The following is a 288,358-nucleotide window of genomic DNA, read 5'->3' on the forward strand; positions in this document are numbered from 1 at the left end:
TTATTAGAGTTTATTTGGTTAAGTGTTCCTTTTCCTTGTCTTAATAAGTACAATACTCATTAGGCTAAATTCATACTGGGTGTGAACACTTAATTCAATGTGTTTATGACAACAAGGTTTCCAGGATTCAATCCATGGGTTTTTAAAATAGAGGAAAACAACATGTGTATGAGACCTACATAATTTGATACATGAATTACTGCTACCCCGCAGCAGGAGTGGCTGTCAATTTTTTTTGACTATGCATATTTCACATCTGAAAAGCCTATTTTTAGAAAGACTGCCTCCTTTTGGAATTGTTTACAGAAACATAATTATAAGGTGTCCTTTTAAATTCAGAGATAATAATGGGTCACTACAAAGCATACTTTACACTGGAAAATTACACTTCACATGTTTTTTCTGAATAAAGCAGATGAGATTGTGCAGCAAATGAATAATTTATTGTGAATTGTGCCCCTGATAATACTGCTTTCAGTGTAATTTCTTTGTGTCTAAATTTCTGGCTTTTTTAAAAAAAATAGGGTCCACTATAGATCTAGGAGAACTGCACTCTCAGCACAGTCCTTCCTTACTATACACAATCCACTAATTATGAATGAGTGATAGCTTAGTGCAGTTTAAAGTTTGAAAATCTTTAGTACCATTAAATAATTTTACAGTCATTTTTCAGTACTCACCAATAACAGACTTACTCCTTTAGCTGCATTATCAGTGCTGATAGAGTCTTTCCATTAGCTTCTGTGACAGGGTCGGGCCGGATGGCTACAGGAGAGTAATAGAAGGCAGATATATTAGCCCCAGGTTAAGTAGGTCCCTTTTCCCTGGGTAAGGTAATAGGGAAGGTTCCAGAACAATCAGGAACCTTCTGGAGACAATTAAGACAGACAGGCTGATTAGAACACCTGAAGCCAATCAAGAAGCTGCTAGAATCAATTAAGGCAGGCTAATCAGGGCACCTGGGTTTAAAAAGGAGCTCACTTGAGTTTGTGGTGCGCGTGTAAGGAGCTGGGAGCAGAGAGTGAGAATGCATACTGTTGGAGGACTGTGGAGTACAAGCATTATCAGACACCAGGAGGAAGGTCCTATGGTGACGATAAAGCAGCTGTTGGGAGGAGGCCATGGGGAAGTAGCCCAGGGAGTTGCAACTGTCGCACAGCTGTTCCAGGAGGCACTCTAGACAGCTGCATTCCACAGGGCCCTGGGCTGGAACCCGGAGTAGAGGGTGGGCCCGGGTTCCCTCTGAACCTCCCAACTCCTGGTCAGACACAGGAGGAGTTGACCTGGACTGTGGGTTCACGAAAACGGCCAAACTGATGGCTGCCGTGAAGCGCCAAGGCGAGCAAATCCTCCAATAAGCGCAAGATCCATCAAGATAGAGGAGGAATTTTGTCACACTTCCCATGATACAGGGAGGAGTCACCTTGGATGGAGTCACCACAACAAAAAGCCCAGGACCCAACCTATGTGTGGAGTGGCTTCTCCTTCCTCCTATTAGGAAGCACCAGCAAGCCATGCTTCAGGGGAGGAGGGACTACACACGACTTTAGAGCAAAAAGCATTCATTTGTTTTAATTTCTTTTAGGGCCCAGACCTGCAGCCCTGTCACACATAAGACACTAGGTGAGTTTAATAAGAGTTACATGTGTGTAGTGGCTGCAAAGATACCTTCTTCATTCAAAAAAGGCTGGATGGTATCACAAAACAATGGTTTTCTTAAAGCATTTTTGCTTTGTAAGATGAATGGGCCATTTCCTGACAGATGTACAAATGCCCTCTCTTGGATGCTGAATGGACAATCTATGACAACCCTTTAGAGTGGGATTATCATGCATCAAGGAGGAGAATTGCATTTTATTATTTTTAATCATGCTGTTGCCTGCTTCAAGTGGGCAGTTGCTAATGCCCTTGTATAAGTCAACCAGATTGTTGATGTTAACCAGAATATTACTAATGCTAACCATGGGGCAAAGTAGTTCCTGGATCCTGCAGAAGGATTTGTACCAGCTGCAAGAACCCACCCTTAAGCATCTGATATATTAAGTGAAAGGAATGATAACCTTGCAACGTGAAAGACGTCAATGATCTGACAGCTGTAGCAAGATGCACTGTGATCAAGATTCCCCGACAGTGAAATAAAAATATTTTAATGGAAGTAAAATAATTGATCAAAGAGACATGAGGTACTCATGGGTACAGAGTGAAGATAATCAGAGTCCTTAAATCTGTCATAAAACACTAATGGGCACCCATGGGTACACTACAGCCACTTTATTTTAGTTTAAGTGAATCCCAGGACCCTAAATTACTAGAGACAACCAAGTTACTTGCTGCATTTACCTTCTTTCCTGCTTTGGAGCTTGAAGGTTGAAACTCAGATTCTTCATTCTAACTCATTTTATATAGCATGCAAGTACTACTACAAGATTTGTCATTTACTAATGCTGACTGTGGTTAAAACTGCTTTGTAGAGAGAGGTTAATTCACGTACCTCTACTTATAGACAGTATGTTACTCATGTCAAAACACTCTCCTCCTGTTGAGCTCTGAGAGCTGAGTTGATCAGTATTTCATTTATACAAGTGGATTTTTTTTCATAATTTATAAGATCTTTCTACCAGCACAGTCATTGCCTTAGAGCATTCAATCAGTAAAGGATCAAAAAATACATGCCACCACACTGGAATCTGAACACGATTGGGCTGGTCATTTGAAATATGGGCAGAGTTAATCCCTTTCTTTATGTGGCACAGCACATAGCGGATATAAAGAGGCTGATTTCTTAGCAGAGTATGAAATAATTGCTTCAGTTACTGCCTTTACCCCTTCTTTTGTTATCACAGCTTCTGTTCTGATAGTGAGTAAAAGACATGCATGTACAATATATTAAAAATTACGCTGAAATAACGAAGGGGTTCAGAGAAGAGCTACAAGAATGATTCTAGCTCTGGAAAACACACTGTGGTGACACTTAATGAGCTAAATCTATCTATTTTATCAAAGAGAAGGCAAAAAAGTGACTTGGTTATTGCCTGTAGATAGCTAGAGAAGGTGAAAGCATCTGTTCCTCAAGGGGTCTTTAATTTAGCAGGGTCAGTCTTAACAAGATCCAAGATGAGTTTTGAATTTTCTAACTGGAAATAAAATACAAATTTTCAAAGGCAAATTCAAAATTGAGATCATCTTACCAAAGGATGTGGTCAACAGTACTATCCGCTGGAGTCTATAGTGCTCAGAGGAACCTAGGGGAGTGAGGTGCCCAGTTCCCATTGAGTTGGGTCTCTAACCGCCTTAATCTCCCTTGAAAATCTCAGTCTAAATCATGACCGGGGCTGGGGTGGGGTGGAATGAAATCATATTCCCATTGACTTCAATGAGGCCAAAATTTCACCCTGGACATAATTCTAAAAGAAACATTCCAGTTGAACCACAAGTTACTGGGCTCAATGCAGGAATCTGTGTGTGAAATTCTATGGTTTGTGCTATGCAAGAAGTTGGCCTAGATGAACATAGTGTTCCCTTCTGGCTTTAAAAACAAAAACAAACAAAAACACCCATGGAACTTCTGCCAACATGAGGAAAACCATAATCAGTTCCCAGACTTAACCACATGCTTAAAAGTGCTGTGCTGAACCGCAGCCGTGATGTGTTACTAGTAACCCAGGTAAGGACATTTAAAAATAGGATTTGTATCTTTGAGATGCTTTGACACAGTGCTCTGTTTGCCTTACTCACTGAAGTAAACAGAAATACTTGTGTATTAGTCAAACAGGAGATGGCCCAAGATCTGTTTAGATATAGGGTGTTCACTGGCCACGATGAATTTCCGTCTTTTCATGTCAAGACCAAATACCCAGGCTTGGTAAAGGAGTATTCTGTGGGGAAGAATCCTGTTGAGGAGAAATGGTGGTACAGCCCTGAAGTTATGGTAACCCCCTCTTCTCTACTCTACCAGTGACAATAGCCTCTGGATCCAAATAAGAGTGAGTCTTTGGCTCTGCCCAGCTCCTGCTGTAGCCCACAGTACTGTTGTGCAGCAATCCTCAGTGGATATTGCCCCTTGTTTCCATTGCAGTGGGGCTCTCTACCCAGTGGTTCTCAACCTTTCCAGACTACTGTACCCCTTTCAAGAATTTGATTTGTCTCTTGTATCCCCAAAGTTCACCTCACTTAAAAACTTACAAAATCAGATATAAAAATACAAAAGTGTCACAGCACACTATTACTGAACAAGTGCTTACTTTCTTCTTTTTACCATATAGTTATAAAATAAAACAACTGGAATATAAATAGTGTACTTACATATCAGTGTACAGTATACAGAACAGTATAAACAAATCATTGTCTATGACATTTTAGTTTGTACTGATTTTGCTAGTGCTTTTTATGTAGCCTGTTGTAAAACTAGGCAAATACCTAGATGAGATGATGTATTTCCTGGAAGACCTTTGCATACCCCCAGGAGTATGCGTACCCCTGTTTGAGAACCACTGCTCTACACCACAGACAGACAATTAGATAGGATTTTGCCAACAGTGGCTCAATTTGTAATTTAAAAAAATCTGCCATGGTTCAAAATTGTGTTCTCAGGAGGAGATGGGGATGTAATTGGTGCTGAAGTCAAATGAAGTTGTACACGTGTAGCTGAAAGGAAAATTTTGCACTAAAACTATTTTTGATGCACTTGATTGAATTTCTTATGAATGCAGCATTCTCCCTACACGTTTTATTTTCCCATGTGATATGCCCCCTGGGTATTTTGGCAATGCAGTTAAACACACTCAGAGTCACAGGTATGATCAAGACTCCCAGATCTTTTATGTTTGTTCTCTTCTGTGAACTTTTTGATTATCCCCCAACCCTTGACATAATTGCTGTATTTGGTAACTATTTTACATGATTCATGCAGATCTCTCTCTCTTTAAGCTTACTCCTGTATCATTCAGGTTAATGGGGAATAGGAGTAGTTTCGGGAATAGGAATGTCTCATTCTTCTCTTACAACTTCTATTTAAACCAGCACAAGTTGTGTTCTTTGGTCATTTCCATGTTCTAATTTGGGGCTTGCTAGTTTCATAGTGGGAGCTGGAACATGATAGTTTAAACCCTTGCAAAATGCCTTTTTTTTTTTAGAATATAGCTTCTATGGTAGAGAAAAGTAGAATAAACTGTAGATCATGAAGAACATGTTTGTTCAGTCGAATTGGACCATAATCACTGTGTCACTTTTTTGAGATGTTTTTTGTGACAATGTCTTGGTTCGGTTTGGAAGGTACTTTTAGTCATACAAATACAGATGCTTGTAAATGACAAAGATATTGGAATGTGAATGAGCATAAGGAATTGCTTATCTGGGCCTCATAATATATATATGGTACATGAAATTAGGAAACTGAAAGAGGAAACCAAATGTAGAATAAATCTGGTTTATATATTTCTCCCACCCTCAGAAAGGAAGGAACCCAGCTATTTTTAAATCTGGGGACCATGTACATAACCAAATATAATACTTCTCTTCTGTGGTATACAATTTTGTTTAGATGTTGTAGGCCTGTTTATCCCTTATGTCTTACCACACTCCTGCAGAGTTTCAATCCCCTAATAATTTTTTTCAGGCACTGGCCTGTAAGGTCACACAATCAGGGAACACACCTAGGACTGCGATGCTCGGTGACTTAGGTGTCCAAGCACACAAAGGAGCATTTGCTTTGAACAGAGCCTCATTATTTACATTACAGTTGCACCCACAATGTGGTAGGAAACAAACAGAGGTATAGTCCCTGACCCAAAGAGTTTATAGTCTTTGGATCCATTTCTGCAAAGACCCAAGAGAATTCACATAAGGGTACTTTGTCTCCACACCCAGTGTTAGCTCATCTAACGTCAAAGGTGTGCATGGGTAAGTCAGGACAGAATCTGGACTACATTTTAAATAGAGATTGTTAGATGGCCAAACAAGGGTGATGGGGCCAAAAAGAAAATGGAGCTGTCTCAGTGTTTATGAATATTGCTGCGGGTTAGCTAGTTTGTTTCATTCTGCTGTTTTGTGCATAATAGTTTTTTATAAAAATGGCCTAATTGAAAAAGGCACTGATTGTGTAAAGTGGAGGTCTTGGACAGTTTGTTCACTCCAAACATGCTGATTTTCCTAGAATTTTACCTAAATGGCTGTGTCATAGGGTTGTCAGTGGTTGGGCGGCTTTGTGGCTAGATTGCTGGTCTCTTGGTCTATAAGCTCCAAGGGGTTGGTAGGAGGACCACAGCCCTCTTTCTCTACTGGGTCCCAGCCCAGGGTCCCATGTAGAGTAACCCCTAAACAGGGGAGATGGGGTCTCCCTCCCAACTGGGAAGACAAACCCCATTTCCCTGGGCTACTTGTTACAAGTCTCTTCAGTTTGGGGTGGGGCCCCACAAGTCCAGTTGTCCCAAGTGCAGGGGCTTATTTGCTGCCTCCCTTTGGCAGGGGAGCCCTTACTTGCCTCAAGTGGCTGTGTTGGCTGGCAAGTCGCAGATCCGTCTCTTTGGGCAAGCACACAGAAAACTCCTGCTTCCTCACTGGTTAGCCCCCAACTGAGTCAGGCTCCCTTCTTTTCTCCCCCTTCCAGGCCTGGCTTTGGCTGCAGGTATAATGGAGCAGGGCTAACTGAACTCAAAAGTTTTCTTTAACCCCCAGTGTGCCGGCAGCAGTTTCTCTGCTCCCTCACAGTCTGCATGGACTCTATGGATCAGATTTTCAGGTTTGCCATTTCCTAACCCATTTGCATTACAGTTGAAGAAGAAGTCTAAAGCTAGTGTTTTGTTGCGGATACATTACACACTGGTATGAGTTTCCAAATACATTATACAGAACATTATGTCTTATAACCATTGTTTTACCTTACTATAATTAGGTATGAGATCAAGGGTGGCTCCCAGGAGCCACAGGCATGCAGGGGAGTGGAAGGAAGCACATTACCAGAGCAGACGTGGCTGGAGACATTATTCCTGTATAAAACCAAGGCCAATGGGACTTGCCACATCTTTGATGAAACAGCTAGAGAAGGGTGATTGCAGAGATAAATACCAATGGCTCCTCCCATCATCTGTACCTGAAGTCAGATTACATCAGGCCCTGTGGGGCTGGTTTGGGGGAAGCAAGCGCCTACATTATACCGAACATAATTTTGTTCCTCTTAGAAGGCTAGAAAGTTAAAAAGACAGGTCTCTCATTGGACATTACATATCAGCACCATCTCTTCATATATCATTCATAAACTTAGCCTGATTTCTGCATATGTATTTATTATTCACAACTACTCAGTTTGTGAACAATATCCAGCCTATTAGCTATAAGCCATGTGTAAGTTACACAGTTGGGCATTGTTTCTGTTCCCTGCTTTGAGTCCTCCATTTTTAAAACAGGAGAATATTGAATAACAACCAGCCAACAGCTACTATGTAGTGAATGACAAATGATGAAAAAATTTACATTCAGTTTTGTGGCCAAATTCAAATGAATTAATGTTCTGCTTTAGAGTAATACACACAGGTATACTCTCAAGGTAATCACGAGTGAACACTTGCCATTTGCCATCAACTTACTCACTCATAAGATATTTATTGTAGACTATGTTCAGGATAAGCCTTAGGCATAGGCAAACTAGCCATCTGCCTTGGGGGAAAATAAGCATAAAGTGAACAGATGCCTAGGGACCTGACCACTTCAAATATTTATGATGAAATCCTACCACACAAATTTTTAAACACATATTTGTTATCTAGTGAATTCTTCCTTATGTTCTATTTTATAACCTCCTGGTAAATGTCTTTATTTATCCTTTACAATGTACATTTAGGAATGATTCATGTCTAACCCAATATGGTAGCCAGATAAACATTTCAAATGTTTAGCAAAATATCACCTTGGCCAATGCATGAACAATCCAAAGATATGGCAATTCAAATTCCTTGTATGAGAAAATGTAACTATTGACTTCAGTAGAACTGCATCTGCTCACAAGAAGTTTCAGTTTGGCTCTCTGTCTTCTACCAAAACTTTGTCCTTTTATTGTATTAACTCATCACTGGTCTTTTGGTGGGAATAAAAGTCAAAATTCCAAGACAGCTTCTTAGGCTTGCTTTGCAGGTGTTCTTGCACTAAGATGTGGAAACTTTCTAACTAAACTGCCCAGAAAAGGTGGGGGAAGGGGTAATTTGCAAGATGATTGCAGTCATAGATTCATAGATCCTAAGGTCAGAAGGGACCATCATCTAGTCCAACCTCCTGCACAACGCAGGCCACAGAATCTCACCCACCCACTCCTGCGAAAAACCTCTCACCTGTGTCTGAGCTATTGAAGTCCTCAAATCATGGTTAAAAGACTTCAAGGAGCAGACAATCCTCCAGCAAGTGACCCCAGCAAGAAAGCTGAAGATGTCTCTTTTGATTTAGAGAACCTCACTGCAGGGTTACTTACAAAAGCAGGGTATGTGTATAGTAATTGACTGTTTGAATATCAAAAAACTAGAAATCCAGAAAACAAAATATATTTTGGCTATGAAGTTCATGAATTCAGAGGTGACATGCATGCTTAGATGAGCTACATAAACACTAAATGGTGAAATCCACACTCTCCAGAAGGCTCAAGTATTTATGTTCTATGTAAGTGGAGTCCATAGCAGCTGAGAGGTGAAACTTAATTGCTCAAAACCAGAATTCAGGCAAAAGTCTACTACATCACTCTCACCCATGGTTACTATCCAACTAATGGAATGAAATAGAATAGCAGCTTCAGCCTCTGTGTTAGCTGAGTGAGTTACTGAAGTTATCTGTGTCCCTGCCCCATCCTTGCCTCCAGCCCAACCCTACTGTGGACTTCCATGTCTTTTTGCTGTGTATAGAGTACATGGTCACCTGACGCAGCTGATCTGAAAGCTGAGCTCTAGCAAAAACCCTTTGTGGTGTTTGAGTGCCGCATTTCACCCTAAGTGAATGTAAGTTAGTGGAAGAGAGTGAAAGTCACAGTGACACTGAGGGGGAAGAAGTAGCAGTAAAATAAGCTAACAGAATGGGATAAAAGATGTAAGATAAAAGTGTAGCACATGCTTAGAGTCATAGAATCATAGAATATTAGGGTTGGAAGAGATCTCAGGAGGTCATCTAGTCCAATCTCCTGCTCAAAGTAGGACCAACACCAACTAAATCATCCCAGCCAGGGCTTTGTCAAGCCAGGCCTTAAAAACCGCTAAGGATGGAGATTCCACCACCTCCCTAGGTAACCCAGTCCAGTGCTTCACCACCCACCTTTACCCCTTCTGGATGTTTTTTCTTGAGTTGCTCACTTCCACTCCCTGGGGGTGTAAATTATACCAGCTTACACTCCCCTATGCTGACTTACTGATGCAATATGTAACTAATGTCAATGGTGGTGTATATCTGTTTTTCCTCAAGAGCTGGTTGGAAAATCCAGAAATAGATTTGTGAAATTTTTATTTTGTGATATTTGAAACAGTACCAATATTGAAAACTTCTCTCTTCCATAACCTCAGCAATAATTGGTGACTTTAGCCAGTGGGAATTTCCATTTAGTTCTAATCCTAGCATCCTTTTAGCTTCTCTCATTGCTTCTGAACATCTAAGGCAAATGTATCAAAAATATAATTCTGCAAAAACAAAGGATTATTAGCATTGGGTTATGTTATTTGGCAGAGGAGAAGAATTCAGAAGAATGAATCTCAGCTTTTATCTTTGATCCATAATTATTTCATTGACATATACTTCTTTCCTCAATATAACTGTTTAACTAAACCATTAAAATTATGATAATATTTCTCTTATAATGAAAAGTTAACAATTCATGTTATAGAATATAAAGGTCTGATTTAATAACCTAGAAAAGATGGATTATGTTTTCTTTCATAGAACTGATACAGTAGCCAAAATGTTGAAACTTGGATGCCTAAATTCAGCTTCCATATTTAGACACAAATATAAGTGACTTGATTTTGAGAAGTGCCAAGAACCCCTTCTCCTATAGCAATCCCTGGAAGCAAAAGATGTTTAGCAGATTTGAAGATCAGACCACTTATATATAAGTGCCTAAATATTCAAGCTGGTTAAATTTTTTCCGACTGACCAGTTTTCCATTGAAATGTTGTGTGAAAATGTCAATTTTGTCAAAATTTGATGGTTATTGTTGAAATACTTCCTTTTGCTTTACTGTTTAGACTTTAATACCCTATAATAAAAAACGGAAAAATCTAAATGAAATGTTTTGGTATGTTTATTTTGATGTTTTCAAAATAAAATATTTCAGAAATTACATATGTGGTAAATTTCCAAATTTCCACATTTTGTTCCAATTCAGGACAAAAGGAATTTGAAATGTCAATATTTTCCACAGAACAGACAGACATTCTATTTTCTGACCAGCTCTACTAAATATGGATGGAGGAACCCAAATTTAGGCACCCAAATTTAAACATTTAGACCATTATTTTTATCCCGAGACCATATAGAGCAAATGTATGGAATAAGTTCTTTGCTTGGGAACAGTGCTAACTAATATGAGTCATGCCCTATAATTTTTCAGAATGCAAAAGTCATCAACATCCCAAGCAAGAGAGGCAAAGCACTGGGATATCTCACAAACACATACTAACACTGCATTTTTCGCAAGGAACGAATTTTGAAGACAGGAAGCGATAAAAACCGCTAGAACTATAAATGGGTTTGTCATATTTTGAGCTCTTTGCAAGACTTTTTGCTTCACACATGTCATTAGTTTACATGTACAGAGTTTATTTGGTAAACAAGTTGCATACAATTGAATGGCTAATTTGTGAACACAATCGTTGTGGCTGCATGCAGAAATCAAGTAATTGTGTATGTAAATAACCACAATTAGCCGCCTGCACAATCAGTTACCCAATGTACATGAAAAACTGGGTCATCTGTAATTGTACAGTTTTCTTCCCAACTTGACTAAAAATTAGGTAAACAGAATTTCCTTTTACTTATGAAAACTTTTTCATTGACCTTTAGGGCAGATTTATTGTATTATGTCAGATCCAATTGCATATTAATGTACCAAACACTAATAGACCACAAAACATTAAATTACTTCGAAGACTGTTGATTTCAAATAAAGCTGCCTCAGTGTACTATATCAATAATAACTAATCTTTCCATACTTCTAGTGTCTGTTTTGCCCTTCATGGCTAAGTGGGTGGAAAGATACTATACAAGAACAATCAAAACCCTGACATTTTCTAAGTGGCAGCTGACAACTGATTGTGAGAGCTCTTTGAAAACCAAAGTCAGGTTGTACTCTAGTCATGCTGATCCATTTTAAATTTCAATAATTTTTACAAACAGGTGAAAGTATCTCAAGAACATGAAACAACTGGCCAAATTCTCCTCTCACACTGGTTTTGTACTTGTGTAACTCCTGTCTTTACTTGTGTTACTCCTCACTACCTTGAAAAAATGACCTCAACTGGATGCCAGGTGGCCAAGTTGCTTTCAGTGTCTAATAGACAAATATCTATATTTCACAATCTGATCTCGACCACTGTAATACCTCCAATTCCACACCTGCTTACAGCATTTAATCATATAAATATTATGATTTCCAAATCTATCTCCATGAGTTTCATTGTGTATCTTCTCCTGATTTGCTTTTACACAGCCATTGTTTTTCACTACTATCTTTTTACCCTTGTAAATATTAAAAGCCAGTTATATCAGGATTGCTAACACCAGATTATTGACCTATATTATCTTGTTCAGACCTGGTTCATTCCCTAAATAATTTGTAATGCTTTATATTACTCAACAGTAGCTGCAGAAGAACATAGTTCCATGGCATCCGGAATAACACATCTTTCTTTAGTCATTCTGTAATTCTTTTTCCAGTCAGTGTCAGGCTAACTGACGTCTCCCAAGATCATTGTTCAAACCTTTTTACAAGTCTTCCTTATCAGACTGATCTTTCTTTTCATCCTGCCCTGAAGATCGCGAACAATTTACAATTTAATCTCAGTTCAGTCAGTCAATCTGTGTGAGCCATTTAGATTTCAGAATATCCTCTTTCATAACTATTTTCTGCCATAGTCCATCTTATACTGTGGAGCTTATTCTTCCTGTGGTCTTTAAATTCTGGAAACTTGATATCCAGATCAGTTGTCCCGATGCAGCCAAGTTTCAGTAACATTAATTACATCATATTTCTTTTTAAGATGTTTCCTTTAGATTACACTACCCCATTGCCTATGTGCCAATTTTATTTTGTACAGAAGAGCCAGAACTCTGTTTCCATTTCCTTTATTTTCAAAGTGATATCTTTAGCTTAGTTCTTAATTTCTGATCTCAAGAATGTGTTTGCCAGCTGTTTCCTTTGCCATTCTCATTTATATCCCTCTATAGTTTAAAAATACTTACTATTTGGACCAAATTCCTCCCTCAGATATGTGCAGTGGGAAGTCACAGACATATCCAAGGACTGAAATTGGCTCTTAATATTCACCCACAGCCTGTCTGATCCCTGCTCTGTTTGGAATACATCACCTCTATTTTTCTTGCATAATTTATCTGACAGCTCAAACATTTATCTTGAATCCTTTCGCTAAGTTACCATTTAATGCATATACAACTAATAGAGTCTTTATTCAACTTAAATTTAAACATTTATGGTGTTCTAAAGTTCAGCTTTGAGGAAAACAAATCACTGCTAGATTCTCCCCCAACCCCAATACATCTTTTTTTGGGGCGGGGGAGGGGAGGTTGGTCAACAACTGGGTTGAAACAGGGCCTGATTTTTCTCTCATAGGAGTGTAACTGAGGATAACTTTAGCGACGTGAATAACACCGTTGTTAAAGAGAAGAGAAACAGTCTGATAGTCTTCAAGAGTAACATAAGGACTTCAAAATTTGCACCATAAAAATTCACTTTAGGCATCACTAGATCTCTCCTCTTTCTAGGCTTTCCCACTACCTCACCTCACAAAACTGGCATAGAGGGATTTTAGTCCAGTATAAATTGGATAAAATTATTTGCCTATAATTTTAGTAAGGTTTGTCAGCCATTATTTGGAAAAATACTATATTAAAATATTTTAGATAACATGCCTGTTTACAATGGGAAAGGGAACAAGCTAAGAAGTTTATTTAAAATCAGTTATTAGCACCATCAGTTTATTGTATTTATTACCCTTTATGTTACAGACAGGTGGCAACTTATTCAGAAAAAAGATGGAGGGCCCACTAATTTGTATTTCACCATCCTGAACAATTTTTACTAGATTGAGAGCCAAAAGAAAAAACTAGGATTTGAGTTCTGATCTGCATGTGACCAATTAAATTAAATCAAATTAAAATCCTGAAATCAGTCAAGTAGATCTAGCCATAGGTTTTGCCATAGTTTCTCAAAAATATTCCATCAAGTTAGGTCCACTGCTTCTGGCACTGGCTAGCACCTGATCCGCTTACCTTTTTAAAACTCATCTTCACATTGTCAGCCGTAAAGCTTCCAAATACTTCATAACACTAACACATTGCAATTGTACTCAGTTATATCATTGAGTGTTTTAATAAAGGTGGGATGCAACCATCTGGTATGGAAGGCATGCATTTTATAATTAATTGTCTTTTGTTTCGGCTGCTATTCTGAAAGCATTGCAGTAGTTCTTAAGTGGCATGTTCACAAAAACTCTGGGGATTTGTATTCCTACACACTATGAACTCTTTAATTCCCCATGCCTTCTATTTCATCTTAAAGAAAGCACAAAACAATAGTTCTTTATTGGCCTGGAAACATCAGCACATTTAGCTACAAGGTATTGATCCCCAGGATTACAAACACAATGGCAAACCCCAAAAGAAGATATATTTTTCTCTATTGGGTCTTACTTCTCTGTTTTTTCTAATTATTCAGAAAGTTTCAACCATCTCGTTGTGAACTACTTCAAAAGAATATCCAAAAAGCACACCAGCTTGACTCTTGAGATCAAGGGGAAGTAGTGTAGCCCCAAAGGAAACTGCACAGTGTGCATAATCTTTTATGAAGAGTTCTGTCATGAGATTTTATAAAGCCAATGCTACAATAGTAAGCCATTCTATTGACCAGGACAAAATAGCTACAAAATTAGCTTGTTAATAATTAAGTGCACAGTGAAAGATAAATGAGGACACATTACACGTGGTACATATAAAGTGTAACATTCCTTTTAAGATTTAGGGTCTGTCAAAAATCTTATACCAAAACTGTTTTTGATGGAAAATGGGGTTTAAATTAAACTATTTTTTCCCCACAAAAAGGTGTCTGCTTTTCCACAGCAAATTTTGTCTTTTGTCAAAAAAAACCAAAAACAAAAACAAAACCCAGTCCCCAAAACATTTTTGGCTGAAAACCAGAAAAAAATAATTGATTCAGAAATGCCACCATGGTGCCATGTAATACAGGTGCCTCTTGCTTGTATTCCCCTCTATGGGCTGATTTTCTTAGCCAGACTACATCTCCCATGCTACACTGCGGTGATGCAGCAAAGGGGGATTCTGATATAGGAGAACGGAGACAGAGGCATCCAAATGACCACTTCCACAAGCCACCATGATGGCATTTCGGAATAGAGATTTTTAGTTTTCCATCAAAAAGAAGAAAAAAATCAAAACCAGATTTTTTTCCTAGGGAAACTTTTGACACAAATTATTAATGATTAATTATTATAATTATGTTTTCCCTCAACATTTTCCTCAGGGGGAAAAAAAACAATTTTCCTACAAACTCTAGTTTAGATTATTAGGAACAGTCCCAGTCCTGGATTAAGGAAGGATTGCTCTTAGACATTCAGATCCAAACTGTACACTCTGCATATGACACATGACACTGGCATATACCCCCTTATAACAGGTGAGCTTAAAGTTCTACTGGTTTGAAAGATTCTGCCTGTTGCAGAGATATTTGCAATTTTTAAAACATGGGATTTGATGAGACCAGGTGGAATTATTCAAGATGTTGGAATTTGTATAGGATGCTCATTGTAACTTTATTATAAGAAAAGGAGTACTTGTGGCACCTTAGAGACTAACCAATTTATTTGAGCATGAGCTTTCGTGAGCTACAGCTCACTTCAAAGTGATTTTCACCCTTAGGCTTCTAAGTCTCATTGACTTTACCTCCATCACTTTTGTCTAAGGACCAGATTTACAGAGTTGTTCAGCCACCTAAAGGTGCAGATAGGAGCCTAGTAATATTTACAAAAGTGCTCAGAACAGGTTAGGTGTGAAATCAACAAGAGCTAGGCAGCTAGCCTGCTAATGTGATTATATCAAAATCTAAATCTATGCTGTTGTTTAAAAAAATAAGTAGTAAATTTCTAGCCCTCATGGTTGGGGTTACTTTTCCAGCCTGCAGGTACTAGCCCTAGAGTTTGTGAGGAATCCCATCTATTACTGCATGATTTATGTGTACAAGGGGCCACATTCTGCCCCACTTACAATTATGCAACCCTAGGATTACACAGATGCAGCCCAATTACTCTGGCATTACGCAAATTCTCTGAAATTTGGCAACAGGGTTTTATATTAAATAAAAGCGGATAAATAAATGCATCTGAATTTTTTTTCCCTAATGCCCAGTAATACAACAGTACGTGACTAAGTATTAAAACGTTTGTTAAGTATCAAACTCTCAAAAGATTTTCACTTTTAGCTTAATTTTCCATGAAGATTTTATATGAGTAGATTCATTAATCTAAACATGAACCTAAAGATAAATTGTACACAGGAGAATAGATATTACCTGGAAACATTTTTTCCTCTCAATCATCAAGCAGTGTTGGACACTATTTTTTCAAAAAGCAGTAAATAACCAAGAGTAACAGAAGGACATCTTTTGGAAATCTGCACTGTTTAAATTTGCAGCTAAGTCTTCCCATATTTTCACTGAGTCTCTATGGAGCCACAGGAACATGCAATTGTTCTGGTACAAGGTACAAGGGCAAGGGAAGAGTGGCAGAATCTAGGTGTGGTCAAAGGTATTGATGTGTGGTATGTGGAGCACTGAGAGACAAGATGTTTTGATGACTGCTTACACTGTGGTAAGAACTGGACTACATATCTGGGACTTGTGCTTGGGGTCATCTGCACAACATTTTATAATAAACCAGCATGAAGGAGGGGAAATGTTGAGACCAGGAAGTCTGATGTAAAGTTACTGTGTTACCTGAGAGGGGAAACAGAGGCAGTTGTGCATGTCATTTTGTGGCCTGCCATTGGAGGGTGTTCTGGTGGACCTGTTGTTGGAATAAATTTTTTTTTGAAGGATCTTTAAGATGCAGCTCTCAGTTACACAACCGTGGGGGGGGGGGGAGGGCAGGTGAGAAAGATAACTGATTCCCCAATCTATCCATAAAACCTCTTACATTTATAGGAAATAATCACAAATATTGATGGATTTTGGTAAGAGTGGCCATATAGTCACAGAGAGGAATTATTATTAATTATAACTTTATTATTTGATATTACTGGCCAGAGCTCTCAAACATGTTCTAGGTCCCTCTGTCTTAAGTGCTGTAAAACCCACACTTTGGGGAGTTTATAAACCAAGGACCAGATCATGATTACACCCAATGTAAGAGTATCACAATTTGGCCTCAATATTATATAATATGGAAAGATTTTTCCATCTAAGACAGTGAAGAATATGCTTTTCAAAATTAAAAATACATAGAAGCTTAATCAATTTCCACGTAAGTGGCCAAGTTCATGTCAAACCTAATTCCATTTACTTCAGCAGAGTTATATCTAACATGAATTTGGCCATGAAGCTTTGTTTGGTTGCATCTTTAAATGTTCTCATTTGGAATTTTGGACAACTGCAACCCAACCCATAAAAGTTCATCCGAGTTATTTGAACACACACCCAATTCAAATTTGCCACAGATTTTCAAATCCTATTTCAAACCTTTGTCTTATAACATCAAAAGAATTATGGGGCTAAATCTTCAAAAACAAAAAACCCAAAAGGAGATGCTGCATTTGCATTACTCAGAAAATATTTTTGGTGAGATTCTTGTCATCAGGGTACTGAACATTATAGATTCACCAAGTTCCTCCTTGACTGCCTTGAGACTGTTGATCAACAATGTTCTACAGCAAAAGTGCTTGTCAGTACTAGAAGTTATTTTCTGACTATTTCCATAAATAGTCTATTCTGACTATTTCTGACTATTTCCATAAACTTCTGGTAAAGCAACTTTGGCACTGATAAACTATACTTTAGAGTGTTTCTAGAAATTGAAAATCAGCTAGACAACCACAATCTAACGTAAGGGTTCATATTTGGATGCAAGTTAAGAAGCTTTTTTTTTCACCATGGTGGTCTCAATGATTAAGTGTTGCATACCACCAGCAAACAGTCACAAAATAAATGATCACACTATCACACACAATCCAAGAATATACTGTGCTTTTGAATAAGAGCCTCTTGGCTAAAGTTCTAACATTACTGTAAGATTTGTCCATTGTCCTTAAAGCTTTCAAGACCATTTGAACCAAAGCAATACAAATCTGGCAATTTTGTTATTTTAAAATTAGTTATAGCAGATGTTATGATGGTCCTTGATGGGAATGAAAGAAAAATATAATAAATTAATAGGAATATGTTTTGGACCAGAACCTTATCTGGTGTAAATTAATATGGCCCCATTGACTTTGACAGTTACACCAGATTATACTAGCTGAAGATCTGACCCCTTCTTTAGTTTTAATAGAAAACTGAAGTTTTAAGGGTAAATTGTAGCTCCCTCTAAATGGATGGGGCTTGGACAAAGGGAGCTCTTCTCCCTTCATTAGCAGTAGGTGTATCTGCAAGTGCACTGAAACTCAAGAGATAGGGCCTCTAGCGTGCTCATCTGTGCTTAGTGTCATGTGTGGCTAGGGACCTACATCGCCTATGCCCGTATCTCCTGCTACCACTAACAAGGCAGGACTAGACGGAATACAAGTTACACCTGTTTTCAACTCACTTCTTTTTACACCTCCCCACCCATTCCTACCCAATACCTGTGGAGGCATAGTGTTTGATTCTCATCTCATGCATGCCATTGATGTCAATGGAGATAGACTGCTCAGGAGGGAGAATCACAACCATAATTGTTTACACAAGGCATCATGTCTTTGCCAACTGTATTTAGCCTACTGAGCAGAGGTAACCTTTGTAATCACTCTACATTTACCTATTGAATGTAGAACTTTAACATAAATTAGGAGATAGCATACTGCTCCAGCTAGATGAACTGCATAGACTCAAGTGGAGTTTCAGGGGATTTTGAATAGCATTTAGCAGGGTCGCAATGGGCTATAATGAATTTAAAAGTATGCTCTAAGCTTTATTGCAGAGACAGTTCAACCTCAACTATTTCTGAGATAACATCTCTTCGGGACGTTATGTACCTAACTGACAAATAAAATATTTTAATTACAGCTAATACGAATCAGGTTTTGCTTTTGAGTTCCATAATGTCAAATCTGGCATCCTGCACTAAGGAATCTGTACAGAGAGCACAATAGACTTTCCTATAACTCATTCAGCCTGTTTTGTTCATGTCAGTCTGACCCTGTAAAGAACTTCTTGTCCTTAGAGATTCTAAAAATCACAGTGTGTAATCAAAAGTGTTGGCCTAGAAAAACTACTTCTGCAGCTTTAACTGGTATAATCTGTTACATTATGGGATTAAGAAAGGCAATAATATGTATTTTTATGCTTCTGTGGTCCTCGTAAGTCTAAAATACTCTTGTTAGAAATTGTAGAGCTCCAAATTCACCAGCATTACCACATTTACAGTACCACTATCAAAATGTATCAAAATGTGGGCTAGCAAGATTTGTAAACACCATCATTTTACACTAAAGGGAGATTATATTGTGATAAGAATATTAAGGGGCTGATCTTGCAAATAGACATACATCCAAGATTGCATTTTCCTTCTTAGCTACAGTGTCACATTAGGAGCTCATGTTCAACACCATGACTGCTAAATCCTTTTCACAATCACTGCTTTCTACCATTTTATAAATATGACCTGCATTCTTCAGATTTTAAAAGGCACAGCGTTTAGGTGCCTAAAAGATGCAGAGAGAGGTTTCTGAAAATTTGAAAATTAAAAAAGGTGCTTAATTAATGCCCAATGATTTCAACTCAGCCAATTCTTTTCATAATTTTGGGTGCAAGATACGCTGTTTAACAACCTCCTTAGATATTGATGGAGTAGAAAATATTTCATTATCTCTGTAAAATATGAATACTTCTGGCTTTTCTATATTATAATTTTTTAATCTTACCATCCTTGTCTATGCTATTAGTAGGATTTTGTTTATTCCTAATACAGTTAAGAACTCCTTATTGTTCTTAACCTTACTGGCTGTAGAGTTTTCATTGATACCATTAGTTTCCCTTATCAACTGTCCTGCATATCCTAACTGATGATTTGTACTCACTGTTATCAGCTTTCTCATTTTTCTATGCTATAGGTACACGTGTGTTTTATTTTTATTCCTGCCTTCACTCTTCACCAGGATTATTTTTTTAACTAAGAAAGCCTTCTTTCATAAATTTGGATTTGTTGATTTCTTGTGCATCTACTTCTATGATGAGCATAGAATATAGGTTTAAGTTAGACTGCAAGTCTATTAACCAGTCCAGATTCGCCAGCAATATGGCACAAAGAAGTCCAGTGCAAAGAGACTACTTTGTGCCATATTGCTGGTGAATCGGTCCCTAAAGTGATGAACCTGGCCCTTGAGTGCATGAAGGATACTCTAGTACTAGAGCGCTGGGATAAGGTTACTATGCCAGCTCTCTTCCCTACTGCTGGTGTAGAGGTCATGGCCAAAGATTGCTATGCTATGCTGGTACCCAACTAAGATTTTGATTCCTTATGATTAAGAGGTTGGGAAAGTGTTTTCCCTCTACAAAACACAAAACAACAAAAACCCCGGCAACAAAATTGAGAGAGATTTTGTTTTGGTTGAAATTCTTTAAAGTTTCAGGTTTTCCTCAAAAATGACATTTTTACTTTGTCAAAAAAGAAAAAAAATAGCAACCCCAAAAATGTCATTTTTGGGCAAAATGTGTAAATTTGACAATTAGATATTTTACACCAAACAAAGTCTGTTCTGGCAAAAAAAAATAAATAAATTTCCAACTACTTGGATGGAAAATTTTCAGTCAGGTCTGCTTAGAGCTGTTAAAAACTGGCATAAGCTAAACTAACCCTAAGGCTGATGAAATGAGTCCCTGGGGACCAACCCTGCACACAGCAGCTGAAACACAATTCTAGTTTAATTGAGCCAAATCATCCCCTTTTATGTATGAAGATTGGGGGATGGGGGCGTACCCAGAGACTTTGGGTCTGTGAGAAGAAAGCTGATGATTCCTAACACCATCAACTCCACTTTCTGCTTCTCCTTCTTCTTGGATTTATTGCACAGGAGATCACCAGTTGCTCCTGTGGAACTCATCGGTTGACTGAGAATGCCACACTCCCATGTGAGCTCTTCAGATGCTCTAGCACACAGTAGACACACAAGCAGGGCTTTCTGTAGCTATCGAGGAGGGAGCGGTAGCTGGGCTCATAATACCTAACATACCGTAGTGGTTCAACAAACATCCATTGCTGGAATGACACAGAGCTCTCAATTTTTTATGGGTTATTTTTGAGGGGGGAGCAGTTAGTGGGAGCAGACAAGTGGTATGGAACCAGCTGTTTGGGACCTCAAACAACTGTCATTATTTTTTTTAAAAAGCAGACAGGCTTACTGAGACCCACTGAGGATGTGTCAAGACTAACAAAGCTGTTAGGTACATTTGCTGCATGCTCTAGCTATCTTAACTCCTAACACTCATTTAGGCATGTCCTCTTATTGCCTTTTTTACAGCTTTAACACAGTCTCATAATCAAGATTTATGGCCACCCACGCTGTTTTTGTGTCTGATCTTTCAAGGCTGAGACCGTATGAGATCAAGATGTCGGGCAGCTAGGTTCACACAGCAAGGCTCTCATTAAAAATCTGGATGAATTAATTACCAGCATTAACAATTAGAGCTATGCACACTGTGAGGATTATATGTTTAATAAAACCCATGCCTCAGGCCACAGAGCTTTGGCAAGGAATTTTTTCCATGCATGCCCTGCATTGCACAATTGAATGTATCATGGAGGGTTTGGACCTTCTGCTGAAGATCAGTCACTGCAAACACAGGATTGTGAAATATATGGAACAAAGGCCTGCTCCCACACCAGGTGTCTAGGTGGGACTGAGACAGGGGTTCAGTACTATGTGTTTCTGGGTGCTCATGTGTGGCTAGCACTCAGACCCTAAAAAGTACTCAGGCACGCAATTCGCACTGAAATCTGGGTCAAAATCTGTATGCATCAATAGGACATGAGATCTCACATCACTGGTCTTTGATTTTGATCACATTCTCTTCTCCTGTTCTAGTCCCAGTTGTTCCTGATAAAGATGCATAAGCATACTCCACTTAATTTTCATGTTTGTAACAATAGTAACTTGGGTTTATTAGGAGAATTGTTAGCTATTATACAACAGATTTACACTATCATCCTGTTGTTTGTTTCATTTTGCTTCTCTGTTGCAGTTTTTTAATTTGGCTTCATATGTGTGCCTCCTATTATATTGTTTACTGATGCACAGTAAGAAAATGTAGTAACATCAAGCCATCATTTAGAAACTCTGACACCTATTACATGCTATAGGGCTGAAGGGCCAAATTCATCCATATGCTCTAATTGCTTTGTGCCACAAATCGGCCAGAAACTGGTTTAGCTGACCAGATAAACCAAATCTACAGCTGGTTTGCATCTCTAACGTGGCACAAAGCAGTCAGAGCCTATTGGTGAATCCAGGCTCTACATAGCGGACATATGAGAACAGCTGATGGGCCACTCTTCCCTCATGGCTATTTTCTTCCGTAGTTGGCTTGGCTGCCTCCTAGGCTTGTTCATACATTCTTTAGGACGGAATCTGAATCCCTTGTCTCTCGCCCCAGGGAAGCTCACAGGCCACACCCTAATCCCAGACCTGGAGACCTTCCCCAACCCATGACTGTCCTTCCCCTGATTTCTGAAGTTGGCCCTCTACAGGACTCTCTCTAAGCATCTCTTTGGCCCTTTTCCAGGATCCCTTCTACAGGACTCACTGCAGAGGGTCGCCTATGCACTTCCCTCTCTCACTTGGTGTCCCTCATGCTGAGGGAAAAAGGGAACCTTATATATTCTTGCTGTCACACAATCTCTTTCAATCACATGATCTGGGAGGAAAAGCAGGCACCAATGAGGGCTGAACCGAACTCTGCTCAGGGGAGCTTCTGGCATCTACTGTTTGAAATTTGTGTCTCTAGAAGATGTCTCAAGTTGCTAGCTGGACATTAATACCCCATATCACTAGTCACTTTTAAACTCTTGGCTCTGTTTTTTTTTATTTTTATTTTTAATAAGTGACAAACTTAGCAGCTCTTCAAATGTTGCATTGGATATAAAAGATTCCACAGATTCTCAGATCTTCCTTGTCTTTAAAATGATGAATTCCATTAGACCCAATAGAATACATTTAACCAATGGAACTTCTTAAGGGTGGATATATTGTAGTGAAATAGGATGGTATTGTTCATTTGATAATTAATTGGAGTCAATTTAGAAGTGTTAGTAATATAATTTAAAAATGAACTTCATCTTATTTAGCCGTTTTAGAACACCATGTGTAAAAAATACAAACATGAATAAATATAGACCTATGCATGGGCATAATTATGGGTTATATACTGTACTTGTCTGAGTTTGTACAGGAAAACTTGCGTATGTGTGAAAAGCATGCATTCAACCAGGGCATGTCTTAGGAGCTGTGTTGATTCACTAAGCAAAGAAGCATCTTCGCAGTCCTGTGATATATTCATGCCTTTCACCTAGTTCAACAGCTACTTCATTCCAAATGTGCCATCCTTTCAGGGGCAATTTAGTGAGCGTTTGTACAATTTAAATACAATTCTCTGACCAACCTCATGTATAAAACACCCTCTGTGAAAGCCTGGTTCTACTGAAGTCAAGAGTTGCACTTCAGTAGGACCAGGAATTCAGCTCCTGTTCTTACACCATCTCAAACAGGTATTGGCCAAGTAGATTTCCAGACTGAATAACTCTTAGTGTAAATCAAAGACATCTGTGGCCTTTGACTTGTTGCAGAAAGGTGATCCACAGAAGGGTAAGAGATTAGTTAATTTCTGACACCTGCTGAAGTCTCATAAGCATTGGTCAGATCATCTTGTAAGTATCTGCTGATCCACCACTGACAGGGAGTAGTGAGTTGTGGCAGCACCGTTCTCCACCAGATCATCCCTCTCCTTTTCCTGCCAGAAATAAAAAGATGTGCTCCATATGAGAGCACTTTGAAGTGAGGGTGACCATCATGCTAGCCACAATGAAAGAGAGCACTTGTAAAAAGTACATTATGGGGTTACAGAAAAACACTCTTGCTCCTTTTTTATGTCTCTAGTTCAAATAGGCCAAGCTGGCCTCTCTCCCATGGGGCAAGGCTGACTTAGACCACAACAGACAGATTGTCACAGCTCAAGTTGGCCAGGAATGTGCCAAAGAAGGAACAAAATATAACTCTGAAAGAGGTAGATAGAACATAAAGTGAAATAAATCACTCCTTTATCAGCATCTCTTTCATCTTTGACCTTTCATAATATTCAGAAACAGTTAATTAAAGAGGGGGAACAAAAAAACCCCTCTTTTGTTACTAAATACTACAGCTGGGTTTATGAAAATTATAGCTTGGGCCACTGGAAGATTGCTAGGGTGATAAAACCGTACGTATCATAAGCACCATTTTCATTTTGCTCTGTGGCTTTAGAAACTCCTCTCACTCTGTAGTGTTTGTCTTGTCTGAAAAATGTTGCTACATGATCCTCAGTGGTTAAGACTGTGGCTGAATTATTCTGCCCTGTCACAGCTGACCATCGCTTTAGAAAGCCGGCTAACATAGTAGCATTTAAAGATGGATTTGACCTGCTTTGCCTTTTCTATGGTTAGCCCATGAAAGGAGAATGTGTATGCCAGCAGCTTGAAATCATGGAAGAAGTCCTTCAAAAATTAGGAACGAGAGGAAGAAATGCACGCGGAAGGCACTCTTTGCTAACACAAGAAGGGTGAGAGAAAAGTGGCTTTTCCATGCTGTGATCCCATGTCTGACAGGAAAAGATTTTGGGATATGCACCCCATCTACTCGTTAAGAAAGGTCTAAACCTTGGAGTTATGACCTACTAAATCAGCAGGGTAATTGCCTGCAAGTGCAATATATTGCAGAAAACAAAGATAATGAGAGCAGGACGAAGAAAGGTAACAAAAGGCAGGGCAGAGAAAGGAAAGATGTGCAAAGGAGAGGAGAAAAAATGGGATTCCTCCAAGAAGTCTCACTGAAATCAAGATCTCCTTTCCCTCTCTTTTGGCCTCTGTTGACAATTGTGCTTTCCCCTTTCCCCCATGCAAAATTGCAGACCCTGGATTCTTTGAAATCACCATGCTTCCTTCATCACATCACTTCTTATAGATGAATAAATTCTAAACACCAGGGATACTGCAAATACACCTCTGAGTGTTTGTCAAGTTTCACTGCATATTGCTGCATGCTTATTAAGGCCTTGATCTGCAGTTTGTCTTCTCTGATGCAAGGATTATGCCCAGTCCAACCAAAAAAAGCTTTTAAAAGTCATTAATGTGTTACACTTTGTCTTTTCCCTCTCTATGCAGCATCTGTCTCACTAACTGTTCAGCATCTGTTCGTTTACCATGAGTTGTTTCAGCAGATGCTGACTAGTTAGTGAAGCATTGTTTGGGAAAATGAAACAGCTATGTTAAGAATAAATGTTTATTAAAATAATCCTATGAGCAAACTTTTTCCTTGATTCTCACATACACATAGTAGGAGTAGCCTACTTTTGAAATGAAAGTTTAAAAGAGCATAACAGAACAAACAGTCAACACAAAAAACCCAACAGACTGTGCTTTACTACTGTTCAGGAAGATATAATATCACTTGTCGCATACTTAATAAGGCCCCCAGGAGGACATATTTAACGGCTGCATTTTGCACTGTGCATTCTACATAACTACGGGGCTTGATTCTTTTCTCAAGCCAGTTTTCTTTCCACTGATTTAAATTTAGTTACCCCCAATTTACAGTAGGATTAGAGGACAATCAGACCCAATGCATGTAAAAACAAAGAGAGCCAACCTGTACTAATTACCAGCTTACTCTAATTGTGGGGCCAGAGCCTACATTGTATTAGGCGATCTTTGTCATGATCCCCTGCTGCAAAGCTGCTCCAAGGCAAGTAGATCTAGTCCTGGGAGGATACTCCCTTTAAAAGTAGTGAATGTGGCCAAGGGAAAGGGGCAACAACCTATGCTGATATAAGCCCCCATGATCCCATGCTGATGGAGTGATCCCTGAGGGTCAGAGGTCAACACAGTGCAATTTAGAGAAAATTAGCTCTGGACCATCATCCCCAGGATCAGAACGGTGCAAAAGTGACACACAAGCATATTGTCTGCATGCCTCCAACTGAGCTGTGTGAGGGACAGAAAGCACTGACTCAAGTATCTGGCCCATAATGTTGACAAAGCTTTAAAATTCTGTCATCTCTGACTAAACAAAGACATTTTGATCAGTAGACACCGGTAAGAAACATATTGATAAAATGGGTGACTGGAATATACAGTAGCAATCTATTACAAAGTCAACATCTGTCAACTGTTACAAACCATTTACCACAGGTATCTCCCTTTCTAAGTACAGGGGGAAACTGTGGTAATGTTAGACACTGCTTCGTGGCTAACCTTGGCAGGTACCATATATTGAACCAGCAAGTTTTGAAGTGCATATTTCCCATGGTCCCTAATTAAAATGTATTCAAACCAAAAAGATGTGTTGGCAAAGTAGATAGATAAAGGATAACCCCAATTAAATGAATCCCAAATTGTTAAAATTTCACATAGTTGAAATTTGGATATGCTTTCCATAACCAGAATTCCCACAGAAACAAATTTCATTCAGATTAACCAAACACTTTGGTTGTTGCCCAAGATGGTTTGCATAATCAGAATTTACATATGTATTTTGGACTATAGATGTACACTATCTGAGAGGAGAACAGAGTGTAACAACAGTAATTAAGTTAGTATAGGGTTATATAATTTAAAGATTATATGTTAATGAAAATTCAAAGGGGACACATTTAAAGCTGAGCATGGAACCTTGATTGTCATTTCCTAACTTTTGAGTGGATAATCATGCAGATGTCCATTCTCCTAGTGTAATGATTTTTTTTAAAATAAGATGAGAGGTCTCTAAACTTTGAAGAGTAATCACAATTTTTCATGCGTAGTACTTACACCAGTTAAAGTTCATTGACAAATACTTACTCCTGAATATTTTGCTTATGTAAGATTTTTCCCAAATCGAAAGCCAAAATACTTTCTAAAATCTGTTTTAAGGTATAAAAACAACCTCCGCCACACCCACCCATTTATTTTAGGAAAAGATGGTTCTACAGGAGGAGTACACATTGGACAGGTAGGTTAAAGTAGCAAAACTCACTTAGTCTGTAAAAGAAAAGTACACCAGAAGAAAGGTGTATTCATCTGTTCTTGAGGGAAGTGAACATGTTTACCTTCGTAAGGATTTATCAGAGCAAAGCTAGCCATGGTTTCGCTGCAGTGGTTTATATTTGAGCTTCATGTCATGTTAGCCACGTGGCATACAAGTGTATAAAAATCTGATTTTCAGATAGCTACAAAGCAGGAGAAGCTAATGTTATTGTAGATGTATTATTTTCAACCCAGAAAAAGATTATTTTAGAGAAAAGAACTATAGAATCTTTTCCTGACATGATACTGATAGGTAACTAACCCCACAAATGCTGAAATATGTGTATACTCCAGGACGAATCAGTTCTAAGGCAGGGTTCAAAAGGGAGCTAGATAGATTCATGGAAGATAGGCCATCAATGGCTATTAGCCAGGATGGGCAGGAATGATGTCCCTAGCCTCTGTTTGCCAGAAGCTGGGATTGGGTGATGGGGCATGGATTACTTGATGATAACCTGTCTGTTCATTCCCTTTGGGGCACCTGCTGTTGGCCACTGTCAGAGGACAGGATACTGGGCTTATTGGACCTTTGGTCTGACCCAGTATGGCCATTCTTATGTTCAGCCTGATTCTGATCTCATTTACACTACTTTCACATTGATGTAACTCCACTGATATTCCTGGTTACACTTTTGTAATTGAGTTATTTCTGCAGTGTCTGAAATCAATGGACTTTGAGGAAGCTCAGCATCTCCCAGGATGTGCTCAGCACCTTTATATGATCATGTTCTGAGTGAGACCAAAATTGAGCTTATGATTTTTAACTTTAAAGTCTAGCTACTTTAGGTAACAGTATGGTCCCAATTACTGTATTGTTTAAGTGTCTCTTTAATACTTAGAAGTAAACAATCACAGGTTTTTTAGAAAAAGGTCACAATATTATACAGTAGCTCAGAAGAAGTTACTTCATTGCAAATCAAAAGGGAACAGTGTCAAATATTAGGCTGGATCTCAAAGATATATGGAGTTGAAAGATGGAATCCTCATATTATTGGAACAGAGAAAGAAGCATAACTAAGCAAAGCTAAATCTTTTTAACCTATTTTATTTAATTTACAGCGTGTTTGCTGAAGGTTAAGAACCATTTATTTATGATGTTTCCACTGTGTATCTTCATTCCAAAAGATGAAGCTATTAGTACTTTAATTGTTAGTTTATGTAAGAGTAACTGGATGCTGGTTTGTGAACATTGGTTGTACAAATGTAAGATAAAAACTTGTAAAGAAGCACTTCTTACAGCACATTTTTTGGACTAGTAATGGAGAAAGCATTCTGAGTGCATATTTTTGGTGTGGAGTGGAAGTCTAATATCACATTAACCAGAGATGACTTAGAAAAATAACAGTGGCTTTCAATAAAAGCTTTATAATTCAGCTATATGAGCAAGATGACTGCTCTGTCTTATTCCAGAATATCATGTACAAAAGTTTCTCTTCCAGATATAGAATGACAACACATTTAACCAGTGAAATACAAGACAGAAGCATAATATCATCAGAACAAGACCTCACTGGCTGATCAATGTCTGGGGAAGAACATGTCACCAGAAACTTTCGGAAGATGATAGCTGTCCAACAACACAGCAGATTGATCAATTTCAAACCTGCAGAAGTTCAGCAACTTGCTGGATAGTGGCTTTTAAGGGTACATTACATTATTTTTGTAATAAAAAAGAGTGAGTTTAATGGGGCTGTTAGGCTATAAACTACTGCTGAGTGGCCCTGTGTTTCTGGAAGCTCCATGAGGAATCCAAGATATGCAGCAATTACCTAGAACATAAGAATGGCCACACTAAGTTGGACCAATGGTCCATCTAGTCCAGTATCCTGTCTTCCAACAGTGCTAGATGTTTTAGAGGGAATGAATAGATCACAATAATTTAGCTAGTGATCCATCCACTGTTGTCCAGTCACAGCTTCTCGCATTCATGGAGTTGCATCCTTGACCATGTTGGCTAATAGCCACTGATGGACCTATTCTCCTAACATCATGTTGACTAATGTCAGTCTACACCTCAGCATGACTTGTTGTTGCTTATGCTTGGACAATAGATCTAACATCCTCATACCTAAATCACCTGCTTGCTAAACTGGAACCTACCATAAGCACACAGATTTTTTGACTAATAATCCCAGGGATGTCAGTTGTCTCCGCTTAATCAGTCCCTAAATGTCATATATTGGTACATAACTCTGAGCTACATTGTCCCTGACTGCACTTGCACCTAAAAAGTATATCTGAGATCCACTTTGTACACATACTATTCTCTGTGTCTATTTCAGTGATAGTTTTGTACAGCCACTGGTTGCCCAGTTCTTAATGGATGAACAGCTCATTCAGCATGAGTCATTGGCTTATTAGCCACATCCTTTTGGATGTTGGGTTTCTATAGATACAGCAAAAAGCACACCTTACACTTCAGTAGCAACACACTCAGTTTCCTCACTGTAAGTAAATAGGAATGTAGCTCATTTCTTCCATAATGTCCCTGGTTCTTTTCATGCCCTGTTTAAAGTTTCACAAACCTTTCCATAAGCCTGTTTTTGGCTGGATAGTTGGGGCTGATGGCATTTCAGAAAAAGTTGGGGAAAAGCCCTAGAGACAAGATGGGGCTCATTGGTACTAACTAGCTCATTGCTGAGGTAAACTGTACCTTGCTTAAGTATCTTGAAAGTCAGTCAGCAATTTGTGTAATTGTGCATGTGGAAACATCAATCATATCTGGCCACTGAGTGTGCAGTCAATATCACCAAGAACATGTGTCTGAGCAATAAGCACATAAACAATGGGTAATGGACTGTTCCCATGAACTGAGCAGAGCATCTGGGGGCACATTCTAGGTGTGCATGCAAACATAATTCCTCATTTCTTGTTCAAAGAAAGGTATGTTTAACAATGTTAGCAAAGTTGCCAAAACTTGTTGGAAACCAATTAAAACTAACAAGTGGATTGACAATAAATCAGTGGACTTGAGTCACATTACCCTGCAGGTGTGCTTGGAACTGCACGTTCTGTAGAACCCAAATCTTGAACATAGCCCTTATTCATCTGAGGGTAAATCCCTCACTGCAATCTCAGTCAGTTCCTCCCACGAAAGTTTGCTGGTGTTATCAGAGTGTTCTACATCTGAACAGAGATGTTTGCATTGAGTTCAAATATTTTTTTCCATAAAAGGGAGGAAAAAAAATGTGAAGATTTTGTTTCAGAGGGTCAGATATTGCAACCTACACTCAAAGTCAGATTTACTTAGGTATGTAGTCCCATTGTGTTTTATAGGAATGCTGTCATAAATATAAAGGGAAGGGTAAATACCTTTAAAATCCCTCCTGGCCAGAGGAAAAACCCTTTCACCTGTAAAGGGTTAAGAAGCTAGGATAACCTCGCTGGCACCTGATCAAAATGACCAATGAGGAGACAAGATACTTTCAAAGCTGGAGACGGGGAGAAACAAAGGTTCTCTCTGTCTGTGTGTTGTTTTTGCCAGGAACAGAAAAGGAATGGAGTCTTAGAACTTAGTAAGTAATCTAGCTAGATATGCGTTAGATTCTGCTTTGTTTAAATGGCTGATAAAATAAGCCGTGCTGAATGGAATGTATATTCCTGTGTTTGTGTCTTTTTGTAATTTAAGGTTTTGCCTAGAGGGATTCTCTGTTTTGAATCTGATTACCCTGTAAGGTATTTACCATCCTGATTTTACAGAGGTGATTCTTTTACTTTTTCTTCAATTAAAATTCTTCTTTTAAGAACCTGATTGCTTTTTCATTGTTCTTAAGATCCAAGGGTTTGGGTCTGTGTTCACCTATGCAAATTGGTGAGGATTTTTATCAAGCCTTCCCCAGGAAAGGGGGTGTAGAGTTTGGGAAGATTTCGGGGGGGGGGGAGGACGTTTCCAAGTGGGCTCTTTCCCTGTTATATATTTGTTAGACGCTCGGTGGTGGCAGCAATAAAGTCCAAGGGCAAAAGGTAAAATAGTTTGTACCTTGGGGAAGTTTTAACCTAAGCTGGTAAAAAAAAGCTTAGGGGGTTTTTCATGCAGGTCCCCACATCTGTACCCTAGAGTTCAGAGTGGAGAAGGAACCTTGACAAATGCTCACATAAGTAATTGCTATTTAATGTGAATAAGGGTCACAGAATCACTCCTCAAGTGAAAATTCTTCTTTATGGCTAAGCACATAAAGAAAACAATTTCTCTAATAATTGATTGAAAAGAAATGCCATTAAACTCCTATATATATATACAGATTGCAAATTATTAGAGTAAATGCACATCAGCAAATAATGAAAATAGGGTTGAATATGTATTAAAATATTGTAAAAAGGGTGGAATAAATTGTACAACTAATATTATTCAACCAGTGCTAATAACTGCAATTGCAGTTTGCACTGGAGTGCAGTCAAGTGATTTGGGTTTTCATTCTACTTTAATAAAAGTGGAGTTTCAGCACATCTAAGTTTACCACAAGCAGTCTTGACTGTATTTGATTTCCCCCCCCCCCCCCCGCACCTGATTTAGCAGAACGTTCCTCTCTAATGGATATAAACTAATTGGAGAGGTAGACATTTCCATTTTGAGTAGTTACCAGTATTGGCTACCACTATTATCCTCATATTACGTGGCTACTGCACAGTTTGTCTTTTTTATGATTCTCCATTTAATAATAATTTTAATCTTTCAATCTGTAACCATTTTCAGTGCTGATGTAAAACACATTTGGTATAAAAATACTGTTCTGATTTACAGCCCTGGGCTAGTTCAACATAATTCAATAACTTTAGGGAGAAAAGGTATCCATATATTACATTTAACTTCAATACATTTTTTAAGCACAGGGAATTTTTAAACATTTTTTCCTCTATCTGATCATATACATATTTCAGTGCAGCCAGACTGCTTTAGCTTAAGCTCATAGAAATCTTGGCATTTTTTTCCATTGTGTAAGAACCCAGGAAATGTATTTGTATTGATTAAAGTTTGCAGAGGAAACATTTATTTTGATTGATTCTTGAACTTGGTCACAGTAATAGAATATAGTATTGCTTATTTCTGTATTACATCATGAAACGCCATTAGAGGACACTGAAAGAGCTATTATGCACTAGTTAATGAGGTTTCCACATCTCATTCTTAAATAGCTAGGAGCCCTAACAAAAAGGGAGAAAATATTACATGGCCAAGATGAGCCACACCTTGGTTTGAAACCGATTGTAACTTGATTTTCAGTATGTGAATTTAGCATCTTAAGAACTCAGTTCTGGTAATTCAGTGAATGTGATTTTACTGTAGTCTCAGTATGATGTCTGGATTTTACATTAGTGTAGACTGGGTAAGCTTGAATAAACTTACATCACATGGTTGGGGGAGAGGGGAGGAACTCCCTGTGTTTACAACAGCTCCAAGTCAGTCCTTGCTCCTTATAACCAGAGCTGAAACAAGCTGTTTGTCAGATTTTAGAACTCTGGCACCAGAGCACACACTAGGCATCTATGTTCTCTTAAATATTACAGGTTCTATCCTCCATTTACAAGTGGAGTCATGTATGGGGGAGAGGCAGGATGAGGATGAATGAGTCCAAGATTAGGATAGAAAAAAATATTCCCAGGTGCTGAGCTCAGTGAGCAAAAAAAAAAAAAAAAAGGAAAGTTTCTCATTGTGGACATAGTCGTTCCTCACTGCAGAGAAATGGGCACAGGGCCACTGTGACTGAGGACTGAATGAGAGATGAATGTGAGGGAGGTAGAGCTGAAGAGGAAAAATTACAATGAATAGGAGCAGAGAAGGGGTGAGAGAAAATAAATATAACAAATATTCAAAAAGCTACTTCTCGTGCTGAGGGCAGAAAAGTGTCAGGACAAAAGCTGCTCCAAGCTAACCAGCTCCACAGAAAGCCACAGGACGTGAACAGTAAACTCTTGAATATTTAAGGGCATATTGTTTCTTAGTAGAGCTGGTTAGGAAATGGAATTTCCATCCCACAGGAAATTCCAACATTTATTTCACCCTGAATCAGAATAAAAAGTCAAAATCTAACTATTTCTCAGAACAAAAATGCCAAAATATTTTGTTTCAGAAACCTCCGGACGACCTAATAGAAGCATTTTGTTTAAATAATATCAAAACAATGTACAAATTAGTTAAAAGTTAAAAAATTGGAAATAATTGTCAATTCAAAACATAGGAATGTAATGGACCAAGAAAGTCTAAACAAAGAAAGTTCTTTATTTTAATTTAGAATTGTTTCAAAGTGTTGCCTCAAATTCCTTCCAAAATGACGTTTCCACAAAACCTTTTAATTGCGATGAAACAGCATTTTCTGATGCTAAACTGTTCCATTGGAAATGTTTGGACCAGCTCTATTCCTTGGCCAGTTTATTCCTCCATAGAGACCAGAATCTCCTGACAGCGTGGATTCAATCATTCCTCGGCAGTCTCCCTTTGGGTGGAAGGTGGGGAAAAAGGGGGCATTCCCCCCTCCATCAAACCCCCAAATTGGCAATGAAGTTAGTGAGTTTGGTCTGGGTAAAAAGTAAGACTTTCAGGAGCAGGCCCAAGGAGAGCTTTGCTTGAGCATGAACTTCAGGATCTGGTTATATATTTATGTAAGTTTGTGTTGAAAGGACATTTCTAGGCAAGGTACCATACCAGGGATTGTTTGAGTAGTGTCATTTTCAGCAGTCTATATATATGTGCTGAACTTCTGTTGATCTCAATAGAAGATGCATGTGCAGAGCAAAGAAAGCATACAATATTATAGCACCTTTCATCCTAATAGGCTGGTTCTCAAAGCTGGTCCGCTGCTTGTTCAGGGAAAGCCCCTGGCGGGCCAGACCGGTTTGTTTACCTTCCAAGTCTGCAGGTTTGGGCAATTGCGGTTTGCGGCTCCAGACCAATGGGGGCTGCAGGAAGGGTGGCCAGCATGTCCCTTGGCCTGCGCTGCTTCCCGCAGCCCCCACTGGCTTGGAGCGGCGAACTGCGGGCAGTGGGAACTGCGATTGGCCAAACCTGAGGACGCGGCAGGTAAACAAACCATTCTGGCACACCAGGGGCTTTCCCTGAACAAGCAGCGGACTGGCTTCAAAGGACTTTACAAACAAAGGCCCTGACACTACAGAAGGGGCAGGCTCCTGAGACCACCTGAAGTCCCCATGCAGTAAAAGAGCTCTGGGGGGTACGAAGCTCTGGCTGTGCAGCTTTCTGCAGGATGTGTATAAGTGCTCTCTTAGTTTGTACTTGGGCAAACTGCCAAAGAAGTCAATAGGAGTAAAAACAAAGTCAGGATTTGTTCCTATATACATTGTCTGCCACATGTGGTACCGGCAACCAATTAGCACTTACATACCAAGATTATAGTTATGTTACAAGTCTTAGATTGGTTAGAGAGATAATTAATCTCTCACTGAACAACAAGGATCTGGGAAGAACGGAGGTTTTTGCCCCTAAAGATGCGGGACAAATATCTAATCTTATGAAAAGTTCTGTGGGATCTTCAGTCTTCATGCAGACGAGACAGAACTTTGTTGTTTAAAGGATAATATGAAAGACACACAAACAGTAAATGGTATGGTACTTAGCTGATCTGCCTCATTGTAATGGAGGACAGGTTGAGGGATAGCCCTGCAAGGAGTTACATTTCTGGCCCCAGAGAATATGGTATTTCAAAACAGGAAGTTTAGACCATTTTCATATCCGCTGGGCTTTACATTCCAAAACTCGTACTATGTTATACGAAATTCTTATAAAGTCAACATCAAATCTATTGCTTAATATACAGTGGTCACAATTAACACATGAACACAATTACCAGTGGTTACCACCCTGGCATCTGAGATACTGTAGAAGTTCTCTGGAGTTCAGACCAGGAATTGACTGTGAGCACCCTATTACACTTGATGGGACATAATGGTTTTATGTATTGCTCATTCTTGTCCAATATACTGTGTTTTGATTGGCAGTGACTAAGCTGGGAAAACTAGTCAAGCTGTAATATAGGGAAGACTATATAGCTAGCCAGTCAATGTTTAGAATATTGAAATATAAAAGCAGTACATTACACTATTACTGATGCTGGATTTTGGAGACTAACATGAATTCAGTCATTCTAATGAACAAAGCTAAAATGAAAACAAATCCGCTCTAAGGTTTGATCTTGAACTTTCCCAACATTTGGGAGTGTTTGGATCAGGAGCTTAAGCTTTGACCCATCTCTAATTAGAACTGAAGCGCTGCATGTAATTTATCCATTCTCATGGCAAAAACCATAAGACTGAGAAAAGATATAAAACCTTTATCATTATAATTTGCAGATGCCAACTTAGCAATTCACTTCAGATTTCATAACTAGGGCTGCTATACATTTACAAGTCTTGGCAGGATCATTATATCCCTGAGGAATAGTATCTCTGCCATCTCATGTTTTTTTGATAAATGACTGCAGGGAAACTGTCTGGCGCAGTTCATGCCAGTTGGTAGCCTAAGCATATCCCTTAGAAAAAGCTCCTACATGTACAAGCAGTCAGAAGGGTCAGTGCCCAGGAGAGATAAGGGCATACTTATTATAGCAGTTATTATCTGTAGCTTTCTAGTGTAAGGAAAAGATACAGAACTATAATCATGGTCCTGAATTTCTTGGGAAAATAAAGGAGTTTGAGTGTCTGCATCAGGCTATTCACTGTGGTGGGATCTACAGAGGTCAGGCCTAGATCACAACTAAACTCTCCTGACTTTAGAACCTCTTGACCTACTGAAACCTAAATCCCCCAAAGACTAAATTCTATGCTTTAAAATGAACCTCTAAATGCCATATGGCTGTTTTGCTAAAGTAAATAAGACTATGCTCCTTGTAGTTGTGGTTTTATGCTAGGTTTGAGGTCAAAGAAAAAAAGATACAAAAACAAAACATGAGATGCCACAAAGCTTTGTGAAATGGAGACAAATTGGATTTCAAAATGTGCTGGTTAACCCCAGGGAGATCTAAGCACTTTGAAATGTAGGCATACCAGTTGGTCATCTAGGTATTTCTGTTTGCTGTATCACCATGCAGGTGACCAAGTGTCGTAGCTTTCCCCAGAAATATTTTCAATAAATATGTCCTGAAAGGACACATTTAGTTCAAGATTAATTTTTCCTATTTTATATATGGTGAAAGCTCTTTGGGGAAGGGACTCATTTTGTTATTATTGTGTGTATGTACCTAGTACAGTAGGGCTGGGACCGCTGGGCTTTACTGAAATACAAATAAGTACATAATGAAAAATCTCTCCCAATAAATATAGTTTATCTAAACCTGCTCTTGGCAGAATTTACTATCTTCATAAAGAAATGTCACCATTTTCAATGCAAAAATAGTTCTTGGTAACAAAACAAAAAATCCAACAACCCACAAATAAAACTATATAAAACCCTATGTATTTACCAAATAAATGAATAAGGGCTAGATTCCAATATTCTTACTCAAGATGAATAGTCCCTTACTCCAGTGGAACTATTCATGTGACTAACAATCACTAGAGTGATTAAAGACTCCTCTCTGGTCCATGGTCTAAGAAAATGATGAGGAGGAAAAGAATAGATAGTCAGATCACAGTCTGTTAAATCAATGAGAGCAGGATGGGGCCCATACATATTCTGCAAAACCTGTTTTCCCCCCAGTTTTGCTGGTGGTAGTACACATCCACAGACAGTTCAGTGGCAGATACTTTGGGGTGCCCTCTACCCACATATAATTGAGGTAGGGTTATCATATGTCCGTATTTTCCTGGAAATGTCTGACTTTTTGGTTCTTAAATTGCTGTCTGGGAGGAATTTTTAAATATCTAACAAGTCTGGGATTTTGCCATTATTATTTTTCCCCAAAGAAGAGTTGATCGTTCGAGTGATCAACTTTCTCTCTTTCTTGAGAGTGCCTGCTTTTCCCCCCTAGCTCCCAGCGCTTGCACCACGAAACAGCTGTTTCGTGTGGCTGGGAGGGAGGGGGGATGAGGGGGAACGTGGCGTGCTCAGGGGAGGAGGCGGGGGTGGGAATTTGGGGAAGAGGTGGGGCGGGTGCAAGCATATACCCCTCTCCTCCCCCCCCCCGTGGAGTGTCCTCTTTTTTGACTATTCAAATATGGTAACCCTAATTGAGGTGATGACCTGGATGATGATAGCCTGAGCTGAATTTGGTGTATGCCTACATTAAATACATTTTCAGAAAGGTTAAAAAAATATCCTTGTGGAACCTGAATGAAAAATAGTGTCATCTTATCTTTGTGACTAATGGAATAGTACAGCATGTACTGCTAATTATTATATTATATTTTGACAGCAAGTATGAAGGAAACAGTACTGTTTTAGATTTCATACAATAGAGATGAACTAAGGGAACCCAAATTTCAATGCACTATTGACAATTTTTGGATGTATTCAAAATCTGAACTAGGATCCCATTCCAAATTAAGCAAAACGTCCTCTTTCTATATAATGGGACAAAACCACAATTCTAAATTTAAAAGCCCTTTAAGTTTGAGGAGTCCTTGTGGCATCTTAGAGGACTAACACATTTATTTGGGCATAAGTTTTTGTGGGCTATAACCCATCTGATGAAGTGGGTTATAGCCCATGAAAGCTTATGCCCAAATAAATGTGTTAGTCTCTAAGGTGCCACAAGTATTCCTTGTTGTTTTTGCTGATACAGATTGACACCACTACACCTCTGAAACCTTTAAGTTTGAGGCATTCAATATCTGGATCCAAATTTTCTAGCTGTAGCTAATCTTAAAACAAACTTGACTTTGGCTAAGTAGGCCTCCACCCAGCAACACACTTTAAACATCTGAGTAATCCCACTGAAATCAATAGGATTATGAGCATAATTAAAATTAATCACGTGTTTAAAGAGTAGATTTCCCATAAAGCATAAACCCAAAGTGTTGAGCTCTTGAAAATCAGGTCACTTATTATGGTGCTCAAATGGGTACTAAGCTCTTTCGAAAATCTGGTTCTTAGTGCTCTGCAGTACCAGGGACTGGTAAAACAATGTCATCATAGCTGCAAGTAATTATTGGCTTAGTACCCAAAACCAGCACAAAGTACTTTTAATCTAAAAGACACAGTATTTTAGCATTCCCATGGCTCCAATTATTAGCATTAATATCTTGAGTATTGCTTTGCATATGTACAGTGTCCCTAAATGATGCTAGTGCTGATTGCTGGTATCATATCTATTAATGCCTCTCCATGTCAACTTTGTTTTTCTGTGGTACTTTATATTGTGAAAATGGGGGTTCAATTCTAGTCAGTCTTTTGGGACAGACTGTTTAGATAAACTAGCATTTAATATAGTTTTCCCTAAAAAGTGAACACATTACTTTTGTTTATCAATTCAAGTATTTTCCATTCAATCCTGTCCAGTAGCTGCAAGTTTCAAATGGACGAATTAAGAATACAGCAAATACAAACCCCAGACTTCTCTGGGATACAAAAGTTGAAACTGGATTTAATGTTTGTTTGAAGAGCTCCAGGTCCTTTACAGCACATCATGGGCTAGAGAAAATAAACTGAAATATAGCAGTTGAGACATCTAAATGTAGAAAAAAAAAGATAATTAGTCAACAACCCAGTAATACATCAAATTACTGCTAAAATGAGTGCATTGTATACAGACTGATTAGAGTATAGCATGTTGAAATTTTTCTGATGGAACAGTTTTCTTGTTGGAAGATAAGATTTCCTGTTGGAAAATGCAGTTTTAATTAAAGCAAAGCGTTTCATGTGAGCATACAGACTCATTTTTTTATGGGAAATTGAAATGTTTAGACTTGTTATAATATACTCAACATCTGACTATATTACACAATATTAAATTGACCTTATCCAATCTTCTGACTCCTATAATATTTTTACAATATTTCATATAATGAAAAAAAAATTGATTTCATCTTTGTCTTATTTCAAGATTAAACCAGTTTCAATGTCTCAGAATTTCCTGTGGGACAGAAATTCCAGATTTTGACCAGTTCTAATTAAAGAGATCTTGTAGCAAAATACGTTGAAGAAGCCACAGCTTGCATGTTAACTGCACAGGTCAGGCTTTTCTGAAGCGGGGAGTGAGAGGCTTTTTTGAAGCGGGGAGTGAGAGATTAAAATCAGGTCATGCCATTTCTCAAGCTCCACCTCTTACTGGAGTCAAAATGAGATGCCACTTACAAAACCTTGTTATGATCTTCTCACTCTGCCTGATCCAAAGTCCAGGAAAATCAAATGGGAAACTTTACATTGATGTCTATTGGGCTGTTGATCAAGACCACTAGAAACATCCCTCTTCTTCCTGACATGGTTTGATAGCAGTGAAATGGTTAACAATAGCAACACTGAAATCATCACTGGGCATCTGAATTAATACCTTATTAAGATGAAGAGGGGCAATTCATACTTCTCAGAGGTATTATTTCAGGATCTGTGGAAATTCAGGCAGACACCACTCAATAATTTACAACTTAGTTCACAGTTTGAAGTTTTCTTCATATCCATAAAGGGCTAGAGACTTGGCTAGCTCTTCAGATGAAATCTATGGAGCTTATACTGATTTACACCAGGTGAGGCTCTGTTTGAGTTGCATATGATTGCAGCCTTAAAGTAAGTAGCACTTGCTCATTCAGCCATAATCCTTTCTGATGCACAATGCATCTCAGAGCCCTCAACATAAATCTAGTCAGTAATCTATGTCACTACTCATAGAATAGGGTGCTATTCAACATGAGTAAGGAGGGACGGAGTTGGGCCTTAAATATAGACAAGGCCGACAAAGATGACAATCCAATATGTCACATAACTGCTTAACTACCTTATCACAGCAGTTCTCAAACTTAATTGCACTGCGACCCCCATCTGACAATAAAAATTACTACATGACCCCAGGATGGGGGACCAAAGCTTGAGCCTGCCCAAGCCTCACCGCCCTGGGTGGGGAGGCCAAAGCCCAAGGGCTTCAGCCCTGGGCATGGGGGTCTGTAACCTTAGCCCAGCTCTCCAGGACTGAAACTGAAGCCTGAGCCCCGGTGCTCAAGGCTGAAACCCTTGGACTTCAGCTTCGGCCCGGGCAGTGGGGCTCGGATTTGGCTTCAGCCTGGGCCTAGCAAGTCTAACACCAGCCTTGGCAACCCCACTAAAACAGGATCATAACCCACTTTGGGGTCCTGACCAACAGTTTAGTAAGGTCCCTGCCTTACTAAATAGGGAATGGATGGATGATAGTATGTACTGCTAATAATACCTGTTTTTCTAATCCTCTCTGGCATTGGTATTAGAGCCGATGGCATTTAATTTATTCTTTTTATTGTTCTGGGGGACTACTGGCTTCATTGTCTCACTCTTTTCTTGCAACATATGCTGCCAATTACCTTGATCGATAAAGGGGGTTAAAAAGTATGTTAGGGAGAGGAAATAAGCTTAAAAGTGATGTTTTAGTCTTGCAACTTTCTTCTGTAGCCCTTCCAAAAAAGGAAGATTTGGGAAGGGAAATGCCTAAATTTTGAATGAGGTGGTATGGAGCAGATGGAAATAGTTGAAGTTGGCTAAAATAAAAGAGGACTGTACTATAGAGCTCTTAAAACTCAACAGTATATTTTGTAGTTCCATTGCTCACCATTGGCACGTTTCTGCAACCCTCAGTCATGCTAAAGAGTCAGCCTCAATGGAACCATCCATGTGAGTAATGACACTGCACCTGCATCAATGCCAAATGTCTCTCGCACTGTCATCACTGACCTTCAAACGTTGCCTGATGCCTTTGGTGGATATGTCAAGTAAAACAGGAGACAACACAATTCCCTTTTTAATGGCTGGGAACCAGAGAAAATCAGCTCTCTCCTTCCCCCATTTCAGGGCTTCATAATATTTGGGTTTTAAAAGTTAAGTGTTCCCACTTTTCCCTTCTATAATGGACATGCTGTAAACTTAAAAGTTTCCTAGGATAACTTTTCAAAACAACTTGAATTCCCCAGTCTGTGATCCAGTTTCATCACACTGTTGTACTCAGGATTCTATGGCCTTATTGCTCTCTGACTGAAGAATGCCTGAGATCTCAACTTCAGATGGTGAAATGTTTTGAGCATCCTAATATGAAATCTACAGGTGACTAAAATTCCCACTGAAATTCCTGGGAAAAGGTTGATTTATCAAGTGGGGGATTACAACTATCAACTACTCTGAGTCGTAAAAGTCTCCAGTCTCACAGGTACACTGTAAGAACTGAGAAGGATGAAATATTTAAAGATTAAATGAAACCTCTGCACATGAGATATTCACATGGTCCAAGCTTCATAATCACATAGCCCCTGTGTGCTTCCTCCACATCATTGTAGAATTGGGTTCAAGGTCCCTTTAACTTTAAAAACTCTGTTCTTACTCCATATTATCAAATTGATCTTTTAATCTTCATATGCCAAACTGAATTCTTTCTTCTCAAACAGTGTATCTATTTGTAAAGCCTGTCTGGACTCTCAGGGACCTCTTACATTCTTTGTTGTGATTCCCATTGTAGTTAATATAATTTACCCAGCTCATTCATGAACAGTCCAACTTTAATCATTTTAGGTTAGTGCTTGAAACAAAATTATGCTGGTGTTATTCCTTCATTCAGTTTTATACCTTAATTTTAATTATCTGATTCTTTTCAGAACATTTAATACATTAAGATCTAGTTCTTCGGGAGTTCCATCATATTCGAGGGAACAAGGATCTTCCAATACATGAAGACCTAACTAATATATTGAGATTCTGACTCAAATGCTGCAAGCCACAAAAGGTTTTCTGGACAAGAGATCCAAGATTCAGGGTTCCCCTCACTCCGAAGCTTAGCAATGCAATGTGGACGGATGCCGCCACCCAAATAAACACCTCATCAAGGACTCAACCAAAGAACTCATTCATCTTTCACTCCCATGAAAATATGGTCCACTCTGAATTGCATCTATACATCATGTGGCAGATGTGCCTACCTTCTCCATAAAAGAAGACTGAGACACAATCTTTTGTGACTGCAGAAACAGACTTCAAACTACGGAACACCTTGTCAGTGTCACAAACAATCATGTCCCAGCTGTATTTCTGCTATCCACTCTGTCACCTGAAGGAATCAAGTGGATTGCCGACTTAGACTTGAACTTTTTGTAGGTCTTAAAAACAGCAAAGATTAAAAAGCAGCTCATTACACTAGTTTTCTTTCTGGTACTAGCTAATAGCCATCAGATAAGTGGTGGTGAACTGTAACCTGATGCCGTAGCTGTTGCAAAATCTCTTTAATTGACTTCAGCAGGAGATTAACTGTAAATGCAAAACCACTCTGTTCTCCTGTATTCTGTAATAGATCTAGTAGGCCTTGTGAGTAAGTTGCCCTGGAGTAGGGTCAGAACAGTCAGCACAGGCTGTGTAAATTCAAAACTAATTTTCTTCTTGGAGTTTAGCTTTACTAACAAGTTATCAGAAAATAACCACCATCACCTGTCACCCAACACCATTCCTCAGAAGCTGACTGGGTTAGCTCTAGGCTTGGTTTCTTTCTTTAAGGCTACTCAGCCTCCACCCTAGAATCCTGTGACCAGAGGGCGCACTCCAACTCTCCTTATATCCAGGATGGGTTAGTGAAGTGGAGTTGTCACAGTGAATCAGCAAGTTTCAACTGGCATCTCATTGCAGGTTTCCAACACCTGCTAATGGGGTGGGTCAATAATAGGGTTGCCATCTCTAAGGTACAACCCCCCCCCCCACCAAAACATCTGGTATGAGCCTGAGCACATAACACTGGAGAGCTGGCAGTGTGTACTGAGCACGCTTACAGATTTCCTGGGCCAGCTACCTCAAAAGACAGATGGCAAAACCTAAACAGGTCAACAGAAGAACTCAGCCAAGCTTATTACATTATGCTGCCCTCTCCATTTAACCCTGTGCTAGCAATCCAGACAGTTGGGTACCGAAACTACTGCTGATTATCCGAATGAGATATGTAAGATATGCAACAAGAACTATCAGGATAGAGAGAAAATGGTTTTTCACAGACATTTCTTTCTCAGTGCATCCCTCCTGCCCAGTGCTATTTGTCTTTCTGAAAAGGAGATTTCTACCCTTTCAATTTTCATCTGCTTCTTCTCTTCCTGATCAAAGGAACGGTGCCTATTGTAGTCCTTGCATCAGTGTCCCTCCCTGTACATCACTTGTGATGGTTAAAATAGTCTATTCTATTTAGGCAGAGCTTAGGTCTCCATTATAGCCTTGCATAGTTTCCACATGTGGTACAGTATAAATCCTTATTTAGTATGAGTGGAAAGGGATTAGGAATCAACCCTGTTATTGTTAACAAAGGAAAATAACTTTATCAGACTACTACAATCAAGATTTCCTACTAGATGTGCCTTAAATGAGCTTGCATGAGACTACTCAAATTGGACTACTATCTATTAGTAAAAGCAATGAGACCATCAAATAATTCCAAAGAGATTACTCAACATTAATCAGAAAGTGCTTGTAGCACTATTCTGGAATAATTCTCCAAGCACCTGAGCCATCCAGCCCCACCGCCCCCAAATAAACACTATCTTAAATAAAAGATATCATATGGGTTTGCTCACTTTTAGAGTAGCCATGCAGTACGTTCTGTTTCCACAACAGTGGGTTTTTACTTGTCAACCACTACGCTCCATCTGCCTGCCACTTCCTCTTAGCCTCTTTCACGAGAAATTAAATGTGTCCTGAAGAATCCATTGGGGAAAAAAAAATCCTGCCAGTTGATTGAGTTTAACATTGTATTATTGTTTGTTTTTGAGCTTTTGTTGAATATTTAAATCCAGGCATTTACAACATGGGTTTTCTCTAGTAGCTCTCATAAGCTGATACTATTGTGTCTACGCAGAAAACATCAGTGTTTCCGGATGCATCTCAGATCTGTAAATAGTTCAAGTATTGGTGATGGTGTATTTTTATTGTCACCCATCCCCTGAGCATTAGCAGATTTCAGGGCCTTGCAATCAGTAATAAAATCTTGTTTGAGTTACACTATATATACACATACCAGTCCTTAAACAGAGGTATGAGGGAATACTTTTTCAGGAATCTCAGCCAACACACCAATGCCTATTCTATAATCCTCATATCTGAACACTTTCCAGTAGTGCATTAAGCATCATATCTGTGGTTTGTTCATTCTTCCGTCTTCTCCCCAGTGGGAGAAACGTGTGCAGTGGAATGTTTTGTTTTGATAGGGAATTACACCCAGAGCAGAGTGCACACTTATGTTAAAGAAGCCAAGTTCAAAGAAGTCCACCCTGCACTTACAATGGAAAGTGGTGAGGTTTGTGATGTTCCTTAATTCCTAGGGAAGATGGGGCTGTTCCATCATTTCAGACCAAAGAAAGCGGTCTTCTTGCACAGATGAACTTTACCTTTGTGATAAAGAGTTCCATTGTGCCTCAGAGTTATTTACCACAGTTTTCTTCCAGGGGCTGTTGGCTCCTTTTAGGTATGTTGGGCCTACATCATGAAACACTATGAAGATAAGGACTGAGACCTGGAACTTGGCTTGATATTTTATCAAAAGCCAACATAGAGAGCAGATGACAGGTATGAGGTGTTTGCAGTAGCAAATGTTACTGAGGAGACTAGTTGGAATTTAAGGACTGATGTCTGCAGGCCCAGGTATATATGGCTGGTTCTAAGAATCATCTCTACCTCAGGAATTCACTCTAGTTAGAGAGATGAAGACAGAAGGCAATCTTACTTGCTGCTTGCCACAGGACCACTACAAAGAAACTACAAACACAAGAGTAACAATGCAGCATTTCTTCAAACTGTACACTGATCACATGCTAAAAATAAAGCCTTGTAGCCTAGGGCTATGTCTACACTTGGAGCGAGAGGTATGATTCCCAGCTCATATAAACTAGTCATGCTTGGGCTCATCTGCATGAGCATGCTAAAACTAGTAGTACAAGCCCCCCTGAATCCCATGGGTATGTACTTGGCGCAGCTTTCCCGTGCTGCTGCTGCCTGTGCTACTGTGGCTACACGAGCCATTTTATCATGCTAGCTTAGATGAGAGCTAGCATGAGTACATCCACACTGGCTGGGAATCACACCCCTAGCTCCAAGCATAGGCCTAGTTACATCTGCGCTTGGAGCTCTAGGTGTGATTCCCAGCTTGAGAGCTAGCATTGTAGAAATAGTGTAGCCACAGCAAGGGCATGAGCTAGTCCTCCAATACATATTTAGGATGGTTAGACTGTCCCGCAGCTTGTGTGACCACAGCTAAATTCTATGTTTAGCGCCCTAGAATGATTATGTCTTTTTGAGCTGGGAGTCACATCCACAGCTCAAAGTGTAGACAGACCTAATGGGCAATAGAGCCATCTGGTGACTCACACTTTAACGATAGCATAAAACCTGTAGGAAGCTAGTAGTACTGACCTTTGAGCCAATTAGCTTTCCCACAGCTAACTATTGCAGACACAATCTAGCTCATGCTATTTCATTTTGCTTTTACACAGTTCAGTAATTCCCAAATAAGGTGTGTTACATATTCAAGTTTCCATATAATAGCATTTTCTTATACTCCACTTTAAATATTTGGTTGTCTAAAGTTAGGCACCTATATGCTGTCTTAGGCACACAGTTAATATATTCACTATTAGAATGTTGCAAAATATCAGGTTATATGGTCCAATGATTTATAGCCAGAGGATCTACTGTTTTCCACATACCACACAACTACACTGTTTAAAGAATGGCAATTTGCCCGGGTTGGAAAAATATGATATTTAGGAATCAGGAAAAGAAAAATAAGGCATTAGAAAACAGACAAATGCCACTGTCTGTACAAACAACAACCAGGAAAGTTACAAAGAATGGGAGCCATTAAATTGAAAATTTATGAGGTATTAGAATTATAAAAGTACACAGCTCAATTAATGTTCCAAAATACAGCCAAGGAACATACTAAAAAACGTACATATTGAAAACAATTTTGCAGCCTCTCTTTGTGGCAAAGACAGAATAATAGACAGAGTCAAATTAATCAAATTATAACTGGTCCAAACAAAGGAGGGATGGCATTTAATATAACAGATATATTTTTTACATTTAGAAGATGGAACTTTAATGCTCTTGGAGAACATAGTATAAGGTATTACCAATGCCAGGGATTGCTTATTTCAGTCAAGTAGAGATTATACACTCCATTAACTCACTTACAATCTATACATCATAGCAAAAACCCTGAGACACGAATAAGTGGTAATTTCCTAAACGTTATTAAGCAATCCCAATCATGTGGTTAATATCTTGGTCTAAGCAGATACAAAATGAAATTATAAAGTTACCAGGTTTGTTTGATAAGAATCAACTTTGAAATGTTTTACATCTACCTAAACACAGGATCAAAAGATGAGTATTTGTGCATGAGACTAACAGATGCAAAAGGTTTTGGGGAAATAGCTCACGTCCCCAAATCAAGAACGGATTAATGAGTTGTGGAATGATCGAGACACCTTCCTCACAAGGCTTGGAGGTCACTGGAGGCGAGGGATGTTGTAGCAAATAAAGATGGTAATAGCTACAGTATTGTTATAGCCATGTAATAAACACACATGCAATCCACATCAGAGAATATCTTATTCCTAGCATAGAGCCCAAGTGAGCAGGCCATGTGCAGGGGGACTTCCTTGCTAGTACATGGAGAGAGAGTATAGCTACTCCACTTCCATGGCTGCTGTCCACTGTGCCATAGAGTCAGGAATTCACTGGATCCATTGTAAACCCACCCCTGCCATAACCATTTTCTCCCCCACACCCATAATTGTGACTTATTTTGCAGTAGGACTGATCAGTTCTGCTGTAGGCAGAGCCATTGGTGGCTGAAGACAAGAGAGCAGGGTTTACTCTTAATGCATAGTGTTACAAACCCTGCTATGCAAGCAGATTTTGTTCTTGTGTTTTCTAGAAGTATGGAACAGCAATAGTCTCAGAAGGTCTCTGTAATGGGTGCACTCACCTCTTGAATGCCTCCTACAGGCTGGGTGTGATACTGCTCTCCTTTTTTCACACTGAAGTCTCCTCCAGGCTGCCTGCCACCCTGGGAAGACCACTCGGTCTCCAGCAGCTCAGCCCTTCAGCCAAGTCACAAAGTCCAAATGAACCCCTTCCAGGATAATACAGAGGCCAATAACTAAAGTCTATTTCTCCTCAGGAGGGACTTCAGTCCCTGCACTGGACCATTTAAATTCAGCCCTTTGTTCAGGCTCCCAAATAAGGCTTCTTCTTACCAGGCCCCTTTTACCTTCACCCTTAGCTCAGGTCCTCTCGCTGCTGGCAAATCCAGCTTCAGCAAGTCCAGCCAGCTGTCATTCATGCTCCTTTGGCCAGAATAGCAAACCCTGCCTTTCCCCTCTGGTCCCAGCTAGGAACTGACCTGCTAATGCCCTGCAGCTCCTTTTAGCTGAGCCTGCTGGACTCTGATTGGCTATTTCCATGAGGCTTCTCTAGACAGATCTGGAAGACCCACTTTCCCTGCTCATTTTGTCACTTTGCTGCTGTTTCCTGGGGGAGGGTGTGGTAGGACTGCAGGGCTTCCTGTAGAGCGCTGGAAAAGTGAGGTGACTTAAAAGACCGTCATAATATCCAGCTGGAATAATTGGGTTTGTTGTCTGAGCACCATCACTAATAGGGAAAGATTGGTCTCTAATTGAAGTACAGACAACTGAGCTCTTCAGTCTCACCCGAGAAAAATGGGACTTTGAGCTACATAGTTAAGAAGTGAGAAATTACAAGATAGAAATGAGCAAAATAAAACCAGCATAGGTTGGCAGAAGTCCCAGGACAAATAGAAATACTGGAATCTGGTCTCCCACAGTGGTATGCTTGCTGTTGCCCTAGGAGGGCATCTAAGCTACTTATTATGGTGTAACAAATCATACCACTGATGAGAAAAAGTGGAATAAGATTTTTTTTAAAATAACATTAGGACTTTCTTGCGGCTTTACTTGCCACTGATGAGAAGATGGGAAGGAAGATGAACACTGTACCAGGGTTAGTCCTGCAGAGGACAAAGGTAGTTAAACCTTCCAGGGAGACTGGGAAAGTGCACACAGGCATACCAGCCACTACAGTACACTTAAAAAGGATGCTGCACACACTCCTCCAGCACCGGCTCTGGAGTGCCAGATGCTGTGAAAGCAGAGCAAGGCAATGGACAACCCTTCACTTTCTCCAGCCCTCTCTCCTTTGGGATGTCTAGCATAGGTAGCACTATGACTCCCCAAGATATTTATATGGCCTTCATTACCATAGTATATGAGCCCTACATAACTCAACTGTGAAGCAGGTAAGTGCTATATAATCCCCAATTCACACACTGGGAACTGAGGCACAGAAGAGTCTAAGTGACAGATCAGGGAATTGAACCCATGTGTTCTGAGTTCTGGGACTCTACTTCTCCCTGAACCTTGTGCTCTGGAAGCATAAGAGCCAGGTCTCCAGCTATTTCCTTTAAAGGAGTAAGAAAGGGTCTCTACACAATGTATCCACCACCTTGAGCACCTGCACAAGAACAGACAGAATCTGGTCCTTGACACTTTTTTAGACTAGATGGAAAGACACCTTGCACCAAATCCCCCAGACCACTTTTGCACTGAAATGCTGGCAGATTCTGGCCATCAATCTGCCATAACCAGCCTCAGGATGCTCACCCTAGTAGACTGAAGAGCCTCAAAAATGTGCAGACTTCTAAGTGACTTTCTCTGTGCCGTCTATGTAGAAGCAAGGGAGCATGGCTAGCTAGTGTGTACATTGCACCCATTGCTAGCTGTTATTTCAGACCGTTGGGGCCATTAACTAGAGTAGATTAAGGTGGCTGTTTACACTAAGGAGCTATCCCTGAATATAGTGCATGTTCCAGTGATGCAAAGGGAAGCTTTGTGCCCCTTGGACTGAGGTATGATCTCACTGGTGTCGTCAAAGATCTGGCTCCTTACATTTGGTTATTGCTATTGCTGGAGAATGGACAGCTGGGTTCCCTCCCCCTGAAAAAATTTCTACATAATTTCCAATTGAGACTCTATCATTCCCATGTATTTTGGACTGAGCACCTGGATTCCTACATCTCTAGTATCTACTCACAGTAAATTGGACAAAATTTACACTACTCTACTGAACCTGATGTGAACTCCAGCTGGAGGTTGAATGTACACCAGACTCTCTCAGCACTAGGCAAGTGAAATACACTATCATGAGTTCAGATAGCAGGGCTCTGGCTCAGCAAACCTATGGGATTCATTCAGAATGACAACATTGCTCAGGACCATTTTGAGTGTCACACTCACTATGCCTTAATGATCCAAGAGATTTTGGAATTACTTAGCAAGCTGAACGTAGCAAGCTGCACAGACACCTTTATGAGAATGTGATGGGCGAGGCAGAGAGCAGATGAGAATGAAGTCTCTTAGGATGAGGTTAATAGTTTCTTTCAATGGTACCAATTATATTTTACAGAGTAGTAGCCGTGTTAGTCTGTATTCGCAAAAAGAAAAGGAGGACTTGTGGCACCTTAGAGACTAACCAATTTATTTGAGCATAAGCTTTCGTGAGCTACAGCTCACTTCTTCGGATACATTCAGTGGAAAATATAGTGAGGAGATTTATATACATACAGAACATGAAAAAAATGGGTGTTTATCATGCACACTGTAAGGAGAGTGATCACTTAAGATGAGCTATTACCAGCAGGAGCGTGGGGGGGGGGGGGAAGGAGGGGGTGTGGAGAGAAAATCTTTTGTAGTGATAATCAAGGTGGGACATTTCCAGCAGTTAACAAGAACGTCTTTTATGAATTCTTAATTTCCCCTTTTGTCCCTTACTCTATCGATGCCAAATGAATATTCTATCTGCTGAATTAGCATGTCTTTGCATTTTGCTATGGGATCTAGCTTATGTGCACGCTTGCTGAAGGTGGGGAAGATTAGGAAGATATTTTGCAGTTTTATGATCCTGTCAGTATTACACATCATTATTGGATTAAAGTCCAACCAGAGGGCAGTATAAGAGCAGATCAGAACAACTAGCATTTATAATTGAAAAAAATATTATGAATTTAAAAAAAAAAAAAAAAGACTGTCCTATCTTGTAACAAACATTGACAGAGACTTTTGCTGACCTGGGGTTCTGAAGAACTACTGAAATGGGTGCTGGCGACCTGGAAATTGTACAGCTTGTAATCATTCTCAGGGTATTTAATGTGCTTCACTAGTAATGCTTTTAAATGCCAGGCTCATTCCAACCAGTGCTTGAATCAGAGATGTTGCAATTAATTAGTACCTGGGAACTCTGAACAACTTTTGCATGACACATTTGTTGAGACTAATGTGTGTCTTACAAGTGAAGCTTCATTCTAATGTGTAGAGTATGGTATTGCTGACAGTACCATTTTAATGTTTTGCTGCCAAGGGCATTTTTGTACTATACCAAAGTATTCTGAACTGATCCATAATAATCCCATGAAGGAAAAATTGGGTTCCCAATGATCGTTTATTTAAGTGGGAAGCCATAAATCCTGTCCTGTGAAGCTCTATAGGCACAGAGAGCTGCAGATGCAGTGCAGTACTGGAGCAGATTTGGGGTAGCCCATGCAAGGGTGGAAAACAACAAGCATAATAGTGAGTTGATGGTCTTTACAGAAGCCTGCACTGCACAACACATCAAATCAGGATGTTTGCTTGCGGATTTATCTACTGATCACTGGGCAGCTGGCTCTTGTGGAGAGTATTCAGTGTTCTAATCAGCAGGATCCAATCTTTTGTTTGAACCCAGTTTTCCAACCTTTCAAGCTTAAGAAAAAAAATCACTGTTATATGTAATTATGGGTTAAAATATTTAGCTTTGTTCTATAGTTAGAGAGTTTTTAAAGTTTTATTTGTTCTAATTAAGTTATTTTTCATGGTTTTCATTTTCTAGAGAATGCCATCTATGTTCAGTTTTAATTACACTTTTAATACACTTATTATTAACCTCAGACTGGTACAGATTGTGGCTGAAGCATTAATTTAAATTTAGTGTCAGTAAAACCCAGAATCAGCTAGTAACTTTCTTAGTCTGTTAGTTTCCTAATTATCTAGAATCCAGATTATTTGATTCTTGTTCAAAAGTTTGAACAAGTTAGCACATCATGAATTTAGTTTGCAAGCTGCTGGCACAGTAATATTTAAGCATTCTAAAAGGCAGTGTAACAGCTCTCTATAAACATTGGGCCCTCAATAAACTATTCCCAAGGGAAAGAAGAAAATTTCTGTTGTATGTCAGTGATTTGAATGATTATTTAACTAACAAGCAGTTCTGAATTTTTACCAAAATCTTTAAACTATATTCTGTCTCTATTTTTGTATTATGTTGCAGTTGCTTGAAGAACAGTTGCCAGGATAAGATGTGTCTTGTAAACACATTTCAAAACTATGTGATTGTAGCCCTATTTAGAGAAATCTCCGAATAATGTTCAAGTAGCTCATCAGATAGTTCTGATGGACTTTAATATACAGCACAGTTTAAAAAAGTTCCACTAAGACACCCTTTCTTACCATTCAGATCTGCAATACTGCTCTTCTTTCAGTTCAGAAAGCTGGCAACCTGTCCTTAGTGAGACTACCCTGCAGTGCTCATGCACATGACTCTGCTGATCCTTTTGCTGGCTAAGCCACACCAAGGCTTGTTCTTTTACCACATGGCTACTTTTTACACTAACCAACAGATCCTGTGAGATGCTGAACACCCTACACTCCCCACTGAGACACCTGGAGTTGAGGGTGCTTGTGAGGATGTGCCATCTCTTCAGAAGTAAGAGAAGGAACATAGGAGAGTAGTTACCAAGTGGACAGAGAAAGATTCCACAGGTCTCTTTACGGATGCACCTGTTTGCCTCTGCCAGTCCCAGAAAGGCATGCTGTGAAAAAGATCATATACGATAGAAGCTGTACGCTAAAAGTACATAACCAGGGACAGGTTTAGCTGGACCCAGATCTCTAATAAAGGAGGCCCCTAGGGAATGGGCTGCTTCTGTGTTGTGTATATTGCGGTACTGCTGACCCTCTCAATTTTATCCCAAGTGTCACAATGTTTGGTATTATTGTGATCTTAGCTCCCAGAGTCATGAAAATCTCAGCTTTCATTACAAAAAGTTTCTAGCCTTCATGGTTGCAGAGACTCTTGAAAACACAACCTGACCTGAGTGTACCCTAACAGTGGTGCTGGAACAATTTGTAGTGGGGGTGCTGAGAGCCAGTGACGCAAACTGTATACCCTATATATGATGGAAACCACTTCAAGCCAGGGGTGCTGCTGTACCCCTAGCACCCCTAGTTCCAGCACCTAAAGCCCTAAAGGCTCAGAAACCTGAAGCCAAATACAAGAACACTCAGTTTCTTTAATCTCAAGATTCCAAATCCAATCATGATTTTGGGGGGGGGGGGTTTGGGGGGACCCCTGACTTAAGATTTTTGCCATTTGGGATTGGCAATACTCATATCACCACTATATCACCAAGCTCAGTTCCTTTAAAGATCAGGTGCTGCTCAGTTGTGTATGGATTTCACAAGTGCAAATTATGACAGTCTTCTCAGCTTGTGGCTTCATCCTTTGATTGGGGGCCTACATTCTCATTGGCCAACTTCCTGCCCACTGCCCTCCTCTTGCTGTTATATACACATAATCAATGAGAGCTATCCCAAGTATAAAAAGCAATGTAGGTGTGGTCGCACAGGCAGCCTCAGCAGTGGTGGCATAGTTGACCCGTGCCAAGTATGTATACACAGGGTTCAGGCGGGTTTGTACTCGGCACAGCTAAGCCAGGCCCCGCTGCCTTTGCTATCACAGCAACACTACTATTTATACTCACAAGCTAGCACAAGTATGTCCACACAAACTAGAAATCACCTCTAGCTCGTAGAGTGGATGCAGCCTAAGTCATTGTGATATGACATCTTGGCATCAAGCACCAGAAGGAGTAGGGCTCGCCTTTTTGTTTTTTGCTTGTACAGTGCTTAGCACAATGGGGTCCTGATCGTTAACTAGGGCTCCTTGGTGTTATGGCAATACAAATTAATAATAATAATCAACTAGTAAGCCAGCATGTTACTTCTAACAGCTCAGATCTGCTTCACGGGTACAAGTCCGCTTTTAAACTTGATCCTTAGTCGCTTTTGAGTCTTAAGTCAACAGAAAATGTACTCAGTTAGCAGTCCCATCACCCCTGCAAGATTCAGTATTGATTTTTCATTTGGATATATGCCTGTTCAAAGCAGCTATAAATGCTTCTGTCCTTGAAAACAGACTGTGTATTTTTAAGAAAATTCTTTGAGGTGGATGTGATAAATCTTGATTTTAGCAAAGCTTTTGATACGGTCTCCCACGGTATTCTTGCCAGCAAGTTAAAAAAGTATGGATTGGATGAATGGACTATAAGGTGGATAGAAATCTGGCTAGATTGTCGGGCTCACCGGGTAGTGATCAACAGCTTGATGTTTAGTTGGCAGCCGGTATCAAACCGAGTGCCCCAAGGGTCGGTCCTGGGGTCAGTTTTGTTGAACATCTTTATTAATGATCTTGATGATGGGATAGATTGCACCCTCAGGAAGTTTGCAATGACACTAAGCTGGGGAGAGAGGTAGATATGGTGCAGGGTAGGAATAGGATCCAGAGTGACCTAGACAAATTGGAGGATTGGGCCAAAAGAAATCTGAGGAGGTTCAACAAGGACAAGTGCAGAGTCCTGCACTTAGGATGGAAGAATCCCATGCACAGCTACAGGCTGGGGACCGACTGGCTAAGCAGCAGTTCTGCAGAAAAGGACTTGGGGATTACAGTGGATGAGAAGCTGGATATGAGTCAGCAGTGTGCCCTTGTTGCCAAGAAGGCATATTGGGCTGCATTAGTAGGAACATCACCAGCAGATCGAAGGAAGTGATTATTCCCCTCTATTCGGCACTGGTGAGGCCACATCTGGAGTATTGCATCCAGTTTTGCTCCCCCCCCCCCCACTACAGAAAGGATGTGGACGAAATTGGAGAGAGTCCAGTGGAGGGCAATGAAAATGATCAGGGGGCTTGGGCACATAACTTATGAGGAGAGGCTGAGGGAACTGGACTTGTTTAGTCTGCAGAAAAGAAGACTGAGGGGGGATTTAATAGCAGCCTTCAACTACTTGAAGGGGGGTTCCAAAGAGGATGGGGCTCAGCTGTTCTCAGTGATGGCAGATGACAGAACAAGGAGCAATGGCCTCAAGTTGCAGTGGAAGAGGTCTAGGTTGGATATTAGGAAACAGTATTTCACCAGGAGGGTGGTGAAGCACTGGAATGGGTTACCTAGGGAGGTGGTGGAATCTCCATCATTAGAGGTTTTTAAGGCCCGGCTTGACAAAGCCCTGGCTGGGATGATTTAGTTGCCATTGGTCCTGCTTTCATAGAATCATAGAATCATAGAATATCAGGGTTGGAAGGGACCTCAGGAGGTCATCTAGTCCAACCCCCTCCTCAAAGCAGAACCATTCCCCAACTTTGAGCAGGGGGTTGGACTAGATGACCTCCTGAGGTCTCTTCCAACCCTAATCTTCTATGATTCTATACTTCAGTAAGAATGGCAAAAAAATAAAAATCAACTGAAAGAGAATACCTCCATAGTTAAGTGCTATCTTCTTCTCTCCCAAGACTTCCCTTTGATTTAATAATAATAATAATCATCACTGTCTGGGCTATCAAGACAGGAACAAAATGATTTTTTTATTATTATATGCTAAAATGATAGATGCTAATTTCATTAGTGATGCCTATAAGATTTCACTTCCTACAGTAGCAGGTTCTGGTGGTTACCGGGGTTCTTGTGTGGACCACACAGATATGGTAGCTCCTCCCATTCTCACATGGCTCAGGATCTAGAGAGTCAGGTAAGGCTTGGATACTCCCTGAAGCAGTGTCCACAGAGTACCCCCACCTATATTTTTTTTTACTGATTGAGGAAGGGTTTAGGAGATAGCAGGCAGAGGGGGCGCTCTTGCCAGAATGGCTCCATTGGAGCTGTGCAATCATGGAGACCTGGAAAGGCCAGGATGATGGTCAGGCACAGTAGCAGGGGCACACGGCCTCAATTTTGATGGCCCTTGCCATTGGAGAGTTCTCTCATTGTCAGTGTGGATCTCAGAGGGATGCGTGGGTTGGGGGTGGAGAAAGGACTGAATTCATTTTTCATTCCAACCCCAAAGGAACAATCTTGTGGAAACTATGCAAATGGGAACCTCCCAGAGATTCCTGCCCCCTGTGTGTGTTTTTCCCCACTGATGAGATGATCTAGATGATCCTAGAATACTGTGAATCAGTCTAATTAAGCAGCTAAATATCTTCACGATTCTCGTAGGGAAGCTAAAATGGAATATTTTGTGGAACATTAGATAGTGGCTGAAGTTCAGCATTGAGATATGTATTTTTCTTACTTATTATAGCAATCTTTGGCTAATATGTATGCATGTATGTATAAATGAAATAAGTAATCTCAGATGTCCTATAAAACCTGACTCTGTTATCCAACTATATGTACTGAAGCTTCAGTAGTTACATAAGCCCTATGTTTTGAGATTTCAAAACTGATGGAGTGACCAATCTTTACTTAGGAAAACTTTTACCTAGCAAATACATACATTGCAGAAGACATTTGTACCTTCTCCAGGGTATTAAGGGCTTTATCTTTCACTGACATGAATATGAATTTTTCTACTATTACGCCTGAATCTGCTTTCAGTGGAATCAGACTTCTTGAGCACCCACAATGTCCACTGATGGCACTGTGAATTTTGGATTTGCAAGAATGTAGGATCTGCCCCTAAGAAGCTCCCAATTGAAACTCTCTGACAAGAAGAACAACTATTTCTCAAATCTACATTATATAGGAATTTGACTCCTTCCCATGATGGTACACTCCCATGGGGTTGATTTAGCTGTTTATACTGTCATGGTCCAAAATACTAATTAGCTCAAATGATCTATTTTGGACTAAAATTTAGCTGGTCAAAATAAAAAAACATTCACAGTTATATCCTGTTTTTAAACAGACTCATTAGCACATTCTGAAAAATGTGCATAATGTTGCTTTGATACTTAGGGTGGATATTTTTATTGTTTTCTCCCCAAGGAAAAAAAAGTAATGAACACAGTGTAGTCTTGATATTTCAATGAATGTGCCACTAAATGCTTTTCTAAATCCTAAATTTATGATTGATAAGTTTACCCACATGTTCTCAGGTCACAATATCACTATTTGGTTATAAGTTATGAAGAGGGTTATTATGGGAGAGTAGTGGGTCAAGGCAGTGGCCTTATAGTTTCTGCTGGCCTAGCCATCCGGTGGATGGCCTGGCCAAGGTTGCATGCAGCAGGCCTCAGTCACCTCATTCCCAATGGGGTTCTGCCACTATAGAAGAGCAGGGGGCAAGTTGGGGGACTCAAGCCCACGCATTCCACCAGCTCCCAATCCAGGGCCCTAAGGAATTTGTCAAAGTGCCCAGACCAGTTATTGATGCACCTCGAGTTTCAAGTTTTCACTTTCCTACCAGACAGGAGCTCCTCTGGTTTAGAATACTCCACTTGGTCTGTTAATGTCCAGTTCAAAGCAACCTCTTTTAGGACTTTTAGGACTTTCAACGCTCCAAACCACTCCTACCACAGCTCCTAGTATCAGTCTTGCTTCCTGGTGCAGCCTGAACCTCTTCTCTCCCATTCCTTTCCTGGGCTACCATTATCCTTTTAAACATTCCTCCACGAGCAGCGTGCTCTTCACCGGTTCTCCCTAGCCCAGTATTGCTCTACTCCTCACCCAGGTTCAACGTGGGGTCTGTATACCCCATCACAGGGAGAAAAATCAATCATGTTCTTAAATGTTCAGCCATAAAAGAACAATCCAAGCTTGAAAAGATCAGAAACAATCTGTCCCAATAAGTATTTAATTGTTGATAACAAGGCAGCAAGTAGATAAACTGATAGGAAAGCACATTTAAAACATTAATTGTACACACTAGTGCTTAATGCTACCCAAAAGGCTTTTTTTAAAAGACTCCTGTACATTAAAGTTCCATAGTTCACTGCAGAATTGCTTCAATCCACTGGAGACAGCAGGTGATAAATGTGACACAACAAACTAATTTCTTTTACGTTAAGAAAATTACATTTTTTTTAAATTACTATCAGCCAGACTTTGCCCACACTTGGTGACCTTACTCTCCTGAGCAGTCCCAATGACAGTATTGTACAGTCATTCATGCACATATGTGTTTGCAGGATTGGGTCCATAGAGACATAAATAACTTTACACAGGTAGGATCAGGACCACTGTTCCCTCTAAGCTGTGCACGTGTGCACGCGCACACAGATCCTAAACCCTGCGCACATGGCGACACACTGGGTGCATAAAAATGTGCACAGAAGCACAACAATTTGCACAGAAGCAATTTTTTGTGTACCCGGCCTGTCAAAAATTGGAGAGAACATTGATCAGGACCTTTAACTGGTGTAGCATTATACATAGAATGAGACAACTGTTCAGTATATTATGCCTTTACCTCCCTCAATGTGAAATCACCCACCCTTCTGGAGAGTGGGGGTTTCAGTACTCTCTATCCATCAGACAGCTTTGGGTACCCACAACTTCCAATGTCTTGGACAGCTTCTGATTCGAAGGGTGTTACTTTCACTCTGTCATGCCCATACTGTACTTCCATCTTTATGGTCTTGCATTTACTATTAGTTCATTAGTGTGTCACAAGCCCATGAGTGTGTTTTTCTCAAACCTTGAACAAACTCTGTAAAGCCTGTAGTGCGAACTTCACCTCTTGCTGCCTCATCAATCACTTCAGATATCTACAAGGGCCAGATTTTAAAAGGTATTTAGGAATCTAGAACTGCCTATACCAGGGCAGCCCATTCCTCATTGCCCCCTTGTGGCTAGCAAGGCTCTGGACCCTCTTCTGGTTCCCTTAAAGCCCCACACCATCTCTCTCATGGCTATCACCACTCCCACATCTGGGATTGGTTAAATAATAGAAACACTTTAAAACATGCTTCAAAATAAAGCCCATCACCACAGCCCAGAAGTTCATACTCAGTTCTGGCTCTTCCACTACACATGGAGATCTTCTTCTATCCTAGTCTGGTTTTCATCAAGCCGCTACTCTTAGCCCATCCAAGCAGGAGCTCAGCCTTCTGACTTCTGGTTTCCTTCTGCCAGCATCTTCCCTGTTCTGGCAGAGAAGGAACCTTATATATACGGCCCTCCTTTCCCACACTCCTCCTGATTGGCTGAGAGAGAAGGGAGCCCCACCGATCCCATACTACAGGGCTCCTGGTCTCAGGTCCTTACAGGGTCAGTGTCCTGGATCCCATCCCCATTCAACTACTAATTCCCAAGGACCACATTCTCTCTTCTGGCTTCTACCATTTCCTGAACCTTTATTTGTTCCTGGAACAGGGTTTTCTGTCCCCCTCTAGGCTTAAAGGGCTAGCATATTGCTTCACAGTGTTTTGCTAACTCTCATTGAAATCAGTTACAGTTAGGCACCTAGTGGGATTTTCAAAAGCGTCTACCTACATATTTAGGACATTAGTACCTTTACACATCTGGCCGTAGGTCCCTCCATACCAGCTCAGTCCTGGGCCTCTATGGAGAAACACCTTATTTTTCTATATGAGGGCCCAACTGGGAAAACCTTATGTTGGGGAGCACTTGTCTGTACTACTAGTGCTACTCACGTGAATAAGGGTTGCATGTCAGGCTGATCTGTAATGCAAGAACCAAGTATGGATTCAGTCCTTACTGGTCCTTCTCCTCAAGAGCTTAAAAGCCAAATAAAGAATAGATTTGGGCTCACTGTGGCAGAGATAACCAGATTAATTTTACCTATGTTTCCCTACCTTGGTGCAGGGGGCTATAGTCACAAAGGTACACAACCTCCCTAATTAAATAAATATGTATGTATTGTGTCCTCTCTCGTAAGGCTGCTGCTTCTTTCTTCATTTAGTAGGTGTGCAGCAAAGTTACAAGCTGATGCCCCATTTGCCATGAATAGCTTTCAAAAATATTAAACAAAGTAGCTGAATAACAATTATCCACAATTTAGTTAAAGGGTCCAGCAAGTAGAAAGTTGAGGTTAAGGAAATACTGGAGGCTGACACCTATGACATTTCACATTTCATTTTTCTGTAAAATATGGGACACAGAACGCTACTAAACCCTCATTAAATCCTTGATTTACATCTGACACTTTGAGTCAGCCAATGCAGGCCCATCCAGAGATAAATCAAATCTGTATAAAATATTCTCTGTCTAGAGTAAATCCAAAAGGGTATTCTTCAAAGGTAGCATAGCAGTAAACGCACCATTAATTATTCTTCGCTGTTGTATTATCTAGTGATCTTAACTTGAGATATTTGATGGACAGAGGACACCTTGTTAAAAGCAAAAATTCAAAGTCGGCAGTCTATCTGATTTATTTTTAGCGTATCATGGAAACACTATGAAACTTTTCTAAGACACACCTTGAACAAAGAGAATATATACATTAGCTCTAATAAGATAGTCCACGACACCATAAAATAATTAATCTCTCTTTAAAGGACAATAATATATGCTTATTGTAAAGAAAGTTAGTATAAAATGTATACATGTTCCTTCTTTCTCTCCCTGATAGATAGCTAGATGCTGAACACAGTTTACATAGCCAATTACTAGTCTTTTTGAAAAGGCACTATGAAAGAACTCACTAGTAAGAAATGACATTATCACAGCAAAAGCCTGGAGCTAGTATTTCATGTTCCTGAAGGTGAGATCATGCTCAAAATAGGATTATGGTTTGAGGTGTCAGAAATCAAATGCTTCAGAGGAAATACATAGCCATCGATGGTACTAGTCATTGAAGTCATTCTCAATTTTTAGACAATCACAGAATGAATTCAGGTATGTTACTTGACCTCTGTGCACCTCTCTGCATCCACTGTCATCTCCACAAATATTGCATCAGAGATGAGCTTCCCAGGAGAGCTAAATTGCCACATACATATAAATAAATGAATAAATAAATAAATAATAACTTGTCTCAATAGGTTCATGACCCAGTCTGTACTGAAGGTCCAGTTAATTACCCACTTCAGTAATTATGGTCAACCTACAGTGCACAGTAAATATCACAATGTAATGGTCGTCCCCTCAACATAGCCCCAAAAGTAGGCTAACACCGCCCAAAAAGTGGGTTTTGCTGGCCAACATGGCCTCCTCTAGCAGGACGCAAATTGTAATGTAATATTCCCCACCACCACACTGAAAATCCAGAGGTAGGGCATTGGCAATCCCACTGGCTGCTTTTCCCAGCTGACTCCTCCATGAGATGCAGGAGACCAGAGAAGTGTAATTTACCCCTTCATGTGTCAGCTTCAATGGATCTGGATCTTCAACTAAAATGTGTACCACTATGTGTTTTCTCTCTGGATTACTGCAATGCACTTGGCACAGAGCTACCTTCTCAAACCAGTCAGAAATGGTAGCTAATGCAGAATGCAGCTGAAGACAAGCAGTCTTTCAGAGAGCATGTTATACCACCTGGGATCTGCACTGGCAAGTTCTGGGTGAAGCTCAAAGTGTTGATTTTGATCTTTAACATCTTAGGTGATTTGGATCGCAGCTATTTGAAAGACTGTCTCTCTTCATGGCAGTTCAGATCATCTCAGGTGCGTGAGCTGGTGGCCCCATCTGAGTATAAAAGGAACTGGGCTGCAGGCAGAGCATTCTCAGAGAGGGGTCCTGGGTTTCTCCCACTTTTCCACCAGAGCCTAGATTTGAGGGCCTTCAGGACGTGCTGCCAGATGTACCTTTATTCCTAGGCTTTCCCAGGGTAAGAGGAGAGATGATTGGGGGAATGGACTAGGATGGGAGGGAAGGATTGTTTGACAGGCTGGGTTAGGAAGAGTTGGGCAGAGGTCAGGGAAAGTTAAGCACTGTTACATTTTATAAGATTATAACAAGTTGCGAGAGTAACCTACTTGTGGCACTCTTGACCTTTTGAGTTGGTTTTTAGTTTTTGTACAGTGCCTACAGGATGGGATGGTGCTTTAGAAATGTACATTAGCTATATAAATATATCCAAAATATTCCTCTGCTCTGCCCTACTGAAGCCTTTTCCCCTCTCAGTAAACAATATGCTGTTATTACTCGAGTATGTTTAGGCAAGAGCCCTTAGATACTTATGCTGTTCTGAAACCTCTTGAATATAATGCCAATCTAGAATAGCAGCTGCACTTCTATAATTTTCCTCTAATAATTCGACATTTCTCAGACGGAGGCACAGTCTTGTGCAGAAGCAACATTACAGCCCGCTCCTTAATCAGCTGGGACAAGGGTCTGAATGGCCCTATGATAATGACACCCTTTCACAAATACATCATCTTTGTTCATGGCTGCATGCTTCCATTTGTGCCAGGTTGCTGGATCTATGTCTGGATGGACACAGTGGTAAATGAGTGCTGCTGTCCTTGCTGGTGCTCAGTGATGTACCATTGAATAAGGGGATAGTGTTTAGTCAGTCGCATAGATTCAGCAGAGAATAATTCATCCAATAAACCTCTTATCCTGAATGTACAGGGTGTCAGAGGATTATTAAGCTTCTGATGAGTTGGAAAAGAGAGACAGGGCGAAAACATTAATCTCCTTCTGTAAATAATTGCACCTCACACTGGCAGGACGTGTTTCATAGAAATTGGATGACAAATTTTTGTTTCATAGAAATTGGGTAACAAAATTCAGCAAATTGTGAGGGAGTCTAGAAAATTGGTTAGGTCATGGAGACCTGGACTCTTTAAATACATACCATAGGGAAAAAAGAGTTGTGTTTGAAATAATGGCACTAAAAACATGGATGAGTTAGAAAAACAAATGCTTTTTGGGAAGAACTAAATTCCACTGAGCTTAATTGAAACTACAGAAACAAGCTGGAGAAGAAGACAACAGAGTTGATTCTCCACTGTCCTGTACCCTGTATGATCATTTACACTCTTTCAAAATAGATGTAAAAATGCTACCAAATACTAATGGCAGCATTTAACACCCACTTTGCGGAGATGGTAATGGCTCTATAAGGCAATAGAGAATTTGGACCAGAGAAACCCAGCTAAGAATAGGTTTCAGAGTAACAGCCGTGTTAGTCTGTATTCGCAAAAAGAAAAGGAGTACTTGTGGCACCTTAGAGACTAACCAATTTATTTGAGCATGAGCTGTAGCTCACGAAAGCTCATGCTCAAATAAATTGGTTAGTCTCTAAGGTGCCACAAGTACTCCTTTTCTTCTTCCAGCTAAGAATAGTTAGTGAAAAACTGCAGACACACAACTCTGTTAGTAGGATATTGATTGACAAAAAAGTATACCAATGAAACACCAGGCCGACTATTTGTCAGTTATTTATGTTAATGGCTGGTCAGGGTTCCTAAGGTTAGGTCACTGATACCTAGCAATTTTTCCAGAGTAGATTAACCCTTTGATGGCACACATACTTTACAGCTGTGCCTTGCTGCTGTCTACTGACTCATAATTCAATTGTGCCATGCTCTAGAAGTGATATCATGGTAAACTCTGTGATCCACCACATTCAAGGCCTAGATATCCAACCTTGCATTAATTGAAAGTTTGCCTCATTGTCTATCAGCTCCCACATGCACCTTTATAGAGGCTACTTCAACGAGTCACAGTAAAGTTTGTGTTGAACACAATCTCTTGCTTAGAACTATTTCTGAACAAATGGAAATTTAATGTTCAACAGTTTAAGTTTTGGTGACATTTCTCCCCTCCCCCCCTCCCCAAAGACCTGGCTACAAGGCCAAGACCACGGTATTATAAATTAGGAGTAAATGGGCTGTTCTTCCAAACCTCCAAGCCAAGAGCAGTCAGGCAAACCTACCTTTGTGTCCCCTTACTGGCCAAACTTGGGAAACAAGCTGATATTTAGAGACTTGGTAAATAAAATAACTTTACATCTAAACTCGAGCTGTGAGAGAAGAGTGAATCAAGAGTCCCAGCGAGACACAGGCAATATATCTAGAAAGCTACACCAATGCCTAATAGTTCCACAATAGTTCCTAAATGATGCACAACATGCTGCTAGGTGAAGAGAAATACCCCTTAGGATTTTAAAGTTGGTTTAAAAACAAATAACTACACGCATTTACTGCACCATTGCTTAAGAAATATTTATTTCAGTGGCTTCCTTTTATTAGTCCCTAAAATTTACCATTTATCTTCCAGGCCACCTGATTCATTAGATGAAACTTAACAAAAAACACTTATTTTCAGTCCTTCACCACTATTCCTCCCAAAGAAAAGGGCACTTCACATATTCCACTAATGCCTTTAAAATAAAGAAAAGGCCCAGCATGCAGCAGTAGCCAGTGGAGTGAGTGGATACTGAGCTGTATAATGACAGGTGTTATATTAACCTGAGGCAGGTCAGTTGGCTAGGCTCAGGAAACAGAGTTCAGTCTCTTTGTAAGGACTCCTGTGTGTCACATCTCTATCACAAGGTGTGGACCTTGCTCCTCCCTCTCCCACTTCCTGACACAAGAGAAGGTTTCTGCCATAAAACAGTTGGCCCATCTGTGAGGATCTCCCAGGAAAAATCTAGTCAACAAAGATTTAACCCTGTGGATAAATGATTAATTTATCTCTTCCCTTTGAATGTATTGATTCATTTGTCACAGGGTTTAAAAACATATTTGGGGAAAGGAGAATTAAAATAAAATAAAATTTAAAAAAAACTTAGCTAAACCAAAAGGCTGAGTCAGCTCCAACATAAAGGAAAATAGGGAAGATTCTCATTACCCAATCCTTTCATTGTTGTTATCAATTATTTGTATTATAGAGCCTTCAAATTCCATCCAAGACCAGGGCCTCCTGGCACTAGGCAATTACAGATACATAGTATGAGGTATGAAAAGAGGTTGCAATCTAAACAGACAATACACATAAGGAGTAGCAGAAATGAGATAGTATTGTTCAATTTTATAGCTGGGGAACTGAGACACAAAGAAAGGAAAGTCCTAGTCTTGTAAAGACTAACCCACATGGTTAACTATAAGAATGTAAGAAGTTTCATTGTCTTCCACTTAGGGTATAGCGATTCTTCTATCTGGAGGTGTAATTTTTGCAACTCAGGGAGATAGCCAAGTTATCTCTGAACGAGCTCGCACACTAAAAAGACATTGTAGCCATGGTGGTGCGAGTGGTGGGAAGGGCTAGCTGCCCTGCATACGTAACCATCAAAGATTCTAGGTACATAGGGTGGCTCCTCCCTCCTCTTGCGTTGCCATGGCTACACTCTGTCTTTTTTAGTAGACACATTATAATCATTATTAATTTTTGTATCATTTTTATTGGTGTAAAACTTAGTCAAATATCATTGCAGGATTTCAGTCATTCTATCAAAGGGCCAACCAAGCTAACCCAGACATGAATCCCCATGTTGTTGATTCTAAATCCAGGGTCAGAGAAGTGTGGGAAAAGTTTTCTTACCTTGATTTTGCTGCACATATGCTGCCCCCTGCCACCTCCCATAAAGATGTATTGTGAAATCAGTGTAGAGCTGAGTTCACTGTTCCTGTGTCTTCTCCATGTACTTTCACATGGCAGCATGCAAGGATAGCAGCAGGGAGTGTACAGAGCATGGAAATGCAGAGCCCTGACTCTTAACTGGAGATAGGGGAATGGTTTAGAAAAAATAGAATGTTCATCCAAACAAAACTTCTCAGAATTTTTGTAAAAATATCAGACCTTTTGAAACCCTTTTAACATTATTATATGTCTCTGCACTATCTGGTTCAGTCTAGGACTGGAAAGAGAAATATCTGCATCCCAGGAGTGAGAATGAATTCATGGAAGTCTCAAGAGAGACATACTATCCCAATGCAATTTGCAGATCAGTTCTGAGATTCTGAGAAGGATCCCGATTTAGGGTAATTGGACTGGGAGTCAAGAAATTTGGGCACTGCTCCCAGCTCTGCCATTGATTTACTGTGGCCTGAGGCAAGTCCATTAAACTATACCTGAATTTTCCCATCTATAAATGGATATAATTATAGTTAACTTATGTTGTAAAGTACTTCAGAGTCTGTGCAAGAAACATACTTTATAAATGCTAAGTATAGTGTCACTAAATATTATCATAGAAAAACAAACCTGTTGACAGTCCACCATTATTCCTGATTTCTGTGCACATCTTCACGTGGAAAGATAGCCTAGAAGCAGGAGAGGAAGTGGTGAAGGGAAAAAAGGAAAAATAAATGGGAGAGGAAGGGGATAGGGCAGAGAGAAAGTGAGGGGGTGAATAACAATTGTAATATATGAAATATTCAGAGCAAATTTGATCCCAAAGCACATCCGAAAAAAGAAAAGAATTGGACAGAAAAGTAAAGAGAGAAAGGGAGAGAAGGAAATGAAAAAAAAATGCTCCACAAATGAAGAGAAGAATAAAACAACCAATTGTCACAGAGAGAAAAATCTCAATTTAAAGATGACAGGTGTGTAATTTTGTTTTAAAGGGAAAGCTAGCCCATAAAAGAGATGTTTTTAGGTTTAAAAAGTAATTGCCAGATGTTTTCATTCATGCCTTTGCGCAGTGTTTCTTTTCACTTCTCTAGTTTTTGTAAATTTTATTTAGCTTCATGCTGTTTCATTGCCGACACTCTGTCAGCTATCACTGTAGTACTGAGTAATGTTGGCCCATCACCGCTCTATTAGCTATTCAATTTTTTGCCTTGCTGGGGGCAGGTTACTTATTATTAAGCAAGACAGACTATGTATGTCTGACTATGTGGCCACTTTGGTGACAGGCTAAAGTAACCCAGACTGATTTGCAAGAGAGAGGTGACCAGTTCTCTACCCAAGGTTATAGAGATCATTTTTAAAACACAAAAGCAATGTACAGAGGGCATAGGGGTTACTTTGAGGTGGGAGAGAGTGGAGATACTCCACTATATGGGCCCAAGTCATTGAATCCACCCCCAAGAGCTGGGGTAGAGGGAGCTAACGAAACTTCAGTATAGCAGTTATGGCCACTTAGTAGCTCTGTTGCCCAACTGCAACCTGAAAGCAGAGAAATGGCTTATCCTGGGGTCCTGCATATGGCTTCTTTAGATCTTCTGCCTCCGGGGTGTGCTCCAGTTCCTGTAGAAATCAATGGAAACACTTTTGTTGGATCAGGCACTTTGCATAAAGCAAAGCTGAAATGACAAACATGGATACTTTCCTCCAGCATACTAAGTGTATCACTCATTATTACCATAAACTTTTAGAATCTTGATTAGAATGATTTTTTGTTTAAAATGAACCACTACTTTACCAAGGACACTCCTTTTGCCAGTTTAAAATCTGGAGGGAGCGATGGGCCAACAAAGAAGTGCTAGTTCTTGTTCCTTGTAATATGTCTTTGACAGCAACTATTTTAATATCAAGCCATACCCTTATAGTGGCTTCACCAGATCTTTGGTTGGGGATGGGAGCAGAAAGGATAGGGCCTACCCCCTCATGAAATGAGCAGTTCCCAAATCCTGCAGAACCCCATATCTCGTTATAGCCAAACCCAAACATTTAAAAATCACGAGTCAGGCTCTCCAGATATCATGAGAGTGGCTTAAAAATTAAAAGAGTTTTTAAAATCAAAGTTGAATTCTTTTTATTTGTTTTCTGGTTTGAAAGCCTTTCGGTTCATATTTTCAAGCTTTTCTTTGCAACCATGAGGTCTAGAACTCTTTTTTTATTTTTTTTTAACTGAAATGGGAGATACTGTCAATCACAGAAGTGCAGGATCTGGAACTTTAACAAAATATTGCAAGAATTGGCAATACTGGAAGACCAGGGTCATTCATATAGAGGCCATGTAGTTCTGTACCAGCTTTGGAGCACAGAGGACTGGCCATCCCCAACATCTTCATGGCATGGCCCGCCTGCCCACTACAGTCACCATGGAATTCCCCTTCAGAGGCTCTGTTTCACATTCAATAGATCCTGAAGTTGACAACAGGCTGGGATCACTTGGGGCTGCATTGACTTTTAAGCAGATTCCTTACACTGTTGATCGGAACATGATGCATATTTGCCCTGCCTCACTTGTGGATTCTGCAGACCATTGTAGTGCCATCAAGGTGACACTCCTCCTTCCACTCAGAAAGGGGGAGATCAGAAGATGAGGAATTTTTCCGCTTGCAGATTCATTGGGCAAGTTCTGGCCCTTGGCTCGGAAGAATATTGCTCTAGTGATCCCTCAAGTTGAGAATGAAACTAATGGCATTCACGTAACCAGGCCTAACCAGAGAGTATTAAAATGATCAATTAATCTCTCCCTAATAAAAACACACTAAAAAATTTCATCAGAATAAATATAAAAGCCCATGATTTCACTTTTCCTCAAGAGAGTGTTGAATGCAAATCCTAATAAACAAGCAGTTTTAAATTATATACCAAACAAACAGAAATAAAAGGCAGGATATTTTAAACTATTGCTTTTATTATAATTCCACTGGAGCACAAATAAATAAGCACTAAATTATTGTAAAATATTGTCAATGCACTAAAGAAAGCAGAATCTCCAAACAACATCTTATTACTTCAGAAGTATCAAAGTACAGTTAATTACATCTTACTTAAAAAAATCAAGTACAAAAATGAAAAGAAAATTATTATGTATTTATACTGTGTATATAGAAATGGCTAATAATATATGATTACAGTTATCCTCTAGCTACTCCTTACTCCTACACAATTTCAGGCACATACCTGACATTTCTAACAAAATATGAAAAAAAAAAGCAATATGACATTCAGTTTTAAGATATCGGTAAACATATTACATTGGAATGAACACAGAATGGTTTCTTCTTCTTTAAAAACCCTGTAATTTAAAAACATAATGCCATAGTCCACTAAAAGAAAAATACCATTTTATACCATTAATTTAATTTAATTTGTTAAAAAGAGCAATAAAAGTAAGCATACATTTGCTAATATACGTAAACACATTTTTAGTGCAAGAATAACGAGACCTGTGACTTTACTGTGCTTTCTTGAAATCACAGTGCACTTTACACAAATTGCTACACTATAATGTTTAACTTTAGGAATTTAAAGCAAAGTAAGTGCATACCAAACAATTTCATATATACAGTCTCCATAAGTGTGTGTAGATATGTGGCCTGTATGTATATTCAGATTGCATATTTATATAACTGCAGCTTTAATGAGCACATGTTGCTAAACACGATCATTCACCCTGTGATATAGAAACTGCTGAGACAATAGGGAATGTAGAAAATGTTTAGACACCATTTTGATGGTACGTTCTCTGCAGTGAATATTCACCTTTTATTCTCAGGCTGTGCACTCTGCCTAATGATAATGTTGTCAAATGGTCAGAGCATAAGACAGGGACCTTATCCTAGCTCTGGCTTTGATTGGCTTTGGCAAGTCACTCAGCATCTCTGCCTCAATCTCACTTTCTATAAAATAAAATGTATCCTTCCTCACATAGGTGTGTGGTTTAATTCACGTTTGTAAAGTGCTTTGAAGATAAGTGCTAAGTTCTATTTTAATTTTTCATGTGGCGTCAAACAATAATAAATATAAGCTATTGTTTGCATGGGATACAATGGTGGTCTGCAAGCATTTGGGCTAATTAACGGATGATGACTATGGTGCTGAACTATATAAGCAAAGCACTAAGTGGTTTTTATGGTAATTTAAATGGTCAAGCAAATCTGTTTATGACCAGAATGCTTCAGTACCATGATAATTATTCCTATAATATGTCAATATGAAAAGGATACTGTACAAAAACTTGAACGATTGTATATAAAATTGTTTTTTCTCTCCCAAAGGTTTGTATTGTTGCCTCTTTTGAAGGTTTTTCAAGATGTTCCCATTGGAGGCATGAATGTCAGTGATGAACAACTGCTCTTGGGGAATACTTCCAAAGGGAATATTAAAGTTTTTAAAATGAGTAATTGCTTAAGGAAATGTGTACAAGAAGTATCATGACTGAACACATACACACAGAAAGATTTGGTGCAGTTTGTGAAAGGGACCACGTAAAAAAAAATCTCACATTGATTATATGAAAGTCTTTTCTTGGCATATAATCACCCATAACAAGGAAGTTAATGCATTTCACCATTCTAAACATTTTCTGAGTAATGAACCTCTTATCTCAACATATTCCGCATGACTAGCAAGTCATTCTCTTTCCAGCAGATTCTGGAGCATTGCAAGATCTCTTGAGTTTTTCTTCTGCCATTTTCTTTCTTTTATGAAAAAAATGAGTAGGCAGAATATACAATTGGTGCCTTTTGGGTACAAGATTTATTTAAAGATTCCTTCACAATTTGTGGTTTTTATGTTTTCTGTCTTTTGGATTGTGGGGGCTTCTTTAAATTTTCATCTAAATTTTGTACCCATTTCAGCCTCTGTATATCCAACAACACACACACATTTCATATATACAGTATGTATATAGATGAGAGTGTGTATGTGTGCAGATATGCACCTATGCATATACACACACATTACAGCATAATGCTAATATACATACACACATATGAACACACACTTTTGTTTATCTTATACAGAAATCCTCAATTTGGACATCAAAATATACATTAGTTAATTAGTTATAAAATATTTAAAAACTTTATTATTATTTCAGAGACTGGAAAGAAACTACTACTGATAAAGCATTACTCAAACTTTAGTAATATAGATTACAAAAAAACCCTACTAAAATTGGTCATTTTTGGTTTTTTTGATCAGCAGTGATGCCCAGGGCATTGCTGCAATATAGTTTCAAAGAAAAGCCAATATGACAATAAGTTCAAACAACACATTTTTTCTTCTCAGAGAATATAATTTTAAAGGACTATTAAAGAGGAATTTTCATGCTGCCAAATTTCAGAAGCATCGATAGAACTTTAAATATACAAAATATATGTGATAGCATCATTTTATCACTCCATGGCAATACGGATATTGTTCACCCTAAAGCGTTTCTTTTGGAAGATATTTTAATGCACAGCTCTCACCCTCATATGCAATATAAGCCATCTCTTTCTCCTGTTAAAACCAAGAGGTCATAATTCTTTGGTCATGACATAGCATTCTCTTAGGATGGGTGTGATGTCACAGAGGACTATGACCCAATTATCTGATCAGCCAGGAACAGGAAATGGTTACGTGAGAGAAAGGTGCTCTGTGGGTCTGATCCAAAGCCAAGTGAAGCCAATGGGAGTCTTTCCATTGATGTCAATGGAGTTTGGGTCAGGCCTTTTTAAATAATGCTTTCCAATTTGATACAGACCCAACTAGGGATGTTTGGGGTACTTAAAAATAATGTAAACAGATTTTGTTACCTTTACTTTCTGGACCAAAGACAAATGTGGACAGGAATCATGGGTGCATTGCCACTGTTTTAACCTGCTAAACAATGGGTTAACTCATTATCATGTGATGTACAGTTCTTAGTCACAGTGAACCATGGTCTCCTCTAGTCAGCAGAATAAAAGAAGGAAGAGCCTTTAGACCTTTCTGCAGTAAATTTTGTTTACTTGGTTAGCCAAATGTAGCCTAGGAACTATCACTGGAGACTTTAATAACTGATTGACATAAAAAGAAGGGCAATTTATAATAGTAAATTTACCAAAAATCTGATGCAGAACAACTCTTTTTTAATGCAATTTGGACATCCAAATTAAGCATTTTTATTTGCATTGTTTACAGTTTTTACTACTTCCTGCCAAAACCTTTCCCAGAAGAACAAAAGCAACGGATGTCTCTAATGAATATGACTCTAGTGAACTTCTACAGCCCTAGCACCAGGTTGATTTGTACATTGTACTTGTTAAACAAAAGTACAACCACATGCTTTTGTACAGAGGCCAAATTTAGGCAGGTAAGATCATTAAAAATGACAACAACAAAAAAGAGCATTAGGATACCACATATAAAATAGTTAATAAAACAATATAACAGTAATTATATTATATAGTAAAATTCTTCATAAATTTTTGAATTATATATTTTAAACAGTGTATTAGTTCAGGTGTTTTCAATAGATTGGCAAAATATTTACATTTCAATATCTTCTGGATCCAAAAAAATCCTTAATAAATATGCATGCCTTAATCAGCTGGAAATTTATACTTTTCCTTTAAATTGACAGGTGAGCACCACATTGGTATGTTTTTCACTAGGTAGTTCGTCACCTGCAGATTAAGTTTTATGTCACAGGCATTGCCTTATTAAGAAAGGAGGCTACTTGTGCATCTTACAACATTGTGGTGATGGCATCAGCAACAGTCTGGTCATATCGCTGTGTCCCAGAAAACAGTTTGTTGTTTGGAATAAGGAGGAGGGCTGTATTTCTTGGTCCCAGTGTTCTTCTTCCAACTCGGCAAAATGGGCATGCTGTCCTGTTTGCAAAGTCCTTTCTCTGATTTCTGTCGAGCCTTTATTTCTTTGCACAAACAACGCTTTTTCTCAATCATTTCCAGCATTGTATGGTCCCCATGCAACCACTGCATACATGTCACCTATCAAAAAAATAATGCATACAAATAACTGCTTAGCCATAGATTATATTTAGAGTGTTGGCTCCTTGTGGTTACCATGATGTTTGTGAAGCATTATCCACGATTTTATGAACACAAAATCCTTATGCACTAAAAGGAATAAACACAAAAATCTACTTATATATACTAGACAAAGACATAAAGGGAAAATAAAAATAATCCTTGTTAACATTGCAAGCCTAATGCAAGCTAATAAGGTAACTGTTTTTGCCAAATGACGGCTGTTTATTTCTGGATTTTAAATAATATAGATCTTTAAAAGGCACATAGATCTTACCAATATCCTGCAGTGTTGAAGGTAAAAATTCTATCCACTCAAAACCATGTTTTATGATGCCTGCCAAATCCAATTTGTCACATTAGAACTGTGGTGTTAATATAAATATAAAGCTAAATACGTTTGGGATTTTTTGTATGATTTAATGAATCCTATTCCAGTCAGATGGTTTAACCTATGCTGTTCTTTGAAGTGTTTCATTAACAAAAAAGCAGAAAGTTGTTTTAAATCTGAACATCTTCATTCATTCACTCTATTGCAAACTATGGTCCTGATCCAGCAAAGCAGTTAAGCATTTGCTTAGTTAAAAGCATATGGGTCATCCTGCTGAAGTCAGGGGAAATTGCTTCTTATCAGTTCAGTGGGGCGACTCATAAATATCGTATGAAGTGCATCACTGGATTGGGGCCTAAACAGCTAACTTTCAAATGTGTCAGTAAATGGATCAATGGATTTTGAGCATATCCTTGCTGTACATCTGCTTGTGTGCACAGATCAGGTAACTCTGCTTTAGCAAACTTGATGTGCATGTAAAAGTGCTGGTTTGTGTGTCAAGATGTGTATTTTGCCTATGCCTTTAACCGCACAGTTGCCCTTGTGTAACTGTGAGGCTAAATTTGGAGGCACAGTTTTTGTGGCTCTTCTGAACTTGTCGTGAAAATGTATATACTGTAAACTAATATGGAGAATACGTTTTAAGTTTCACAAGAAATGTTTGTTTACAATTAACTTTATACAGGTAAACATAATCTATGGGCATTCTTTCACCTCCAGGTATGGCAAACAACAGTTTAGAAAAGCACAAAGGCCCTGGTCATTGTTGAAGTCAATGGAGAACCTTCCATTGATATCAATGGGCAATTGTTAATTTGAAATCTACTCAGTAAAAAAGAGAGAGGGAGAGAGAAAGAATAAAAAAAATTGGCACTGCACCTGCCCCTGAGTTCACAAAACAGGAGAAAATGAGTAACCAAGCAGGCAGACCTAGCAGAAATATTAATTATGCACACAGTGATCTCAGTTGCACAAAATAGACAAATTGAAAAAACAGAAACCCATATATTTTGCTTACAAATGACTTTCAATAAGAGTATTGTTACTTGCAATGCTGGTTTTCAGACAAAACCATGTTCCTTTAAACTGACACAACAAATTCTTCACCTTGACTTCCGTTTAGGATAGGATTTTGTGCAGTACTGTTTTTGGAAGAGCTGATGACAATGTAATCCTAAACCAGATTAGATATGAGATGTGGTATGGAACATTCTTGCTAACCTAGAATAATGCAGGTAACATATGTACAGCATACCTTTCCTGAACTGAATGAAGTTAAAAGTCAACTAGGAGCCTGATCTGCTTTGCAATTTCTATTTGAGGGTTTGGCTCTCACTTTAGGCGTGTTGTGTCATTTACGACAGACTCCATATGGCAGATGTCATGGTGAGTCAACAAAGTTATTAGACTTGTTATGAGCGCTTTGGGCCTGATCTAAAGCTTGTTGAAGTCAGTGGAGAGATTCCCATTGGCTTCAATGGACTTTAGATCCGAACCTGTGTGACTAAGAGTTTTCCTTGCCACTCTGTCCAAGTGCAATATTTTATTACATACACAGTTGTGTCTTCTTTTTTGTTGGATCCCTCAATGTGGCAGGCCAGGCGCATAGTCTGCACACAATTCGTCAAACAGAATATCCAAAATATATGACTGCATACCAGCATCTGGGCAGAGTTTGACCGAACAGACACTTGAGAGTGGATTTCACTTACAGGCATGCGGAAATACCCTTTTTTTTACCCACCCAGTAAGGGAACAGTGCAAGTTCTAATATGAAATGTATGCCTTATACTATACTCATCAGCTGTAATGCACTGGAAAGCCATCATCAGCACATACCATTACTATCAAGAATAAATTTAATTCATGTTTTCATCCACACACTCGCCCCATTGTGCTCTATTAGAGTTTGCCTAGTTCGATATTTTCTAATGGATTAAGACTTTCAGATGCTTTGAAGGAACTGAAGCTGAATCTTTACATCCTAAAAAGTAAAACACCAATTGCAAATCCCTAAAGATGGAAATGGTATTCCAGAATTTGTCTGCATATTAGCAGCCACAAAACAGCTCTGGAATTCCCTGTATCACTGAGCTAAAATAAACTTAAGTACAGAGAATGCAACATTCTTTTGTATTGGTTAGAGCTAGATGAATAGTTCGTAAAGAGCAATTTACTTCATGTCCAATCTATGAGATATCTGAATGCCCTTAACTTCCTGAGAGGAGATACTCAGCTTCTTTGATGTTTAGCATGCAAAGGTTTCTCCTCCAGGATAAATGATGTGTGTATGAAAGCCAAGAAAGAAAAGTTGGTGTCCTCTGTAATCATTATTTTTACATTATTATTACATCATTATTTGACAAAAGAAACCTGCCTGTAAGCTTTTCTAAAACAAATCTAAATCATACCGGTATCCTTTATTTAAGCAAGATCATTTACCACAAGTTGTGTCATCCCTTAACCAACACATATTTGCAACACATTTAAGGCTTTTGTAAAGAAACACATTGCACAACTTGCATTACGCAACCAAAAACATATGACCAATAATAAAATAATCATATGATAATATTAGACGCATGTGTCTGTGTGTATACACATCTGAACATATATATTATATATAAAAACATTGTTTATATTAAAAATAAGTCACAGAGATCTGAAACAACTGGGCGGGAAAGAAGAAAAATGGAGAGGTATGGCATTCTGGTTTAGCTTGATTTAGGGCCTAGTTGTCAAAATAAGGCCTCTAATTTTGTGCACATAATCATTTCTATGAGGGCCTCCATTCATGGTAATTTGCATGCACACAACATTTAAGCATGATGCTTAAGTATGTGAATAGTAAAATGTATGGGAGAAATCATGTGCCCAAATGATTGTCTGAACAACATTGTCAGAGCAAAATTGGAAAATGTGGCCTTAGATGTAAACATTACATTTTAAAAAGGCCAGTCCATTTTGAGGGCCTGATCCTGCACCCATGGAAGTCAATGGGAATTTTGCCATTGATTTATACAGGAGTACGTTCAGCTCCTTATATGACCATATGCCTTTTAGAATGCCCTGAAATAGCAAATTAAAAAAGCCACATATGAAGGTTTTTGAAAATGGGAGAATGAGGATCTCAGCTTGGGACCTTCAACTCAAAATACCATTTCTGAAGGGGGCAAACTATCATGAAAGTTTTGAAAAAGAAATCAGTCTAGTGGTTAAAAAGAAAGGCCTGTGAGCCAAGAGATGTGGGTTCCATTTTAGCTGTGTTATCAGATTTCTGGATGATCTTGGAAAATCAACTAACCTTAGTGCCTCAGTTTTCTCATTTGTAAAAATGTATTGGTATTTATCTCCCAAAGCTGTTGAGACTAACTTCATTAATGTTTGCAAAATGCTATGATAGGGAAATAATAATATAATTTTTTTCAGCTCAGAGAAACCATACTTCCCAATTTTAAACTCTAATGATATTGTTTTGTCGAATTAAATTATAAAACTATGGAGTTACATTAAAAGGAAAACTATTATTCATGGGAGAAGTTTGATGAGGAGAGGATTTATACCTTTCTTACAAACGTCTTCCTTTCTTTCTTTTCCTGACAGAAACTCGCAATGTGGAAAAATTCTGTCTCACTGATATGGAATGCAGAGGAGATGATAATTCATTAATCTTCATAAAGAACTGCAGCAAACTGTCAAAAAGTTTGGTTAATAAGCCCTGCAAAGCTTTGGGTGACATCCAGGCTCCATTTAAGTCAATGGCAAAACTCCCATTGACTTCAATGAAGCCAGGATTTCTCCCTTTGTCACTACGCAGGTTCTTCCTTATGAATCTGAATGCATTTGTTAAGGATATTGGGCCTGATCCAATGCTCTTAAAGTCAATGGGAGGCTTTCCATTGATTCTAGTGGACTTCGGATCAGGACCATGATGAAGAATGAAATTTAAAAATCCATGTTAATGCAGAAATCACATGCGGGAAAACTCTTTGCTGATACAGGAGGCAACTTTCAGGGTGCCTCATTTTGAACAGAAATTGTATTGTTGTTTTATTTGGTGTCTGTAACTTAGTCATGAGCTACGGAGGTGATTACATCAAAGAGATGGAATTGGGGAGGAAGTAAGAGAGGGAGAGATTTGGCTCCCCAAAACAGCATTACGGAAGGGATTTTTACACCTCAAACACATCAGACAGTTGTAATTCAGGAGAGCCCTAAATAATTAGACTTTATGTGGCCATGCTGTGTGGGGTGTGAGGAGGATTGGTTCCACCTCCCAAGCAAGGGAGAAGCCACAGGCCCAATACCCTTAACAAATGTATTCAGACTCATAATGAAGACCTGCCTAGTGACAAAGGGAGAAATCCTGGCTTCACTGAAGTCAATGGGAGTTTTATCATTGACTTAAATGGTGCCTGTATAGTACTCAGCAGCCGCTACACCAGCTTATGGACAGGAATAGCAGCCATAGCTCCTTTACATCTTCCTCTGGTATATGGGAATTCCTGGCCTCTGCACCTAATATCCTAGATCTTGCCCACCTAGATTGCAGGTTGGGTTACTGAATAGAAATAGCAGTGGTAGGACTGATGGATATCTTGCTATTAATGTTATAGGATGGATATTTATACTCTTGGACCTCTCTGCAGAGAATACTGATATCCTACCTGTGAAAGGTCGCAGTGTTCTAGGGTAGCATTGGGAAATGGTTTGAATCTTTCCTCAATGCTGCATCCAAAGGTCAGTAATGAGCAACTGTACCTCTGCCACCAAACCCCCTTCACCTGTGGAGCACCATTCTATTCTGTAGAACTCCTGCCTTATTCAGTATTCACATGCAGCCAATAGGAGAAATTCTGAGGCTTCCTTTGCGCCTACATGTCAACAATATGGCAATGACATAACTCTGCTGTTCACACCCCATGATAACACCACTGTCACCCAGCCATCTCAGTGTTTAGCTAGAGTAGCACATGGAGTAGGAAGAGCAGGCAGAAATTAAATCCTAGTGAGATGAAAGTAATGCTGACGAGTAGAAGAAGCACTTCAACCAGCTTGCTAACAGAGTGATGCATCAGCCAGTCAAAGATGTGTGCCCACAAGGCATCAACACAGACCAATTTTTTTTTCAACTTCTCACTGCCATAGCTAATATTGGACATGCCTGCTTCTGCGAGAAATCCATACTACCCCCTCCAAGTGGTTAGGAAACTGCATCTCAACCTTACAGTTGACACCTAGCTTTGACCATGCATGCTTCCTTGGATTATTGCAATGCAAGTTTTTAGACATGAAAGCATCAGCCCTGAAAAAACTCTAACTGGTGCAGAATACACCTCCTCAGAATCATGGCATACTACGATCACATTTCCTCTGCACTCCACTGCCTCCCTTTAGATAGAAATCACATCAGAGTGTCTCATTCCTTATTTTAAAGGTTCTAAATGGTCAAGGGGCTCAAGATGCCTAAAAGCTTCATTCACTCTCCTGGACTTTGACCACTCTTGGCAATCCATTCCTCATAACAAAGCTGTTTCCATCAGGACAAACTCTAATGAGCTGGAGACAGGCCTTTCTAAAAGGTGGGTTTAAAACTGTGGAATTCACTCCCACAGGAACTAACGATGACACAAACATCAATACTTTCCAGTACAAATGCAAAACTCATAGTTTGACCTTGCTTTCTTACAAAGCTACATATCACATACATGTTTTTTTTAAAATATAGGCTATTGAAAGAGAAAGGAAGGAAGGGAAGCAAAATGCTAACTGTTTATTCTTAACTCAAGGAAGTGCTCAGATAGCTGAGTGATGGGCATGGTATAAGAATCTAAGCAGAATAGAATTTTAAAGGAAAATAGGGAATGTTCTCCTAGAAGCTTCTACTGCAGCAGATAATACTTACAGTCATGAGTCAGAAGGCAAAGCTACAAGGTCAGGAAAGAATTATGAGAATATTACCAGGGCACTACAGACACACTTAGAAACCATGAATTTCTTGACAGGGAGATGACTGAATATAAGTACTTGGGGCATAACTTCAGCCATCATAAATGGGCACAGCTCCATTGAGTCCTCAGCGGCTGTTTACACCCACATCAACTAAGGATCAGGGCCCTATATTCCAGAGTGATAGACAAACAAATGAGATAGATGGATAAGAAAGGCAGGTAAGGGTGTGTATGGCATTAATTACAACAACAAAAAGATTTTTAAATCAAGAAAAATAAGTACAATGAATGCAACAATTTTTTCCTTTGTTAAACTAAGCAGGTTAATTTTGTTTTGATAGAGGGAGTAATAAGCATGCGTGGAATAAGGTCAGAAGGAAATATTTTTGACATCCCGACTAGTAATATTAAGCAGTTACTGCTAGATACAGCCCTCATCACTCATTAGCTATAGCCATTAGAAACAGTTATTCCCCCATATCTTTTGTCAGTAAATGATACAAAGTCTTGTATTTTAATATGAGATGCTTCTCTGCTGACTTTCAAGAGTCTGGACACTCAACATATAACACAAGACATAAATTGTGTTAACACACTAAACAAACGCTTCTTTAGTAGTTAGTAAATACATATACATAACTGAAAAAATATGGAAACACCTTCAAGTTACGTACATACCAAACCATATCCAACAAAAGCAAAAGCATGAAGGAAAGAGAGGGGGAGAGAGAAAGGAAGACGGGACTGAACATATAAAATGAAAAACGCTCAGTATCAGGTCTGTGAACCTGTTTCTCTATTAGGCATAGTAACTTTGTCTGTTCAGGTAATATCTGTTGTTGAATTTCACCCCTATAGGGAAGGCTTATGTGCCCCTAAGTCCCACATGAGTTCTGTTTCGACGGATTAAATGATGCGTAAGGTAGGCTCATGCTGGTTCTCTGCACGGGGGTTAGCTTCATCCTACATATCATATTTTCAGAGCTGGTTGAAAAATAGGATGTAATTTGCAAAAAAAACTTCATGAAAATCTGGTTTAATTTTGTTGTTGACTTTCATGAAAAAATTATTGAAATTTTACAGCCAGCTCTACAGCAGGTCACAAACCAGGCCAAAAATGTTGACATTATTTTCATTATTTAAAATTTTGATGAAAAATTGCAAACATTATCAACCAATGGTATATTTCATACTTTGGGCCCTTTTTTATCCTGTGTGAACTTTTTCCATGATCCAAATAGAGCATCTTACTAATGCTCATATCAAGGCATTGTGAAGAACAGATTAGATTATGTAATGTTCCATTTTCTTATGTTCTCAGCAGGGAAGTCTTTGCTGTTGGGAGGCTTGCTTGTTTGTTTTTAATATGGTTGGAATATTAGGTGGTATTTGAAGCTCTAGCCAATAAGGCATGCCCATACTTCAATGGGTGTTTCCATAATTTTTTCCCCAGTACTGTATAATCACACTTACTTTGCTGTAACTGTACAGGTTATTAGGCTGAGGAAGAGGCTGTTCTCTTCTGGTCCTTGAGATTTTCTTCCCTCTCCTATTGGATGGGCAGTGGGGCTGACTCTTCATTTACGGAAGTATGGGGAAAACCAAATAATGCTTATGTGATCATGAATGTCATGTACAGATATGCCCTTTTTCTTCATGATTACCATATACCATACTAAAAATGACAGTCCAACATTTAATGTAAGGATATACAAAGTGATCTTAGAATGAATGAAATTAAAAACCAACCACAACATTGTTTTGAAGTGATTAGAAATGGCTTCAGCATCTGAAAACAAAGCAACAAAGCTATGTAATATGGTCTGTGAACAGTGCAACAAATGATTTCAATACAGCGAAGCATGCTACTGGTTTCCATCAGGCTAATAATAGGTGAAGAAGAAAGGCTTACTGAAAGCCACTTACCATCCTCTATGAGGAAGTGAGAATGGGCTCAGCATTGCTCCCTCCCCACTTGCCTGTTCTGACATGGCAGTCTCCACACTCTCTTTCCCATTGAGAATCTAGGTGGCACTTTCTCTTGTTTTCCAGCCATCTTGTCAACTGACGTATTTCCACTTGGAAGGGTGTGGAATCACATGACCTCTGATGTTGTCTGGGTCCCACTGGTGCATGTGGGATATGGCTATTCTATGGAGCAGTAGTTATTTCACATTCTCTGAGCTGACACACTTGGCTTGACATAACACAGATTCCCTCACCTTATATTCACAAGCAGGATTCACTCACTGCAGTAACTCAGCAGCCATCCTGTTTCAGAAAGACATAAGGTGACATCCTGATCCTTCTGGAGTCAATGAGAGTTTGGCCACTGACTTCAACTGGGCCAGGGTGTCACCAGCGGTTTGCTAAAACAAATATTAATAAAAGCAAATGTTTCAGCAAAGTCTCTGAAAGATATTTTGAACATTTATATTATGTTGTAAAGGTTTAATTTGGCTAGTCTACTAGAACCACTGCACGGCACCTGTATTGGGAGGATCAGATTCCACTTACACTTCTGCAGGTATAAAGCCAGAGTAGTACCATGTAGTTACATGTTGTTAGCATTAGTTACCATGGAGTTACTCTGGATTTACACCGACATAAATGAGAGCAGAATTTGGGCCAGCATATGCAGTCATCTGCTTAGCTCTGCACTGGCTAATCAGTTATTCCACAGTTGTTATATTCAAACATGAATTGGTTATTAGTACAGTGTTACTCAATAGTGACAATATATGCAGGGATGCACAAAGCACACCAAGTGAACAGAGAAAGCAGGTGCTCTCCGCACAATGGCTAGTGCATGTGATAAATTTCCCCCGGGAGCTGAAGGCACCTCTATTTGATCTTTTCTAGACAGCATTCTGAGCCAGCCCTTGGTTACATCAGTGTTCATGCTACAGTGTTACCTATGCATTCACATGCTTATATAGCAGTCACAAATACAAAGGTTGCATTATGCATAACCAGAGAAAAGTCTTTGCCTCCAGTATTCACAAATGTTCCCTTCCAATAAGCACAATGAATAACCTCTCCATTGATGTTTGACTTGTGTAGTCCAAACATAGAGGGATGTGGGGCCATAATAGCTGAAAAAGAGATGATGCCTGCTAAAAAGAACCAAATAAAGCTCTATGAATAGACTATATTAAGCAGTTGTTATATAGATTTTGATAGCAGCATATGTCTGATTAACATATGTGAATACACATTGGAAGTTTAAAAACATTTATTCTTGTTTTCTTAATGCTTTTATCCTTTGCTGTCTGTGTTTCCCTTGGGATACAAGCCAGCATGAATCTATTTGGTGTTTTTGTTTATGAACCAAAATCTTTAATGTTGCTAGCACAGATCTGCAAATAAAAATTTGCTAGTTTAACCTGAGCTCCTTCTGCTATGGCAATGAAGCACAAACCTATGACAATGGTGTCTATTTGTTTCTAGTACCTAGGTGATAGAGGGTATATATTTTTAAGCAGATTTGTACATTCTGGTACATTCTGGAGGTGATTCCCCCAGGCCACAGCCATAATTTTAACATCATGATGGAAAAAATATTGTGAAGTTTTATTTGTCTCTCCCCCTACGCCCCCAAACACTACAAAAAGTATGTGTGTATGTCAAAGTTTATGCTACAGGGATATTTTATAGTAAAATTATGTGAATCATTCTTCAGGGCTTGTTCAGATCATGATATGGGCCCTAATCCAGCAAGATACTTAAGCACATAAGAAATGTTATCAACTTCAGGGGGAATAATTATGTGATTAAAGTTATGAAATAAATATTAAATATTAAATAAAGCTTAAATATCTTGCTTGTATCAGGCCCACCATGATTAAAGGAATTTTAGCCTAGGTACAACTTTGCACAATTGGCCACGTACTTTGTTGTTTGCCTTCCTCTGAAGTATCAGGTTGTGATCATTGATACAGGCAGGTAATAAACAGACCAACAGTCTTTTCTGTTATGGTAAATCCTGTGGTCCTAAAACTCTGCAAACTCATTTTAAATACAAATGATATTACCAGAAACGATACGCAATGTCCCTATAACAACTGCTGTAGCATTTGCTGTAAATCTTGACTTATAATTTGATATAACATAAAAAGAAACCTCTTGATGTACTGTATCTTACCAAAAATATGGGTCTTACCAAAAATAGAGATAGGGTAAGTTACATAGTCTTGTCTTTAAATGCTGGGTTAACAACAAGAGCAGACAAAAGTACTTGGAACTTCAGGAATTCCAGTAGATTGTGTCAGATACAAATAATCTTTATTCTCAAATTTAATTAACCAATGTTTAAACCATTTAGCATATCTGATCTCAATCTTCCAGTTTCATGATTCAGATTTCCAATTACTAACCATCACAGTTACTTCATACTAAGCAAACATAGCACGTAATCCTCAACTAGCTTTCCTTTGGTCTTTAATGTCAAATTAACTAGTTACCCTCAGACTGTTACTGTATTTTTCAATAAAACAAACTTTTTGAATGATAAATTAACATTCCTTCATTCAGTTCTCATGCTAATAAATACATTAAGTGCACTCTTGTGCCACAGATCTTCTTGACCTGGTATTAACTTATTTAGAAGCATGACTATTCCTTATGAAAGCTAATCTAGCTATTAAACAAATGGTTTGAAATGTATTACCTGACATAGTGTTATTTAACACATCATGGACTGCAAATATTACAAATGTGCAAAGTAAGAATTATAGAACAGCAAATGTTATGTATAAAGTAGTCTTATGACATCTAATTTATGTGGCAGAGAAACATACACCGCAGTCCCATTGAGGCCACTCAGGAAAACCAAACCTTAGTCTATGCCTTTTCCCCAGAACTAAGAAATAAACACAGGGCTCAAGCAAACGGTGTGATACATCTTCTTGTTAACCCTGAAAATGGAGAGGGAAATGAAATATTGTGTTCGGGCCGCCGAAGGGGAGATAAGGGGCAGGCTACCCAGACACTACTGAATTTGATTGAGATAGAGACTTTTTATTACCACACAGCATTTACATTGCAGTGCCTAGAAACAAAACTATAACAGAATTTCAGCTCTTGGAAGAGAAGCAGGATAGTATAAAGAAAACACATGTTTAACTTTTCTGAATTTAATTAATCTATTTCCTGGTAATTAAGAATAAGAAGGGCCTGAGCCTTTAGCTTTTACTCACATACACAATCCTTACTCATGCATCTAATCCCATTTGAATTAGTAGATTCCATGTGTTAATAAGGGTTGTCTAAGGCAGGACCCTTACATTCTTAGGACCCACCCCTCTGTGTTTAGGGAAGGGTCTGATATAGCAGTGAGTCACTCAGCAAAAGGCAGCTGGACACATACACTTAGTGAGGGACCCAGATCCCAATCTGCAGCATTGAAGCCAATGGGAGTTTTGTCATTGACTTAAAAAGGAACAAGACCGAGCCATTGGGAGGAAGAAATGGATTGTGGTGCCCCTCGATCCTTCATGTCATGTTACCACGTGACCCAAGAGAAGGGAGAGAAACTGGCAGTAGCTGAAATTTCCAGAACTCTGATACAGGTGCTGTAAACTGTCCAGAGAAGCTCCAGATTTTTAAGCAGGGGCCAAGTTTTGTGGATCTCGGCCCAGTTTAATCTTAATCTACCCCTGCTCCTATTGATATCAGTGGCAAAATTGACAGTGACTTCTGTGAGAGAAGGTTCAGTCCCAGGAGCAAAACTTTTCTTTCTCAAGCACTGGAATTAGAACTGTAGTATGTCACTATCAAATATGGGAATGAATTCATAATAATGATGCTCTTTATCACCAGCGTTTCTTAAAATGATGCATAATAACCTATTTGTGATTTATTCCTTCAAACGTACATATGGATTTAGCTAATCTTGGTTATTGCTCCAAATTGAGAGTACAAGTCTCTTTTTCTTCTTTAAATGTTTATGTTTGTATAAAGTTCTCAACAAAACATGTTCTCAACAAAATGGACACAAAAGGCTTCCTCCTTGTCTAAAAACAATCATTTAAAGATTGAAGATGAAAGAGAAAAAGTTAGCATATTTAGTCCATGGAGAAAATGCCTCCACAGATAAAGTCCTGGTAGTCAGAACTCCTTGGTGGTCTGCTCATGTAGCATGATAAATTCACAGACTCAATCGGACCATGAGCCTGTACAAGAATCTGCAGGCCTGGGGTCTCACATTCTAAAGTTGTCTTACATATATGCAATATAGCACTGTGTTCTGTTCCATTTCTTCTTTGCTTATGGCCAAATTAAGTCCATGGTTGTTTTTTAAAGTGAACATCATTTGTCAAGGATGGTATCATTATATCATGGGAAAAAATGAATGTAGGATAGTAAGGCATTTAAATGAATCATTATGTGTGAGTGAAAGATAACATTGAGCTATTCAGAGTTGGCAAAGTTTCGGCATGTGGGAATATCATCCGTCTTTCTACATGCATAGAATTGTGCTTAAAAGGCAAAGGTATCCCGTGTGTTATTAGTTACTAAGATATACTTTAATTATAAAAGTGCTGAATGGAAGATATTACTATCCAACATTGCTATAGTATGTTTCATTCTGAAGGATCCCAAAGAACATTTCTAAAATAGTGTACAGGAGCCAGTTCACCACCATCGTTAGCGTGGATTTTGGCTCAGGGCAATGTTATACAACCATTTACGTCAGGAACTGTTAAACAATGTAGTAACCAAATACAATGCATGGGTGATTTATGGCAATCCATAAACATCAAGTACAGTTATGGAATGTGTCCTTTTTAAATGATTGGATCTTTGTTGTTGAGACAAAAGACATGAGAAAAAAACATTCCTTGAAAGTCTCCTGGGACCCCTCAATTATAGCCTATGGGTAAAATGGGACTTTTGCTGTTGACTTCAAGGGGGTCAGGATTTCACCCTCTGACTTTAAAAATGAAAGATTTTCTTGCATGTGACTTCATTTAGAATGAAGGCCTTTCACAATGGTGCCTATGTTACTGCCAGTAAAACATTCTAAAAATTCCTCAGTATTTCCTCTGTAAAGATTTGTCTTCTTTCTAACAGCTTTCTAAGTAGCTGCTGACACTATGCTGCAATAACTTATTATTCACTGAGGCCAATCCAGCTGGACAAAATCCCTGAAGAGAAATAATAAAACTAGCATTAAATGGCAACAAAGTTGCCACACTTAAAAATAAATATGGCTTATGTAAGCATATATAATTCTTCATAGAAGACTTTATCCAGTAAAGCACATAAACACATGCTCCACTTTAAGTATGTTAATAAGTGTTTCGCAAATGGTGGGTCTGATCCACCAGTGGGTTGCGGGAAGGTTCTAGATGGGTTGCAGGTCCTAGGTAAACATAAACTTCTCATGGCTCGGTGTGGCAGGGAGGACCTGGTGTTGGGGGTCTGGGTTGGGGAAGGAGTTGGAGAGTGAGTTCACCCCATACTCTCCCCACAGCAGTGGTTCCTGGATTCCTCTTCCTGCTCTGAGCATTGTGATCTGGCAGATGATTTGAAGCCACGTCACAGCAGTTTGAGTGACGCTGCGACCCCATGCGCCAGATCATAACACCTGGAGTGGGGAGCGTACCCCAGCTCTTCAGGTCAGGAGCCACCACTAGGGGGGTGAGTGCGGGGTGGGCTCGCTCTCCACCCCCTCACCAGACCCTCCCCTCCGCACTCGGCTGGGACTAGAATCGCAGTGCTGGGGCAGAGGGTGCATTTATGTAATAGTGCGTCACAAAAAAGACAGTTGTTTGGGTCGCCTTCATAAAAAGTTTGGGAACCACTAGCTTGTAACCATCTATATAACACACTTTAGTCTGCAACATGCTTTTAACCTCTTGTCAGCATTTATTAACCCTTTGTAAACTATTTATAAATGTATTCTTACTGTAAAGTGTGACTGACATTTTTACCTGATCCTAAAACTCCACTGCACTGAAAAGGAGTTTCTTTCAAATGAAGAATACAAAATATTAATGAAAACAATACCTTGTCACTTAGAAAAGCAGCGTAATTAACTGACCAATGCCCTGATCCTACAAACATTTATGTATGTGGGTGACTTTATGCACGTAAGTCGTTCTTTGAGTTCAGTAGAACTCTTCACATGAGACAAGTCAGCATTTGCAGGATTGGCACCCAATTGTCTGAGAGCATTAGTTGCAAATGGAAACACTTGATGAACACAAGATGAAAAAAACCGAATGGACAAAATGCAGAATGTTTCCAAACACCTTTCAATCACAAATGACCATTGAAAGATGAGTCTAGGAGAAACAGAGTCAGCATTGCAAACTTAGGTTCAATAAAATACCTTTTAAGGAACAGTAACATGTAAAGCAATAGAAAAATAATCATTGTTAAAGTTCTCATTTAAAATACATGACATTTTTATTTTCATAGTTGAACAAGACAAAATGAGGGTAAAAGTAAGTTATCAAAAGTGGGTGCTGGCATTCATACTTCTTTGCAATCAACGTACACTTAATGTATATGAATAGCCATATATTTCTAATGAAAGACTATGAACAAACACACATACATATACATAGATATATAAACATACTATACATACATACATGGGTGAATATACATATTTATGTGCATACAGTATACAGACAAGATACTATACAACTACAGTAAGTGCAATATACTGTATAAGACTATACAAACATTGAGGGACTCTGATGAAAACATGACAACTATGAGAGCAAATTTGAGTGATTTATGATGTAATTTCCTGTCCTGTGGCATGTTTTATGCATCACGCAATTAGAACAGAAAAGCATGGTACAGAATATTCAGTTCATATACAAAAAGGCAAGACAACAGAGTGCATGGGGATAGCTGAAATGTGCATGATCAGACAAATAAGGTGGTTTTGTCTAGAATACAGGATCTTCATGTTCCTTTACAGAGGGTGCCTATATATAAATCCATGCTTTCATGAATTCTCTTTTCATGCCGTTGTTTGTAATTTCTATTTGTTTTCTTTATGAATACTGTAAAATTCTTGCCCTGAGTTGAACATAAATACAGAAAGGAAAAAAAGGAAATTGCTTGCTTTTTGTTTTATTTGTTTTTTGTTTAAAACCAAGGCACAGTGTTTTCAGTAGTGATCGTAACACCATTTACAATAAATACCACAATGGTTATTGTCCTGGCACTACTTCTCTTGTTAACATGATTAAACAAATTGGTTGCATTCAAAAGTCTCAGAACAAATTCTGGAATTAATTTAAGGGGTTTTAAGAGAGTAAGTCAGTTATAAGAGGGCGCCTTAAAGAGATATTCCCTAAAGGAGCAAGGAGTTTTGCAAGATAAAATTCAATTATAGCTAACTTACTAATGTTTAGGCATAACATATTATTTTACTCTCTCCTTAGCATAAATTACAGTATAATGAAATGAAATTTTGAATGCAAGTTACTTCCATTTTTAATAGAACCACGTACAAAGCTCCAAGAGCAGTTAAATAGTAGATGAAGCACCTCTAGTTAATTTTTAATTTCTCTGTATAGGCAGGACAGGAAAGTGATTTCATAAATGCATTTCACAAGCCTCAAGAGGTTTAGCCTAACAGTATCAGCCCAATGAAACAATAAGAATTTGAGGCTGCTTACCATCAATAATTGTATCCCACCCCATCTCAGCAATCTGGATGTCTTCTATTGGTGAGGTTCTTTATTCTCACTTTTGCTTTTATGTCCATTCAATTAATAAGGTGACTAAATAATCATAAACACGGTTATGTGAATGAATAAAAGTGAATCACAGATCTTTATATCATCCAAGATAGGTTGTGTATCTGAAAGCACAGGGCCAGATCCTGAGCTGAGAAGCACTCAGAAGTGGTACAGAGGTTGTGGGGTGTGCAAAGGTGGCTTTAAACCAACCCTGTACTTCCCTAATCCTGGGTATGCCTTGTACTGGACTGGTCCCTTAAGCTATTCTGATTTGTGTTGGCTTTTATTGGCCCCAAGGGTCTTTGATGGCAGCCTGGAAAGCATATCTTGGCCTTGCTCCCTTTCTTCTGGTCACACTACCTACTTACCCATGACAGGGTGGCACATCAGGTGCTAGGGACATATTATACTATCTAAGGGATTCCCTCTGTAGGAAGATCTTCCTTCGATTGCATCCAGCTGTTTTGAGGCTGCTTTGCACAGCTGGAGCAGCATAAAACAGTCCCAGTGCACCAACGGACTGGGACCACACTATGTGGAAGAGCTCAAAGAGCAAGCTGACCATACAGGGGGAGCAGGCTCCATTCTTTTATAATGCTCCCTGGACACTGGGCTGCTCTGAGAGGAATTGTGCCGCAGTGAAGCATAATCTCTTCCAGAGCTTCCCAGGGCTGAAATTCCTCCCTTTGCAAAGGACCCCGATCAGACTTATAGCTATCTATCTGCAGTAACCTGGGCCATAAGCACCTCAGTCTCTGAGCACCTTGCAATCTTTCAGGTAGTTATCCCCACAACAGCCAAGGAGGTAGAGCAGTGCTATTATCCCCAATCTACAGACTGGGAACTGAGAGGCTAAGTGATTTGCCCAAGGCCACACATGGAATTTGTGGAAAAGGCAGGACTTAAACTCAGGCCTCCCTGGTCACCGCCGTGACCACTGGACCAGCTTTCCAGTTTGCTTTGGTGATTAAGTGGGACTTCTGTGATATAGAGGCTTTGTGATGGCCCTCTGCACTGGGGCCTCTTTCTACTCGAGCTATACGCTAAAATGTGATCCTTTTTACACTGTGATTTTCCAACAATCAACTGAAAATCCAGCCACTGGTTTGTAGCATGCACAAAAACCCTACATAATAAATACAGCCGGAGGGCCCTTGGTATAGATCACTACTGCCACACGCCACCTAGTGGCAGAACTCCTCACCTGCTGCTTGCCTCCTCCCCATCCCCCAGACTTCTGTTACTGTTTTAGCTCCCACCCTGCCCTTTCCTGATGGTCACTAAGGGCATCACATGTGACTGCAATCAACAGAAGAGGCTGATTTGCTTATCCTATATTTCTGGTGAGGTCCTTGCCCATTTCAGGACACCAGGCTTCTTGCAATGATGCTTTAATGTGGCTGTGTGCTAGGAACTGGATTTGGCTGCCCTTTTGGTTGGAAATAAACCTCACTGGTAGATTTTGATTTGTCTTCTGATTTTTTTACTTACTTCAGATTGGCTGTAGTGCCCTTGCCAGTTGTGGCACAACAGGCCAAACAGTGCTGCATCAGGGCTCACCACACCTATCGTTGGTTAACCTCTACAAGGACCGATGCAGCCACACAGCTTTCCCTAGCTGTCAACTTTTTACCTGGGTCTCCCATGTATTGCAAAACACACCCCTGTCCCTACCAAAGAGAGATACAGCATTACAAGTGGATTGAAACAAGCTTCCTAAACCCCATAGTCTGTGACGATGAATGAAATCCCACAGTTGGGTAATGCTACAGCAACCACCTCCAGGAGACCACTGAAAGATCTGCCCCTTCCCTTGTGAAAATACCATGGCTTATCTCCAGGCTTCATCACACAACTAGAAGAGCTGGTCAAAAGCAGGGACACATTTTTCATAAAAAAAACACTGTGAAAATGTGTCCCTTTCTTTGTCACAATGTAGTTACATTTGAAAAGTTTTAAGCAGCTCTACTCCTAGGGGACATACATCCTGCAGGTAGCAGTGCTTGCTTTCAAGTTTTCAAACCTCAGCTAAGAAACATAAGTACAAATCTTAAAAGAGTAGAGCAACCTTCCCCCACCCCATCTTAATTCCCAAATATCCATTTTTCTTGAATGGCCACCAGCCATGTTGAGCCTTGAGATGGGGTGGGGATAAGGAGAGATGCCTCAAATGGTCACTGAGGGATGCTAGGCAAAAGGGCTGAGGAGCTCAAGATTTTATCTTCCTGTCCCCTTAACTGATTCTCTTTCCTAGAGAAAAACCTTCTGAAAGCCTGCTTGGATGGTCAGTTCTCCCTTTCCACAGGCATCACCTGCTCCAAAACCTGTCCCAGAGACTTTGGGCCACATTTTCAAAGGCATCTCAATGTGATTTAGTCATTTGCACACACAAATAATAAAATATGCACAGGGAAATCGGTAGTTGAATGTGCAAACACTCTATTTGTGCAAGCAAGGGTAAGGCCAGCTTTGAAAACATGTTCCTTTGTCTCTATAGACAGTAAACCGCCCACACAAAATCTAAAGATTATCATCTGGTATAGGCCTACTTCTCCACTCTGTTACACCAGGTTTATGCCTGAGATGGCATAAATAGACCCATAATCTATATACTTTGCAGTAGGGGCCCTGGAACCTACTTCAACTGTATGGTACACCCAGAGCTTCCATAGGCCAGTGGTCTGATTTTGCATCTACTGAAAACAGTGGCAAGACTCACAGTCTTTGGCAAAGACTGTCAAAGTCACAAGACTTTGGCACTTCTGACAGTGATTTCAGCCCATGAGGTGAAGGATGCTGGACTCTGGAGAGATTTGGTGATTGCATCTATTTCAATTTTTTAATAAATCCACCATTTGTGGAAGGGCTGTTTTTTGTAACGATTTGTATCATTTTGGACTAATTCTCTGATACGTAAAGCCCGTATTTCAAGCGGAAACTCAGCATAATGCAATGTGGCACCTTTCCTAAGGCAGTAAATTTTTTCACATTGTGTGCTTCCAAAATGTTGACAGCTATTTAGTTGGATTGCCCACAGTAGAATTTTTCCTTAGTGCATGCAAAATAGCTGTCCTTGGGAAAAAAAGATTTTAAAATAGTCCCATTGCTCCCTCTTGTGGTCAGATCAAAGAAAGACAACCTAGATACAGGTTTCAGAGTAGCAGCTGTGTTAGTCTGTATCCGGAAAAAAAAAAGAGTACTCGTGGCACCTTAGAGACTAACAAATTTATTTGAGCATAAGCTTTCGTGAGCTACAGCTCACTTCATCGGATGCATGCGGTGGAAACTCACTTCATCGGATGCATGCAGTGGAAAATTCACGAAAGCTTATGCTCAGATAAATTTGTTAACCTAGATACAGGGAACATTACACATCTCTAGCGCTCTGCACAACTCATGCCATGAATCCCAAGGTTTCATTAGAAATTCAAAGCTCATCCCAGATTTGTGAACTTTTGCTTAGGAATGGGACCAAGCCATTGCTCACATTTTGAGTGGAGACAGCTGATATACTGACTTGGGTCTGAATGTTGTTATTAGGGTCTGTCTACACTAGGCCAGACTGGAATCCCAAATCCACACACTCTCAAAATTTAGAGGGTGCCTTAAAATCTGAATCCTGTGGCCCCAGTTGACCTCTACTTTTGACCATACACAGGCCCATCTCCTTCTCCTATGTACCACCAGCAGCTCTCCCTATGCCCCCATCCCTGTCACATGTAGCACTCCCCTGGCACCCTCTTCCTCCAAGCCAGACAGGTGACTCTCTTCTGGCCCTTTCTCTCATAGATCTCCAGGAGCTCTATCAGGCAGCCCAGGAAGGCCCATCTCCTGCAGATCATCAGCCCAGAAACCAGCAGCAGCCTCCCCGCAAACCCAGTGTGAATACGTCTCCTCAGAACCTGTCTAAATTCAGGAGTCTCCAGTTCAGTGGGTGGTGCCGGGGAAAAGGGGGTAGAAAAGGAGCTCAGGTTGTTTCTCAATTTCTGAGTAGGGAGAGAGATGCACAGGTGGAAGGGTGCGGTGAGGGGGAGGAGGGGTAGGGCAAGTGTTCATATGGCATCTCAAACACCCAGGAGAGGAGAGAGCACGTTTGGAAGCAGAGTTCTTTTTATATGACTTGTGCTTGCAGGATAGAATCACAACCTAACTAGCCTGCTCCTGGGGTTCCTGCCTTTCCCAGCAGCTCAGACATGGCTAGGAATGTTCTAAGGCCTGCAGGGCTTCCCCCAACTCCATCAGTAATTAGATACAAACTAGCTTACTGTTCAAAGGGTTGAGTGACAACCACCCCAAGCCATTCCCTCTTGCAGTCTTGCAACAGCTACTGCACACAACCATTCGATGTGAGGCACAGTTATACTATGGTCTTTTCTGTGATATCCCGCCCTGTCCTCCCTCCCTCCAATTTCCTACTAAATTCGATCAGAGAAAAACATCCATTTAATATTTGCTGTTCTAGCTCCCTCTGGTGGCAACTGTGCTTCATTGTAGAGAACATAATCTCTACAAGCTTCACTAACAAATTCACCATGTTTTTTGGTCAAAACTGGTTTGCACAGGATCACAGTCCTGGCTGTTCAAGAGTCCAGCACCGAACAAACCCAGTTTTCCAGCAGTCAGATCTTGTAGGTGAAGTTTAGGCTGGAAGTCCTGTACACATTGGCTTGGATTCCCTCTGGGCTGGCTGCTTCAGTGGATCACCGACCTGGACTCTCCTCTCACTGACAGGATTCCATACCAGGCTCCCTCCACTGGCTTCAGTGGGGTTATTTGTGACTCATTCCAGTGACAGTGAGAAGAGGCTCAGGCTCACTACCCTGAATACAGCACAAATGGCAGCCTCCCAAAAGCATCGCCAGGCAAAAACAGCTCCAAAGAAACACTGCTGCTTTGCGAATGCAGCTCAAACGGCAAGGCTGTTTGCATCACATGCACCCCTTTGCTCTGTGTCCCTTCCAGGAGAAGCTGGCAAGGACTCAGTCAGAACAACGTGACTTTCAAATGGGGCTCCAGCCTTTCTGGGCAAGAACTGTGTTTGTACAGCTTCTGGCACAATAGCATCCTAGTCTATGACTGGAGCTCCCAAGTGCTACAGCAAATAAACTAATGAGAATAGGTTCCCCCTCCCAAGATTTAGTTAAAATGGCTTCTATCCCTTTTTATCTCAATTTGAGTTGAGCTGGAAGTTAAAGTACAAGAAGTTAAAGTACCACGGCATTGCTTGTCGGAAGCAGCATTGCAGAGTGGAAAGTTCTCATGACACTGCACTGAGCAAACTCTCTGAAGATGCAGCTGTCTGCTACTAAACCCACCCACACTGAATACTTCACATGAATTCTGAGGCTAGACAAATTCATTGAGAAATCCCTGGTTGCTAAGGACCAAACCCTATTCGGTAGGAGTTTTGACACTGACTTAAATTCACAGTTGTTGTAGGCACCTCTTAAAGAGCTCCATCAAAATCTCCCCTTGTCTCTGGGTCATTCTGGGTTACATTGTTACTTGAGCTGCTTAGGGGCATGAGAGGGAATAAGAAACCCTTTTGGTTTACATCCTTACATCCAAATACATAGGAGTACGTGGGTGTTATGTGTCATTTGGGTGCTATGTGCTGTGTGTCATTTATCTATCTATCCTAGGTACTTGAATGGCCCCCCCTTACAGTAGTTTCTGAGAACCTCACAAAACTCCTGTGAGATGGGGCCGTGCTATTATTCCCATTGTCAATATGGGGAACTGAGGCACAGAGAGGACCAAAGTCACACAGAAAATCTGTGGCAGTGCCAGGACTTGAACCCAGGTCTCAAATACTACGCTACTGTCCTAACCACTGGACCACCTTCCTCCTTCTAATCCCCACAGTTCTGCCTGTGGAGCAGGTGGGCCAAGGAGGGGTCAGCGGGGGAAAATGGGCATAGCCAAGGCTTCCCAGTGCATCAGCCAGCACAGCCACCAGCATGGGGGTATAGACCAGCAGCAAATTAGAGCAAAGGGGAAGCAGGAAAGGGATCTAGCCTTTCAGTTCCTTCCCTAAACCATCCCAGACATTGGGCTTGAGGCAAAAGCCACAGACTACTCCTCAATATACATTCTGAAGAATTTCTTACTGGTGTGATCGCCAGTGATTGTACAATCAGCCATATGAGTCTCAATCATATACAAAAAGAAACTCCTGCCAAACCAAGGAAACTCACAATTAATCTATATTGTTTGTTCTCTTCTCCACAGATATTGAAGAGGTCTCCAAACACTGAGCACAACAAGGACAGTTAAGGAATGACCCATAATACATAACAACATGCTTAGAGCACAGCACATGTGGGTTTGCATTTTCAGATATTTAGAACTTACAAAACTATAAAATATTTGCGTGTGATTGTGTTAGCAGAGTATAAAATATAATTGAAAGAAGTGTACAAGATGGTGGGTTAGCCTGCCCTCTGAATTTCTTTGCATGTATTGTTTTCGGGCAGGATGTATATAATACATCAAACTTTCTCAAGGTCTGTGGGCCACATCTTGCAATCCTTACCCATCAAATCCCCTCTGTATCCATCTGTTGCCTCTTGTCTTGTACTTAGATTGTGACATCTTTGGGATTTTTGTTCTGTGTTTGTACAGCACCTGGCAGAATGAGGTTTTGGCCCATGAGTGGGGCTCTCAGGCACTAAGGTAATACAAATAATAAATAATGTTATGTTGGAAGGTGTTAATGGTTGCCATTAAGTGGTCTTTGATTTAGGCAGCCACAGATCGGATTAAAGCTGATGGCTGCGCTAATCATGCTTCTTTAAATTTAGGCTAAATGCAAGGAGCAAATAAGACTCTTTATGGAGTGAGATAGCTGGAAACAACAGAAGCCATTGCTAAAGGTAATAGGTGCATGGCAAGGCCTGATCAGAAGCTAAGCTGTGAGGGTTGAGTAGTTCCCTGTTTGCAGACACAGGGACTTTGGGTTTGTTTGCGTGTGTATGTTAGAGAAAGAAAACAAGCAGACTCAACAGAAGCAGTCGCAAGCATGGCCCTGTAAGGGATCAGGGACTGGGTGTTCCTTGGGGGACAGGACTGATTGGCAGACCAGACTTGAAACTTGTGAGCAAGAAACTGCCTGCTGTTGTTTGTTCCTACTGTGGTCACGGCAACAGACCTTTGTGTACATGATTGTACCAAAGAATACCCTGGACTTGTATCGTCCATTTTTCCTCCTAACAAACAATCCTGGAAGGCCCCAAATATTGCCTAAGCCCTTGGCCCAAAGGGGTAATAATTATAAGTGCCCCACTCCTCTGAAGTTTATGGACAAGCTTGACTTCAGTGAGACCACTTGTGTGTAATTGTTCACAAACATGAGAAAAGGAGAGGTCACAGTCTGTCTCAAAGTAGCTCCCTGAGGAGTTAGACACTACTCAGCATGAGTAAGGCTGGAGGAACCTGGCCCTTTTATTGTAGTCCCTTCACCCTGGTAGCACCCTGATAGCAACATGCTGATGTCAGTTTCTTCCTGATATCCTTCAGGAACCATCTCCAGCTTGGATTTATGATACTGAATGATCAAAATGGCTTTTACTATGAAGTCTATATCAATTCCGTTATGAGCATCAATTTTTACAGTTACCATTTCCCTCATATTCAAGCAGGATGACAGAATACCTCAGTTCAGAAAGTTCTCCACCTACCTCTAACGACTCTATTTCTTTTATATCATGGAGGTTTAATAGGCTGGTGTGATCTGTTATGGATCCTTGTCGTTCTTGATTGATTTGTGTTCATTTTTCAACAACAGAATTCATTAAGTGTGAAAGTCAGGAAACCAGTCCCTCTTAAGAAGCCTGACAACTGTGGGTTATTTACTGACTCCTCTGGCACTTTTGTACAGTATTGCTGTGGGAATATAGAAGCTTTGGCCTGACAGAAATGTAAACAAAAAAGTACCGCTGCACTGTTTATGTTCCAGGAGGCATAGGGGGCATATATTAATTCTGAAAGCAGAGATCCCAAATCATAGAAATTTGAATTCATTAGAGAAATATTTGTCCAGGTGCTTTAAAAAAATTATAACAATAATAAAAAATAATAAATAATAATTAATAATTTGCTCTTCTAAAGGAAATCAAAGCACATTGCAGAAATTGATTAATTATAGCATAAGCACAGCGCTCTGAGGCATGTAATTATTACTGTACCCATTTTACACATGACTAAACTGAGGCACAAGGGCTAGACTTGTGGCTGACGCAATATGGGAGTACTCACATGCTTAAAGTTAGGCACATGCTTAAATACCTTGTTGCATCAGGGGCAGAGTGCTCAGGTGGCTCTGCACGCTGCCTCCCGCCCCGTGCACTGGCTCCGCAGTTCCCAGTGGCTGGGAACCGCAGCCAATGGGAGCTGTGGGGGGAGCGCCTGCAGGAGGGGGCAGTGCACAGAGCTGCTTAGCTGCACCTCCGCCTAGGAGCAGCAGGGACAGGTTGCCACTTGAGGGGAGCCGCCCGAGGTGAGTGCCACTTGGATCTGATACCCCAAAACCCCTCTTGCGTACCAACCCCCTGCCTTAAGCCCCCTCCTGCACACAAACTCCCTCCCAGAGCCCGTGCCCTGCACCCCTCCCATGCCCCAACCTCCTACCCCACATCCCCTCCTGCACTCCGAACCCGTCGTGGCCATTTTTCCGCCCAGAACAGCAGGGACATGTTGCCACATCCAGGGAGCCACGTGGAGCCAGGCAGGAAGCCTACCGGCCCTGCGCCAATGGGACTATAAACCAGACTTTCTACGAAGATTAGAAATGCTGGTTTGTAGAGCTTTCCGATTGGTACAGGGCCAAATAACACAGCTTTTACTGTATACAGCATACCCAAATATACACCAAAAAATAGACAACTAGAAGACACAGCAACTTCTATAGATGCCACTAGGTGGAGCCATCAGTCCAAGAAACAGATTGACAGAGCCAGAAGAGTACCCAGAAGTTACCTACTACAGGACAGGCCCAACAAAGAAAGTAACAGAACGCCACTAGCCATCACCTTCAGCCCCCAACTAAAGCCTCTCCAACGCATCATCAAGGATCTACAACCTATCCTGAAGGACGACCCATCACTCTCACAGATCTTGGGAGACAAGCCAGTCCTTGTTTACAGACAGCCCCCCATCCTGAAACAAATACTCACCAGCAACCACACATCACACAACAAAAACACTAACCCAGGAACCTATCCTTGCAACAAAGCCCATTGCCAACTGTGTCCACATATCTATTCAGGGGCACCATCATAGGGCCTAATCACATCAGCCACACTATCAGAGGCTCGTTCACCTGCACATCTACCAATATGATACATGCCATCATGTGCCAGCAATGCCCCTCTGCTATGTATATTGGCCAAACCGAACAGTCTCTACGTAAAAGAATAAATGGACACAAATCAGACGTCAGGAATTATAACATTCAAAAACCAGTCGGAGAACACTTCGGTCTCTTTGGTCACTCGATTACAGACCTAAAAGTGGCAATACTACAACAAAAAAACTTCAAAAACAGACTCCAGCAAGAAACTGCTGAATTGGAATTAATTTGCAAACTGGACACCATTAAATTAGGCTTGAATAAAGACTGGGAGTGGATGGGTCATTACACAAAGTAAAATTATTTCCCCATGCTAATTTTTCCTTCTACTGTTACTCACATCCTCTTGTCAACTGTTGGAAATGGGCCATCCTGATTATCACTACAAAAGATTTTTTTTCTCCTGCTGATAATAGCTCACCTTAACTGATTACTCTTGTTATAGTTGGTATGGCAACACCCATTTTTTCATGTTCTCTGTGTATATATTATCTTCCTACTGTATTTTCCACTGCATGCATCTGATGAAGTGGGCTTTAGCCCACAAAAGCTTATGCTCAAATAAATTTGTTAGTCTCTAAGGTGCCACAAGTACTCCTCGTTCTTTTTGCAATTTTAAAGGCACCTAACTTTCTTCATTATTATATAGACCAGTGATTCTCAACCTTCCATACTACGGTACCCCTTTCAAGAGTCTGATTTGTCTTGTGTACCCGCAAGTTTCACCTCACTTAAAAACTTATAAAATTGGACATAAAAATACATTACTTTCTCATTAGTACCATATAATTATAAAATAAAACAATTGGAATATAAATAGTGTACTTACATTTCAGTGTATAATGCACAGAACAGTATAAACAAATAATTGTCTGTATGAAATTTTAGTTTGCACTGATTTCGCTAGTGCTTTTTATGTAGCCTGTTGTAAAACTAAGCAAATATCTAGATAAGTTGATGAACCCCCTCGAAGAACTCTATGTACTCCCAAGGGTTAAACGTACTCCTTGTTGAGAACCACTGATGTAGAGAGACAAGATGGGTGAGATACTACATTTTATTGGACCAACTTCTGTTGGTGAAAGAGGCAAGCTTTGGAGCTACACAGAGCTCTTCTTCAGGTTTTTATCATGTATCAGGGCTTTCTGCTCCTTTGCTTAGTACCATTCACAGGGGTGGTATAGTAGGGTTTGGAGTTGACAGTTGTGGGGAGGAATTTTTGGCTTTTGGTTTTCAAATACAGTTCAAAGATACATTTGGGGGAAAACATTTTCAGCCCATCTTTAACCAGGCCTCCATTTCTGGAGCTGTAACTTTGCAAGGGCAAATAACTCTGGGACTAGAATGGAGGAGGGGATTTGAAAATCTGGCCCTATGATGTATAATTCATCACAAAGCTTCCATATATTACAATGCAAATAAAGTTATGTAACTAAATTAGCACCACTAACTTGGACTAGATTATGCAGTAAAAAAACCTGATTTGCGACATTCTGAAGTGCAAGGTGGATTATGCAGCCCATTCCTTCACTGTGGGATTGCAGAGTACAGGGAGCAAGATTTTCACGAACAGGAGCTAAAAGGTATGCTCTGAAGTAAATATTTAGGCACCTAAATAAGTAACCTGATTTTCCAAAGTGTTCCAATTTACTTCAAGAGGAGCTACAGGATACTTGCCACTTCTGAAAATGAGGTCACTCGGGAGCCTAACCCTGGTTTTGAAAAATTTGGCCATCCCTAGGAAAAGCCACACTACAGGTGAAGTGTACATTATATTTTCTTACCAGGCACCCTAGCAAGAGAACAGACTCCATGGAAACTTCTTCCCCCAAATGTCTTTGGATCGGGAAGGGCCCCTACAACGTTCAGCTAATCTAATGTTCTTCCAGCTCATTAGCCCTATCCATTCTGCCTGGGTAGACTGGATCTGAGTAGGTAAAAAAATTATGCAACCAAAGAATAAGGACATGAAGGTCTGTTCTCTTTAGCTGTAACTCCCAAAGCATATCTTTTCTACACAGAGTGTAGCATGCTCAGCAGTTCTGGAAACCAGATCACTTATTTAGGGGATGTCTAGACTCATAGGACACATAACCAGGGGCCCCATGGCCTGACCACTTTTTATGCAGAAGTCACTCAAGACAATCTGACACCCTAGGCAAAACCTCCTCATATGCCAACTGTGATGAGGGGCAGCCAGGCCATATGGGAGTGAGAGGCACTGCAACTGGCCTCCTAGGTCCATTGCGATGGGGTGGCTGGGCCAAATTTGCCTTGTGAGGCAGCTGCCCAGAAATCTGCTGCCCTAAGCAGCTGCCTACTTTGCCCATAGCTAGAGCCCAACTTTTATGGTGGAAGTAGAGACTGGAGGAGAGCAGTGCCCAGAGCAGCAGCAGGATAAGCATGCTGGATCCACAGCATGGTCAGCCCTGCCACAGTGAGTGTACTGTATGGAGCAAATCTATGCCCCCTCCCCACCACTTCAAATGGTGCTCTGCAGCCCCTCTCTACAGTGCAATCAGAGGCATGACTGCAGCACATGTAGACATACCTGAGCTTCAGCAACAAAGTAGTGAAGCTGGGGCAGCAGGGGATAGCTGCTCAGGTACATCACCAGGGTCCCACTCAGGGCTGCACAGTTTGTGCTGCCCCCTGTGCCACTGTGGCTTCACTGTGGCTATTGTTATTCAAGTTACCTAGATCAAAGCTAGCTCTGTTACGTCTACATGTGCTGGGGTCACACCTCTGACTGCAGTGTAGACAGACCCCAAGATATCAAAATATGGAAGGCACCAGTTTCAAAACTTTAGGCACCGATTTTAAAATTCTTGTCCATAGAAATCTGATTTTAAAAGGGTTTACTAATGGATACATTCCTTTGGGGAAGTATGTTGTGTATATCTTTACATGACAGCTGTGCCTATGCTGTTAGCATGTGAACTTCCATCTTTCCTTTACTATAGTAGTAAAGTAACCAGGGAGAGAATGAGAGAACCCTTCCCCTGCATGGGATATTGGGAGGTTGGGGTTATTCTCTCACCCAGGACTGATATATATGAACTCTGCATTGTGTGCTCTTGGGAGAAGCCCTAAGGGCCACATGATGGGAGCTTTAAGCAGAAAAGAATAAGGGATTAACTGAAGGTCACTCAACCTGTTGTAGCAACTAGCAACCTGTTGTAGACATCATCTTTATGGCAGGAAGACTGCTTATTTGCACCACATCCACTATCTCTGCTTAACTATTTACCTTGCTAACTGGGCTGAGCTGAGAGAAGAGCCATTAAAAGTTCAGAGCAAGAGTGTTTCCTGTAGCACTGTGTAATTTTCTAGTGCTTTCTCCATTCTTCTTTTAAAAGGAAGTTAGGCTCCTGTAGACAAAGATGTCCTGTGACCTTTATTCCCTCTTGTGGATGAGTTATTATTCTTAATCCTGGCACAGCTTTTGAATTCTACTATGATCATTACTGGAAAGTTTAAACATTCTTACTCTGCTTACATCGAATATACCTGTTACCAACCCCATTCAGGGAGGTACCAGAAGTTAGAAGGTTTATGCACCAACCAGAGATTGGAGACAATAGTATAGGAGCTACACTGCTGTCTTCCAACTAAAGAAAAAAACCAAACCAAACCAAACAGCTAAGTGACAGCATGAAGGATGCTGCACATTTGCAGATAAGGTACAAGGTTCACAAAAATAGGCCCGCAAGAAGGCTCTGCATCGCAAAAGTGATGAAATACAGGCATCAGAACTAAAGAAGGATTTTTTCCTCAAGGGTTTCTATTCCTTCAGGGAATGGGCTTTCTTTATTAATATGTGCTAACAGAACTGCCATAATCATGCAACTCAGTACAAGGAATTTTGCTATAATAGTCCTAATCTAACAACAAGAACAACCAGAACAAAAATCAGTTTGCAAAATCCATTTGGAGCCACAAATTGGCAATAGATACATTTGCTATTTTTTAAACTGGTATCTGAAATTCTTTCCTTGTTAACAAACAAGACTGCACACATTAATTTTTTAACTAAACTATGTCTGTAAGGATCCCAATAACGACCTAGCAGTGATGTTTTATGTAAATTTAAAGTAAGATTTGAAAAAAATCCCTTCAGACACAGTAATCTAACATCTGCAATGCAGTTCACTTTAAGTGCATCCTTTTGTACCCAAAATAACATATTATGTGTGTTTGTGTATGACACATAAGGCGGGTCTTGTGAAGCCATTCATTCTTCACTATCCTGAGACAAACGTGAGACATGAGTTTTTATATTCCTTTAAAATGAGGACGAGTGAGATGAGGCTGGGGAGCAACCTTATACTGAAACCCCACTCATCTAATTTTTTCCCTTTAAATCTGAATCCTGCTGGCTTTACACATACTGGGAGCTCCATTCATTTACAGTGGGTCTACTGACGTGAATGACACCAGCAGAATTTGGCCAAGGACTTCAGAGAAAGATTTGAGAGGCAGTGAGGTGGAATAGGTAGTGTACTTCACAGGGAGTCAGGACACATGGATTCTTGTCCCAACAATACCACTGACCTGCCACTAAGGATTTGTGCTCCATGACACTTTTGAAAACCCCACCCTCTGTCTATTGGAAGTTTAACTTCTCTAGTAAGACTGCCAGTTGGTGCCAACGTGATGGTGATGCATTTTGTCATGTAGACAAGGAACTGAAGCCACTAACTCAGTCAACATAGTAGGCCACACACTACATGGTCATTTGACCACTTCCAATCTAGACTGGATTTCAAATGGCAACTTAATGGTGAAAGGTTCAGAATCCCTTAAACTACCCAGCTACTCAGCAGCATCTATCTTTCTTTACTGTATTTATAATTATAAAATGATCAAGGGCACACCTGGTTTACCTAGCTGAGTGCTAGGGCTTGCCTTTACATGGCTCTTGCTTTGGGTCTTTCTCTTTGAGAATTCTGGTTGCTGGCCTTACATCCCCTATTCCAACCTCCTGCTTCTTTAACTGCTGTTCCCTACTGCACTAGATAATTTATAGCTGTTCTCCATCAGAGGCCAGTCTCTTACTTTGTCTCTGCCTGTTGAAGAAATATTTTTGTTTTATTCATACAGTGAGATCAAAATATCGCTTAGCACCTTATAAAGCACTTTCAATCTCCAAAGTGCTTGACACACATTAACTAGTCAGTCATCACAACACTCCTCTGAAATATGTTAACCACCATTATTACCACAGTATACAGATGAGGAAAGTGAAGCAGAGGATTTAGGTGCTCAAGATTACACAAATAGTTAATGTCTGAGCTGGATTAGAATTTAAGAGTTCCTAGCTTTTCATCCTATGCTCTAACCACTAGACCTCTCCTCCCCACCTGGTGTAAAAAAGATCATATTATAACATAGGTAGGGTTTTGTGAAATGTTCAGCTGCAAACGTGAACCTACCTGAAATCAGTTAATGGGTTTAGGATCTATTCCTACTCAAGAGCATCACCCAAGTCCATGAACATATGGGATAATTGGGCTAACGCAGTAGTATGTCTCTTTTCCTATGTGTTCTTCTTTCTTGGAGCCTTGTCTGCAAAGAGCACTGGGTGGTGGTTATCCCCACCTCACACATTTAGGGTGGATGCCTCGCAAAGCTCCTTGCTTCTTAATCCTGAATGATCTTTGGGAAAGCCTGTTGCTGCCAATGCTATGGTGCAGTTAGGGAAAATCAGTCTCAGTACTCTAAGACAACCATAGCATAGGACTATAATACCCTCTAGTCCAGTGGTTCTCAAAGCCGGTCTGCCGCTTGTTCAGGGAAAGCCCCAGGTGGGCCGGACCGGTTTGCTTACCTGCCGCGTCCGCAGGTTCGGCCAATCGCATCTCCCACTGGCCGAGGTTTGCTGCTCCAGGCCAATGGGGGCTGCGGGAAGCGGCGCGGGCCAAGGGACAAGCGGACTGGCTTTGAGAACCACTACACTAGTACACAACTGATCTGACTTCCAGTGGGCTAACAGCCCCTATCCTTCTTCACACACATTTCACTTGACCCAGGGTGTTGCATACCACGGTAATATGGGAATATGACTCTAGAGTAGGGACTGAGTTGTGCCAGGGTTTACACAAAAAATCCCAGTGATGTCTGTGTACATAATATAACTGCTATCTTTCATCCTCTCCTCCTGCTTCTCACTGGAGAAGTTCAGTGGGATTTTCCTGCCGCCGCCACTTAGGGCCTGATTCTACACCATTCATGTCAGTGAGAGTTTGGCCATTGGCTTCCCTGGGAACTCAGTTAGGCTAAGGCTCCTCCTATCTATCTTCACTGCTTTCTTTTGGCTTGGCTTTTCATTTCATTCATGCAGTGGCAAGGTATTTCAACGCTGATGAGACAACACTAACCAGTGATTTTGGAGTTCTGTTTGGGTATTTGTCAAAAACAACTTTTTAAGGTACCATGCCAATGAGGTTACTCACCCTCTAGGGCTGCCATGTTTCCTATTCTCACAGGTACCCAAACAAACACACCCATACCTGACCATCTTCCCATAGAGCATTACAAATTAGCAGTGTTCAGCATGATTTTCTATTGCCCCAGGGCCTTGCTTTATCCTACATCTTCTTACACCCTCCTGTCAATTGCACTTCCTGGTGCAATCCTGCCTTCCAACTCCATCAATGTATAAGTTATACTAGTTAACAGCAGCGGATGCCTACTAAGACTCTCTCCTCCCACTGTTGTCACCTCTGAATTTGGCTCATAGTCTCTAAAATCTCCCTGCAATACAAGATATTTTTACTATGTCATTTTAAAAAAAAAGGTTGAATGAAGTTTCTAACATGTAAAGAGTTTCATATGGAACACACCAGAGGACTGAAAAGAGATGGACTATAACTCTATAAGGCCTGATCCAAGAACCAACAGAACTGAATAGAATAATACTTTAACAAGCTTTGTATCAGAGCCACAGAAAGCAGTGGTTCTATAAGTGAGGGAATGCTTGGTAATATCAGATGACAATATCTACGACAGAGTTGTGAAGTTAATTTCCCCACTTGCGGGGTGCGATGTAATATGCAGTTAACTGCTCTTAGAAACTCTGGGCCTGATCCTTTTCTCCTTGAAGTCCATGAGAGTTTTGCCATTCAATGAGAGCAGGACCAAGCCCTCTCATTGATAATTATACCATCATAATAGAGTATTGTGGCACACCAGTGCTTTATTTTTTCCCAACTGGTCAGTTTAAAGGGAAGATTCATATGAATCGAAGCCTATTACTAGGGTAGCAGGGGGTTTTTTTTCGGGGAGAGCCATTATACACACTATATACTACACTGTTAGCAAAATCTTCGTCTTTTAGTTACTTGAATTTTTTTCCTGTCATCTTTATTCCTTTCTTCTCTCTAGAGTGAAGTGAATCCTTTCTCCACAGTTCTAATCAACCCTGGCTGCAGCTTCTGGAAGTCTCCTTATCTCTATCATCACACCGAGTTCTGCTTTCAGGGCTTATTGTTTTTTTTTTAAAATCTGAACCGAGATACTAAAAATCCTTTATAACATTCAAGGTGCCTTTGTGACTGAGTAACCAGCAATGTGTTGCATTGGCTTTGCACCCTGATCAATCATAAATCATATATTACATATACATCGGGCCATGCAAAAATATTCAGAAGTGCAATTGCTCTGATTTTTTTCCGTAGAAGAAAGAACTCTCAACATATCATTTAATTAGCTTGTCATTGTGAGTCACCGTTAATTTGCTTATCTAAAATACATTTTGGTAATGTGTAAGATTTTTTTAGGCATCATCTCCAACAGGACACAAAATTATAGTAGAACTTCAGAGTTACGAACATGTTGGGAATGGAGGTTGCTTGTAACTCTGAAATGTTTGTAACAAAACATTATGGCTGTTCTTTCAAAAGTTTACAACTAAACATTGACTTAATACAGTTTTGAAACTTTACTGTGCTTTTAACTCTCTGAATTTAAATGATACAAGCACAGAAAGTTTCCCTTACCTTGTCAAATCCTTTTTTTAAACTTTCCCTTTATTTTTTAGTGGTTGACATTTAACACAGTACTGTACTGTAATTGCCCCCCTTTTTTTGTTGTCTCTGCTGCTGCCCGCTTGCAGACTTCCAGTTCCAAGTGAGGTGTGTTGTTGACCGGTCAGTCCGTAACTCTGGGGTTCGTAACTCTGAGGTTCTACTGTAATAGAACAGCTCCTACTTCAGTTAAGCAAAGTTAGAGAAGTTCAACCAATATGGACTCAGTTGTCCAAACAGAATGTTACTGGAAAATAGGCTGAGTGACTCGGCACAGCTCCATTAGCTGTGCCAATGTACACCAGCATTACAGGCGTTAGTTAGAGCAGAGCTTCTTGCAGAAACTCACAGAGCTGCAATGCAATTAAGTATGGGAATAGCAAAGGGGCCCTAAAGGGAGTTAGGCCCCTACATCTCATTGAAATTCAATGAGATGTAGGGGCCTTATTCCTTTCTGATCATTTGAAAAATCACAACTAAGTAAACAGAAATAATATATATAAGTATAAAAGAAAACCATTCAATACCAAAATGCTTCATGTTTGATGGAAGACATAAATGCAATATTTAAATGCAGTCGTTGCCCCTATTCCTAATCTCTGTAGTTAGTTCTGAAGATTAGTAAAACACCTCATCACTTGTGTGCACTGAAGTGAGCAGGATCTCCACATTAGCAGACAAAACAAAGTTACATGTGCATTTGGCCATGTCTTTATTTCTCATCTCTTTTCTCCAGTTGCTAATATAGGTCTCATTTGCTGTGTTCAGATACTTAGATTTCTTTGTCAAGTGTCCATTGGGCATTTTTGGTATTGTTGAGAAAAGTAGCTCCATTTAAAGCAAGTAGGGTTTTTTCTTAGTTTCGTTTTGAATTTTTTGCATTTTTTTTTTTTACAATTTACAATAAACATAACTACAGCAGACCATTTAATAGTCCCATTAGCACTATATGGCCTTAGGTTGAAGAGAGGCTAGCTGCCATATTTAAACAAAATAACTTGCCGTGTGAGCAATTTTAAGGACAACGATAATTCACAGTGTAATACAATCATGCACCAAGCTCAAAACAAATGTAAGACTGGCACAAATATTACAGTACAACAGGGCAGAAGTTAAAAGGTATGTACAAGTCTTTTGACAAACATTGGTGCAAGTGCTTTAGACGAGACATTTAAAAGAAACACACTAAAACATAGATTAAATTTATCAAATTTTGATAAATTTTAGACAGTAAAAAAGTACACAAAACATGAAAAAAATAAAAAAACCAACCAATACATATATAGTTTCACTACATCTATATTACAGAATGAAGGAAATCAGAGACAAAAAAGATTTAAGAATTCACAGCAAAGAAATTTCTACCAGCCTTGAAGGATAGAATTTCATTGCCAGTGAGAGACACACGCACACGCACAAAAGTAAAAACAAACACAAAAAATCATTTACTGTAACAAATGACAGACACAGAGGTGAGAGACATTTGGCATGTTGCATCACATGAAGTCATTCACGATTGGCTAACGATGGTACCTGGCTGGGTTGGAGATCGCTGGCTTGCCTGAGAGGAGTAACTGATGGAGGAGGCACACCTGATGTGGATGCAGATCGACCTAATCTACAGCTTGCTTTAGGCTCTAGGAAGGGAGAGAAAAGAAGACAGATGCCCAATTAATGGGATTGTTGATGTTGGTGCAGTAACTTGACACTTGAGGTGACATAGAGAACTAGAGGTCCTGTAAGTGCCATTCACCTGCCTGCCAACCTCCCCAGAACTTTCCCAAGGTATGGAATTCAGGCACATATTCCTGGACAATGTCTTGGGAAGTTGGCTGAGTCATAAATAAAAGTTGTCTTCTAGGCACTAGCCACCAGTATGGCAAGAGAGAGGCCTGGAACTGACTTCTCCCCACACCTCGCTGTCTCAACCTCTTTAATTTCCAGTTGCATCTCTGAGGCTGAAGAGTAGAGCAATGAGCAGCGGAGATAGGAAGCACGTCCAATTTTCCTTCTGCCCTCCACCCACACGCTGTGGCAGTCCCAGCGCCCAACTCTCTCACTTGCATAATGTGGCAGTGATTGGTGAGGGGTGATTGAGAGGGGTAACTTGTGGCCCAATACCCTCATTCAGCGGCTGAGTGGGATAGATAGTGGAAGAGGACAAAAAGGTGGTGAGGCTGAGGGAAGCGGAGGGAAATCACAAAGAAGACACAGTTCTTGGGGAAGTAGACAAAGGTAGGAGAGGGTGATGGGGTAGGTGGGGAAAATGGGAAGTTGGAGATTTTCCAGAATCAAGACATCATGATTTGTGATGTCATGAGGGCCACACAGAAATCTGAAAGTAGCTGACAGTGAGTCAAGGTCAGCCGCAGAACACAGAGTAGAGGGAAGAAACTTCAAGTTTTAATAGCATGACACAGGCCTCAGCAATGGAGTCTGTGAAGTTGGTTGCATTGTGTTGTCTCCAGCTTGTGTGTTCCCCAAGTAGGAGTGATTAACAGAAGTGAAGGACACTATGAAACAGGAGAGAGATCTCAGGCACCTGAAAAGAATTTTGATGCAGAAGTATTTGATTTCCCTATCCTGGTTTTACCCAGAGACATTTCCTGGAAGATTTCCCACTGAGTTACAATTCAATTTACTGCAATGATCCCAGGATAAATACCGAGCTGGGAGAAATTTACCACCTAATGGTCTGTCTGCAGCTGGTTTAGAAGAACATATCTCTCTGGGAATCTGATCTGCCCATCTCTGGTTGAGAGAAATGTTGCTCCCTGAAAGAACTGCAGTGCCCATGTCTCCTCCAGGCATTGGTCTGCCTTCGTCTGGCTCAGAGGAATGTGTTTATTCTGCTTGTATGTTATATCCCTTCCAACAACCCTTTATCGGTCCTGTCTATTTAAACTGTAAACACCTCAAGGCAGGGACTGTCTCTTACTCTGTGTTTGTACACTGCACAGCACAACAGTGCCGTGATTTTATTTGGGATCCCTATGCTCTGCTGTAATACAAACAATAATGCATCTCCTTCATCTGGTTGAAAAGACGTGTCTTCTCACAGTTTATATCAGCCCAAGTTTATCTGAAGGCACACATCTCCCCATGATGATGGTCTGTCATGTCTAGCTTTGATGTGCATCTTCTCATATATCTTATCTGCCTATGTCTGACTGAGAGACATGTGCTTTCTCATGTCTGGCTAAGAACATCTTCCCCCAATGCCATTCTATATATGCCGCTGGATGACCAGAACACACCTCTCCATAGCATTGGCCTTTAAGGATCTGCAGTGGCTGCTGGCTGGGTCACTTCCTCCATTTCATTTTCTGAGCAGGTCAGCAGGCCACCTTCCTTCCATTGCCACCACCCACTTTTACCCAAACAACTCCTTCTGGAGTCTCCAGGAGAGCTGGCAGCCTGCACCAGTACATAATCTGATGTTTTGCCTTTCTGAATGAGGACAGTACACTGTTCAGTTGATTAGATCTGTTCTGAGATAATTTGTTATTATACATCTGAAATCATTTATTTCTTCACACTGTCTGTGTGCAAGGCATCCGATTTTTCCTTTACTAGAATATACACTAGCAACTGGAGTTTTCCTGTTGATTTCCATGGGAGAAAAAAATTGGGCTTATTTTTGTTTTGTTTATCTGTTAAGGACAGATGCTACACTGTCTCTATGTTAAGAAAAACCAGATTCCCATCCAGCATTACCTTGGTTAGTATTGTTGATGTCAAAAACTCCAAGGCATTGCTTCTGAATTGTTTTTTTGTTTTTTTTTTTGCTTTGAGAAAGCAGAAAAAAATGTCATAATTTCCAATTTGGATATACTTGCTGCAATGAGAGCCCATTGTTTCCTTGCCAAAGACAATCCTTTCATCTGGCATCAAAGAATAAAATCCATCCAACTCAGATGAAATATTAGTTTCTTCTTTTATCTCCCTGGCAATATATTCAAGTGTCAGAAACTATTGCAAATTCCAGCATGGTTCTTACTATGGGAAGTTTCCAATCAATGCTTATCTAGCTTTTTCACATCCAGAAGTTTAGGTGAATAAGAATTTCTTTTTTAAGGGACAGTTCCATTGATATCAATGGTATTATTTTTACACTGAATCAATTGGGAACATGAAACAGAAATTTTTGCTGTGACTAACTTCTTCATGCTGTGGAATGGAATGCAATTTTTTTCCCTAAATGATCCGTCAGATATTGTCTGCACAGCTGACCACACCATATTCAGTGTATCCAGTGCTATGTCTTTTTTGTCCCTTGTGTACTCCTTATTCCCTGTACTCAGCTAACCAGACTTGGAGTACAATGAGCATTTTTCTTGAGTAAGAAGTTCTGAATAGGGTCCCCTAACAGCTGCAGGAGGACTCTGTGTATAATGATGCCCAGCATCCTTTCCCCTTCAGTGAATTCAGTTTCTGAGTTGTGTGTTTCAAATGACAAATTTGAACTTGTCTACAGTGCTCTGTGGCTTCATGCACATTCTGATTCTGGGAGCAAACAGACAGAGTTAGTTTGAAAACTCTCTGCTGCTGTCCCCAAGGGGGTCCCAAACTGTTTGCCAGCAAAGAGGAGGGCTGGCTTCCAGGGAAAGCATGATGGCAAACCTGAAGTGGAGACAGATCAATGTCAAGTGCTAACATAACCTCGCTGAGCCCCAGGTGTGTGCCTAACAACAAAGCAGGAGCCAGTTTTGGCCATGACTGGAGGAATGTGTGCTTTGACATGGATCTCTGGGGTGGTAAGAACTTGGAGTTCTAAATAATTCTGTCCCAAAGGCCACATCCCATTCCAAGTGCAAAATTCCTATCAGAGCACAGAGACAGTGGCCGTGCTACTAGCCACTTAACTGCTGACAGTTGATCCTGAGGATCTCCTGCTATGCTAGGGAAGTCCCAAGCATATGGATAAGTGCTTTACTAGATGGGAGCCAAAGGATGCCATGTATTTGAACAGCCATGAGATGCCTGTTGTAATCAATGGGCATCACGTGACTTGAACTCAGCAGATCATGTTGAAAATGTAGTGGGTTGTTTTCAAGATTTTATTTAAGTCAAAGACAAATATTTAGAAAATATTTAGTTGCTATATTTACTGATGAAATGTTTGTTGTGATAGTTTTCTCAGCTTCAAAAGCCGGTTCCTTCACATTGTGTCATGTGAAATGAAGCACACACTAAGGGCCAGACTCATTCTCAGTGAAGTCATTGAGCAGGATATCAGTGGAACTCTACATGGACATAAGGGATCATGTTGTAGGATCAGTGTCTAAGAAGCAAACCCTGATTTCCCATAAAAACATAGGGCATAGATTAACAAATGGGGGCACCTAAATTTAGGCACCTAAATCTAATTTTATGCTCATTTATAAGTGACCTGATCTTCAAAGATGCTAAGTATCTGCATAGCCCGTTGTCCTCAATTAAGGGTGTATTCTTTGCTAACATAGCAGACATCTCTGTTCTAAGGCCAGAATTTTCTGAAATAATTTAGATTTGTTTTATAACAACAAGAGGTGGTTTCCTGCATTCATCCGTTACACAACTGTTCTGCAGGATGTTTATTTCTGGGTTTGATCAGAAGAGATCTCTTTTATGCATCCCAAGGAGTCATCATTCTGCCTATCCTAATCTTAATTTAAAAAAAAATTCTCTGGCTGTCACACTAGAAACGCTTCCTATCCTGCCGCAGTCTCTCCTTTGCACATGAAAATAGAAGTTGCTTATGCATTATTGCTGCCAAGAAGCACATCTTGAATTAAACAATAAGACATGACAAGATGTATATCCTATGCAAAAAAACTGAACATGCACATTTTAAAACGAATTTCATCTATTATTGTTATACTGACGTAACCTCACTGGTCTCCTAATAAATATAAATAATCTGTAATATAACTGGAAATGATCTAATACTGTATAGGAAGAAATCATTTGATATTTTTCTTTCTTAAAAATATTTGACATGAGACTGCCATCAGGAGGCATTCAGTGTTGAAACTTAAGAGCATAGAATCATAGAATCATAGAATATCAGGGTTGGAAGGGACCCCTGAAGGTCATCTAGTCCAACCCCCTGCTCGAAGCAGGACCAATTCCCAGTTAAATCATCCCAGCCAGGGCTTTGTCAAGCCTGACCTTAAAAACCTCTAAGGAAGGAGATTCTACCACCTCCCTAGGTAACGCATTCCAGTGTTTCACCACCCTCTTAGTGAAAAAGTTTTTCCTAATATCCAATCTAAACCTCCCCCCCTGCAACTTGAGACCATTACTCCTCGTTCTGTCATCTGCTACCATTGAGAACAGTCTAGAGCCATCCTCTTTGGAACCCCCTTTCAGGTAGTTGAAAGCAGCTATCAAATCCCCCCTCATTCTTCTCTTCTGCAGGCTAAACAATCCCAGCTCCCTCAGCCTCTCCTCATAAGTCATGTGTTCTAGACCCCTAATCATTTTTGTTGCTCTTCGCTGGACTCTCTCCAATTTATCCACATCCTTCTTGTAGTGTGGGGCCCAAAACTGGACACAGTACTCCAGATGAGGCCTCATCAATGTTGAATAGAGGGGAACGATCACGTCCCTCGATCTGCAGTGCATTTAAAAAGAAATGTTTGTATACCATACATGATAAGTCTCTGGAACTTAGTATCATTGAGGGTAATATCTTGGTAGAATTCAGAAACAGGATTAGACATTTATACAGAGCTAAAAAGAACACCTGCAGCTACATAGATTTAAAAAAAAAATTTGATGGGATATAAACCCTTACATTTCAGGGCATATACCAACCACTAACTGCTGGGGACAAGGAAGAAACAGCCCATATTGACAGGTTATTCTATAATAGTCCACTACAGGTTTCTTGCAGCTTCCTGTGAAGCAGCTGGCACTGGCCAAAGTCAGATACAGGACACTGGACCAGATGGATGATTAGTCTGATCTGATATGGCAATTCCTATGGTCCTATGCCATAAAATGGTGAAGTGCTTATGTGAAAAGGGTCACAATCTGAAGATTTTTTTTATATGCATGTACCTTCTCCACAGCTTATTGGGTCTCCTTTGTATTCTATCCAAAAATATACTTCCTTCTATAGGGGTAGGCAGGTGCCTATACACTGTCATCTAGGAAGGAGTGATAGAACTGTGTATTATGAACACAGATTTGTTTATACAAGCAAACTTTTATTTTCAACTGCATATGCATCTCTGCATCCCGGGGTCATCTTTCAGCAGGACTTTAATGGAGCACAGACCGCCAGTTTAAAGCTACCCTCACTTGGAGAATGCTACTGCCTGCCACTCCCCTGGGGATGAATCCTCCTTGGGTGAAGCAGGCATAGGTTGGGACAGTTTGCCTCCCGCACCATGATAGCAGGGATGAATCAGGCCCTATATCTCTTCGGCCTCCCAAGGGGCTTTTTTGTGTGTGTCAATGTTTTTCCCATAGCGCTTGAGGTTAACAGTTGATTATACTTTGAAATCCTAACCACAAACTCTGATTAAGTACAGTATACGCATTCCTTTCCCGATCATCTGCAGAGTATTCAGCCTGAATGCTAAATGTGTTGGCTGAGCTTCTAATAGATGGCGATTATAAAACAACGCCCTCCGCCCAACAACCAGTTCTATAAACTATTTAAAATGCAATGTAGAAATGCTTCTCTCTCACAGCAGGTGGTAATGCAAAATGCTACATAGTAGCAATAAGAGAGCAACATTCCAGAAAATGTTCTTCAAAACTCCTGGAGTTAAATTACATGTGCCTCCCATTTTGTAAACCTCCTGTGACTTTGCCCTGAAATTGCAAGGACATGTTTTGAATGCTGGTGTGCGTAAAAGATCATTGACAATGCTTTCCAAATGGAGCTCTCTGAGAGAAACGGTATCATGCAGATAGGGTGCAAATGTCCCTGAGAAATTATTTGATAGATGAGAGAATGATCCAGTGCTGTGAAAATTGTTATTCAGGTGGAATTAGTGACCTAAGGTAATTTAAACTTTGTGTGCCCACCAAAAGGGCCCATCATCTTTTCTGGAGAGGCCTGAGCTCTGATTCCAACCTTACTAGCACCAGTGTAGATCAAGAGTAACCCACCGAAATAGTCAGTGGCGTTACACTGTGTAAAACTGTTATAAACACAATTGGAATCAGGCCCCAGAACAAGTTAATCTGGGTCCCAGATTCCCAGCACAGTTCTAACAGTACATACAATAAATCACATTGACTTGATAATGTACCTATACCTATCCAGATAAATCTAAACCTTAATTTTTGTTTTTCATTGTACTGTAATTCTAGTTTGTTTGCAACAGTTGCAATCCACAAGGACAGTGTGCGGCACTGGGAATGAAATGCCACAATGAGGAAAAGTCAATTATGTTTTGGTGCAAGAGCTATGGATCCCATCCAGGGAAAAATGTATATGGCTCACCGGGGTGCGCAACTCAAAGGAATTGTAGTAAATAATACATTTGAAAAAACCACAAAGATACTCTTTGGGGGGAAGAAAGAGGCTTAATTCAGCCAATAAAATATTCGTATAATACTAACAATTGCACTTGCCATCTGAGGCTTTGATGGTCTTTGTAGTAAAAGACAAGACACAGCCACAGGTAGCTTACTGTAAGGCCTAATCTGACACCCATTGAAGTCTAGAGAGCTATGCTGATTTAGGACTGGAGCCGGTGAGTGTTTTGCATGATTTAACTGTGAGATGAATGAAGTCCCCCACAGCAGCCTCTGCATAAGGGCTGGATGGAAGTGAAATATTTTGTTTATGCTTTATTCATATTGAGGGATGGACAGAGACTGGGTCCCTCTGATTAATTTTCCTTTTTCTTGGTTCTGATCAATATTATTGTCTAGCATGACTAAAGAGTTTGGTATGTACCGTGGGTTTGAGTCTGTGCTGTCCTGGCATTCTGATCTGGTAGAATCTTTCACTGGTGTAAATGATACCATAATGTGCAGGACAAAGTCCCTTGAGTTTATCTAAAACATTCACAGGTTCTAACCCTATAAAGGTAAACTTTTCTCTTACTCACTTTGCTGCACCCTCTGTAGTTTACTTCCAGCCTCTCAACTCCTCCTCCCTCCTTCCTGTTTCCTGTCCTTTCAGACTCCCAACAGCCAGTGCTTCCAATTCTAATAATTACAAGCAACATCTAAACACCACACCACTCCTAAGATCTAATCCTGCAAACCCTTACTCACCAGAGTAATAAATAGATACATTTAAAAAAATCCTAATAAATAAAAAAAATAGCTAAATACTTTGCCAGGTATACTTTGCCAATTTACACTGATGAGGGGTATGCAGGATTGGATCTATAAAGAAGACATTTTTTTCCCTACCAGAAGAAATATTCTGCAGAATGTAGTGCAGAGTAACTACAGAAATCTATAATGGAAAAAGTGAGTGAAAGATTGCTGCAAACCTTTTGTCATCTTGGCAAAGTTTGTACAGTTCTACAGTTCTACTGAGTCCTTGTTGTCAGAGCAACAAGCAAGACTTCTCGTCTCTGGGAAGCAAGACTGCTTTTATCATGCGCTGAAGTAGTGTTTTAAGTGAGAAGAGATATCATACTTCTATTGTTATGACAGTATGTAGACACCAATGTCTGCTACCATTCACTCAAAAACATCTCTTCTGCAGAAATGGTTTATTGTTTATCAGTTTCGGTATGAGACACCATCCACAGTCTTTACTCTTGTAGAAGATTGTTACTGAGATTACTGAACTATTTATGTCAATTGTTATGAAAGTGGATATTTCTGGAAAACAAACAGGCCACGAAACTTCTTTTTTAGTGATCTGTCACATTTAAAAAAAGTAACACTGCATTGATTATTCATAGTGTTATACATGTGCCAGCTATATTCAGCTTAGATAGACATTTTACAAAATATAGGCAGTTTTTTTTTTATTTCAATGGATTATATCAAGTCACTATATATATTATATATATATAAATGTATATAATAGTTAATGTGATTAATAACACTGATGAATACTAATATTGACTTCTGAAATCTATAGTGAGTTTTGGACTGATTTACATGTAAGCGTAAAAGAGTGGACCTCTTGTTTTCATCTGTTGTGTATATCAATATGACAGTTTTGTTTATGCTACAGCATGTTCTACTCATTATCTTATGTGACATTTGAATTTATTATTGTCCCTCTATGAAGTGAAATCTGGAGGATTATTAGCCACAGTGTCCCTCAAAATTATGTGTAATTTACAAATTTTGTTCAAATATTTGAATGGTACAATTTTATTCTTGATCATTAGCTACTAAGGACCTAATTCTGTCTAAATAGAGAAAACAGCTATAGGGAATATAAAGCCTGAACCTGAAAGGTGCTAATGGACAGATTTTAAAAGATATTTGGGTGCCCAAAGATGCAGATAAGTGCCTAATGGGATTTTCCAAAGCATCTAGGTACCTAATTCCCATTGATTTCAATAAGAATTTAGCACAATAGATGAAAAGCTGATTTCAGTGGAAGTTAATCACCTATATGCATCTTTTGGCAACTAAATACCTTTAAAAAGCTGGCACTAAGTGCCCTCAACTTCCAATTTCTTTAGCTCAGCTCCTTGCAGGATTGGGCCCTATATTTGTAATGGTATCATGAGATTTCTTTCCTTGCTCTGCTTGTGAAACAAACTCCCACATACCTGAGCTGTTGTTTCCTGCCAACATTGTTGGACTAACAGAGGATCTTCCCAGTCTACTGGACACAACTGGTGGTCCTGGTGTTCCATCCCATTCCTGAGCTTTTATTGGCTCCCTGGAGGAAGTTGTCCCATGGTGACCTCCTCTCTCTTTGTTTTCCAACTTTGGTAGTGGTTCAGTACTGTGGCTCCTGATCTTCAACTCGTCTAGTGGTTCTACAAAATATACAAAGTCCACATTCCATTATCTAGTGCATTTTAATTAAATTCATACCATGGTATTCTTTAACAGACTAGTATAAAAAGCGATCATCCTTAATTATCCCTCTGGTTGAGTTATGACCACCACAATCAGAGAAATGGGTAAAACTGGCAGTTTTTAATTCACTTGTTTTTGTTGAACTACAATATTTTATGAAAATACTTATTGTGCAAAAAATTATGCCCCAATCAAAGCTCTTTAAATTATATTTTTAAAACTAACATTTAGGAAATTACCTTGAATTCTTTATGGCTGTCTCGTCCCTGCAAACTGGTCCTTCTAGAACTCTCTCTCTCTTTCTATGCAAGTTGTTTCCTAAGGTTTTGTATTGTTCAGCTGATGGGCTTGTGATTCCCAGGAGCATTAATGGAAGCTACATACAATCTCTCGTGCCTGACTAATTTAAGTATTTCTAGTATGCCAGTAGCATAATCTATGGGATAAATTCTGCTTATACAACTCACTTGAATAATCCCTCTGACGTCAAATTAGTGGCTGCTCCATTTGCAAGCACAAGAGTTGTTGTGGAGCGGAGAAGGCAGACAAATGGGAGAGCAGGTGTCCCCAGTGATGCCAGGGTTTTAGCAGCTTTTTCCATCCCTGGTAACTATCTATTCTGTCCAGAGCCCCTTCTTGCTCCTCCCCCATTTCTTCTATGACGGGCCCATCAACAGGGTGGGGCATCGTATTTCAAAACTAACTCACCTTCAATGGAATTAACAGATAGTTTCCATTTCTATTTTCTATGGTCTATGAATGAATTGTATCAAAAACATAAACAGGGGAAGCATTTAAAAGAGACTTAAAACACAACAGTTAATTACTATTTGATCCACTTATGCAAAGCCTGCTGATCTATTTTTTTTCTTATTTGATGAAAAATTCCCTCTGGAATTTTATGCTTCAGATTTATGGCCAAAGGTATTCTTATGGCATATTCCTGATTTATAAACATTCGGGATTATAATGGAAATGCTGGCCCTTCTGAACTTCAGCATCGCTGTGTGGAGCACTATAGGGTAAATACAGTTTTAACTATCTATATAGTTTGGAGGAGAAGAGAGAGACAGAGATGTACACAATGCCTACACACAACTATACACAAAATTGTTTATTGTACCTTGAACAAAGATACCCGGTTAGATTTTGGGTCCCTTAATATTTTAATCTGTTGATGAACTTGTTTATGAGAAAAATAACATTTTCTTTGTAAAATCCCTCAAGAAAACATTAATGAGAAGACAAATTTATCATTTCTAATGAGCAGGTATGCTGTACGTTATGGAATCATTAAGATACTATATGAATTACTGTTGGTTTATAAGCTTGCTACTGAAAAGAGAAGGAAGTATAAGGATTTTAACAATGTTTCTGACAGGAACATTTTTTCATCCCCAAGCGTTAAGGTCTTAGGACACAGTAACAAAAAAGCAATAGAATATCACAAAACAATTCCAAGCTGACGATTCACATAAAGAATATTTAGAGAAATCACAAAAGCACTATAATCTCAAAATCTAACAACTATTTACTGCCCTTCCTTGAACTTTTGGACCGCCTACTTTAATAGAGAAATATCATAAGCGGGAAGGCCCCTGCTTTGTAACCCAAAAGGCTACATAGGGAGAGCACTGAAGAATAGTTTGCATCCATATTACATGACACAGGCTTTTCAGGGACTTTCAGCATGGAATGTCTGCCACCAAGCCTTGTTTATGCATTCTTAGAGAGGCAGGGTAGTGCAAGGAGCTATGTAGAGAAATATAATGACATAGGGATTTATTCATTTAACATTTACACATAATTATAGCAGAAATATATCTATAAACTAATAACATGTGATTCCTGTAAATGCCATGTTACTGGGAAAGTGGAAGAGGAGAACAAATATCAGAAATTCGATGGAAATATAAACCAAAGACACTGAATAAGGGTCGAGTCCTGGGAGGAGCTGACTGCCTTCTTCAAAGTTCTGAGTGCCTATTTTCCAGTAAAACCAACAGAAATTGAGAGGGGCACATGTAATCTCATAGATTCAGGTCCTAACTAATAGTAAATGCGCACACTGAAGTTATGGAAAGAACGTATGTAACTTTACCCAAACTCCTTCATCTTATTGCAGCATTCAAAAGAACTAATTCACCATATCTTTCAATAGCTACTGTAAATGCTTTGATTATTTTAGTGAGAGCCTTTTATATTTGTGACTTCTTACTGCTGATTGAATACAACCACTTGAAATTTCACACACTGACAAAGTCATCCCTTAGTTACAGAAGAAGCACTCCAGTTGCATGTGGAACAATGGGGATCAAAAACACTTCAGTTCACTTTACAGAGCAGCATTTGTACTTATTACTTGATGCAAATGATTTTTCTGAATGTCACCTCTTATTTCTATTAGCTGAATCAAATGGCAGCAATTTTCTGCAAACAAACTGAGCTGTGGAAATAGTCAAAGGCAATTTAAAACAGACTGATTAAGCAATGAGACCCAACAGGCAATCAATTTTGCATGATGTTATAAAGTACTCTGGCAAAAGAGTGAAAAGAGGTGCAATCCAATGCAATGCTCTGATCCTGCAAACTTGCTACTGTGCATAATACTAAAAACCATGAGCAGCCTTAGTGAAATCACTTGCTTCAGTGGCACCACATCTGGTCATAAACATTATAGATAGCAGTGTTTTCAGAGTCAGGCTCTTTCTGTTAATTTGGAGAGACGGCGTAAACGTTCATTCACTTCAATAGGAGCTATAGTAGTTTCTACCAGCTAAAATCTGCCCTGGAATGTCTTAGGGCTGAACAGTCCTAAAGTTGATCTGCATTAGTTAGTCTTTGTTAGTCAGCACTAAGGAAAAGTGTTTTATATATTTGGAATACTATGAGGAGGAAAATAGGACCGTCTCCTCAGCTGGTATTAAACAGTGTAGCTGCTCTGGAATTGGTGGAGCTATGTCAATTTACCCCAGCTGAAGATCTGGTCTCAGTTTATTTCGTAAGATTTTGTAGAAAATCAGTTTTCACTTGTCAGCCTAGATTTCATATATTTCCACTCCCCATCCTTTCCTGGGGAGCTTCAGCTCTGAGGTTATCTAAAAATTAATAAATCCTAAAAATGAAAAGCAGATTGGATCAGACTATAATCTCATGCAGCCCATTATAGGCCCCAAACATTGTTATTGGATGATACTTATCAGTAACACTGATGCACAGTCAGAAAAACAATATGCTGATATTTTCCATGGCCTTCTGGAATATTTGATTTCACCTGGTTTTGTAATATGTCAAGAACAATAAAGTACATGGCAAAATTAATTTTCAGTCACCTCATCTTGAAGATGGCCCTACTTTACTTAAATGACAAGAGGGAATAATTTCAGCTTCAAAATTTTACTTATATATTATTAATAATATATATATTTACTGCAAATTTAAGACCAAAGGAATTCTTATGTCATATTCTGATTTATAATCATACAGGATTATAATGGATATATATATTATTCCCTCAAATCCCATGTTTTTGTAAATTCACCATAATACTTCCTGTTACATGTGAAGAATGACTAATTTTAACTGGCCCAATGAAGGTTTGAGAGGGGCAGAATGCTCCCCTCCCAGGCCATGGAATATAACTGGAACCATTCTGTGGTCACTATGACAGCTCTACAGTTATCATGAGACGGCTGTCTCATGCCGTCTACCATTCTACACTACTCTACGCTACTGCAAATGGAACTCCATGGACCACAGCTCAGTGGCCCTTACACTAGTTAAAAACGTACTCATTGTTTTATATAAACGCCTCAGGCACTGATCCTGCAATGTATACTGTGTGAGAAGAAAGCTGCACACATGTGGAGCCATGGTGAAGTACCCATATTGAGATAACCTTATTATTTATCTAAGGCAAAACAAAAGGTACCCATATTGAGATAACCTTATTATTTATCTAAGGCAAAAATGCTTTTATGGGTGGTTGATAATTTTAGCTGGGACAAGCCAAGACTTAAAGGAATAGTTGTGCCATCCTGCAAAAGCTGTGGAAGGACTTCAGTGCTTAGTGTACCCATATTGACAGTAGGTAAGATATACTCTACAGAGGGCTCATCACTTATTATTTAAATGACACAAAATAATGCAAATTGGATTTAAGATATACTATGCTGTTATTATCTCATTCAGATGGCTGGAGGTAGCAAAAGCCATAAAAGCTCTGTGTTAATGAGTTCCTTGAATCACATGTCTAAAGGTAAATCTTTTCACAGTCAAACGCTGAATTTTGAAAACTGAACATCATTATGGAAAGTGTCTTTATTGGTCTATAATTCTTAACCCAAAATAGTACATAAAATGTAAATTTCAATAAATCATTTGTTGCTTTAAATATTTATGATACCCCTTCAGTGAGATTCCCATACCGGCGTTCAAATGCTTGAAGCACTTCCACATATCACTGTATTTCAATATTAAGAGTCGGTCACTTTCCACATTTATTTCACCTAAATCCCAGGCCTTCTCATTTGATGAGAAAGATGGCAGCTAAAATCTCTTAGGCAGTACACATTTTCTAAATAATTGACATGTATGGTTTGAACATTATAAAAGATCTCTTAATGGGTGCATAGTTTTGATGTGATTTGTGGTTCTGAGGACTTGTAAGCTCTAAACAACCTGAGAAACACAGCTAATCAGCCACTGTTTAGACCAAACTAATTTGACAATTGGAGCTAGGGAACACATTTTACCTAAAAAGCTATCACTGCAACAAATATACTCTATGTGGGCAGCCTGCCACAAGCTGCTTAAGCACATATTAATTCTAGGACATGATGGCTTCTTCTTGTAATGCTATCTAACAAATAGCAGAATCATTTTTAAGGAGACAAACAAGCAATAGTGTGAAGGAACTACACATGAGGGTTGCTCTGCTAACCTTCTCTCTGTAATCTGTAATTAATAAAGTAATAATCCATGTTTTATTCATTCTTTCTTTTTTCTGTCTTTTATAAATCTAAAATATAAAAAAAAAACATTTAAAGCATACAACTCTGTTAATCCGGGGAATAATTTTTTCTACTCACGGTACCTAAAGAAACATATGTGCATAAGTCTTTGCAAGATTGGGATATTGATGTGGAAACCAGGTAAATCACTTGGAGATGGATTTTAAAAGCTCTTAACACTGGCTTTACTTTCCTTCCATTGAAGTCAAGGGGAGCTTTACTATTGACTCCAGAGTGAGTACAGTTAGGCCAATGCCAAGCTCTTTTCAAAATCCTACCTCTAACCTTTGTGCCTCAATTTATTTATCTGTAAATTGGGGATAAAATTTTACTCATCTTTATAAGGTACTTTAAAATCTTGGAATGAATGCTTCTTCATAATGTCAAAGTATTATACTTCCTTCTTGATGTGCACTTATTTGTCTGATCTGCGCAGACCATCGTGTACAAATATATATTCAAAAACACCACAGAGAAAATAAACTGGGTATAAATTCTGCAAAAGGAAAGATTCAATGCTTTAAGAAATTATATTTATAACAAACAATTATGAATATATTACAGTGCCAACGAAAGCCTTTTTCTGATCTTTATTAAGCTTGTGGCTTGTCTAGTCTGTCTTTATCTGGTTGCTAATTAAGCAGAAGTTTGCTTTTCATATCAATTTTTAATACTCATTTCTTACAGTTAAGTGAGAATTGGAGCAGCTCAATTCAAAGCAGTTCTGACCTAGTTCCATGCAAAATCAATAGAGTGCCTGAAAAAGAGTCTCAGAAACCACCCAACATTCAAGGAGACAAGACTGAAATGCATCTAATGATTAATTCAACATAGGCGCCCATGGAATGGAGCGTAGCAGAGCTAGTAGGGAGGCACCCCCCACCGCCACCCCAGCAGCCTTTAGGTTTATGTGTGGTGCTTTTTTAACTGAAGGTGGTACCACCAGTGACCCATGGCTCTGCCACTGTTCAAATTCTGGCTCCGCTTCTGGAATGTGAGTTTTTACTCACATCTAAATACAGTGGATATGTACTCTGCCTGCTAACAGATGGAATAGGGAAGGGGCAGACAGACCTTGGAAGCTTAGAATTGGAGGCTACCTGTTATTTGGCTGATTTTCTGTAGCTAGGCCTCAAGGCCACAAGTGGGGAATTCTGGGGGATGTAGGAGAGTAAAGGAGGGCACTGGCAGGGGCGAATTTATACAAAACACAATCAAAAGTAGAAATAGGATGATAATTCCATGAAAACAAAGGGTTAATAAAAATAAAGCATTAGGGTCATTCCAAAATAGAAATTAGGGAAGAATTAAAGCTGAAACATAAAAAAAGAAGACAGGGAAGGACAATAATAGAAATAGTCAGAAAACAGGTAACATTTTTCAAAAGTAGAAAAATAGATACATTTAAAAAAATAGGTAATGGCTTTCAAATAGAAAAATAGGGCCAGATGCTGACAGCTTGGCTCCTATTGGGTAAGCACCTTATTTCATAACTGCAAAAGCTTCAGAGTAGTGCCAATGACTTTAGTGGGACTATTTGTGGAGTAAGATACTCTTCGGTGGGAATAAGTATATCACATCTGGCCCACAGAAATGGAAAAAGACATGGGTTACAATAAATAATAAGGTTTAAAATTTAATATAAACTAAAACTAGCAAATGTAAAGACCTAACTAATAAGACATGCATCTAACCTCATTAAACATTTTTCTTGGTTACTGTCTGTCTATTTTTATCATTTCTTTGACTTATCTTTTTTGGATCCCATCCTGCATGTGTTAAACTTTGCTAGCATGAGTAGTCGTACTGAAATCAAGTTGAGCACATGTGTCTTTTCAGGATTGAAGTGTTAGCATGTAAACACTTTGGGGCAGGTACTGTGTCTTCTTCTCTCTATAGATGATCTGGTCATCTCTTCTGGCCTTAAACTCTATGACTCTTATAGTAACCTAGCATAAGAAAGTAGGGATTGGTCTCTTTATACTGTAACAATATAAATAATAGTAACTGTGAACTCATCAATGAGTGGTGCTGTTGGGGCTGAAATAATGCACATTCTACTGTGAGAAAGAACTGTTGGAAATTACTGTGAATATATTGTGGTTTATACTGTTCTGAAAATAAATGGTTGGTTGTGAGATGTTAACATAGATACATATATTATTCTGGGGCTCAGAGACTGTTTTGCCACTTAGGAATATCAAACCACATGCTTCAGGTCTTAAGCCAGCCTCTAACTATTTGAGACCTAATGTGGAGGGCAGATGATTCCACCACTGCCTACTGCAAGATTTCCTTCCTATGAAGCATCTTGTAATGGCCCCAGTCATAGAAAGGATACTGGACCACAGGTGCAATCCAGTCTGGTAACAACTATGTTCCTACATCCTCAGCGTGAAGGATTTTTTCCAACAACTTGCTGCTTGAATGAATAATTGGTATTAACGTTCACTTTGAATAAAAGAACTTGGTTAGTGTCTACACTCATTCAACAATTCCTTTTGCTCCAAACACTGTTCATCACCGTTGGATGGATTCCTGGTAAGCACAGGGTCCATTCCAATCAATGACCTCCTGAGGTCCCTTCCAACTCTGATATTCTATGAATCTATGAATGAAATAATAAGTCTTGAACAAACATTTTCTACTTTTATTTTTAAAAATCTCCACTCAAAAACAACTGAAAATGTTTTGACGGCAGAAGTGAAAAAGCAGGACATTTCAGATATCCTGGGACAGCACAAGAGAAAGTGGTGCTGACTTGGTGAAGCTGAATTATAGGGTCACTTTAACAAAAAGGTGAGTGCACAGACTTCATGGGTACAAGTTTACAGCCTCACTTGCAAATGCAGTCTCTTTCAATAGAAACTAATGGAGCTGTTGAATATTTTTAGTTGAATAGTTTTTCAACAAAATAGAACTTTTTGAATTATACCAACATTTTACATGAATAATTTACTGTTGAAATTTTCCATTTTTTTGGTCAAAACAACATTTTTATTTTCATTTAGTTATAATTAAACATTTTGTTTATATTGAAATTGAAACAAACTCATGTTTCTGTTCTAATTTAATTTTTTTTTCATCTTTTATATTTTTCCTTTTTTCTCTCCCCCGCCCCCACTTTACCAGTGGGGAAAGGGTGAAAAGAGAAGAGGTGAATAAATATCAAATATATGAAAAAAAAACAAATTTTAAATTTTGATTTCAATCAAATAAAATCTGAACACTTTTTAAAAATTTCATTTAGATGATAAATGAAAAAATCTATGAAAATTTTCAACTGAAACTAACATTGATTTTATTCAAAGTTTTTCCTGGAAAATAATTGCAATTTTTCTAACCACTTTGAGTATACCACGTTTATTAATGCTAGTTTTTGTTTGATGGTTTAATTTTTCAACCAATGAGAGCACCTCCTTTTCATTACTAACAGAAATGTTCTGTTTGTATTTTGTTCCTTATACCACAGTTCAGTGGTTGAAGCACATGACTAAGGAGTAAGGAAATCTGGCACCAATTTGCATCCTGATCCTTCCAAGCTTAACATATGTGCTTAATTTTAGGCAATGTGAAAATGTTTGTGAGGTCATGTCCAAGTTAATTGCAGACCAAAGAGTAACACCCAGATTTACTGACTCCCAGTCACAAACTAACACCTACATTATGCTGCCTTTCTTATGTCCCTTTATCTTGAGTTAATACATTTCAGTGCCACAGTAGATTCACATTTCCAAAACAAGTTGTTTTTTTAAATTATGGATGTAAATCACACATCAGAATAAGGTTTACCCGTGTCTGTCTGGTTCAAACAATGAGGCTTTTTTCTTTCAGCTGAAGTTAGATGATCAATAGCTCTCCTATTCCCACTTAATGCATGATTGGATGTTAATTGCATGTTAATTTTTGTACCAAATAATTATTATGGATGGATGAATCCACTCATTACTAAAAGCAGCTTGGCCCTTTGTACAAAATTAAAGCCCAGTTGAACTTGACCCTTTCTTGTTTATTACAGTAATAATTATTATTATTATTTCTCTGTGTTCCTGTATTTCTATTTCCAGCCTCAGCTGAACCCAGGAAGTTCTGGAAATCCCACAAGTTTTCCAGCTCAATATCCAGATCAAGGTGAGCTGGATAAACCAAATAAAATATCTCTGAACATTTGAGGTTTGCCCATCCATGATAGGCCCATGTCATTGGTTGTGTTGAGGTAAGATGTTCCTGGCAGGTTTTTTATGGAGAGATTGTGGGTAGCTAAGGGGACACAATGGGCCAAAAGTTATGTGTAATGTTCCAGCTAGTCACATTTACTAATTCTCCCTATCCCCCATATTAGTATCTATAGTCTGAGTATACGAGTATGCTGAGTCAGAGAGGCTTTTTGTATGGAACAAATTTTTCACACAAGAAGTAAAGCCCTTTTACTCCATTGCCAAAATGTAGGCCTAATCCAAAACCCACTGAAGTGAGAGTCTTTCCTCTGACTTCCCTGGCCTTTGGAGCAGTCCTTTAATGACTGCACTTAAGGACTGGGATCACGCTGCTGGGCTCAAATCAGAAGTTCTAGAAAGTCGAGATACTTCAAAGCTCATGTATAAGCAACTTAGTCAACCCAATAAATTGTTATTCTTTATTATGTAGATTGGTATGGAAAAGACATTTTAAGAAACATTAAGAAGGGCAATAGTAGCTACAAGTGTTGCAAGGATTTCAGAAATTAAGGCAGGAACTTATTTCTTTTCTTTGTTCTTTTCACCCCCATGCACAGTTCCCACCATCTTCTCTCTTACAATAACACAGATTCTACAGCTAACGTGTTTTACTGTAAGATGTCCAGATAATGCATTTAATTAACCTCAGTCTCTTGTCAAGAAGCAGTGACAGTGGCTCAGGAGATCCTGGGAGTACCATTCAGATCATGAGCAAGGGTTGGAAAGGTCTTCTTTTAACGATGACTTTCTGTAGCTCTGATGTACACATTCTAATTTTGAAAATGGAAAGCAGACATTTGCTAGCAAAATTAAGTTTTGCTTATGGTAAAATTGGGGAAATTGTTTCAGCTTGGTTGCCTTTGGAAATGCAAAAATGATCATTCTACTTTCTATATTGTACAATTGCTATGCTTTTTTTACCTCTCTTCACTACAATTTGTTTTAAACAAGCTAATTTTGACTGTATTCTGAATAGACACACACATATATACTAGTCCCTACAATGGACTGTATCTGATCTGTGAAAATCTGTGTTATAAACATGCTGGTCCTAAAGAACATTTTCTATTATATAGAAAATATGGAGGGTCTGTACTTTGAATTTTGGGGGTCTTGAAACTACAGAAGCACTTGAATTCTATCCCAGCTTACAAGTATGAAACTCAAAGTACGCACAGTTTTGTGTACAGGCACAGCTGTGAAGTCCTAAAAGAAGCATATTAACACTCTCAGAGGAGAGGATTCCCTGATCAGCCTGCCAGAGGGACTGCCCACACTGTCACATACCCAGAGGAAGGTACAAAGGAAGGTCAGACTCTGAAAGAGAGAGGCTGCATCTACACTGTGAGCTAGGGGCATGATTCTCCTGCTCTAGTACCCATAGTCACGCTGAGAGCTAGCATGAGTATAAATAGTAGCAGAGCCGCGGTAGCACAGGGAATGACAGAATAGGCACCGCTGAGCTGTGCCAAATACAAACCTGCCTCAAAATGGTGGGTGTGGACTCAGCGTAGCTCATCCGTGCCTCTGCCGCCACAACCCTGCTATCAGGGCTACGCTACTAATACTCATACTAGCTTGATGAGAGCTCGCATGCACACGTGTACGTAAGCATGGACTGAATGAGCTCTCCCTTAACATCTGATCATGCACTGGGGAAAAGATTTCAGGAGCAGACCCTATTTGCATAGACACACCTATCCTGCCTAGGTGTTCGGCAGACAGACCTGCTTTGCCAAAGTGATCAATTTTGGCTAGTTTTGGTTAGTTTTGGTTTAAAATGCTAGTTATTACTTCATTATTATTTTTACTGAGGAATATATGAGTACCATATATTTATCTCTCCACTCTAAAGGACTCAGATAAATTTCAACAGATTGTATTTATGCAATTTGACTGAAAGTAATGCATGTTTGGATTTCTGGAAAACAGCACAAGGTTAAATGTTTTTACTTCTATTTTTATTATTTCTAGGCGCACATCAATCTGTTGTGCATTCTGCAGTTTACATATTTTAAAAAAAGCAGTATTTATAATATATTGCCAGTTTTGCTAGATGACTGTACAATTTTGAATATGGGCTTTTGTAATTACAAATGTCAGATTTGTGTCTAATAGCCAGATGCACAGCTGGTGTAAATTGACACTGCTCCATTGATTTCAACTGAGATATGCTAGATTACAACAATTGAGGATTTGGCCCTAGAGGTCTAATTTTCAGACATAATTTTTTGTGGCTTAGAAAGTTCTGTGGCACTCAAATGAGTGGCACTCAAAACTTGGAGCAAATAATTAAACTCCAGGTCTTCAAATGCAGCAAGTGTTGATTTGCTTATCAGTGGCGTATATTAAATACAAACCAGAGTAGGTGCCAGTAATTTAATTTATTTTTAAAAGATCCATTTCTTTAAACATGTTTAATATGGCCAAGAAAACCCATATCCTACCTATATATGTAATAAACAAAAAATAAAGCCTATTTCAACCTTGTGAAACCTTGACCAAAAAGTTGAAGACAGACTTTACTCAATTTCTTTTTTAACTATAGATTTTTAAGGGTTGTTTTTTTTTATTCCTAAAAAGAAATGTTGATTGAGGTCCATACACATCAGTCAGAAGCAGCAGCTGTTTATAAAAAAAAATCTGAGGAATTATTTATGAAATTATGTCTTCTTCAACGATTCTATATACTGTAGCAGTCCCAAGAGAATCTGATTTTTTCATGAGCCTAAATTGCTGAAGTAGAAGAGGAGACAATGTCATGGTCTCAGTTAACGAAACTATCGTGTCATTTCAAAATACGTTTTCTATTTTAATGTCTGTGTGTAACAAAGACATTCTTTCATTCAAATAATAAGCCACTAATTTTTCTGCTCCTCTCAAGCTCCACTGAAGGCCTCCCTTCTTGGCCCATTCTTGTCCAGGTTCTCCTCCATATTTATTGATAAATACATAAGCAGCTGAAATACCAGCTTTCCTCATTTTTTTTCTGTCCCGTTCTGCCATTTTGTTCTTTTTCCTTCCATTTAATTCCTTTTATAGAAATGAATGGAGTTACAATAGTGCAAAACGGAGGTCATTCAGTGGTCATACTACATGGAGTCTATCACCTCAGGGCCAGATTTTCAAAAGAGTCCAGCTTCCATCTCAGCCCCAGCCAGAGTGCTCAGCACCCGGCAACTCCCACTGTGACACCGATGGCCAGATTTTGGGAAGAGTTCAGTACCCAACATGCTGAAGCTGTTCTGAAAAGCTGGCCATGTGATTCTTGTGCCTAACTGGTAGCTGAAGGCTTATGAAAATCTGGGTCTGATGGCAGGTGCTGTGCTCTTTCAAAAGTGTGCCCTGTACTTACCAACAGACAAGAAGGCAAAGGCATGTCTAAGGAATTGAATACAAGGGTGGGGAGAAAAGAGCAAATGAAAATAAACATAAGCATTAAGGAAAGTGGGGTAGGGAGAATTAAGTACTCATACTCCAAGTACAGCAATTAACCTTGCCAGTTCCGATAACTTGTTAATGTTACCTAAAAATTGGCAGCATCCCTATAATATATAGTATATTGTTACCATCAGGAATTAAAGGGAAGTGCTGCAAAGAGCAGCACATTATTTGGTTATCCTGGGTTACTCAGTTATCTAATGCAATTGGCAAGAATTTAAGCATGACCACTGTATCCAGTTATGTTGACTGAGTCACTCAGTTTGCCCAGAGCATATGCAGTATCTGTCTTATCCACATCCTTAATGCAGACTGAATTAGAGAAATGAACAGCCCTCAGATTTTCTCATGCTGTTTTCTGTATACCTGTCTTTTATGTCATCATGTAGATATGTAGCCAACCATGATGATAACACAGAACCAAAGTGAGACGCGCATACACACACACACGCACAGTTAAAACGACAATAAAAAACTGGCAGTGGTTGGGTCATTACACATATTGAATCTATTTCCCTAAGTTAAGTATCCTCACACCTTCTCGTCAACTGTCTAAGTGGGCCATCTTGGTTATCACTACAAAAGTTTTTTTCTCCTGCTGATAATAGCGTATCTTAACTAATTAACCTCTCACAGTTTGTATGGTAACTTCCAACTTATCTGTATGTGTGTGTATATATATATATATATAAAATCTTCTTACTATATGTTCCATTCTATGCATCCGATGAAGTGGGCTGTAGCTCACAAAAGCTTATAATAAATTTGTTAGTCTCTAAGGTGCCACAAGTACTCTTGTTCTTTTTGCGGATACAGACTAACACAGCTGCTACTCTGAAACCTACAATACAGTTGTATCTATAATGCTCTTTTCCGACTCATTCATTTCAGCCCATTTGATTTAGCTGGGTGAAATGCTATTGAAAGCCACAATGAGGGCTAGCAATTTCTATTTGCAAATTATTTATTTCTATTTATTAATGGTCTTCTTTCCTACTGTAAATTTATAAGAGCTTCGTGTTTATATGCATGTTTTCAAGCTAATGGGAACTTGTTGTAGTTTATAGTAGTGACTGCTAAAAAGACTTGTGTGTTTGTGAATTTCTGCACATATTGTAAGATTCTTGTATGCAATGAATAATAGTTGTAATGCAACCCTCTCCACAGGGTCTTGCAGAGTCTGTGGCTTCTGCCCTTTGGAGCATTTCACTGTACAGTTGTGACAGGAAGGAAATGTGTGATGTACTATTTTCAGAAGGTTTGGAGGTTTAGTTACGCATCCGAAGATTTAGATAATTATACAGATTTTCTGATCCTTCTTGGTGTCTACTGAATTGTGGATTATAATTTCATTATAATCTTTCAAACAACATATATGGGGGGGGGGTGGCTAACCACCTTAAAAATGAACTTATTCAGATTCCAAGCTGCTGTCATCCACCCACAAAGATTTCAAATCTGCTACATGCCAAGGAATTAGTTCACAAAGTGATAGAGAGAAAGCTGAATTTTTCATCCTAGTGCTTTCCAAGGAGCTAGCATATGGATTTGGATCCCTGTCGGACAGAAGAGCATATGGGAAAAGAAAGTTTACAGAAATTAATCAGACCAAGCTAAATGCAAAATTCTCTTGTTAGATCTGTATGGCCGTCCAAGCTAAGTGTGGTAAACTCCTGCCATAGTCATTAGGAGTCCCCGTAGGTAGAAAGGGCAGGATATCAGAGTTTGTATGTCTGGTGGATTCAAAGTGAGAATTTGGCCCTAATGAATGTGGGTTCATACTCCATTCAAATCTGCACTTGTCCAGATTGCTCACTTTCCCAAAACATGGTTAAGTTCCAATTCACAGGCCTTCTGACTTTGGAGTTTTAGCCCAAAAGAGGAGTGTTAGCAGACTTTCTATTGCTATTGCACTATCTTCAGATGTATAATTAAGGTCTGTTTCAGGCACAGAGATTTGGGAACATAAATGATTTTTGACCTTAGGTTGACGTAATTCCTGCAGTTTTCTTTTATGGGTAGATACCAACCTCATTCTGCAGCCCTTCCAGATAAATGGATTGAATGGAGTGTTATGCATGCAGGATGACTGCAGAATTCAGTCCAAGCAAATAGCAGATACATACCTGCCAAAATGTTCAAACCTAGGTGCCTACACTTAGTCTCCCTGTTGAGGTATCTAAATAAAAACTCTGAAATGATTTTAAAAGGTGCTGAACTGGCGCTCCAGTTGGTTTCAGTGGAATGTTTGAGTTCGCAGCAGTTTTCAAATTCATCACATCTAATTAGGTGCCTAATTATAGCTTTAAAACCCTCTCTTTAGGTACCCAAGTTTGAAAATTTTGGCCACAATGTAGCTACTAACATAAAAATCCCAATGAATCGCCAAATTCATTCCTGGTATAAGCAGACAACTCCACTGGATTATGTTTTGCTCTTAAAATTAATAGAAACTGAGCATCCAAATCTCTTTAGAAATTTTGAAAATCCCACCGCAAATTTAAAAAAGTTACCCTTTAGCTAACTAAATTTATCCCTTAAGTAACTTATTTCTAAACCTAAAAACTAAATAGAGGGTATCTTAAATTGCTATAAATACTGATGGGTTTATACAGTTTAATTGTAAATATATAAATATAGATTATATATAAATATATTTGTCATAAAATCAGGAATAAAAATTATAATCCCAAATCAGAGATTTTACAGTAATTTAAACTGAAGGCCTTAATAAAATGTGAAGGCTTTAGCAGTTAGATTTAAAGGTGGCTAAGGGAGCAATTCAAAGATTTCAAATATCTTTTAAAAAAATAAAAGTACTACAGTTTTACAAAAGATTGATAAAAGACACATACTATATAGATTTTCTGTAGTAAAATCCACCATTTAAGCAGACGTCTCTATTTCTCAGACTAGTTTTGAACTATTTTGAAACCATTTTGAATCACATTGCTAAATATATTTTTTCTTATTCCTGCCAAGAGTTTCATGATTTTTAAATGTCTTTATACATACGCACACAGATACACACACGCGCACACACACGCGTGGTACTTTTGACGTTTGGGTTTTATCAGGGATGGAAGTGGATGCGTATGGTAATAAAGGGATGAACAGCTTTCATTGAGGACTTTGAGAAATGCTAAGCTGTACCCACTGCACTGTAAACTCAGGGTTCAAACTCAGACTTAAGCCTAACCCCCCGCCTTCCGTCTATGCACAAATTGCACTAAGCCAGGGCTCAGACACAGGGTCCCAAGGCTCCAAGGGAGTGGATGGTCCAAGCCTGAGTCTAGCTGGGACCCAGGATTCAAGCCCTATTGTTTTGCAGTGTAACTGCAGCCCCACTGGAAGCATGCTCTGCGAGTCTGTCAAAAGTACCCCACAATCCCCTGGGCTGACTTTCTTTGTCCTCTGGACAGGCAGTTTTGGTGAACAGTCAAGTTTTCCCACACTGCACCATGAACAAAGGGTTAGAGCGGCCACATTTGGGAAGGGCGCTAGAAAGTCCAGGATACGGGTGTTTGAATTTGGGCCTGCATAATGCATTGTAGATGCTGGAGCCCCAGATTTGGACCCAGGGTTCAACAATTCCTAACTTGGGGTTACAAATGAGTGTAGATGCTCAAGCCCTAGGTTAACAAACCCAGGGTCTGCCAACTCAAGTTCTATTAGCACTGGGCTGACATTGCACTCTGGACATATCCTAAGAGACCTGGGAGGCTAATGAGAGTCGGAGCTCATCAGCACTGCAGTGACCACTGCAGCCAACTATAGGACCACTCCAGCCAATTTTCAGTGAGCACTTTTATGCCTACAAAGGAGGCTCCTTCCTCTTCTAAAGCTAAAATAAAACCCAACAGTTCAGAAAGATAGCCTCTTCCCATTTCCCTAGGCAACACTACTATGATGCACAGCAGCCTCCCCTTTGGCTGATCTGCTGCAGTGGATCATGGGAGATGCAGTTTAGCTGGGGATTCCAGAGCATAGAGCAAAAGGGACCAGAAGCATCTAAACTACAGCCCTGCAGCACTTCAGGCAGACGCAGCTTAATATTGAGCCTACTTGAAATGAAATGAAATGAAATTTTTCAACATTTCCAAATTCAGCTGGAGTGGCAACCATGTAGCTGAGTCGACTTTGCTCCATAATTGCTACAGTACATTCCTACTACGCCCAATTTGAATCCAAAATCCTGTATCATGCAGTTTTTAAAACTTACATTTAGCAGTGAGTACTTCAAACAAGTCACAGAGGGCCAAATTGCGTAGGCTTCAATGAGAATCTTGCCTGAGATGTGCCAAGAATAAATATATATATTTTTTCAAACTACACATTGATTAGTTTCTGAGCTCTTATTTCATAAGATGGACACAACTTTCTCTTTTTTTTCTACTTCCATCTGGTTTCCAGAAACTCGTTCAGACTAAATTACATTAAGCTTGCAAAAAGAAAAAAGGGCCAGTGCTGGTTTGCCATATATTACATTTGCTCTTCTCTTGTTCAAATAAATGTTGAGTATTACATCCTGATTCAAAATAATGTGACAGCCTCAGGCTTTCTGCATGATTTGTATGAGTAAAATTTCTTAAATACATCTGGAGAAAAGTTTAGTCTACATTGTCTTCCACTGTGTGTTATTATACACCACAAAACATGACAAGCTTGGTCACAAGCTTTCAAACTCCACAATTTACTCTAATTGTGTTATCGTGGATCTCTCTCTTTTTTTTCCCCCTTTTATTTTTGTAGAATTACATGAGAGATATTGCTCATCTCATACTTGGTTACAAGTCATCCTACAGTGATTTCTATTGCTATAATATCTGAGCACAAACCCTGTTCTTGCTTATTGTGGTAATCCCAGGAGATTAAATCATACTGTAAATACCACATGAAGTAAAGCAGGATTAGACTGACAGTCTGTTTACTTCCCCTACACAGCAGCACTCCAGAGTCTTTTGCTGTTAGCTTCACTACATAACATGGATGGTTTGTCCTTAAAGGAACCAAATTTGGCTTCTCTAATTCCTCCTCTCTCTCACTGCTAATGGCCAATAACAGGCACTTTCTCTCCCCTTGGAAGAGCAAACAAAATATTCCTAGGGCAGCCAGTAAGAAAGCTGCTTCTTGTGGAGATCTCAAGGGCAGGATCTGCTTTAAATTCACATCTGAAATTCTCCTTGATAGTCTACAGTTAATTTCAGTCAAGTGGACTATAGAAAACTTTTTTGGGGGGTCATCCAGGGGTGCTGGAACAATTTGTATAGTGGGAGTAATGAGAGCCATCGAACCAAACTGTAAACCCTGTATGTAATAGAAACCACTTCAAACCAGGGTGTGCTACAGCACCCCCATCCCCACACCCCTAGTTCCAGCACCTATGGCGTCATCTGTGAAATGGCAGCATAAAGAGATCCTGAAATTTCAGCATTTGGAACTAATGACACATTCACTGTGGGAATTTCTCATGGTTCTAAGGCCAGCATAAGAGAGCTGACAAAGAAAGAACCTTAGAATGTATTCATTCTCTGGATGGTGCTGGATTTTTGTTTGCTTATTAACAAACAATAATGTTTATTGCCAGTTTTAGTCCTCCACTGTTTCTCTACCACTTCACTTTAATTATTCCTAAATGTTGTAACATACTCCATATTTGTGCTCTATTACAAGAACCTTCTCATTCTAGACCCAAATTTGTTTCCATCCCACACACAAACCTGGTGTTATTGTATTTTTATTACTGTAATTATTTGTGGCAAAACTACTGAATCATGGAACTAAGCTTTCATACAATGCATTTATGTCTGCAGGCTGACAAACTGTTGTAGGTGGATCAGGCTAATTTCTGCACTGACTTATACTCTGTGTATCCTACTGAGCCTAATTCCCTTCTCACTGCCACGGTTTTAAATCCATGGGCTTCAAAGGAGTTACTCCTGATGTACACTCATATACATCAGAAGAGACTTGGTCCCAAGGGGAGGTGTAAAACTGCTGTCAGCAACAGAAGAATCAAGTGCTGACTTCAGGGGGATACACAGATTATAAAGCAGTTCAGAAAATGACCCATCTCTCTATAAAACGTTGGTAGCCTGAAGACATCCTAACTACCATCACTTATTAGGATGAAAGCCAGCACAGAATTTGGAACTTTTTTTGTTACATCTCTGCCAAAAAGGTATAATATATGATTAGTACAAACATACAATAGAGTGCTACAAAATCAGCTATTCTCAAATAAAAGCATTTGAGCTATTCGGGCTTCAAGATATCAAAGTAATAAACTGAGAAATCATATCAAGCTCACTGACTTTACTCATCTATAAAAGCTTAGGGCCAAATTTCACCCTAACCCCTGTCTTTGGTTTCATTGACTTTGAAGGATTTGGGGACATACTAATATCTGTGCCGAGTTTACCCTTATGGATGTTCATCTCTTGCTAACTGCAGTTAGAGTTACACCTTGAGTAGTCTCAGGGTCACAATGCTGCAAGATGCTGAGCAGCCTCAAAGCTAATGGGAGCTAAGGGTGAGACGGTTAGCCAGGAAACAAAGGTGTGGCATTCTTTTGTTGAAAACAACTAGGACATTTATCATGTTATAACATTATTTAAGTATTTATGGGCCTGAGTCCATGAGGTATAAATTCCATGTGAGTTCAGGGCACTTCAATGGCATTGGACAGAACTCGGCACCACAACAGAAACCTTTAAAACCTTTCAGGGATTGGGCCTTAAATCTCTTACAGTTCTCTTTTGCAAGCCTTCATAACACAGGACAAATAGCTTTGAAACCTTGATATATAAAATAAAAACATGAAATATAAAAGCAGTTTTCATCGGTAATCAACTTTCCTCTGGAATGGAATAGGCATATATAATTCATGTTGCTGAGTTATGTGGTTATTTGCACAGTTCTGATTTAATAAAATATGACAAGAGTTATAATGCTGTAAATGAGACAGTTAAACAGTGTATTGAAAACTTACTCTCTGCAGGCTCTTTAGATCTTCTGCCACTGGACGACTTCCTCAGTAAACTTCGTCCTGAGGTAAAGAGGCTGGTTAATTCCTCTAAAGGACTGGTTGGTGTTCTAGAACGTGAACCACTCTGTGATGATGACCCGTAGGTATTGACCGAGGCATTTACCATCTTTCCCCCTTCTTGCAACGTGTTTCTGGCTGTAGAATGAGGCACTGATGGAGAACTTCTTGAGAGACTTCCTGAATGTACAGAGTCATAAGGTGGAGGTCTTTTGAGGCTTAAGGGGGTAAGAGACCTACCCATACTGACAGGAGAGGGTGAGGCAGAGTGACTTTTAGGGTAGCCATGTGGAGACTGTGTTCTGTATAAGGTAGAAGGATGAGGAGGTGAGGAGGAGTGCCCAGGAGTGGTAGTTCCATGAGATACTGTCTGGTCTTTCTCCGGTTTTTGATGGCCCGGTGTATGAGGTGGCAGTGAAGATGGAGAAGCTCCAACTTGTTGTTTGATGTAAGACACATTTTCTAATACAGGAAGCTTTGTGACTTCCAGTGGAGTTAGAGGAGACTCATCAGAATTTGGGGAACACTGCACTGGTGCTGGCGGGAACACCAGTAGTGGAGGTCTATGAGAAAGTAGATTTGGAAATGGTGGGGGGATATCACAAAGCAAGCCCTTGGGAGTAGATGGCACTGAGGACTTGGTGAATTCTAGGTCAGGCACTGTGGGAGTAGCACACTGAGAAGAACAACTGTGATGGTCATATTCACATGAACACTTTGAATCTTGGCCTACATCATCAAATATAGGGTATTTCATCTCCTCATAGACTGCTTCACTTTGGTCATCCTCATCTTTTTTGAAGTCTCTTAGTATATTCCCAACCATTTCAATATAAACAGGCTCTTCTTCTTCTGTGTCTGGGGCAGGACTGCTGACTTGCAATAAAGAGGCATCCCTAGTGAGTGTTGTCTTCATGGGGCCATGCTTTTTGATGTACGTTTCATCAAAAGATGTGCTTAGCTGAGTGTTTGGATTTCGTTTAGGCTTAGGAGGAGGGATCTTCTTGGTATATTCATCACTGTGGGGTCTTGGTTTGGCCGATGCTGAAAACAGAATGTAATATAAATTCATCAAAAATATTTAAACTTCTTTGGACACAGAATTTCTTACAATGTTATCATTCTAGAATGGATTTCTGGGGCCTGATTCACTTAGCAATACTCCAGTTATTCTAGTGCAATCCAACTGAAAATAATGGCCCATTCAAAACATGCCCTTCCCTTTCCCAACCCTGCTACGGTGTGCCACAATTATACTCTTAGTGAGCACTTCTTCCTCTCACAAGGGTTGCCCTCTCTCAGGCACTTTTCACATTTAAATGTTACTCTGCTGAAATATCACTATAGTTTATGAAAACCCTGGAGAGACAACAGTTGTACCTAGGAATGTACTTCTTATGAACATGAAAGAACCTTTAAGACCCCAGACAATCACACTGGAGTGACAGAGGCATAACACTAGAGTAACACAGTGATGACTCAAGACTCTTATATTTATAAGACCATTCTGTAGAGGGCATAACAAGTGCATGTTTAGTCCCACTGATGAAGTATATTTGTACTTACTGCGATGTAAGTACTGTAATACTTATCTTCAAAATCATTCTAATGAATCATTTAGATTCCATGTTGTGAGATGCCAAGAGTTCAATGGAAGCTGAAGGGACTCAGCATCTCAAATGATTTGAACCTTTTGAGTAGTTTAAATCTGGAAACAATTCATAAATCTGTTTTTGAAATTGCAAGTTGAAATATTACGATGAAATTCATTTGATATGAAAGGTCAAAGATTTAATAGCAACTATCCTCTACAGATACAACAAGAAACATACACATGAAAATTACATGTAGGTATCTCTGTATAAATATCTCATTAAAGGTTGGGGTTAAGTCAGTTTATCCTCTTAAATGGACTTAATCAACTCACCTGCAAAAAAATCAGCAAGAATCCCAGCCCTTACCTCTATTCTTGTAGAATAAATATCTCCCCTATGTTGAAAACCCTGACACCTTATTGATGTATCCCACAGCTCTAAATGTCCTAAATCATAGCTCAGTTTAACATGCCAATCTTCCAGAATTTTACTTATACTGTATTTCTCTGTGATACTGTCAACTCTACACTTAGAGAATTTTCCAAGTACCTTCTGCTGACCCCTCAGAAAAACATCTAGTGAGTTTCTAACTTTAAATCAACCAGGCAGCACTTGTGGACTTAAAGGACCCCTTCTAGAAGCTCAGCCTCAAATGCACTACTAAAGTCAGCAACAGTACGTTGTTCTGCCAGCTGGAAGACCATATTTTGACAGTCTACTTATGATCCCAGCTCTGGGGTAGGAGAGGCTAGCATTATGGCCTGTGTTCGAACTGTCTTGTTTATGGGGGAAGGATTGTAGCATATTATTATCGCTATTTTGTCATACTTGTGCTTTGTTACATAAGACACCATTACTGCTCACTGCTAAGACATATGCCCCGTCATAGAATATCAGGGTTGGAGGAGACCTCAGGATGTCATCTAGTCCAACCCTCTAACTCCCTAATGGAAGCTGTGGTAATAAAGATTCAAGTTAAATAGACTGCTAGTTCTGTTTAAGAATAAGTAGACTTGGGTTTATATTGAGTGTTGAGACCACATTCAAGCCAGTAGTATCTGGATAAGTATAATGGGTAAAAAGGATTTCTTCTGAGAGGAAGGGACGAAATAGGAACTTAACCAGATTTTCAAACCCATAAAAGTTGTACTACAATGTATTCAAATGTGTCAGGAGTAAAATTTACAGAAGGGCCTAAATGAATTATGCCTGGTTTACACTTAAAATTTAGGTCAACATATCTACCTTGGTCAGCGGTGTGAAAAATCCACATTGCTGACCAATGTTGCCATATCAACCTAAACCCCAATGTCAACACAGCTAGATCAAATGCAAGAATGCTTCACTGACCTAACTACTATGATGCAGGGAGATAGTATCCCTTTCTGTTTCTATAGGCTGCGTCTACACTGTGGGGTTATGCTAGCATAGCTACATGCCAGAATAATTCCTATAATGTAGACCAGTGGTTCCCAAACTTGTTCTGCCGCTTGTGCAGGGAAACCCCGGTGGGCTGGGCCGGTTTGTTTACCTGCCGCGTCCGCAGGTTCGGCCGATCGCAGCCTGGCTGCGGTTCGCTGCTCCAGGCCAATGGGAGCTGCTGGAAGCGGCGCAGGCCGAGGGACGTCCTGGCTGCCGCTTCCAGCAGCTCCCATTGGCCTTGAGCAGCGAACCGCGGCCACTGGGAGCCGTGATCGGCCGAACCTGTGGATGCAGCAGGTAAACAAACTGGCCTGGACCACCAGGGGCTTTCCCTGCACAAGCGGCGGAACAAGTTTGGGAACCACTGGTGTAGGCATTCACTTAGGAAGCTAAATCTCATTTCCAAAAGTCTCTTAGGGCAAGTCTCCACAGGGACACTCAAGAAAGTTATGCTGAATTCATTAAAGGTGTGCATGTAAAGTGTATCAGTTAAAGTACATTGGCCCTTGTGTGAATGCTCTCATTCAGAAGTAAAGTGGCATTAGTTCAGTTTAGCTTACTCACTAGAAGGGGTCAACCTGGGAGGCACACAGAGCCCCTGGCATGAAGATGGGCATGGAGTTGTGTAGGGAGCCCCTGAACAGAGGGGAATGGGAGGGTGGCAAATGGGGAGTGTGAGTGGGGAGAATGGAGGAATGCAAAGAGCCCTGGTGGGTACAGCTAGATGACCCTCATGTTAGCATAGAGGAGAATACAGACACTGGATAACATTTTCAGAGGTAACTTAGGTTTGGTCTACACTTCAAATTTATTCAAGCACACCTATATCAATTGGGGTGTGAAAAACCACACCCCTGATGGAATGCTTCAGTCAGCATAGCTACTGTCATTCAGGGAGGTGGTGTAGGCCAGATCTATACCAGAGGGCTGGCTGACAGATATGCTGACATAAGCTCCGTAGTGTAGTAGCCAGAGGCCAGGTCTGCACTGAAAAATGAGGTTGACTCAGCTATGTTGCTCAGGGGGGTGAAAAATCCACACCCCAAGCAACGTAATGAAACCGACCTAACTCCTGATGTAGACAGCACTAGGTTGATGGAAGAATTCTTACATTGACCTAGCTACCAGCTCTCAGGGAGGTAGATTAACTGCAACGATGGGAGAAGCCCTCCTGCCACTGCAGTGAGTGTCTACACTGAAGCGCTACAGTGGTGCAGCCAAACCCTTAGGAACTTGGAGCCTGACTCTGTAAGACTCCTGAAGGCATGGCTACACAGGGACACTCAGGAAGGTTATGCTAAATTAACTCAAGGTGTGAATTTAAAGTACATTATACTCATGTGCCAATGCTCTCATTCATCAGTAAAGTGGCCTCAGTTAGATTTAATTTAATTCACTTGTGTTCCCTCCCTCTCCTATTATCCCCCATACCACTGTCTGTCTACACCCCCCACCCACATATTCTTCTCCCTCATACCACTATCCCCAGTCTCCCCATGCCTCCTTTCCCCCCTTTCACTCTTCCTCACCATGGCAGCTTTGAGTACCCCCACATTCCCTCTTCTGCCACATGGCTGGGGCTATTTGTCCCCCATGTTGTCCTTCCCCCCATACCTGTGTCCCCTATTCTCTCTGCCAGAGGTGCTGTGTGGTCCCCCACAGATGGGAGGATGGGCAGAGCTGAGATGGAATGCTGAAAGTTGCTAATGCAACCCATTCTAGACAATTGCAAAGGTGCTTGAAGCTCCTGGGTCTGCTAACCAGTTGCAAGGGACTCTGTGTGTCCCTAATTTCCCTCCTATCATTTTTCCAATTTTCACCAAAATCATTGGGTTCTTTCTGCCATTGATGCATAGAACTTTCCCTGAAATTTTGGAATTGATCCGATGTGGCATACAAAAGTTTTCACAATACAGACAAATAGACTGAGCTGGCCAGAAAACAAAATTTCACATCTGTAAAAATGTTTGAATTTTTGGAACTTTGTAACCCAAATTGGGACAAAGAGCTGAAACGTCCAAGTTTTTTTCAATATTTTGAAATCCTGCAATATTTTGTTTTGGAAACACTGAAACAGGGATTCAGATGGAACGCTCCCTGTGTTCAGTAGCGACGGCAGGTTAGTAAGGAGAGAGTGTTCAGTAGAGAGTTTATCAAAATATAACCGTTTCCACAAAACTTACTATTTGACAAACCTGTAAATTGTGACCAAACAATGTTTGGTTTAATTTTCCAACCAGCTCTAAGACAGAAAAAGAGGAATTCCATTGAGTTGTGGGGAAGGCCTTGCTTCTCTTTAAGACACTCTCTCACACACACACACACACACAGAACTACAGTGACATGCAGGCTTTTTGCAACTGGCACATGATGCCCTTATCAACAGAAAGGTCAGCTGACCCAACCCTGCTGTATAGGGTGGAAGATAAATACCTATGGGGTGATTTTTTTCCTTCACAGTTATTTTATTTTTTCTCTACCATAGTTTAAATAAGTTAAGCAGGGTTTTTTTAGTAGTAGAATAGCAACACATAATTTAGATGCTTTCCCCCATCCCCAGCAATCTGTAGGACTTTAAATATTTTATAAAATGTTGTTTTTTTGTAAATTTAGGAACCTACTATATATTACTTTTACCAGGAATATGTGGTATTATAAGACACAAGAGAAACTAGCCAAATAAACTGGTGTGTGTGTGTGGGGGGGGGGGAAACGGGACGGGACAGCAGAGGCCTCTGAGTAAGAAAGGGAGCAGGGAAGCTACTACGCACCTATATGGGGTGCCATGTACTCTCATTCAATGTCAATGAAGTCAGACTTCATTGCAACTGAATGAGAGTATACTGTACCCCATATAGATATCAAACTGAATTAACACCATATAGGTGTCAAACTGAAATAACACCATGATGATTCAGGCTTATCATTATTATTAATTATTGTTACTATTATTTTGGAAAGGCTTAGCACACTTCTGTAGCAAGAGATTAACTTTGTGGCAAAACCCACTGCTGCAGAATCATGAAATACCTATTTATAGACGACCACTCAAAGAATTGTAGACGGAACACAAGAATGCTGCAATTAAGAAAACTGTGCAACTGTAATGAAAGGCGCAGACAATGTGTCTGCAAATTTATGTATAACTAACATTTGGCAGGGATGGCTGTACACGAGGAGCTCTGCCAAGGTCCCATAGTTAATGAAAGCAGATTATTTGGCAATCCCTGTGAGCGGAAAGGCAGCATTGCCTTAGTACTTGACATTTATCAGGCCGGGAAAGCATTCAGCATACCTACTGGGAACACAATCTCCTATGAAAAGCAGCTATGGCTGACACATTGGTGATACACACACACTGCAGGGTTGTCTGCTATAAGCATGGAATAATTAAATGCTTTTCAACATGGATTACTATGCCACTGGTCACTTGTTCTTACTAACCTGCCATCGCTACCTTGCTACTATTACTACTTCTAAGCACTAAACGCCTGATCTGAAGCTCACTGACAGCAATGAAAAGACTCTCATACGCTTCAGTGGGCTTTGGATCAGGTCTTCATATCATGCTGTTAAGAGTCTTATTTTGACAGGAGCTGAGCACCCACAAATCTCACTGAAGTCAATGGGAGTGGTGGCTGCTCAGCACCTCAGCCTGTTGGGACCGTTTCTAAACATTCCAGCATTTGTTCATCTTCACATCTTCTACTGTGGCAAAGTGGGAATTTTCTGAAATATTTTTATGAATCTTAAAGCATGCCTCAGTTTCCATCTGTACATGGCATTGCTAACTGATCATCAGTTGGCAAGAGCAAACAGGACAAATGCCCAGTTTTGCAAAAAAGTGGGGTCAGGATGTGGAGGAACATGTGGGAGGAGGGGGCAAATGGCAGTGACAGCTCTGTGTGGGAGGGCGGGCTCGGGAGAGTGGCTCTGCCTGGGCCAGCCACACACAGGTGGGTAGCAGGGGATCTTGGGTCAGCCCTGCATGCAGGGGATAGTGGGGGGCCTCAGGCCAGCCCCATGCAGTGTATTCCGTTTTCGCTCCAGCAAGACAAAGAGATGCCACAATGACTGAACAATCAACACCCAACTGCATGAAACTCCAGCTGGGAGGACTTGGGAACTGAACTGAAAAACAAGGTGTCAGGTGACTGGAAGAAGGAGGCTTTTTGGAGGGACTCAGGAGCCCAGACTGGAGGAAACAAAGAGAGAGGGAGCCAGAGATGGAGTCCCTCACAGCTTGGCTGGCCTATCAGGGCACTGTTTGACCAAGATGGGCTATGTGGCTTAAGAGAAGGATTGCTGGTGCCAACTGCCCAGTCTTGGAGGCCACGGGCCTGCCCTGTGGAACTTGGGGCCTGGCATACGAGGGGGTCACTCCCAGGAGACAGGTGACAGGCTGGGGCATAGACCAGACCCTGTGACTCCATGACAGTCTCATCCTGCGTTCCTCTGATTTTTTCATAGATACCTAGAATTTAAAGCCTTTCTTGTGTGACCTCCTATATATCACAGGCCCTTACATTTTGCCCAGTTACTACTGGATTGAGACCAATAACTTGTGTTTGGCTAAAACATATCTTTCAGAGAAGCATCCAGTCTTGATCTGAAGATATCAAAAGATGGAGAATCCACCTCTTCCCTTGGCAGTTTGTTATAATGGCTAATCACCCTCAGTAATAAAAATCTGTGCCTTATTTCCAATTTGAATTTGTCTGGCTTCAGCTTTCAGCAATTGGCTCTTGTTATGCCTGTCCTTAAGATTACAGTTATAGATTCCAGTAGATTACAAAGCCCTTTAGTACCCAGGATTCTCCCCGTGAAGATATTTATACACTAATTAAGTCACCTCTCAATCTTTTTTTGGTAAACTAAACAGATTGCGATCTTTAAGTTTTGCCCTCTCCAGCCCTTGAATTATTTTTGTGGCTCTTTTCTGCACCCACTCCAATTTTCCCATCACCATTTTTTAAAATGTGGACACCAGAACTAGATGCAGTATTCTAGTGCTGGTCTCACCACTGCCATATAGTAAAAATCACTTCCCTATTCCTACTCACTACTTCCCTGTTTAAACTTCCAAGGATCGCGTTAGTTCTTTTTACCATAGCATCACATTGGGAGCTCATGTTGAGTTGCTTGTCCACTATGACCCCTAGATCCTTTCCAGAGTCACTGCTTTCCAGGATACCGTCACCCCAACTTGTAAGCATGGCCTGTGCACCTTGTTCCTGGATGGATGATTTGTATTGGATGTATTAAAATGAAATTTTGGTATATTAAGGTTTAGAAAAAATTATTTACTAGGACTTTGTGGAGAACAGAAATTCTGTGTCATGAAGGATTTTGAGATTTCAAAATTTGTTTTCATTCCAACTAGAAACAAAACCCCAAACTTTGGAAATTCTCTTTGAAAGAACATTCAGGAGAAAAATTCTTCAGGCCAATAAAAATATTTTGTTTTGATAAAAATCAAAACATTTCATTTTGATTTTGACTTTTTCATATTATTACAAAATTTTTAAAAAAATCAAGATAAGTCATCTTGAAAGGAAAAAAACAAAGTTTTTCACTTCTGAAAAATGTTAAAATGGAGCATTTCAACATTGTTGGAACTTTCCCCCCTTTTGTTCTCTGAAACAAAATTTTGGCAACATTGACATGATTTTATGAAGCATTTTGATTTTGTTGGAATTGCATTTTCCATCAGAAAATGATTCTAGGAATGGTCTTCCGACCAACTGTATTGCTTACAGTTAAAAATACTTGAGAAACTGCAAAAACAGAACAATTTTAGACTATCTGAAGCTACTATTCCTGGTTATAACAGGATTACGAGAAACAATTTTGAGATTGAAGATTGAGTATTCAGTGTCTGGACTGTGTACTGTGATTGGTTTGTAATCACAAGCATCACACTATCATTTGCACAGCTAGTTGAAAAGGAAATACAACTTTGGTACTTTGCTACCAAATCCTCCCCCGATCCCAGCATCGGAAAGACCAAAATACAGCAGAATCAGCATGATCCAGCTATGGAGATTTTTTGCAGTCTTCTGCTTGCCAGGGGTCCAATCTCCACAGGGGTTCACATGGAAGAAGGCAGAGGGCAGTGAATGTGTGAATTGCATAGATTCACTGGCCCACAAAGTCACATGAGGGGATTTATACTGCACAACCAGTATTCCTGCTCACACTGGTTTCCTGCTCAACCTGTTTTCCTGCTCCATGTCTCAGACGTGGAGCAGCTCCAACCCAAGCAAGAGCCAGCTGGGACTAAGGATTCCATCCCTCTGTGCAAGGTGCACAGTCCCTTAACGAGCAATGTAAAACTGTGCCTCGTTTTACCAGCATAATTAATTTGTCAATGTTATCTTTAGAGGGAGAGATGAATATATATGGTTACCACGTTCAGGCCTAGGTCGTGCCTGTAAGAATTAGCTCTGTATTGGGGTTGTGCAGAGCTGCCCACCATCCCAGGGGAAGCTCGGGAAGGAACTGTACCTTAGGTGGTCCATATAGATAAAATGGATACAGTGCTGGTAGGCAGCCTTTGAAAGCTTAGCAGGAACTCTGAACTTGGCTGGGTGAGGGATGGTTTAGGAGTTGCTATAGTGGTTCTACATCATCTGGGGTGTCCCAATTGCTCAAAGGATCCTACAAGAGGATCTTGTAGGATCTTGGATCTCCTAGCTATAGTGCTGCTTTGTCCTGTTGAAACAGCCCAAACCAGTCACAGCTGGAGGATAGGAGCCACTGTGATCAGCTGCTAAACTTTAGAAATAAGCCAGAACTTTAGCGAATCTAAAACTACTTTGATATCAAATCTCCCATATTGAATAGAATTCTACCACCATTATTAATACCTCCAATGACTGAATGAAGAAATATGGCTAATAAACCAAGATATAGAGGCAGCTGTGCTTTAGAAACAAGAAGCTTAAAATAGCCTACTGGCAGCCCTCCTGAATAAGCAGAGTCTGACATTTTTGAAATGAGATATTTGTAGCACAAAGGTTATGCATAGCTTTCAGACATGCCTAAATGATCTGCCTTTCACAGTTAATTTTGGAAATTCAGCCTGCTTCTTGTCATCCTATCCTTCTGAAGTCTTTTTCCTCTTTAAGGAGAGACTGAACTATGAAATCATGTTGTGGCATTTCTTTTCATTATTTGCTCAGTGTATGGAAAAAAGGACAATTTTTTTAATAAAACGAGTTTGTCATTTTCTACTGTGCCTTAGCTGTTTACCAGATTTTGCAACCCACATATAGTCAATGTACTGTGCAGTTCAGCCCACTGCAAGAAAAAAATTAAGTACATGAAACAATTAAACTCCTACCTTTCAATGTTTAAAAGGTGCCACATCAAATGTAATTTTAAAGCAGAATTTCTTTCTAAACAAAAGATTTCCAGTTGCTTAAATTACAAATTTAAAAATTTTCTCCTTAAAAGATTATATTTGCTTAGCAATAGGAATTGCTCAGGCTATATTTGCGTCTTCCTTAGAAAGGACCCACAGAACAAAAGGCTATAGTATTCCTTTCATTAAAACCCTGTAATTACTGAATATCAAACTGTAGGTCACAGATTATTTTCTTCTACTATAACATATACACCATTTAATCAAACAAAATATGCCCCCAAAGCAGCAAATCAATTATACACATACGTAAGTTTAAGCATTTGAGTAGCCCCTATTGACTTCAATGGGATGACTCACCTGGCTAATGTTACATGTCACTTTAAGTGCATTGCTGGACCAGGATCTGTGTGTCTCTAATTTCATTCATACCGTAGATGAATTTGGCGAGTATTCTTCATGAGACAGTACTGAGAAAGCAGCATGCTCCAACGCAGAGGTGGGCAAACTACAGCCTGCGGGTCACATCCGGCCTGCGGGACCCTCCTGCCTGGGCCCTGAGCTCCAGGCCCGGCCTGTCCCCTCTCCTACTGTTCCCCCTCCCCCGCAGACTCAGCTCACTGCTCCGTCAATGCAATGCTCTGGGCAGTGGGGCTGCGAGCTCTTGCCGGGCAGCGCAGCTGCAGAGCCGCGGCCTGACCCAGTGCTCTGTGCTGCACGGTGGCGTGGCTGGCTCTGGCTGGCGGCACGGCTGCCTGTCCTGGTGCACTGGGCAGCGTGGCTGTAGCACCGCCAGCCATCAGTGGTCCAGGCAGCGCAGTAAGGGGGCAGGGGGTGGGGGTGTGGATAGGGATCGGGATGGTCAGAGGACGGGGAACAGGGGGGTTGAATGGGGGCAGGGATCCCCGGGGGGGCAGTGAGGAAGGAGAGGGGGTGTTGAATGGGGTGGCAGGGGGCAGTCAGGGGCAGGGGTTCCAGGGGCAGTCAGGGGACAGGGAGTGGTGGATGGGGCAGGGGTCCCGGGGGGGTCATCATGGGGTGAGAAGCAGGGGTGGGGGTCAGATAGAGGGCGGGGGCCACGTCACGCCTTGCTGTCTAGGGAGGCACAGCCTCCCCTAACCAGCCCTCCATACAATTTCAGAAACCCGATGTGGACCTCAGGCCAAATAGTTGCCCACCCCGTTCCAGTGCACTGGACTGGCACTCAGGAGACATATGTTAAATTTCCAGCTCTGTCACTGACCAGCTGTGTGACCTTGGGCAAGTCATTTCATTTTTCCATGCCTCTGTTTCCCCTTATACCCTTTGTCTATTTATACTGCAAGCTCTTTGGAGCAGGGACTGTTCCTTATTTTGTGTTTATACCATGCCTAGCACAATGGGCCCAAAATTTATTATTGTAACACAAATAGTAAAAAATAAAGAGGCTTGGACAATGTATATTGAACACTCGTTATGTTGAACATCCGTCTTTTCCTCTCTGAGGAACTTGCTATAGCAAAAGTTCTTGATCTGTTAACATCAATAAAACATACAAAGCTGTCTTTCGGCAGATGACATGACCATCTAAATATCATCTCTGGTTTGGCTTTAACACTAGGGAGCATATCTTTGTCACCAACCAAAGCTGGCTCTCAGAGTATTATTGTCCATGAGGGTTGTTGTTTTTTTGGTTTTTTTTTTTTTTTTTTTTTTTTTTTTTTTTTTTTTACACGGACCAGCTTTCAGTTTTCTAAAAACAAGCTAATAAGAAAAAGTACAGAGAGGAAGGGACAACAGATAAAAGAGCACTCAGTGTAAAGGCCCTTCAAGCAGTAGTTGGTTTTGACAGAAATTTAATGTTGCTACAAATACATTCCCCCACCACCAAATAATCTATGTCCCTCCCTTCCTAGCCCTTGTGTGGGTGGTTAAAGAATGACTCAAGCAGAGTCAAGTGAGGGGACTGAAAGATCGCTTCATAAAATACCACTCTGATGTCAATTAAGGTAAATTTACACAGCTTGTGGCAGCAAGCTCCCAAGCCTGCATCAACAGACTCAGGTTTGTGCTACAGCACTTAAAATCGCTGTGTAGATGTTGTGGCTGGGCAGGAGCGAGAGCGCTCAATTATGGTGATGGGTTTCAGAGCCCAAGCTCCAACCTGAGGTGCAACTTCAAAGTGTTGCCCACACAGCTATTCTTAGCATGGTAACGTGAGCCCCATAAGCCCACGTCTGTTGACCTGGGCTCAGAGGCCTGGTGCCGCAGGCTGCCACTGGCTCTGGAGACACACCCTCAGTGGTCTCAGGTGCTTTCAGGCTACATTTAAGGTACATTCTTCTTCAAGAATGTTTACATCCCAGATTTTGGTCATAATTTCTTTCACCTCTTTAAAGCCAAATTCTACTCTCATTTACACTAGTGTAAACCAATTTACTCAAAAGGAGATGATAATCCAGAATTAACAGCAGTATAAAAGAGAGCAGAATTTGGCCCTTGATAGTAAGTTTGAGTCTGCATTTAATCCAACAATTCCTTCAATGTTGCATCAACATATCAAAGACTGGATAAACACCATGGCCTGAAGATATGCCTCTGTCAGGTTGGGCCTTAGAGCTTTCTGTGCTGGAGGGGACACTCCTCCTATACTCAAGGCCTAGGAGCATCAGACCTACAGGCTGTCTTCTCCTTTCAACCATACTAGACCTCTACTTCTCTGTGCATTTCTCTGGCATAATGAGCTGCATTAATTAACCTTTCTCACAATGAAGAATTTACAAAAGACTCCCAGAATATTGTAAAATAACTGATTCCCCTCTCAACTACAGACCTTGTACCTCTAAATTTGAGTTGCATATCCTAGATCCCTTCAAGACTGAGTAACTGACCAACCTTAATTGTCCAGAAAACTGAGATAACAGTGAGCAAGCAAATGACAAATAAAAAGTCAATATTTGGGGAACAAATGGAACATTTATGCTGTCAAGCCTTTCTGTACTATTTCATGCTGTGGAGAGCTCTTGTTTTCAGGCAACGTAATGCCATCGAAGGTGGAAAAAAATCTCATTTTGGTTTAAAACAATTGTGAGTTTGAAGTGGCCTCCTTCTCCAGAAAGGAAATGACGGACCAGGCACAACTGCTGGCAAATAAAAAAGTGGATGTTTAAGAGTCCCTCTATGGGCAGACGTTGCTGATTAATGATTTCGGAAAAAAACCTCTTTGAATATTGCTGCTATATCCAAATATATTCAAAGTATGCTCTATTATTCTGGTGTAAACCTTGAACAATTCCAGTGTAATGAGTGGAATTATTCCTGATTTATGCCAGCATAATCAAGAGCAGAGTCCACTCCAGTGTCTTCAGAAGATGGTACATCCATAAACTACATCATTCTACAGAATATGCATTAACCTGACTAGTACTAAAGTGATCAGATATGAAAATAGTGCAACTGTACTATAATCTGGAGGACCTCTAGCTATAGATTATATAACCTGTATATAAAATGATCAACAACAAGTATCACTAGATGAATTACATGAAGCATGTGCAAATGAAACTACTGAACCATGCTCAGAAAGAAATGAATTTACAAAACATATGTGCTTGTTTGTTGTTGGTTTTAGTAACTAGTCTGCTATTGTATTTTAGCAGTGTCTGCCTAAGGCTGATGTTGTACAGTAGCTTAACTGGTTGGAGCATTGAATGAAAAAAAATGCCCTCTCATCACATCCACTATGAGAGTATGGAAAAAGCATCTACGGAGTAACAAAAGAGTAAAGCAGTTAAATTTGAAATCAGCATGTATTTTCACTGTCACCAGGGACACGAAGCTAAGGGCATTTACTGTTCTACTATAAATTAACTGATATCACTATATTCTCATAGTTACTAGCAAACTAACTGCAATTCATAATGAGAATTAAGAATTTGAAAAAGGCTAACTAAAAACAGCCTTTTTTCCCCCACCGTGACTGAGCTGTGCTAGTGTCATGACCGCCCAGCTCTAGGACAAATGTCCTCCCTATGCTATCTCTTATCTATTTCTGTCTAGCTAGCTCTCTCATGCTCATCATCATATTTGCTGAATGTCTTACAAAAATGTTTGTTCTGTGCCGTAGTATTGTCTGCAGCTTTCTATAGGCTATGCAGTTTGTTAAGGCAAGCTTAGTAGAACTTCCACTGGCTCAACAAGGGAAAGGATCCCTTTTCACTCAGCTGAGCATTTTCAAAAGCATCTAAGTGACTTAGGCACCTGATCCTATTGAAATTCACACTGAGACTGAGTGAACTAGGTCACTTAGACATTTCTGAAAATGGCAGGCTGTTTTTGAACCTTGGTCTCGGACACAGTAAAGCACACAATATACACATGCGCATGTGCAAATTCAGCCTTTGTATAAGTGCAACTCTTCTGACTGCCCAGTTACACAAGGCCTCAATTTGGCCCACTGGGTCTTGCCATTGCAAAGAGGATTTTGCAATGTAGAGAAACTGCAACACTGGGTCTTAGTGTACTCATATAGAACAACCAGTGGACAGCCTCAGCAGTTGGCAAAGATGACAGGCCACTCTTGCATGCAACTACTGGAGTGAGAGAAAAATACAAAATATACAAAGAGTAAATTCCATCTGAGGGACAGTACATTTAGTTCAGTTATTTGACTTGGCCAGGAAAACGCTCCCTATCAGCACACCTGGTAGTTGGCCAGGGACTCAATGGTGATCATGTGCAAGGGGACACAGGCATGGAGAATTCATCCACCAGATGGGGGACTCTACCAGTTGTTTATATTCACTCATCTTCCATCTGCTGATGCCATGGTTGATGTCTAATCTATCATTCATTTACACTGTTCATGATATGCTTGCCAAACTTCCAAAATAACTTCAGCCCATCAAAGGAGGCTGCCAGATTGGCAGATTACGGATTGTAAATTGCAATAAATCACTTCTGGCTGTTGCACGGGTATGGCAGTCCTTAGAAATGTTTCTGCACTTCCTAAACGCTTTCAACTGGTGTCAAAGAACAAGCAGCTTCCAGTAACCCCCAGACAGAAGTTCTGTGCTCTTTGTACAAGCCTTTCTCTTGAGGCCTTTGTTAAAAAAAAAAACAAAAAAAAACCACATTGCTGAGGATGAATGACACCTCTGACAGGCTTCTGTGTTGACACCTAGACTTCATCAAGGCGAATTACAATGAGAGTAGTACAATGCCAATCAAAAGGGCCAGCTGAGTTGCAACAGCAGAAGCATCATACCTACTGACCAAGAGTTCATTTAAAGGAGCTATCCCGTCTCCGTCAAAAGGACACAGGATAACCCCACAGCAACAGATTCTGCAGGTTGTCACTGAGCATTTTCTGGAGTGATTATAATGGTAGTTGAAGTGAACAAAGCATTGTTAGAACAGTTCAGCTGCACTTCACAGGGATCTGCAGCCTGCAGATATAACATCTCTGCAGTCAGGGGCTGAGCAGTTCTCAAATGCTCAGTGTAATCAGTTTTAAGAAAAGACCCTCAAAGCAATTTCACATTTCAGTTCCATCTCCATAGTGGTGGCTCCACCCTCCTCCTCCTTCCCATGACAGGATAAATCATTGCCATGAATTAAGAGTGGCCAAGTGTGAGTTTTTCTCAGATAAACTTAATTATCTCTCTGATTCTGGCACTCACCATTTTGTAAGTAATTGCTTTCCTTCACTTTAAGGTTCAACTACTACTAAGGTTCAACCCAACTACTATAGGTAGCAAGGGCCTGATTTGGATCTCTCTTATTTACTGGTGTAAATCGGGGCTCTTTAGCTGGTGGTATACTTTTAGACAGTGCTCAACTGGAAGAGGGAGAGCCGCACAGAGGGAAAGTTCCCCATGTCTATCTCCACAACAGCTGGAGGAAGGGAGAAGAAAGTTAGCCTGCAGCTGAAAAGAATGTGTTGAAAGTGACTTTCATTTGGGTAGCTGGTTCCTCCTCCTTTCCCTTCCCTGTGGCTGTTCCACAGTGGTTACTGCATCCCCAACCTTACAGTAAAATGCAGCCCCTAGATAAAAGAAGCAGAGGCTCAGGACGTAGACGTGAAAGGTCTCCCTCTCTTCCCCTGGACATATCATGTAGTTTTTTCCTTTCAGTTTGCATTCATAGCAAGACAAAATGCCTGGCTTAAAAGCATGCTGGGGAGAGGTGGCTGGGAAATGGAATTTCAGTTCCACAAAAAATTTTGAGCCTTCAGAAGTTATTATCTTGAACTGTGTCTTAAAATCTAAAAACTCTAAATTTTTCACAGAACTGAAATTTCTCAATATTTCACTTCAGAAACACCAAAACTTTCCAACAGCAAGAATGTTTTGGTGTTTCTGAAATTAAATATATTCCCCAATCTCTGCTCTGGCACTCTAGCGACACCATAAAGGGGGCATAAATTACATTCACGCTCACTCTAAGGCCCCTGTGTATTGCTGAGTGGTGCAAAGAGGCTTTAGTGTACATGAGACTCAGGACCACAGTATTCTCATTTAAAGCTGTTCTTTGCACCAAAATGGTGCGAGCAGGGATTTTTATTAAAGTCTGAGCCTCTTTCATATGAACAGCTCAGAATCTGGGATGCTCAAAGGAGAAAGCAAAACATTGTAAATTGGCTGAATTACTGCCAGGCAACCCCACTGATTTCATTTTATTTGATTGAAGTCAATGGGGTAGCCTGGATGTAAATGAAAGCAGAATTTGACCCCACGTGCTCATTACAGAAACAAAGTTCATTGTTATTTTCCCCCTTATCCTTCAACTATCTTTGCTGTTGGCACAACCTTCTTGAAATTGGTTGCACAGCACAAACTCATTTTGAAAGGAACTAGATGGTTTTTTCTCCCTACCTATGTAAAACCCATTAAAAATTCAAACCTCAGATGCTAACGTTATTCACTTAGAACAGACATGAAGGACACAATGTGGAGAAAAACTGGAAAATAGAGTTGGTATGTTTCACATAACTGCTCACACTGAAGCCATTGGCATGGTCTTGAATAGGAACAACCCTGCATCTGACATCTGGGACAGATCCATTGAAGACAATGGAGCTATGACAATTTACATTATCTGAAGATGTGTCTCCTGGTGCTTCAGGTCGTAATAATGCCTTGCCCCCACTTCAGGAATCCCACATACTGTGCAGATACCAAGTATGAAGGCTATGGTATTAGCAGATACCAAGTATGAAGGCTTTGCAATGACAGCTACAGCAATGATCCAGCTTCTCTTCTGGCAAGCAAGATTCCACAGATTAAGAAGCTTTGCCTTATAAGGTGCTTCCTGTGAAGCACCAAGTGCCTTCAGCTCCCACTGAATTCAATCAGCCCAATACAGGAACTGCTTCACAGATTTGGGTCCTAAAGCTGTGAGAGGAAAAAGGAAACTAGCTGTTGCACAGTATTTATAACCTGGCTCGTTCTGCTGCTACTGAAAAATGAAGCTCTTATTTAATAAGAGCTCAACTATGCCATTTAGGCATAGCCCATAGTAAAGGCTGGTACAGAGCAGCCCCACCACTGAGGCAAACTCAGGTCTCCTACCACCTCCTATGATTGATTTCACTGTGAGTTGATGGTGCTCAACACCTCGCTTGAGATGCCAAGTATCTTGCAGGATCAGGCTATGATTGCAGGCCAGATTTTGCCACCTTACTTGCATTGGGTGGCATTACTGACATCAACAGGAATATTGGTAATGAGATCTTGAGCAATTTTTGAAAAAATCTCCCTCTTTTGTTATCTCTCTATAGACTTCTGTTTCCATAGTAATTGAGAGAGTTTTTAAAAACAAATCAAAACAAACAAACAAACCCCAAATCCTTCCTTATAGTACATTATTGCCAGCAGTGAGAGACTCCAAATACTGGGATTTTCTGTGCCCTTCTTTTTCTGTTCAGAATGTCTTTCTTCATCTATTTACTGCTGCAGTTCCAGAGGTCACTATGCTAGCACCTGATCCTGCACAGCTTTGATCTGGTGATTACTCCTAATTTACACGAGTAATATATAACAATAACACTTATCTCCTTATGCAGCATTTTTCATTAGTAGATGTTAAACTGCTTTATAAAGGAGGGTAGTATCATTATCCCCATTTTACAGATAGCGAAAATGAGGCAGAGAAATGGGACAATATTTGGCCAAGATCAATCAATGGGCCAGTGGCAGAGCCAGAGCCAGAGCCAGACATAGAACCTGGGTCTCCTAAGTCCTGCTTTAGTGCTCTAACCACTAGGTCATTAATTACAATGGGACTAATTGCTTGCGTGGCGTAAGGGTTTGAATGTAAATAGAATCCTATACTTGCTGTCAAGATCACTCATCTCAGCTTTGAAGACAAACCAAAAAATAATTCAGAGCAATGGATCAATATTTGTGACTTCTGTGTTTGTGTTTTTAAAAGCCCACATGTAAGAACATAAACTAGTTCCATAGGGGTGCTTCGGCTTGAGGTATTGTCATTACTGGCAGCTTTAGAGTAAACTTCATTGTTGTTTCAGTGTTTTCGTGGGGCCCGTGATTCCCTGACTGAGGGACTTGTTGCTGCTGTTGTAGTATTTATTCACCCTAAGTAATAAAACCCAAACATTTCAAAACTTCCATTGTTATAAACACAAATCTAATTCAGTCACACTGTCCCTATGGAGGAGACAGTTAATCAGATGCGGGCTTTCTGCACTTGGGGCAGAATCAAATTCAGCAAAGAGCAGGACTGATATACAAGCCCAGCTACTGTATTCTCAGAGAAGTGACAATGGGCCAAGTCCTTCCATGGGTGTGGCAGGAAGGAGGATGCTCAGAGCCTTCCTCTTCTTGCAAGGCCCACCTTAGGACAGGAGAGGAAGGATTAGCTTGCAGTTAACGCACTGTAATGAGTCATGTAAGCCCCAGATCCACAAAGGTTCCTAACTTCCATGGAAGTTAGAACCTAAATACCTTGGCAGCTCTGGGCCTTAGTATCTCTGCAAGCTGCCTCTTAACCTGCAAAGCAGTGATGGCTATTTCCTTTCTCTCCTGCTTTGTCTGCCCTGTCTATTTAGATTGTAATCTCTCCAAGGCAGGGACTGTGTCTTTTGCTATACAGTGCTTAGCATAATGGGGCCCTGGTCTCAGCAGGGGCCTCTAGATGCTGTTGGAAAATAAATAATATATAAATAAATAAATAATGATAAAGGGCCAGGTTCAACTGCATTCAAAGGCTGCATCTGCACTGTGAGCTGGGGTGGGATTCCCCGGCTCGTGTACACATTCTCACACTAGCACAAGCATAGATAGCACTGTAGATGGGGTAGCAGAGGTAGCAGCAGCAGAGGCATTGCTGAGCCATGCCGAGTACAGACCGGGACGTTTCAGGCGGGTTTGTACTCAGCATGGCTCAGCCCTGCTTCCGCTCCTGCTACCTGTGCTACTGTGGCTAAGCGGCTATTTATACTCATGCTGGCTCAATGAGTATGCAAGTGTGAGTGTGTGCACATGAGCAGGGATATCATGCCTAGTGTAGCTGTAGCCAAAGAAGCATAGGGACTGTTCCCTCCCTATGCCCTTGGTGTGGGGGGGGGGCAATGGGGAGGGGCAAGTAAGTCTGGGGAGTGGTCTTGCTCCCCACTCTGCACTGGCACACAAAGTGGTACTGGCTTGGTACTGGTATGGGGTGCCAGCAGCACCTGGTGTTCCCCCTGTGCCCTTTGGAGAGCCGGAGGGATTCTACATAGCAGACTTCCTCTCTGAGCTCCACCAATTCTACCTCCCCTCCCCGCCCACACATGCCCTGAACGTAGAGCCATACATTAGTGGCACACTTAAGCCTAGTGTTAGATGCATGCAGTTTTGTTTTTATTTTTCTATTAATCCTCTCAAAAGCTGGAGACTTTAACTTTAACTAGACTTTAACAAGTGTAACTTACATGCTAACCAGTTGAGTAATATTTACTGAAAAAATATTATTCGTGATCATCTCCGAAAGGTGTTACCAATAAAGCTGTGACAAGAATTATAACATCGTACCAAGGAGTGGACACAAAATTATGGTCTTCAGTTGATTTGTTGACAACAAAGAGGTCAAATGTACTGTCATCCAAATTTTGGTCTCTCTTGCAATCCTGTGCAAGCCACTGAAACCAGCAAACCAGAACGTATACTGAGTTAGAATTTGAACTTGTGTATTCCAGCTCACACACCTGTAGTTCAAAGCAATGACCGTTACAATTGCCAAGGTATGAACGGTAATGAAGAACCACCACCACATGTAGATAATACAGACAAGGATGGAGAACAGAAGATTCTTTGTGAACTTTTGTGTCAAATGGAGCCACTAGCGACAACAGAAGAATGGCCTCCCACAAAGTAGTGTCTCAACACCTACATTATTCAACATCTACACAAATGACCAGCCAAGCTGCTCTGGCACAAGATGATTTATCTACACAAGGAATGTGGAATAGTAGCGAGTAGGTGAATGTACTTAACACCTTATATGAGTACTGTGCAGCAAACCAGCAGTGCATTCCATCTCAAAAACCAAGAGGCCACATGCGAACTCAACATCAGCTGGCTTGGAATGAAAATTACTCATTCCTGTATACCTTGGTGTCACTCTTAAACACACACTGTCTTTTAGAACCCATGCTGAGAAAACGAAAGCCAAAGTTAGCATACAAACCAATATTCGCAGCAAGTGGGGTGCAGACCCATCCACTGTGTGATCAACTGGCACATTGCTGCTCCTCTGATGAACACACAAATGCAGCCTGGGCACAATCCCCTCACACAAAGAAGCTAGATCTTGCACACAATACTGCCTGCTGATTTATTACAGGATGCCGTTGCCTACTGTGACAGGGTCAGGCCAGATGGCTACAGGAGAGTGATAGAAGGCAGATATATTAGCCTCAGGTTAAGTAGGTCCCTTTTCCCTGGGTAAGGTAATAGGGAAGGTTCCAGAACAATCAGGAACTTTCTGGTAAACAATTAAGGCAGACAGGCTGATTAGAACACCTGCAGCCAATCAAGAAGCTGCTAGAATCAATTAAGGCAGGCTAATCAGGGCACCTGGGTTTAAAAAGGAGCTCACTTCAGTTTGTGGTGTGCGTGCAAGAAGCTGGGAGCAAGAGGCACAAGAAGCTGAGAGTGAGAAGGCGTACTACTGGAAGACTGAGAAGTACAAGCATTATCAGACATCAGGAGGAAGGTCCTGTGGATAGAATAAAGAAGGTGTTGGGAGAAGGCCATGGGGAAGTAGCCCAGGGAGTTGTAGCTGTCACGCAGCTGTTACAGGAGCCGCTGTAGACAGCTGCAATCCACAGGGCCCTGGGTTGGAACCAGGAGTAGAGGGTGGGCCCGGGTTCCCCCCACCCCTCCATCCCCCAACTCCCTACTTGATACCGGAGGAGTTGAACTGGACGGTGGGTTCCACAAGTGGGGAAGGTCTCTGGCCTGTTCCCTGATCCACTAGGTGGATCAGCAGAGACTGTGGGGATTGTTCTTCTTCCTTTCCCCATGCTGGCCAGTGAGGAGGCTAACTGAGTGAATGGCAGATTTGAGCCACGAAAGTGGCCAAACTGAGGGCTGCCGTGAACCTCTGAGGCAAGAAAATCCACCAATAAGCACAGGACCCACCAAGGCAAAGGAGGAACTTTGTCACACTACCCATATCAACAGCCTCTACGTCCGCACAGGTATTGCTCCTCCGGATATACTCCAGGAGGTTACAGTAGAGTTGAACACACAAAGCTAATGTGCAGATCTAAGATATCCACTATATGACACTGGCTCCAAGTCGACTGAAGTCACAACAAAGTTATCATGCCATTGTTAAACCCCTAACATTGTCACCCAAACAGACAAGTATTCAGTTACGGCAAACAAAGGTGGAGAACGACCTTGTAAGCCTCTTTGCTCCAGCTCCCAGAAGTCGAGGACCTATCTGGTGCAGATCAGCCCTGGATTACATGGTCCTAATCAATGCCATAGTGGAGTTGGCTGGTCTAGAGATGCAATGATCAAGTGGGGCTACATCACTGGCCCCCGGATCTGTGACTGCAGCAGAAACATGAAGCATCTCCTGCAATAACAGTTGCTTGTGCATGAATGCTCTTCCAGAGACCTGGCAGAGTGCAGTGATCAGGCAATCACATGTGCACAGACATGGTGGGAAGCCGTTTGAGGACAAGACAAGAAGAAGAAGAATCAGTAAAACAAACACCAAGTTATTTTGGGGTTTGCATCTGCATTTTTTTAAAGTCCCATTCTGGCTCATTATGACCCCGTGGAGATGAGGATGTGTTCTGTTTAGCTGTTGCTAGTCTGCGTTATCCCAACATAGCTCCGTTTGCTGTATTTACGGCATGCTTATAAACTGAAAAGCATGAAGTGCCAAAGGCAGTTGCAGCATGTCAGGCATATGCTGCTTGATGTCACCCAGTGTTAATCTATGTGGATGATATGAAAGTGGCAACTTTGTGCATTAACCAAGAAGATTATATTCAAACGGTGATTAGACAGAAATTAGTGACAAACTGGAGAATGGGCAGTAGGTTTACTAGGAGTCTGGCACAAAATCTCTTAAGGCTCATTTTGGCTGAGCCCCCTCAACTCTCACTGAATTCAATGTGAGCTGAGGGTGCTCAGCACTTTGCCTGATCAAGGCTTTAGGAAGAAAATGCTTTTAAGTTCCCGCTCCATTCAACTGAATGAGAGTTTTGCCATTAGCTTTAATGGGAGTAGAATTAGAGCTTAATTGAACAAGAAGGTAAGGGAAAAGGTACCAGGATAGAAATCTAATTTATTTTCTATAGAATAATGAGTGCAGCTGTGTTCTGTTCTCTTTCCTGTAGCTCCACATGAGTTTTACAGGACATAGGTATTACAATGGATAAGCTCTAAGGATATGTGTGGGATTTAATATTCTGACCTGATCCCGCAAACCCTTACCCGAGTAGTACCATTGCCTTCAACATTTTCAGGTCAGCTCTAGCAATGAGGCAATGGAAACCAAGCTTTGTTTTTCCAGTGGCTTTTAATGCTTTAGGGAGACATCCAGTAGACTAAAATAATCCAAGATCTGGTTTTATCACAGAATTTCAGCTCATGGCTAGTGGAAATACTGTGAGAAGGCCCATTATTATGTCTCCCTGCAGTGCAAACAACCCAATGAAAAGGTATCTGCTATGTGTACCTATACACTAGGTTAAACATAATGTAACCTAAGTGTAATAAATACATTTATGGATATTGCAGGCAGGCTGTATTTCTCATCTCGTGCTCTTTTTGCCTGTGGAATGTCACCCCAAGTAAATGATCAATGTCCACGCACAAAATAGAAATGTGAAATGCATAAAGTGATTTCATCAAATGAAAAAAAGCCATTAAGCACACAAATCCTAGTGCAGGCTCATCTGTCATAGCTACAGTACTAATCATCAGTTCCCCAGCACAGAATAATTCCCTAGCTGGCAACTAGATTGTCATGTCTTTTAATACTGCATGGTCTGTTCTCCATTCGGTGCTTGTAACTTCCATTAACATCAATAAGTATGCATATGTGCCTTGAGTGGTAGAAGATACCCCTGTATAGATTCAAAACTTGTTTACAGATTCCTCAGAAAAAAAATCACATTGTGCTCATTGTTCTTGGCAGAAAGCTATCACAGCTGCATTGGAACTTCTGCTTTTGTTCCACTTTTTTCTGACCAGAGGGACCAGACAATACACCAGAGCAGATAGAAGGTGGCGTGGAATGCCGAGAAAAATTATTCAGCTCTGGGAGTCTGCCAGCGGAAAGTGGGGTTGCAGCAGAAAGGTGGTTACTGAAACTGCAGATCCAAACCTGCAGTGGCAACCTCAGCTAAAAATAAGCAAAGGAGACAACCACCCGTGACGGCATATCTTAGAGCTAACCGAGTGGTTAGACTGAGCTCTTTGCTGTTAGTTCCTGTTAGAATCCAGGCAACTGGGAGCAAGCAACCGTTGCAGCCTTAAGGGCCAAACTGTGGCTGTCTTCTGCGTGGGCAAATACACTCATAGTTACAGGGAGATGTTCCTTGTCCCCACCAGCAAAATCAGGCAGGACCTGATCCTGCTGTTTGCAATCCCTGAATGAAAGGGCAATGTGGCTTTCTGGCCTGAAGACTGGAGCTAGGGAGAAATACATGCTGCATTTTGACAGGTTTCAGAGTAACAGCCGTGTTAGTCTGTATTCGCAAAAAGAAAAGGAGTACTTGTGGCACCTTAGAGACTAACCAATTTATTTGAGCATGAGCTTTCGTGAGCTATAGCTCACTTCATTGGATGCATACCGTGGAAACTGCAGCAGACTTTGTATATACACAGAGAATATGACTCCAGCGAGAAACTGCTGAATTGGAATTCATTTGCAAATTGGATACTATTAATTTAGGCTTAAATAGAGACTGGGAGTGGCTAAGTCATTATGCAAGGTAGCCTATTTCCTCTTGTTTTTTCCTACCCCCCCCCCCCAGATGTTCTGGTTTAACTTGGATTTAAACTTGGAGAGTGGTCAGTTTGGATGAGCTATTACCAGCAGGAGAGCGAGTTTGTGTGTGTATGGGGGTGGATTTTTGGAGGGGGGTGAGGGAGTGAGAGAACCTGGATTTGTGCAGGAAATGGCCTAACTTGATTATCATGCACATTGTGTAAAGAGTTGTCACTTTGGATGGGCTATCACCAGCAGGAGAGTGAATTTGTGGGGGGGGGGGGGGTGGAGGGTGAGAAAACCTGGATTTGTGCTGGAAATGGCCTAACCTGTTGATCACTTTAGATAAGCTATTACCAGCAGGACAGTGGGGTGGGAGGAGGTATTGTTTCATATTCTCTGTGTATATATAAAGTCTGCTGCAGTTTCCACGGTATGCATCCGATGAAGTGAGCTATAGCTCACGAAAGCTCATGCTCAAATAAATTGGTTAGTCTCTAAGGTGCCACAAGTACTCCTTTTCTTTATGCTGCATTTTGTTTTTGTTTTTTAAAGCAGTGACTGCATTTTTCAAACCCCACTGAAGGCACTGTGTCTACCTCTGCCCTATTTAGGCATATTGGGGGAGATTTTCAATGGCACAGATGTTAGTTAGGGAATCAACTCCCATTAATTTTCAGCAGGAGTTGGGCACCTAACTGCCATCTAGAAAATCTCCCCCTTTGTCTCCAGTCACTCCCACTTAGGTGCTACACCTTCACAACTCTGCATCACAGCTGTTGCTTGGGAAGAGCTGTAATTTAGCTGTAAGTAGTTTAAGGATAGTTCAGCTTAGCAGCAGGGTGAGGATCCTGGCAAAATAATATCAGAAAAAGCTACTTAGGTATATGGAGTGAATACTTATTGAGGGCCAAATGCTGTCGTGATTTATATCCATACAACAAGACTCTATAGGGTTACACAAGGAGTAGTCAGGGAAGAACACTGCCCTTGAAATATGAAGCAACAGCCAGGGAAAGCTGGAATGGGAAAAAATGCATTACATAATAAGGATCTTCTGACATATTTCTTCCATTAACAGGCACACAGCTAGGATGGAAAAAGCTGGTTATAAGCCAGGAAACATCATTCTTTAAATAAATTATTAGCCAATGTAGAAAACAAAAGGAACTGAGAACTGCATAAAGCTACTGAAAGCTCTAAATCCATTTCAGTCCAACTTCTGTTTAGCTCATGTGGCAACAGTTCAAGCTCATAGCAGGTGGTTAGCAGCTTGGGTGGGTAAGTAACTGGGAATTTATGAGAGGCACTGCCTTTTGAACAACTCCAATTACAGTATTAATTGCCTTTTTTCAAAGCTACATATTCTCCACAAGTTGACTGCTTGTAGAGGTTACTGAGCAGAAGAAATGCTTTTATCAGACAGAATTACAGAGCAGCAGGGTAGATGCCTCACATTCAGGTAAACACACACACGCGCGCACACTTAAATGGGCACCATAAGTGAGGATTTTCAAGAATGACCTGTCTCTGCATCTTTTAAAATCTAATTTGCTTTTCACTGGTTTTATGATTTAATTGTTTGTATTGCAGCAGTGCCAAGGACCCCCCAGCTACGGACAAACACAGAAGAAAGAGAGGGTTCCTGTCTCTAACAGCTTACACAGTCACTCTTTATTCTGTTCTGTTCCCTTCTGTATTTCTTTAAACCTGGGCAGTAAAAATACATCAGTCAGTTTCACTCCTCTTTATATTTATGTGCCATACAAGACAAAAAGCAAGATAATGTCCCCACCCTGAAGGAGCTTACTTTCTAAAATCTCTCTTTCAGGTTGCCAAGCACTAGGGCAATGATATGATGTGGGATGCAAAAAGCTGTTTCTATTGGAAGTTTAAATCTCCATGGAAAGACAGCCTTAGATTTTGTAAAAACTGGGTTTTATAAATCCAAACATGTGGAACAGATGTCACCTGATGAAGGCCCTTTAATTAGTCAGGGGCAGGGGAGGGGCAGAGAGAAGAAGGAATAATATAGCCTGATAGTGTACACAGAGATATAAAAACATACCAATCAAATTAAAGAGAGGTCACAGGAATTTCTCTGTCTTAGAAATTGCTCCTTAAATCACAGACAACTTGAATATGCTGTGAGACAACACACACTGGAGCATTATCACATTGCTATATAATGAGGTTGGGCTAATGTGTGACAGCACAAGTTAAAGAGATTTTTACACTATAGCAAATTTGGAAACAAGAACCTTTATACAAAAAGCAATTTAAGGAGCCACTACCTTTCTGTTTCTGATGCTATTTATGTTTTAAACAAGGAAGGACTTGCTAACTTCCAGTCAAGTTTCTTCTATTTACTGTCAGAGTCATATTTAAAAAAATCTATTGCTATGGAAATTATTGTGATGTGACAGATTCAATATTTTGACTTCACCAGAATTAGGAAGCAGAAGAGAAAGTGGGTCACGAGACAGAAACCCTATCATTTTTTTCAAAATGGATCATTATAGAACAGAAAAAAAGAACACACACATTGTATTAAAGATGATGTTGACAAATCTCTCCAGTGGTTGCCTGGGAAGTTAAATTAATTTTCTTCCAAATTAGCCAGTGGGCCAGATTATAGACAAAAGAGTTGGAATTATCACGAGTTGCCATTAAAGTATACCTGCAACATTTTTGTGCAAACATCTTTGCAAAATATCCTATATGTGTTTATAGAAAACAACAGCTTTATTTCATAATTTTCCATAGTGGAATCTCCCTGATCCAATAGCACAAAAAGCTGAAAGGTCACTTGATATCAGACCTGTCAGTGATACAAGGCTGACTATTGTCTCTTTTGGGCCTTGGGCCAGTGAAATACTGTGGGGATAAATTCTGGAGGAAATGAAGGAAAATTGTGGTAAACAGCTTAGTTTTTTAAATAGCAGCAGTTTAAAGACTGGGTTTGGAGTGTTAGAAGTTGGATTGGATCTGTGGGCAGAGTGACACAATGGAATATGCATGACAAATTCCATTTTCAGATTGTTTTACCTATCAACACATGTGAGATATAAATCTATGCTCTAATTCAATCTCTGTCTATAAATAGCCAGTTGAGCTAGGAGCTTTGAAATTTTTTTATTGCCTTTTTAAAATCTGATTGGTTAAAAAAGGGTTATAGCATGAGCAAACCCAACAAGTATTTCTGACCACAACCCAGCCCCAATGGACACAGACATGGAGAGCAATATACCATACCAAGTGTCATAACTGACATGTAATGTGGGGAGTGAGAGTAGACCAGCACTGACTAAAAATAATCTGTGTCATTCTGACCCTAAGGAATCCCTTTTACATCTCACACTAGCAAGCAGAACTAGCTTGATGTCTCCCAGTAGGGAGCATAGCTAGTTCTCCTGCTCCACTAAAGACAATTCTAGCCTGGAGGGGAGGAAGGAAAGATCCTAATAACTTGTTCCCTCCTAAACAGTTTTTGGTGGAGAAGGAAGGACCTCGTACCCTGCCTCCTTTTCACTATTTCTGCTGAGGGGTTGGGGTGGAAAGAGCGGGCACAGGTTTTGCCCTAAATTGGGAAGATTGGGAAAAGGCAAGAATCCTTCTAGGTTAATTAATCTAATAATGGTTTGTCAAGGTTCCTTTCCCACTCTGAACTCTAGGGTACAGATATGGGGATCTGCATGAAAGACCCCCTAAGCTTATTCTTACCAGCTTAGGTTAAAAGTTCCGCAAGGTACAAACTTTTACCTTTTGTCCTTGAACCTTTATGCTGCCACCACCAAAGTATCTAACAAAAATAACAGGGGAAGTGCCCACTTGGAAACATCTCCCCCTCCAAAATATCCCCCCCAAGCACTACACCCCCTTTCCTGGGGAAGGCTTGATAAAAATCCTCACCAATTTGCATAGGTGAACACAGACCCAAACCCTTGGATCTTAAGAACAATGAAAAAGCAATCAGGTTCTTAAAAGAGAATTTTAATTAAAGAATAAGTAAAAGAAAAACCTCTGTAAAATCAGGAAGGTAAATACCTTACAGGGTAATCAGATTCAAAACATAGAGAATCCCTCTAGGCAAAACCTTAAGTTACAAAAAGACACAAAAACAGGAATATACATTCCATTCAGCACAACTTATTTTATCAGCCATTGAAACAAAACAGAATCTAACGCATATCTAACTAGATTGCTTACTAACTCTTTACAGGAGTTCTGACCTGCATTCCCGCTCTGGTACCGGCAAAAGCATCACACAGACAGAGAGGACTCTTTGTTCCCCCACCCCCTCCAGCTTTGAAAGTATCTTGTCTCCTCATTGGTCATTTTGGTCAGGTGCCAGCGAGATTATCCTAGCTTCTTAACCTTTTCCAGGTGAAAGGGTTTTTCCTCCGGCCAGGAGGGATTTAAAGGTGTTTACTCTTCCCTTTATATTTATGACATGGTTGTGTTACCATTCCTTACAAAAGCCAATATTGCCTCTGGGCAATATACACCACCTCTGCAACTATTTTTACCTTTGGGCAATATTTTACTGCTATAGTTCTGAAAGAGAGAGAGACTTTACTTTTGTAAGTACTCTTGTAATATAACTTTGTCTAGGAAAATGGTACTGGCATAGTTACTTAAACTACAGGTAATACATTTTCAGTGTTTCAGGAAAACTTTATTAATAGGTTGACCTTAACATTGGGTCTCTCTAACACCACATTTCTAAAAAATTGTATTATTTACCTTCAGTCTTGTCCGGTAGTTTCCCACTCTTACTTGTTCCAGAGTTGACCGTTTCAGATGAGGTGCTTAGTTTGGTGTTGGGATCTCGTTTAGGTTTTGGTGGAGGTTGTTTACGAGAGCAGCTACTGCTTTCATCGTCGGTACCCCCAACCGAATGAAGAGACTGGGATCTCACGGTAAAGCCACTAGAGCAAGGATGCGGCAGTCTGTCCTGAGGAGCAGGCATTGTCATAAATCCCATCCGGAAATGTTTGCCCACATAGCTTCCTTCATTTCCTCTCGCGACTTCTCCACCTATGCTGTAAGAGAAAAGACATACACATACAGGTAAGGGATCTACCTGCATTTGAACAGCACCTAGAAATGGGGCCTCTAGACATTAATATTTAATAATCAACATCTCATCATAAAAGCTTTTACATAAAAAAGTTTCAGTGATATACATTTCCATGGCGTGGGGTGGAGAGGGTGGAGGATATTTTTTAGTCTTTTTTTTTAAAAAAAAAATCTGTGCACTTAGCTAACTTAATCAGAGACAATGAAAATAAAAACAGATTGTGAGGTCAGTTACAATGGTGTAAATCCACAGTAAGTCCAAAGAGGTACCCTGATCTAGAATAGTATAACTGAGATATGGATTTAGCCTTTGGAATTAAAGGGTGGAGATTTGAGATAGTCAACAAAAGGGGATAAAAATTAAGAATTTTAATTTTTTCCTCCTTTTTTAATTTGAAACATTTTAACCAGCTCTGTAGATAGTCCAAAATTGTGTGCATGAGAAGGAAATTTTGCCCAAAATGTCAATACTTTTTCTTGTTTCAAACTTTTTGAAAAATAAATATGATTTTTTTTTTAATTCCAAAAATACCGACTAGTTCTAAGAAAAAGGCACCTAAACTGGCAGTGACAAGATGGAGAAAGCCCATGTACTTAACTTGCAACCCCTCTTTCAGATAGTATACAGGTCCTTCAGTTTTACAATTCCTTCTTGTGTTCCAGACTCGTTGGTGTGTCATGGCTGATTTGGGCCAGATCTTCTTTTCCCCTAAGGGACCTACCTACCCACTGGCTTTATTTTATAATCCTGCTTTAATGAGCCCATATATCCTGTGGAGTGTGGAGTATCACAAGCTGTTTAAAACTTTTTAATTTCCCTTCTAGCTCTTCAGCAATATATACATTTTTCTCTTCAGCAAGGCTAAAAATCAAACCAGGCCAAACCATTCTGTAGCTATTACAAGCCAACACAGAAAAGCCTTCAGAAGTGAATGTCAGGTAAAATTTTCAAATCATCACAGCATTAAAACTTCTCTTCTGATTTTTACCAACCTTTTCAGGAAATAGTCACCTCTGGGATGAGATGCAGTAGGCAAATGTTCAGGAAGAATCTCTCTTTCTCTCTCTGAAGTAGTTAGAGGGTGAGGTTTAAAAATCAGTAATAATAGGAAATCAGCTTCAGTTTTAACTATGAAATAGCTACTGCAATTCTACAAATACTGCTTTTATATTTTTATAAAACAGTTGAACCCTCCCTAAAATAACACTACTTTAAGTAGTTAATTTGACTTTTTTATCTGAAATATATTTTTCTGTTTCCCACTCTGACTTTTCTTGCATCCGATGAAGTGAGCTGTAGCTCACGAAAGCTCATGCTCAAATAAATTGGTTAGTCTCTAAGGTGCCACAAGTACTCCTTTTCTTTTTGCGAATACAGACTAACACGGCTGTTACTCTGAAACCTTCTTTTTAAATGGTTTCCTACATGGCTTTTTTCACTCTTATCTCTGGTTTATACAATTTCATAGGGATATTCACTGAAATCATTGTCAAGTTAAAAATCAAGTTACAATGTAAAATCTATATTTACTGCCATATCCCAAGCATTTTCTATTACTGATCCCACATGAAGATCTGAAGACTCTACAGAATTGTAAGCTCTTTGAACCAGGGATCATCTTTTTGTTCTGGGTTTGTACACCTCCAAGCACGGTGGGGTCCTGGCTTGTGTTCAAGGCTCCCTAGGTGCTGCCATAGTGAAATAATAAACAATAAAATAATAAAACATTAAAAAATGCTCATCCCATGTTATTTTAGGGTAACAAGCAGTTGACTTCTAAATTTTGTATGCTGTGAGAACAACATCTGGCGAGATATAATTAGTGCATTTTATCAGTCTGTGTCTATCTCTAGTATTTGATATATGGTTGTACGCTTGAAACGTTAAAAGTAGTACTTCGACTCAGCTCAGATTTTATAGCCGTGTGACAAGAACCTGCCCACAGGACAAATCCCAAACATCAGAAGTTCAAGAGGAATCTTTTGGAAGAAGAGAGAAAATTGGTCTTGCAAAAAAGGGTATTACTTTAGAAATGTAGCACCATGGATTGATCTGTACTTCCAGGTACTCCTCTATGACTGTAGACATACATGCATCTCAGGAAATAAAAATCATGGGGTCTAGTCAATCCCTTTGGAATAAAAAGAATGCAAGGGAAAAATGCTCCAAAAATAACTCTCATACAGGGAAATGTAAACTCCACCTTATTATCCCATCAAATCTATATGAATCTGCAATGGGAGCAGCAACAAGGTAGTGAGGTAGAAGTGTGAAAGATGAATGGATAATGGGAATGCAGTCCAGATTCTCAGGAGACAAAATAACCCGGAATAATTTAAGTAAATCATAGGTATATGAGAAGGAAAACTCAGCTGACTTGGATCTAAATGAATAGAGACAGGTACCAAAATGCGTTGGGGATGACAGTTCTGCACACAGTATTTCTTCTGCAGTACTTATCAGTTCTGGAATGCTGTTCTTATTTATGCTTATATTTCTGGAATGCAAACACAGTTTGTTTCAGTTAAAAACCTTCAGCAACACAGTAAAATGAATGGGGATTATATCTGTAACAGATATCCAAACCATTCAGACAGCTAGTTACGTACACTCTCAGTTACATACACCTGAACCATATGGCCTTCATCACAATACATACAACTTCCACTCAATACTTATTGTCAGTGGGTAAAATGTTTAACTTGCACCCATTTTAATATCCTGTTGGAAGTGATCCTTCATTAGGATAATACTGAGTAAGGGATCTGGCAATTAATACACCTCTGTTTCCGAAAGCTAAGGCCATTTTTCTACAGCTCACTTGAGGATTGAGCAAGCCCTCACATTATGCTGCCCTCCCTCCCTTTGATCTCTGGGGAATCATAAGAACACCTCTTTTTTTGTTTAATTACATACTTCTTGAGATGATAAACTACAGCTTATATCAAATACGCACTGTGTACCAGATGAGATAATAGCACATTGACGATTATATGCTCCAAAAGCAGCAGCCTACCACATGACCTCAGGGAGAATCTCTATTAGTTCACAATACTATTTCCACTCTTGTCTAAGTTCCAGCCACTAGAAGAAGAGTCTATTATAAAAGGCTAGAAATTGAACATGTCTTGACATATTCCATCCATTAGAGGCAGTGATGCACATATATATAAACTAGCACATGTTTACAACCAACTTATTATTGAATCAGGCATCGATTCCAGAGGGATTTTCAAGCAAAAAAAATCAAAGGTAGTACTTGATGTTTTCCTCCACAATTTGAAGATTAATAATTAAAAACTACCAAGCAATCAACCAACCAACGGTGGCTGATTTAAATGATCAACTAATCTTTCCATAAATTGTTCTGATAGTATAATCCTCTGATTCGCCACAACAAAAAATGCCTGTCACATCATTTAAAGAGGATTACCATTTAAACGTATTGAAGGATGCAGGTAGGAGATCCACTTTAATCCTTAATTCTACTGTATTTATATATTGCGACAAAGTTCCTCCTCTACCTTGGTGGGTCTTGTGCTTATTGGTGGATTTGCTCATCTTGGAGCTTCACAGCCCCCCTCAGTTCGGCTGTTTTTGTGAATCCACAGTCCAGGTCAACTCCTCCTGTGTCTGACCAGGAGTTGGGAGGTTTGGGGGGAAGCCAGGCCCACCCTCTACTCCGGGTTCCAGCCCAGGGCCCTGTGGAATGCAGCTGTCTAGAGTGTCTCCTGGAACAGCTGTGCGACAGCTACAACTCCCTGGGCTACTTTCCCACCTTCTTTATCCTCACCATAGGACCTTCCTTCTGGTGTCTGATAATGCTTTTACTCTCAGTCCTCCAACAGTCCACATTCTCACTCTCAGCTCCTAGTGCCTCTTACTCCCAGCTCCTTACAAGCATACCACAAACTGAAGTGAGCTCCTTTTTTAAACCCAGGTGCCCTAATTAGCCTGCCTTAATTGATTCTAGCAGCTTCTTGATTGGCTGCAGGTGTTCTAATCAGCCTGTCTGTCTTAATTGTCTCCAGAAGGTTCCTGATTGTTCTGGAATCTTCCCTATTACCTTACCCAGGGAAAAGGGACCTACTTAACCTGAGGCTAATATATCTACCTTCTATTACTCTCCTGTAGCCATCCGGCCTGACCCTGTTACAATATATAGGCACATTTGTTATATATACAATGCTCTGAATAGAATATACTAATCAGAAGTAATGATTTCACTTCCATATAGAAATGTTTAGATTGTATACCATAGACCAAATTCTGTCCTCAGAAATTAATGTACACAACTTTCATTGTGGTGGTGGTTTTCCCCTTTGTCTAAGAAAACAAAGGACCAGGAAAAATGCCTGTGGATTTTATCATCCCTTCGAATGATCTTACACTCCCCAATAAAAATTCTATTTCCTCTAGATTTGCAAGTCTTTGTTATATGCCAAATTTACTTCTAAATTATCTGCAAGTCATCATAGGCTGACATTCCAAAAGATTTAGATTTGTCTTGGGCTTTTTCCCATCTTTAAAAGCTCTGGTACTCCTATAGTATAGTAAATCTGGAAAGTCTCCTATTTGGCAGAGAAATGGGCATTTGGAGGTCACTTTGAAATTTCGAGCGATCAGCACCTACTCTTGAAAGAGACGCTTACTACTGGTTACACGTGTGCACACATGAGTGCACGCACCCACCCACGGCTAAGAGTATGCCAGTGCCATAAATTACATTGACATATTAAACTACTCACGCACCCGCCCGTTGGCTCAAAGAGCACCAATGCAATAAATTGCATGCCAGTTAAATAGTAAACTTTACACCTCTACTATGGTTGCCCTTGAACATCTTTCATGATACTAACTACTGAAGATTTCCTGAGACCTGCCCCTGCAGGAGGTGTGCAGTGTTTGCACCTATAGCAAGACAGAAGTATGAACACAAATAGCCAGAACAAACCTGATGTGTCCCAAGCAAGGACATTTTTTCCACAGGACATTTTTTCATTTTCTGTCTAATTCTTACACCTGTACACTAGTAACCACCAAAATGGCCTTTATTAGTAGGGCAGACACACAAAGTTGAATCAATCCCTGGAGTTCCCCAAAGGGCAGAATAAGCCCACAGCTTCTTCTAAAGCTACCACCTGTATCAAAGATGTGACACGAATGCTAGTAAAAGACTAGCCTTCTGTTCCTGGTCCCCGTTACATGACATGGTTACAAAAGGTTAATACCCGTCTCACACTATTGAGGCGATTGTTAGTAGGTGCTCTTTCGAAGCATGCCTGGCACTTTTCTCCCATTCGCTAGAGGCAGTGAGCCAAATGTTGATCTCAGGTACATGAGCTAAAATCCAGAATAACTCTGTCCAAGTGAACAGAGTCACACCAGATTTATACCAGTATAAATGAAATCAGAATTATCTGGACCTGCCATTTACCTTTGTCTTCCCCCCAAACAAACAAACTCACTGAAGTTGTTTTGGAACCTGAGTCTCCAACATTACAATGCCTTGAGCTATGGAGAGAATTAAAGGATTTATTTATGTACTCCTCCAACTTGTAAGGAGGAGCTGGCTGGAGCTAGAATGTCCTGCTACAGCATAGCGGACTGAGAAAGATTTATACATACTTTGCTGCATAAAGGACTATTGAGACAGCTACTAGAAATAATTGTGTAGATGATCTCACCCCATTACTTTTGACAGGAAAGTGCCTGAGCTCTCCATTGTACTGGTAATAGGTTATCTCTCATTTCAAATGTGTATTATATGAGTTGCTGAAAATGTTACAGTTTATTAATATATATGGAAATGCAGATTTGGATTATTCCCTTGGGAAATTTCAATTTGAACTGGTTAGGTGCAACGGCTTCTGTGACAGAGCAAAAAATGTGCCCAAGTAACGTTAAAAAAACAAAACAAAAATAAAACTGGACATTTGTCAGCAAAAACTAAGGTAAGGGGTGAATTGCACAGTGATAACATTTAATCATGTAAAGCACTCACGTTATAGACAGAGTAAAGTGATGACTCTTGGAGCTGGAGATGCACTGTGGGACATTGATAGGACATATAGTCGTTAAGTATGTAATGTGCGCTTCCTACAGCTCACCTGGCCATGCCCATTTTGGGCCATTGAACATTGCCAGAACACTAGCCACCTCCTTCTTTGATGAATTAGGGGTCAACAGAGCTTCCTGCCTTCTCTCACTCCCCTAGAGACGGTCACAATTTGACACTTAGGGTCCAATTCCAACACTCATATAAGACAGGATTTATCTTAAATTAAAAGGCAAACTAGTGGACTTCAACTGCAGTATCTAAAACATGCACAGTCATTATTCTTCAAGCTAGGTTAAATACGTAGACTACAATCCTTTCCCCACTGAAGTCAGTGCTAGGATCAGCTGGGTTTATCTCACTAAATCAATTCCCTAGGGGCCTAGGGTGTTGGTGCACCTCAGTCCTTTCTGTTGTCTGTTTGTGGCACATAATTGTTTAGTCTCCAGATGGCAAAAACACTTTGGTCCAATACTGGTTGTTGGGCTGGATGCAGTGTTGGCTGGGTGATGCGATCCACAGGCGGTCAAATTAGTTGATCTGGTGATTCCTTCTGGCCTTAAACACGATGATATCAGTGTTATAATTTACTTTGATGGGGCCAGGATTTCACCCGGATTGAGGAACAATAGATGATGAATAAAGCTGATCTGACAACAGGGAAAGGAGGGAACCTCAGTTCACAAGAACTCTGAACACAACTGAACTCAGAACTTGGTGGGCCAAGTTGTGGCCTCAGATTCAGGGTTGCCATCTCAACTGAGTCCTTGTTGAGGTCAGAACTAGGCAAGGCAGGGTTAGAAGTCACTAACCTAAAAAACAGACTAAATGTGTAGCAAATGCTATTAATAACAATAGTTTGCCCATCTCTAGGTTGATAGCTCTGGTGTCCTGGCCAAATAACTACTCAGCTAATCATATTCAGCCTATTTAAATTCTACCCATGTATTATAGTGCAGTGGTTCTCAGCCAGGGATATAAATACCACTGGGGGTAAGCAGAGGTCCTCCACGGGATACATCAACTCATCTAGTTATTTGCCTAGTTTTACAACAGGCTACATAAAAAGCACTAATGAAGTTAGTACAAATGAAAATATCATACAATGACTTGTTTATACTGTTCTATATACTATACACTGAAATGTAAGTATAATATTTATATTCCAATTGATTTATTTTACAATTATATGGTAAGAATGAGAAAGTAAGCAATTTTTCAGTAAGAGTGTGCTGTGACACTTTTGTATTTTATGTCTGATTTTGTAAGCAAGTAGATTTTAAGTGGGGTAAAGCTTGGGGGTACACAAGACAAATCAGACTCCTGAAAGGGGTACAGTACTCTGGAAAGGTTCAGAGCCACTGTTATACTGTCAACTGAATATGTCAGTCTTCACTTTCTGACTCAAACTGATATAGATATAGAATTGTTCTGATATAGAATTGTTGAAAAGCTGCCACAGTCTACCCTAGAAGAAGCTGCATTTCCTTGGTGGGTGAAATGATCTTTCTCTCTCTCAGAGTATAATTTAGTTAATGTTTAGATGCTTGGAAAGATGAAAGGGGCGACTGAAGTGCTTTGCTATGATTATTATGACTTATTTTATTACAAACAGCAATAAATAAAAGAGTGTATAAAGGGGTCAACATCCTGAACAAAAAATAAAACCCTACAGAGTACTGGTTATTTTTTTGATTCCACTTTGCTTTACTAGTCAGTCATAATAAAAAGCTTCTTAACTCTGAAGTTGGATATTGAAGGCAGAGAATTTACATTAATTAAGAAATACTGGCCAAACAGAAATGGTGGCATTTGCTTAATATTTGGACATTGCTTGTCAGACTGTGGAGTCTTTCTACCTCACTTTTTTTCCCCTAATGTGTGTTACAAATAATGGGTTTAAAGTTATTCTGTTACTTTGCTCTATGGAAATTACATCACGAGTTACTTGCAGAAATGTAATTAAAATGCTGTACAGCAAACTAATACAATTATGTGATTTATATATTTATTTTAGAAACTGCAAATACCTTATAATATCACAGTTCTGAGTAAAGCTGGAGGGATTCAGAATTATTGTGGTTGCTTCATGATGTTCAAATACTGTAAAGTCACATCTTCTTCCCTGAGCCCTTCTTACCAGTTCAGACCTATAATCTATTGGTTTCATGCCTCAGGCCCAAGCATTCATTTTAGGCACTTCATATCCACTGAGAGAGATCTATTTTTCTCCTTCTGTGTTCCTGCATCTGATATTTTAACACTACTTTTGCAGTTCTTAGCTAGAAGATGCCATGGAATTGCAAGGTGTTCTATTATTCGCACAGAACCTTTGCATTTACATTTGTCATTCACAAGCCGTGAAGAGCTGTGCTCTCCCTTTATAAAAAGAGGCTTCTTGTTCTGGCTATGGCAACCCAAAGGAAGTTATAGTAGTGACTGCTCCTTATTCAGAGTAAGGAGAGACACTTGATAGCAGTTGCTGGCCTGATTCATCTCTTGGGTTAGCTGGCAAAATCCAGGCTGTGGGCCTCAGCAATGGTAAGACCCAGAGGCGTGTGTATCTGTGGAGTAGTGTACCACAAATCATTGCAAAGCCTGCTACCATAGGAAGCCTATAGACCCAGCTGGTATACTTTCCATAGTAGATCAGTCTAGTCCAACGAGATACATTAATTCAGAGACGGGGGAAAAAAGAAGATGTTACAGAAATGAACTACGCTGAAAGACAACAAAATGACCTATTGTAGATACAGTGCTAATATTTGACTCAAGAACTGTGTGTGTGCTATCTAGAGGCATTCTCTTGACTGAATAAATAAAAATTTATTACTCAAAGCAATTAGTATTGTCACAGTTAAGCAAACAGTAACTTATTTTAGGATACTTTAACCCCTTGTTTACTCTTATGCCAATTAATATGCACATTCTCTGTTCACATCAAATGTTCTGAAGATAAAGGACTGAAGTGGCTTTGAAATGTCTGTTCCCCACTGGAATAAATTACGTATGTATATATTAGGATGACATATTTAACTTTGTATCAGAAAGGCCCTTTCAAGATTAGCATAAATTATATTTGTAAATTGGAACTAGTATCTTCAGTTTTTAGGCATTCACTATTTTTATCCTCAAACATGATTTCAACAGTCCATGAGATGTAATAGTGATAGATGTGAGGGGGCGGGAAAGCTAGGATCACAACCATGGAGTCAGGGAAATGCACACACCAGTGCTATAATATACAACTATATTGTTTACATTGAGCTACGTCATGTTAGTCATACACACGAACAGCAGGAGCTTTCCAAATTGAAAGGATTCTGCTTGTATTTTTTTTTAGTTTAAATTGCATTTTCTTTTCAGCAACCCCATTCCTTGTCTCACCCTTCCCATCCTCTCCCAAGCATAGAATGTCTGCCCCATGCTACAGCCCAATCAAACCAAAGGTCCTAATGGCGCCTGATTATCCCACATCAGCATCTTACCAGGATCTGGAAGATAATAAAACCTGTAACATTGATACTCAGGCCTGAAGTTCAAGTAAAGAGAAACAAAGTTCAACCCCAGTGTCACTTGCTGTACTGGCCAGCAGGAGCAGCTGATCCAGTGAGCAGCAAACACACACTTCCATGCCAATGAAATATTTTACTTCTGCCATATGCATCATCTTTAGTGGCAAGAGATCAGATGCTGCTCAAAAAGTCAGGTCTCTCATGACACAGCACTCAGTACTGCTGTGAACTGCTAGGCTTGGCTCCTTTTTTATCAAAGTCAAGTCTATAAACATAGGGTTTGATCCTGCAGACATTGCACATGCAAGTTATCTCCCTTACCCACATGTGTAGTCCTGCTGAAATTACTGAGATGATTCATAGGAGTTTCCTTTGGTTTGTGCTATTATACCATTTGCAAGAGAGGATTCATGTAGCTCTTTCTGGAGCTATATTATATATCCAGCAAAATCATTTCCCAGCAGACTAGCATGTAATTCTACTAGTTGTTTCCCTATTAACACATAAAACATCTTAAAATGAAGAGATAGGTCTGAGCTCAGAACATTTGATTCCAGAGCCAGAAATTGATTTTGAATCAGGGCTTATGGCTCTTCCCTTTACAGATATGGGGCAGCCACTCAATTCAGAGGAGTTTAGCTTTGAGTCATAGGACATAGCAATATCCATACTGGATCAGATCCCTCTTTGTCAGAACCTCTCAGTAGGCCGATGTGGGATAATCTGGTTTCCAAATTAGGTCTCACCCTGACCTGTAATAATTAGAGATAAGCTAAAGTCCTGTAGCATGAGCATTAAATTCAGCCAGAGCTGTCCGGAGTGGACCTCCGGTAAATATTTTAGCCCCATGGGGCTAAAGCCCCAAGCCCCCATCCCCACCCTGCAGCTAAAGCCCTGAGCTCTGGTGCACACCTATCTACTATGGGGCAGAAGTCCTGAGCCCCGGAACATGCCCCTCTTTCCCCCTCCCCACCATGGAGAATTGGGGTGGGGGCATAGTGGGCTCTGGGATATACTCCATGAGAATTTAAGCCCTAAGCATGAGGTTTAACATGTGTATGAGCATCTTCCCTTCCCCGCAGGCACAAAGTTTGGGAGTGATCCTGGGTTGTAGCTGAGTCCATCTCTACCTACAACATCAATGCTGATTTCTTAGATATTGCATGCCAGCACTGGCAGTGGATGTATTGTTTCTTGACTTTAGCAAAGCTTTTGACACGGTCTCCCACAGTATTCTTGTCAGCAAGTTAAAGAAATGTGGGCTGGATGAATGCACTATAAGGTGGGTAGAAAGTTGGCTAGATTGTCGGGCTCAACGGGTAGTGATCAATGGCTCCATGTCTAGTTGGCAGCCGATGTCAAGTGGAGTGCCCCAGGGGTCAGTCCTGGGGCTGGTTTTGTTCAATATCTTCATAAATGATCTGGAGGATGGTGTGGATTGCACTCTCAGCAAATTTGCGGATGATACTAAACTGGGAGGAGTGGTAGATACGCTGGAGGGCAGGGATAGGATACAGAGGGACCTAGACAAATTGGAGGATTGGGCCAAAAGAAATCTGATGAGGTTCAATAAGGATAAGTGCAGGGTCCTGCACTTAGGACGGAAGAACCCAATGCCAAGGCCAATGGCATTTTGGGATGTATAAGTAGGGGCATAGCGAGCAGATCGAGGGACGTGATCGTCCCCCTCTATTCGACATTGGTGAGGCCTCATCTGGAGTACTGTGTCTAGTTTTGGGCCCCACACTACAAGAAGGATGTGGATAAATTGGAAAGAGTCCAGCGAAGGGCAACAAAAATTATTAGGGGTCTGGAACACATGACTTATGAGGAGAGGCTGAGGGAACTGGGATTGTTTAGTCTGCAGAAGAGAAGAATGAGGGGGGATTTGATAGCTGCTTTCAACTACCTGAGAGGTGGTTCCAGAGAGGATGGTTCTAGACTATTCTCAGTGGTAGAAGAGGACAGGACAAGGAGTAATGGTCTCAAGTTGCAGTGGGGGAGGTTTAGGTTGGATATTAGGAAAAACTTTTTCACTAGGAGGGTGGTGAAACACTGGAATGCGTTGCCTAAGGAGGTGGTGGAATCTCCTTCCTTAGAAGTTTTTAAGGTCAGGCTTGACAAAGCCCTGGCGGGGATGATTTAATTGGGGATTGGTCCTGCTTTTGAGCAGGGGGTTGGACTAGATGACCTCCTGAGGTCCCTTCCAACCCTGATATTCTATGATTCTATGATTCACTGTTAGCTGTGATCACATTGCCACAGGAATCCTAGCAGAATTATACACATTGTTATTGTGAAAGTGTGACAGCCATGGCCTTCAAGCAGATTTTTTTTTGACAACTCGGGGTGGGGGTACTTCTGCCAGCCCGGGCCAGGCAGCTCCTTTCCCTCCCTGACTGCAGAGCATTCTACAAGCTGGTAGGTATCAGTGCCACGTACGTTTGGCAGTGGGTCAGCATGGAGCTGGGGATGCTGCAGCCGAGACCCAGCAGGGCAGCATGAGATCTGGAGCAGCTGAGAACCTGGCGTAGAGTCAGGCAGCAGGGCCACCCAGTTAGTCGATTCCCCCTTTTGGAAGCAGGAGCCAGGTACAGACTCTGTAGAGAATCACTCCCTGCCCCCCTGGCTACCCCTAGCTCCCCTGCTGCCCCTATGTTCCTGTCAGCTCCCCCAACTAGCCCTCAGTGCCCACCCAGGGCCTCCCACTCCTGCACCGGACATTCACCATCTTGGCCACCACTGGGGATTGAACTGGGAACTTTGGCACTAGCTGTGTTAGCCTATACAGCTTGACCTAAAGGACCATGCCAAGCAACTGGGCGTTGAAATAGACTCAGTGTGAATGAAAGGAGATACATAACACACACACTGGACGATGGGTTACAAAGCAGACATTTTTAGTCTTCTAATCAAGACTGTTCACAGCAGGGTTGAATAAAAGGTCTAATATTCTCTCTCAAAGGAAAGGCTTACCATGCCCCTGCTGATATCTATTTTCATAATAACAGCACTGGAAACCTACTATAATTGGAATTTAGAGAAGGTACTTAAAGAGTCTTAAAATAGAACTATGGTATATTATGTTTACAGCAAATTTGATTTGAATAAATGGATTCTATAAAGATATGCAGCTCTCCTAGGTACTGGGCAGAACTGCTCACCAACTACTCCTCAGGAAATGCAACGTGCCACTAAAGGGATGGAAAGAGACAGAGTAGGTGGAGCCACGGATTGCCATGGCTTGCTGGCAACACAAGTGAGTACTATACGGCTCCCCTTACAGGGGTGTAGCGTTGTGTGATATCTCGCTGAGGTGGAGTATCTCCACTGCTCTGCCCTCAGGACTGGACGATGATGCTTCAGTGTCACAATCTAGAGACAGATAAAAAACAGCCTGTCAAGTTTCCTTCCCCACTCTGAACTCTAGGGTACAGATGTGGGGACCTGCATGAAACCCCCCTAAGCTTTTTTTTTTTTTTTTTAAACCAGCTTAGGTTAAAACTTCCCCAAGGTACAAACTATTTTACCCTTTGCCCTTGGACTTTATTGCTGCCACCACCAAGCGTCTAACAAATATATAACAGGGAAAGAGCCCGCTTGGAAACATCTTTCCCCCCCAAATCCTCCCCAAACCCTACATCCCCTTTCCTGGGGAAGGCTTGATAAAAATCCTCACCAATTTGCATAGGTGAACACAGACCCAAACCCTTGGATCTTAAGAACAATGAAAAAGCAATCAGATTCTTAAAAGAAGAATTTTAATTGAAGAAAAAAAGTAAAAGAATCACCTCTATAAAATCAGGATGGTATATACCTTACAGGATAATCAGATTCAAAACATAGAGAATCCCTCTAGCCAAAACCTTAAGCTACAAAAATATACATTCCATTCAGCACAGCTTATTTTATCAGCCATTTAAACAAAACAGAATCTAACGCATATCTAACTAGATTGCTTACTAACTCTTTACAGGAGTTCTGACCTGCATTCCTGCTCTGGTCCCGGCAAAAGCATCACACAGACATAGAGAACCTTTGTTTTCTCCCCCTCTCCAGCTTTGAAAGTATCTTGTCTCCTCATTGGTCATTTTGCTCAGGTGCCAGTGAGGTTATCCTAACTTCTTAACCCTTTCCAGGTGAAAGGGTTTTTCCTCCGGCCAGGAGGGATTTTAAAGGTGTTTACCCTTCCCTTTATATTTATGACACAGCCTAAAAATATTCCTAGTTTTTGAACATAGGGGAAGCTTAATGAACATCAGTGAAGCGGGTTCTGATTGGCTATGTTTTAAAATTTTTTCATGGGAAATGCTCAGCTAAAAGCCAAGAAATGAGAGCTCATACGCTCCCTCAGAGTCTGAGAGTGATTTCAGATTAGAAACCTGCCATATGCAATATTTAAGCCGAGTGCAAATTTGTGTTCACTTTAACGGAATGCATGTTTGCACCTTATCAGAAATGGGTGGAGCTTTGACAAAGTTGTACACTTTCAATGGAAAATCATGTTGGGGCAGTATCTATTATGCCCGGGTGCATGTGGATGAATGAGTAAGTAATTATTGAAATGAAATATGTAAATTAGTTAACATATGAAAGCCTCTAGTTGTGAATTTTAGCTGCTACAATGCTTCTATGGCTTGGATCAGTAGACAGAGGATTCTTAGATAGATAAGACAATTTCTCATGGGAGGAAATTTATAGAAAGGAATAAAGACTTCCTTTTTGGATCAGATACTGGAAAAACTTTAGACTTGGCACAAACAAAGGAAACATGTTGGAGCTCTCAGAAGTGGGATTTGGAAGTCAAGCACACAGGAGCCGTGCTTTGCTTGCCAAGGTATTACCTTGTCTCTAGCCTTTCCAGCAACAGGCTTATTTCCAGCAATGATTTACAGACACTTTTCTAAGGCCATCTAATCAATATGAGTCTACTTTCCTTTTAAATATACAGCTCAAGTAGCAAGCACAAAGGGAAACATTAAGGATTTTCAATAGCATGTCAGTTCCCACAGCAGAAGATGTAGGGTGAGATTTTCAGAAGCCCAACAAAGCTGATCTGTAAAGCAGGGGAAACTCCACTGAAGTCAACACAGTTGAATCAGTCTGAAACCCATATGAGAACACAATCAGACTCATAATATTTGTATACCACTATTGCTACCACTACTACTTAAAATACTAATGATGCTTATAATGGTAATGCCTAGGGGTCAACTGAAAATTGGACCCCACTTGTACTGTACGGCAATAGAATAAGGAACAGTCTGTGCCCTGAAGAGATTCAGGCTACCCAGACATGACAGAGAAAAGGTAGGGAAAAGGGTTAGAGCATAAAAACAGAGGGATCAGCAGGCTAACTGCAAAGAGCATATTCATTCTGAGGTTTCTTTAGTTTTGTCTTGCTATTTAAACCCTTTCAGTGGGGTTATGTAGCAGGAAAGTAAAAACAAAGGCAGGCAGTGGGTTGGAGCAAATAGCCAATGGCAGAATGTTCAGAGTGAAAACTGCAGAGAATAGCCTGAGACATCAGTATCCCTAGGTTCCACTCCCTGCTTGAATTGTTTCTCAGGCTGGCTTCTCCTTGAAGCCATGTGAGTGGAATGCTACCAGGACCGGCTCTAGGCACCGGCAAAGCAAGCACGTCCTTGGGGTGGCACAATTCCAGGGGCGGCATTCCGGCCACCCTTTTTTTTTCTTTTTCTTTTGCTTCGGCAGTTGCGCTCTTGGAGTGGCAAATTTTTTGCTTGGGGCGGCAAAAAACCTAGAGCCGGCCCTGAATGCTACCTGGGTCCTAGTGCCCCCAGGGGTTTTGCCTATACAAACAGGTGTGCTCTCAAATATTTCAGGTGCATTTTTAGATGCTGCATTAAAAACTGACCCTTAATACACAGGTATCCCTTTCAACTTTAAAACGAAAAATCGCTGATGTGCTGTGTTTTAGTAGTAAGTCATGTGATTAAAAATTTGGGGCCAGATTTTCATCTATAACTGAGAAAGGCACAGTGTAAGTTCGCAGGAGCTGCAAAGGTGGCATAAAGCCCACCTTGGTACTTCCTTGGATCATGGGACCCCTGCATATAGGGCTGATCTGCAGACGTAGTCAGAACAGCCTGACAGCTGCTCTGACTTACTACAGCTGCTAATTGTCCCCAGCATAGACACCTCCTGGCTGCACCCTGGTCACATCCCATTCACTGTTAGGAAGAAAATGTAGTGTCTCTACATTACCAGAGAATCCCCTTTCCACTGGAATATTTCTCCCAGAGCCCGTTATCATCCACACTCTGGCCCATTATATTTTTGAAGCAAAATACCCATTCATTCCTTGATACCACCATATGAAATAAATCTATCATATCTCATATCATACCAGCTTCTTGTACCTTGCAAAATTACTGCAACCTCTGAAAATTAAGCACATTTTTCAGAGGTGTGACTATATATGGACATTATACAGAATGCAATGCACAATGTGCAATGCATCTCAGATGATTCTGAAAATAGAGTCTGTTCTCTCACTCTCCCGCTCTGACTGGTCTCAGGCTGATAAAACAACTGAATCCAATACTGTACATCAATATTGGCAGCTTTCAGAGTCACTTTGCATCCAAGCCTAAAGGGCTGCAGGGTCTTGTTCACTAACATTCAAATTTCCCAATGAACAGCTCTCTGCGGCTCTCTTCATGGCATATCTATTTGTAACAAAATGATAGTTATCACCACAAGATAATATTAACATACTTTATGCCTACATTTGAAAATAAAAAGAAATCTTTCCCTGCCTTGATGGATGCCAATAACTAAGCCAATTTTGTCAGATGGATGGTTATAATAAACTAAGCACCTACACTGAAAGAAAATGGGGGGGAAAACAGAAATTGTATTTTTATAAACAAAGTTGATTTAAAATTACATGGCACAATGTGAGAATACGGTTAAGACTCACTGATTTAAATTAGCTCACTGAAAGAAACTACCCAGCAAAGGACTGCATGTCATTTACATGTACTTACCATAATGCTCCAGCATAAAATTCATATTAAGAAGCCAATTCTGCCTGCTGACATATGCATGCATCTCCCACTGAAATCAATGAGAGTTGTGCATGTGCAAAGTCAACATTTGATTTTAAATGTTCTTCTCCTATGTATTCACAAAGGCTATGAAAAGGGGATGCTTATTCTCTTAAGTATTAGAGGCGTGAACCCAAGTCCATTGAAGCAAATCCTACGGGGTCTTAAACATAGAGCTTCACGGTCAGGAATGAAATACCAGCTATGGCTATAATAATTGCAGGTAAGCGGATTACCTTGAAAAAAGGCAGTATGTGTTGAATTTCTATTACTCAGAAATTGCCCCTGCAAATGGAAAGAAAGTGAAGCTACTGTAGCTGACTGGCATCCTTCTGATATAACCCAAAGGGTTTTCAGTACAGCTTGCAAAGCTGCAGCGACATGAAATCCATGCCCAATTCAACAAAAAGTGTTGTCTTCCAGGCTGTGAAAGTATTCCAGAAAAAAACACAACCCCACCAGAAGGGGACATAAGTCATGGCAATAGTTGAATTATACCTATGTATGCTCTGCATTTGAACTTTCCAAAAGAATGTTTGCTGTGCATTGGGGTGGTATGAAATTGCTCCCAGAACAGACTGGGATGCTGTAGTGAAATGAAGTCTGAGCCTCATTTTACAAAAAAAAGGTATCAAAGAGCACAACATTGTTTTTTTCTTTTTGTTGGGTTAAGGATTCTTTTTTATTACTAATTTTGCAAGATTGCTGGCAAAACTTTCAGGGATTTAGGCCTTTTTGAAAATTTTACCCTGCAGCAATATGTTCTATTCAATGATGTCTTAATCCAGGCCAGAATTTAAGGAGGCCCTGTGTGAATACACTAGGTATCACAGGCCAGGTCAGTCAGGATTAAAGGATAGCTGTACATCCAGTAGCTTCAACAGAGACTCAGCTTTGCATTCGTTACAGTGGTATAGCTTCTCTGTTTAGAGGAAGACGACTAAACACTTCTTCCCACCCCCTGCTTAGTGCACAGATAGACAATAACTACTGTAATACAGCACACCTGCTACTGTGCTCTTTCTTGTACTGGCAGCAGAACGTTTACTTTTTGGTAGGATGTCCCAAAAGCAAATCATTTTAAGAGTTAGATAGAAATTTCTTAGGCTGGAGAGGCCTATGCGTATACGTGTCCTGTTCCTTCCATGGTTGCTCTGTTCATATTCTGTGTACATGGAGGCTAAAAACAGTTTCCAAGCAAATATATTGTAGTCCAGTGTCACACATGAACTTTGCATAATAATCAAACATAGTAAATAAAAGGTTAATGAGTTCTGGACAATACATGGGCTAAACTGGAGTTCATGTGAGCAGATGTACTCCTGGGAATACTGGAGGATCAAAATATAAGTCATTTCCTAGTCTACACACTAGTGCTGGACCTGAATGCATCTGTAGAATAGTGTGTGTTATCTTCTGAACTGGAGATCTGAAGATAGTGAGTTTATACGTAGAGACCTGGACTTATACGTAAGTTTAGACTTATACGCAAGTTTCTGTATGTGGCTAGACTAATGTATTGTTCTGTAGACTCCCACCCTTGGATATTCCTTTCTACTGTATACTAAATAAAGGCTAACCATTTTGTTAAGTAAAACCAAGTGGATACTTTATGGCTTAATGCATAATTAATGCTTTGTTTGGCAGGAACAGGAAGATCAGAGGTACAGGGAAGAGGGACCACTAAAGTACTACCAGTCCCAAACATTCAATAATCCTATGTTAGGTCTCAAAAAATAAAACAACAAAACAAATCATGAGATTGTCTTTAAAATCATATCTTTTTTAAATAATAAATTTTGGGTACTTTTAGTCTTCCAGTTTTTGAGCCTCTAAGATGAACATGGATCACATTTTCAAGCTCTGTTTATAACCATGAGGGCTAAAACTCCCCATTGTTTTAAATGAAAGCTGAGATTCTCACTTAACCCCAGGCCTCCAGAAGTGGAGGCTTAACGAAAAAATCCACCAAATATTGCAAGACTTGTGATAAAAGTATGAGAGGTGGCACCCCTACCACTATAAAATCCCCATAAAGTGAAATACATTTAGCCGTTGGACGTACAGAGTAGTTAAACTTGGCAAACTTCCTTAGCATTCCTGGTATTTCACATCAAGATTGGCTTCCCTCCCTGCCACCTAGGCCATTATTCAGTCAGGTCCATTCTACACTGGAAGGCAAACCAAAGGGACCTACCAGCAAGCCATAGGAAGCCATAATGCAGGGAGAGTAATGCTGAAGGCAAAATCTGAACTGGTCCTGAATTTAGAACCCAAGTGTTCCCTCAGGGGAGAAGAGGAAACTCAAAGAAAAGGTTTGCTTGCAAATCTGGTTGAAACCAACAACGTTTTGGACTCATATTACAGCTGTAGGTACACACAGCTACCAGTGTGGACAGGTAGTTTACTATCACTATACCTACCAATTTCTTCAAAACACTCTTGATTTAAACCCAAAATTAACTGAAGCAATAGGACCCCATATATCATGAAAACACACTATGCTGGAAAATATCACCAGGGAAATAGCATTCTGCATTGTTAGGGTGAGAAACTGGGTGGTCTAATGAGCTTTTTCCATGTCTATATCTATGATTCCCGAGTTGCTGATAAAAATAAATATGAATTATAATTTTTTATAGTACTTATGAGTCCTTTAGGCTTATGCTCATTAGTGTGTGTTTATTCCCCTTCAAGCTGAGTGGAAGAACAATTAGATTCTTTTTCAGCAGTGGTATTATGGAACATACACATACATACTTTTGATTTACAGAGTGTGACAGGCAATCAATGTGTGTCAGAGAAGACCCACATCAACAAAAAGATTTGTGATAGCTGTATTTGAGTATTCTTTTTCAGACCTGAACAGGGGTTTTTCTTCATTCAGCAAATACACTAGGAATGTCAGACCACCTGAAATCTGTGCTAGGAGCAGATATACTACCTTAAAATGTAGTAAAAGTAAATAGCACTGGCTTTAATGATTAACTCCAGGAGAAAAACATGGCAATGCCTTCAATGGAATCATGTAGTGCACAACAGAAAAAAAGGGAAGCAGACAGATGCTAGAGCCCGTTATTAGAATTTCCCACTTATATACTGCAAATAGTACAAAATGACAGCTAGAAATGCACCGGTATGTCAGAAATACACACCATATGACAGAGATACAATAAAATTGTTTTGGGCCTCAAAAATGACGAACTGAAGCAGAAGTCAAAAAAAGAAAAAAATAGTCTATAAATACTTTTTAGTTTATTCAAAGTAGAAAATACTGGAGCAAAATTAAAGACCAAAAGTCCCTGTTTATTAATGATGGGACATGGCTATGACAGCAGTTAAAGATACTTTTAAAAAATCCATAGACATGACTTTCATATAAGGTTTAAGTCAGTCATTACAGCTTTAACAGAGGCAATTCAGATAGGCAGTGTTAGAATGTAATATCAGAGGCTATGGAAAAGATAGACATTTGTTTCCCATGTGTCAAAGTGGTAAAGTCACTAGCATTTTGCTTTTGGAACCAGAGGTCAAGTCCAGCTTAGTGCCCTAAACTTGTATAACTCATCACCACATTCACATTTGTCCTTTTTGTGATGCTCTCAGTCCCCACTGACTGCACCGTCTATAGACATCCCTATTCGATCCCTTGTCCCAACAAAGCTTGGAACTCCTACTTCCCAGAAAAACCCTAGTTCAGTTCTAATACCTGTGTTTATTTCCATCCAGGGTCCCATAATTAGAGCTGTGTGGGAACCGGAATTTCCATTTCTGGATCAGAATGAAAACAAAGAATGATTTCCCATTATATGAATTTTTCAAAACAATATTATTTCAGGTAAAATCAACACATTTTCAGTAAAACGTTTAATTTGAATTGACTTTTTTTTAAATGTAAAATATGTTTCAAAAAGTTTTGATATGAAAAACCAAAATGTTTTGTTCTAAAAAAGTCATAACAGAACACTTCTATCTTAAATAGATGCTTTTACTTTTCAAACTTTTCCGATATGAAATTTTGTTGAAATGAACGAGTTCCCACAGAACGACAGGTTTCAGAGTAACAGCCGTGTTAGTCTGTATTCGCAAAAAGAAAAGGAGTACTTGTGGCACCTTAGAGACTAACCAATTTATTTGAGCATGAGCTTTCGTGAGCTACAGCTCAGTTTCAGTTTCAATGAAACACCATTTTACAAAAGGAATCTGTTCCATCAGAAAAGTTTCAGCCAGCTCTACCCACTCTTTCTGGATACAGTAGAACCTCCGAGTTACGAACACATTGGGAATGGAGGTTGTTCGTAATTCTGGAACGTTCATATCGCTGAATAAAATATTCTGAGAGCTAAACCATGGCTAACAAGTTTACATCATGCACCTTTTATCTGTTTATTGCTAATGGAATCAGTAACGAAGAGTAAGTCCCTACAAAAGCACACAGCAAAGGGAAAGACGCTGAACTCAGTCACAGAAAAAACAGGTTAGATATAAAGCAGTCTCTCGCCTATCATTTCAACCCATCAATTTATAGCAAGTAAATTTTAGGTTTTAAAATAGAAAGAGCTACTGTGGGAAAGACATCAGAAAATAAGCACTCTGTCTGTAATGGAAAACTTTGGATGGAGGCTATTACAGAAGTGCAAAGTTCTCCAAGAGCTTTGTAAAGGTTTGAGAGATTTTAAATTGGTTTGAAAGATTTTAAATTGGTAAATGTTGATTTCACTGTACACACACAAACCTATGAAAAATGTTTTCATCAATAATCAAAATTTACAGATCGGCAAAGAAAGAAAAATGCACTTGAAGAATTTAAAGTAAAAATCCAGTGGCTTAGACTAATAAATTAGGCTGGTTACAAAGGAACTAGTGAATGAATAGTAAAATAGAGTATGATTTGTTGACTGAAGGATATTTACTTTGTACATTTTGACATGTGATGCTGACAATTTGTGTTTTAATGGCTTATAAAGCTTTAAAGACCGTATATGCTGAGATTTAAAATCAAACAATTGTTTGACACCCCCATAATTTCCTGCAACTGTGAAAATTTAAATGGATAAAACTTTAAAAAAACTGTTTTCAAATAAACATTGATATTATCTGTCAAAAATATAAAAAATAAAAATCAAATTCTGCTAAGCCTATTTATAAATGTTAATGACTTATGCCTTGTGACTAATCTTATGAAATAGGTTAGTAACTATTAATCACATTTTCAAGATACAGAAACAGCATGGAGAAGGTACATTACATTCTCAGAAGTGTCCACTCATTTTGCGTGCCAAACTTGACACCAGTAGGAAAAGGCAGTGTTGTCTAGTGCACACAGCACTGGATTGGGAATGACCATGAGTGAACCACTTTAGCTTTTCCTCCATCCACTCTTTGTCTGCCTTGTCTGCCTTAGATTGCAAGTGCTTAGAGCCAGGGATTCTGTGTGTACATTGTGAAGTACAATCAGAACTTAGTGGCTGGGTCTGCTAGGCCCCACTGTCATAAAAACTAATAATAATGACTAATAAGTGTCTTGCCCAGTTGTCACTCAGCAAGTCTGAGATAGAGTTGTGGAACAGAACCAAACTCTTCTCCCTCTCAGTCCTGGGCTTTAGCCACAAAACCAGCCTACCTCACACCTAAAGAATAGTAAAACTAGGTGTTTGGGTAAAAAGCCTCCGACTACAGTGAAGGAGAAATCCAACTGGTAATTACTGTATTTTATAACTACATGCCTAGCCAATTTTCAAGAATGTACTGCAGCAATTTGTTTGGCTTAGGAAAACAACAAGTCATCATCTGTTCAGTATATTAATGAAATGTTTGCATGCAGCAGGAGGCTTAAATATCACAGGGGCATCCCAGAGAGAATAGTCCACTGCTTTTTCTTGTTTCTAGCTTTGAACTTATTCTCATCTCTTCTGTTGTCCTTTTTTCCCCTCCCTTCTGTTCTGTTCAAATAGTGTTTCAGATCTGTTCACCTTAGTTTATCACTTTAGAAAGAAGGGATAGGAAAGAGGCGCCTCAAGAGAAATAAAGGGAATCACTGGGCTTAGAGGAAGATGCAGCTGGGGCACTCATTGTACTTGATCGAATGTACTGGAGTTGCGTCCAAGAAATCAGAGGATGGATCAGTTTGGGGAAAGGAAGGAATGGAGAAAAGGGATGGAGCAGAAAAGATTCATGGTGAAATCCTGGTCCCACTGAGGTCTATCTAAGGCAGTGGTTCTTCACGTTTCCCAACTACTGTACCACTTTCAGGAGTCTGAAGCTTAGCCCACTGCCTGGGCCACACAAGCCCGAGCCCTACCACTCAGGGCAGAAGCCTGAACCGGTCACTGGGGGCTGAAGCATATAACTTAGTTTCATGGAGCCCCTTGTGGCATGGGCCCCCGGGCAACTGCCCTGCTTGCCAACTCCTAATGCCAGCCCTGCACTTGCGACCCCCCTAAACCCATCCTGTGACCCCCTGGGGGTCATAACCCTGACATTGAGAAACACTGATCTAGATGAGGTGAGGTACCCCTGGAAGATCTTTGTGTACCCCCAGGGGTACGTGTACTTCTGGTTGAGAGCCACTGATCTAAGGTATTTCTATAGTCCACATGACCATAGTATCTGAACACTTCCCACACTAATATATTTATCCTCACAACAACACTGAGAAATAGGAAAGTGCTATTATCTCCATTTTACAGAATGGGAACTGAGGCACTAAGAAACTAAGTGATTTGCCCCAAGTCACACAGGAAGTCTATGGCAGAGCAGACGTTGGACTCAGGTTTCCCAACTACCAGGGTAGCACCCTACCCGTAGGGTGAGCCTTCCTCTCTGGCAAAGCTCCTGTTGAATTCAGGTAGTCCAGGATTTCACCCTTACAATTCAGTTATGTATCTGAACACTTGTCTCTCAAGCCATGATGAGTCATTTTAATTTAGCAGAATGTTGACGACATTACAAAGCCAAAATAAAATTCACTACCATTTGACATGATTGACAATGGCAGTCTCTCAGGAAAGGCCTAGCCTAAGAGCATAAAGGGGGCCTGCAATGAGGTCTCACATTGAAGTGTGAGGACAGAATGTGCTTTTGGCTTATCTGCAGTTACCTAGTCATCCCATCCCTTTTCATCTTTCTAGGTTCTCCAGCACATGCCAAATCAGGCAAAAAGACGGCAGTGAGACACATTCTCTAATGATAAACATACACACGTACACACTCCTCAAAGTGACATAGCCCCAGCACAGTAAAATCTAGTATGTAATGACAATGTTGGAGTGTTTGGTACTTCTGTCGTGATGAAAGAAATGTATGGTAAAGGATAGACAAGTACCACCTTAACTACTGATCATCCTTTCCTCTGCCCCCATCACTTTTCATTTGTACTCACCTCTGCACTTACTGGTTCTAACAAAGTCTGGAAGTGGAGATGATGGTTAGACACTTATAAAAAAAGCTATATTTACAATAATGCATTTCTGACTAATTAGTCTTTATGCTTCTGGTTTAATCTTAGTCACGCCCTACCCACAATAAAGAAGAACTGTTACTGTATTGTGAGATTTTTTCAGCCTAGTTTGGGTATAACTGAATAAAAAACTTGACTAAAGACACTTATTGTGTGCCTGTGGAAGCTGATTTTTGAACATTAAATATGTTAAAAGGCTTCATTCCACACTGAGTACTAAGGGCCAGATTCTCTATTGAGAGCTGGCCCCTTTACTTCACAAATGGGCCTAAGTCTGTCTATATGCAGCCAGCAAGAAATTCCCTTGGTATGGGGGAATTCTGTGCTGACAGAGGCAATACCTGTCCTAACTGCCCACCTCTAGCCGTAGAAGCATGTGCCTCTCCTCCACTGGCATAGAGTCTGTTAGACTAGAGTACAATGAGTCTACAGTGCAATGCCCTGGGTTAGTAGAACTCGAGTTTAACAGACCCTGGGTCTGTTAATCTAGGGCTTGAGCATCTACACTCATTTGTAATCTTAGGTTAGGCATTGTTGAACCCTGGGTCCCAACCTTGAGCTCGAGCATCTACACTGCATTATGTGGGCCTGAATCCAACCATTCATATCCCAGCCTTCCTAGCGGCCTCCCAAAATGTGGCTTCTGTAGCCCTTCGTTCATGATGCAATGTTGGAAAACTTGACTGTCCACCAACCTTGACTGTCCAGAGGACAAAGAAAGTAATTCCATGGGATTGCGGGGATACTTCTGGCAAACTCACAGAGCACAAGTCCAGTGGGGCTACATCTCCACTGCAAAGCAATACAGCTTGAATCCTGGGTCCCATCTTGGAACCACTCCCAGGGGGTCCTGGGATCCTTGGTTTGAACCCTGGATTAGCATTATTTGTGGGTAGATGGAAAGGGGATTAGGCTTGAGCCTGAGTTTGAACTCTGGGTTTACACTGCAGTGTAGACATACTCTTAGAAACCCTATGCCAGCGTGCAAGTTAGACCAGTCCCTTAATTGCTCTTAGTCTTGTTGAGACTGGGACCATGGCTGATGCAGACCTTCCATCAAGATCAGGGAGAGGGAAGCAGCTCTCTCATGTCCCCCATCTCCCCAGTAGAGCTTGGCTGCAACAGAGAACAGGGCCTTAAGGGTCCAATCCTATGGTCCTTTCAAAGGCAAAGCTCACATTGACATAAATAAGAATGTTACCTATGAAAAGACTGCAAGATAGAGCTCTAAGCCCCTGAAGCACACTGACATTGGAATTAAACTCATGCAACGAGGCTGAATAAAAATGTTACAGAAATCACCACCATAAAGCTCATTTTTAAAACTGTGTGTTCTAAAAAAAGCAGCTTAAGTGAATTGTGGGGGAAATGGGATGCAATCTGATGACAGAGTTGCTAAAGGAAATGGGTGTTCAGTTGAAATGGGTGTTTTGAGACCATGAATACTTTGCCATGACTATGCGACTATGTTTAAGACCTCGGAATAAAAAGCTATTTTCTAATGCCATCTGCTTTTCTCTGCTTGTACCCCCCACTATGCTATTATGCAGTGCTACTGTTAAACCAGTGCTTCTGGGAATGTTGTTACAGCATGGCAAGAGAAATGGTATTTTCTAAGGCCTGGATCCAAACCCCATTGGAGTCAATGGGACTCTTTCCATCAGACTACAAATTAGCAACAGTGCAGGCAGAAAAATGTTTTCCCCCCCCTGTGGACTTGATGGCAATCTCAGTGTTTAGACGGACCAGAACCTTCTCCAGCTTTAATATGTATATAAATGCCAAACTACCTATGCTTGCTTCTCTGTATGAGTACCTAGAACACTGAAATGATTATACATTTTGTAGGACAGGATTGCTATAGTGACTAGATGTGGCAAACAGCCACAAAGTTCAGGTTAGGATACATTTGAATCTGGGATTTGGGTTAAGACCGTTACAGAGATAGTGGCCAGCATGAAGTTTGATCCACATCTGGATCAAAGCTGTCCTAGAGTTCACATATGCATGTATCCTGCGTTTTGGTGATTCAGGTCCATCTCCATTAATGATCTGATAAATACATTAAAACTCACATGAACTAAAGTGGAGTTAGATTTAGAACAAGATCTGCCAAAATGGCTGTGATTCCAAAGAGTCGGCTCTTATCACATGATAGGATACCATGATATCTGAGATACCATATGTAACATCCCTTTGCTTAGAACAGGGAAATAAATATTCTGAAGTACTGAGCTGATCTGTTGATTTGAGTCCAACACATGTAAACTAGAACAATGCCTGCTTTAGAATATTTCAATTATCGTTATTTCCCTGAATTCCAGTTTGCAGCTCTTATTTATTTTTGAGGCAAAGCCTGAGACCTTGTATCCCTACTCAGATCAAATTGCAGGTAGTTATTGTGGGCAACCACACACTGTAAATGTCATTGTACTTATAAATCAATAAAGATGTGTTTTATGTATTTCTCTGCTTGATTCCTGTGCACTATGATGTTTACAAGATGGTCAAAGTCAGATAAATCATTACTATCTATGGCAGGAGTAAATGTCTGATCATTAAGTTGGAAGGCTGTGGTTTTTTCCTCAAACTATGTGGGGGGCATGTTATGTTAATAACATTGCTAAAGACAAATATAAATTGATAGGGGCATCAACATCTCCAATATATTCCCCAATGTGAGTTCATTCATATAAACCATGTCATAGAAAGTCCTGGATGAAAATTATAGTTGGCATTTACCTTTGTCAAATGTTCTCCTTATATGTGTATTTAATTATAAAAGAAAAATTTCTCAAAACTTTGCTTTCATCAGTTTTAAATCTTTGTAAAAGAAGCTAATGATGAAGGGCCTGATCCTCCAAGTGCTTATGCACTTGAGCAAAGTGTTTTCAGAAATCGGGCCCTTCCATGATTGCGTGTGCTCATACATCTCAAAATGAATAAGATATTTAGAGAAGTCAATCTGACAGGCAATTGGGTTTGAATATATATTTAGCATTTTGAGGGGGAAAGTTTGAGAACATAAAAGAGCCATTTTTAAACACTACTATTTTCTTAACAAAAACGTTACTAATATGAGCTATTGCAGCTGCCTGTACTGAGGGCAGAGTTACTTCCTGAATGCAGCATGTAAAATGTTACTTAGCTTCTTATGCTCTCAGAGAACCATGTATCTTATAGGTTTAACAAGGCTTTCGGCTGTTTACCATAACAATATCACATGGCAGTGAGTTCCATAGATTAACTATGTTAAAACTAGATACTATTTTTAATATATCTGTTTTAAATGTTCTGGTTTATATTATAGAAAAGTGCAAACAGGACAACCCAGAAAGCTTCCTGTATCCCATTAATCAAATTTGCTTGGAAAGGTGGAGAGTCACAGGGAATATGATCATTCCTCTATTATATTTCCTTTTACTCTTCATTCCAAACTAACTAGTTCTGTCATTTTAGTTTCCCTATACATGGCTGTCAACAAGTTGTCTTAACTATTCTTCCAATGAATTGCATAGCACTTTCTAAATGTCTGCTTACAGGAATAGACTGAGGCACAATAAGCCATTCTGACATCTCAGATGAATAATAAATGGTTTTGAAACTATCCAAATATTGATTTAATGTCTAGAAAAAAATAGCTCTTTTGGGTAGTGCAATAAGTGATTTAAAATACTTATTAAATATGTATTTACTCTATAGATCAAACTGCAAAGAATCCATTCCAGTCTTTTAAGTAACACATAAGTTGCACATTTTATAACCTAAAAATCTTCCCTGGAAAGTCACAGACTAACACGGCTGCTACTCTGAAAAAATATTCAGTAATTTGTTACGTATTTATTACTAAACAATGCCAAGGGATCTGATTTAAACCCACCTTGCAAACCTGTAAATTAAGGCTGAGGCTCCTTTCCAAAACTTGTACCATGAAACTCACTTTCCTTTTCCCTGAGGTAAACGCTCCCTGACTGAAATCCTAGTGCCATTGAAGTAAATGGAACTTTGCCTTTGACTTCAGTGTGGCCAGGATGTTGCTCCTTGAATTAAAGGGCAATGCTTGTTTCCAATCAGGGTTTCCTTTACTTCTGCCAATTTAAGCCAAACTCTTGCCAACAACATGATCTTTCCTCACCAGTGGAAAGGAAATCAGGTATGAGATGTTATATGTTTAATCTTGCTAAGCAAAGGCATTCTCAAAAGAACTTCAGAGCATCCATATTATTGCTATGTAGGCAAGATAAGAGATAAGGTCAAGTTGGCACAGCAGACAGAAAATCTGAGATTATTCTTGTTGGCTGCCTTTTGTGAGGTTTCTGTAGCTTTAAACTTTTCTGTCATTATTTTCTGAATATTGGACCTTAAATAGCTAAGAAATCTGCCCATATGCCAAGACAGTAGCCATTTTGTTCTTAGTGTGACTACAACCTGCACCAGAGGGGAGACACACTGTGCTCTCTCTTTGTGACTTTACTTTTATTCTGTCTTGCTACACTGTTTCCAAAGCTCATGATATTGAGTGTTTTTCTTAAAGCCCCAGCTTCTGCAGTTATGTTAATTCCTGAGAATCTCAGCTTTCATTTTTTAGTGAAGGAAATTTCTATTTCTCATGCTGATGGAAGAAAGTTTGAAAGTGTGTCCTAAGTGCACCCTAAAAGTTCTGAAAAACAGGAGGCAAAGAGTGAGCCCAAAGGTTTGTATTGTTTTTAAAAATATCATTTTTAAGCCAATCATGTTGGGGGGCCTAACTCATTATTTTTGATGCATGTGGGGGTAGCAATACTGTTGCTGTATTTTTCTTAAGCTAAAATAAATTGAATTTGAGATGTAAGTGTATATTCTCATTTTTTATGAGGGAGCACAACACATATGAGTGCTAGTAGACCCTTTAGCATCCTAATACTCTGCCTCCCCTCTACTGCGGGAAGTCACTCTTGGCAGGTCTAATATCCAACAGACTCACCAGGTCCCTCCTATGCAGTAATCATTTTTGGGTGGCAGGGAGGGGGGAATCTAAAGGTCCAGATACAGCCCACCCTCTGAGGGAGAAGTTGTGAAGTCCTGGCAGTAAGGAAAAGTGGTCACAGCAGGAAAGCAGGCCAGGGGAAATGGGGTTTTCCATGAGAAAGTGCAAAAGCCAAAACTACTCCTTTCCAAGGGTACTGACCTGCCTCACATTCCAGCAACCAGAAAACTTCCCTTCTCTGTAACATAGTAGTTCCTATTACAACTAGTGGCCTAGCTGTAGCCTCAATTAATTGACTAGACTCCCAGGTGTTAAATACTTGCAGATTAGCCTTTATCCTAAGGGTAAAATAACATGCACAGAACATTTGAGATTTTTTCAGCGTAAGAGGTAGAGATATAGCTGCATGACCCCCACTCAGATAAGATATGTGATTAAATCCCTGCATATGGCACTATAGACCTTAAGGTTTTTTAAACCAATTAAAAAATTTAAATTGTGATTCAGAAGTCACAAACATGCATGTTATGACATTCTGACAGCAGATTTTCACGTAAGATTAGTGCAAAACAAAAAGAGTAGGCATGCTGAAACGGCACAATGATAGGGAATATACCAGCAAACAGGCAATGAGGGTGTGTGGGGGAAGGTCACCATGACAAATGACAAAGTGACTAGATTGAGAATTTCCAGAACAGAAATAAGACAAAACCCAAAACATGCTGAAGGTTTGACTAGTTCTCCCCCTTTATTGGGTGGGTTTTTGCACTTGATCTCTTCAGAAAAGTGCTGAATGTGCTCTTTGCTTATATAAGATGCTTTTAGCAACAACAACAAAATAAATGAACAAACAGAGGGCATGTCAAGATGAATCTGTGTGCTTCTTGAATAAGCCTCTTCAAATTGTGCTAATGAGTAGGTAATACTGAAGGGTAATGTGACCAGACTTATATCCCCCAAAACCAGAAGAATCAAGATGGTAAAAGATACTACAATAGGTGAATAGAGTTTAGACGTTCACTCTAGACCCAGATGGAAAGGAAAGCTCATAATTGTCCAGGATGGTCATCTTGTTAATGCTCCTGGTCAAGAGAAAGGAGTTTCATGTTACACTGCTGCTTTACCAAAGTCTCCCTGGGTGACTTTGGGCAAGTCACAAGGCCAAATCCCAAGTTGCAGCTCATTGGTATTCAGTGCATTGCGGGGAGGGCAATCACAAAAAGGTGCTCTTTGCATGCACACTTACCTTAATTCTGGGGCTGGTTCTGGTACAAATTCAAGCAGCTTTAGGGTGGAATATTAGAGAATATTCATGGACAGCAAATGTTGAACTCCTAAATGGGGATATTTACACTGGAAAGCTAGCACCAAGATTCATGCTCATCCAGGCAAGGAGAAAATAGACCAACCATGTAACCTGATTCCAGCCACAATTATTATTATTAAATAATTTCTATTGTAATAACACTTAAGGACCCCAAACAGGGATCAGGGACTCATTGTACTATGCTCTGTCAAACAAATAACACCTACAGTTCCAGTCTCCAAGAGCTCACAGTTTACAAAGACTGAAATCTTGAATATAAAATATTCAAAACAAATTGCTTACAAACTGCTTAACAGATCAAGCATTATTTGTAGAATTTAGCCAACAAATAATTTGTATAATGAATAAACATATAATGAATACATTTGTAAGTTGCTGTTAGGCAATTCACAGCAAGGAAAAAAGCAAAATTTGTCAGTTATGATTTGCTATGAATTATTTTCTCAGCTCAATATTATGGGGGTGGGGAGGAAGGTAGATTTGGAATAAACCGAAAATTTCTAGTTTTGTTCCTCCAGTTGAATTTAGCTCTTAATGAAATCAGTTCCTGTTTTTCTAATTCTGGTTTACTCACGAATAATAAAAGACAACATTGTTGCATTTCTATGGTCCCTACGCAAGTGTTAAATAATGAGTCCCTAATTCTGCCATTGATTACAGAATTGGGAGCATTTGTTGGGAACTAGGCAACCTGTCTAGAAGTGGAGAGAGTTTGGGCTAGAGGAGGAGTTAAGGGACCCTGAGGACATATTTAGGATCAGGAAGAGAAGGTTTTAGGGTTTGGAATGAAAGACACAGGGACAGATGATTGATTGATTTTGAAGGCAGGAATGAGAAGAAATGGAGAAAGAAAACATGGAAGGAAAAGAGACTAAAAGGGTTTGGATAACTTCAAACTGGCCATTGTGAAGATCTGGAATCTGGAAGCCATTTGCCATGTACATCAACAATAATTTTATTTGACTTACAAATTTATGAATATTACATTTTTATGGCCACTTTTTATATTGTCTACATACACACTGTTTTATGTATATAAGTCCCAAAACAGATGTGAATTTTTCATAGCATATCCAGATTCACTACTTGAATTAGATAGCTGCTAAAATGTATATGCTTTAGATATCCAGTGTGAAATAAATGAACTGAAGATGTTAGCAGAAAAATAAAGCAGTTTAAACTCAATCTATGGAGCTAGCTCCAAATTGCAGCCAGAGATACAAGGTATGAGTCTTTTCTCATTTACACTACTTCAATTCCTGTGACTTCATTGGAGTTACTCCAGATTTACAATGTAACTGAGAGGAGAGTCAGGCTAACAACATATCAATACCAATACATTCCTAATTAGGATCAAGTGTTTTGAAATTTTTATTTCCAGCTAATTAGTGTTGCTATTCTATTACTAGGTTATGATTGCTTTCGGATTCTGCAATAAAGAATGATTGATATCTTGACTCAAATAAATTATTAAGCAAAAAAATAAAAATAAAAAAAGCATCTCTAATTTGTGTATTTACAATGCTGCCAAAACCTAACATTAAAAAAGGTCACAGTGGAGGATCCAAGCCACACATCTGATAGAACGTAGCCATCTGGAGAAGATGTATTTGGAAAGTATTTTAGCCACTTGGAAGAAAGTCAGAGGGTATTTTACAGGTACAAATTGAGATACATTGACAGAGGTATATGGAAAAGCTTTCAGAACCCCTGTTCCTTCTCTTTTATAGGCAATAATGTCACCCACAAAGTGATTGAAGAATTTAAAAAGCCTTACCTGCAGGTACAATCAGAAATGGTAAAAAATTAGGAAACATTGGAACAGTTGTCCAGAAGATTGTCAAAGCAAATTGCAGATATACAGGACATTGCAAATGTCATTCATTTGGTAGGTTACTAAAACCCGTTTAATGCATGATACAGAAAATTAGCAGCAGCAGCAGCAACAAAAATCATTTTAATCTAAATGATAAACCTCTATCAATTTGTATATAAATGTCCAAATGAATATAATATTTGTAGAGGTGTATCCGCCTGCCATAGAAGTAAGCAGCAGAAATCCCATGGATGTCAATGAGAGCATGGGCATCCCATTAGTATCTGTCTCTCATCACTGAATATGTTGTCAGAGTTGCCTCTCTTCCCCCATCTTATCTTTTCTCACCTGGTGAAAATCACCCTAGCTCCACTGAAGTCAAGAGAACTATGCCAGTTTACACCAGCTGAGGATCTGACCTGTATCTCTTGTAATGTGTGTGTGTGTGGGGGGGGAGGATGGTACAAAGGAGGAAAGTAGTTTAACTACTTTCAAAGACCAATTACAATTTTATGAGAAATGAAAATCTTCAGCAGTCTATCAGTTTTTACAAGGAACAGTAAAAGTTACGAAATAAAATCATGACAATTTCCCCTTCCTCAAATAAATAACAGGAAAAGCACTTTAAAAATAAATAAATCAGTAGATGGATCAGGGTGGTTTGGAGGCAAATAATTGTATTTTCCATTTGTTGAAACATCATATCTTTATCATCATAACTTTAATGACCATGTGTTTAGTCATTCACGACAGGTTTCAGAGTAGCAGCTGTGTTAGTCTGTATTCGCAAAAAGAAAAGGAGGACTTGTGGCACCTTAGAGACTAACAAATTTATTTGAGCATTAGTCTCTAAGGTGCCACAAGTCCTCCTTTTCTTTTAGTCATTCAGTTTCCTGTTACCATGGGTCATTTTTATGAATATGAGCCTGGGACGAAACGGGACTGATGCTTCTCAGAAAAGTCTAATAAATCAATTGATGAAATCCTTATTTTTATTAAGGAGGATAATGAATTGTAAACCAAAAGTAAAGATTAAAGCCTATTAATGAATTCTTTAATAATGAGCTAAAGTAACAAACTGGAATAATAAATTCCATTATAACTAGTAAGTAAAAAGCTGATGTGATGTATTACCAATGGGATCTTTCTTTTATCTCACCTGGTAGGCCTGCTGTCTGTGAGCAACAAGGGTCCTTCCAGAAGTCTCGGCCATGGCACGTCAGAGGAACATACAGTGAATCCTGCTGTTGAATGAAAGCTTTCAGCTAATTGTTCACTCCCTGGTGCCAACACAGTCTGATTTCGTATCAGTTTTACACAGCAATGACAATTCAATAGCATAACTCCATTTAATTCAGTGAAACTATACCTTGGTTTACAACCTGGTGTAAGTGAGATGAGAATCAGGCTGAGAACATAAGTGTAGGAACTAGGAGCACGGGGGGGTGCTGCAGCACCCCCAGGTTTTGCATGGGGTCTCAGCTGCCAGCCAGGGTCCTGGCTGCCAGCCCCATGCCCGGGGCTACTCTGCTGGTCCTGGTCCTGGCTGCTGCCCTGGGGTCCTGGCTGCCGACCCTGCACCCAGGGTCCAGGCTGCCAGCTCCACAGCTGGGGTACCGCTCCTGGCCCTCGCCTGATGCTCCGCACCCACCTCCAGCTGTGGCCCAAGCCTCAGCCCCCTTAATCCATCCACATCCCCGCCTCCTGAAGCCGCAGCCCTGCTCCCGGCCCCAACTCTAGGGGGCAGTGAGGGGCGCGGATGGGGCAAGGGGAGTGCTACTCAGCACCCCCACTCTAAAAGCTGTTTCAGTGCCGCTGGCTGAGAGCTATTCAGAAAGCTAGGTTGTTACTGTTTGAAGATACACATGTAAACACCTCACACATACACACTCCTCCAGGGAAATAATCATGTAAGTCTCTTCACCTAGAAGTGACCAAACAGAAAAAGAAAGAGCTTTTGACATTCTGCTAGGAATCAGATTTGGAACGATGGCATAAGAAGACCTTCACTCTGTCTGGTGTAGGGAAGGTGCAAGGAGCGCTCATTGCCCCAAGAGGAGTGAGGTAAAGGTGGAGATGGAGCCACCACCTGGAACAAGCTGGATATATCAGTGGGATTGGAGGGAGAAGCAGGCCACACTACCTGAAAGGTGCAATCCCTTTCTGAAGCACAGTCCTTCCGTGTGTCTTCATGGCACAATCTAATTCATAATGGCAAGAGTCAGAGGTTATTTCCAGTTATGAAATGGGCGTATCTGAAGCATTCTCCTCGTACAATATATTACGTTATTTTTCATAAGAGCCACTAAGTCAGCCAGTCATTAAAATCAAATTGGCCTGAATTCCAGATTGTGCTTGCTTGCAGTTTTCCAAGGCTGCCATGCCAGCGCCCTCATCTATTTCCCCATGAAAATGTTAACAAATTATGGGTTCTACAGACATGTAATGCAGGAATTTTGCCTAATTAAAGCTGAAAAGATTTAAAGACATTTTCCTTAGAGAAAACCCATCTAAGATCATTAGTTTTTTTTCATTTCTTTGGACAGGTTCTTTGTGTGAAAAGAGATTTCTACATTATGGGATGCCTGAAACCTATATTGAGGGCACAGAAATCAAGAGCACAGGGCAGGATTTAACTCAGAAAATGGCACTGATGTCCATGTCATTCTGACATTTAACCAACCCATGGAGACAGTTTGTAGGAGTTGGGTTTTGTCACACTAAAATATACTGTTGCTCTACACATAATAATAATAATAATATCCAGACTATATGAAATGCTTTTCACTCCAGTACAATGCTTTACCTATAACTCAGCAACACTAACAGTGTAGCAAGATATTATATACAATGAATTACATTTCTAACATAAAAAAACCCATCTAAACCAAGTTTCTTGTTATCTTATAAGTTCAAAACTAAACAAAATGTTACATACAAAAAATCTCTTTTAGGGTTTGATTTGACTTTCCACGGCCCTATATAAGAGTCAGCCTATTGTAGCATATGTAACATATGCTATTTCATACACAATCTATTCTTCTCTAGACCCTAGTCTTTATCCCCATGGTATCTTACCAGGTGATCATGCCCCTCCACCCTCACATTGGGCAATCCCACTGAAGTCAAAGGGACAGATCCTCAGGTGGTATAAATCAGCATAGCTCAAGTAAAGTCTATGGGACTATGCCAGTTTAAACCAGCTGGGGATCTGGCTCACTGGCTCTACTTCTGGAGTAAGGATCTATTCACTGTAGCAAAATCTGGCCCTAAATAGCCATTTGCTTTAAAAAAAAAAAAATCAAACCCTACCATAAGGAAAACAGAAACTCCATATCCTTCTAGAACAGACCCCATATGGAAACATTACAAGTCTCTTTAAAAGGAAGATTAACTTCATTTCTCCCACCATGATGCTGGAATACTTAAATTCATATGATATCTAAAAATAACATGCTGAATCTGTTTGTTTAAGCTGGCAAACTCGGGTGATGGTAGTTTTCATTTCATGCAGCTATACCTAATTTGCTACAGTTAAAACCTATTTGAAACATGCTGAGCAAGAGGGACAAGCAAGGTGTCCCCTTGTCTGCAACTTAAAACACCACACTAAATCTTGCCAGTCACTGCACACATCTTCTGTCCTATATTTAAAGGTCACATTTGGCCAAGTAATTGTTAATCAAACATCCACACAATTTAATCAATTAGAATGCAGATTGTATTTGTACCCTCCTGTAGCTGCACGTAAATTTTCCTGTCATAGCTGCGGCTCCTTTTTCATACCAAACTGATCCAATTTTCAGCAAAATGGCAAAGGGTAATGCTCCTCTTTTAGATGAGATGAATATAGAATGTGCCTTTTTTGTTTTGTTTTCATACTTAAAGATCAAGGAGAACCTACATCAATACATTTTTGTTTAATTATACAGTAGCTAAGGGGCTGTGACTCAGTCTCTTTGAAGTGCTTAACTTCTCTGCTACTTTCTCAAGTGAAATTACACACAAAAGGGAAGGTACTCATCACTCTGAATAGTATCAGCTTAGATCTGTGTAGAGAAAGGAAGTCAGATATATTTTCTGATTGATTAATAAAATGTAAACACAGCCTTAGATTAAATAGTGGTCGGTTTCCTGAAAGATGGGTTGTCAATAATGGCTAAGATATTTACGTTTAATCTTAAAATGCTGAAAACATCTTTGGGGTCTGATGCTGGCCCCAGTTGAGCCCAAGGGAGTTTTGCCATCAACTTCAATTGCAACAGCTACAGTCCCTGGACAGACTTTAAGGTAATTATTCATTCTTTGTTTAGGGGTCACTTTCTTCTTCATTGGCTTCATCCAATTTATGCAGAAAAATATTTAGCTTCCACCATGTGACGATTTCTTTGTCCTCATTGGTAGCTTGATCCATCTCCCATCTAAGTCAATGAGAAAACTCCCATTGACTTGAATGGTGCAGGATCAAGCCCTGGAAGAAGTTAGTGTTTCTACGGAATTCCTCACATAAACAAGGGTTTTAAGCATTGGACATATGTCCCTTGAAATTCATAGTAAAATTTTCTTAGCACCAATATTAGAAGTTGGGAACAGCTAGTCTTAGGGTCTATCTATCACCACCACTATGGTCTCTTTATTTGCCTGATGGTAAATTAATAAAAAAAATATTTTTCAACTTGCAAAATGTATTGGAAATATTTTTCTGCCACTTAAACACCTTTATAAATGCATTTTTAAGCATGCAACCTACAAACTCTACAATGTGCTTAACACCAGAAAAGAAAACCTGAAGCAAGAACATGAACAAGAGATGAACTAAGCTCTGTTGTCTCAGATTTTTATTGAATAATGGAGACCTCTCATCTTAGAATCTCCAGCTGTGAGGTTCCCCAACCCCCAGCCCATATATTTTTCAGACATCAGGATGGCAACATTTACTAAAAGATATTGAGTGATAGCTTTAGCAGTGAAAGCGATGCCAATTCAATTACACAGATGATTAGTACCCAGTAAAGCAGGAGAAGAAGGGAAAGATTATCATTTAAGCACAGTATGTCAAAGGACAAACACTGATACTTCTTCTGGGATTTCCACATTTCATAAAATAAACTTAAACTATTATTTATGGAATGTTGATCCTCTGCTTCACATATTTATATATATGTAATTTAGAACAACAAAAGATCTGTGTGCTGTTTTGATAGAATGTTGCTTAATGAAGGAAAAGGTTGTTTTTTTTCTAAGTGTATTATTTATGCCTGCCATATGACACACATGGCTTGATCATGATAGCAATAAATCACATTTATCTCTGTGTACTTACAAACACTCCCTGGAGACCAATAAAAAGGCATATGGCATAATGGAGTCATCTGTTCAATTGTAATCATTATTGTGGTACATATTAAATGTACTGTACTGAAGGTGAACTGAAAGTGCTATGGCCTGTTAGCTTAGACTTTTTTGGGGGAGGGGGGGGTTTGGTTTTATATTTTGTTTCACCTGAATTTAGTACGCATGAAAGGCAGCAGATTGGCAGAACTGATATGCCTACACTGTAATCATGGGGGGTAGATGTAGATGTACTCAAGGTAGTTTTAATCCACTGGAATCAACAGTAAAGCTGCAGCAGTTCATGCTTCAGTACTGCTGTACAAGACTACCAGGAATCATGGGCAATAACTCATGGGCTGCTGCAGCTTCGCTGCTAGATTAAAGCTAGCTTAGTATGTCAACAATCATATGCAGCGTAGACATTGCAGCGTAGACATACCCTGAGAATGAAGCCTTCCATCCACAACTCAGGTACAACATTGACAGAACAAGCAGAAGTTTTTCCCACTTAAACACCCTGCAGAAGACAGATTTGTAGGTGTGAGAAAGTATTCTCCACATCTGTTCAATCCTGCTCTTCCGGAACTATTGGTCAGATTTCATTTGAAGAGCATAACTTTGTTTCTGTCGCTCAGTAACTGGCACTGCCAATGAGAGTGTCAAGAAGGCTACGAAATTTAAATCCAAAGTTAGATCCTCAGCTGAGTTTTTCCCAGAGTTCGGGGCTGTATGAATTTGGAAGAGTTTTGGTTCAGGCCAAAACCAAAAGTTCAGTTTCCAATCCACCGTTTTAGGGGATGAAGATCTAGTTCAGGGCTATCACTAATACTGTGTAATGACAGTGAACTTTTTTTCATGACGAACTGTACCAATTAAGTCAATTAATTTCACATCGGCCTCGAAACTGTCAATTGGTGGTATAAAAATAATGGGACAGTCTACTGGTCACGACCAAGCTGAGACAGTGTGTTAGAGCAGAAAATCTCTAACTCTCATCACAGTTCCTCTGAGCCATCCAGTCATTCATCTCACTCTTCACTGAAAATATATGGATGCATTGACAGATATTTCGTGGGAAAACTATTTGGAAAGATTTCTTATTACACTTCTAAATTCACTGTTTTAAAAATTTTCATTACATGTCATAGAATATCAGGGTTGGAAGGGACCCCAGAAGGTCATCTAGTCCAACCCCCTGCTCGAAGCAGGACCAATTCCCAGTTAAATCATCCCAGCCAGGGCTTTGTCAAGCCTGACCTTAAAAACCTCAAAGGAAGGAGATTCTACCACCTCCCTAGGTAACGCATTCCAGTGTTTCACCACCCTCATAGTGAAAAAGTTTTTCCTAATATCCAATCTAAACCTCCCCCCCGCAACTTGAGACCATTACTCCTCGTTCTGTCATCTGCTACCATTGAGAACAGTCTAGAGCTATCCTCTTTGGAACCCCCTTTCAGGTAGTTGAAAGCAGCTATCAAATCCCCCCTCATTCTTCTCTTCTGCAGACTAAACAATCCCAGCTCCCTCAGCCTCTCCTCATAAGTCATGTGTTCTAGACCCCTAATCATTTTTGTTGCCCTTTGCTGGACTCTCTCCAATATATCCACATCCTTCTTGTAGTGTGGGGCCCAAAACTGGACACAGTACTCCAGATGAGGCCTCACCAATGTCGAATAGAGGGGAACGATCACGTCCCTCGATCTGCTCGCTATGCCCCTACTTATACATCCCAAAATGCCATTGGCCTTCTTGGCAACAAGGGCACACTGCTGACACATATCCAGCTTCTCGTCCACTGTCACGCCTAGGTCCTTTTCCACAGAACTGCTGCCTAGCCATTCGGCCCCTAGTCTGTAGCGGTGCATTGGATTCTTCCGTCCTAAGTGCAGGACCCTGCACTTATCCTTATTGAACCTCATCAGATTTCTTTTGGCCCAATCCTCCAATTTGTCTAGGTCCTTCTGTATCCTATCCCTCCCCTCCAGCATATCTACCACTCCTCCCAGTTTAGTATCATCCGCAAATTTGCTGAGAGTGCAATCCACACCATCCTCCAGATCATTTATGAAGATATTGAACAAAACCGGCTCCAGGACCGACCCCTGGGGCACTCCACTTGACACCGGCTGCCAACTAGACATGGAGCCATTGATCACTACCCGTTGAGCCCGACAATCTAGCCAGCTTTCTACCCACCTTATAGTGCATTCATCCAGCCCATACTTCCTTAACTTGCTGACAAGAATACTGTGGGAGACCGTGTCAAAAGCTTTGCTAAAGTCAAGAAACAATACATCCACTGCTTTCCCTTCATCCACAGAACCAGTAATCTCATCATAAAAGGCGATTAGATTAGTCAGGCATGACCTTCCACTGGTGAATCCATGCTGGCTGTTCCTGATCACTTTCCTCTCATGCAAGTGCTTCAGGATTGATTCTTTGAGGACCTGCTCCATGATTTTTCCAGGGACTGAGGTGAGGCTGACTGGCCTGTAGTTCCCAGGATCCTCCTTCTTCCCTTTTTTAAAGATTGGCACTACATTAGCCTTTTTCCAGTCATCCGGGACTTCCCCCGATCGCCACGAGTTTTCAAAGATAATGGCCAATGGCTCTGCAATCACAGCCGCCAATTCCTTCAGCACTCTCGGATGCAACTCGTCCGGCCCCATGGACTTGTGCATGTCCAGCTTTTCTAAATAGTCCCTAACCACCTCTATCTCCACAGAGGGCTGGCCATCTCTTCCCCATTTTGTGATGCCCAGCGCAGCAGTCTGGGAGCTGACCTTGTTAGTTAAGACAGAGGCAAAAAAAGCATTGAGTACATTAGCTTTTTCCACATCCTCTGTCACTAGGTTGCCTCCCTCATTCAGTAAGGGGCCCACACTTTCCTTGGCTTTCTTCTTGTTGCCAACATACCTGAAGAAACCCTTCTTGTTACTCTTGACATCTCTTGCTAGCTGCAGCTCCAGGTGTGATTTGGCCCTCCTGATATCATTTCTACATGCCCGAGCAATATTTTTATACTCTTCCCTGGTCATATGTCCAACCTTCCACTTCTTGTAAGCTTCTTTTTTATGTTTAAGATCCGCTAGGATTTCACCATTAAGCCAAGCTGGTCGCCTGCCATATTTACTATTCTTTCGACTCATCGGGATGGTTTGTCCCTGTAACCTCAACAGGGATTCCTTGAAATACAGCCAGTTCTCCTGGACTCCTTTCCCCTTCATGTTAGTCCCCCAGGGGATCCTGGCCATCCGTTCCCTGAGGGAGTCGAAGTCTGCTTTCCTGAAGTCCAGGGTCCGTATCCTGCTGCTTACCTTTCTTCCCTGCGTCAGGATCCTGCAATCTAAAATTCTGAAATCTCAATTCACAGTAAGGTTTATTCTGGCAAGCTGCGACTTACCCTGAATAACTATCTATTTTTTTCCACAAAATGTAGTTTGATATCGAATTTGTCAGTTACACAGATTAGCCAGAAAGTGGTCTAACCTCAAAATTTACATCTCAACAACAGTTGTAAAGAAAGACTTTATCTGCTCTTTTTGACAAATCCATAATGAAGAGAAAACCTGAGAAATTATTTTCAATCTTTTATTACAGACTGCTGGAATTACACTGGGACAGAACTCTAGGTGTTCAAAGGAAGAAACCTGTTATTACTTCTTATTGTAGTATTATAGTAGTCCCTAGCAGCCTCTTAATGAGGTATAATGACCCTTTAAGGCTGGGGAGCGGGGGGAAACTTGGAGACCAGGTTACCCCACTGCAGGAGTTCTGTTCCACACAGAGACCCAGGGAACAGAGGCAGCTGTTGCGAGAAAGGAGGTAGTCCTGGGGTAGCAGTCGATGTCCAGAAAGACCCCAAGCTATTGGGTTGTTCAAGACTTGGACTAGGATACTTCGTATGGCACTGGGCAGGGCTCCCCGCTCTTTCAGAGAATGATGGCTGGTTCCAGGAAGGAAGGTAGCATAGAACTTGCCTCTTCCTTCATAGAGAGAGCATTGCTGTTTGGCACTGGTCTGGCTGCTAGCCTCTACCAGGACTCTACCACCTTCAAAGACCCCCCGTTCCCCCCCCACACACGTACAAGACTATATAACTCCATCAAATGCATATGATGGAGTAGGGAGAATGAGACTCAGCTGTTAGGACTGTATGTTCAGAGTGTGAAAGGAGAGGTGAACGAAACTCACCCCAGAAAGGATGGCTGGGGAGGAACGAATCCTCCAGCCCAGGATGCAGCAAGGTAAAGTTGATTTAAGGACTTGCTAAGTGCGGCCACAGTCCCTGCTGCAGTGAGCTCACAGTCTAAGTAGGCAAGGCAGGCAATGGTGGGAGGGGAAATAAAGGCAAAGTGATTTCCCCAGGTCACAGTGCAGGTAGGTGGCAGAGTCAGGAACAGAACCCAGGTTTCCTGATTCCTACTTCAATAACCTGTCCACCAGTTTAGGAGGTCAGATTAAAGGAAAGTTCCCCAAAATTCTAGTTCTGGTAGTTGAAATCCAACAGTGACTACAGACATAACCTTATGTATTGTACTACCTACATAGTTACTGTGACACCAATTCAGTATTTGTGTCGAAGACTCATGCAAAATAAGCCTTTCATGTATGAGTGATTTTTGATTTTTGCATTTTACTGCTTTTCCCCTTTGAATAAGAGATGGATCATATTTTCAAAAAGCTGCCTCTCACGGAGCATGGCAAAAATTGCACCTGCATCAACCTGGGTGGAAAAAGGCAGGGATGTGTCATGAAAACAGATGCCTGTGCAGGATTATGGGGTGTGGAATTAGAGCCCAGGTTGATAAGACGGAAAGGTTAGTGACTTACGACTCTTAAACAGAGTTGGTCATATTGCAAGAAGCGTTCATGGACTTTTGCTCAAAATTCTGAACAGCTATTTGGTTCTCCCATATTCCTTACCCTTTTTAGTCACTGTTCATGATTGCTAAATGGGGGTATGAATCTTCTTAGCTTCATATGAGCAAGAATATTCACTATTCTTTTGCATTTATTCAGTATTATCTGTTAATCTATATAAAAGTTTCAGTCATCCAATCAGGAGCAGCACCAATACCACGTGACTCAGGTGACTGGTCACATACTAGGAACAACAAAGAGAAAACAAACAACTCACTGGTACCCAGAGGCTGAAATTTACTTGTATAAGCTATTCTGTGAATCTGTATGAATAAACAAATACATTTGTAGACATCAGGATCAATTCACTGATGATTAATGAACAGAAAAATAGGCTGAATTTGTCAAATACCTTATTCTCCACCAATAATTTCAACCATCTCTACCTTAAATGAAACAAACGGGCTTTCAAATAGTCACATGTGCAAAATATGATCTCTTCTTTCTGTGACATGAGATGAGCTATTTTTTCCCCAAATACTAGAGTATGTCCTTCTATGGGATTGTCTGTCAAAGCTGTGCTCAGAAAAGCATGTTATTAACTCCTTCCAGAACCAATTCTAATACCACACAGTAGGCTAAATTACCAAAGGCTATAACTTGACAGTTTGGGACTCACTCTACCCACTCTGACCCTGAAGAGTGAATATGGATAAAGCTGATCTGTCAGAGAATCCTTCATAGACGGGAAATAGCCCTGACAGTCTTAGCTCTTAAAGGAAATGATTTAAAAGTGAGCTGGCCAGGAAGGAGAGAGAGAGACTATGAGTGAGCACTGCCAGTAACTTTAAAGCTCTTCTTTAAGTTACAACAGAAAGTCACTTGAAAATGTTTATTAAGTGGATTCTATCTATGGATTAATAATTTAGTTATGCACTTACACTGTAGCTGCATTTTTAGAGGATTTCATTCTGCAGCGAGTTTAGCCAAGTAATCTGAATATAATTAATCAATCAATCAATAGAAGGGATATATCCAGCCACATGCTGGTTTTTCTGGTAGGCTTGGCAGACCATGTGGTATACAGAAACAATATACAGGAATTGCTGTAATGGATCAGACATGAGGCCCATCCACTCTGATATTCTGTTTCTGACAGTGACCGGTGCCAAATGCTTCAGAGGAATGTGTAAGAACCCCATTGTAGGCAGATATGTAATAAACTGCCCCCCATATTGTTTAGAAATAGGCTCAATCCCTGAAGCATGAGGCCTAATATCCCTTGTACAAATTTCATTAATTATAATCATTGATATTCTTGATATCCATATAAACATCCCACCCCTTTTTGAATCTTGTTAAGTTCTTGGCCTCAACAACTTCCAGTGACAGTGAGTTCCACAGTTTAATTACACTTTGTGTGAAAAAAGTAAGTCGTTTTCTCAGTTTTGAATTTCCCACCTTTTAGTTTCACGGAATGCCCCCTTGTTTTTGTGTTACGAGACGGGGGAATATACATTCTCCCTCTACCTTCTCTCATTATTGTATATACTTTTATCATGTGTCCTCTTATTACTTTTCTTTCTAAGGTAAGCAATCCCAATCTTTTCAGGAAAGGTGGAGTTCCTGTATTCCTCCAAACTGCAGGTACTGCTGTCTACCCCTTTCATGATGGTCACAATGGGAGAAAGGACTCTTTGGCTTGGTCTGCACTACAGACTTATGTCGGTATAACTACATCGCGCAGGGGTGTGGACGCAGTCATACCGACTGAACTCCTAGTTTAGATAGTGCTACGTCAACAGGGAGGTGGAGCACCTACACCGACAGGAGAAGCTCTCCCATAGGCGTAGGTAGTGTCTTCACTAAGCACCACAGTGGCGCATCAGCTTCAGTGCAGCTGCTGTGCTTTATGTGTAGACAAACCCTCCATGTTGCCCTTGTTCCCTGAGCATCCCCACTGGGCTCTGACACAATCCAGCCAGGTGTGGAGTACCAAACCTGCTGTTCAAAAAAATACTCTGCTGTCATGAGAGGTCCCTCTATGGTATATTCATGTACAAATGGCAGCTGATTGAGCATAGGATTACTGTCACATGGCATGTGTTGCACACTGCCTTGATTTGACATTCATAATTCCCTGACTGAACATAAGAATGCATAAAACATGCTGGCCATTGCACGCAATGTGAGCAGTTACTTCAGTCTCTCCACACCTTGAGGGAGAGGAGATGCATGACAGCTGGTACTTGCATCAGATCAAGCAGGAGGTATTCTCCAGATGGACTTTCACCTTCCTTCTGGTTGAACGACTCTGTACAATGAAAAACCATTAATAATTTTGCAATGCAAAATATAGGTGCTGAGAAAGGGAGCTTGGTTTGTATGGTTTATTTGTTACTTGCTTATGAAGTCCTAAGGAAAGCTAAAGTATTATTATGAGATATGCGCTGCCTGTGACATTTTTGTCTCACTTGTTGTAAGTCCTGCTACTGACAGCAGTGTGATAGCATGTAGGTTCTTGGTTAGCCATTAACTAGTCAAATACTACTCAAAGGGAGCTCAGATTAATGGAAGTTTGCATGAGTAGGGATCTCTGGTACTTTTTTTTTTTTTAATAACAGCACCCTTGTATGATGGGCAATTTGTAAACAAACCAGACCAGGAAATGAAAAATAGTTGTTTGTTTTCTTACAGATAACATACAGCACCAAATTTATCCCTGGTGTAACCCTATTAAGTAAATAAAGTTGCACCAGGGCTGATGACAGCCCTAAATGTTTCAGGGCAAATTGTGATTTTGTAGTAACATATCATGTAAAGTTGTGGAATCAATTTATGGCTTGTCATCTGTGCAACAGAAATAAAATCAAAGTAGGTCCAAAGTTGCTCCACAGCATATAGATGCCCCACTCTGTTGAAGAAGATGTGTTTCTCTAACTGCAGCTTTTTATATGAATTGCTTAACATTGTATTTATGTTACCGCACAAATCTTAGACTACATCAACTTTAGCTGAGGGTTAGTACTTACAAAAGGGACACTTGAGAATCACATTTTTCTCTGAAGATTTTGTTCCTACTAAGGTCTCTATGACTGGAAGATCAGAGAAAAGATTTTGATTAGTTTACTTTGCACATTTGACAACACTTTGCATTTTAGTCAATTACCTTTCCTGTCTCATGTTCTTATTGAGTACCTCCCTCTGATGCACTGCTCTGGGTGGGAAATTTACATGCATTCTCCCCCACAGGCCCCAGAAGAGAAACAGCAGCAGCAAATCAGAAAATGAAAAAGCAGCAGTCAGAACATATGCACCAATATATTTGGTATTCTTGGGCCTATCCAAAAGACCCCTGAAAGAGAACAGAAAATCCCTGAGGAATATTTTTATGAACAAAAATTAAATCAGAAATCCGGTTAAAATTATTAGCTAGTTTTCAAAAGAAGCAACGCAGCAATGCCCATTTAATACGGGGAGAAGTTTCTCAATGTGTGCTAGCTTCCTTGGTCCAAGATCTTTTTTCAATGTGTTTGATTAAAAGGTTTGGTACAGTAGTCAGTCTTAGAAATGTAGGGCTGAAGGGACCACAGGAGGTCCTCTAGTCCATCCCCCGACACTGATGCAAGCTTAAGGGTTAAGTACACTAAAACCATTCCCCACAGATGTCAGTCTAACCCAGGGGAGGACAAACTACGGCCTGCAGGCTGAATCTGGCCCGTCAAGGCTTTCAATCCAGTCCGCGGGATTGCCAACTCCATGGAGCAGTGGAGCTAAGGCAGGCTTCCTGCCTGCTGTGGCCCCATGCCCCTCCTGGAAGCGGCAGGCACAACATCCCTGCAGCCCCTGGGGGAAGAGGGGGTAGAGGGCTCCGTGCGCTGCCCTTGCCTGCAGGCACCACCCCCTGCAGCTCCCATTGGCCGGGAATGGGGAACCATGGCTAATGGGAGCTTCAGGGGTGGTACCCACAGGCCAGGGCAGTGCACAATGGAGCCGCCTGCCCCACCCCACTCCCAGGAGCCACTGCCGGACATGCTGGCCATTTCTGGGAGCGGTGTGGGGCCAGGGCAGGCAGGCAGGGAGCCTGCCTTAGCCCACTGTGCGCCACTGCCACCCCGGAGCCACTCGAGGTAAGTGGTGCCGGGCCAGAGCCCACAACCTGAACCCCTCCTAAACCCCACATCCCAACCCCCTGCCCTGAGCCCTCTCCCACCCCCCTCCTGCACCCCAACCCCTTGCCCTGAGCCCCCTCCCGCACTCTGCACCCCCTCCTGCACCCCGACCCCCTGCCCTGAGCCCCCTCCTGCAATCCGCACCCCAACCCCCTGCCCCAGCCCTACATTCATGGCCCTGCATACAATTTCCCCACCCAGGTGTGGCCCTCAGGCCAAAATGTTTCCCCACCCCTGGTCTAACCTGTTCTGAAAAGCCACCAATGACAGGAATTCCATAATCTCCCTTGGTAAGCTGTTCCAAGGTTAAATACCCTTATAGTTAGAAAGTTTTTGCTAATATCTAACTTGAATTTCCCTCGCTGCAGATTAAGCTAGTTACTTTTTGTCAGCGGACATGGAGAGCAATTCATCATTGTCCTGTTTGCAACAGCCCCTTAACATATTTGAAGGCTTATCCAGTAAGGCCTCAGGCTTCTTTTCTCCAGACTAAACATACCCAGACTTTTTAACCTTTTTCATAGGTCAGGTTTTCTAAACTTTTAACATAGTTGTTGCTTTCCTCTGGACTCTCTCCAATTTGTCCACCTCTTTCTGGTGCCCCAAACTAGCCACAATACTCCAGCTGAGGCCACACAGTGCCAAGTGAGATAGGTTACAGAGTACAGCAAGGTACTACATTCAAGTCAGTAGTATAGTTAATCAACTTTTCCACTCTGAAGTCCATCCCCATCACCGCACATGAACCAGACTTTTGAAATCCATCTAGCCAGAGGCTGTGTATTAGGGTTAACACCATTCTGCCATAACAATTCAGGAAGCCAGCTCTAGTTATTGTATAGGATCCTGATTTAAGTACAGTAGAGTTTTCTTCAAATCCCAACAGGTCATACGGAGGAGATAATACAAATTGCTCTCAAGCTACTGTATTTCTATTCAGTATTTGGCTACTTAATCCCCTCAAAAATTTAACTTCAGGGCATTCTCGCCACATGTGAGAAAAGCTGCTCATTATATTACAGCCTCTGCAGTCCTAGTCTGAGAGCAAGTTTCCCATTTCATTCAATCTGTTCAGGGTAAGGTTAGTTCTCCAGGAGACCCTAACACTGAATTCTAAAACAGTGTGTGCAAACTCTTGCTAGTATGTCTGAATTCAGCAAGCCAGAATTTTGTTGTGGTTTTAAAATTGCACAGAGTTGAGGTTTCATAGGGTTCAATAAGTTTAATACTTTTGGAGAGTGCAGTGAATGTGTTAATAGCTCCATGTTTTTGTGATTAGTTCCTTATCATCAGTGAAGTTATTAAATACTTGTTCAGTCTCTCATAATGGCTTCAAAAATAATGTTCATCAAGGTTACAAAAAAAGTCTGTGTCTCATAGAGACTGGTGAAGAGAGAGCTCCAGTTTTACACCTGGCTTTAATTTGTTCAAATGCCATATCCACTTCCTATGTGTTATACGTACTCTCTCTTACCAATATATGGTATGTATCATCTCATCCTTTTTTGAAACGCATCAGGTGAAGCTATGGGTTGAAAGAAGGAATTGCTATGTAAGGCCCTATTTTTACCATCAAAACAACTCTCTACAGCTGGTGCTAACAGTGTTGATTCCTACCTGTGTGGACAGAATAAACAGTGTTAGGTAAACATTTCAACCTAGCTATATATCAGAGTTCACACATGGCTCTCCAACAAGACCATGATGTTGGGGGTGGGCGGAGGTCTGACCACACACAGGCATAGCTCTCCAACCTGATAATAACATGATTTGGCCATAACTATGTTACACAACCATGTTGAAAAATGATTTTGTAGCATAGATAGGGCCTAACAGTAGGACAATGGGATGGAATTTCATAATTTTAATTACTTTTCTCCAGGTAGTAGACATATAGGCTGGGTTTCTCCAATGTTCATTGCAGTCAGTGGAAAGGACCCCATTGACTTTAGCAGCCTTTGAATTGTACCCACCCTATGTGCCACAAATTGATTATCCAAAGGCCTGGGAAAGTTTTGTCTGGATAAGAAGAGAATACTGTGTCCCTAAAACGCTCAGTGCCTGGGAGTTACAAGAATATCCTGATCCTGCTATGTACATTCTGGTTCACCATACATTGTCATTTAAGATCTTAAATGACAGCCAGGATCATGCTAGTCATTGATATAATTGTGAAATATATATATTATGCAAGGAGTTATGTATGTATATTGAAAATATGTTCCTAAAGTCTGTATCAAGGCAGGGCGGACAAACAGGTTTCTGCCAGACAACAGATGTATATTCTCCTGTCTCTCTGGGTCTGCATTGCAAATTAAGCATTGGAAGCCAACACAATGCAAGTTCATTTACAAACAAAATCAACAAAGTTGATGACAGGAAATCACTGAATAAACCACAGGGGTTGTCCTGTGGCTGGGAAAAGACAATGAACTTTGGGGATTATAAGAAGAAGGCAAAACATATCCTTTTATTCTGCACCAAGGAAGTAATCATGCAGCACAATTAACATTCATGAAAATGGGATCACAACCAGCCTTGGTTGAAATGCTGCAAAGGACATTTGGGGTGAGAAACTTCTTTAGACCAAAAGTTAGCCTATTAAATTAGTCACTAGAAAGCACTATACTTTTAATTTGTTTGTAACCTGTTGTTTACTCACCATCTTGTAAATCTTGATAATATACTTACAATCATATCTCAGTGCTGCGGTACTCAGTTAAGTGCTGCTTCTGAGTTGAACTAACTAAGCTGATGTGTACACTGTTCCCCTGAGGGCAGCAGTCCTGGGAATGATGAGTGTTCAGTGAGAAGGGGCTGGACACTACAGGGGAATGCTTCAAAGGGCCTTGAGGACTGGGTACATCTATTGTTAGACCTCAAGGCAAAGAAAGTGCTGACATAGCCCAGAGGAGAGTACTTGGGCAGTAACAGATTGGAGGTGTCAGGGAACTGACACACAGTTAAGCACAAACAATTCTTTATCTTGCTGGAGGCAAGGTGGCTCTCAGGATGCTCAGACCTGTGAGCCATCAGAGATGTATTTTATTATTTTAAAGTAAAAAGTAATGGCAAGAACCTGGAAAGAGGATACAAGTCAATTCTAGCAAGCAGGAAGGTGAAGGACAAGCATACTGTGCAGTAACAGAGAATCTCTAAGTAGTCTGGTCACATAGTATTAATCAGAGTCATTAATTGAAGCATTTTGCCACTGCTTGCCAAATGATTTGTTCATCAAATCGATTCTTCTGGTATTTGACTGGCTGTAATAAATATGAAGACAGAGGAGTAACCCAACTTTGAGCTGTAACTTTAAAGAAAATAGGATTATACGCCTTGATACTCTGTGTTTAGGTGCGACAATGAAGAGGATTATAGAAAACAATAGCTAGATAGTGCTTGTGAACGGAAGGGGCCATTGAGGACACACAGAACTAGAGCCTGCCCAAGGTAACCTGTACAGGCAGTCTCTCTTGGCAGGTGTGAAAGGCGTCAGGCAACAGCTGCCCCAAACTCATCAGATCCATACTCAAATCCTGAGTCTCCTAACTGTCCAAAACGTAATTGGCCCATTTAAACCCAAAGGCATCCAAGCCCTGTGTGCCCTTGCAAGTTCTATACCAAGTAACCCAGAAGTGTGCAGTGCAACTTCAGGCATTCTTGCAGCTCTCAACTCCTTCAGCACAGTAAGTCAATCAATGCCCAGGTCTCAGGACAGGGCATTTACTCTCTCCCTCAGCTTCTGTGGGTATGAAAGACCCAATCATTCAAACTCTACCAAGGGAAAACTAGCCCCTGCCTCCAGGACAAACTGCCTAATTTTAGGATCTTGTAGGAAAAAAGTACTATAAATTAACGTAACCTCAGCACCTGCCCTCACACATTGTGGCATCCAGGCCCATGCAACAAAGAGAGCCCCGCTGCTTTAAAGTCCCAAATGTACTCATACAATAGCATGTGCCCCAAAGCCTTGCAGTTACCCAAAGTGTCCTCATCCCTGTGCCAAGAAAAGCAAAAGTGTAACCATTAACCTACAAGGGAGGCAAGTCAGGAAATTTGCGGCAGTAGGTGAGAAGCAGGAACAGCCTGCTTCTGCCGAACTTCTATGGGAGGACCCTGCCTGCCAATCCCAGCATCCCTTGGAATTACTGGGACTGGCCAATAGCAGCCCCTCTACCTAGGGAAGGATACATTGGCCATCAGGCATTGCAGTATTCTCCAAATGTGTGGCCCATCATTCCTGCCTTGCCCTTTGATCTAGTATGGCTTAGATGGCCAGTACCTCCACCCCCTATGTGAAAACAAATTGGGTAGCATAATCCTTAAATGCCCAGAGAAAGTAGGAGAACTGCTTTCAGGCCCCAAATGAAAGAAGGCAATGCATGAAAAGAAAAATGCTTAAATGAAACAAATCCTCAATTCATTCTTTCCGTGAATTTTTAAATAGTTGCCTTCCTTAACTTCTCCTTTTCTCCTATCATCCTAATACCAGCAGTTGGCTGAAGGAAAATTGTATTGTCATAATACCACTAAGTTAATGTTTAAACACTAATTCTTTTCAACCTCAGATCTTTTTTTCCTTCCTTTGATGACAGTCCATGTGGGGGTTACTGGTAGCTCAGAGGTGATGAGAAGAAATAGCTTCCAGTCACTACACCAAGAAATTTGATGGGCACACAGCAGGCTAAGAAGCTGCAGGTGCCATAGAATTATATCTGACCTCTGCTTCTTTCCCTTTCATAGAAGGGACTTCACGAGTTTTGATTCTTGCATTTGCTAGCTAGTCTTTTTCCTGATATTCCTTCTTTTCTTATTCTCTGGCATTTTTGTTTCCCCTCCAAAAGGGCAACAACAAGAAACAAAGATAGATGACTATTACAGTGGTTCTCAAACTGGGATCTGTTGATCATGGATGGTCCATGAGGTACATCAAGGTGGCCTATGGAGCTATTTCTGTCAGTCTTCAAACAATTTTTCTTACTGCTAGTTCTAGAACAATTCAGGCCTCTTTTAGAATTCTTAGAGATTTTTAGGACCATCTAAACTAAACAAACCAAATGTCTTTATTCATTGCTGCTTCGTGTCTTTCGTCAAAATTCAGCCATGATCAAAATTTTCTTGTGGTCACCAACACAGGAAGCATAAAACACACAAGGCAGACCAAAACATCAAAGTGTCCTGGAGTGACTACATTAGTGGGGGGCTAATAAATGTAAAGCTCTTCATCCAGGGAGAAGAAATCAAAAGGACAGAATGGTGGATTGTAACAACCCTGCATAAATATCATGATTACTTCCACAATACTTCCTTAATTATTGTCCTAATATTAATGCTAGAGCTGGTAGAAGCAAAAAGTGTTCCATGAGAAAATTTTACAAAACTTTGTGGGAACATATCAATGCCGATTGTTTTGACTGAAATACTCCATATTTTGATGTTAGAATAGAACATTATCCCCCATTTGTCACAGCCTCCTGCTGCTCTTTGTAGGTCAATCACCCTGATATCTCTCAGGTGTGGCTCATTCTGTAATCAGGATTCACTAGCTCCAGCCCTTAAGGGGCAAGCCCCCCTGTTATGCCTCGCCATTTTGAACAGAAAAGTCTGATGATCATATTTGTAGCTTTCAAGATAATCCCAAGTCACACAGTGAGCTGTATTCCAGTCTCCTGGCTGTTAGCCCCACCATCACTCACATTAGAATTAGATCGCTTGAGGTAGTGAAAAGCAGTGAAAGCAATACCTTGCTAGCTGAGAAGAAACAAGCTTCTGCCGGATGCTTTTCATAAAACTGGCAAAAATCGCCCCTGGGGCATTTTTATGACTGATAAACAAAGAGCAAAGTCCATTTTTATGCCTGATAAACAAATAGCAAAAAGGCTGACATGGCCGAATTTCACTGAAGATATTTTTCAGACAAAACAAGGAAATGAGAGTGACAAATTAAATGGATGTCTTAGTTGTAGGCTCTTTCTCCTCCCTTGTCCTAACCATGAGAGGAAATGGTACAAATTAGCATTTGTAGGTGTAGCTTGCAGTATATATTGTTTCCTGCAGTGTGGGCTGTAGAATTCTATTGTTTTGAAAGTAAAAAGAGAAAATGCCATTCCGTTTACAAACATTAAAAAGTTAATATTTATCAACCACATTTTTGGTATCATTTTTCTTCTTTTAAAAAACTCTGGTATCTCATATTACCAGGTGGTAACTTGGCCAATCTTCACAACAGTGAACTCTTAATAATAAAGAAGGTGTCAGTCAAAGGGATATACATAAGTAATGATTACTTCTCTCAATCGCATGTATAATTCCATTCATGCTGATAGGCGATCCATGCATGGATTAATGGCAGCCCCATATATGGCTCATAAAGTGCCTGCTTAATTCTTGCCCCCATTTATGTGTAAACAATCTGTTTAGCATATGCAGTGTAGAATGTGCCACTTTCCTAATGAATATAAAAATATTTGTATATTTAATAATATGTGTGTGTAGCTTGTGTGTGTATGCATGCTAGGCCAGGAGTGCAAATATTCTCCACTCAGGCCAGACCTGAAACCACCCACCGTTTCTTGCCCTGCTCTGATCCCCAAGTCTGTTGGGGTTGAAAAGGATTGTGGGACTGGAGTCATGGAAAGAAACTGTGGCTTGTTTCAGAGGGGGCCAGGAGGGGTACGCTCTGCTACTACTCAAGTAGGTCAGATAGTTTACTACCTTGCTTAATGTGTTACTTCTGGAAAGTGTCAGTTTTTAAATGGCTTTACAATCAGGAGTGACATCACACCACTAGACATAAAACTATCCAGATATTGTAAAGTCAATTAAGCAGCTCAGATACTGTAAAGTCAGTGCCAGAAGGATTGTTTCCAGAAATAATAGCTTCAGAAAGAAGGGGGGGAAAATTATGACTGCAAGTAGCAAAACAGAAAGACAGTCCATTTCCTCCAGGTCTCCAGTTACCCCAGTGTATCTGGAGAAACCAAAATTTCAAAACCAAAAGATTAATCTATTTTTCAAGAGTCTGCAGCAATATCTCTCTTGACTTTAAATTCTAGTCAGTCTTCTTCAAGCAAGCAGCCCAAGTAGTTGGTAAGGGGCCACTGGCTGCAACGTTCCAGTCGGTGGAGATTAGAGATATTTACCTGCCCTCACATTCTTGTGTTCAGCTTTCTGTTGTTCCTTCAAGCATAGAACGAGTAGAATTTTAATGAGTTGCAACCTTTTGCTTGAGGTAGTATTTTGGCAAGTTCTCATGCAGCAGCCAGGTCTGGATTTTTCTTCTTTTCACACAAGAGCTGGTTTCTCCAATGTTTTAATGAGCTATCTAGTATACTACAGTGTTTCTGCTGTGACACGAAGTCACTGATGTAATGCAAAAACTATGGTAAGCAACATGCATGTTTATTAGACACCATTCTAAACTGCTGCAGAGCTATGTATTATTCCATACCAAAAAAGTCAATTCTTGTAACAGATATTGTTTGTTTGATGCAGACCCTTGTGGGCCCAACTGATATCAGGACCTCATTGTACTAGGTGATTTAAATACACATAAGAGATAAGCCCCATCCCCAAGAGTTCACATTCTAAATAATATAGCCATTTAGAATAGATTCCATTGCTGTAGAGCCTACAGTCCTGTGGCCTCCTCCCAAACACCCCCTTGTGACAGCCCTGCAAGTGGTCCCTCACTTCAGTTTCCCTTTTGAGTCCCCCAGTAACTCCATTGAAGCTTATCTTCTATTCATACATAGTTTATTAATAAATAGGGTGTCCAGATATCCCAATTGTATAGGGACAGTCCCAATTTTTGGGTCTTTCTTATATAGGTTCCTATTACCCCCCCACCCCCATCCTGACTTTTCACATTTGCTGTCTGGTCACCCTATTAATAAAACATAGTGTAAAAATCCCAAAGCATAATCCATATCACCCCAGTGCAAAAAGCCTTTAAAATCATAGATCCTCCTGGCCATTGACATAAGACATACCATATTGTGGTGTCTTCTGCCACACCCAGACTCTTTATCAGTCCTCCTCTGTCTCTCTGCCAGGACAGCCACTCCAGCCTTCCTTCTCCAGTGAAATCCCACTCTTCCCAGAAAGAACCCCCACAGCCTCTGCTGGTAGCATCCCTCACTCCCCCTGGCCCTTTCACTGTTCCCCAGGGTCCAACTTTCCAGCAGGCAGACATCAGCAGGTAAACCCATCCACTGTTCCCCCTCTCTTGCCTTTGGCTTCAGGTCAGAGCCAGCAGGCATCTCCCTCTGCTGCTTCTCCTACTTTCCACTCCTGGCTCTTTGGCTTGAAGATGCCAGCCAGCAAACCCCTCTTGCTGCTCTCCTGTCTTTAACATTTCCCAGGGACTACTTTCTCTAGCAGCTCTCATCTCCTGCCCTTTCTCACTGAACCAGTCCACTTAACTCCCACACTTATTTCCTCACCAGGCCTCTTATAGCCCCCAGATGCTGCCTGCCCTCTTAATTGGCCCAATTGGAAGCATGTGGACTAGAACAGGAGTGCTGATCCCAGTTTCATTTAATGGGCAGGCTACCCTGCTACAAGGCCTACATTATTTGATATTAGCTTTTTTAAAATGATGCTATGTGTAGTTGCAAATGTAATATATATGAAATAGGATACATTACATATTTGTGCAAATAAATGAAGTATAATTCTCTTTTGGCTAAAGGTGTGCAGGTTCTTTACTACTCCCAAAAATGCCTCCAGTAACTTACAGGGACAAAATGATGTTTTATTGCTACTGGGGTTTCTCTGTTCTACTACTTCTGCTGGATGTACTGTCATTAGCACCATGCCTCTAGAAGGGAAGCATGGAGTTATTTCTACCATTATCTGTCTGCCTCTAGAGGGCAAGTATGGAGTTATTTTTGGTTTGCATCCAAAGGAAGAATTTTTTGCAAGGAATCAAAGGAAATGCCTTCCTGTCTTTCCTACCCTCTGAAAGAAACACAAGATAAGAAGATTATGTCTGAAATCATTCCTGCATTGATGCCTGGCAAAAGAATGGAGTGCTGGCAGCTTTCACATCCCTGGTCCTTGAGCTGCCAGGGGCTAGTCTGGCGGCAGCACTGGTTAGGCCAGCCCTATCTTGCACTGGCTGCAATATCCCTATGGGGTTTGCAGCAGCTGGGGAATAGCTGAAGTGTAAAATTGGCCTGGCCATGCCTCCTTTTACTTATAGCATGCATCCTAAGGGAGATCACAGAGCCAGCACAAAATGGCCATAGTACAGGGGTGATTTCAACCCCAAGTTTTCTTCCAGAGAGTTAGCTGCTGTTATGCAGCACCCCTGAATTTAGGGCTGCAATACTTAATTTACATAAGGATCTAAGAATGAGAGTCAGATATAGTGAAAATAAGGGCTCAAACTCTGGAAAGCTTGTCTACTTGTCACGTGGAATATGGGCATAATACTAAGCATTGTTTAACCTAAGTTAATGCAGTTCCGTTCAGTGCAGCAGAAATGACAAAGTACCAAAAACAACAACAAAAAATGAACTGTATTTTTAAAAGCATCAGGTACAGTAGTATTGATTCCTAGTAATAGATTTCACCTGGCAATTGAAGTAAAAGCGTCTTATGCTGTTTAAGTACCAAGGGCCATGATCTTAATCACATGTGTAGAAGGATGAAAGTGGTTTAGAAAAGGGGTAGAAAACTGAGTGTATGAATTGCTATTTCAAACCATAAAAAGGTTTATTCTATGGTGTTTAAATATGGAATACATCATGCAGTCAGAGGCTTACAGTGAGGACAAAGAAGAAAAACAGAGTGTAGATAACATTAGAGGACACATCATAAGAAAATACCATTCAAGTTGTGCAAGATCTAATCAAATAGCCTATTGCAGCAAACCTGTACGCTCAGGACACTGCTAATTCCCTGTGTGTGTGTATGGAATGGTGATTTAGCCTCTTTGAATTCAATAAAAACATAAACAGCCTCCTAGAGCCACAGATCCCATCAAAGTTTATTGGCTCTCTGTTGCAGATAAACACCATGTAAAATGGCTGGACCTCATAATAAACAATGGAAGACAGAAATATCCCAAACATCTCAAAACAGAGAATATGTGCAAAAGGAAAGACAACCTTTGAATCACTCATTGTGATCTCATCATCTGGGTTTTGTTTGTGTTCTTTTTATGTTATATGCTGTGGGAAAGCAGTTGGTGGTTACACAATAAGAAGTGTCTTGGAAGTACTGCATGCTGAAAGAACTGTAAATTTATATATATATACAACATTTGTTTATATATAGCATCTACAAAATTGATATTCAGTGTGTATATTTTTCTTTAACAAAGGAGTTTGTATGTTTGGTGTCTATAATGAAAGGTATGCTCTTGATGCACTTGACAGTAGAGCTAACTGAGAAGTGCTTTTTTCCACCACCCCACATGAACAACTGATGATAATAAAAACAAAAATTCTTGTTCATCAACATTTTTTCATTAAAAAATAGAAAACCCCAAAATGTTTTTATTAGTTTTCAGTAATGAGCAAATCTTGAGAAACAGCTGATTTTCAAGTTTCTGACTTTTCAACAACTCCCTTCCCTCCCGCCCCCACCAATAATGAAAATGGACATTTCCCATGGAAATTCTGTGAAATAAGCATTTTGCATTGTAAATGCTCTTCAAGAGCCAAATGCGAGCTGAATGGATTGCTAGAACTGTAGACACACACAGAAAATGAAAATGATTTTATCAAACAAGTCAGTAGAAGCAGGATGGGCTCATGGCTGTTCAAATTTAGAGTTAAGTTCCAAGTAGGTTCCTATTTCTTTTGAATAACTGCACATCTCTAATTCAAAGTAGGGAAGGGGATATGATTTCCCTGAAGCGGTGAGTTTTTCCTGACAGTGTAGCGAGAAGGAACGTAATTGTTTACAGCACAGGTAAACTACAATGAAAAAAAACGCATGAAGAAAATAACTGTGTTTTCAGTCTCCCTAGTTTCACCTCTTTTTGTGTTCAAACACAACATGTGTGTTTTTCAAAGCAATCAAACTTACCACTTTTTCCCTAGCCTTCATTAGCTGACATTCTTCTTCCTTTACTGCAGCAGGCTGTTTTGTCTGTGGGCTAGCTCACACATAAGAGCAAGTGAAAACAGTCCCAAAAGAGAAAGTAACCAGCCACCAGGAAGTCCCCTTTGAGCTCCTGTGATCTAGCAGACAGTTTGCCACAAGACACTTGCTTGGTGGATATCATTCATAATACGACTACTGGGACTTAATCCTTTGGCTATTTATGCTGAGCGCTGCCTTGGGGCTCCTATCAGTGTAAGTTAAAAAGATGATTACATGTGAAATGGACCATTCTGGCTGCAGCTTTCTCGTTTGCGATGCAGATTTCAAAAGATGGATTTAATTAGAATTTAACCTAGCTATCTCCTAAAGCAAAAGAATCAGAAAACAAGTTTGATATTGAAGGGAGATGAGGATGACTCCTCCAAAAGAGCTGGGAGGGCAGATGTTACTTGGATACACATTGGATCATCCTAAAAGCAGAGCAGATTGGCTTTCACAAAGGAGCTGTCCTAAGTGGCTTGGTAATAGAAGAGCTGGCTGAAAAATATCTAAATTTGAAAATTTTCAATGAAAACCAAGGACAAGTTTTTCATGAAAATGTTTTCCATTTTCTGGCCTGCTCTAGAGAATACATTGGGCCAACAAGTGGAAAACAAAGGCTAACAGAGAATATATTCGCAAAAAGAAAAGGAGGACTTGTGGCACCTTAGAGACTAACAAATTTATTTGAGCATAAGCTTTCGTGAGCTACAGTTCACTTCATCGGAATGCATGCGATGAAGTGAGCTGTAGCTCACGAAAGCTTATGCTCAAATAAATTTGTTAGTCTCTAAGGTGCCACAAGTCCTCCTTTTCTTTTTGTGAATACAGACTAACACGGGTGCTACTCTGAAACCAGAGAATATATTCTGTCCTCAGTAGATTCTTTCTATGGCAAAATCAAAGATACTGGGCAATATGCTACTGTTACACAGCACTCTGTCATCACTGAGTGCTTTCCATGATCCTTACAAAGATTCTGGAATGATATACTGCATGGTCACTGACAGATGCTTGCCACAACAATTCCAAAACTACTAAGGCAATATGAATATTATTTTTAAGATAGGATGACCATATTTTCCCAAAGTTGAAAATGGAACACTGCCCAGGGCTGGCCCAAGTCCCACGCGGCCCTTGTCTCCCTCCACCCCATGCGGGGCCGGCCCAAGGTCTCCCCTCTCTCCGTTACAAGTGGGGCTGGCATGAGTCCCCACACCCCTCCATGGGGCCAGCTCAAGGCCCCCAGCCGGCCTGAGACCCCCCACCCCACCACTACCTGTCCGCATGGGGTTGGCCTAAGGCCCCCCTCTAACTCCTGCACTTGTGGCTGGCCCAAGACCCCCTGCCACCTGCCAGCACAGGGCTGGCCAGGCCCCAGCCACTGTCCCAAGCACTCCCTCCCATGCAGGGTTGATGTTGCTGCTCATCCATCCCCCTCCCCCCGTACATTTCTCTGCGCCCCGCTCAGGGTCACGCCCTACTTTTTTGGCAAAACGGGGCATTTGTCCCATTTGCTCTTGCCAACTAGAACAGGGGTTAAAAAAGGGACTGTCCCCGTCAAAACGGGACATATAGTCACCCAATTTCAAGACGTTATTAGGTTGGCCAGAGCTGCTTATTCCTTTAATAATCTGATGAACGCCTCAATCCTGTGCATTTAATGTTTTTTAAAGATGCATCTTATCTCCACAAAAGAAAAAAGAATGGAAAATGTTGAAAAAAGTTTCAGAAAGAAACAAAAAAGTTACCTCATTTACAAAACTCGTGCACTTAAATCCAAGAAAATGAATAGTTTAGGATAGCATAAATCTTACACTACTTAGATAATAAGCACAAGCACATTTTTCTTACTGAGCAATGTATATTTCATTGCAATACAACCTTAACTCTGACTCAAAATAAATATCAGTGGTAGTCTCAAAGTATGAACTCAACACAACATCCTTGGAGAAAGAAACAGATGTTATATATGCACACACAGCAATGACTCATGGTGATCAGGCTTACATGCAAGTCTGCAGACATCAGTAATATTTTCATAACAAGAATATTACACACTATTACTCTTAAACTAAGAATATATTATTCTGAGGAAAGAGCAACTATAAGTACTTTACCAAAACATTCCACAGTCCATCAGTGGTATTAAATTATATTTACCAGAGTACATCTGTGATGGGGTATACAAACCCCACAGTGCGGTAGAAGGAGCTGTTCTGGGTGCAGCTGATGGAAGAGCTTAAAAGAGAGCCAGACTGTTCAGAAAGGAGCAGATATGATAAGAGGAGAGAGCTACACTGGGCGCTCTTGAGTAAGGGCACACCTGAAGCCCTGGCTGCATGGGAGAAGTCTGTATAGCAGCATTAGCAACTACCCCAGGGACTAACTCTCCCCTAGTCATAGGGAACCCTTCACTCCATCATCTAGTGGATTATTTGTGACTCCTGAGGCTTTCTGACCATGTTCTGGACTGGGTGGGTTAGTGGTAGGAATTAAGCACTTGTGTATGTTTGATATCACTGCCTCTTGTAGGGCCCTGGGCCAGAGCCTGGTGGAGAGAGAGGATGTGGGCTTCATAAGAAGGGGACACAAACCCTTTCCCACCTGGAGATGTGGGTGGGTGGGTGACAGAGGCATTGTAAGACGTGAGGCAAGGGGTCACAGCCCATAGGGGACTATAGACATGGGCTGAAGATTCTCTTCCTTTGTAAGGGATATTGGACTTGTATATTTGGTTGGATTCTGTTATGGTGAAAGCGGATGGACTCAGCTAGTAACCTGGCTGGAGGGCTGAGTACTATTTACTAGAAAGGAAACTGCCACCACACTGGCGTGACCACTGGTTGTGTGATACTAGAGACTGGGGGAGTGTTGTGACTCAGGTACCTCACCAATAGGCATACTACCCATAAACTTATCCCATCACAACACCTAAAAGAAATACATAGATAGCAGAATCAAGATAAACAAAGCCAAGGGGTGGAGATCAGAGTTAAGTGGTTGAGGTATTATATTATATTTGGTAAGAAAAATAGGTTTCTGTTTTTCTGGAGATGAGGTAAGGTCCTAATCCTTAACCATTAATTTTCCTGCTTTTATAGTAAACTATGTGGTGGATAATTACATAACTGTCTCTTAGCAGCCTTCAATGTTTTGAAATGAAGGATTTATAAAAATATATTCTGTTGGTAACATTTATCTGCAAATGTTAGGCCCAATTTTACAAGCCCTTCTTGCACAGAACTCCTAGGATGAGGCCCTTTAAGTCACAGAAAGGAGCTACTGATGACAGATACTGTCTGGCTTGTAAACTTTCGGGAAAAACAATACACTGAAAAACAGATTGAGGACAAATGAGTGAACGAGTAGGAAACAACTACTCATAATATTTTGTCATGGGACTACATAACCTTTCACATAGTTTTAATTTCAGACAAAAAGAGACAGTAACCTTATAGTAACCTTTATTGTATAATTCTTTTGATGAGGAAAAAAAATCCAAGGAAAAGAGGTTCTGAATTCTGGAATAGGAAAAAGGGGCATATGCATGTGCATGAATGCTTTAATGGAAGTGGATAAGGGGTAGGTGATCTCCTTTGAAAATCCAGCACCACTTATGGGTGCTGAGCACTTTGGAAAATCTGGCCCTTTGATTAGAAGTAAAAGACTCAATATCTCTTCCCCATGCTAATTCAGCTAATAATACGAGGATTCAACTTCAGTGGTGTCTTTATTGATAGAATTTGCTTGTCCAAAATCTTTGCTGAATTTCTGCTAATGACAATCTGGGCAGTGAATGACTCTTGGCTTTATTTAATGCCTCAAATCAAGAAATGATCCTGCAAATTGTCTCCCTACAAGGTTGATATTAATAAGGAAACATCTGAAGGAGACAATAAATAATGACATAATCACCCCATGGTGTTATGAAAGCAGCATTCTAAAGTATATCACCTTACTCAATAACAAGGCACTATCTTATTCTGGTGTATCTAAAGAATGTCTCCTTAGTGAAATGTTGGTTTTGCTTCTGAGCCCTAGCAAAAATGTGTGTGTCAGTGTCAGGATCTTCAACTTTTCCATGATAATGAATACAACATTTGCTTGCCCTTTAAGTGACCGTGTTAATGTACAAGTACACTTGCAAATTAATTCCTAGACCAAGCTCATGCTATTGCATTGTGGATGACTTTCAAAATGATTACCGAAAAACAAAAAAGGAAACCAGGGTTTAAGCAGCTTCCTATGCACTGGTGTTAACTAAAAACATTTCCACATAAATGTGACTGCTTGAGAAATAAAGATGAAAGTGTGATTGACTTGAATTGAAAATCGAAAACAGGCTTTCCTCAAGTTCAAAAGCTACACTACAAATCACCAGAATCATTAATTCCAGCATACAGGGACTTGAAAGGTGTCCTCTTTGTAAAATGGGTTGCCTTTATATAACTGGAGCTAAATGACAGCTGCATAGCTGAAGCAAAAGGCCAAATAATTGATTTTTTTTATTAATTAAACTAACAAACTCTTTATACCTTCTTGTCACTCTGCCAAATTTCCTCCCTCATTTTGTTGATGCAGCACATTGCTCCACTTAACTCCTCCACTGTAACTATGGGGTCATATGTAGTGACTGTAACTTTAATCAAAAAGGACAATCATAAACTGTATTGTTTTGTATATAATGCACTAAATTGATAAAGCCAAAGGCAGGCAACTTTTTGCTTTTACTCGTATTTTACTGTTTAATAATATACTGCTTCAAGTGCAGATGCATGTCTGATCTAAGTCCCACTTCTTCATTTTAGTCAAATGTACAAACTTTGAGATATATTTTTATTCTAACAAAGTGTTGGCCAAACAAATTAAAGTCCTCATTAAACCGGGAATAAAAAATGCACACTATTTCAGTCAGATCTCATTCTCTTCACTGACTTTTTTCCCCGTGTAGATTGTATAGGCAGTACAGAAAAAATCTGTGTCAAATAGGGGGCAGGTTTTAAGTGGCCATAAATACCAATTATAGGCCATGTGCTTCCTTCCACTATGCAACGTGTAGCATGACAAATGCAGCAGTAAAGACTCTGTCCCTGCAGAGGCAGGAGACTAGTAGCTCAACAGCATACCACCTGCTGACCTTTTACACATCACAAAGGCCCTCAGGTGTAAATTCTAGGGGCTCGGGGCCTTTGGGGGAGCAGAGACAGTAAGGAAGAGCAGACTGTCTTTGCAGCATGCTTCCTTCATAAGTTACCAGTTCTCAGACCAGCAGTAACTCCCCCTCTGAATCTGCCAGCCTGCTCTTTCCGATGGGTAAGCATAGCTGCAGATGGGGAAAGGGAAGTAAACAATAGCAGCATAACTTCTAAAGAAGGGCAAGGACAGGAGCACCATGGAGGTTCAAATGCTCCAAAAGATTGGCTGGGGACTTGCGAAGTCACTCTCTGCTGTCCTCACAGATATTTTAAGGGAAGTATGCAGGTGCTCTGAGCAGAAGCCTGTGGGGGTTTCTGAAGTTTGTCCTGGCAGGTTAGCACATGACCTGGCACTGATAATGACTCCTTAATGTTCCTAAAGTGCTCTTAAGTAAAGGCCCAAGTTCTGACCTCGTTTATACTCTTGAAATCTATAGGGTTTTACATGTGAAACTGAAGGCAGAAAATTGGCCTGAAAAGTGTTGTGCAGTATAAGTGCCTGTGATGGGGTGTACCCCACACAGGCCCTGACTGGGTTAATGTGGGCCTGAGAGGCCAATTAACATACCCGAGAGCACCTTCCAAAGAGAGACAGCCAGGTTTCATTGATGATGAAGCCCAGCTAGGGAGGGACTGGTGGTGATTATGAAGCCAGATAGTTGAGAGCAGAAGGGACTGTCAGGGGAGACAGTCTGCAGTCACTCTCTGCGAATATAGAGGTGGAGAAAAAGAAACCCACAGGGAAAGAATAAGCCCGTGGAGTCTAGCTGGAGTAGAGAAGGCTAGCAAGCAGTTGGGGAGGTATAAAGCAGCTACTGGGCTGGAGCATGCTCTGGTTGCACACCTTGAAAGAAGGGCAGGATTTGAACTGCCAGATAGAGAGAACTTTGGGAGGGGTTCTGTGGAGGAACAGAGTAAGGGGAACTTAAGAAGCTTGTAGGGGCAAGCCTGAGGAGGGCTGAAATTGTTGTTTTTTTATATATATATATATACTTTTATACTGGAATTTTGTTATGGGATTTGAGGGGAGGTCTCTGAAAGAAGGGTCAACCTAGAAAAGTTGGAGAGAAGAACGTCTGAGAAAGGCTGGATAGGAAGGACTCCAGGGAAACAGCAGCAAGGAGTGGGACTGTACAGACTTTGGCTGCAGGTTATAGATCCCTGGGTTGAAACTTACTGTAGTGGGAGGGCTTGGGTTCTGCTACCAGCCATTGACAAGGTGGCTTGAGTCTGGAGGAGGGGACAAGGGTATGAGAACCAAGGACTTGGAGTTGAGGTCAAAGGCCCTCTTTTGTGAAGATATTGGACTATTTTATGTTGGGCTTTCTGTTACATTGGATCATGACCTGGCCAGAGGGCTGAGTTATGGGAAGAGAGACCACCAGAATGACTGTCAGCAAGGGATGGCAGACTGAAAGACAGCTGCTATACCATGCCTGGCCACAAGGGGTGCTCCTGTGGTGAGTGAAGCCCTTTGCAGTGCCATTAATGCCCCATTGAAATCAAAGGGCCTTTCTACTTAAAAAGCAATGGCACAATGTTGCCTGTTATGGAATCTATTAACCTTTGTATGGTCAGTGTTTTATCCTATTGAAGAAATGTTGCTGAAATACCATTGTATTAGTGAAATGGAAGTGAAGAAAATGCCAAAAGAGAGGACTCCATCCACCTCTGTCCTCCAGGTTTTAATTTAAGAAATAAAGTTGAGTGGGGGGTGTTGCTTTACTGCAAAATGTTGCTTTACTGAGATCTCCAAGTAAAAAAGCATGGAATAGAAGCAAAACCCTGGTGGTCTGTCAGTTTACTGACATTTTTCCCCTTTAAAAAATCTGCCAAATATAGCAAAGATCACATGACAAAATGGCATCTGTGTGTTTAAGAAGCTACTCTGTTCTTTGGCTCTGAACTAGCACATGTATCATGTGATGCAAGGGTAGCCATGGTAAATACATATGCAATTTTCTGATCTGCTCCATGACAGATGCCTCAGAATTCAAATTAACATTGCAAGAATATGATTGTATGAAAAAGCATTTCTAGTCCGGGCTTAAGTTTGGATATGAATCTGATGGAATTTTAAGTAAAATATCTGTTCAGTAATAATCAGTGTAATACAGATAAAGCCAGTTTTTAATTTCCAACTGAAGCCATTTAAATTACAAGTTACCAGTCTGATCAAAAATAATGTAATTTTGACACATACACCTTACAATACATGAATATCAATGTGTTTTCCCATTTCAAGTGCACACTAAAATATAATATTCTATCTACCAAAATATGGTTCTAATTAGTACTGGGAGAAAACACAAATTTCTCAGTACTATAACAAGACCAAAACATATCTTAAAAAATTAAAGTTCAACAGGAGCTTTTTTAACCATTGAAATCCACTGACTGCCTGTCAGCTCTGAGAAGCTTGTGTGAAATGTAGCTAAGAGACATCATGGAATTTCATTAACATCTGATGCTAAAGTTAGGAGACTGGCTAATTCAGTTGGTTGATAATGGACTACATAGCCTTTCACTTCTAGCTGACTGGTTGAACATGGCCTAAATCATTAGTAACAGAGGGCCAGATTTACAAAGGTATTTACGCATCCAAAGCTGCAAACAGAAGGTTCGTCACTTCTGAAAATCCTAAATGAGTTACATGCTTAACTCATGTTGAACTGAACTTTCAATAGGAGTTAGGTGCCTATTTGCATCTATATGCACCTATATACCTCTGTAAATCTGGCTCCAAAAGCTTTACCATCTAATTTATCTTCAGCTGTCAGTGCAAAATGAGCTGGCGGTTTTAGTCCAGCTGCAAGTGGAGAGATTCATGGATTCCAAGGCTAAAAGGGACCATTGTGATAATCTAATCTGACCTCCCATGAAACAGACGATAGAACTTCCCTCAAATAATTCCTAGAGCAGATCTTTTAGAAAAACCTCCAATCTTGATTTAAAAATTCTCAATGATGGAGAATCCACCACGACTCCAGTAAATTATTCCAGTGGTTAATAACCCTCACTTTTTAAAAACAAACATGCCTTATTTCCAGTCTAAATTTGTCTAGTTTCTATTTCAAGCCATTAGATCATATTATATACCTTTCTCTGATAGTTTAAAGAGCTCATTATCATATTACCCCATGAAGGGACTTATTGACTATACTCAAGTCACACCTTAACCTTTTCTTTGTTAGATGTAAGGAGTTCAAGGCATGTTTTCTAATCCTTTATTCATTCTCATGGCTCTTCTCTGAACCCTCCAGTTTATCAATATCCTTCTTGAACAGTGGATACTACAACTGGACTAGTATTCCAGCAACAGGAGTGGGGTCTCCTCACTGTACCAGATATAGGAGCCCAAAACTCTCTTTCTCAGATCCATTAAGGGATGCTTTCCTTCCAATCCTTTTCTAATCTATTTTATCCAATGATCATAATGAGTACCTGCACTGGACATCTACCCCGAGGTTTATGTACTAAGTTGCTTAATTATGACCTAACCTCCTGTCTCATTCTACTGGGTCCTCGACCTGCTGTCAGGAATACAAAACAAAAAATAAGCCTGTCACCCTGCTTCAGCCATTCTTGTGATGAGGAAAAATTCCTCCCCCCCCGCCCCCATCGCCCAGGAAAAAATGGTGCTGAGGAGTTCACGGGGGGGGGGGGGGGGAGGGGCACAGACTCCTCCAATAATTGGCAGGGGCACAGAACTCCTCTGGCCCTGGGGCCAGAGCGGGAGCTGACAGTTCCTCTGGCTGCAGTTCCTCTGGCTGCAGCGAGCCCCTCCGGTCATGGGGGGGAAGGGAGGAAAGCAGGTCCCGCCAAAAGCAGTAAAATGTTTGTTCCTGAGCAGACCTCTGTAAGGGTGATTAGCATAATGTCCACAGCAGGTCCTGAGGAAACCTGGTCCTTCTGCAAATTTCATGGGTGTGTAGGTGGGTGCTGCCAGCCCAATCCAGGTGAAAGAGGCTTCTCCAGGCCTGCATGGGCATAGAAATATCCCTACTGATGGTCAACAGGAAGGACACAATCCCCATCCTGTCTGTCCAGCTACTTCCTGCCCTTCTGTACTCTCTATCCCTGTAAACTTTCCCCACTTGTCCTCTTTTAACACTTGTTGTAAGCAGAGCCCTTAAAGAGACAACTACTCTTTTCTTCTGGCCAGCTGCACAAGAACTCACTGCATTGAGCGGAGGTGAGCACATTACTGACTCATGAGACAAAAGAATGAGCAGAGGCCTCCCCAACCCAGTAAGGGAATGAGAAGCTGCTGCTGGTTTTTTTCCTTTTATTAGACATACTTTGGGAATTTGGGTACTTCTAGCCCCCTTCCTTTTTTCTCAATTAGTGTTAAAAAAGGATAAACTCTGCTCTTCCTACCATTCATATTTTTTGTTTCCTTTCCACGGAGTGCAATCTACCTTCTCTCCCATAGCAATAAAAGGGAAAATAATCATTACATTCAGTGTCCTGATTTAAAAGGATCACAACAATAAAATACAGCACACTACACAATATAGCATTCTATTCACAGTGAATTTTAGTGTCTTCTGGTTTTTTGTTTTGTTTTTAAAAAATTTGATGTCCACCCAACTGACACCCCTGTCACTTTTCTAATCTAGATGGCTCGCTGATCATGAAACTAAGAGCTGATTGTGCGGATTTGAGCTGAAACGAAGATAAACTTCAAACCATATAATATTTAGACCTTGATATTCATCTTCATCTCTAAAGTACAGAGAACTGTTTCTGGAAGTAAATAGCAAATTTTCCCCTGCAAAACAACAACTTTTAGCTTATTACAAAATTGCTTCCCTCTAGTTCATATCACTTCCAAAAGTTGGGAAAATTAAATCGCAGTTAGTTTGCACTAATGTGATTTTGGTATCAGCAGATGTATTTAAATTAGTCTCTTTGTTTACTGATTTTTCTGATTTACATAATCTGGGACTACTGCGATATTGTCCCTGCTGGTGTTATAATGCTGAGCGTGAGAAAAATAACTTCTGATGTATACCAACACCACAGTTTCAGCCCTGAGCTTTTTGCATATAGCAGGAATTTTCTGTCCCTCAACAGCATGCAGAGAAGCACAATAATCTTTACGTTTAATATAGAAGAGTGTTCTCTTGATGAACTGCATTTTTAAATGATCCTACTCCAATAGTAAGAGACACTGCACCTTCATTTCCTTTTGTCTTTAAAAATTCAAGTAAAAGCATGTTTCAGAAATTAAATTATAGTATAAAATTAGCCAAAGTATGAAATACTGCATTCAGGGAAAGGCTGCACCAAGCAATTCACTTAATAGCACATGTGATCTCAACTTAATAACTGAAGTGCCCTCAGTTAGCAGAGAATGTACTGGTGAGATATGTCCTGTATAATCCACCAGAAGAGGGAATGGATTAAATGTAGGTAAATTTTATTAATTAGTAGCAAGCCATACAATTGTTCATATTTTCAATCTTTTAAAATTATGATTGCCTAATGTAACTCATTTCCAGCCAAGAATAGCGGTGTTGGTTTTAGATATTTATAGCTCTTTCACTGTGGACACATTCTAGACGTGCCTATTAACTCTTTCTATTAAGATTTCAAGCTATTCAAACAATAGCTGTTAGATGGAACTCCTCAGTATATCCCAGCAACTAGGGAACTGTTTTAACTTATCCAATGCTGCACTACAATACAACTGGAAATGAGCAGTCGTTTAACCCCTAAATCATAAGGTTTTTTTACCTGTTGTGTATTGTCTAAATGTTAAATTGTGAGCTGTCTCTGGCCAGGACTGTCTTTGCATTATATGTTTGTACAGTGCCTCATATAATGGGGCCCTAATTTCTATTTGGGGTCTTTAGGCACTGCTGCAATAGAAATAAATAGCAACAACTCTCTGCTTTTGACTGGACTTCTGCTATGGAAGCTGAAGTCATTTCATTTATTCATTTCACAGGCTATCAGCACCCTGGGTAGGGAGTTGCAGTGTGAGCTCTCCTACAACAGTCCACCAGCACTTTCAACCCTGTACTGAACCTCTCTGACTCTGTGGAGGTGAGAAGTCATCCTGTTTTCATGTTAGCTGAGTTGTGGCCTCTCCGAAGAGGAGACTGTCATTGGCACTAAATTATGAATGAAGGTTTGTGCCGAGGACAATTTTCAACAGGGAATTTTGTTGACACCTTTAAACTGAGTTTACTTAGGACTTCAAGCCAAATTGGAATGGAAAACCTCAGAGGAAGAAAAGGTTAGCTTCTAAACCATGCAGTCCCGCCCCCTCCAAAATCTGCTTCTGCTTTAATCTCTCATTTCTCAAATTTTAATCCAATCACATACAAATCTAATATGCACAACAAAAATGAACCTTCCCCTACATTAATGTTTTCATATAATTTCAGTCCTCCACCTAGCACACAGCACACAAGTAACACCCATTGACATATGTTGGCTTTTGTTGCAGAGCAGGCATGTGCTACAATAATTTCTTTTCTGATGCATGTCCAAACAGGGCCCCCTTCTCCTTGTCACAAGTAAATAAACTCACTGATTAGATTATCAAGGCACCATAGTGTGTACTCAAGCCAATTCCTCTTAAAAATAAATCGTAATGAAAATATTTATAACCTGAAATATCTGAGGGGTGCTAATGTCTAGAGAGAGGGGAGAGCACAGTTATCAGCCAGTTGGGTGGGATGTGACATAATCCCCTCTATTATTAATGAGTGCAAAGTACAGCTGGAATTTACAGCCCTGAAAAAGGGAATGACCTGAAATGTGTTTCAAAAACAATTTGCCTGCTTCATTTTTGTTCAGGCTTACATCTAGGTGTTTTTAAATGATGGATTTTCATAAGGCATAAAAACGATCCACTCATATTATCCTTGTTATCAGACATCTTTGGTTCTGTTTCTTCCCCCTGCCCTGTGTTGAGTGGCACTTTCCCAGTTGTATGTACAAGCGACCGGTTTGTCAGCAGCTCATAAGTGTGTGTTTGTGTGCTTCACTACTGACTGCATTTTACGGCTTATGGATTCAGAGAGTTCTTTTTGGCTTCTCTTCCGCAACTGTTACTTCCTTGGGCAGCGTCATCCTTTCCCATAACCATTATAGTTCAAGCCACATGCAATGACTCTGTGTGTCAGGAGTCAGTGGAACTTCACCATAGAATATATTACTGAAATTGTGAATTTATTTTTAATGGTAGCAGATCAACACTTACAAAGCAATTTTTCCAGCTGAACTGGACTAATTGCTAATGTATGTGATTCTGCTGTTTTACTGAAGGTATTTCTTTATTAATGAGATCCATTCTGAATTCACTAAAAAGGCTATAAGTGGGCAGCCTTGAAAATATGCTCTCCTTCTTTTCCTGCCCAGTCTCTATTTGATAACATTAAATCCCCTTCTGGAAAAGTCCTATGGAATTTAATAGATAATGATAACCTTTCTATCCTATTTTTGACCCATATAATTTCTTCACTTTATAATAATCCGGTCTGTAGAATTCTGTACAATGGTTAAAAATTCATTAATTTTCTAATAAATTCTGCACGTGTTTAGAATACTTTGTATACAACCCTATAACATTTCTATTGCTCTATAGTGGTTTCATTTCTATTAAGTTCTATAGCCCTCTCCATAAGGGACACTACCACTTGTTTAAAACATTTCTCCATTTTCTGCATTAGATTAGAAATACCCTGGCTATATTTTTTAAAAATGTAAGCAAGGAAATGTAGAAAGAAAGGAGCAGAAAAACAAGGGATTAAAAGTGGCCGTGGAAAATTCTTGAGACACTTGTCAATATGCCTCAGTCATGATGTGTAGGGTACCATAAAGAATGATGGAGCCAGGAAGTCTCCATGATAATTCAGCCTGCCAAGAGTGCTAGCCAGGCTGTAAGTTATAATGTGAACATCTGGCCACTAGAACATCTAGCCACAGAAACTGGAATGAGGCCAGCAGTCCATGTCACACCGGTTACCACACAGCAAACAGGTAGCAATAACTTTCAACCATTATGGACTTGGGCTGTATTTGAACTTGTGACTTCAAGAGGAAGGGCCCTGTATCCCATTACCAGTCCTCTGAGCCATCTATGTAAATTCCTCTTTTGTCCTTTTAAATATGGCTAATGGAAGCCAAATCGAAACAACTAGGCTTTGTGGGGTGGCGAGCACTGGGGGAGCTCACCTGTTCACATTACAAGTTAAATATCAGAAGAAAGAGACCCTCAAAACTGTATAAGATTTACTTGAAATGAATCTCGTTATTTTTCTACCAATCTCATGATTATTTTTCTCTGTTTTCTGATTTTGATCACTTGGGGTTGGCAGTGCTGTCACAGTACCGGACAGCAAGTAGCTGTTTGCCTCAGCTGGTAAATATTGACTTGTTTTGCAAGACTGCCCTAAAGTAATATTTCAGGAATGACAATAGTAATACATTTGCTTTGGGGTTGTTTATTTTGTATTGTACTAATATGGGTAGCCATATGGGTCTGAGTATTTGGGAAGGAGGATTTGTCAGCTGGATCATCTCATCTATTTACTTATAAATGTAAGAAAATACATGCAGAGGTCAACAGGGAAAATATTTTACTTGCTATGGGTAGAAAAGATGTTGCTACACTGACTGAACTACATGGGATCATAAAATGATTTGAGATTTTCACAAAATAAAGTTTTTAAAGTCCTGTGTTAAACTGAAATCTCTAACAGAACCTTAACTACAGTGTTGGGACCAGCTCCACCATAATATGACTTGTATCCCTGTATAAATTCCACAGAGTTACTATACAGCATGTAATGGAGAATCATGAAGAAATCAGAACTTTTACTGATTAAGTTCCTCAACAGCACATGCCTCTTGATTAAAACATCAGGTTATGTCAGAAAATCTCCTTTGTCACTGAATGGTAAACCTTGTATTGTAAAGCAATAAACTGATGAGCTCATAATTAACAACCTCTCAACAGAACCTCATATCTGCACTTGCAGATGTTTTCACTGAGCCTATCACCCACAATGGCTGCATTTATTCCACTTTTGTGTTTTTTCTTGAGGTCTGGCTGCAAACATTATCTGCTGAGCATGAATATTCTAACATGTATTTTGAAATGTGTAGTTGACTGAGCACAATTTCAATGACTGGCAAATATTTTTACTATTTAAAAAAAAACAAGTGTATGCATTCTTTTGCCTAAAGTATTTTCTCAATATCAACATATTACTGAAATTAAGTTCATTGTGAACTGTAAGTTGGTAATGAAAAGACTTTCCTTAGGCTATTTTTATTCTGATATAAACATTTTGGTAGAAGCACTTTAACATGTCCATGCACACTATTTTGTTACTCTAAGATTACACATTTTCTCTGCTAAATAGAGCGTTTAGCAGTAAATAAACCCATGGACCAAAATATTTTTCAACCTTGTTTGCAGTTACATACATTTACAAATGTCTACCTTTTAGCTGAAGGATGTCCTATGTCCTATTTAGAAAGAAACCTGAGGACATAACCATTGAAAACTACAGACAGTGCCTCCACACCCTTAAAAATACATATTGAAAGAGAGAGAGAGAGAGAGAGAGAGAGAGAGAGAGAAAATATTATCTTACATTTTGCTGATGGGTTAGTCTTCAATATGTGATCTGCCATGGGGAAGAGAGGTTAGGATGACAGCTGTTCATTACAATTCCTTCTTTATTAGAAGAGCTTAATTCTGCTTTTGGCTGGCTGGCCCATATCTGTTAGCTCTAACTCAAAACAGCACTACTAAGAGCTCCTCCTTCATGTCGGCATCTGTTTATTTACTTCCAATAACAAGCAAAAACAAAGCTTTCCACAATGCCATTTCACAGTGCTAGAAATGGTCTGCGAGCAAGGTTAACTGCTTGAAACAGGAAGAAATACTCTTACAGCTATGTCCAAATCTTGATGGGTGGAGATTCGTGGTCACTCACACCATCAGATTAGCATGAGGGGAGTTACATTTTTACATGTGCATCAAGATAAAAATATTCGCTATAGAATTGGCAGCTGAGGCATGGAAGACTGTAGGACAAAACTGTTGAATGTACAGACATCATTTTTACCCTAATTATGTCATGCAACCCCAGTGACTTCATATGGCTGATGTGACTGTTATTTCAGTTTTCACATGAGAATTTGAATTCATGCATTTTTTAAAAAAAATGCTTTCCAGTTGAGTTTTTATATAGGGCAAGGTAGCATGGACAAGGGTATGGAAGTTTAATAGGCTTAAAGCCTTTTGAATTTATGTTTCAACTATGGACGAGCTGGCAGGCAAATGCCTGCCATCATGGGTGCCTGAGGATAAACCCAAAATACTCAACCTTCCCCCCGGGCACCCTGAATAGAAGAGGCAACCAGGCGTTTTAGTCACAGAAGTGCTGCCTCCAGTAGGTGGTGCACTGTTTTCTATTAAGAGTGGCTAAGACACATGTTCCGGCATTGCAACTCGATTCCTAATGGAAGCCGTAATGCTTCTTAACGTTGTATTCGTAACACATAAACTCTGTAGGCAATCTGGCAATGTACCGCTAATAGTTTCCTGTCATGCTGGATAGACCAGCCTTCAAACTTGAAGAAGAGCTCTGTGTAAGCTCGAAAGCTTGCCTCTCTCACCAACAGAAGTTGGTCCAATAAAAAATATTACCTCATCCACGTTGTCTCTACCATAAAATAGTAAGACCAGAAAAATAAGATACAAGAAATCAGTATGTCCAGAAAGTAGGTGCTCACTTTGTATGAAAACATATTTACTGTTTAATCGCAGTCCTTTCTCAGCACATTATCCTTGTTTTCTTTACATAACCATTAAATACTGGGCTAAAATTAGGTCAAAAATTCCGATCAGATCAGCTGACTTGGTCCAGCAAGATGAGAGAGAGACTAAATTTTTGCTCAGTTCAGTATGAGGCATGTTTTATTTCTTTATTTCTTGATAATTACAAAATTATCCATAAAATATTTCTTCCATAATTAACGTATCAACATGTGTTGAATTAACAATCATACCAAAAGGTACATCAATGCCACTGTTAGCGCACAAATACAATGTGATGTAGCACTCCCAACCCTTTCTCAAGAAAAATGTATAATACAAGAGCATTTTAATTTTTTGTAGGTCATTTTTCACATTGTATTTGCAGAACACTGGCACCATCTAATGCATTTCACTGAACTATTTTACTTATCTTAAAAGGTTCTACCCATGGAACTGAGAAAATAAATAAGTTACCCCATCCTATTTTGTTAACAACCATGATCAACCTTTTTCTAAAAAGAATCATTTTATACTCAAAATGAATGGCTCCCAAAAATGGTATTATGAATTCCAGGGAATATTTTGAAAATTGTATCCTCAGTCATGAACACCTCTCAACCAAACCATGATATTTGTTTTGAGTTTTTTACCTTGGCACACTTCCTCATGTAGTCTCTGGTCTTTTCATGATTTTATGCCTGCATGTGTTCCCTAACAACCACTGTCGCTCTCTAGATCATATGTGCAGGAACCAAAAGTAATCTAAAAGTCCAAAGAGTTAATAGTGCAAATACTTAAGGATAGTTGCATGAAACAAAGAGGGAAACTAATAATCCCATGCCATATTTTATGCCTGCCACTTGTCAACAGGGAACATGGCACTGGATAAATCCCTTGATGTCTCAACAGGGAGCAGACTTGCTTGCAATCAACTTAAGTGGCTTTTGATGTCATTGCTCTTTTAGACAAGTCAGATTTCTTCTAGATTATCACAGTTTTCAGTTCTCCTAATAAAAGGGGAGAATAGCCCCTCCCCCTTTCCCACCCCAGACTCTGTGCAGGGAAGCCTGTGGGAGGGAGCTAAAGGAAAGGAAAACTCCATCAGGATTCCTTTGAGGAAATTGTTATAACTTGTTTCCCAGCCCATGGAACATTCAGAAAGAGGCCAGGGCCATTTTCAAAGAGTTTTTATGCCTCCATGCAGATGTGGTGCCCCTCAGACATACCAGCTCCCTGGCTGTGTCTCTCCACTGCAAGCACTTCTGAAGCCAGCAACAGCCCCGAGGAGGATCCCTGCTGTTAAGGAGGGCTCCATCAGAATGGTACTGTAGCCTCAGGTTTTATTATCCTTCCTGAAAGACCGCTGGGTGGCATGATGCAAATCCATCCCCATATCTACCTCCACCCAAAACACCCCTGACTCCTTTCTGCCTGAGAAAGGAGAGATTTTTACCCCACCGACCCATGCCTGGCACACAAATCTGGGAAGCATGGTCTGGCTGTGGGTGGTTGACCTGTTTCCTCAGCCCAGGATGGACTCATTTCCACACCCACGTTGTTCTGGGCACAGTTTGATTGTTTGGTGGCTGAACTGAAAAATTAAAAACTAACTAACTAAATAAATAAAACAACCCCAACAATTGGCTCATTTTGACTCTGGTGATTTTATTTTTTTTATCACCGAAACAAAGTGTCCAAATGGTTTGAATGACTTTGACATTTAAAAAAAAAAATCCTTTTTTCCCCAGCTGAAACAATTTGCCAAATGCTCTATTTGCCATCCACTAACTAAAAACAAAACCAAGACATTAACACCTTTCTTGTGGTTTCCTTGTTTCTTTGTTTACACCAGGGAAGTTTATCAACAAATTTCCCCTATTGCTAGGATCAGCTCCACCTGGGCCATTTTATTTTCGACAGGCTGCCTGCTGCCATGGCATGTAGGTGACAGTGAATAGGGGTGCTAGTAACTAATAACTCATCTACACTAGAGCTCCAGGACACCCAACATAGGAGATCAGCCAGCATTAGCAGCAACAGGCCATTTCTGGCAATATTCCTCTCGGGCAGATGTGGCTTCTGTGTCTTTTCTTCCTTCCCAAGTGTGAGGTCTGTGGAACTGTCTGTGTTAATATGTTGCACAGATATTTACCTGTTAAAATCCAACAGTGGGTAAGTTGTGTGTGTGTGTGAGTGAGTGTACAAGAGAGGGAAAGAACAAATATATACATTATATAGCTTGTTTGCTTACATAGAGAAAACAGAAAGGAAACCAAGATGGCACAAATTAAACAAAAGCACAAGCAGCATAAACCAAAACAGAAAACTAACCTGCTTTCCTTATGGCCAGTTAATGTAACCTTATAACGTCATATGTATTACAGTTGAACCACCAAAAAAACTACGGTCTCCACTCCCAAACATTCTGAAGCACTCTAAATACAGTATGTCCCACAAATCCCTGTCAGGATATCCTACCCTCAAAAGATTCCAAAATGCACATGTTTGATTATGGATCGCTGTTCGCCTACCATGTCACACTGTCTTTTCCCCCTTCCCCAAAAACAAAAGGAGCATTCAAACAGAAAATCCAAAGACATCAGCAAACATGGCCGTCGCAATTTTGGCTTTTGTTGCTTTTCCCCCCGGAGCGCCAGATCTACTTCTATTGCTCTATTAACATTCCATCAGAATTAATGGACTATTAAGGTGTCCCTGGAACGTTCAGCAGCACAGCAGGTCTGCTTTACCTGTACAGTGCAAGGTACTTTTTGCAACATTTAATCACTTATATTACTATGCTGAAGATTCACACTGGGGGAAATAGTCAAAGGGCCTCCTATCTGTGTGTGTGTTCAAATCCTTCATTTGCATATGCAAGTTTAGCACTTAGATGCGTGGTTTGTATTTATACAATTTGTCCTTTCCCTCAAATCAATGGCAGATTTGCATATGTAAATATGTCTTTTGCTCATCCTTTTTTCCTGTCCGTGAAAGTTCATAGTTCTCATTGACATCCATGGGAATTTGAGGCTAGATCCAGTAAGCACTCTGTTTTTAAACTGCACATTAAAATCTATGGGAGTTCGGTATATAGAATATTTACAGAATCAGACCTTTTGTGCATATATGGAGTCTAATCCATTTCCATTGAAATGAATGATAAAGCTTCTGATGGCTTCAGAGAGAGCAGGATGATGAAGAGATGCCATAAATAGCAAATAAATTATCTGAGTTCTCTGATATTATTAAAGTAAATTTTTTATATAAAAGCATCAAATCAAGAATAATCTATTTTGAGCCACAAGGAATATTCCCTAATGTCCCAATCCTGCAAACACATAGGAATGTATTTAACTTTACACAAGATGTTCCACTGGAGGGATTACTCATATGCATAAATTACATATTTGAAAGTGGTTGTAGGATCAATTCCTAACTCTCCCAAGAAATGCAATTTAATTCACATCAATCTAACTTTTATTTAGAAATCACACTGGTGAGGGTCCCAAACTCATACCTTTGGTTAGAGATATATTCTGTTAGTTTAGAGTATCGTCTTTCTCAGATTTCTGAGGACAGAGCCACTCTGTCATTCATGCATACTGTAAAACATATGAGATGAACAGCTCAGTGTGGGGCCAGATCCTCAGCTGGTGTAAATCAGCATTAGCTACAGAGATGTTACTAGAGCTGTGCTGATTTGTACCAGCTCAAGGTCTGGCCCCTTACTTTTCAATCAGTTTTAAGGACCATACAGCTGAAGCCAATAGTCAATGGGATTATTTTCTCATGGCCACTTCCTGGCAAACCATGTTCTTTTTATTGATATATTTACCGTTTTATTGCTTCTTCTTGTTTTCGGCGTTTTTCATTCTTTTCTTTCAAGTAAGCCAGGTTTGTTTCATTCCTCATGCGATCATTCTCTCGAGCAATGTCTGATGCATTCTGTATAACCAAGCCATCATAGGCCTTCATCCCCATATCTTCAATATACTGGAGAAAAGTGCCCAACGTGACCTCCTCCTGATTAGAACTCATCATCTTGCAGGAGATAATGGACGAAGGAAAGCAACACTTCCTGCAGGTTGAAAGACACATGATACCTTAATCAGTGAGCAAACAGCTTACAATTTATTACAGATAATATGTTGTCACCAGCAATTTGCAGCGCTTGGCAGGAAATATTTTTGAGGCCAGCCTCCTACCTAAATTTATAGCAAACAAGGCAAAACAAAAAAAAAACCTCTTTTCATTTAAGTTACCCAGAACCATCAGGTTATGGACATTGTAAGTTTGTGTTATTGTGTGATCTTAATACTGTTTCTCTGCTCCCCTTTCCCTCCTCCCCTTCCAATTGTTTATTACATTCGCTAAATTGTATCTTGTCCTTGAGTTGATTGTAAACTCTTCAAGGCAAGGACTCTGGGTCCCTTTGTGTTTGTACAGTGCTCAGCACAGTGGAGTAAGGAGCCTACCTCAGGTCCTAGGTTCATCTTATTTACTAATGTTTTTAAATCACACTTTGAATTGCCATTTATAAAAAGAGTTAATAAATGATTGTAACATATTAATCATAAGTAGCATGCATTGTATATGGCTATAAACATAAGGGGGTTGTAAGCCATAGTTTCAAGCAATTTATTGGACTCTATAACAATTGGTTATTTATTCATATATATTAACCATTTGTCAATCCTTTATAAATAGAATCTTCATATAAAGTGTGAACATTTTTTCTGTCTGAGGTTCTCATATAGTCTCCATCACCTCACAGTCTTTTAATGTATCTATCCTCACAATGCCCAATGAGAGAAGTACTATTATCCCCATTTCACAGAGGGAGAATTGAGGCACAGAAAAACTAAAGTAACTTGTCAAAGTCATGCAGGGTCTGGGTTGTATGAGGAGGAAGGATGGTATCATTTCTCAGACAAGGACTGAGTCTATGTAACCATAATGCAGCATAAGAACAATGCCAGGACAGTGAGAACACCTTAACTGATCTTACTGAGCAGGCAATGGGAGTTCTGTCTGAACGTGGACTGTAGCATAGGATCCACTGTTTAACTAGCATCAAAATATTTCCTCTCATTGTTATATAGTGTTATGTTTCCAGGCCCATTTCAGCATTGTTTCATGCTGCTGGATAAGTAAAATTCTGATGTGGACAGTTATTAGTTTTAAACCCAAAATGAAAATCTCTGATAGATTCCAATAATCACTGTGCACCTGTGGGCACAGCCCAGACCATGAGACAAATTCACAAAGGAAACCAAACTGGGAAAGGTAGAGGTCCTCCCCTCCCCACCAACCAAAAAGAATATTCTTTTCTGTTTAGTAATTTTAGCTGTTACTGGTAGCAAAAGTAAGTCAGGTTTCAGACGGAAATATTTTTGGTGTCCCATTAAATACAGACAATTTCATTGCCTTTACTTCCCTTTTTTTACAAAACAAAAAATATAAATGTAAAAATGACTTTAGAGTAACATTAAAGTTGGGCAGTTAAAATCTTAAAAGTCAGAAAGGACTAAGGCCCCAGTCATGCAGTCTATTTCCTGCAGGCAAGCTCTCTGCACCCATGCAGAAGTCTCCCTTTTAAATCCACTGGGGCTCTGTGTGGGCACAGGAGTCTCTCTGCATAGAACAATATGCAGGATTAGCACCTATTTTAAGGATCTAAGAGCAGAGTCAACTTGGCAGCCTTGTTTTTGTGTAATTTCATTGGTGTTTCAACAGAAGTGAACTTGGACCAACATGGCTACGTTCATAATATTGTGAGTTATGGAACTATAGGGCATGAGATGGCAGCCCTTACTCCGACAAACCTCCTTTTGCCTTCAATTTAAATTCTGCTTGATTATGGAACACAGGACTAGACTCAGAATTGTTCCGTCTCCAGAGTTTGTTTTCTTTTAACTAAAGATTTAGAATCTAGTCCCTTCCCTTATTTTAAGGTCATTTACATTTAGCCAAACACTTTCTGGGTACGTCTACACAGCATTTTGGAACAAGTGGGAGTGAGCCTCCCAGCCTGGGTCAACAGACTTGGGGTAGTAGGGCTCAAGCTAGCACTCTAACTATAGCTGTATAGAGAGCGCTTGGAAGCTGCGGTTCAAGTTCTGAAGCCTAGGAAGGGGGCTGGACTTCAGAGCCCAAACTCCAGCCCAGACTGCGACTTCAAAGTGCTGTCTATACAGCTATTCTTAGAGCACTAACACTCGGCCCCCTAGCCTGAGTCTGTTGACCTGGGCTGGAAGGCTTGCTCCCATTCGGTCCAAAATGCTGCATACATGTACCCTTTCAGCGTACATAAAACAATAGCACATGGGGTAGTAATAGAGTTCCTTTAAGGTAAGGTTCATTCAACCACGAAATCCTGACTCCATTAAGTTAAAGGAAGTTTTGCCATTGGTTTCACTGGGGATAGAATTTCACCCTTGAAGAATATATTTACTATATGTTGATGAGGTTTTGGGGGCTGATCCAAAGTTCATTGGTCAATAGAAATACTCCCAATGACCTCAGTTGACTTTGGATCAGGCCCTAAAGAATTATTAAATGGAGAATTATTCTGATCTTTTTCACTGAGGCATGCAGAACTTAATTTGTTTATTACATGTCCTCCACACGACTTGGTTACTGCATCTTATTCCGTGTTCTCTTTTTCTGAGGCTTAAAATATGCAGGCATTAAACAATATAAAAGAGCTGCTTAGCTAAGGCTCATGGTACGAAGAATTTTATTTTTTATTTATATTAAGCCCGAGGTCAAAGCAATATGGGGAAGGCAAACATACATGTGCTCAATAGAGATGAGTCTCTGTTTTGCTGTATGCAGTGGCCAGATATTTTATTATATTGTGTTATTGTATTAGTCACTATTTATTACTGATCATGTAGATAGCACTGTACATTTCTTTGGTGTTTTAGAAACATAGAATAAGACACATTCCCTGCCACAAACAGTTTACAATTTAAGGATGCAATTTTGCAAACACTACTGATCACAGTTCTAACTACTGTCATAGTCCCATTGAAGCCCACTCCTGCAATCACTTTATACTAAGCAAATCACTGTCTGCTTAGTCCCAAAGGATTCAGTGTGTTGTATTGACATCCGTGGCACTACATATTAAAATAAGTTGTGAGATCAGTAGCAAGTGTGTGCTGGATCAGATCCTCAGTATCTGGTATAATTTTTGAATTTTGCAATCTCATGGCATTTGCCAGTATTTGAAACTTGTATCTGCCATGCTTAAATAGGGCATAAACTTCAAACAGCTGGGACCAGTCAAAGCTTAGAGTACGTATTACTGTAAACATTGTTACTTTATTAATCTATCCAGTGTAATAAAACAGACTGATTTTTGTTAATGCACAATTGTGTCGCTTCAGACATTTTATTACTTGAATATCCAGACTGGTGAGAATGTGTAACCAATATATGTGGCCCTTTGAGTCATAATATACATGGTCTGTTACTCTCTCTTGGTAAGGTAGGTTGTAGACAACCCTGATCAACTGCTGACCAAAGGTTTTAATTTCTGGTAAACTCAGACAACAAACCATTTCCAGTCATCTATCAGAGGAGAGAAAAGTCAAGCAAGTATTCTGTTTGAGTACATTTACATTTGATTACACATCTGTAAATCACTAAACATGTAATGTAAGCCTGAGGTGAGGCAACATTTTGTCACCCCTGTTGTGCATATAGTGCTCCTGGAGTTTTAATTAGCTGGTGATGAGGGGAGGAGACTCATAGGGCCACTTGCATAATCAACTTGCTTTCAGTGCATTTGATTTCTGAATCCGGAAAATACTGGCTAATTGTGACATGGAGATCGCGTAATTTGGAAAATTCTCTTATACCACTTTCCACCCCTCTCTGTGTGGATATATATACATGGGGAGGGGGCTGTTTCAAAAACACCTAAATGTCAGCCTAATTCTGCTCCCAGTGAAGTCAGTGGTATGGAATGGTAATGATAAGTCCATGCCACTGATTTCATTGAGCACTTTTGGCAATCCATCCTACAGTGAGGACATAACTAAAAAGGTATCCAAGGCATACACTTCATTTCATAAAAATTACATGAAAGGCAAATGTGTCAATTAGAATAAATCTGGTCATTTTCTCAAGTGTAGCTGTATATGCTGGATGATTTGGCAAGCCTATAAAGACTGGTCCAATATTTATCCCCATAAATGTGCTATGCTACTGTGAATACCATTATATTTATTAATGTACACAATAGAATAGAATGCAAAAATGTAACAAATTGATGTTCCATAATATCAATGAGTAAGCATTCTGGCCTTGGAGGTTAATCGCTGTACATTAGCAGGACAGTTTTTTGCAGTTCGGGCAGGATAACCCCTTCTTCAAAAAACATCAAGATCTGAAAGTCTCATCACCTTCTTCTCTCCTCCAAGTCAAAGTTGAGAGACATTATGAGGGCAACATGGAGCAGCTTACAGTGACACTGCCCATGCAATCAGCTGTCCGCATGAAAGAAATTAAATTAGATTTTTGCCAACTCTTCTACAAATGCATACAGTTTACTGGCAAGTGCAAGCAGTTCCCTGACTGATTTTTGCCTATTAACGGGACTGAATATAAGAGAATTGTAATACTTCAGATGTGATTTCTGAAAATGTGGGTAAATAATGCATGGTGCTTCACAAAGCTGCTATGACATACTCTAGTATATCTTTATACATTTCAAATACAATTTTCTATTTGATCTGATGCATAATATACAGAATCCTAGTATTAAAAAACTAACACCATCCAGAAAATGCACAATCTATGTGTGAGGAATGCTAAAGTCAGACTACTAAGTGCAGTGATTGCGTGTAATATCATGCTGTTGCTATGTTGTAAAATTCAGAGAAGTGGCTCCACCTTTATTCATGGTTAGGCCACCCCAAGAATCTTCACAGTTGCTTTTCACCCTGCCTGATAGCCTCAAAATGCAGCTGTGCTACATTGAAAAATGGCAATGTTGATGTTAAACTGAAAGAGCTTGTTTAAATAGTGACAAAGGCGCTGATTGCTTTCTTCTCAAATCAATGGGAGGCATTTTGTTTTTTTACATAGGAGGACTAAGGCTGACAGAACTCAACAGCGATGTAGTACATGTCATGAATCCAACCCTGGATTCGTGGGGGATATGTATTCCACTTCATTCCTGCTTTACTCCCTGCATACTCACGCTCCTCTCTTTTACACCCCATTCACTCTAGTGTTACTTGTCAGCTATCTCAGCAAAATGCAACATTTCAAAAGCATTTTGCACAGATCAAGAATGCTAAATTGCCACCCTGCCCTTTGAGTTTGTGCTGCAGTGTTCCAGTAGCTTGCAAGGCAATAAGTGCAAAGTAAACAGACCACATCTGATTTTCACAAACTGCTGACTACAGCCCCATTAATAAGGGCTTCATGGTATTAGGGGGTAGACAGTATACTTTTCCCTCACCAAAAGAAGCGACTGCAAATACATCAGCAAATGGAAAGAGACGCTGCCTTCCATGAAATCGCTTCTATACCTCTCATAATATTTCTACCCCTGTGCCAGGCAAGCTTCCATATGTTAAATATTTGATCTGATTAATTGTTAAAAGGAGAAGCATGAACAAGCAATGCATCAATAAAAGGCAAATAATGAACAGGCATGTTGTTTGCCTAAGTAGTACTACACTAGATTCTAATGTCAAATAGAGAGCAAAGTCTCTATGAATTAGGCACTCAGGCTTTCCTAAGTCGTACCATGTAGTTTGATCTTTTTTTTTATTAAATAGAAGCTAATTTAGTCTTAAATGCAAATAATTTCTTACAAGTTATCTTTGCTAAGATTACATACTATCCATCTTGCAGTCATTACACTGCACAATATGAGTGATATGCACCAGCACCTGAGTGAAAGACACAGAAGCTAAGTGATGCTAAAACCTTCACTTGAAGCGGTTAAAACTGGCTCTTTGGGAAGAATAAAAAAAAACTGCTATGTATATTTAAGAAAGTATCCTGTGGCTATAAACTTTCACCTTTCAAGTGTAAAGGTCATTCTATCAAGAGTTTAAAAAAAAAAAACCCAAAACCTTGGAATTTGAGTCACTTCATGCTGCATTTTGGGCAGCAGAAAGATCATTGCCTACAATGTCTCCTCTCTGCTTTAGAATTTAGAGAGCTGTTGTTTACTTTGCAATAAGACACTTTGATCAAGGTGCCTTTTCAAAAAGATAGAATATGTTTCATCCAAAATACATGTATTAAAATGTAACAAATCTGCATTCGTAACAGCAAGCACTTGGTGTAATTATGAGATTTAGATTATCCTTATACTACTGGGGAGCATTAGAAAAACATTACGGGCAAACATATATGTGTATTTGAACTCAGAAGAAAGAAAGAAAGAAAGAAAGAAAGAAAGAAAGAAAGAAAGAAAGAAAGAAAGAAAGAAAGAGCTTCTTGTGTATGTGATTTTTTTCCTCCCTTAAGAAAATGAAATGGAGATTTTACTACTAAGAGTAATGTATTAAAATGTTGTAAAATATTAATAGTGTGGCATGTCTGATAAGTAACTAACACAGATGTTATGAATCATATCAATTAATACATCAGAATATAGCAAAGAATGTTTTTAATAATTTAGCTCTGCTTTTTACAAATGAAAAATCCAGCTCAAAATGTTCCTATTATAAACATAGCTAATGTGTGTAGGTACATAAAAGAGTCTGAGATACATTTACAGCATTGTTTAGTTAAGGAATAGTTTGATTAATCTGCCAAAAAAGATAAGCAAACTTTGGCATTAGACATCCCTGACTACAAATTATTCCAGTTTTGTAAGTATAATTTTTTTTAACCTTCTCTAATTAGCACTGTATTCTATTAACATGCTCAGAGAATTTTTAAAAACATGTACATACCAAAATTTAAGTCCACGGGGACTGCTAAGTGCAATAATCAAAGGTGACTTTTGTCTGTAAAAGCCCTTTCCTGTGGTTATCTCAGTGCAGTCTGAAGGAATATTTCAGCACCATAAGAAACAGACTTGCAATTAGGCTCAGTTTTTCTTCAGTTAAAGTGCATTAAATCTTGTTGGCAAAGATGCCCAGATTGTAGAATTCTGCATCACTAGAAGTCAGTGGGTATGTTAAAGATCTTCTTGGTATAGGATTAAAATGGCCTTTAAAGTTTGGCTTTTAAAAATGCAGTGGCAAGAGAAGACAGGTGCTTGCTTCTTTAAATCCACATTCAGAGAACAGAGGGCATAGATAATGGGAGGGTACAAACAGCACCCTGCTTTCGGTCCAGCTGAGAAGAAACTGGATGATGTTTACCCACTTTACAACGTAGAAGATTACACGACCGTCATATGCAATAACACAGAGATTGCTAAGGTGCCTCATTTGAATGTATTCTGTGGAGACAAAAATAAATGAAAGAAAGGAATAGAAAACATCCTATCCAAATGGCTTCTTGCAGCAGAAAAGATGCTCTCTCTCTCATTGCCACTCAGATACAGAAGGTTTGAAGCAGTCTAGCTTGTGGCATCGTCTCTCTCCCCCGTGACTTACAGGCAGGCTTGCTCTCTCCAGCTGCCTTAGTCTGTTGATGCTGCTGTTGATTAATCAGGGATTCTCAAACAAAGAGCAAGCCTACCTTCTGATATAAGTAGTAATCTGGTTCTCCTCTCTTTCTGCAATCCGCTTGTATTCAGCAGCCAAGCAGCCAGCATTCTAGTACCTTGGATAGTTCCTGCTCACTAGGCCCATTGGAAAACGGTTGAGAAGAAGCAAGTGAAGAAATGACAAGAGACCAGAAAACAGCATCATTCTACTTCAGGTTTCAGCTCCCGGGGGTTCAGTTGCTCATTAAAGCCTCCTATCTAGGCAACAGATCTCTCTCTTATCTCCACTGTACTGTAGTCTGATTAGCAAATAATCCAGTGGAAAAAAAATCTGCATTAACAACACCGTACATCATATTTAGCCTCTGTAGGTAGGAAAGAATATGAAACACACACACCTTAAAAGAAAAAAAGAAAAAAACCTGTTCTTCCTCGGAGAATGTGTAAGTTAACCTTTAGCCCATGTTATGGCTCAAGGAAATGAGCAGCCACTTAAACGGAACATCTAGGTCTCAGTTTGATACCTCATATTGATATATCTTTTGCACTCACCCTCACTGTAAAGCAGTGCAAGGCACACAATTACTGCTGACGCAGATTAGGCTGCTGCTTGGGGAAAGATGGGAGGAGCTTTTTACCCTCATCAAAACAACCTTCCACCACCTGCTCCCATTGCATGAGAACAAAACTATCCTACTTGGACAGAATAAGCATGATCTGTATGCTGCTTGCTTTTTTTTTCTTTTCCCCATGAGAGACGCACTCGAATCCAGCATGCTGCATTATCAATATCCAGAACATAAATATGCAGTTTTATATCTCCCTAAATTTGCAAACTCACTTTCTCAAGGAAGACTTTTATTTGTGTTTCTTAATTTTTCACCATATAATTTTATTTGCTCATCTTCTATTTGCTCTTCCTGGAATTAATGCAGCTCATCTTTGTCACCCAAAGCTGCTAGATCAGACACAAAGCAAAGGCGCTCAGTCCTAAACCGTGAAGCCAGTGAAAATGGAGATATCAAAATGTACACAAGAATGTAAGTTACACCGTTGTCTAACTTCAATTCCTTCCCCCCTTTCCTGCACCGCCCTCCCCTGCACACTGAATCAGTCACTTCTTTACCTTGTATGAATTTTAAATCTAATATTATACTAATGTTTGAGTAATTTTAGAAAAAAATAAGAAGTGAGGTTCACTGGATAAACTCCCATCAAATTGGTGCATATACACTGCAAAAGCAATATTACTACACACCTAAATACTAGCAGTAAGCAGCCCCTTAGACAGGACACACACATACCTTACTGGTAGGAATAATTTGTGCAGATTCATTATGTCTTTGCTGGAACATTGGAGTGTGCTCTGTTTAGGCACTTCTGATATGCACCCAGAAACTTTAACTGGAGCAAAAGCTAACTGTAAGCTTCCTGAACAGTGGAATAACTTGATATGTGAGCTGCAGCCTGAGAAGCACATGCTACTAAAAATTGTTTAAACAGTAATAATGAATAATTCAGTTACAATGTACTTTGTGAAGGTGGCTGTGCCAGGACACTCAGGCTTGGGGTGCACGGCCGCATCCCACTGCACCTGTTACAGTTTATGGATCCTTTAAAACTGGGAGCTATAGTTTGTAGGTCATGTGCTTGTCTCTTAGTCATGTGCCCAACAGGAAATTTCATATAATGCTGTCAGGCAAGGGAGCAGGCTGGAGGGACCTGGGGGGAGAAGAGGACTGGGAGAGACCCTGCACCTGTCAGGTGGAAGGCCTGGAAAGGACACACCTGCAGGAAGCAAGAGCCAGCTGGAGAGAGCTGTAAGGACCATGAGCATCCGGAGAAAGGGACTAGGACAAGAACCTGAGGGGCAGTGAGTGTTTGGGTTGCTGTGTTTTTGCTTCTAACTTCATAAAGAAACTTCCTGAGAAGAGGAATTGGGATTGTGCTGTTTGGAGCATTATTTCCCCTTCCTCTGGTGGTGGATCAGTCCACACGCTTACAGTGGAGTTAAGATCGCTGCCAGATCATAGTGCCTTGTGCTCTGCATGTTCTTCCAGAATTTCAGAGCCCTCAAACTCTGCACTTGAGAACTAGGACATGCTCATTTAAGATCCTTCCATGTATCTCTAAGAGAACCTCACTGTAAACTTATTAAAACCCGAGAAAACCAGGGACTGCACAGCCAAGGGAATGCTTACAACCCAGTATCTCGATCAACCTTAACTCTGTCCCCAAAGGCAGGAGAGAAGAGATGTCCCTCAAGCTGACTCAGGAGCAGAGCTAGCAGCTCCCTCCTTGAATCAGCTTCTGCCCACGTCAGAGCGTGAGCTTCAACTGGGAGAGCAGAGTTGTGATGGAGAGCCTTGGAATGGAATAGCTAGGGGAAAGGGAATACGCTCCCCAAGGCTGGAGGAAGGGCATAACTGAGGGACAATCAGGGAGGTCCTGTGATTATGCGTGGGTGTGGGGAGTGAGGCAGCGAGAGAAGTATGCTGCCGGGGTAGAGGGACGTCTCTATCCCTGCATCTCTGCCACTTCCATCCATGACACCTGTGACAGAGAGCTAGGAGCCTAGAGCTGACCCAGCACTCTGGTACTAACTCTTTCCCCCTGGAGTAGACTTAAGTGGAGATGGGTGCTCAGTGGCTAAATTAGGCAGGGGACTAACAAGCTAATGAGAGCAATCAACCTATCAGATGGGAACAGTTAAAAGTCAGAAGGAAGTGCAAGGGGGAAGCTGGCCAGGGCCAGGAGATACAGGATCTCAGGATGAGGAGATATTTCTTCTCCCTCCCTGGAGTGTCGGCTAAGGGGGAAGTTTATGTCCATTTATGTGTTGCTGCACAAGGTTGTACACTCTTGAACTGTTGGAGGGGAACTAGTAAATAACACACTGCTGCTTATAAACCTGGAAAGCATCCAGCCTGTTTGTGTTGGTTCAAAGGGCGGAGAAGGGAGCCTGTTTGCCCCCCGCTCCCCTTTTCAGGAAATACTCCCCCAGCTCTGGAGGATGTGGTCTGGCTTCAAGAACCAAGTCCCAGTCTGGTGGACCATCTATGGTTGGCTAGCTGGGGACAGCTGCTGGTGGAGTTGAGCATTAGCTGTCCTCCTGATAGAGCTTCCACACCAGCTTCCTCAGTCTGAGCATAACAGGGACCATGGAGGGGACAAAGACAGGGAGAGCTGGTGCTGAAACTGTCAGGACATCAGCTGACAACTCAGCTACAGACTCCGAGCTGTAGTGGCTGCCCGTGTTCCACAGAGCGGGCAGTAGCAGGGAGTACAAAAAATGAGTCACTAAATGTTTTAATATTCCAAGTTGTGCACCTTTCTTGGTAGTATGTCCTCGTTCCCACCAGAGAGAAACTAGGGATGTATTTTTTCTCTCCTGCTTACTATTTTTAACTGAGATGTAGGCAAAAATATGTGAGAAGACTTCTGAAATATTAACAGCTCAAGAATCCCTAGTTCAAATGACTTCATATCCCCCCCCTTCCAAATTCTACCCTGGCTGCACACCTGACCTAAAAAATTTCAGGCCCATCTGACTTCTTCTGTGTGTTTCTCTCACAGGGAGATACAATAATCAGCTTTAAAAAGAAACTGAACTGCAACCGGGATCATGCAGTGGTTAGCTGCCACTCCTTAGAGATGACAGGGACTATGGTCAAGACTGGAGCATACACAAAACCATATTTGCTCAACATTTCAATGGCCAGATCTCCTGTGGAAAACGGTATGCATATGGGCATCACATCAGTCAGTTCTGAAGTGTAATACTCCCCTCATGATGTTGCTGTGTGCCACATTTCTGGTGGTCACTTATTGTACAGCATCTTGCCTGAATCTCACACTTTAAAATTAATTTGATCTATATGCACTGAGCTTCCACCTACCAAAAGCCCACAGTCTCCACTATACAGCATTCTGAGCGTACTCTGTGTTAGACTAAGGACATGCCACCAGGTGTGAAAACCCCACAGTAGGCCAGGGCACGAAGGGGTTAATAATCTGCCATGGAAATGGGGACTGAGATCAGCTCCCCTTTGCAATACCTGCCAGAAACTGCAAGCCCAGAGGAAGAGCTGCCGTGAGTAAGGAAGGTCTCAGAGTATAAAGGGAACAGGACTGGCCTCAGCAGCGGGCTGCTCTGCCAAAGGGCTGACCTTCCTTCCAGACTCCAAGAGAAGCCCGAAGTCTGCAGCCAGCAGATCAAGCAAAGGGCTTCTCTGGGGAAGGGAAGGCTCATTTTACAGGCTATTTGACCACTCAGAGTGGGGCAGACTGTCCAGCTCTCCCTGACATAAGGGGAAAGCTAAGGACAAACTGCTTACAGGTTTTTGTGGTTCTGACTCACTCTCCAAACTTGGCCAAGCGAGACATATTTGAAAAACTGCCATCTGCACATGCTCAGTAAAAACTTCTAAGGTTTTAGCAGCAAAAAAACTCAGAAGATTCCATCCTCAATGAGCATACTCAAGCCTCTCTCAGCTCCTAGAGCTGACCGGGCTGCACATGTGCACCCCTACAGAGCAACTAAGCATGCTTCATCCCCTCACAGCTGCTAGCTGAGAGAGACCATGCCAAACATGCCATCCCTACACAGTGACCAAGCATGCTCTAGCCCAGGGAAACAGAAGCAAAGCTAGACTTCACCCGTAATGGCTGCTCCCAGCTACTTGGGACCAGGCACTGGAAATAAGAGCAATGAGCCTGTCTCTAATGTGCTCTCAGTGACCCCCCCACACCCAGGCCTAGGCATCATGGAGGAGAAAAGCAACTAAGTCTAATGCTGAGAGGTCAAAAACCAGACCAGCAGGGAGGGAAAGGAGTAGATTGGAGAAAGACTTTTAAACTGGGACTGGAGAGGGAGTGAGAAACTCTCTGGAACACACTGGGCAAGGAGATTGGGACCAGGAGCCAGTGAGGGAAATGGGGGTGAGAAGTGGGAAACCACTGAGGTTGGACAAGGAGCTGGAGGGACAAGGAATCTGGGACTGGTGAGACAAGGAGACTGGGACTAGAACCAGTGGAGAGGGCAGGGAGGGAAGACAGGTACAACAAGGAGCTGGAGTGCAGAGGCAGAAATGGGACTGGCTGGGCAAAGAGACTGTGGCAAGCAGCCTGGAAGGAGAGAGACTAGGGCAAGGAGCCAGGAAGGGATTGGAGAAGGGGGACTGAAGTGCTTGTTTAGTCCAGGAAGGTGCATGAGGACTGGAAGTCAGTTGTGGGGAGGGGGAAGAGACAGATCAGCTGAGGCACCAGGAGAATGAAAACTGGAACTGGTTGGGCCAGGAGACTGGGACTGGGGTGTGAAAAGCCTGGAGACTGGGTAGTCAAGGAGAATGGAACTTTGACAAGGAGACAGAGGCAGGGAAGAGACAGGTTGGAGAGGATGGAGCAGATGGGGTCAGGTTTGAGGGGAATGGGCAGAAGAGTCTGTGTTCGCTAGGACACACGCCCCTCCAGAGACTGGAATGGAACCCAAGATTCCTAAGTCTCCCCTTTCCTTTGCTGCCAGCAATCTCATCTGCAAACACCAATTCAACTACCTTCTCTGGGTGGACAATTCACAGATCTCTCCCTACTCCAGACCTATCTTCTTCTGTTCAAACTAAAATCTCAGCCTCTCTCTCTGACATCTCAGCATCAGCTCAAAGTCAGCATAGCTAAACCAGCTCTTAATCTTCCCCTCCAAACCCTCCTACCACCTACTTTCTCTGTGGACAACAACACCATCTTGCAACTTAGAAACCATCCATAACATATTTTTTTCACAATGAACTTATCAGAACAATGTATTGAATTAACAATCATACCAAAAACGTATGTCAGGGTCATTGTTAGTGTGAAAATAGAATTCAATGTATAATTCCCAACCCTTTCTCAAACAAAACGTATAATACAAGGGCAATTGCAATGTGAAAAATGTTCTACAAAAATGAATTTGCATAATATTGGCACCATCTAATCAATAAAACTATCTCATCCTCCTTCAAATCCTTCCAACTCTCTTATGCCATAATACTTATTAAAAAAAAAAAAACCATGACAATGGTTAGACTGCTGTGTGTTGAGGCCAAAGCTTATCATGCTGATCAATAATGTCTGTTTCCTTGTACTCCCCCTTGTCTGTATTCATGTTTTGTCTTATGCTTCGATTGTAAGCTGTTTGGGGCAAGAACTGTCTTTTGGTTCTGTGTAAGTACAACACCTAGCACAATGGGGCCTGGTCCATGCCTGGGGCTCCTAGCAGCTACAACACTATAAATAATAATAATCATGTATCACCATTCCTTTGCTGTCAGCAAATGTCATCTTCAGATGTAGGATAAAGATTTGCATCTCCACACAGCCCCTGGGATGCAGAAAGCTGCATATTGTTTCTACTGAAGAAGGCTATTATAGTTTATTTAAGCTCAAACTGAGTTAATAAGTATTTAAGAACACCAGTAGGCTAATTAGAGGGGAAAGCATAGGAAACAAATGAAAGCTTCAGTCTATATTATGGACCATTCCGTTCTGTTACATCACCTTTCTTTAGTTAATCACAGCAAGGCTGTCTGAGGTTTTTAGGTGGGCAAATGCAGCTAAGCTGCAGGGTTAAGGAAGAAGACAGAATCCCGAAAGGGACTTTACTCAGTGAAAAGAGAAATATAATTACTGATTGTCAGGCATTTCTAAATCTTAATTTGCATAATCACATTTAAAAAACCTGCAACAACCTTTTATGAACATACACGCACAAAAGTCAGTGCTAGCTGTCTGAATGTAAATTATGCTGAGTTTTGATTTTGTATTGGGCAGTTGCTACCAGTCTCTGACCATGCTAAGCAAATGATATAGTTCAGTGAAAACCTAATAACTCCATTCTGCACTGAATTTTACTACACAATGTACCAAAAAGGTAAGAGGAAACTTGACATCAACACTGTAATCATGCTTACACTGTGACGTAAGATCGAAGGAAAATATTATCATTTGTAAATGCTACGTACTACAGTATATAGATATTAAATATTTTAGTGTCAAAGTAGTCCCAAAATATCCATTCCTACCCTCCTCTTTGCTCTGATGAGATGATATAAAAGCTCACTAACTGAGATATTGACTTTCAAACTATATTACTAGAGGGTCCCACAGTGTTGCTTCTGTATGCTGAGCTGTACAACTCAGAGAAAGCAGCATGTGAAACTGCTGCCTGTGATGTGTACGCAGCAGCAGGGGGCGCCAGAGAAATTCCTCTGCCTGCAACACTAGGAATTATGGAATTATCCGATGCAATGTTCAGACTTTATTGCTGTACATACAGACAGACAGACAGACACGAAGAGTATATTTATTATATGCTTCTACTTGCATTTTATTAAATACAATTAGAATGGAAGAGAAGCTTTTCTGGAGGTAGAGGATCCAATTCTATAAAGCTTGGTTTCAGAGTAGCAGCCGTGTTAGTCTGTATTCGCAAAAAGAAAAGGAGTACTTGTGGCACCTTAGAGACTAACCAATTTATTTGAGCATAAGCTTTCGTGAGCTACAGCTCACTTCATCGGATGCGATGCATCCGAGAGCTACAGCTCACTTCATCGGATGCAATGCATCCGATGAAGTGAGCTCTAGCTCACGAAAGCTTATGCTCAAATAAATTGGTTAGTCTCCAAGGTGCCACAAGTCCTCCTTTTCTTTCTATAAAGCTTAATTCACTTGAATAGTCATTACCTATAGCAGTAGGCCATATGAAGTCAGTTGGAACTACTCTTGTAAGAGCTTGCAGGCTCATGTACAAGTACAGATTAAAAAACAGTTTCTTTCTACCTTTCAATGAGAAAGCCTGCAGTAAATGTGAATAAGCTCATCTTACTTTGGCCCTGTGTTGCTCCAATTGAAGGCAATGGCAAACTTTGCATTGCGTGGGAGCAGAACTGCATCTCTTCCGTCTTTCTGATATTTGGAAAATTAAACTAGCCTTGGCTACATGTCAGGCCTGTCCCTGCAAGAGGCTGACTATCCTCAACATCCAATGAGTCAATAGGAGTTTAGGGTGTGCAAGATATCACACTGTTATCACATCCCAGCAAGACACTATTCAGTGCACTGGGAGTAGTTTTCAAAGACACAAATAGCAGTTAGGCACCTAATTCACCTAGGAAGTCAAGGAGAGTTAGGAACGTAACTGCCATTTGTGCCTTTCAAAATCTGTCCCATTGTCCCTCAGTGATCAAGTTTTCCATGTTGTTCTGATCTTGGACTTATTGCTTAGGCAAACCTTCCATTAAAATCGATGGGGAGCTTTGCCTGATTAAGGAGTGAAGAACAAGGCCCTACATGTATTTGCATACACCACAAAGATCGTGTCCTGATTAAGACAATTTATTCTACATGACATCTGGGGCAGTGGGGCTGTTTGTAAACTGAACTGTACTGTAAAATATTTCATTGTTTTGACCATTTTAATTTCTTCTAATGGATTTCAATGACAATGGATTTCTTTCTTAAACTAGATTCAATTCAAGGTTGCTATCCAAACCCTTTAATTATTGGACAGTGTATGTTCAATGCTTTAAGTAGCATTTACAGACCCCGTGAGCTCCTGCCAAAAATCTATTAAAGCTGGAAAAGACACATTTCTATATAGGATCCTGAAACATGTATCAAAAAAGTAAATTTTAACACAGGATTTCAATTAGGCCAGCTCACCACAACAGTTCTCCAGAATCTCAGTTTTTGTTTTAAAGAAGTGTAAAGTCCTAATCCTACAGACACTTTCACTCATGCTTAACTTTATGTGTATGCGTAATATTCTTGACCAAATTACTTGTATGCTTAAGTCATTGCATGATCAGACTAAGCCACCAGCGCTTATGGTTGCAAATAAAGCCTTGAAAATGTCAAGCCTGCCTGAGTTTTCAGAGAGCCCGGAACAATAGCTCTGAGAAGTATGATCTACCACATTCCTCTCTGTTAGTTATTAATGTGAATAAAAGATGGTAATTTAATTGTCAACACTGTTAACCATTTCCCTGATGACCAAAGCATGTAAGGAAGGAGAGGTGTGTGATCATATTATGAAAATCTGCACAATCTCTTTCGGCACCACAGATTCATTGGTGCTCATGAGAGGACAACCTTGTCTATTTTCCTCAGTCTGTAACATGCCGCTACTGAACCACAGAGAAGGAGGGGAGCCAAGGTGAACAACTGAGACTTTCGCTACACTTAAAACTTACTCTAGCATAGCTAGGAGTGGGGGGCGGGGGAGGACAGGACAAAACAAAACATACATCCCTGGCTTACATAGTTATTCTGACAAAAACCCTAGTGTAGATGCAGCTATGCCATCAGAACAGTGTTTCTGTCAGTATAGCTAATGTCATTGGGAGAGGTGGCAGAAAAACTTCTTGTCTGCGTTAGTGGCTTCTACTCTAGGGGGCTGTACCAGCATGCTATACCAACACAGGCTCCAGAGTGTACGCATAGCCAGAGTCTCAAAGGAGAGCCAATCATCCAGAGTGCTCAGAGGCACCCAAGCCCCAGGGAGAAATAGCCATATTCTGAACCCCAGAGGGAAAAGCAAATCTGAGAAACCCAACAGATCACACAATCATATTTTGAACACCTGCATTGTCTACTGTGAATGAAATCCCATTGTGTTGTCTCACATTGGTGGAGATGGATTTGTGGCTGGAGTTTAGAAGAATACCACTTTCTTTTTTCCTGTTTGACCCCTGAATATGCCTTCATAAAAAAAGTATTCAAACTTGAAATCTTATGATCTTAATACAATCTACAAATATTTTGTGCAGCTCTGTAGAAAACTAAGTCCTGTCTAGCTAGAGTTTTTGTACAGTATCCAGCATCCATTGCGACTTCAATGGGATTTGTGGTTGCTCAATACCTCAAAGTATCAGGCTGCTAGATAAACACAAACATGGTAGGATTATAAAGGAATGAAAGAGCTCAAGGAAGAGACAGCATCTTGTACTAATGTTCTCTAGACACAGACAAAAATAAGAGATGCATTGACTAAGTAAATAATTGATCAATTTTGCTACATTTTAAAGATATTTAAAAGGAAATTGTTGCTTCTGGCTAAACTCCACTTTTCATTTATTTTTAATAGGCATTTAGCTTTATAATGAAATTAAAACAGAGGCTATTTATTAGACTTTGTTCAATCTAATTTACCTTACCTTTTAAAAAAGCTAGAGCATAATATTGGTTTTCAGAAGTATACAATAAAATTAGTATAAAATATTTGTTGCTACAAACCTGTTTATGTTGGTGCTATCCAAGCTCTTGAAAGCTGAACCCCACTCCTGGAAAATTAAACTAGTTGAATCTCAGCTGCAACCTCGCCATGTGTTGTTAAAGGACTACCCATCTTAGTTATGTGCTTGTGTAAATCTTCATAATATATGTCCTTGCCTCTCAGGTATGGCCTCTCCTCTCTTCCAGACTGATGAGAAATGGCATGGTTAACCATGCTGACAATTAAATAATCATAATTGGAAGTTAGACTCCATTGAAATGAATAGAAAAGTTCAAATCTTGGAGCTATTGTTTCAGGCTTTCTGCAAACTCAGGCAGACAGCTCAGAATCAGTTAACCTCACTTCACATTTTCAGGGCTTTCTTCACAACCATAACAGTGAAAGACTTGCTTTCATTTAAAAATGAAAGCTGAAAAACTAGAGAACAATTTAGAAGATGGTCCACACACCCCTCACGCACCAGCTAGTCCTTTATGCTCTCCCTGCCAGAGGGAAATGCTACACTTCGCGAAACAGTGGTTAACATGGCAAAGGAAGGTTCATTGATGCTGAGTGTAGAGCACAGGCATTGAGGGTTTCATGTATGAGCACAACGGAAACTGTGACGAGCAGTCATCAAGTTACTTTGTCCTAGTAGCAGGCCTGAAGCCAAAGAGAGAAGCACATAACTAAGCACCTGATTTGCATGCTGTGAGTCATCTCATTTAAGCTTATGTCCTCTCAGACACACATTCTCCCTGAACCCTTGAGAATAAAAGGGGAAGAGCACTAGGTACTTGAGAATCACTTTCATTTATTATAGAGGACAAGGGACAATACTTAATTTTACTTGATCCCATGCCTAGCATCCAGTCACACTTTTGCTGGAGCACCTCAGTTTTGTGATCTCTTTGGAACTCTATACCAGTTTTATACTTAGGACCATATTATAGGGTCAGCTGTGGACATCCCAGAGACACCAATGAGACTTGTAGGCAAATTTCTTTAAACATCATGGAATTTTTAGTTAGTAGAAATAACCCAAAAGGAAATGGATCAGAGCAAGACAGGGAGGAAAGAGATGAGAAACAAAAGAAGGAAAAGATGGGAGACACCTGAGAAAAGAGAATACAAAACACATTGGGGATTAGAGAAAAAAAGTCCGGAAACCCACAAGAAGAAACATAAGGAGAATGGAATGGAGCTGAAAGAAAAGGAGGAAAGTGGGAGATAAGAGACAAAGAGAACGCTTTCAAGACAGGAAGACACACAAGGCATTACAATTAGCATCATTTATTTTTGCTCCTATATTTTTTGATGGGGGAAGGATGTTAGGAGTCCAGGGAGCTGGATTTGGAGAGAAAGGAGTGGTCTAAGCAGTGGATTTGAAGAGGCAGTGGAGGATGGTCTACTTGGTGCAGTGAGGCAGCAAATTAAAAGATTTTGCATCCATCAAATTTTGCTATTATGTAAAATAAGAAACTATCTGATTTTGCATAGAAATTTGTACAAACGTAATAGCCCCTCTCGTTCTTTAAACTTGTCCTTTCCCACATGAGAAAAGGCTATTTTTCACTATAAAATGGCAAAATGGAGCCATTTTCAAGTTCAGAGTAAAATGTAAAAAACTCACATTTCACTTTTTTTGTGAATAGTTTACATTCTTCTGATTACTATGGAAACCACCAAGGAAACATTCATTTCCTGGTCAGTCTCTAGATAAACAATTAAGAAAGTCAGATCTCCATGACCACAGACAACTAATAATTGGACAATGACAGTTTAACATATTCCTGCAGCCCCCTCCCCCCCATTTCATTAAAATATTGTGATCCTTTGTACTGTCTTGGTATAATAGCTACTCCTATCAATGGATGTGCTGAAAATGCCCCCATGAAGGAATTAAAGAATGCAAATGTGGAATACCAATTAACCTCTTTACAATTAAAAATGTCCCTATCTATTATACCACCCATTAGCGATACTCTAGTTAATGGTCTGTTAACATTTCCATTAGACCTTTTCCCCCTGCACCCACACAGAGCTAAATCCTGGCTAATCACCTTGAAAACTTATCCGTGGATTTACATGGCACCACATACATGGTTCAAATGAGGTAAAATATGGATACACATTACTTTGAGCCATTACATTCTAAGTACGTACACATCTGCTAATGTACATTAAAATATACTGAGTGATTTTGCAAGATGTTTTTCTCTCTCAACATTAGTACAGTTATTTCATCTACAAAAAACAAAACAAAACAAAAATCCCTAAATAATTGTGGAGGTCTGTCTCAAACTAATATGGTGAAAGTTGCAGTTTGAAGCTTTGTCCATAACTGACTCCTTTCAACCAACATGTTTTACATGATAGGATTGTCTTTTCAGGAGATTTGGGACAGTGGGTTATGTTTTGTGCTATGTGCTATAATTCCTAGACACTGCAGGGTCAATTAAGGACAAGGGTTCAGCCTTAATAGCTCAGAATCCCCTGACATCTTTATGGTTAAGCCACACTCTCCTCATTATTGTAATGCAGACTTTTGCATGTCAAATTCATTACAAATTTAACATGTTCATGTATATTGCATTTGTCAGTCCTTGAAACATTAAAGACATATTTAAACATTTTATGGAGAACTAGGGAAAAGAAAAACAAAAAGCACTGGTTATACAGACAGGAAAAAAGCCATATGAGCTAAAGCCTAATCTATAATTTAACTCTTGGTTTCACCATTATATTTCTCAATATGTTCACAGTGGTATTGACTAGTGCTTGTAAAAATGCATTGGCAACATTCTGAGTATTTAACTTCCACCTAATTGTTGAACTTATTCGTCTGTCAACTTTATTCTCACTCGGAGGCTATGTAGCTTTGATGTGAACTAATTAAATCTGGGCCATGTAAATGGACTACCACTCAGCAACAAAAAGCTGTAAGATGCTCACTGGTTTAAAAGAGTTGTAATGTGTTGAATAAAGAATGATTGACTTTTGGGGAGGCTAGAGTTTTTTACCAGATGTGTTTGGATAAACTGAAAATCCCAACACATTTTATGTACATTATGCATATTGAATTATCAATTAAAAGAACTAAGGTGTAGTTTGATGCCCAGTTTTTGTGCACAGAATCCACAAACTTTAGAAGCAGAAAACAGAGGTTCTGATCCTGCATAGATGTGCTTAACTTTGAACCCTAGGAGTAGTTCCATTGAATTCAATAGGACTACTCCCTTTCATAAAGTTCAGAACATACACAGGGTTTTGCAAGATTGGGGGCTTTGTATGATTACATGACACCAAATATGCTGAGCCTAATTTTCTAGTTTACCATTTGTGTTGTACCTGCTTTCTAACACTGACAAGCTTTTCTTTATCATGAAGCTATAACAAGCAGGTGTATGCCTTAAATAGGAAAACTGAATGCATAGTAAAAACAAACCAAAAAAATCCCCAAAACTTCTTACAGGAAATGTATAATGGTGACAGAGTGAAAGTACAGGCACTCCAGTCCAGAATCCTGTGAACTGGTGTTATGGGGTGGGTTAAACCTTGTTGAAACCAGTGGGTGTAACAGCTGCCCTTCATTTGGGATAAACATAAGAAGCAGTTAAGCTCCTTTATGGAATCAGATAGCTGAAGCAAAAGCAGCTGCCACCCAAAACGTAGGCACATGCAAGGCACATGTAGGCAGGGGGATTTCTCAGGGTATTATTTTATGAAGGTTTTTGTGACTGAGATAGAGGAATGAAAATCAGAGAAAAAGAGAGAGAAGGCAATAAGGAAGCACCAGAGAGCCAGAAAAAGCACTGGGAACATGGTCCTGAGAAAAAGCTAAGAGAGCTTTTGGGACTGAGTGCTGGCTAGAAAGGGGTTTGGACCTGTCAGCAAAGAAATGGTCTCCTGCTGTTTGATTCTTGCTGTGTTTAGAGAAATAGGACTTTGTCATGCTTTGAAAATAAACATGATTGCATCAGAGAAATATCTGGTTCCAGCATCAACTTCTCCTTCTAACTGAAAAACGGCAAGACTCTGAATTTTGGCCAACTACTCAGGTCAAAAAGAGTTAACCAATAGAATATACCTGAAGCAGTTAAGGATTTCACATACCCCATTCCAGGCCTGAAAGAAACTACATTATTCAACTAGTATTGCTATCCATGTAACCTTTTCTTTTAAAAAAAAAAAGTAAATTCTCAACATGTCAACTGCTTTCATTTATGTAATTCCAAACCGTGCCTGTCTATAGAACCAACAATGTGAAAAAACCATGTAGCTCTTGCTGGACCCATTGCTGATTCAAGCAGGTGAATGGTCAAGCATCTAGCACAGGGGATAAAATGACCTACTAGTGGGGCACAGAAGATCCAGCAATGGCACCCGTGGTCGTTGTCCACCCTTTAGTAACTTTAACAGATTAAGGTCCACAAGGCCAAGGCTCAGTATTTGCTGCTCAAGTAGAATTGTCCATAATTATTTATCATTATAAATTATATAGCATCACTGGTGTGAATGGCATTTAGAGACACATGAAGACAAAACCCCTGCCTAGAAGAGTCTAAGCAACTGAACTCCACTAGCAAGCATGCACATGATGACTGTGTGCATACACCGCTGCAATAACTGTGCATTTAAACTGCTTACAAACATAATAATTCAGTTGACTTCTGTTGTTCTAAGAGGATGTAGGGGAAAGAGGAGCAATAGACCAGCCTATAATAATGTGCTTCTTGCTTGCCTTGAGTTTGTATATCAAACATCAGTTACCTTTTTGTTTTGTTTGTAGGATTCTGCTTTTAATAATTATTTCCAACATGTAAACCAGGTGATACAGAAGAAGAAAAGAAATGAGTATTTTGGCTATCACAGTGCACAGTCAATGGTAAATGCAGTATCCTGTTTCTAACCTGCTGCTTCATAAACCATTGACATTCAGTTATTTATCCAAGATAATACTAATGACTCTGGATTAATTGGCAAAAGTCACACAGTAGCACAGATACAATCATATCTTCAAGCAACCTTAAATTTAGTATTCTAAACTGTTCACAGATTTAATCAATCTGAAGACCCAAAATGAGTATCACAGGCCTAGAAAAGAAAATTATGCTTATTCCTGTTTATTATTTAGATTACAGTCATCTCCAAAATGTGCTAGCTGAGAGGGAGACACGTTCTCTTCCTGAAAGACCAAAGCAGACCAAAGTAGACAAAGCAAGGGAAAGGGTATAATTAGAGTTAGCTGGATGTTTTCAGTGAAATGAAATTCCACTAAAGCCAAAACGTTTTGCTGAGCCATATCAGTTTTGATGAAGTTTTTAGTTGGGGAGGATTTTTCCCCCCAGAGCTCTCTGGTCAGAAGTGATGAGAGAGAGAGAGGCAGAGAGAAATTGAAAACCTGAACTTTTTGATTTAAAAAATTGATGTTTTGACAATTCCATTTTGTGACAATGTTCAAAAAGGTTTTGCTTTCATTGCACTGAGGATTGAAAAGACAACAGTTACACCTACATTTTCCTAAGCTTGGTTTTATCCCATCACTCCAGGTTATAACTCCCTGCAACACTCTACATAATTTCTCACTTCCTTGGTGTTTATGCCTATCAAATATCTGAAGTACTTTTAGTTTAGTTTACTGAAATACTCCCCTCCACACAACCTCAGCTATTGTCTAGCCAAGCTACTCACCTTTAGTCTCTATAATCTTACCTTCTCTGCAGTCACTCAGGCTGTACTTTTCTGAAATCCCCCATTTGTTGACATCTTTCGGATGTTGAGAAGCCCAGTGTTTTTATTTCTTCCTGAAGGTCCATTTGCATTGATCCTGTGTCTCACTGGTGCTTGCAAAACCTCCCACTTTAGCATCCAGTGCAAAGCTATATAATGGGCTGGTTATCCCTGCTTCCAGTTAATTAAGAACAATGCTAAATAAATATTACAATATTAATATCAAAGTCAGTTCTCATATACCTAGGGGGTAAATCCTGAAGCCTCCCCAACATGCCCAACAGTGACAAGTGCCTTGGACATAGGGCAGTAATGTTTGCCCCACTAAAGGGGGGGCAGAATTTGGGGAGATCTTATAGGGGCCAGCAATGCTAAATAATATAGCATTTGAGTGACGTCTCACACTAGGATAAATTAAGAGTAACTTCACTGAAGTCAGTGGACTAATATTGTAAAATTGGTGTGAGAGGGGAATCTGGTTCACAAAGACTTATAGATCCAACAAGTGTTTCTCATGTAGAGAAGCATGCAGCCCAAGGAAACTATCTTGGAAACCCCTCTAAACCTCCTCTTCGATGTTCTTTGTTCAACAATCATAGTTTCTACATTTACCACACACACATACTCACACACCCCAACCCCTATCCATCAGCCAAATGGCATCTGATGCCAGCACTTGAATAAATGAAAAAAGAAACAGTCTCTGATATTGTTCCAGCTACGTAGATTCACTCCTCAAAATGAACAATTCCAAGAAAGATACATAAAGTTCTCTTTTTCGTCTATTATCCATGCACTTTTTTTTTCTAAATTTAATTCCACAGAACACACACAAGTACTCCCTAATCTTCAGCAAAGCAGGCCTTGAAGTTTAAACTTTCCATAATTTAAACAGAAATCTAAGAACCAATGTTCTTTTTGTGGGGCTTTTCTTTTTAATCATGGCAATGATTCAGAGAGAAGATATGAAATAGTAAAGGCAACTTGAACTTTTTGTGAGCATACATCAACTCCAGAATGAAAGGGGCATTATTACTTCTTATCTGTTGCTTCTCATTATTCATCTGTTTCATTCCACTTCATTGCTGAGATAGTTTAACATTCCTGATGTCAGATATTTTACTAGTTTAATTACAAATATCTGCAAGGGATTAAAGAAGAGACAATAATGCAAAACACAGACTATGGGATTTGTATTTAATTTTGAAAGAGCAAAATGTTGTTACTACACAATTTTAAATGATTTAACTCAAAGGCTCCTTGATAAGGGTGTGACACTTAGGAGTGCTGAGAACAAACGGAACTTTATTTCTTGGTCCCCGTCACCTGACCGAGGTCACGGTTACAAAGAGCAACATAACGGGCACACAATACCAAAGGTCCACTGACTCTGCTTGGTTTCTCTTACAAGCCCTACAATCCCGAATTATGAAAATTAGTTTATTTCAAAGCACACATCCATTCTAGATTAAAATGAGCACTGGCTGAAAGGTTTACACATGAGTCATCTTAGTGGAGTAAGGGGGTTAGGACTTAGCCCCAATCACAGGGGCTGACTTTTGTTTTTGCCAGGGGGTGCTCCTCTCTGCACCCTCCCCCTGTACAAGTGGGGCCTCGGTGGGAAGAGGCCGAGTGAGGGTGGGGCCTTGGTGGGAAGAGGCTGAGCAGGGGCGGGGCCTCTGGGCTGAGCAGAAGGCAGAGCGGGACCACAGTTTGGACGCCGGGGCCCACAAAAGACTAATCTGGACCTGCAGTGCTGAGCAGCCCCTAATTTTTTTTTTTTTGATGGGTGCTTGAGCCACGGAGCACCCACAGAGTTGGCACCTATGGCCTCAATTTTAAAAATATTTTGAGCACTCCCTACTCTGCCAAATACACTGGCCCTGTATACATGAGAGAGCAATGTTGTCCTCTAGAGTTTGGTACACCCAGGGAATGAGGGTTCTGCTGCCACCACACCACCAGCTTCTTCTTTAGTTCAAGGGATAGAGTTTTGGCAACAGCATTCTTGTCCCCGCTCCCCACGTACATATCACTTGTATAATTGTCACAGATTTCTTACACATTCATTTTTCCTATCAGAAACCATGGGTAATTCAAGCAGCGACACTGACAGCAGCCTTAGAAAGAACCATTCATCCTCTTCTCCTGGCTGATATATGACAATACCAGCTACCAGTTGTTTGCAAAAGGTTGTAAGTGAGTAAGTGAGTAAAAGACTATGAACACGTTTCTCACATTTGATGTGCAGAACTCACTGCACTCTTGAGACAATCTCACATGATTGGTTTCAGAGTAACAGCCGTGTTAGTCTGTATTCGCAAAAAGAAAAGGAGTACTTGTGGCACCTTAGAGACTAACCAATTTATTTGAGCATGAGCTTTCGTGAGCTACAGCTCACTTCATCAGATGTATACCGTGGAAACTGCAGCAGACTTTATATATACACAGGGGGTGGAGGGTGAGAAAACCTGGATTTGTGCTGGAAATGGCCTAACCTGACGATTACTTTAGATAAGCTATTACCAGCAGGACAGTGGGGTGGGAGGAGGTATTGTTTCATATTCTCTGTGTATATATAAAGTCTGCTGCAGTTTCCACGGTATACATCTGATGAAGTGAGCTGTAGCTCACGAAAGCTCATGCTCAAATAAATTGGTTAGTCTCTAAGGTGCCACAAGTACTCCTTTTCTTCTCACATGATTGGCACTAATCAAAGTATATAAATCATGACAGCATTGACCCACTTGGAAGAGTACAGGAATCCTTTCCCTGATATAGATTTTCCACTAACTTTCTCTGAGCAGTAACCTAAGATGTTAGCATCCTTTATGACTTCTTTAACCCCTTTGCTGCACCAGTAACACAAGCATGTCAGCAACTGTCTTGCATGAACTCAAAGAAATGTATGTTTCTGTACACACTGTCTACAAGGAGGGAGCACATTTTCTAAGACTTAACTATATACCATAGTTACATCATGTATATCAAAAACTATCAATTGCATACAAGTACCTCTAACACTTGTTACAATGACCAGTTATGAATGACCAGTACAAGTCACAAATATACTGTTGACTTCAATGGGAGCTGCTAATGTAGCTGCCCAAATATGAATTTAGGAGCCTCATTTTGTGCATCCATTTTTGAAAATCTTGGCCACCATATCTTGCTCTTAACATCACATGATCAAAACCTGTGGTTAATGATGCCGTCTCACCTTTGTAAATGGCAGTGAGATCTCTGCAGGAAAAGCGTAGGCACCAATTATGATAATTTCAGAGAGCCATGAAACTAAGAATTTCCATACACAGCAATCGAAGCAAACCTCCTGCCACAGCAAACTCCTTCAAAAACTAAAGCAACACCTTAGGAGGCCCTAGGCACCCTATGCATGAAAGCTAACAGAAGTACTGGGGAAAATACTTCCATCATATGAGCATCCAACTCACCTCTGAGTATAATTTTGGGGCAATACAGCCAGGGCAATACCCCGCTACATACTTGATCAATTACATTCCCTTCTCGTATCAGTTAACTATGTGTTGTCCAGCTATATCGAAAGAAGGACAGGAGACACTTGATATGGATTTAATCAGGCTGCAACTTTATTATTAGATGTCTGGGACTACCCGGCAGATAAAAGTGTACAGTATTTATTCCATAACTACCTGGGGGGCTTTCATCAGCTCCCCCTCTTTTTCCATCCAGGTCCCTCCAAAACATCCATTGCCAGGACCTTACTATCCACCCCTCCTCGTAGGAGGGTTAAGGTAGGCTACAAGAAAGGGGGGGGAGGTTGTCTCCTTTCCATTCCAATCATAGGATCCCCAAACCCCCTACTATTCCATTCCTTTAACCAGCACGCCCATTATAAGTCCTTTACCAGGCCATTTATCTGGTCATGCCTTCCTATGCCTTCTATGACGAGATAACTGGCTCTGTGGGTGAGGGGAAAGCAGTGGACGTGTTATTCCTTGACTTTAGCAAAGCTTTTGACACGGTCTCCCACAGTATTCTTGCCAGCTATTTAAAGAAGTATGGGCTGGATGAATGGACTGTAAGGTGAATAGAAAACTGGCTAGATCATCGGGCTCAACAGGTAGTGATCGATGGCTCCATATCTAGTTGGCAGTGCCCTAAGGGTCGGTCCTGTGGCTGGTTTTGTTCAATATCTTCATTAATGATCTGGAGGATGGCGTGGATTGCACCCTCAGCAAGTTTGCAGAGGACACTAAACTGGGAGGAGAGGTAGATACTCTGGAGGGTAGGGATAGGATACAGAGGGAGCTAGACAAATTGGAGGATTGGGCCAAAAGAAATCTGATGAGGTTCAACAGAGACAAGTGCAGAGTCCTGCACTTAGGACGGAAGAATCCCATGCACCGCTACAGACTAGGGACCAAATAGCTAGGGAGCAGTTCTGCAGAAAAGGACCTAGGGGTTACAGTGGACGAGACACTGGAGTCAACAGTGTGCCAAGAAGGCCAATGGCATTTTGGGATGTATAAGTAGGGGCATTGCCAGCAGATCGAGGGACGTGATCATTCCCCTCTATTCGACATTGATGAGGCCTCATCTGGAGTATTGTGTCCAGTTTTGGGCCCCACACTACAAGAAGGATGTGAAAAAATTGGAAAGCGTCCAGCGGAGGGCAACAAAAATGATTAGGGGATTGGAACACATGACTTATGAGGAGAGGCTGAGGGAACTGGGATTGGTTAGTCTGCGGAAGACAAAAATGAGGGAGGATTTGATAGCTGCTTTCAACTACCTGAAAGGAGGTTCCAAAGAGGATGGATCTAGACTGTTCTCAGTGGTAGCAGATGACAGAACAAGGAGTAATGGTCTCAAGGAGGGAGCGATAGCTCAGTGGTTTGAGCATTGGCCAGCTAAACCCAGGGTTGTGAGTTCCATCCTTGAGGGGGCCATTTAGGGATCTGGAGCAAAAATTGGGGATTGGCCCTGCTTTGAGCAGGGGGTTGGACTAGATGACCTCCTGAGGTCCCTTCCAACCCTGATAGTCTTTGATTTTATGCAGTACCTGCACTGGATGTCCAGCCCCCTGCTTACAAAATAAGTTGCAACATCTAGCCTACCACCTTTTGTGCTCACCATAAAAAGTCTTCCCTGACACCCACCATGGGAAAGGAGAAAAAAAACCCACTCCACCGAAGACAATATGGTAGTGAGGGGAAAATTCCTTCCCAGCCCCACTAAAAAAGGAGCAACTAGTGCCAGGGGTGCTGGAACAATTTATATAGTGAGGGTGCTGAGAGCCATTGAACCAAACTGTAAACCTTCTATATAAGAGAAACCACTTTCAAACCCACAGCAGGTTCAAACCCCACCTGATAATCACACCTTAAGGGGAGGGGGGCTGGGTGCTTCCTTCTTGCCTGCTGTGAGAAGAAGGGGATTTCCAAGACCAGGGCTTGCACCTTTAAAGCCCTCCACCCATTACATTTCTAGGGGGTGGGTCAGTGCTGCAAAGCTGACCACCACCCACCTTTTTGCGGTAGTTTCTGACCTAGTCTCCTGCCTCCCACCCCCGCCATAAAGCACAACTGCCTTCCTCTGGCAAGCCTGGACAATGTCTTACACGGCCCCCACCCCCCCCCACCCCACACACACACACTTTAGGAGTGGTGTGGTCAGTTTGGGATGCTGACTCCACTCTATCATCCATCTCTGGTCTCCTCCTGAATATCTTTCAAGTTTCCTTTACCTGGATCCCCAGCTGACACCCAGGCCATGTCTACACTTACCTCCGGAGCGATCAATCCAGAGGGGGTTGATTTATCGCATCTAGTGAAGACGTGATAAATCGACAGCCGAGTGTTCTCCCGTCGACTCCGGTACTCCACCGGAGCGAGAAGCATAGGAAGAGTCGATGGGGGATCATCAGCAGTCAACCTACTGCAGTGAAGACACAGCAGTTAGTAGATCTAAGTACATCGACTTCAGCTACCTTATTGACGTAGCTGAAGTTGCGCAACTTAGATCGATCCCACCTCCCCCACCCACCATGTAGACCAGGCCTGAGTAATAGAAACTGGAGGGAAACTAGAAGGTCACTGCTAGCTACTTCCAATTTCCTATGAATTTGCCTCTACTGTCAAAGGAGGAGTAAAGAGAAACAGATCTGAGGAAAGGAGGTCTGTGATTTGGGAAAAGAGAGTGTCTTCATCTGATTCCTACCTTTGGCCATTTTTTTTTCCAGGACACACTGTCTTGGAGGAATTGTTCTACCAGGGGTCTCTCCATGACGATCTTGCTCCAAAGAGCCAACAAAGGAGGGGATGTGAGTATCATGGCCCCACAATCTCACTATACTACTGAAGTAACATGGTCACTGCTAATACTATGGCTACAGAAATCATCCACTCTGAATTTGTCTCAGCTCAGACAGTTGCACTAAATATCACCTTCTGATAGTAGATGGTTAGAAAGTATGTCAAGATGTTAATCTACTGAATACGTGCTTAATGAAATGACAAAAGTAAACCACTGGGTGAAGCCCAAGAACAATAGGCTAAAAGAAAAAAGAAAAAAAACAAGAAGGGAATCAGTCAAACATGCAGGGAAAAAATATAACTAGCTGAGTTAGAAAAAACTTTTAGAGAAAGGATGGTTAATAAAGGTATTGCATTAATAATATTCCTTCATGCAAATCAAGAAAACATGACAAACATTTCATGCCAATCTCTCCCTCCTCAAACTCACATTTTGAGCACTGGCATTTTGTCTAGTGACAAGCAAGGATGAGTATCTATTACTGAGTATCAAGGATGAGTGTCTTACTTCATCCTGATAGTCTGGGTCAGGTTCTAAGGAAATCTGGGACTATGGGCATAATGCCTGTCAAGGTTCCTTCCCCACTCTGAATGCTAGGGTACATATGTGGGGACCTGCATGAAAACCTTCTAAGCTTACTTTTACCAGCTTAGGTTAAAACTTCCCCAAGGTACAAACTATTTTACTTTTTGCCCTTGGACTTTTCGCTGCCACCACCAAACGTCTAACTGGGTTTATTATTGGGAAAGAGTCGTCTGGAATCATCTTTCCCCCCAAAGTCCTCACCAAAACCTTGCACCCCCGCTTCCTGGGGAAGGTATGATAAAAATCCTCACCAATTAGGTGACCACAGACCCAAACCCTTGGATCTTAAGAACAATGAAAAAAGCATTCAGTTTCTTACAAGAAGAATTTAAATAGAAGAAAAAGTAAAAAGAATCACCTCTGTAAAATCAGGATGGTAAATACCTTACAGGGTAATTCGATTCAAAACATAGAGAATCCCTCTAGGCAAAACCTTAAGTTACAAAAAGACACAAAGACAGGAATATCCATTCCATTCCATTCAGCACAGCTTATTTTCTCAGCTATTTAAAGAAATCATAATCTAATGCATATCTAGCTAGATTACTTACTAAATTCTAAGACTCCATTCCTGTTCTGTCCCCGGCAAAAGCATCACACAGACAGACCCAGACCCTTTGTTTCTCCCCCCCTCCAGCTTTGAAAGTATCTTGTCTCCCCATTGGTCATTGTGGTCAGGTGCTAGCGAGGTTATCCTAGCTTCTTAACCCTTTACAGGTGAAAGGGTTTTTCCTCTGGCCAGGAGAGATTTTAAAGGTGTTTACCCTTCCCTTTATATTTATGATAGTGCCATGCGGGCCACCCAACAGCCACAACCACATCAGAGGGTAGATTGATGGTGGTGGCTCCTACACCCACCTGGCAGTGACAGAAGCATGGCTAGGGATCTGCTGTTCTCAGGAGTTTGATTTGGAACCAGGTGATTTCCTCCTTGGTTTTATATGGCTTCTGGAGATGGTTTGAAGACTTAAGCAGAGAGGTTTATGCTCAGTTCACATTTTCAAACCTTTTCTCCCCCACATACTTGAGGGATAGAAACAAAATTCTTTTAAAAATGAAAATATGGTGGCAGACACTCTGTCCAGGAAAGAGGGCTCTGACCTGCTGCCTCTGGGTCAGCCAGTGGCTAACTCTCCTGCAGTTTTGTAAGGGGAACCCTACCAGCATCCCAATGCAAGGGGCTCACTGATATCTGACAGTAAGTACCAGCTGGCCTGACCAGTTCAGTGTATGTGTAAATTGGTGCTTCGGTGCAATGGTGCTCCCTCTTGGCCAGGTATGATGTGCACCTGAACTCACTCGGCCTGGCGGGGCTGTTAATCTATTGGTGCCCAGGGGTCTGAAAACCCTCTCTGCTCTTATGGCTGTCCAGGGTGGTGGTGGTAGGGGAACCCAGCCTTGTCCACACCACTGGGTTCCAGCTCGGGGCCCTCAAGCTGGATCAGGGTCCGTCAACTCTGGCTGTGCCCTGAGCTCCTTCTTGCCTTCCCCCAGGTTTCTGGTCACCTTTATCTAAGGTGTTGGGGAACAAATACAAACCTTAAATTCATGTTGGTTTAAAAGTGGTCCGTGAAAATCTCCCTCCCTCCCCACCCCGCTTTCTTTCAATCAAGGACTTTAAAGGTGTGCCTACACTGTAGAAAGGACTTTCGGGGTATGCCTACACTGCAATAAAACACCTGTGCCTGGCCAGCATTAGCTCACTCGGGCTTGTGGAGCTCTGGCTGTGGTGCTATACAATTGCAATGTAGACATTTGGGTTGGAGCTGGAGTGGAGATCCTCTCCCCTAGAGGGCCTGATCCAAAGCCCACAGAAATGAGCAGGAGATTTTCCATTGATTTATAAGGACTTTGAATCAGGCACATAAATCAGGACTAACTCTACTGAGGCCAGGGGCGAATCGTACCCTATATGTTCACATGCATGAGTTAGATGGAGCTAGCTGTAGCTGACCTGAAAATTTAGAACAAATTACTTTAGACAATGCTGTAAAGTCTATAAATACCATGAAACAGCTGTTACATATTTGCTGCCTGCCTATAATTTTCTCTATTATGAAAACTTAGTTTGATAACACCGATCTGAAACTACCAATAAGCAGTGATCAGGAAGGGTTTTAAGTAAAAATTTTAACCCTCTTGTGAAATTCTAATACTTTGCAAAAGAAGATTGAAAGTCCCAGTTTTAGTTCAGTTAATAAAATATTGTGTTTGACAAAAAAATCTGTAACAAACCATTCATGCATTTTAACATTAATATCAACATCAATATTATTTTTCTACTAAGCCCTGACTTTATTATATATTCTGTTTTAATTGTAGAGCACTGAGAGTTACTAACCAGGCCTGTCAGAACTGGGACTCTACATGTATTCTGGGAGTCACTGTCCCTCAGACTGTCACAAAGAGCCTGATCCTCCTCTCATACCAGTATAAATCAGGATTCACTCCAGGGAAATTCTGTAGGACCTTTCCAAGGTATAATACACCATTCTAGCTCCATCAGTGTATATATTATGCCTACCTAATCTCCTTCTAGACTCAAGTTAGAGACTGTAGGCTGAATGTCTGAATGGGGGAGGGGAACTCTGACCTATCTTTCTGTTCTCCTGATCCTGGGGCAGCCAATGTTTGATTATTTTATGAATGGTATTTAATGATGCTGCCTGAGAAAGGGGACTGGACTCCATGACTGGGGAGGTCCCTTTGTAGAGAAAGAACTGCAAATTCCATTTTGTTTAGGCACTTCGCCATTTTGTTTGTAAGGAGTTGTTGTTTGTCCACCATGTTGGTAAGCTTCTTCTTGAGACAGTTGGTGCGTTTTTCTCTCTAAGGCAGGAAAGAGCAAGGATCACATGGTCTGTGATCTGCCTAGTAATAGGAAAGCATAAAAGACTGCTGCACCCGAGAGGAGAGGCTGTCCTTCCTGGTGGCAGTGCAGTACATATCCTAGCCAAGACTTCAAGGGATCTACAGAAGACCAAAGAAGAAGATCCAAACTCCATAGTTCCATCTATCAGTTCCTGATTGATTCCTATCTTATCTGTATCCTGAACTCCTGTGTCCTCACCTTGATGTCCTGATGTATTCCATCCGTGATGTCCTCTGTCGTTGGTCCATTCCTCTGAACCTGGTGTAGTATACTGTGTACCTCTGTACCTTAGCTGTAGTAAATTCTCCTTTGTCCTTATGGGTTTGGGACCTTGACTTTATGTCAGTTTGTTGTGCCAACCTGTACCTGTATACCCTTTGTGTATTGTTTTGCTGGGGGTCCAATAAGTTACTGTTCCCTGTTTGAGTCACTGTTTAATAAACCAGTTTGATTTATAGTTAATCCTTCCCTTAATTTTCTCTCCATTGATAGATGTGGTTGGGGGAACGAGTCTGCTGTGTGGGGACTCTGAGGTGTGGAACCTACAGCACATCCAGTTAACCACAGGTAAGATCTGAGTCCTGGTTAACACCTTTCTGTCCTAAATTCTTCACATCCACAGATGCATGTGCATAGGTAATTGACCAGATAAGGTGCATCCTACTAGAGAATCAGACAGACACACAGCAACTTACAAGGGTGTAATTTACCACTCCATCTTGCACATCAAAGTTGTCATAAGGGTATGCACTGCAGGGCCAAAAGAAAGGCATGTGTAACAAGGCATAAATTGTAATAGTCCCCACCCTATTGTAATGTACATCTTACTATGCTTTCTTTCAGCACTTTGGCCTGCAGGTGACACCAGCTTAGATTCCCTTATACTCACTCATCAGTCTGTGAATATAAGGGAGTTGAAGGAATTCTGAGGAGGGTATAACAGAGTATACGAATCTATGTTATGCCCCGTTAAACATCACCTATGAATATCCCTCCAAAACTCTTCAGGTCTAAAATTAAAGGGCAAATGAAATGGAAAAAGCTATTCCACCAAAGAGGAAGTTAGGCTATACTGGAGTCTCCAGAACAGGATATGTCAGATAAGAAGTGTTGGATCCCTGCTGGGTGTTTTGTAAGTTGCTGAAGGATTTGGCTGGGTTTCTATAGAAACACATTGATGCTTTTATATATAGTCACTATGCTTTTCAGCTGATGGCATCATACACTTATCTGTACATGTGTTTTCCAGAATTGTTCTTTGTCTTTCAAAACAGGACACCAGATAACGAGGATGCCATAGATACAGTTGAAGATGAAAGACTTTCTGTACTAATGATGAAAGACATAAATAATAGTAAAACCATCATTAGAATGTGTTTTAACACTGTCAAACGTTACCTGTAAACTCATTGACCAGCTCCAAAGCTTTAAAAGTATAATTTCAGATTGCAAGAACAACAAAACAAACCTGTTTCTTCCCTTATCTGCAAAGACCTCCACTATCCTAGAACATGACTCCTCACCAGAATCTGAATTCCATATCTGTGATTTGAGGGCTGAAAGCAAATACCCATAAATATTTACTTAGCCATATTTCTGTTTTAGATTGATCACTACATGCAAAACAAGTATAAAAAGTCAAATTGCAAAGCAATACAGAAAGCAGTCTGGCTAGGACACGCTGCAGTTAAAAAGTGTATTTAACACATGCTTTGCTGAGTATTTTGTTTTCATTTCAGGTGCTGATATTCAGCCATCTGGCTTTCCTTGTGGCTTTTTTTTTTTTAAATAAATGTTCTTCAATTGCATAGGATACAGAAAGAAGAGTGAATCCATTCTTTAATAAAAACCACTGCAGGCTACAAACTGCTGTGCCATTGTTAAACCAAGATGAATCATTTGGCAAATAAAATTTCTGTACCAGAGACTATTTCCCAAAGAATTCTTTGTTATCCCTCTTAAGTCTTCCTTTTGTTCCCACTACTGCTCATCCCAACCACCAGATGGCTAGAAATTTATAATTAATAGTATTCATTAAAAAGAAATACAGGAACTTGAATTTTTGAATAGATGTGTCCATTTCTTTCAGTCTCAATGAAAAGTTAGAATTTTTGATAAAACAGATGGATATTCACCTTGTGACATGCCCAGGGGCAGGGAGTAATTTTGAATTTATTATCAGTGGATCACCTTTGAACCTACAGCATGCAAACATTAAAATTCAACTTGAGTTGTATGAAACACTGGATGATTAAAAAGTTTCCAAGTGATGAAGCACCAGCCTACTTCCCGTAATCACTACTAGCTCAAGCCTATGCAGTCCCTAAGCACCCACAACTCCCTTTGCCTCCAGCACAGAACAGGATTGTGTCCTTACACAGCATTATCAAAAACAAGTCAAGATTTCCAAAGTGACCAGGTATTTTGGATGCCTCCATTTTTATGGTTCCAGCTGGGACATCATAAAGGGGTTTGATTTTCAAAGGGAGGTGCTCAGCATTTGCTGAAAAATCAGGTTCCTTTTAAGGCAACTTCAGTTAGACCCTCAGAAATTGAGACCCCCAAATTCATTAGTCACTTCTGGAAATCTTGGCCTGAAGAACTGATCCCGCAGTCTATATTTACACAAGTAAGAGTTGCAGGCTCTGCTCCGAAAGACTAAGAAATGTCATATAGGAATGTTGTTGGTTTTTGCAGGGAAGGGGAGACAAGAGAAGATGGTTAATTTTGTTTTTTTACACCATTTCTGCTTGCTGAGTTAATGGAACAGTGGAACATATCTACTGTACTATAGATTATTTTTATTGTAGGAGCAACAAGAGGCTGTCAAATTCCCTCAAGACCTTACAATCTAGTCTATGGGGACTCAAATGTCTTTGTTATGTATTTCAGATATTATAGGGAATAATTGTATGGGTACATAGCAATTTAACATGTTCAATAGAAGGAAACATTTCTAGGACTGGGTAGTGGTGACATGCTGTGAACATGTTTTCATATGGGAATCTTAGAGGGCCTTATAATGGCAGGTGTTTTCTAACATTCTCTACCCATATAGCCAGAATGGTTTGTGCTGGACTAACAACCCAATTCTTGTCAGATTTTAACATCCATTCATTTTTAATCCTCTTTCCTTGTTTATATAAATTACCGTGGCTTGTTATCTGTCAGGATTTGTATCTGTGAATTTAATGGAAATGCACTTCTCAAAATCACCCACACTGTCAACAGCTCTAATTTGTTTACGTTGAATCAGTCTCTCCACCCCCCATTACCCTTCTGTTTCATACCATTTATATTAGCTTGTCAGCTGGTTGGGGATGGGGAGAGGGAAAGGAAGGGCTGCTTATGTGAAATCCTGACAGCAGGAAGATTGGATGGCTCCAGGGACTAACAATGAGCTTCAGATCCTTTCACAGCTAACCTATTAGTTCCAATCAAGCCCTGGTCAATAGTGACCAAAAGTTATGACCACTTTATTTATTTATTTATTATTCAATTCTATCTATTTTACTCGGCTGATTACGCACAAAGAGCTTTCTGTGGTAGTGTGGTGTTCATTATTCATAATGTCCTAGCTGGCTACAATTGGTCAAGAAAGTCACCTAATGTTGTTCCTGGTCACTGAAGGAGGAGTGCACAAGGATGTCTGGTGCAAACACAAGTACATAGGTGAAATTCTCTTTTTGTGAATATTTACACATGCAACTTTGTCTATAGGCTCACATAGCTATAAGATATATATTTCTTTACGTATGACAACTTGACATATATTTTTAGAAGAAATTAAAACCATTTGGCATGCAAGCCATTATTATTTACTAGGTATGTTGTAGTAGCACACCACTGGGACCCGTACTGCACAAAACACAGCCAAGATGGTCCAAAAGAGCTTACATTCTTCTTTCCACTTCTCTTCTTCAAGTAACCTAAACAAGTAACCAAACACACACACATCATAATACAGTTTATTGTGGGTGACTGTGGGAATATTGATAGAATACGCAGTGCTTGTTATTTAGGTCCTGATTCAAAGTGCTTTGCTGAACTGGGGCCTTAATCCCTCAAGGACAAATCATTGACTTATAAGACAGCCTGAGTGGCGGTGCAGTGGTCTGGGTTTCTCTATGAACGGTAGGATTGGGAAATCGGTGGCAAGGCCTAGTGGTTAGCATAGGGCTGGCACCCCACATCAGGCCGGGTTCAGAATCAGAAGGCCAGAAACTGAGAGTAAGATATCGGGAAACAGGCTGAGTCAGGAAACCAGGAGGTCAGGACCAGGAGACAAGAGCAGGTAGCACTGGGTGAACATTCCAAAGCAGGGTGAGACCCAGTTATACAGACAACTTCCTGTTCCTCCTTCTGGCTTAAGTAGGGGGAACGAGCCAATCAGGATCTCTGGGATTCAACCAAGCAGAGTCCAAGGGTGGAGTCTCCTATCTGAGCTGCACTTCAAGGAGTCTTAGTTCTAGGTGATGCCAATAAGCCTGGTGGTGGAGGGTTGGAGCGTGATGATCACCCAAGCTGAAGAGCCGGGTTGAGACATTGGGTCATGACAATGAGGGGTGGGAAAGAAAGGAATCCAATAGAATCTGTACTTTAGAATCCCACCTACTCCATGGCACCTACTGTAGTCTTGAAGCCAGGGGCATAGCCACGGGTGGGCTGGGGCATAGCCACAGGTGGGCCAGAGCCCACCCACTTAGCATCCAGGCCCACCCCCTAGCCCTGACTCTGCTCCGGCCCCAGCACTTGCCCCGCTATGCCCACCCACCCCACGCTCCAGACAGGGAGTGGGGTCCAGAGCTAGCCCCACTCCGCCCGCCCAGCGGTCCTGCCAGGGAGTGGGGTCGGGGTGCGGGGGCTTACCCCACTCCGCCCGGCACTCCAGCTGGGGAGCGGGGTCAGGGGCTCACCCTGCTCTGTCCGCCTGCCCAGCACTCCAGCTGAGGAGCAGGTCAGGTAACCAGATAGTAAGTGTGAAAAATCAGGACAGGAGGTGGGGGGGGGGTGAGGGGGGTAATAGGCACCTATTTAACAAAAAGCTCTGAATATTGGGACTGTCCCTATAAAAATCGGGACACATGGTCACCTAGGAGCAGGGTCCGGAAGCGGGAGCTTGCCCACCCAGCTGAAGTCGGGACCTACCCAAATGTCCCGTCCTGGCTATGCCACTGCTTCAAACTACTATAGTTCCCACAGTCCTGTTCCACGGGTGGCAGTGTCTGTTAATCTCTGTAGCAATGAATCTATCAGCTTTGCCCCCCTTGCTCTACAGCCATCCTCTGTGCACGAAATTATACTAGGAGCCCGCATGCGAAAGGGAATGTGTACCTCCTGTGTGGGCTGCCCACACAACACTGGTTCCACTGTATCTGGAGACCTCTGGAAGATGAAGCAGGATTTCCACTAATGGAACATAATTATAATGAAGCATGACATCTTTATCATTATGAAGCCAAGTCAGAATTCTATAGGGGTTTACTCTTTATCGCCTACAGTTTAGAGAATGTGATCATGCTATATGAAATGTGTGCATGGTTTGCTATTGCAACTCTGCTGTACATCATGAGATCCATAAACCTGGTAACTAGTCCTCTGGGGAATGGTAATTGTAAATTGTTATGTTAAATAAAATCCAATATCTTGAACTGTTAACAAGGTGGAGACTCCTACTTTTTAAAAATATAAATAAAATACATCTCATGTCTGGGCTTTGCTTGTACAGTTTTCTAAATGTATTCTTCTGCCAGATTACCAAATATACACCCCTGTCCTACACACGTAGATGGACATCCTTAACTCTTAACCTTCACGGCCCCATAGTTTGAAGGATTGAGGCTATAGCATGTTACTACATGGTTCTATTTTCCTCAGAAGATACATCCCAGAAACTTAAAGGTCTTCCTCTTCCTAATGCTACCTCCCACTGATTTTAACAACTAAGCCGGATTAATGAACTCATTCTTGGTGCATATTACTTTACTTGCCAACAATTTAACTTTATCTCATCTAGCAATGAACAAGACAGGTCCCATGCACATACAAAATTCCAAGAAATATATATTTAATGTCATTCTCCACCCATTTTTGGCTGCATTGAATTAATCAAACGGCTCTAGTTGTGTGCTACCTTTGTCAGTGCTCTTGGCCTGGATCCATGCCTGCCAGATCGACAATCATTTGCAGGCCAAACAGATGTTTTTAGCCTTTTGCCAGCTGTTCAGTTCTTTTAACACTTAGCACAATGTATTTTTTTATTCCTTTTTGTCTCTTTTGTATAGTGGCTTTCCCAGTATTGGCGGGATTTATATTGACTGCCAGCCCTGCTCTCTATGATTTATCTATAGTATTTCTGGATATTATGACAAACCCTTGTGCAGAAAGATGATAAAAATGGTTTACTTCATTTGATCAGGCTGAACTCACCACACTGTCTTATCATTTGTATGAATTAGATTCATACAACAGATACTTTTTAAATTGCTAGAACTTTCCTATTGAAGTCTTAGTTCTTATAACAACTAATCCTAATAACTGCTGCTGTCGATGTGCTTCCATTATACAGACCAATTTTCAGGATTTTTTAAAAAAACATTATATGCATGTTCATGCTTTCGGCTAAATTTAGCCCACAGGATTTCAAATTGGGGGAAAGGGAAAAGAGGTGAAATCCTGGCCCTACCAAAGTCAATAAGAGCACTTTCATTGATTTCAATAGGGCAGGATTTCATCCTGAGTGAAATATTTATCTTCAATCCAAAATTTCTGAGTTTCAGAGAAAAACAACGTTAGGATGACCAAGTTTTCTTGTTTTTAAGATCAAAACTTTTTTTTAAAAAATATTGCAGATAAAGAATAATATGCACAAATTGTTACTGATATTTTGGAAAATCCAATTTAACCCTATTCATCAAGGCATTTTTTCTTACACAGCTATCTTAACAGAGATTTTTAATCACCATTATACTTTTTACACTATGTTGAGATGTGTCCAAACCAAACCCTTAGATCCCTATATCCATAAACCTTAGGAGTATTTGAAATTTGAGCTTGAAATCAGATCCAAATTTTGCTGCTCTCATACTTCGAGCCCAAACAGCCTAAACTTTGGGATTAATCTTGATGTGGCTCTAACTCTGAAATTTGTGGTTTAAGACCATCTTTAATAAAATTATGGTGGAGATTTGCTATGTGTGCGCATATGCACATGCACATATCCCTTAATCCCTTCCATTCCTCATTTCCTCCAAAAGATCAATTCCCTTTGATAGCAATGAAAGGTGAAGGTGATGATCGGCACCTCTGAAAAATCAGGCCACTCTTATTACAGTGCCTAAGTTTAAATTTAGGAACCTAACTTTAGGGACCCAAGTATGAAGATGTTGGCCAAACCCTAAGGAAAAACAAGGACATTATCCACCCCACACCAGCTGCAACCTGCATCCACTATGTAACACATTTATGGTGAAGCTTCTTGGGATTGTGTGTATGTTTATCGCCCCACTACTGGTTTGAGTCAGTTTTTCTATAGTGACGTTGGGTACTGTGCTGGCTCTCCCCTTTTTAATGTTGTGTAAGAAAATGAAAGTTTTTGTAAAGAGCTCTTTCATATCATAGGTCACTTTAATATCAAGAGCCAATCATTTACACAATCTTGTAAACAATAATATTGCTTCTTCCACAATAGTTTCACTACTAATTCACTTCAAGCTTGGTAATGACTGTTGTTCTACTGTTACTATTCTGCTGATATTAAGCACAGATTACTTTCATATCTTCAACAGCACAACCCTAACCAAATTACAGGGTGTAAATGTTAAAGCATGTCCTGAGTTTCTCTCTTTCGATTTGTAAGCTATGTTTCAGGTTAATTATAAACATGAAATATTCAATTTCTTTTTCAAACTGACACAGTAGAGTTACTCTGGGATTACAGTGGTGCAAATGAGAGCAGACTCTGTCACTGTGTTCCCGAGTTGTTTATATGCCATTAAAATGTAAGGTCAATTAAACTGTCTGGATACGAATGTACATTTGAGACCAAATGTGAGTGGTTTGGCTGGCTGCACAGCAGAGAATTATGTGGAAGCCACAGGTTTAGGAAAGGCTTTCATTTTTTCCAGTGGGCAGGGAATAGAAGTATTACCAAAGGGACACGGGGAATTTATGGTGCAAGATGCTTGGCTCATTCATAGAGCTAGGTGACATTTTTGATCAACTTTTTTGGGGGGGCAAGCTGTTCAGATTCAGCAAGACTAAATCATGCTGATTTCATCTAACTGTCTGTTTTGGAAAAAGCCCAAAAAAATCAGTTTCATTTCAACATGTTCCAGACAAGATAGTTTGATGTTTCTGTTTGAAATTACTTCACTTCAAAGTTTCCTTTCATTTAATTTTTAAAAAATCAAGGGTTTTAAAATGATCAAAATATTTGGGTTTTTTTAAACAAAAGATTTAGTTCAACCCAAAATGCAGTGTTATTTGACTCATCAAAATTGCAAATGAATTGAAAAATCTGCTCGGCCAGCTCTACTTGTTCATACCACATAATGGCTTAATATTGTTGCACTCAGGTCCTGAAGAAGGGTTATTTATTCCTCCCCAAAAACACAATTTGTCTGGAGTCACACAGTTTGTATATAGTTTGATCTAGCCTAACATTAGGAGGTGTTCAGATTTAGGATTTTGATTCAGCCCTTTAAAGAGTTAAACACAGATGCTAAATTCAAATCTGGATCCAAAATTCCCCAAGGGTCACAGGAGTTACAATCTGGCATTATAATTCAAATCCATATTCAGAAAAGAGGCCAGGCCTACAGAAAAATGCAGAATGCATCTTACATTTAGCCATAGCCAGTAAATTATACATCCCCATAGCATCATAGTGGACTTTGAAAGAGCCCCCATCAATTAGCACAGTGATGATATTACTACAGTACATTAAGTCAAAGAACTGTGAAACAGGATGATCTGGTTGCTGATTAGGTAGATGGCACAGCAGAAGTACAAACATTTGTTGTGTTTTCGATATTACATTTTCCAATGTAAGGTATATAGCTCAGTGAGTAAACTTCTGTGTCAAACCTAGATAGACTTATGGTGATGACTTATAGTTGTATTTTCAGAAATGGCAGGTTGTAAATTTTTCAAATTTTTCTGGGTCATATTTCACTCGTGTCACAGCTTTCTTCATATATGCTGTAAAAATATTGTGAAAATGATAACCTGGTTACTGGTTGCTCTGTGTGTATCTATATCCAGATCCACAGGAGAGGATACAGGAGAGGCTGGTTGGCCTTGCAACCATCTCAACAGAGCATGAGCTGGCCCAGACTGTGGACCTTTAGGAAGCAGTTCAAATCTTTGCAACCAAGAAGACACAGAAAGCACCACTTTGATTATTCAAACAGATAAAAATGCCAGTGTTTACTATGCAGACAAGAAAAGTTAACTTTCAAATGCCTGAACATCAAATGTAAGTATTACTTAAAATTTTTGAACAAGGCATTTTAAGTTGTTAGTTCTCCTTTATTGGGGTAGGTAGCAGAGCAGTACCATGAGAGGAGTAAAACAGAAAGAAGGCAGAATTGAGACCTTTCAAAGTTTTGGCTCAGGAGAGGGGGCATGGGGGCGTCATTTGAGCTCCCCGCCTCAGGTGCCAAAATGTTGTATAACACACACTTAGCTTTGAACATCCAACACACATTTAACTCAGGGTTAGTGCCATTTTGGGGATACCTAATTTCAGAGCCCCTTTCTAATGTTCTAATGTCTGAAATGGGACAGAATAGCATTTTAGGTATTTCTCTTTATAAATGCAATTTAAAGGACTCTGGGTCAGGTATTAAAAGAGTTTCTGCTAGTTTAGCTAAATGGACAAAGCACTCACCTGAGACACTTAAGACATAAATTTTTAGTCCCAGCCATAACCTCTCTCTTATACTTATTAAATGTATGCCTCATCATCCCAGAGGCAATTGCTTGTCAGCGCAGGATCTTTGCTGCTGTGTTGCCCCTGTGACAGGATGTATAAACCCCACACCGATAGGGACAGGGGTGGGGATTCTCTCTGTACTAAGGTAGCCCTGCCCTCTGGCCTGAGAGTCACGCATGGTAGGGAGGAGAGCTTTAAAAGGAGGACGTTGCAGTTTTCAAGGGTTAAGCTCTGAGAAGGGAATGGTTCCTGAAGCAGCAGGAGGAACTCCCCATGCCAGAGACTTCTCAGTTCTGTGAGGAGTCCAGCAAATCCAAGGGGTAAGTCTGGTAGGGAGAGACTGGCTTGGCTACCTGGCTGTAAGGACTCCAGTAAAGGTGATCCCAGGCACCCCTGAAGTAAGGGTGTTCACCTGGAGAGGGGCATGTTTTGTGTTGAGTCTGAACTCCCACCTGTAAATAAAGTAAGTAGGCCTGCAAGGGTGGGGCCCACTGCAAAGATCAAGAGCAGTTACACTTAAAATCCTGCAGCGGTGTTGCTATAGCACGTAAGTGAGGACACTCGGACGGGAGAGCTTCTCCCATTAGCATAGCTGTCTACATGGGGGTTTGGGTTGGTATGACTATGTTGATCAGGAGTGTGGATTTTTCACACCCTGAGTGACATAATTATACTGATGTAGGTCTGTAGTGTAGACCTAGCCAGAGAGGCTGGGGCTTGGACTGGGGGACCTGTTGGTGCTAACTGGGTGTGTCAAGGGGCCTCAAGTCAGCTAGGGAGGCACCTCAGAGAGCCTCCTTTTACACCCACATTGAAAGCATTGCATTTGATAATGATCGTAAGGACTGATTAAATTGCTTGAGGTAAGACAGCTTAGCTAGTTAGAGTAGCTCCATGTGGCCGCAGCAGTGAAGCAGGCAAATTTTCTGCTGTTCTATTCTGAAGACTTCTGTAGAAACCTTCTTTAGATCTAATTTTGATTCTTGAGATTAATGTGTTTTGAGTTTCTAGCTCTTCAATAATGTAGCTGTAGAAATACGCTTACAGTAAAAATTTCTAGATATTTTCCCATCTTGCAATATTAAAATATTCCTTAAGTAAGGCATTTGTATTATTGCAAAATGACTGACCTAGAGGTCAACTTAGAGCTTGCTCTAAACTTTCTAGATGAAAGGTAATTAACGTGAGTTTCTTCTTGGCAGCTTTTTCAAATGCATTTGATTTTAAGTCTTTTTTTCAAAATGCTTCTTTTGTGCATTATCCCCCAATCTGACTTCCTTAGCTGGTCAGAACAGAGAAGTGCTATCTGATTATCTCACCACAAATTGGTTTTTAAAGCTGATAAATGGACAATCTCAGATATTGGTTGCCTACTATTTCATAACCCACTCTCATTACTATAATATCAACAGTGATACCCCTATTGCCATGCTGGACAGCTATGATGAAGCAAAGCATTGTTATTTAAAGCTAACAATTGCAGAATGCAGAGTTGTTTGGAGTTTTGGAATAGTGTCATTTTGAGTATTATTGTCTATTAGTAACAATGACAGTGCAATTCAAGCAGTTAATGAAGAGATGAGCATAAGCCTGAGTCTGAATTCCAGCCTTTGGGCCATTTTCATAAAAAACCCAACAACCTACACATGATGTATGCAGGATACTTGAGTGCTTTACTTCAGAAACAGTGCAGATCTACACATGACATTCCTAATAGATCTTAAAAACAAACAAACAGGAAGATTTTGACAGGAATGTTTCTCACAGGCTTATTGGTTGCATAACTCAGAAAGAGCTTTGTCTGATATGCGTATCTCTTTAAAATACACTACAAGAAAACTTTCACCATGTAGAGGATTATTCACACTATACCAATTTCACTCTAATGCTTCCACACTCATCTGGTCCTTCATATTAAAAAAAAAAAGAAGCATCAAGTCTACACCATCTGTGTCTTCCCCGCCCCGTATCAGCTGTAAGAGACAGGGCAAGCGAGATCTGGGTAACTTTGCTCTCTGCTCTGGTGGTGATCAGTTGTGACACAGG

General features: G+C 40.4%; 1 protein-coding gene across 1 annotated transcript; it reads right to left on the bottom strand.

Annotated features, from left to right (window-relative positions):
• Nucleotides 1–71,117: 71,117 nt before the first annotated feature.
• On the bottom strand, nucleotides 71,118–243,051 carry NYAP2 (neuronal tyrosine-phosphorylated phosphoinositide-3-kinase adaptor 2). The gene is made up of 6 exons (XM_077827222.1): nucleotides 242,837–243,051; nucleotides 164,992–165,290; nucleotides 135,370–136,467; nucleotides 115,453–115,665; nucleotides 106,286–106,389; nucleotides 71,118–71,345 (listed from the first exon to the last, which is right to left on the bottom strand). Exons 1-6 carry the CDS (start codon nucleotides 243,040–243,042, stop codon nucleotides 71,118–71,120), a joined length of 2,148 nt encoding a protein of 715 aa, XP_077683348.1. The 5' UTR covers nucleotides 243,043–243,051.
• Nucleotides 243,052–288,358: the final 45,307 nt, after the last annotated feature.

Source organism: Eretmochelys imbricata, chromosome 9 (genome assembly GCF_965152235.1).
Source record: "Eretmochelys imbricata isolate rEreImb1 chromosome 9, rEreImb1.hap1, whole genome shotgun sequence".
Lineage (NCBI taxonomy): Eukaryota > Metazoa > Chordata > Testudines > Cheloniidae > Eretmochelys > Eretmochelys imbricata.

Coding starts and splice junctions, on each gene's coding strand:
- NYAP2 (XM_077827222.1), bottom strand. CDS start 243,042: ATGATGAGTTCTAATCAGGAGGAGGTCACGTTGGGCACTTTTCTCCAG. Junction 136,468..164,991: donor ACTACCGGACAAGACTGAAG/GTAAATAATACA, acceptor TTCTGTTTTCAG/CATCGGCCAAACCAAGACCC. Junction 71,346..106,285: donor GCGATCTCCAACCCAGCCAG/GTACCATCGTTA, acceptor TTTTTTTGATAG/GTGACATGTATGCAGTGGTT.